The sequence below is a fragment of the Saccopteryx bilineata genome, chromosome 8 (assembly GCF_036850765.1).
Source record: "Saccopteryx bilineata isolate mSacBil1 chromosome 8, mSacBil1_pri_phased_curated, whole genome shotgun sequence".
Classification (NCBI taxonomy): Eukaryota; Metazoa; Chordata; class Mammalia; order Chiroptera; family Emballonuridae; genus Saccopteryx; species Saccopteryx bilineata.
The window spans coordinates 90,411,040-90,699,397 of NC_089497.1; the positions used below are offsets into that span (position 1 = coordinate 90,411,040).

General features: G+C 36.6%; 1 protein-coding gene and 1 pseudogene across 1 annotated transcript; both read left to right on the plus strand.

The window, feature by feature from the left end:
- Positions 1-21,708: 21,708 nt before the first annotated feature.
- ZBBX (zinc finger B-box domain containing) lies at positions 21,709-163,635 on the plus strand. The gene is made up of 18 exons (XM_066241422.1): positions 21,709-21,751; positions 23,840-23,873; positions 36,143-36,256; positions 41,121-41,208; positions 47,742-47,790; positions 48,683-48,792; positions 88,256-88,417; positions 93,796-93,967; positions 98,607-98,727; positions 110,714-110,823; positions 111,551-111,651; positions 113,470-113,549; positions 115,703-115,839; positions 125,151-125,458; positions 127,860-128,013; positions 140,384-140,641; positions 160,963-161,098; positions 163,581-163,635. The coding sequence occupies exons 2-18, from the start codon at positions 23,851-23,853 to the stop codon at positions 163,606-163,608; spliced, it is 2,151 nt and encodes a 716-aa protein (XP_066097519.1). The 5' UTR covers positions 21,709-21,751; positions 23,840-23,850; the 3' UTR covers positions 163,609-163,635.
- Positions 135,261-136,852, plus strand: LOC136312029 (lupus La protein pseudogene; annotated as a pseudogene).
- Positions 163,636-288,358: the final 124,723 nt, after the last annotated feature.

Sequence of the window (288,358 nt, forward strand, 5' to 3'; positions counted from 1 at the left end):
ATTCTCTGTTTGGATGACTGATCTAGAGCCGTCAGCGGTGTATTGAGGTCTCCAAGTATGATTGTATTTTTGTCAGTTTTTGTTTTAAGGTCAATAAGTAGCTGTCTTATATATTTTGGTGCTCCTTGGTTTGGTGCATATATATTAAGAATTGTTATGTCTTCTTGATTCAGTGTCCCCTTAGCCATTATGAAATGGCCATGTTTGTCTCTGAGTACTTTTGTTGTCTTGTAGTCAGCATTATCAGATATGAGTATTGTTACGCCTGCTTTTTTTTGGATGTTATTTGCTTGGAGTATTGTTTTCCAGCCTTTCACTTTGAATTTGTTTTTATCCTTGTTACTTAGATGAGTTTTCTGTAGGCAGCATACAGTTGGATTTTCTTTTTTAATACATTCTGCTATTCTGTGTCTTTTTATTGGTGAGTTTAATCCGTGTACATTTATTGTAATTATTGACACTTGTGAGTTCCCTATTGCCATTTTATACATTGCTTTCTGTTAGTTTTGTGTCTTGTTTGATCCTTCTCTTTCGTTTTTTTCTCTTTTGATTTATTTGGTTGTATTCCATACATCTTTCCTCTGTTGCTATCTTTTTTATCTCATTTGCTTCTGTGGTGGTTTTTTCAATGGTGGTTACCTTTAAGTGATGAAAAGGGTTCCTACCCTGTTCATTGTAGCGCACTATTTTGTGAGTACTTTTGTTCTCCATCGTCCTTTGCTACTGTTAATCTCCATCCTCTCCTCCCCTTTCTTTTCGTTGTTGTCACAGTTTAAATTTGGTTTTATTGTGTTCTTCTTGGAGCTTTTACTTGTGGCTTTATTATTTTTGTTCTCTGTATCTGATTGGAGAACCTCCTTTAGTACTTCCTGGAGTGGGTGTTTTCTGATGATAAATTTTCTCATCTTTTCTGTATCTGTGAATGTTTTTATTTCTCCTTCATATTTGTAGGATTGCTTTGATGGGTATAGTATTCATGGCTGAAAGTTCCTCTCTTTCAGGACTTTAAATATTGGGGTCCACTCTCTTCTAGCTTGTAGAGTTTCTTCTGAGAAATCTGATGATAATCTAATGGGCCTTCCTTTATATGTTGTATTCTTCTTTTCCCTGGCTGCCTTGAGAATTTTTTCTTTGCAGTTGGTTTGTGCCAATTTCATTATGATGTGCCTTGGAGTAGGTTTGTTGGGGTTAAGAAAACTCAGAGTTCTGCTTGTTTCTTGAATTTGAGGCTTTAGTTTTTTCCACAGGTTTGGGAAGTTCTCATCTATTATTTGTTTGAGTATGTTCTCCATTCCATTTTCTCTCTCTTCTCCCTCTGATATACCTATTATTTTTATGTTATTCTTTCTGATGGAGTCAGATAATTCTTATAGAGCTATCTCATTTTTTTTTAATTTTTGAGTCTCTTTCTTCTTCTCTCTGTTGTGCCTCAAGTTGCTTGTCTTCTATTTCACTAATCCTCTCTTCTATCTGGCCTGTTCTATTAGCTAAGCTTGTTACTTCATTTTTCAGCTCGTGGATTGAGTTTTTTCATCTCTGTTTGATTTGTTTTTATAGTTTCAATTTCCTTGGAAATATATTCTTTGTGTTCATTGAGTTGTTTTCTGAGCTCCCTATATTGCCTTTCTGTGTTTTTTTTGTATATCTCTGAGTATTTTTAAGATTTCTATCTTGAATTCTCTGTCATTTAGCTCCAAGGTTTCCAATATATTAAATTTTTTCTCCATAGATTTTTCCTCATCTATCTGTGTTACCTCTCTTTCTTTTGTATCCACGATATTCAATTTTCTCTTCCTTAATGGCATATGAAGGTGGTTTTGTTCATAGTATTAATGAGATTTAATAAAGAATAAAAAGTTAAAAAAATAAAAAATCGAAAAAAGTTGTTTTTTTAAAAAAATTAATAATGAAATAAAGAAAAATAAAATAAAATAAAAATTATAAAAAGGAAATTATTTCCCCCCCTTTTTTTCCTCTCCTCTCCTCTCCCCTCTTTCTTGAGAAAATCTTGTGGTGAACTGTGAATTATATTGTATTAAATAGAACAAACAATGCCTGTAATGGAGGGCCTGAATTGGGGAAAAGTAATAAAGTGGCAATAAATAAATAAATAAATAAAATAAAAATGGGGGTATGGACCCACAAAAAGCAAATAAGGAAAAAATTTGGATCAAGAATAAAATGATTTGTGTTTAGGTGTTGGTTGACTAAGAGTTATGATTAGAGGAATAAGATTGAAACAGGAAAATGGGGGGACAAATTGAAAAATTACTATTGTATTTAGTGGAACAAGAGCTTGATAAAATGGAGAGCCAGGGATGGGAGCACTGGTAGTGAGTTAAAAAGGTGAAGTAAACCCCCCCCAAATGCCACAAACATAAGTTTGAGTCCCAGTTAAGATAATTTGTTCATCATTGAGGTTTGAATGAGAGGAGACGTAAAGGAGAAAGGAAGAAACTAATATAGAGGGAGAAAAGAAAGAGAGAGAGAGAAAAAAGAGAGAACCACTAAAAGAAGAAAAAAGAAAAAAGAGGAGAGAGAGAGCGAGAGAGAGTTAAGGGTTTTGGAGTGCAACCCTCATAGAGAGAAAGGAAGAGGAAAGAAAAGATAATGGGAGATGTAACACTAATGGGTAGTGTAGTTCAAGGAGAGGAGAGAGTAAGACCAGTAGAGAGTTAAATGATCAAATTGGAGGAGGAAAAAAAAATCAAGGATGAAGATAAGAGAAACAACCGAACAAATATAATAATAAAATGGGATAGGTTATAAAGTCTGCGGATTATTCTTGATTTTGAGAGGTTATCTTCTTGCTTTTTCTTTTCTCTCCCTCTTCCTGGCCTGAATTGGGGAAAAGTAATAAAGGAGCAAAAAATAAATAAATAAATAAAATGAAAAGGGGGGTATGGACCCACAAAAAGCAAATAAGGAAAAAATTTGGATCAAGAATAAAATGATTTGTGTTTAGGTGTTGGTTGACTAAGAGTTATGATGAGAGGAATAAGAGGGAAACAGGAAAATGGGGGGACAAATTGAAAAATTACTATTGTATTTAGTGGAACAAGAGCTTGATAAAATGGAGAGCCAGGGATGGGAGCACTGCTAGTGAGTTAAAAAGGTGAAGTAAACCCCCCCCCCAAATGCCACAAACATAAGTTTGAGTCCCAGTTAAGATAATTTGTTCATTATTAAGGTTTGAATGAGAGGAGACGTAAAGGAGAAAGGAAGAAACTAATATAGACGGAGAAAAGAAAGAAAGAGAGAGAGAAAAAAGAGAGAACCACTAAAAGAAGAAAAAAGAAAAAAGAGGGGAGAGAGAGAGAGTTAAGGGTTTTGGAGTGCAACCCTCATAGAGAGAAAGGAAGAGGAAAGAAAAGATAATGGGAGATGTAACACTAATGGGTAGTGTAGTTCAAGGAGAGGAGAGAGTAAGACCAGTAGAGAGTTAAATGACCAAATTGGAGGAGGAAAAAAAAAATCAAGGATGAAGATAAGAGAAACAACCAAACAAATATAATAATAAAATGGGATAGGTTATAAAGTCTGCGGAATATTCTTGATTTTGAGAGGTTATCTTCTTGCTTTTTCTTTTCTCTCCCTCTTCCTGGTTGGTGACTTTGTACCCTGGGTTCTGCCCCTTTGGCACACTCAGGTAGAGGTTTGCAGTTGATAAGTCTGTATGGCGATGTCATGTATTGTGCTTTAGTCATGTAGGCAGTCGTGGCTCATTAGCATTTAAAGGCTCCGACAGTGAGAGTCCGTGTTCCTGGAGCCTCTTTCCTAGTCTTTCCTTCCTCAATTAGTAGCCTGATAATCCAGCTATGGTGTTGCTGCTGCCTCTGCCTGGATAGTAAGAGGCTCAAAGAGCTGGCCACTCCCCACTCTATTCCCACTCAGCACAGGGCTCTGGGTAAGCCTCAATCAGTCAGAGCTGCTAGCATAATCAGCCGGGGCTTCCGCCCACTCAAAGACCTCTGGCTCTGCCACTCTGTCCAGTAACACAGGCGGGCACCTACTCCTGGGGAGCTTGGAGGAAACTCTCGCTCACTATCTGCACACTCAGACCAGGATGTCAGGCCGGAAGTCTCGCCCTCTGAGTGAAACCCCCCGCCCGCACTGAAAAGTTCCAGTGTTAGAATTAGCTCTCGCTCCATCCCATGTGCAGCTTTTTCAAGGCGCTGGGGCGGCCTGAGATTATGCTTTCAGCCCACTCAAAGGCCACTGACTTTGCCCCTCTGTGGGATAACACGGGCTCCCACTCCTGAGTTGCTGGGAGGAGTCTCTTGCCCACTCTTCGTTTGCGCCGACCAGGATATCAGGCCAGCCGCCTCACCCTCTGAGTGAAACCCCTCCCGCATGGACAAGTTCCAGCATTGGAATTAGTTCTCACTCCCTTCCCGTGTGCGGCTTCCTGAGGGCGCTGGGGTGGCCCGAGATTCCGCTTTTGGCTCACACATGCCCCTGACTCTGCCCCTCTGTGGGATAACACGGGCGGGTACTGGCCGAGGCACTCGGAGGAATCTCTCGCTCACTATCTGCACGCGCAGACCAGGATATCAGACCAGCGGCCTCACCCTCTGAGTGAAACCCCCTCCTGCACAGAAAAGTTCCAACGGTGGAATTAGTTCTCGCTCCCTCCCCATGCACAGCTCCCCCAGGGCACTGGGGCGGCCCGGAGATTCCACTTTCAGCCCACACAAATGCCTCTGACTCTGCCCCTCTGTGGGACAACACAGGCGCACACTCCTGGGGCTTTGGAAGGAATCTCTCACCCACTATCTGTGTGCGCCAACCCAGAGATCAGCGAAAATGGCTGCCCTGCTTGTCTTTCTTTGTCTGGGTTTGGCGCGAACGTTAACTGTATTGCCCGGGTTGTCACAGGAACAGTTTTTCCTCGGCTTGGATCTCCGTGCCACAGCCTGGTTCGACCATTTGTGACACGGCCTGGATCTATTCACCCCCTTTGCCTGCCTTAGTTTCTATATTCTCAGTTTCCAGTGAAAGCTGCCCTGTTTAGGTTAGTGAGGAAGGCGGAGGATTTCTTACTCCCTATTTCCTTTGGGGTTTGGTTATATATTTAGCCAATTTTTCGCTCGATCATACCTTCGGGTGTATTGCGAAACATCTGGAGGCTCCAAGGATAGGTTTTTCTGTTTCTGGTTGAAGATTTTGTTGAGTTTTGGGGGAGATTTATCGATATCGCTTCCTACCCCGCCATTACTCTCGAAGTTTCTTTTTTTATTACTCTGTTGAGGATTGACATTTTTTGTTGTATGCTCTATACCAGTGGCAGTCAACCTGGTTCCTACCACCCACTAGGGGGCGCTCCAGCTTTCAGGAATTGAAATAACAAATGCTGACCTCTCTTCCTGATGTCAGAACAAACAGAAATTGGAGAAAGGAAAAAAAAGTTCTACATTTTGTTACCATGCCAATTGTTTTTTATTTAACTTTATTCATTTTTATATTTTTGAATAATAAGCAACTATATATTCTTTGACAGGATTGTTCTTGATGCTAATGTTGGGTTGTTCTTGATACAATCAGGAAAGAATGTTTAATCCCAAATCTCCGGTTTAAAGTAGGAATAAAATATTTTTAAAATCTTCAAAGAGCAGATATTGTTTAGCTATAAGCTATATAAAGCCTGGTGAAAAGGTTAAAATGAGAAAGTTGAAAAACACTTTAAAATGTTAAGTTATAGTATTACTCCACCCAATGGATTTCTGTTGAATTTCACTTGTGTTGAGAAACATTATGTATACTAGATGCCATCTGAATTCATATTTGCTCCTAAAAATGTGAAATGATTAATGATGCAGATTGCGAAAGGCTGGTAGAAAATACATCCACACATAAACAGTTTTTGATATGTGTGAAAAACTTGGAGTGAATATATTTTCTATTTAAAACAACCATTTTTTATTTTCCATTAATTTGTCTATATCTCTCTCTCTATATATATACTTAATGAAAATGTCAATAAAATTCATTTTTCTTTTTTAGGATGTTAAGAAACATTTTACAAGGTGCTGATGAATAGTTTTCAAGTTGTCTCCATGATAATAAGGTTATGCTTCTTAGCTCTTGTATCATGTATTTAATTGGCTGTGACTTATAATCCAATAATAGTTCAATAAAAACAGAAGTGAGATAATTGGATTTTACTTCTACCTTTCCATTAACTTGGCTTGCTATTGTAGGCAAATAATTTAATATCTTTACTTTGGTTTCCTCTTCAGCGAAATGAAGACAACCACATTAACATCTTCCCCCCTCAACATTAGCATCAAGAATTAATTCAGGCAATGACTGGATAGAATCAGAGGTACATGAACAAAATTTTTATTAATATTTTGCAAGATAACATCAGTACTTTATTTCTCAGAGCAGTTTAGAAATATAAGCAACCTGCCTGACCTGTGGTGGCGCAGTGGATAAAGCGTCGACCTGGAATGCTGAGGTTGCCAGTTTAAAACCCTGGCCTTGCCTGGTCAAGGCACATATGGGAGTTGAAGCTTCCTGCTCCTCCCCTGCTTCTCTCTCTCTCTCTCTCTCTCTCTCTCTCTCTCTCCCCTCTAAAAAAAAGAAATATAAGCAACCTAATATTTTTTTCTTGAAAACTATATCCACATAAGTAATCATAAAAAATAAACAAGATTGTAATAAAACCAATAAAAATGAATAAAATAAGTGGCAATGGAGATTAGTTTAGTTTAACATAAGAAATAATTTAATATGCTTTGTGAATGTTAAAGTAAGGCATAAGCTGCTGAAAATATTTTCAAATATAGTGGCTTAAATAAGACAGAAGTGATTTTTCCATTTAATGTAAGAGTCTGTCTGAATAGGTATCCAAGCTGGTAGGAAGATTGTATCATTCATATCCATTACTATAAATTTAGTGATAGAGTCACACAACTTTTATAGAGGTTGGAAAATATTATTCTTAAGTGGCTTACTATATTACCAGGGAAAAGGGGTAAAAGGTTTTTTGTGGGGTTTTTTTTTGCTTTATTTTATTTTAGACTAGCTTTTTGTGAGTTATATTTATACTTAGCTTGGTTTCTCAGAACAGTTTGTGAAACAATTGCATCATCAGAAAGAAATACCCTACATTTATTACCTAGTTGGTCTCATCTCATACCATTGCTTTAAATTCCATTTATATATTGATTCATTTTTTTTTTACAGTGACAGAGAGTCAGAGAGAGGGATAGATAGGGACAGACAGATAGGAAGGGAGAGAGATGAGAAGCATCAATCGTCAGTTTTTTGTTGCGACACCTTAGTTGTTCATTGATTGCTTTCTCATATGTGCCTTGACTGTGGGCCTTCAGCAGACTGAGTAACTCTTTGCTCAAGACAGCGACCTTGGGTCGAAGCTGGTGATCTTTCCTCAAACCAGATGAGCCTGCGCTCAAGTTGGTGATCCCCTGGTCTCGAACCTGGGTCCTCTGCATCCCAGTCTGATGCTCTATCCACTGCGCCACCACCTGCTCAGGCGATTCATATATTGATTCTTAAATTAGGAATTTTAGCTTTGATCCCTGCTGGAAATAAACCAGAATGATACAGTGAATAGTTTACTCACTTATTTACTTGGTTGCATAACATCTCAGATTTAACATATCAAATCACTCAGTGGCAACGACATCCAACTAATATCTAGAAACCATATTTGATTTTTCCCTTTACATGAAGCCAATTCCTGACATTTCCATTTTGTTTTTCTTTCATTTTTAATAGAAACCTTAAGTTTTAAATGGGCATGTGGCATCCCAGTTACAGATTATATTTCCAGCTTCCTTTGCAGGAAGGTGTGGTCACATGACTAAGCCTGTTTAATGGGATATAAAGTTACATGTGCAATTTGCAGGTTATACTCATAAAAGAAGTGGTGAAAAATGGAACTCTCATACTCTCACACAAATTTTAGAGAAACTTTATTTATAAGAGACAAAACTAGACAGGGTCAAATATCCTTTAAAAGATAAATGTATAAACAAATTGTGGTATGTCTGTCCAGTGGAATAGTTATCAGCAACAAAGGAGAACACAACATAGAACAGTTTATGGAACATTGTGATGAGTGAAGGAAGCTTTATACAAAAGAGTACAAATGGCATGTTTACATTTATAAGACATTCTACAATAAGAAAAATTATTCAACAGTGGCAAAAAGCAGAGCAATGCTTGTATTGACTACAAATAGAGAAGCAGAAACTTTTGGAAGTTATTTGGAAATAATATATATTTTTTATATCTTGATTTTAGTTGTAGTTATACAGGTATATACATTTTCCAAAACTTAGTGACTGTAAACTAAAAATGTATATAATTTATTGTATATGTATATAGCATATATATTTCAATAAAATTCAGTAAAAAATATGGCCTTATTACAGAAGAGACCAAATGGTGACAAATAAAAATCAATCATGTTGAAAAGAAGCAATTCTCAGAAATAGGAATACAGATAACCATTAGAAAATGTTCAGATTTGGTATGAAGTAAATGCAAATTTAAGATATGATTTTCATATATTATTTTTTAACAAAGCAGAAGATTTAAGTTTCTGGTGTGGCCTGTAAGAAGTTTGGAAGACACCATCTAGTCCTAACAAGTCAAAAAGTGAACAAATTGAAAAATTAACCATGTGTCTTAGATCCATAAGGGAAGTAAAATCACTAGGCAAATCACTGCCCCCAAATTGTAGGGACCAACAGGCAAATGCAGAGAATCACAACTTACTGGAACAGAAACTTCCTTCCGAACCAGTGTCAAGGTTGGGGAACCTGAGCTGTAATTAAAGAATCCCTGGAGGCACAATGAGAACAACTCAGAGGCTTAAAAACTACAGGGGGACCTCGTCTTTGAAATGACTGCTTGTAAGTTTTGCTTTCTGAAATTCTACCAGTTTCTCACAGTGAATAATGGAGAAAAATCTCCACATGTTTCCTTAGAAAAAGGGAAGAAGAAATCATTTCAAAATATTCTAGAGCATTCTGTTTTTCTTAAGAAGTTCTATCTTTTGGAGAACTTGTTTAACCAAATGCATTAGCCATTCTGCTCCACCTAAAGTGGAGGTGAAACAACTGAGGAGCATACAAGAAGTACACAGTCCAGCAACACAAGGCTCACTAAAGGCCTGAGATTTAATCATGGAATTTGAATGTTTCTCTTCTGCTTACACCTTCCACCACATTACTAACAGCCTACTCTACATATAACAGTTCCTTTTATTATAGTATTGTAGTTAGTTATCAACAAATAAAGGAAGCACATGAAAGTAAACATTAAATCTTTCCAACTAGGAAGCTGCAGCCTCTGTCAAAAGGACTTAATCCTGGAGCAGGCAGGAAAGGCTGGCTTATTACCAAGGAAAGAGATAAACAGTAGGGGAAATCCCTTTTCTGGGTGGCTGTGCAGGAGAATCCTGATGACAAAGCAGAACTCTGAGACATGCCCAGTAGAAGCCAAAGTAATGGCCATAAAGGGGAAGAGTCTAACCTGGAACAATATGGGCAGAAGACCATATAGGATAAAGGAACCATATTTAGAAAATCCAGGAAAGGGAATGGGTAGGTAGAATGCCCAGCACAAATTCAGGGTTAGAAAAAAGATTGGTTAGTTTGAAAGGAAGGCTGCTCTCTCCCAAGCCCAAGAAAACATAATCAAAGCTAAACAAAAGCTCAAGTTTCATTATTTTGTTTTCTCTCCATAGCAGTGGGGCAAGCTAGGTATGGAAGCCGCACTGGCTGAGGCTTAGTGCCAAAAGTGGACAAGATGGGAACAGAGACTGTGAGACTCCTAGATCCTCAGATGCCAGCCTAATGGCAGAGCAGCTCTGGGTCCTAGCCCTTCTCCTGGGCTTGCAGCCCCGGAGGCTAAATTTCTTCTATGGTGAGCCCAAGCTAATCCACCTTGTAGTCACTGATGAGGGAGTACAGTAGCCTCTTCAAAGCCATCTATGCACTGTGTGCTTTTTCATTAAATCTTGCTACTGTACCTCATATCCTCCTATACATGTGTGTCTCATGACTTTGCAAGAACTGATTTCTAGTCCAGTCTGGCAGATCCACTTTGGTCCTGGTCCATGTTCAGCTACACTTTCACCCACATAGCATGTTCACACATCAAGAAAAAAATTGCAAGACATTCCAAAAGATGGAAAAAATATTCCCCCAAAACATAGTTTGAAGAGACAAAACAAGGATCAGAACCAGATTTAGATATAGCAGAGATAAAAGGATCAGAATGGGTGTTTAGAACAACTGTAGTTAATATATTACAGGGTACAAAGGCTAGACTAGACATCATGCAAGAACAGAATGGCAATGTAAGCAGAGAGATGATATTCTAAGGAAAAAAACACAAGAGAAACAGTAGAAATTTAAAAAATAAACTGTAAAAGAAATGAGGAATGCCTTTGATGAGCTTTTTCATATTGTGGACAGCGTGTGTCTGAGAGTTTCTCAGCATGAGAATATCTCACTATGAGAATATGGAATATGGAATATCTCATATTCCAAAACTGAAAAACAACTGGATAAGAGAACAGCAACAACAACAAAAAAATCAGAATAGTATATCCAAGTGCTGTGGAAAAATTGTAGAAACTATAATATACATGTGATGGGAATATCAGAAGGAAGAGAAAGACAGAAAGAAATAGAAGAAAAGTTTGAAACAATGACTGAGAATTTCTCTAAATTAATGTCAAACACTATCTACAGATATAGGAAGTTTAGAGAACATCAAACAAAATAAATGCCTTAAAATCACACATAAAGATATCATTCTCAAATTATAGAAGATCAAAGATTAACAAAAAAATTTTTTTAAAGAAAGCCAGAGGGAGAAACACCTAACCTAGAGAAGAGTAAAGTTAAGAATTAAATTGATTTCTCCTTAGAAAGCATGTAAGCCAGAAGAGTGAAGTAAAATATTTAAAGTGTTGAGAGAAAACAAAATTCTAACAACCTAGAATGCTGGACCTTCAAGAGTTAACCTAGAATTATCATTCAAGAGGAAAGAAGAAATAGAGAATTTTCAGACAAACAAAAGTTGGGGAATTTGTTTCTAGTAGACTTGCCTTGAAAGAACTATTAAAAGGAGTTCCTTAGAGAGATAGAAAATGATACAGGACAGATACAGACCCACATTAAAAGATACAAGAAGTGCACGAGAAAAAGTCAAAGTAAAAAGGGGATGTTGAGTGGAACATGGGGGTGGGGAGGATATATTCAGTGGAACATTTGAATCTATGTAAACACAATTAAAATCAATAAAAAAAGAAAAACTTATTTTTCTTATTCTTAATTATTCTAACAAATAGAAATTTGTATAAAATAATAATAACAACAATGCATACAACTTTGTAAGCACATTTATTATTTATCAATAAAAAAATGATAGTAATGATATAATTGAAGTGAGGAATGAATTAGGATTATTTTATTACTATAAATTACACTACCAGTAAAGCAAGATAGTGTTATTTGAAAATGGGTTTGGGTTAGTTAAAAATATGTACCAACAAGAGCAGCTAAAAAAAATTTCTAAAAAAAGTATAATTGATATGCTAAGAGAGAAAATGGAATCATATAAAATGTTCAATTAAAACCACTAAAACAGAAAAAGAGTGAAAGACTAGAATAAGAACAAAGAACAAGAGAGAGGAGAGATCTACAGAGGTATTATTAGACATTAAAAAATAACTCCAGGCACATAAACTTCATAACCTAGATGATATGAACAACTCCTTGAAAGACACACTCTGTGGAAACACACAAAAAGAAAGAGACTAGACCTACGTCTATTAAGGAAATTAAATCAATAATGAATAATTTTCTAACACAGAAAGCACTAGGCCTACACTGTAAATTTTACCAAAAACTTGAGAAAAAATTATATAAAATTTGTGCAACCTCTTTCAGAAGATAGGAGCTAAGGGAATACTTCCTAATTAATTATATGAGGGTGCATTACCTTAATACCAAAACCAGACAAGGTGTTATAAAAGGAAAAACTATAAGCCAATATCTCTCCTGAACATAGATGCAAAAATCTTTCTTCAGTCCCATAAACGTGAGGACCACCCTTCTTTGCTCAGCCTCTCATGCTATCAACTCCAAGTCCACTAATGATTTTTTCAAGTAAATATTGGATCTTTTTACTTGCCTTTAAATTTGCTTCCTCTATCTTGGCCTAACCCACTAACTAATACCTACCAGAGTAAAGAAATGTCCACTTAGTCTCCACTTCCCGGAGTTGTACAACTCACACAATTTCTTTCCATTTCCCTATGTCTAAGCCCCTTTTATGTTTTAGTAATGGTGAAAATTTTTAGATTTTTCTGAACTTATTATATTCTAACACACTCTGGGGAAGTGTGCACATGCTTTTTTCTTTTTCAGTATAGACACTTACTGATTTCAACCATTCCCCCAAAATAGTCTGGATCTCCTACTCAACCATCTTGACCAAATCTAGATAAGGCACAGCTTATGCTTAGAAGCCTTTCTTGAGCCTCAACTGTTGAGTGGGTTAATGTTCTTTCTCTGTGCTCCTACAGTATCATGTTCACACACAGTTTAGCAGTTATTAGTACAAATTCTTGTATCTTCAATCTAGACTACTTCTCTGGAAGTACAGAATACAAATCTGTCTTGACCATGGATGTAGCCATTATCTATCAAAGTACCTGAAACAGAGTAAGTCCTCGATAAGTATTTAGTAAATACCTATACCCTCATGAAAGCTAGCTACATTAGATGCATATTGTTTTCTGAATTAATGTGAAGATGAATACACCAGTCATGTTAACTCACAGTGGATATTAGAATGTTAAATCTAGTTTGTTGTATAACAGAGAGAATTATGACAGCTCTCTTTGAATGTTTTGAGAGCAACTTCTGCAAAGGTAAGGCTGTTATTATAAAATGTTTCACAAAATCTGATGAAAAAAATTGTCCTTGGGGATCAGAACTGTAGGAAAATAAAGCTGATGAAAGAAAATTACTGTTAGACATTTCATGTCAAACAAACCCTGTAACTCTTTGTTTTGTGCCTCCCAGCTTAAGTGCATAAGAGAAAAATGCAAATTTTCCAATTGAAGTACAGCTAACAGTGCATAAAATTCAAGAAGACAGTAGGATACACTTATTAAAACTTGGCAAGGATCAGAAATGAATGACTTTTTCTCTGAAATGCCAGCTTTTTTTCTTGTTAAAATGATCTGTTTTCTAAAGCTACAGTAGTTATAAATAATTGTGTACTAGCAAAACTCACAGAGTTCAACTTAGAGCAAACCAAGAAATTAAACTGATTAAAAAACAAACAAGTTTTAGCTTTTTTTTTTTTTTTTTTTGAGAGAATGGCTTCAAAAGAATGTCAGATGACATTTCTTTCTTTGTATATATAGGAATACTAATTAAACTTCTGAGAGGCATATTAATGGTCAACTGTTGTTTAAAACATTTCTCTGGAAACCTGCACTTTGGCCTTGCCTCATAAGTGAAGTTACTTCATATTACAACCCCTGGGCAGTCATTCTAGTCAAGACCCTCTGTTCTGCGCCACTGAAACCACGTCATGCTAGTTTAAGGAACAGGCAAATTTATTTTAAGAACACAGGGGTCTATCCTGGAACCCAAGAGCTAATGTAGTTCATCCTTAAAAAAGGGAAACTTTCATAAATTTCTCTCCCTTTCTCCTTTTTTCCCCTTCCTTTCATCTTTTTCCCATTTTTACTTTCAATGGTCCACATGGCAGAGTATTGTTAACCCAAGAATCTCTGTCTAAATTCCACATTTTTACAAGAGAGAATCTGACTGGTCCAGTTTGGATTCCTGTACAATAAACCACTGCAAGGGTGAGCTGGGTCATACAAAAAAACATTGCTGCCAAGACACAGAAATTATTTTCAGGTAAATGGGGAGGTATGAGGGGTTAATTATCAGAACCAGTTACAGTTGCTTATCAATTTCTGGATGGTACCAAGAGATACTAGCCTTTCATTAGAGAGTGTAGCAATAATAATAGTAATAATAATAATAATAATAATAATGTGTTCTGTTTCAATAAAGTGTCTTTCTAAAGACCTCATAAGGTGATTTCCATTTTTATCTCCTCTAGACCTGTTTTCATGAATCATATATAGGCGAGTCGATATTGACAACAAGTATTTCAGGGACTAATGTCAGTTCTTTTTTTACTACTGCATGTAGTTTATGCTTCTTGGCTGTAAATGTATAAATGGAATAGAATAATTGAGGATCATATTCATGAGTTCATTGACATTGTCAAGCTTATTTGGCAGGACCCTGCAATAAATACTGGTGCATAAGATAGCCAAGTATGGGTTTCATATTGATCTATGTTAGGGATGTTGGATGAATGCCTCTCTCAAAACCATCTACTCCATAGTGTTTTGAAGGCTCTTGGGACATTTTTAAATTATTTCTTTAGCTTTCTCTATATGCTGATGATACCCTATATATATGTATGATCATGTAATATATATGATCGGCCCCTATCACTTTCCCAATAACTATGCCTACATTATACTTGTATCACTTCCTATTGCTTTCTTAACAGTAAACACTTCAAAACTGAACTAATTTTTGTGTCACCTCCTTGTACCCATTCCCATGAACAGTTCCCTATTTCTTGACAACCTCATTTCTTGTCTTCAAGTCCTGTTGGAGTTTAAGAAATCCCCTTGAATCTCTTTCACTTGGACTGTACCTTCTGTCCTGATTTATTCCTGACTCATTATTTCCATCTTAGACTCAGACAACCATATTTTAACCTTGTTCTTTTATTTTCATCTTCTCCTTTTGCTCATCTTCACAATGCTACCAGAATTACCTCTAGAAGATGTTGCAAGTAAGCATATAAGATGTTTGCTTTCTGTTTTAAAGAAAATATTGGAGTTGCACTGTGAGCAATGTGCAATATCTGAGGTGCCTTAAAATTTGTTCACAGCATAACTTTCCATCCTTATCTCTTACCCACATATAACATGTTTCAACCATATAGAAATTCTGGCCATGACATAAACATGGCATGCTCCTATGCACTGTGAATACGCAGTTACTACATTACATATTAATTTTTTGCAAACCCTCTCTTTCCTCAATAGACAGTAGGTGCATGAATATCAGATATGTAGTTTTTGTTCCCCTTTGTATCCCTCTTAAGAGCAGAGCCTGTGACACAAACAGATGTTGGATTAAATGAAGTTATGTCCATTCAACAAGCCTGTACATTTATTTTTCAACTGAGAAGAAATTTCCCACTGTAGGAAGCAGAAACTTATCATATATTGTGATGAGTTTTCTACACTTGTGAAACATCTGTAATAATTGCCTTATGTTATGAAAAATTACTTACTGAAGAATTCCGTGTCACAGATGACAGCCCCATATTACAATGCTGAAAAATATTATAAAAGAACAATGTCATATCCTAAATACAAGTTTCTCCTTTTTCCTTTAAGGTTAGCCCTCAGACACATTTAAATATATTTATGTCATACTAGTTTAGGTGTTTGAGGAGTTTTTCTGTAATTTTATGTTGCTTCTAAAGCTCAGCTACCTTTGACAATTTAAAAAATCCTATACATATGTAATAGGATGTTATATTCAGTTCCTGTCACGGCATGAAATAAGAAGATTCCTCATTTCAAAGTAAGGGTACATTATAAGACTTATGTTAGAGAACTTGTTTTCAATCCTGAACTGACCACCAGCTTCTGCCTATTGAGGAGGATGAGGAGCCAAGAAGTGGCATAGAGATTAAGGGTCCTTTGGGAAGTAGCTGGTGTACTACTGTGAGTCCCATCCCTCTTTAAAAATGTAAGGCTTGTTACTATATAAAATAATTTCAAGAGGGAATGGGGGGGATAAATGTGATGAAAGGAGACTTGACTTGGGGTGGTGAACACAATACAATATACAGATGATGTATTAAAGAACTATACATCTAAAACCTATATAAGCTTATTAACTGTCACCTCAATAAGTTCAATAAAAAAGAAAAAAAAAGAGAAGAAGGGCATAGCTACAACTCTGACTAACAGAAACATTTAAAGAGATGTGAGCAGAAAAAAATAGCATTGATGTAAACTAAGAAGAAACTGGTTAGAATGAGAAGTATCTGAGTCCTGCTCCTGAGGTAAAGGCACACCATTCAGGGGTCCTGTCCCCACTGAGCCAGCCACGGAGAGGCATAAATGCTGAACAGACTGGACAATGTGGAAAATTTACCCCTGTGTCCAAAAGGGTTAATGGAAGATTGTAAGGAGTCTGGGAAAAGTTTGGATTTCCCTAATCTCCCAGTAAACACTTTATTGAAATTCCATATAGTTAGGGGGAGAAAAAGCATTTATATAAGGTCTTTCTTAAAACCGAAGTCAATATTATAAGGTTTGTTTGTGGCAACTTCATTTAAACTTTTCTTTTTAAAAAATGTCTTCATTTTGCCCTTACTTTTGAATTTCACTGGGTTAAAATAATAAATATGATAACAATAATAATTTCAGTAGTGAAGAACCTGCTGTTTTATGTAGAATGTACTTGTTCCACAGTACATTTAATTCATCAATGAAGGAACCCCCAGAATAATACATCTGGTTAAAAAAATGATAGGCTGATTGTATAGGGATATTGACAAAAAATATTGGCATATGATTTCTAGGTTCTATACAAAACTGGTAAATCTACTACAGGGCAGCAAAAGCCTAAGCCATGGAATTATTTTATCTAAAGGAAAGTTACATGCGATGTGTTAGAGCCTTAAGAATCGTAAATGACAATCACAAAACGGTGTATTTTCCTAGAGAATAAGGCAACCTGTGAGTGGGCTCTTAAAGGAGGCATTGAGAGACATGCAGTTCTTCACGTCTTATTTTCATGCTTTGAGCAATGTCAGTTCTAGTCCCTGTCATTTGAAGCATAGTAAGACAAACATCAATGAGTCCTTGCAGTAGTGGACAATGGGCTGGTTTTTGTCTTTCATTTGAGGAACCAGCATGTAGTTGGTAGGCTGGCTGGTTGCTGATCTATGCACCACAGGGGCAGCTCTAATGGCTGTCCTAGCACCCAAAGTGTGGCAGGACAAAGTATACAGGAGCATTTTCTGCAGGTCAGATGTGAAACATGCAAAAATGTAAAGAGAAAATGGGTTCTTTTAAATTCTGTCCAGGAGTACCACTGAGACCCTACAGAGAGAAGTGAAAAAAATTGCTTGACGCTTATAGATTCAGTAACCAAATTTCTGAAGAGGATGCATCACCCACATCTTAAGGAATTTAGGTAAAAGGTCCCCAGTGGATGGGGACGGTGGTCTCTGAGCATTAGACAACTTTGTTGATGGAAGAATGTCTAAGCTTATATAGAATTTTTATAACAATTAATTTGAGTCAAACAGAACATATTCCTGAAAGCAAGATCTCAACAGACTGAGAAAAATGCTTCCTAAAATGACAACGTGCAGCTTCCTTTATGCATTTGAATTAAGGAGAAACTGCAAGGAAGATTCATGAAGTGGAGGACAAAGCAAGCCAAGTATGGAGTTATAGGATAGTTAAGATCATGTGGTCTCTTGGGGATCTGAAAATGGGTATTTTCAAAGCTGTGTTAACTCTGATGCCTGGAAACAGTGAACAGGGCTTGCTTAAGGCAAAGATAAGCCTTTAGCTAAAAAGTTATATGCTTGGGGCAAGACTACGCACCATAAGCCCTGCCCAGTTAGGAATTTACGATCAGATCAATTTGTGAAGTTACTTTCCAAGAACCCTTTTTCCATCCATGGCTTTAAACACCTGGCAGGTTCAGCACCAGTCAAGTCAGAACTTGTCTGCTTTAATCCTTATCCTCACCTGTGATCCTAATACTGGTACAGGCAATACATAAGACTGAAGCAAGAATAGATGGCAAGGAATAGAAGCATAAGAATTTAATATAAATTTATTGAGGTAAATTGGTTAATAAAATTATATAGGTTTCAAGTATACAATTCTCTGAAACATCAACTCTATATTGTATTGTGTGTTCACCACCTCAAGTCAGATCTGCTGTCACCATACATCTGACCCCTTTACCCTTTGCTCCCTCCCTCTCCCTTTCCTCTGGTCACCACACTGGTTTGTGTGTCTTTGAGTTTGGCTTGTTTTCCTTGTTTGCTCATTTGTTGTTTTCAGTTTTATAGTTCACATATGAGTGAAATCATATATAGAGTTTTCCCCCAAAATGAAGAACAGAGTTACTATATGATCCAGCAAACCCTCTTCCGGGTATCTACCTGAAAAATATAAAAATATTTATTTGCAAGGATATATGCATCCCTATGTTCATTGCAGTCTGATTTACAGTGGCCAAGAAATGGAAACAACCATTCAATAGATGATTGGATAAAAAAGATATGGTATATATCTATGTACAATGGAATACTACTCAGCTATAAGAAAAGATGAGACACTATCATTTGTGACAACATGCTGGACCTTGAGAACATACTAAGTGAAACAAGGCAGACAGAAAAAGTCAAGAACTATAAGCCTTTCTTAACAGGTGCTTGACTTCATGCTTGCCTGTAGTCAGCAGGCCCAACAACTGTGGAAGGGGAAAAAATGTTAATGCTAAATAATTTGCAAAGTTTTGACACTTATGTGGGGCTCGATATTTTTCTTACTCATCTAAGAACTTTTCTTACTTGTGAGTGACCAAACAAATCCTGAGGCCAATCATAATTTTCCACTAGGCAGTGGCCTACCAACTACAAAATAAGGTTACTTATATAATGAGTTGATTAATGGAAGTGTATGTGTATGTGTGTGTGTGTGTGTGTGTGTGTGAGAGAGAGAGAGAGAGAGAGAGAAAGAGAGAGAGAGAGAGAGAGAATGTGTCCAAGCATGATTTTACAGCTACCCTTTAAATTCAATTAGTCTGTGCTCTTAATTATTTTCTTGTGGGTAATTTTTATCTCTTTAAAGTGAATATCCCTAGTTCAGGAAAATTGCATTCAATGCTTGTCTTCACACTGGCACAATGAAGCATGAATTTTCAAAAATCCTCCGGAATACTGTGCTCCCGAAGTAAACGTGGTAAACTATTTGCAGAAATGCTAGTGTGTCAGTTAAATGATTCTGTTTTGGGATATTAACTCTCCGGAGGTGCTATTGTTTTTATAGGTTTCATTTTATTTTGTTACTAATCATGGTTTTGAAAGACAAACACTTCATATTTTTACATTTTACTATGTAACATGGCATAGGCTTATTATTATTATTATTATTATTGACTCTGCTTTGTTTTCCAAAGCTGTGCATGATCTATGATATTTTCCTAAATATATGTAAGTCCTTTAATGCTTTTGAAAAATGCCAGAATATTTTATACATTCTTTTATGAAATTATTTTTTCAATTGTACCATTAAATGTTTTTAAGAATTCTTTTCTGAAGTAAAAAGAAGTGCTGTATAGGCCCTGGCTGGTTGGCTCAGTGGTAGAGCATCGGCCTGGCGTGCGGAGTTCCCGGGTTCGATTCCCGGCCAGGGCACACAGGAGAAGCGCCCATCTGCTACTCCACCCCTCCCCCACTCCTTCCTCTCTGTCTCTCTCTTCCCCTCCCGCAACCAAGGCTCCATTGGAGCAAAGATAGCCCGGGCGCTAGGGATGGCTCTGTGGCTTCTGCCTCAGGCGCTAGAGTGGCTCTGGTCGCAACATGGCGATGCCCAGGATGGGCAGAGCATCGACCCCTGGTGGGCAGAGCGTCACTCCCTGGTGGGCGTGCCGGGTGGATCCCGGTCCGGCGCATGTGGGAGTCTGTCTGTCTCTCCCTGTTTCCAGCTTCAGAAAAATGCAAAAAAAAAAAAAAAAAAAAAAAAGTGCTGTATAGAAGTGATCTAGGTTTTATGTAGAATACTGCTCTTGATAAGATCAGAAGTGAAGTTTGTTTACTGCTCCTTGTCCAGAATATTTCTTACCCTGATTACCCCTATGTCTTTCTCTTTCTCTGCATTCAGAGACTTCCCTGGCCTTCTGATTTAAATTTAAACTCTTATTTTGTTTCTTTATTCTGTTCTTTCTTTAAAACATTTGGCATATATTTATGTTTATGTATTGTCTTTCAGCCTCCATTAAAATAGAAGTTTGACAATAAGATGGGCTATATTTTCTTCACTATTATATTTTTAGAATGTAAAATGGTGGACTCCCAACAAATATTTGTTGAATGAATGAATGGATAAATAATGAAAATCTTTCTTGATGATTTGAAGAGCACAGCTATCCATCTGGGAAACATAGTCCTGAACAAGTAACTTCTCGGAGTATTACACATCTGTTCAGAACTTGTCATTATGTTAAATTTTAAAAGGAGGACTTGGTGAATTTATACCATGAGCTCTAAAATAACAACCACAGTCACACCACCACTATCATTTTTAACCATTTATTAAGAACCTGCTATGGGCCTGGCTCAGTGCTAAAGACTTAACATGTTTCATTTACTCTTCCATGCTACATTACTAAGTGTGATGTTATTAATTGAACTGGATTATATAACTAGTTCCAGGTCTCACAGTAGGTGAATTGAGGCAGGACTAGAAGTCAAACTCAGGTCTGCCTTTATTTCAAAGCCTTGAGTCATGACTACAGACTATCATTGTTCTTTCTTATCTATTCTGCTTTTAATCTTGTAAAATTGAATCTGTCAAGAAAAAACATTAAATATGTTCTTAAATGAATTTTGGCATACACATTAATGTGAAAAACAATGGTGCAAAAGTCAGTATCTTAATCACAGATGTTGAGATTATGAGATTATTAGTCCAGTAACAAGGGAGATTTAGTGTGAATAAGCACAGAGGTTTTTTGTTTTGTTTTGTTTTTTGTTTTTCTTTTTTGTACCGACTGCACAACCATCCATATGTCCTAGTTGCAGAATATAAAAATAGCGAGTAAAAGCTACAGCATATTTAGGAAGCCAAAAAATAAACTCACTACAGGTGACTATTTGAAAAGTGTAGATTGATTCATCGTATCTATCTATCTATCTATCTATCTATCTATCTATCTATCATCTATCATCATCATCATCTATAAATCATCTATAGATATAGCTATGTATGTATATAAACACTCACCTCCGTGCCTCTCCCCATGTATTTGGTATAAATAAAAAGTTTTGAGTTAACCAAGAGATCTACCTGGGTTCTAGTCTTGATTTTGTCTATTATGACCTTTGATAAGCGATGAAACAGAGCTATACGTGGGAATTCTAAATTTGCTTGGTTTGGGTTAATTCTTAGGTCTTCCCTTTGCTAGCTTTGTAATTTTGGCTTGTCATTCAAACTTTCCATGCCTTAATTTTCTTATATATAAATTGGGCTGTTTTGAGGATGAACTGAATATTATAAATAATTCTCTTAAAACAGTACTTGGCATATGGCAGGGCTCAGTAAGTGTTAGCCCCTCCAGCAGAAGACCTCCAGGGGCTGCCGAGGTTTGCAGACTCCTCCTTCCCACCCTCTCTCTCCTTACTCCCGCTTCTATTCCCTCTCCCCACCTTTCGCTCTCCTTCGTCCAGCGTAGCTCCTTGCTCCCTCTGCCGGCCGACAGCGACAGGACCCGACATTCCGGTTGTTATGGGTACCGAGTTAGCGTGGTAACCAAGGAGACGAGGCGGAAGTTTGAGGAAGCTGGTTGGCGGGTGGCGGTTACGCGCACGTTGGCGTCTCCAGGTGAGTGGGCCAACGGCGGAGGGCTGGGGGGGGGGGGGGTGGTGGCTGGTACGTCCGGTACCCCGGCAGCGCGTGGGGTCTGGGCGGTGAGGGCACCGGGGTGGGACCGCGGGGACGGGGACTGGGCTCCGGGTGGAGCTGAGTGGCGCGGTCCCGAAAGTGATTGCAGGGCCCCTGCCCGGTGTCCGACCCAGTGCCGGGCCTGCGGGCTGCAGGACGAGTCCTTGCTCTCGGGAGTCGAGTGTCTTCTTGTCCAGGAGCAAACACTTCCCAGCTCACGATGCTAACGGAGACCAGAACCGGGGGTGACCCCAGACAGCGAAACAGAGCCTTTAGCAATGGCACCCCTTCCAGAACCCGATCTTTTCAAATGCTTTCTTACTGCTTTTTTATTCTTCGAAGTTATTTGCGCCTTAGGAAGAAATTGGTGCTTTAAAAATTATAATCACACCCCCGTTTTTAGCCCTTTTTCTGCCTGAGCAGCCGCATGCACCCACTTCATTCTAGAAGTTCACTCCTCCCGAGTAAACGTCATTGAGAGGGATGCCATCTTCTACTCAACCTTAAGATGTAGAACTTTTTCCTTTCCCATCAGCATTAGAACTGCTCAGATATATAGGTTCTGTTATGTATTTGCTTATACCCTGACTTTTTAAATTCAGAGCTAGTAGGTCCCCTCACCAAAAAAAATCATTGAAGTTGAAACTTCACAGAATAAAACGATGCAAACTGTATGCTAATGGAAAACAAAACGAAATCCTACAGCTCCCTCTCTTATCTTAGGTTGCATAAGGCCTACTGTGACTGTCCTACCCTGATATTGCCGGTTGTATTGCAAATTAATAATTTGAAAGTACCTTTGTCCTGTTTTCCTTCAAAACACAATACTTCCCAAAATTATTTTATTTACTTTTTACTTTTTTTCTTTTTAATTTCCTTCACTAGAGTGTAAGTTTAGTGAGGATTGGGTACTTTACCTGTCTGCTCCACCATTTTCCTCAGTGCTTAGGTTGGTATTTGGCACAGAAGAGGTGTTCAGTGTATATTTATTGAAAGCTCTTCCAAGTATGGTAGGATATTGTGAAAACAAATGTGCTGAAGTTGGAAAGAGGGTGTTGCCTTTATTAATTTTTTAAATAAGATTGATTGTATAATAAGTTCAAAGCAACAGAAAAAATTTAAATACTTAGAACTTAGCACATTATTATTGGCAGTATACTGCAGTGGCCGGATGGCCTTCACTATTTGAGATACTTTGGAAAACAACACCTATATAAGGAAAGCAACAACAACAAAAAATAACAGAAGGCAGTGCGTAAGAGTAAATGAGTATAATACAAGATATCCTCACAATAAGAGACATTTTTATTTATTTTTTCTTTTTTTTTCCCAGTGAGAGGAGTGGAGATAGACAGACTCCCACATACACCATGGCTGGGATCCACCCAGTAACCCTCATCTGGAGCCCATGCTTGTAACTGAGCTATTTTTAGCTCCTGAGGCTGAGGCTCTGTGAAGCCATTCTCACCACTAGGGCCAACGTGATTGAACCATGGCTGTTGGAGCGGACGAGAGAGAGAGAGAGAGAGAGAGAGAGAGAGAGAGAGAGAGAGAGAGAAAGGGGAGGGGAAGTGGGAGAGGGGAGAAGTAGATGGTCACTTCTCCTATGTGCCCAGACTAGGAATCAAACCTGGTATATTCAAGCAACTCCTGAGCAAACAGGCCAGGGCCAAGAGATACTTTTAATGGAAGAAATCTTCATGGTAGAGGTGGCCTTCAAACTGGGCATTGGATAGAATAAAACTTAGCAGAGAAGTAGAAATTTAAGCATAAGGTTTAGGAAGATTTGGATTCATAATGAAGGATATTAAATATGAAGCAGAGCAAATGAGTATTTTTTTTTCCTGTGGGTATGAGGGACTGTTCAGAGACAAAAATTGTAATCCCACGTTACATTGGAGCAATATGACATTCAAAATGTGTTCAGTGGTGTTTAAATATATTGCTGTAAAATTAAGAAATTATTTGAAGTCTAACAGTTCTTTTTCTAAATTTTCATTTAATGGCAAATTAACATTTCAAATGGAGGAAGAATCTGAATGATACGAATGAATCATTTTAAGTAAGTAGATCCATATTTAGATTTTAAGTCTTAAGGTAAGCTAACAGGACTGGAAATAAAATTGTAATTATGGTTTTGTTACGAATCTTGGATGGATACATAATTTCCCTATTCCTAAAATATTCACAAGAGAGCACCCAGGGTAATAGTGGATTATATAAGAATGGATGGGAGGAATGAAATATAAATATATCGAAGGGCTTGGGTTTCTGAAAATTTTGCCTTACAAATTTCATATATTTATTGCTATTTATAATTAGATATTTTAGTTCATATAGAATTAGTAATTGTATGTTGTTTTGCTGTCATGCCTTTCCAACTTTTCTTTAAGCTTTAGAAGAGTTTCTTTATCGTAAATCTGACCCAAAGGCTCAGTATGTGAAACAGATAAAACGAGAGAAGCTGAGCCTTGGAGGTTCCCCTCATTTCCTTCCCAAGGTTGTTTCTAATGCTGCCTCCTCCCTGGACCCCCAACCTCAGCATGTTCTTTAGGAGCCCACTGTTTTCCAGGCCACAGATCAGAGAGTTTTTGTTTATATCATGCAAATTAAGGGGTGAGGAGGGGGCTGGGATCCTCATCATTTTCATTACATTGATAAACTGAAGCTCAGAGATCACTCTGACACAGTCTTCTGAACTTAAACTCGGTGTCATTTAATATTATCATTTTTAGTTGGAAAGTATTTTAAAAGGGTATCTTGCACTTCTTTGGTTCTTTTTTTTTTTTTTTAGAGACAGAGAGAGATTCAGAGAGAGGGAGAGACAGGGACAGAGAAGATGAGAAGCATCAATCATTAGTTTTTTGTTGCGCATTGCAACAACTTAGTTGTTCATTGATTGCTTTATCATATGTGCCTTGACCGTGGGCCTTCAGCAGACCGAGTAACCCCTTCCTTGAGCCAGCGACCTTGGGTCCAAGCTGGTGAGCTTTTGCTCAAACCAGATGAGCCCGCATTCAAGCTGGTGACCTCGGAGTTTCGAACCTGGGTCCTCGGCCTCCCAGTCCGACACTTTATCCACTGTGCCACCGCCTGATCACCGCCTGATCAGGTTCTTAAGGGAGCCTGCTCATAGAATTTAAGCTGTGTGTACCTTGGGTACCATTTAGTGTCATGAAGCCAAGTTTATCAGCTGGGTGGGTTGGCTGGAAGACTGGATGCAGCTTGAAAGTCAACCTGGATTTCCTTTCAGAGCTGGTGCTGGAAGGAGATGACAGATATTTATTTAGTAGGCCACTCAAGCACAAGATATCATGCTAGGAATTATGTAGTATTAGTTTTCTGTTTAGATTTTTAAAAATGATTTTAAAAAAACATTTAGCATAAGGATATCAGATAGAGGAAATATTAAAAGTACAACTCAAGAGTTTAAAACTACTAATTTTATTTAAATTAATTTTCATTTAACATTTCATGCCTGGGTCTCTAATTTCTAAGTACATCGTAAACAAGTTTATCTATCCAAAAGAGCTTGATTATCGGACCCTTTTGATATATAAGCTAATATTTAAAAAAATCCTTGCTTATTGGCTTTTAAGCTTTTAGGTCTAGGATGATCTGGGTCTTTAGAAAAATCAATTAACCCTAGATAAGTTTTTAGTTATAAAAAATGACCAATCTATTTTTCCTTTTTTTAATTTTAATTTTTTATTTTGAAATTAAATTTAATGGGGTGATGTTGATCAATAAGAGTACATAGGAGCCCTGGCTGGTTGGCTCAGTGGTAGAGCATCGGCCTGGCGTGCAGGAGTCCTGGGTTTGATTCCCGGCCAGGGCACACAGGAGAAGCGCCCATCTGCTTCTCCACCCCTCCCCCTCTCCTTCCTCTCTGTCTCTCTTTTCCCCTCCCGCAGCCAAGGCTCTGGTTGCAACAGAGCGACACCCCAGATGGGCAGAGCATCGCCCCCTGGTGGGCATGCCCGGTGGATCCCAGTTGGGCACATGCGGGAGTCTGTCTGACTGCCTCCCCGTTTCCAGCTTCAGAAAAAAAAGAAAAAAGAAAAAAAGAGTATATAGGTTTCAAGTGAACATTTCCATACCATTTGAAGTATTGATTGAATTGTGTGCCCATCACCCAAAATCAAATAATTTTACATTACCGTATATTTGTCCCCCTATACTCCCCTCTCCCCCACCTCCTCCCTACCAAAATGGCCCATCTTGAAAGCAGTGTTTTTCTGTTCCTCCTATTCTGCCAGTGGTGTGATGGTAAATTCTCTAGAATACTAGAGAGTAGTATTAATACTTGATGAGTAGTCTGAGTTTCAGATTTATAACACATCATAATTTGCTTGTTTCCATTTGGTGGTAGCAGGCCTTGATGTTTGGGTTGCATTCAGAATGAGAACCATCGTGGACAATTTTTGGTTATATTTTATGTATATGTATGGGGAAGAACAAGGTTGGGGGCAAAAAAATGATGCAACTTAATAAATCAGGTAACCAGGACATTTTCCAAATAACTAATAAACTTTTGGTATTTAATGATAAGAAAAAAATTGAGTGACCAAAGGACAGGTGGAGGTTTGCATAGTAGGGATTTTATCTGTATTTTCCTGGTTCCATTAGGCAACTGAAGTTTTGTGCTTTTATTCTTCCTGATAATATTGTTATATCTTTGCTGTCCCAAGAAAGGTGACTAATTGTTGGTTTTATGAAGGCAGAACAGCATGACTCACAATTATAATCTTTCTTTTTTTCATACAAGAAAATTGGCTTATGTGTGTGACTTAATAAAACATTTAATTGAGAAGAAATCTTACTAATTGCATTCAATGAAATGAAATGCCCCCTGAATAAGACCATTTATTGGTTAAATCTCATTATCAGCAGAGCTATAAATCTGAATCATCTCGTCCTACTGAAATTCACTGATTTTTCTTTCATTCATTTTAGTCTTTGTGTATCAGATCAACTTTATGATCTGATCAACATATGTACATATACATATAAATTGTTTTGTATACTTAATGCATAAATAAAATTAAGGCAATTTAAATTATTTTAATTAATTAGACACATTGACTTTGAGGGTTGCTTTATTTTTTTAATGATAGTGGTGATGATGACATTATAAAACTTTTCTTGAAAAGTTACCCAGAGCAGACTAGGGTCCAACAGTAGAATTTCTTGATTATAATAAAAAAGGAATATAAACTTTATGTTATAACAGATTATTTCTGGAGGTTTTTTTTAAAGATAGCTTTTGAAGCCTCTGTTTGATAAACATAAGACAAAGGTTTTATCTACAAAGACGATACATTTTCCCAAAAAGCAAAAAGAATCCTAGATTTTCATTCCTATGGTACCTTTAGTCCTCTTTGACACTGATTTTAGCCTTGAGAGACAGGAGTTGATGGTTGGGAAATGAATCTGATTTGGATGACTCTCCTAAGCACTTCTGAGGGAAAATCCCGTGATAGATACTGTTGCTTCTGTGGCTTTCCCTTTGTCAGTTCTTTTTGGGAGATACATGTATTACAATTGTGACTTCAATGCCAATAATAAGGGTCATAAAGGAGCAGCTATAGAACTGTCGATTGAAGGTACCAATGTACTTAGTCCTATGATGCAACACTGCATTGCTTAATATATAAAGTTACTTTGTGAAATTCCATTTTAGAATTATCTTTGGAATATAAATTACTTCAAAATTTCCTCCGGTTGTAAAAATCTACCCTTTCATGCTAGATTTGATTTTTGGAGGTAGAGTAATTTAAAACTAGATTTTAGTGAACAAAGTAGTGACTACTGCTAGACAATATTTTTAGTTTTGAATGAAGTAGATCTGTGTGTTTCTTGAGGTTATGATGGCCTCTGCAGACAGTTTTCAAAAGGGGCATTCTAAAAATGTTTTAATTAGTGGTTGCATCATTGAAATTATGAGTCCTCCTAAAAACAATGAACTAGTCATTTGATTGTATAGACTTTGAAGTCACAGTAGTCTTCCAATTGCTTACTCCTATTCTGATACCTTCTTTCCTTAAGTCTATGAGTGAAGTTTCTGGTGTTATTATCTGTTCTTCCCTCTAAAATTTTAGTGACTTTTGTTACCTACAGAATAAATTCCAAAAGCTTTAAGTTGGCATTTAAAGCCACTCATTATTGGGCCTCAGCCTACATTTCTAAACTTACCTACATTTCTAAACTTACCTACATTTTCCCCTTCATGTAACCTATACATCAACCAAATACATCTAGTCATTATTCCCCATTCAAGAGTTATATTTTCTTACAGCGTGGAATATTCATTCAATCCATATCATCATATATAATCCCTGATTCTTCTTAAAACCATAGTCTAAATTCTAGCCAGCTTGAATTTTCTTTTTTTTCTCGCTTATAACATATATAAGTTTTATGGCCCTTATATTATGGCTCTTATATATCGGTCTTAAGTACCTTATTTGACTCTATGCCATTTGAGTCCAAACAAAGAATATCCTTTGACTTTGACTCCTTCATGCCTCTCAGCACAATACCTTGCATATAGCATAGCCTTAATAAATATTTATATGGTTATGAGCACATAAGAACACATATATAAACTGATAGTATCAAATGGTTTGGGCAGTTAAGGATAAGACCTCTATGGTATTGCCCTTGCATTTCCTTAAGAGTCTTTGGAATTTGGAAATTTTTATTCATATAAAAATTAATAGTTTTGCGTGTGATTCAGTAATTCAACATTACAGAGTAAGTTATTATAGAAGCATGAATAATTGGGATACTCAGGAAATGGGGTGTTTTGAATAATTTAATTTTCTGGAGAACTTAGAGTTAGGCAGAAATTTTTTTTTATTTCTTGTTGAAAATTCTTTCTAAATATGCTAATTTCTGATTTTAAACAAAGAGCATCATTAAAATTGGCTTTGAAAAAATGAGGATATTAAAATGCCTTTGGGTGATCATTATACACCTTAATTCTCATTTCACATTACCATATATCTAAAAAAAAAGTGGTTTCCAAGTTTGGATTTTATCTCTTTTCACTATATTTAGCCTTGGATATTATTTTTAGATGGGAATAAATAGCTGATATATATTTTTATAAGCTTAATATAGAAAGAACCAAAATATATACTCTACTTGTCTTTATGCATTTTTCACTTTCCATTTAACTATTGACACAGTCTTTTGCTACATAATTATCAGTACAATTTTATTTCCATCAGAAATGTTATGTTAATAACTTTATTACATCTTTTGTCTCTGTTACTTTTTCAGAAGTTTTCACATCTCATGATAACTCTTCTTTTTTTGTATTTTTCTGAAGTGAGAAGCAGGGAGGCAGACAGACTCCCACATGCGCGTGACCAGGATCCACCAAGCATGCCTGCCAGGGGGCAATGCTCTGCCCATCTGGGCCATTTCTCCAATGAGACCAGAGCCATTCTAGTGCCTGAGGCAGAGGCCTTGGAGCCACCCTCAGCTTTGGGCCAACTTTGCGCCAGTGGAGCCTTGGCTGTGGGAGGGGAAGAGGGAGACAGAGAAAAAAAAGAGGGGGAAGGATGGAGAAGCAGATGGGCGCTTCTCTTGTGTGGCCTGGCTGGGAATTGAACCTGAGACTTCCACACACTGGGCTGATGCTCTATCACTGAGCCAACTGGCCAGGGCCATAAGTTTTCAACAGTATTAAGACAAGAGTCATGGACACCAAAGATTTTGTGTTTCTTCCATGGGGAAAACCTGGACATTCTGAAAAGATTAAATATTAAGTGCATACATATTTACTTGAGAAATAATTGCTAACATTTCTATACATTGAATTAAAAGTATTTTTTTTACATGAGGCTGTTTAGAGTTGAACTCAAATTTTGTGAATTATTATCTCTGTTTTCTTCAGAGCTGTATTTTTTAATGTATAAGAGAGTTGGTTTGAAATGTTATAAAGCTATATAATATTTTAAAAATAAGGACCAAAAATATTTATGCCACAGGAATCAAAGGAGAAAGTTATAAATGAAGTTGCAGCTTACTAATTGTTAAAACTATACAGATAGTTACAGATATTTTTGTGGTACTTACTCAAGATAAAAATAATTCCCTGAAGAAACTGAAAGAAACTTAAAATTGAGACTATTAACAAGATAAAGGAAATATAAACTAATCTAGCAGTTTGCATAATTGAAAGATGTTATGCTGAATTCACCCTTCCCAGAAAGAATATTATCTATCTTAGATTGCCTGGTAAATGCATTCAGTCAGAGTCAAGCAATTCTGGGTATACTGGGAATTTCATGAGATGACAGGGATACCAGAAGATTCAATATATTGTTTGCCTTTGAGATCACGTAGTCTCTGAAAATTTCTAAGATGTTCCTCTCAGATATCAGCTTCCGGATCCAGATTAATAGTCTGGTGGTTATTCAGTATTTTCGGAACTTGCCTAGTTCTCCCTTCACTGTGAAAGCATTGTGTTAATGGGAAATTGTTATACAAAATTATTTGACATTATTATGATAAGAATTACCATTTTTTTGATGGAGAGGGAGTCTGTGCAATAGCTAATATTACCAATTTCCCTTTTTATACAACAAGAGAACAGGACATGCACTATTTGATTTTAGTGATGTTTCAAGTCTGTGTGTATATACTTATAAACATTCATCCAAAAACATTTATTAAGTATATATGTTCACACTGTGCTAGGCAAGTGTGCTTCATACAAAAGTAGGAAGCCATAATCTTTTCTCAGGTAGCTTGTAGAGGATATGAATTAGAACAATTATATTTACAATATAGTGTGACCCATGATGTGATGTGAAAGCACTGGTGGCTATGAGAGCACGGCCCAGATGGCTGGGGTAAGATTAGGTGATCTCCAGGCTTTGCCTGAAAGATGCAGTTAGTTGGATGAAACTTGGGCAAACGCACAGAGAGCACATAGTTTAGGGACTTTTAGACATACCGAGTTGGCTAAGACTTATTGAGTAAAGTTGGAGAGAAGGGCAGGTTGTCAAGGTAATAAACTAACTTGTTTACCACATTAAGGAGTTTGTAATTTATCTTGGATGTGAGGGGGATCGCTGTTTCCTGGCCTGTACGCCTCCCTGATCCATCCGTGATCCAAAGCCCTTAAAAACTGAGACTGGAACACCCCTCCATGGTAATTACCCTGGAGTCTCCTTTCTTGGCCTTTCCTTGTTCCAAGCCTATTTTTATTTGACATTGCTTAACAATTGTCTTTATATTTATCTGACATTTTGATGTTTCCCAATCCCTCACTCACCACCTCTTTCCCAGCTTCCAACCCATTTCAATGGGTTGTTTCTCGCCCAAGGATTAGTTGGATTGACATGGACTCTGCCAACCTTAGTTTTCTTCCATGGCTTTGACTGAGCTGGTCTGTGTCCAAGGCTGCCTCCAAGACAAAGCCTTTGTTTTGTTTCACACACATAGAGTGCGATCAGAAACTCATAACTTGACCAGCTGGTCAGTAGGCCAGTCTTATTTATTTATTTATTTTTGGTCTTATGCATTTCCTCTATGACAGTGGGGACTTCTCTGAGCAAATGAGTGACACAGTTATATTTGTGCTTTTGTGCTTTTGAACTCTATCTGGAAGCCACATAGGAAGTGGTATAGGCCCTTGAGACTTTGGGCTAGGAGACCAGCTCAGGGGCTAATTCTGAACTGCTCCCATCATGTACCAGAATGATCTGGTTCAGGAAATGGCATCCTTGTCCTCCTGGTTGTGCTAGTAAAATAACTGGGATTATCTTAGATTTTTTTCCCTTGTCCCTTCCCTGAGCATTAACCTACTTCTGGTTAGTATCCAAGTCTAATTAATTCTATTTCCTTATATACTCAAATGTTCCCATTTTTTCTCTACTGTCTCTAGTCAGAGCAGCATAATCTGTATATTATTAAGATTATTAAAATAGCCTGACCAGGTGGTGGTGCAGTGGTTAGAGCGTCAAACTGGGAAGCGGAAGGACCCAGGTTCGAGTCCCCGAGGTCACCAGCTTGAGCGTGGGCTCATCTGGCTTGAGCAAAGAGCTCACCAGCTTGGACCCAAGGTCGCAGGCTCCAGCAGGGGGTTATTTGGTCTGCTGAAGGCCCACGGTCAAGGCACATGTGAGAAAGCAATCAATGAACAACTAAGAAGTCGCATCGCGCAACGAGAAACTGATGATTGATGCTTCTCATCTCTCTCCGTTCCTGTCTATCTGTCCCTGTCTATCTCTGCCTCTGTAAAAAAAAAAAAAAAAAAAAAAAGAAAAAAGATTATTAAAATAATCTTAACTGGTTGCCCTGATTTCAAGCTATACCATTATTTAATTTTTCACACCCAGCCAGAGTGATTTCTCTAACATGCAAGTCTGATCAATTTTCTTCAGATCCTTTAGTGATTCATATTGCTTATAGAATAAAATACCAATTCCTCATCATAGCGTGTATGGCCTTTCATGATCTTGCAACTGCCATCCCCAGAAGTTCCATTTTCTCCCCCTTTTTCCATCCTTCAGTTAAGGCCTGCACATGTAGAACTTCGAGTTTCTTGCCCACACATCATTCTTTCCTGCTTGTGCCTACTCTTTTCTTTATTCCTGGAACACTATTCTCACCACCTGACTGGCTACATCCTTTTATTCCTTAAGGCCCAGCTCAGTCTTGACTTTCTCCAGGAATTGTTCCTACAGTCCTGGGCGCTGGATATGTGCCCTGTTTGTGTGCTCAGGACCTCCCTGTACATCTCCAGTGAGCTCACCATTATATTGTACTTAATTATCTTCATGCTTGTCTGTGTTCCTCTTTGTACTGGAAGCTCCACTGCATCTCATATCCTATTGCCTACTTCAGTGATTGTATGTTGTAGGGCTGATCCTTGTAAAGCAGATATAATAAAACTATTATAATTCCTCTCCCTCAATATCTTTGCCAGCTTCTCTGAATGCTCTGGGAAACTTTTGCCTTATCAATTTATCATGTATCTTCCTGGATTGTGTCCATTTGGGTACATATCTTTGGCTCACTTATTCTTTGGTGATTGCTCACCATCTCTATAACTTAGTTCTCTTTTCAGAAATCCATTATTCTTATTTTTGTTCCTTGCTATAGCAAGCATGGGTGCCCATGCTACAGGATTATAGTAAATCACTAATGTAATAATGAAGATAAGATTTAAACTCATGATAGATAACACTGGGGAACAATTTTTTTCATTTTCTGTTACATAAGGTTTTAGAACTGTTTCTATGTATTTCTGCATTGCTGATTCCAAGTCTGAAATCCGTTTTTTGGTGCATGCTCTAGTTTTTATGCAATTTTAATTTCTTTTTGTTACAGTTAATGGCATGCATTAGTTTTTAAATTGGAGTTAAAGGGCAACGACCCTTGAATTGAACATAACCACAAGGCAATTAATGTTTTACAAACATCACTTTTACATAATTGTAGATGTTTTTAAATGTAAAATTATTATCTGATAAAAACACCCTCTTATTTTGTTTTACTATTGAATCATGGCTTCTTCGAGTAGGCGTAAATGTAAGAATAGTCCTGACACCTTCTATTATATATGTGGCTGTTATACACTTCAACATCAAAGGTTCAATATTTCATCATTTGTGACACATGCATATATTGCCTATTTTCAAGTTCTCCTTGGTGATCAAGATAAGAATTGGGCTCCTCATATTGTGTGTCATAATTCTGAGGAAATGCTTTGTGACTGGACAAAAGGAAAATGCAAAGGAATGCCTTTTGGTATTCCTATGGTTTGGCGTGAACCTAAGAACCACTGCAGTGACTGTTATTTCTGTCTGATCCATACAAAGGGCATTGGCAAGAAAAAACGGCATATGATCACATATCCTAATATTCCTTCAGCAATACGACCTATCCCACACTCTGAGACACTGCCGGTTCCAGTTTTCAATGGTTTTATTTCTTCTAAGGATGAAGAAAGTGAACATGGTGATCAAGTGTATTTTTATAAGATGCATGAGGAAATGGTTGTAGAATCTGAAGGGTCTTCTTCTGATGCCAAGCAGTCATTAACCCCTCAGCAGTTTAGCCAACCCGAAATGAATGACTTAGTAAGAAATTTGGGCCTATCAAAGCAAGCAGCTGAGTTATTAGCCTCCAGGCTTCAAGAAAAGAATGTACTTCACCAGTCAGCTAAAGTATCCCATTTCAGGAAGTGTGAACAAATTTTTGTGGACTTTTTTTCTAAGACAAACACTTTGTTTACTGTCATGATAGCAGTAATCTCAGCCAGCTAGGTGTTACCACTTACAGTCCAACAGAATGGCGGCTTTTTCCTGACAGCTCTAAACAAAGTCTGAAATGTGTTCTCCCACACAACGGTAATGTTTATGCAGTGGATCCAATTGGTTATTCAACTCATCTGCAAGAAGATTATAATGACAAAAAAAGTTGTTCTCGACTTTCTGAAGTATGAGGAGCATAACTGGATCATTTGTGTGGATCTTAAAATGGTAAATTTCTTGCTAGGATGACAAAAGTTTCACAAAGTATCCTTGCTTTCTGTGATTGTGGTACAGCCAAGCTTGGGAGAAACACTGGACACAGATGGACTGGCTGAAACATGAAGCTCTGGAAGTAGGGATGCAAAATATTGTGAACAAACCTGTAGTTAATCGAGACAGGATCATTTTTCCCCCACTTCACATCAAACTTGGCTTAATGAAGTAGTATGTTCAGGTTTTGAATAGAGAAAGTGAATGCTTTCAACATATTATTTCTGCTTTTCCTGCCTTGTCTTTCGAGAAGATAAAAGCAGGTATATTCGATGGACCTCAAATTTGAACTCTCATATGTGATGAAGAATTTGACAGGAAGATCAATAAGGAGGAGAAAGCAGTATGGCAGTGTTTTGTGGCAGTTACAAAGAACTTCCTTGGCTACAAAAAAGCAAAAAACTATCAACTTCTGGTTCAAAGGATGCTGTTGGCTTTCCATGACATTGGATGTAACATGAACATTAAGATTCACTTTCTGAACAGTCACCTTGATAAGTTTCCTGAAAATCTTGGAGCTGTTAGTGATGAGCAGACTACTGCTGGAGCATCAAACGAGATGGTCCTCAACAAGTACCCAAACACAAGAGCTACAAACGCAAATTTTTACCTGAATAGAATTTAAATAAGTTTTGCGCAAATTTTATGATTAAATTAAATGTTTTAATATGTTCTATTTTGAAATTGTAGACAAATTCTGATGCAGCCATATCTTTTAGTGTATTAGTGTATTTTCTGCATTATATAAATTATTATATTTTCACAAAGATGATGCCCAAGAAGACATTCTACTTCATTATGTTAAACTAAATGTTGAAAATTTTACAATAAAATGAAAACCTAAAATCTTAAATTGCAAAATAACTAGCTTACAGAGAAAAACTAATGTCAGATTTGAGATCAGCACACTCGAATTAGGTGAGAACAAGTGTTTTTTGTGGATGCAACAAAACTTTCATTCCCCAGTGACAAGATAGACAACTAGGTTGACTTAGACATATGAAAAAGTCAATGACTAATGCTGTCTAGAGAACAGAATTGTAAAATAAAGAAAATGGCTGTGTCAAAAGCTTGCTAAACTTCAGGTATTATGAAAATGTCTGGTATAAGAATTTATAAGAGGCTCTTCTCTTCTTCAAAAAGATCTTTTTTTATCGCTTTCCTTCAGAGGAAACAATTGGTGGTGCTTAGCTCCATTTCATTTCATCTTTTTAATGGCTCCTATACCAAAACTCTTCATACGTGCTTTCTCCAAGCAAGGCTCTGCTCTTTATTTTACTTATTTTATTTTTTTGATTATACATACATACATAGCGGTAGACATTTACTGAAAGTTTAGCAAAAATATGTATTCTGCTAATATAGAAAAAAATAGTTGCTTTAAACACTGTGTTTTAAACTACTTGAATCCTTAGAGAAAAGACAGTATAAAAATTAAAACATAACTTTTGATTTGTTTCTATTATGTACCATAGATATTTGTCCACATATAAAAGCATAACTATATATAAAGTGAATTATGATTTAAAACATTTAGCCATGTAATGATGGTAAAACCAAAAGTCTAAGTTTTGGAGAGATAACTGCCTAAAGAGAATATTAATAGCAAATGCTAACTTTAGAAACAATATTTCAAAGAAAAACAAAGAAAATAGCTAAAAATACTTCATCATTATTTATTAGTCATACTTTTACTTAAGAGGAAAAGGTGATATAAAATTATTTAACCTTGGTTTTTTTGTTTGTTTACCAAATGAACATTCTGCCTTTAAATTGTATTTAGAAATGTGCGAGAACTGAGGATGGAAAAAGTGCAGTTGGAGTTTCAGATTCAAGAGATGGAAAAGAAACTACAAGAAGTTCAGTCAACAAAGAGCAAAGAAACGGAAGAAAGAAAGTAGGTGACATTTTAAGAGAATTTTAGAGGATTAAACTAATAATGTAAAGAACTATTTTAAATGCTATTGTCATCCCTATAAAAATCTGTCCTGAATGAATTATTATGAACAAGCAATATTAAAATTCTCCTACCGTTTTATTCACGTTTCTTATACAGTGTGTCCGTAAAGTCATGGTGCACTTTTCACCGGTCACAGGAAAGCAACAAAAGATGATAGAAATGTGAAATTTGCACCAAATAAAAGGAAAACCCTCCCAGTTTCTGTAGGATGATGTGGCAGCATGTGCGCATGCAAAGATGATGACCTAACACTGTGAATACAGCGGAGCAGCCCACGGCCATGCCAGTCGAGATGTGGACAGTACAGAGGAAAGTTCAGAGTGTTCTGTGGCTCACTAAATTTGAATCCGTGACCAAAGTGCAATGTGAATATCAGCACGTTTATAAGTAAGCACCACCACATAGGAATAACATTACTTGGTGGGATAAACAGTTGAAGGAAACCGGCAGTGTGGTGGAGAAACCCCATTCTGGTAGGCCATCAGTCAGTGACGAGTCTGTAGAGGCTATATGGGATAGCTACCTAAGGAGCCCTAAAAAATCTATGCATGAGCCCACATTGAACTACTACACTGAATAGGTATGAAATTGGGAGAGTTTTCCTTTTATTTGGTGCAGATTTCACATTTCTATCCTCTTTTGTTGCTTTCCTGTGACTGGTCAAAACTGCACCATGACTTTACGGACACACTGTATAAGATATGTCGCTTTTTAAAAGTACTGTTACTTCTGTTGTCTGTAGACCTTATTTACTGTTGTTACATTTTCTCATTTCTCTTCTTACATATTTCTTCTGAACCATTTATAGCTTAGAATGTTTAGGACCTCAAAGCAGACTTTTGCTCTTTGCTGTCATAAAATTTCCATCAACAGAAGATTGCCAGTTTATGGTTAGAATCATTTTTGTTTATTAAAAGACTTTTTTTGGTAAGAGTTTATTTTTGTGGTATTTTTCCGAAGTTGGAAACGGGGAGGCAGTCAGACAGACTCCCGCATGTGCCCGAACGGGATTCACCTGGCACACCCACCAGGGGGAGATGCTCTGCTCATCTGGGGCGTTGCTCTGTTGCTACCAGAGCCATTCTAGCACCTGAGGCAGAGGCTACAGAGTCATCCTCAGCGCCTGGGCCAACTTTGCTCCAATAGAGCCTTGGCTGAGGGAGGGAGGGGAAGAGAGAGACAGAGAGGAAGGAGAGGGGGAGGGGTGGAGAAGCAGATGGGCGCTTCCCCTGTGTGCCCTGGCCGGGAATCGAACCCAGGACTCCTGCACACCAGGCCGACCAGGCCGACGCTCTACCACTGAGCCAGCCGGCCAGGGCCTTTTGGTAAGAGTTTAAATGCATATGTATAAGAATCAGTCAAACCCTGAAGTATGTTTAAAATATTTTTAGCAATGGCCTGACCAGACAGTGGCATAGTGGATAGAGTGTCAGACTGGGATGCAGAGGACCCATGTTTGAAACCCCAGGGTCGCTGGCTTGAGCGAGGGCTCACCAGCTTGAGCATGTGGTTGCTGGCTTGAGCAAGGGATCATAGACATAATCCATGGTCCCTGGCTTGAGCCCAAAGGTCGCTGCCTTGAAGCCCAAGGTCACTGGCTTGAGCCCAAGGTCACTGACTTGAGCCAGAGGTCACTTGCCCTGCTATGGCCTCCCGGTCAAGACATATATGAGAAAGCAATCAGTGAACAACTAAGAAGAATCGATGCTTCTCATCTCTCTCCCTTCCTGTCTGTCTGTCCCTAGTTGTTCCTCTCTCTATCTCCCTGTCTCTGTCAAAAAGAAAAAATTTTAGCAAATATACTTTAGCTAAAATTCTATTAATGAGAACTCTAATATTATCCTTGCAGATCTGTACTAATTTTACTGAGAATTTGGTTTTATTAAAAAATAATAAATATAAGTGAAGTAGAATTGATAGTTATGTAATGGAAGTTATCTCTTCTTAGCTCCTAGCCATTCATTTCATTTTTCCACACCATGTTAAGGATTAAAAAACAAGCCTATGATATACAGGGATTGGCTAAAGTAGGTTTACAATTATGAGTACATGAAACACAGAATTTATTCTTGTATTATTATTTATTAATTATTATAATATTTTGCATACAAACAACTGCAAGTCTACTTTTGCCAACCCCATATACATGTGCATATGAATATGTATATGTGTGCTTGTATGTGTGTGTAGCTGACATGTCTTTTATGTTTTCACAAATATGGTTATGTATAAAAATATGAGAATTGATTCACACTTTACATTTCTACTGAATATATCTTAGTGCTTCTGCCAAATCAGCATACTTTGGTCTCATTTTTTAATGTCCATATTTATTTGTGTGGGTATAATAGCATTTATTTTTCAGATTTTTATTGTTTTAAGTATTTTGTGATTATATATATTCCCATGATAAATTCCTAGTTTATTATTTTAGGTCAAGGCATATGTATAGTTTATATATTGGTAGACATTGGAGAAATTATCTTTCAAATAGGCTTCAAAGTGTGTGACTTTCTCCTATAGAGAATAAGAGTGCATGTTTCATGTGCTTTTGCTGGTACTAAATATTATCAAACTCTGTTAATTTTTCTTTTGTTTGGTGCACAAAGTGATAGTCATTAAATTTCTATGAAGTACCTTCTGAATTAATGAAAATTCAAATGTATATTATAGTTTCATTAGTATTATCTCTAAGTCTAACTCTTTGAAAAATATTCATGGCGCTTACACGCACCCTTCCTAATAACAAGAACATGGGTTTAATCAAGGCATCTCATTATTGTACATCATCTCAGGTGACAATGTTTATTGTGTATCTTGCTGCTCTTCTACTGATTCAATGACCAGTTCTATTTTTTTGGAACCTCACTGCTTTGGACTTCTCTGTGGATCACAGATATGTCTGTGAATCCAAGTTACTGAAATTGTCTCCTAAGGGTGAGTTTTTATTAGCTGAGGAACATTTTCTACAATTTTAAGAAATGTTCCAAAATTTGACTGAGTTTTCAGAATAGTTAAACATTTTTCTAAGGTCACATAGATAGTAAATGTCATAGCAGGAATGAAAACCTTCCACTTAGTGGTTAGGGAGTTAGAAGTTCAGTGTTCTCGCCCTGGCCAGATAGCTCAGTTGGCTCGAGCATCCTTCCGGTATGCAGCTGTTGCGGGTTCCTTCCCCTCAAGGCACATACCAATGACGGCATGGATGAGTAAAAAACAAATTGATGTTTTTGTCTCCGTCTCTCTCCCTTCTTCTCTCTCAAAAAAAGGATATAGTTCTACTGATTTATAGGAAATGTTATAGATGGCACACAGTTCTAAAAGATAAGGGTCCACAAATGTAAAGAGGAAAAAGAAGCAAAACAATAACCAAAAATATTCTGCAGATCTACTAAGTGATCAATTCCTTATAAGACTTCAAATTAGGCCCCACATTAACAGGTAACAAAGGTTACAAAGAAGTCAAACAGCTTTACTTTACAGTTTAGTTTTCAAAATACCTGTACTTGAAACTCACAAATTTTTTTGAAATTAATAAGGCATGGAGTCTTATTAATTAAAAAAATAATAGAGAAGTCCAGTGTTCTCATCTTGGCTTTCCTAATTATCTGTGCTCTTGGGCAAAATTTTGTCTCATTGATTGATTAATATTTTTTGTAGAGAGAGAAAGAGGAAGGGAAAGAGAGAGAAAGAGAGACATAGAGAGAGATATTACTTTGTTGTTCCACATATTTATTTATTCATTGGTTGATTCTTTTTTTTTTTTGTATTTTTCTGAAGTGAGAAACAGGGAGGCAGAGAGACAGACTCCGCATGCGCCCAACTGGGATCCACCTGGCATGCCCACCAGGGGGCAATGCTCTGCCTATCTGGGGCCTTGCTACGTTGCAACCGGAGCCATTCTAGTGCCTCAGGCGGAGACCATGGAGCCATCCTCAGTGCCTGGGCCAGCTTTGCTTCAATGGAGCTTTGGCTGTGGGAGGGGAAAAGAAAGAGAGAAAGGAGAGGGGGAGGGATGGAGAAATAGATGGGTGCTTCTCCTGTGTGTCCTGGCTGAGAATTGAACCTGGGACTTCCACACACTGGGCCAATGCTCTACCACTGAGCCAACAGGCCGGGGCCCATTGGTTGATTCTTGTATGTGCCCTGACTGGGAATCCAACCTACAACTTTGGCATATTGGGTACTCTAACCAACTGCTCTGACACCAAGCAGGCCAGGGTGTTTCATTTTTTAAAATAGAAATTAGACTCCATGCCTTATTAATTTCAAAAAATTTGTGAGTTTCATGTACAGGTATTTTGAAAACTAAACTGTAAAGTTAAGCTGTTTGACTTCTTTGTAACCTTTGTTACCTATTAATGTGGGGCCTAATTTGAAGTCTTATAAGGAATTGATCACTTAGTAGATCTGCAGAATATTTTTGGTTATTGTTTTGCTTCTTTTTCCTCTTTACATTTGTGGACCCTTATCTTTTAGAACTGTGTGCCATCTATAACGTTTCCTATAAATCAATAGAACTATATTCAGTCATTATAAGGTCTAAAAAATGAAATTCTTCATCTATTTGGACATTTCACTTTTATACATTTCATCTCAAAAGTTCTAAATATGGTAGAGCTAAATTTTAGAATTATTGAGGACATTGTGGCAGTATTGATATTTCACTTTTATTTTGTGGTGGTCTGTTACATGTTAACAACTGATTTTTCATTTGAAACAAGGAAAGTATATTTGTTTTCATTTAATAGAGAAATGTATTTAGTTAGTACATTTTATCTTCTGTTTCTATGTATTAAAGGTCAAGTAGATATCACTGGAAATCTGGAAAAGTGGGCAAATTGGGTAATCAATCACATATAATGTCACAAAGTAAAGGAAACATTAAGGTAAGAAAATACTATTTTATTCTCAAGCAATTTGCTAAGCAAGAATATATGCATTGTTTTTTCAGGTCCCTTCCATACTTAAGTATTTACTGTTCTGTCTTAACAATTTTGCATATTATTAGATTTTGATTTTTTCTTTTTAGACTTATATAGAGTGTTTGCATTCAGATATCCTTTTGTGTTTCATCTACAAGTTGATTTTTAGAAATGCATTTTGAGTTGAATTTTTCTAAAGTATTTTTTTCCATCCAGTTCAGTTCTGGTTTAAAGTATGTGAAATAGATCTGTAGTTCTACATTAAGGTGAAAGCTGTTATTTGATGTAAAAACCAGATTTTTTTCCAGCCTTTTCATTATATCATTTGATTAATGTTGATATTTTGTTTGAATAATAATTATTCATATCCCATTGATTCCCTATGTGAAGATACACAAGGGACAAATACTTACAGGTTTCCAGCTGTAGAATTGCTTTGTTTTTACTACGTATTGTAAAGTATAACATTACATTATATGTATGATTAAAACCAGATGAATGTCTTTCTTTAAAGAAAACTGTTTTGCTTCTGAATTTCTTAGTACAAAATTCGTGACTTAGTAATTTTTAACTTATATAACTTTTTCTCTTTTATAGACCTATCATTAAGCTTTCATTGGGCATTGACATCTACAAATATCTTACTCAGTGCTTCTAAACTTTTTTGGCTTTGAAAAAGCATTTTATTCCTTAGTGTCACTTTTTTAACTGAAATATGTTTCTTTAATTTTTGAATTAAACATTTTATAATTCAGCTTCCATTTTTTATTATCACTCTGTGATACAGTGTTCCATGTTCAAATGTTGTTGTAAATATAGCATATTAAAAATGCTGTCTCTGTGATTATTTATTCTATAGTTTTTATTAAGTGCCTTCTTTGTCATATAGTGAATTTTGCTTATTCTCAAGTACAACCTCATTTAATGTAAAAGACAGTATACATATGAAAATATTTATAGAAAATGCCAGTATGTAATTCTTGTCATAAATATTTAGTGTATGACCCGCCTGTGTTTGGGAAATAATAGTTTAGTTCTACAAATACTGTATTTGAAAGTCTAGTAGATGTGTTTGTAAGAAAGACATGATGAATAAATGATAATGCTAGTCCCACACTCTTCATAACTGGAGGTGAAGAATGAAAGCATGTGGGATTGGGTACCGTAGAAAGTGAATATATAAAGGGAGCTAGGACAGAAGGGAAAGGCTTAATAGCAGACTCAGGAATCTTGTTTTTATTTTTCATTGGATGACTGGAATTCTTTGACAGCAGGAATTCTGTGGAGCAGGAAGATAGCAAGATTAAAGTGATGATTTATTATGGTGATTTTGTTCAAATGTTCAGTGCATTTGGAGTTCATAAATATAAAACAAATGATATCCAAATTGTTTTAATCATGTATCTCATCAATAAATATAATTTGAGAATAACTTTGTAGCCATAGATTTCATTTATGTATACACTTATTTACTAATATATCACATGTACTGTAAAGCAAAATATGGAGATTAATCAAGGATAATATAAATATAAACAGATTGTTTTGGTATTACCTGGTCTTTTCTTGACCTCCCTTAGTCCTTCATACATGCTACTTTGGAGGCCACTGTTATAGAGGCAGAGAGACAGTTAAAAGAATCTAGAGATTCAGATGAGAAGAGTCTAACTTAGAATGTAGCAGAAGAAATATAAATGAAAATATGAAACCAAAAAAGCACTAAAAAAGGAAAGAAGGAAGTCAAATGTATCATTGGTATTGCAGCCTAGGTTGACTAGAAGATAGGATAAAGAAGGAAGTTAGAAAAAAAGTTCTGGGATATTGATTTAGACCTTTTCTTCCTTCCTTCTTCCCTCTCTCCTTCCCTTCCCTTCCCTTCCCTTCCCTTCCCTTCCCTTCCCTCCCTCCTTCCTTTCCCTTCCCTTCCCTTCCCTTCCCTTCCCTTCCCTTCCCTTCCTTTCCCTTCCCTTCCCTTCCCTTCCCTTCCCTTTCCCCCAGCTTTATTAAGGTATAAGTGATAAAATTGTAAGATATTTAAAGATAATACAATGTAAGATATTTAATAATGTAAGATATTTAAAGATAATATAATGATTTGATATACATATATATTGTAAAAGGATTCCTCCCCCCACTGAGTTAACTAACACATCTATTACCTCACATATTTATTTTTAAATGTTTTTTGGTGAAAACATTTTATTTCTACCCTGTTAGCAAATTTCAAAGATTTAGAATTATTTAAATTCTCATGTGTTAGTTGCAGCTAACAGAGTAAATATATCTCTTAAGAATTTATCAAAAGGAGAAGGAAGGTCAGGATGAAGCGTAGGAAGGCAGGAGTGAAGGGGAGGGAGGTGAAGAGAACTTGAATATTCACTGTCTGTTTTATATCAATCAGTAGCTGCTTTTACTGTTTTACCTCATTAAGTGCTATGTCACTCTTAAAAGGCAGTTATTTTTCTAGTTCCACAGATGAAGAAATTTAACATCAAATAAAATAACTTGCTCAAGGTCAAGTGTCAAGGCCAAGATTTGAAATGCTGGCTTTCAGGCTGGTTCTAGGGGAATTTACTAGCTTTGCAGTAAAGGGAGCCTGAGAAGAGAAAGAAGGGTAGGAGTAGAATCACAGTAATGTAATTCGTAGAAGAGGGAGGTGAAAAAGGGCATTTTTAGAAAACATGAAGAAGTCAGAATTGTCTGATACATTGTGTAGTGAGAGTCTGGTTTTAAACCAGTGTTTCTCCACATGAGGCAATCTGCACCCCCTTCCTGTTCCCCCCACCCCAGACTTTTGGCAATGTTTGGAGATATTTTTACTTATTATAACTGAGAGGTTCATTTCTTTCTTCCTTTCTTTCCCTTTCCCTTTCCCTTTCCCTTTCCCTTTCCCTTTCCCTTTCCCTTTCCCTTTCCCTTTCCCTTCCCTTTCCCTTTCCCTTTCCCTTCTCTTTCCCTTTCCATTTCCCTTTCCCTTTTCCTTTCCCTTTCCATTTCCCTTTCCCTTTCCCTTTCCATTTCCCTTTCCCTTTCCCTTTCCGTTTCTGTTTCCCTTTCCCTTTCCCTTTCCCTTTCTGTTTCCCTTTCCCTTTCCATTTCCCTTTCCCTTTCTGTTTCCCTTTCCCTTTCTCTTTCCATTTCCCTTTCCCTTCCCCTTCCCTTTCCCTTTCCCTTTCCCTTTCCCTTTCCTTCCCTTTCCCTTTCCCTTTCCATTTCCCTTTCCGTTTCCATTTCCCTTTCCCTTTCCATTTCCCTTTCCCTTTCCCTTTCCGTTTCTGTTTCCCTTTCCCTTTCCTTTTTTTTCCCTCCCTCCCTTCTTTTCTTTCTTCCTTTCCTTTTTCTCTTTCTTTTCTTTCTTTTTTCTTTTTACTGACAGTATGCAATGGTTCCAGGCCAGGAGTGCTCCTACACATCCTACAGTGCATTGGGCAGCCCTCATAGCAAAGAATTTTCTGGGCCTGGGCCAGGGCCAAGGTTGAGCAACCCTGCTTAGACTGAATTCCTCACTCATTGCATTAGCTCTGTGATTTTAAGCAAGTCATTTGATCTTTCTGAGTTTGTGTCACTATTCTAAGCATGTATAATGGTACTCGATAACTACTTCACAGAATTTTTAGCAATGTGTGAGACAATAGGTATGAATAGGTTTTTTTAGAATCACGGAGAAGTTGAGTCAGTTTGTAGTTGAGAGATGGACTCACAAAAGTGGAGTAAAGATTAAAGATAGAAGTAAGAGAGGTGCCAGTTTTTAGGAGTGTAATCTTTGAAAAGATGGCTCATTTAGGAGACCTTAACCAAGGGAAGGAAGATACATTTTTCTCAGGAAAGAAAACAAGTGTCAGTAAATTTTTAGAGATTGTGTTGGATGGAGGTGAGGCAGAGAAAGCTGTGGAAAACTCTTCATAGAAGACATCAACATTCTTAATATATCTGAAAGCAAGATCATCTGTTCAGATTAAGGAAAATGGGGTGAATGAGTTTTTTGGAATGAAGAAAGTTTGGAGTATCCACTGGGAATCTTGATCAAAGATTAGCAGCAAATGAATACATGGATTTCTGAAAAGTCATAAGAGCTCACTGAAATTGTTCAGCATGGATTTATAAGTATTATTAGTATTATTTCATCAAATTAGTAGGTAGGTTTGAGAGGTTTAAGAGGAAGTCGGTAAGATAATCATGGTTAGCACTGAAACACTCTTGAGCTGAGCATTGTGAAGGTATGGCCATAAAGATTGCTGCTTAGCTTCAAGGTTTGGTCACAATGGTCAAGTGGCTGAAGAGACCCTCCATGTTCATAGTAGTCGGAATGTTGGAGAGTTTTTAGCTTCAGGATGTCAAGTGAATATAGACATTGAAGTCTCTATGATCATCACCCAGAAATGTGATGGGGAGAAATACTGGGCAGATGGCTGAGGTTCAGGTAGACAAGGTTTCTTGGTATTGATAAAGGCAGTAAGTGGATGGTGAGAACCTTCAGTAGTGGCAACTGAATAATGAGAGCAAAAACAGTATCTGGAAACAGCACTGATGAGCAAACAGGGAGAAAAGATTTCTCCTGGTGAGTGAAAGGGAGTAGAAATGGATCTAGTTCCTCTGGAGAGTTCTGTGTCAGAGGCTGTGTTGGAGGGAAAGTGGGTCCAGTTAATGCAAGAGATATTTTTAGGAAAGGTTTAAGGCACAAAATAAATGACTATTTCATAGGAGCTCCATGGAATGGCATTGGAGCTTGGGTGGAAGGACAAACAGTAAAGAATGAATGGCAAAGCTCAAGTAGCTAATTGGATTAAGAATGAGAATATTTGAAAAGGTGGCTCTGTGAAGAGTATGTGCCCAGCATGGCAGATTACGGCATTGGAGGGAGTTTGAAGGCATCTTTGAATGCCAGGGAGGGAGATAATGACAGCATAGTCTGACACCAGTGGCCCAGATAATATGTCTGTGTGGTAGAGCCACTAAGCTGCCCTGGTCCCTGATGGCACCCCTTCAACGTCTGCTGGTGAAGGCATAAGTGGGTTAATAAGGCAAAAGCTTTAGTATATTGAATCTGGTACTTGGATATACATATATATAGTCATAGGTATGTGCACATATGTGTCCAAGCACATGGGTGTGTGAGTGTATCCCTCCCTAGTCCAGCCCTATCCACCGTCAACTCTTCCCCAAACAGATAAAAATCAGACTTAGGAGAAAATTCTATTTGCCTAAAATTAGCAACTAGCAGTTGGTTCATTGAAATATTTTTTATGCAGTTTGAATCATTTGAAGTAAGTATGACTATATTCATAGAGCATAAACATATTCTTTACAGTAAAAAAACTATAAAACAAATACTAAAATTTCCCTAGTAATTGGTTCAGTTTGCTTTAGCAAATCTATTCTGCCCAAGTAGCCTACAGCCAGATTGCTCATGTTGCAATTCAGAAGTATCATTAAGGTAATGATATTGGAAAATTTGGTTATAAAAATAAGATTAAGTTATCTATAACTTGTATAACAATCCAAGTTTAAAAATAAAAGTGTGATTCACTAAGAAATGATTATTTAATCCTATTTTTCTTTTTGCTATGTTGTACATAGCATTTTAGTAGTACTTAAAGAACGTGAACAAACCAGTGCTTTTATGAAGCAAAACCACTAGATTCACTGAGAATAATTAGACCTTAATTTTCAGATGACTGCTGCTGTTACAGTCATAGACACAGAGGCAACTATTGTTCTCATATTAGCATTAAAAATTGGGCAATTAAGCATGCGAATTGCAAATTAAAAACTAGGTATGAATTGACAGTGTCTGTGTAAATGTGCACCCTCCTCCATGTTGTTTGTGTACTTTGAGTATTAGTTTTAATAATCCCAAGGTAAGTATGTGCAATTGATGAGTCTGTTTTATTTCTTTAAATCTTAAGCTTCCAGGATTTTAAGTGAGTATTTATCTACCTAACAGTAATCTTATTTACTCAATTTCTTGGCTATATCTTAGGAAAGCGAGGTATCACAAATAATATATTTGAAGGTTAAGTCTGTGATACTTAAACATTTGGTTCTTTAAATTGGGCAAATAAGATAATAATATTGGCTCTTACAGCTATGCAAGCAGAGTAGTTCAGTCAGAATTTAGATTCAGTCTACACAAATATTAGACTTTGTGTCTTTCAGAAAGATCAGAGATAGAAAAGCTTTTATAATAGTTGAATAATAGTACTTTCCTAAAATCACTTTATGATGATATATAAATATAATGGTTTTTATTTAACAAATAATTTATGGTATATTTAATATATATATTTTAATATTTATTTTTATGAATTTTTATTAAATTAATTGAAAGATTTATATATGCTTTAATGATTAATTAATTTTATAGTACTTTTAAAATGTATTTTTTGTTTAAGATACACCAAAATTTTATAGCTTTTTAATATTTTTGTTAATGACTTAAACTTTCTTTGAATAAGAGAATGTGTACCTCACAAACAATATCTATTTTATTAATACAGCTTTCTGCTGGAAAAGTAAAAGTAAAATTACTGAAGGAGCAGCTTCAAGGTAAACAATTGACCACTGTAGTATTAGATGATACAGATGTAATGTATTTTACATTTGAATTATGTACATAGAGAATTAAAGTTCTAGAATTGTTTATGCAATACAAAGATTCTAAACCTCCAAATAATGACTCTTTACCTTTAATACTTAAAATATATTTTATTTATATTTGTTTGTGTGGGGCCTTATTTTATTGTCAAAGAATGTAAACTTAGAATATGAATATAATATAGCGTTTTTCATAATGAGGACTGTCATAGCACTGGTCTTTAAAGTTTATTAATGTACTCTTTTGACTAGGATAAGAATTTGGCAGTATAAAATTATAAATTGAAATTTTATTTTAATAAATTGAGAATATTGAATATTTACTTTATATTTTAATACATTTTGACAATAGTAAAAACCAAAATCAATTTTGAATATATACTAATTCCAAAAGAAATGAAACTTTTTAATAGAGGATAAACATTTAATTTGAATGGTTAAGATGATTTGATAGAACAAGCTTGAAATACATATAACATTAATTGTAAGAAGATACTCTGTGTGGGCTTCTCTTTGGTCCAGAGATAGGGTAAAATATCATAGGTATTCTATCAGGAGCATAGTTTTGACACTTACTATGGTCTAGAATTTTACATGTCTAGTTTAAGTGAGTTTTAAGAAGAGTATATATGGGTGGATAGTGTTGCCCTGTGGTTGTGGAAGGGGGACTTGGGTTCCTCTTACTGGAAGAATTAGACTTGGTCACATGCCTTTCTTAGTGGGTAGCTAATGTTTAAATATTATTTGAGAATATAGAAATATGCATACTTAACATTACTTTATCAACCAGAAACCTAAACATCATATTTTAAAGTGATTAGTCTGACATTTTTTTTACTTCCAGAACTACCGAGACATCCACTTAGTTATAAAAAGGCAAATTTTTCTGACAGTGAAAAACCCAAGATAAAAGAGAAGGTTTGTGGACAGTGTGAGAACAAAACTGCTCTGCTGGTATGTGCATATAATAAGATGCTGGAATAGTAACACATACTTTTCCTTTGTGCCTCTTAACTAAGGTGAAGCGTGCATGCTGCGGGGGAAGGCCAGCAACACACTGAAACTCATCTTCTTATTCCTGTTTATGGTGCTGCCTTAACTCTTACCCTGTGCACCTCGAATCATGCCTATCAGCACACAGACGTGCTGCAGTAGCTGCCATCCAAAATCAATACCACACTACAACAACCATTCTCCTTTGATCTCCGCATCTTCCCTCTATACCTCTTTTGGTAACAATTGAAGAATTGGTTATACTTGCTGTCGTCACATTCTCTCCTCTCATTCTCTTTTACTTATTGAGCTATATTTTACTTACTATGGACAGATCTGAGATTCACAACTAGATTCCTTTTGATAAATGTCTACACTACTATATACTAGACTACCATAAAGATAATAGAATACCCCCGAAAGTTTCTTTGTGCCTTTTTCAAGTAATCCCCAGCACAAAGGCAACCACTATTGTTAGGGGTAGACAAAGTAAGCTTACAGTTGTATGTGAAACACAGTTTATTTTGTATTATTAATTTATTATTGAATTATTTATTATTGTTTTATTATTATTAACCTACTTCTGCCTACCCCTGTATATATATTTTGTGTGTAAGTTTTATTCTACTTCATGTGAAGATTCATTCTTGTTGTTACATTTATCAGTTGTTTGTTTATCTGTATTACTGAGTAGTATTCCATAGTATAGATACATCCACCTTTGTTTATTTATTCACGTGTTGAATGACATCTAGGTTATTTCTGGTTTTTCCCTAGTATATTTAAGGCTTCTGTGTACATTTATATGCCAGTCTTTTCCCCCCACAAAATGGCGTTCTTTCTTTCCTTAAAAGTTCTGAAGTGAACTTGAAAGAAAAAAGGTAAAAAAAAAAAAAAATAATGCTTTCTGACAACTCTGTCAACAATTGCTCCCCACTCCCCTCCCCTCAGCCCCTGGCAACCTCCGCTCTATTTTCTGTCTCCATGAACTTGATGACTAGTTGTCTCATAAATGGAACCATATAGTATTTGTTCTTTTATCACTATGTAGTATTGTTTTTATTTTTTTTAGCATAAAGTCTTCAAGTTGTTGCATGTATCAGAATTTTCTTCATTTTTAAGGCTGAATAATGAATTTTCTACATGTTGTTTATCCATTCATCCATTGCTGGGCACTGAATTGCTTCCACCTTTTAGCTACTGTGAATAATGCTGCTGTGAACATAGGTGTGCAAATATCTATCAAAGTTTCTATTTTCAATTATTTAGGGTACGTACTCATAAGTAGAATTGCTAAATTCTCATTCTCTCTGGAATGCTCTCCATTCAGTATTGGGTCTCCAGTACTGTCCAGTAGCTGCTTCTTATTAAGGTCACCAGCAACCTCCACATTCTTAAATGCAGTGGTCAATTCTCAGTTCTTATCTTCATCTATCAGTAGTATTTGATGCAGTATCCCTCTCCTCTCCTATGACTCTTTACTCCGCTTTCTCTGAAACACCATTCTGTCTTGGTTTCATTTTATTTTGCTAGCTATCTCTTCTCAATTTTCTTGGTAAGTTTTCTGTATTCCTGATCTGATGCCTCAACATTGGGATGTCACAGGGCAGTTCTTAATCCTCTTCTCTAGTTTGTCTATACTTCCTCTTTAGGTAATTTCATTTACTCTGTTGGCTTTAAAGACTGTCTCTACTTTGATGGTTCCCAGATTTATACTTCTCCCTTGAACTTTCAACATAGTCACCCTGGAACTTGGATGTCTAACAGGAATCACAAACTTAACCATGTTCAAAATTGAACTTTATTTTGTCTCCAATGAACTTTTTCCCCCTACCACAGTCCACTTATATCAATAAAGGTCAACTCAAATGTTACTTACTCTAACAGCTCTTTATGAAACAGCAGCAGCTGAGTTGTACGCTCTAGTTTGGTGAAGCTCTACCTTCGTCTATATAGCAGGTATCACCTTTTGATATATATTTCTTTATTTTCTTCCCACCTTCAGTGTAAACTTTATGAGAGTTGCAATTTTGTTTTGTTCACTACTATGTGTCCACAACCTATGCCTTCAATTTAGTAAGTACTCAACAAATATTTGTTGAATGAGGCACTTCTTTAAAACTTTTCTGGCCTGACCAGGTTGTGGTGCAGTGGATAGAGCGTTGGACTGGGATGCAGAGGACCCAGGTTTGAGACCCCGAGGTCACCAGTTTGAGCGTGGGCTCATCTGGTTTGAGCAAAGCTCACCAGCTTGGATCCAAGGTCTCTGACTTGAACAAGGGGTTGCTCAGTCTGCTGTAGTCCCCCGGTCAAGGCACATATGAGAAAGCAATCAATGAACAACTAAGGTGTCACAACAAAAAACTGATGATTGATGCTTCTCATCTCTCTTTGTTCCTGTCTGTCTGTTCCTATCTATCCCTCTCTCTCTGACTCTCTCTCTGTCTCTGTAAAAAAACAAAACAAAACAAAAAACCTTTTCTATAGTATAGACTGTAGACATATCCTCCTTTCTGTAGTATTGAAGATACTCCAATACCTTTTGTAATTTAAAATATTATACATACTTAAGAGGTATTCCCCCCAAATTTAATATAATTAATATTGTATAATATATTTCAGTTTCAGAGAATTTAGCCACAATCACTTCTGATTGAAGGCTATATTACTAGTCTTATTTTGTGGTAGTTTTAATGGGGCTCAAAGAATTAGAATGCTGAGAGTCTAATAAAGGGCTAATAACATTAAATGTAAAACTCTAGCTGTGGTATAATGCTCTTACTATTACATCATATTATTATCTTATTAGACATAGTGGTGGATAATAATTTAAAGAATCTTAGTCAATTATATCTATGTAGAAATGTTTAAAAATATAAACAAGTGCTAAGGTTTCTGAAGTTAAAAGTATGAAAGGGACTTATCAGTTGAATTGAATTGTTGGTGTTCGTTGTTTATGATTTAAAAAAGGATTTATGTAGTAGCTATGAGTCAGTATTTCTATTGAATCCTGTTCTATGCTGAGCACTTTTTAAAGGTCATGGAATTTGAACAAGATCACATGTAGATAACACTTGACCTGAAAATAAAGGATCTGTTTATCCAGAGAGTAGGAAACACAAGAAAAAGACATCCCAGCCAGGATAAATGGCATATGCCTTTATAGGAAAGCAGATGAGTGACAATGTTAGCAGTGACTAAAAAGCTGATTTGCCTGAAAACTGTGTATATAGAAGCTGGAATTTGGACCCTAAACACACTTAAACGTTTCTCTAAGAATTTAAGAAAGGATGTTGTTTGGTTTGAAATGAAAATAATACACTTGTCAACGCACAACAATAAGTTATGTAAGGCTAAGTAGATCTAATGAAGTAGACTGTGGTAGTGTTAAACTCTGAGGTTTTCCTGTCATTTTAGCTTCTGTCCTTCTAGATGATAATGCTGATTAGATAATTAGAGTCAACCTTTCTTTATCTTATGATAGGGTCTTCATCAGAGAAAACTGTATATTGGGGTATGGGTTAAAAGCTTGAGTTTTGGAGATTTGAATCTCAACTTTACCTGTTAGTAACGATGTGACCTTTAGCAAATGACTTAATTCCTCTATATTTCTGTTCTCTAATTTGTAAAATGGGATAATATGAATAACAGTAGTCTATATCTCTAAGTTATTGAGAATAATGGGTTAATACATGTGAAATATTTAGCATTATGCCTGGTACATTTTTGGGAGAAAATAAATTGTGTGTTGCAGTTGGCACATTTTCTTATGTCCTGATACATTGACATATATTGGTGGTAAAAATAAAAGTCCAAACTTTGATGTGTTTTATTTTTTAAAGAATTTACAGTAGTTTTAGGCTTGTTTCTACATGGCAAAAGTGAAATGCATATTTAAAAATTATATATTAGTCTGGCAAATATGACTAATTTAAACTCAAATGGTTTTTGAAGTCTTAGCATGACTGCTCTAGCCTTGATCAGATTAAAATATTTGCTGAAATTGTACTTGAGTATTTCATCATTGAAGAAGCATCCGTGGTGAACTGGAGTGCTTATCTGTGTTTTAGTATCTTTCTGCTACTTATACAAACTTCTAAAAAGATTTTTCAGTTGGTGGTCATTTTAATCCAATTTAAATCCAAATATCTTTGAATAACAAAATATATAACCTTACTTTGTTCCTCCAGCTTTAATCTTCCAGTCTATAATATCCATTTGGATAATTTCATTAAAAGTCTGTTGATAAACAAATACTTAACTTTGAATTATATTTTGAAACTGATTTTCTGTCCCCTACATTACATTGAAAACCATTACCAAGTGTTTATAAAAAATTATTAAAATTTTAGCTGTTATATAAAATAAAAATTAGGCAGAATACATTTTGAAGTCTACATTTATACAAGGATACTATGATATATGTATGTGGAATTATAGCTTTTTAGTTGATTTTGCACTTGAAAAATTATGGACTGGTTTAGATAATGTGTTTGTCATTATTTCTTTATGAGGCTGTAGCTCTTGAAACAAGATTGAAAAGGTAGGACTAGATCCCATATTAGGAATAGTGTTTTTCTTCCACTTAAATAAAAAGTTCAGTGTTATATTGCTAATCACATTTGAAAAAATATATTAATTTTCACAAATACCAAAACATGCAGTCATTTGAAATACTGGATTTTATTTTATTGCATATTTTATCATTTTTTCAATAAATGATTTCTACTGTAATTAATGATCAATAGTTAATTTAATTAGTAATGTGGGCTGTGGATAAAAGCCTGAGCTTTAAGCCAAAATGTGGGGTTGAAATTCTGGCTCTATTAGTTGTAGTACCTGAATTTTTTTTTTTTTTTTTTTTTTTTTTTTTTTTTTTTTTTTTTTTTTTTTGTGAGAGCTAGAGCGACAGACAGAGAGGAAGGGAGAGAAATGAGTAGCATCAGTTCTTTGTTGTGGCATCCTAGTTGTTCATTGATTGCTTTCTCATGCCCTGACCTGGGGGCTCCAGCACAGCATGTGACTGACCCCTTGCTCAAGTCAGATGAGCCTGCCCTCAAGCCAGCGACCATGGTGTTTCCGTACCTGGGTCTTCAGCATCCCAGGGCCAATGCTCTGTCCACTGTGCCACCATCTGGTCAGGCGACAGATTCTTAATAATTATTTTCCTTGCTTACCTAATCTTCACAGTGAAGATATAATGATTGTTCTAACTTTAGAGAGTTGTTGTGGGAATTAAATGAGATGAAACATGTGAAACCTTTAAAACAGTAAATACTCACTAAATGTTTTGAATATTATTATTTGATTCTAGCCTTCCTTCTTGTACTGTTTTAATCATTTTATATCTGATAAATCTGTGTACATTAGTGTAGGTAACTATATCATCTTATGGGGACTTATAATTCAGTTTTTTAGAATTAATGGACTTAAAATGTCTGTTGAATTTTTAAAAAGAGTTCACTTTACTTTTCTATGTCTCATACATTCTAGTGCCTAATACTCAGCGTGTGGTCTGTAAACCAGCTGCTGCATAGTATCACCTGGGAGCTTGTGAGAATGCAGCATCGCAGGTGGCATTTCAGACTTCCTGAACCAGAGTTCACATATCAGCAGAACTCCAGATGACTCATGTGCATGTTACAGTTTGAGAAGCATCACTGTATTGCACATTTCATCCACCATTGACCAGTGCAAGGCAGAAGCACTTGGTCAACCTCTTCCTAGTCTGCCCCAAATGTCTTATTACACTTATATTTCCCTGATATGAGGACAGCGGAAGGATTGGAGAATGGTGCTGGGCACCATAAGTGGGGGTGAAAGAAGGTCAAAGGGAATATGAGCTCCTTGGCAACAACTTCCTGACACCATCTCTCCAAGCCCCCATCCTTTCTTATTTGATCTACCAGGTGTTCTCTACCTTGGCCAAACTCAAGAAAGTGATGCATTTTTGCCATACCCACTGCTTTTTGTCATATTGTAAAGAGTGTTGAAGTTGCTGTACAACTGCACAGTAGTGACTGCACTTGCTGTGAAAATTCCATTTTCTTTTCTCTAACTTTCAGTCTTGCTTGGTTCCACCATGGATATGGGATATGACATTTTTCAATTTATCTCTTAACTTAAAAAATATGTTTTAACACTGTAAAACATTTTGGAGATAAATATATACTTGTCCATAATCATTTCACCAGTCTATAAGCATTGCTGACATTTTGATGCAGTTCTATCGAGGTCCTTCCTTCCTTCCTTCCTTCCTTCCTTCCTTCCTTCCTTCCTTCCTTCCTTCCTTCCTTCCTTCCTTCCTTCCTTCCTCCCTCCCTCCCTCCCTCCCTCCCTCCCTCCCTCCCTCTCCCCCCCTTCCTTCCTTCACTTTCTTTTGAGGAATCTTCTAAGAATACTTTTAAAACTGTATTTTGAGAGTCATCAGTGAAGTAGTACCGTTCAAGGAAGAGTATGAAAACTTCTATAGGCAAATAGTGTTCATATCATTTGAAACTAAGTTTGCCCTGTAAATTCGTACAGAAAGATAAAAGAACTAAAGTTGTGGTCTTGATCCAGAGATAGTCCTGTTTAGTTATTTCTGGGTCAAGAACTGTGACTTGATGCTGCTGATTATTATAATTTACTAAAAAATTGTACATACATACATACATACTTACACATATAAAAGCCACATTCTGGCTATTAGAATTATTTTGATGTAAGTAATTTGTTTACAGATTCTTTTTTCTTACCCCTCCCCCTGGTAACCACCACACTCTTGTTTATGTCCACGAGTCTCATTTTTCTGTCCCACCTATGTATGGAATAATACAATTCTTAGTTTTTCTGATTTACTTATTTCACACAGTATAAATTTTAACTGGGACAAATGGCTGTTTCAGTTTCCTTGGACTTCTCAATTCTAATGACATCTAAGTATATAATTGGAGAAATAAAGATAATAGCAATAACATCTTTATGCAAACATTTTCTCAAAATCATATAAGATTGCACTTTTCCCCCCCCAATTTCTTTTAAGGTTTGCCTTGAGTGTGGAGAAGATTATTGTTCAGGCTGCTTTTTTAAATCTCACCAGAAGGAGGCATTAAAACTCCATAGAACAACTCTTTTGCAGGTATGACTTGAAAATGCTTTACTGGTAATGTATTTATAGAATGTTTCAACAGAAAGATATTTAAAACATGTTTAATTATCTAGAATTTAGGATGATTTACATTAATTCTTATAATTCTATTTGTTACAGACAACCTTCACATAGATCTAAAATTTTACTGAACACTAATATGGATTCTACAATGTGTCCGTAAAGTCATGGTGCACTTTTGCCCGGTCACAGGAAAGCAACAAAAGACAGTAGAAATGTGAAATCTGCACCAAATAAAAGGAAAACTCTCCCAGTTTCATACCTATTCAGTGCAGTTTGATGTGGGCTCATGCACAGATTTTTTAGGGCTCCTTAGGTAGCTATCCCGTATAGCCTCTACAGACTCGTCACTGACTGATGGCCTATCAGAACGGGGTTTCTCCACCAGACTGCTGGTTTCCTTCAACTGCTTATCCCACCGAGTAATGTTATTCCTATGTGGTGGCGCTTCCTTATAAATGCACCAATATTCACGTTGCACTTTGGTTACGTATTCGAATTTAGTGAGCCACAGAACACACTGAACTTTCCTCTGTACCGTCCACATCTCAACTGGCATGGCCGTGGGCTGCTCCGCTGTATACAGGGTGTTACATCATCATCTGTGCATGCACACATGCTGCCACATCATCCTACAGAAACTGGGAGAGTTTTCCTTTTATTTGGTGCAGATTTTACATTTCTATCGTCTTTTGTTGCTTTCCTGTGACTGGTCAAAAGTGCACCATGACTTTATGGACACACTGTATTTTGCTATTTAAACTGTGTTTTAATATAGTTCCTGAAACACTTAACTTAATTAGAATTTTTAGATTATGATTCTATCTGTGAACATGACATTTAAAAATTAGACAATATTTTTTATCTATTGTTTTAAGTGAACACATGAGTTAAGTTTTATTTCTATGTACTTTATAAATAAAAATTTCATCTTTGCTTTTTTATATTTGGTTTTAAAAATATTTTTTTATTTGTCCTCACCCATTATTATTTAAGTAAGTTAATCTCTTCAGATTCTACCTTTTTTAAAAAAAATTATTTAAATGATTAATTTTAACAGGGTGACATTGATCCATTAGAGTACATAGATTCAGAGAAAACATCTCCAGATCATTTTGACACTTGATTATGTTGTATACCCATCACCCAAAGTCAAATTGTCCTCCGTCACCTTCTATTTGGTTTTCTTTCTGCCCCTCCCCCTGGTAACCACCGCACTCTTGTTTATGTCCATGAGTCTCATTTTTGTGTCCCACCTATGTATGGAATAATACGATTCTTAGTCACATAGTATAATGTTATCAAGGTCCATCCATGTTGTCATAAATGATACTATGTCATCATTTCTTATGGCTGCGTAGTATTCTATAGTATATATGCACCACATCTTCTTTATCTAGTCATCTGTTGAAGGGCTTTTTGGTTGTTTCCATGTCTTGGCCACTGTGAACAATACTGCAATGAACATGGGGCTGCATGTGTCTTTACATACCAGTGTTTTTGAGTTTTGGGGGTATATACCCAGTAGAGGGATTGCTAGGTCATATGGTAGTTCTATTCTTAATTTTTTGAGGAACTACCGTATTTTCTTCCATAATGGTTGTACTACTTTACATTCCCACCAACAGTGGATGAGGGTTCCTTTTTCTCCAGAGCCTCTCTAACACTTGATATTACTTGACTTGTTGATAACAGCTAATCTAACAAGTATGAGGTGGTATCTCATTGTAGTTTGATTTGCCTTTCTCTAATAGCTAGTAAAAATGAGCATCTTTTCATATATCTATTGGCCATTTATATTTCTTCCTGGGAGAAGTGTCTGTTCATGTCCTCTTCCCATTTTTTTTATTGGATTGTTTACTTGTTTGTTGTTGAGTTTTATTAGTTCTTTGTATATTTTGTATATTAGGCCCTTATCTGTGCTGATGTTTGAAAATATCATTTAGTTGGCTGTCTGTTTATTTTGTTGTCAGTTTCTCATGCTGTGCAAAAGCTTCTTAGTCTGATGTAATCCCATTCATTTATCTTTGCCTTCACTTCCCTTGCCATTGGAGTCAAATTCATAAAATGTTCTTTATGGCCAAGGCCTATGAGTTTAGTACCTATATTTTCTTCTATGTAATTTATTGTTTCTGGTCTTATATTTAGGTCTTTGATCCATTTTGAATTAATTTTTATACAAGGTGACAAACTGTATTCGAGTTTCATTCTTTTGCACATAGCTTTCCAGTTTTCCCAGCACCGTTTATTGAAGAGGCTTTCTTTTCTCCATTGTGTGCTGTTGGCCCCTTTATCAAAGATTATTTGACCATATATATGTGTTCTTTTTTCTGGGCTCTCTATTCTGTTTCATTGGTGTGAGTGTCTATTTTTCTGCCAATACCATGCTGTTTTGATTGTCTTGGCTCTATAATAAAATTTGAAGTCAGGTATTGTAATGCCCCCAGCTTCATTCTTTTTCCTTAGGATTGCTTTGGCTATTCGGGGTTTTTAATAGTTCCATATAAACCAGATGATTTTCTGTTCCATTTCTTTAAAAAATGACATTGGAATTTTGATTGGAATTGCATTAAATTTGTATATTGCTTTGGGTAATATGGCCATTTTGACTATATTCATTCTTCCTATCCAAGAACAAGGAATATTTTTCCATTTCATTTATGTTTTTCCATTTTCGTTAACAGTACTTTGTAGTTTTCATTATATAGTTCCTTTACATTCTTTATTATGTTTATTTCTAGGTATTTTATTTTATTTTTTTTGCAACCATAAAAGGGATTATTTTTTTGAATTCATTTTCTGATGTTTCACTCTTTGCATATAGGAAGGCAATAGACTTCTGTATATTAATTTTGTATCCTGCGACCTTACTGTATTGGTTTATTGTTTCTAATAGTCTTTTTCTGTAGTCTTTGGAGTTTTCAATGTACAGGATCATATCATCTGCAAAAAGTGAAACCTTTACTATTTCTTTCCCAGTATGAGTGCCTTTTATTCCTTTCTCTTGTATGATTGCTCTGGCTAGAACTTCCAGCACTATATTGAGTAAGAGTGGAGAGAGTGGACAGCCTTGTCTTGTTTCTGATTTTGGAGGAAAAGTCTTCAGTGTTTTGCTACTTAATATGATGTTAGCTGATGGTTTGTCATAAATGGCCTTTATTATGTTGAGATATTTTTCTTCTATACTCATTTTGTTGAGTATTTTAAACATAAAATTATGTATTTTATCAAATGCCTTTTCTGCATCTATTGATAGAATCATATGGTTTTTGTTCTTTGTTTTGTTGATATGGTGTATTACGTTAACTGTTTTACATATGTTGAACCATCCTTGTGATTCTGGGATGAATCCCACTTGATCATGATATATTATTTTTTTAATGTGTTGTCATATATGATTTGCTAGTATTTTGTTTAAGATTTTAGCATCTGTATTTATTAGAGATGTTGGTCTGTAGTTTTCTTTTTTCTGTTGTCCTTGCCAGGTTTTGGTATGAGGGTTATGTTGTCCTCATAAAATGTGTTTGGAAGTATTTCTTCTTCAGTTTTTTAGAAGATTTGAGTAGAATAGGAACCAAGTCTTCTATGAATGTTTGATAGAATTCACTAGTATAGACATCTGGTCCTGGAATTTTATTTTTTGGGAGGTTTTTAATAGTTGTTTCTATTTCTTCCCTGCTTATGGGTCTGTTTAGGCTTTCTGCTTCTTCATGACTCAGTCTAGGAAGATTGTATTTTTCTAGGAATTTATACATTTTTTCTAGATTGTTAAATTTGGTGACATATAGTTTTTCATAGTATTCTATGATAATTCTTTGTATATCTATATCTGTGGTGATTTCTCCTCTTTTATTTTGGATTTTGTTTATGTGAGTCCTTTCTCTTTTTTCCTTAGTGAGTCTTGCCAAGGGGTTTGTCAATTTTGTTGATCTTTTCAAAGAACCAGCTCCTTGTTTTATTGATTTTTTTTCTATAGTTTTTCTTTTCTCTATTTCATTTATTTCTGCTCTGATTTTTATTATTTTTTTTCTTCTGCTATTTTTGGGTTACGTTTGTTCTTTTTCTAGTTCCTTAACATGTGATGTTAAGATGTTTACTTGGGTTTTCCCTTGTTTGTTCATATAGGCCTGTAGTGATATGAACTTCGCTCTTATTTCTGCTTTTGCTGCATTCCAAAGATTCTAATATGTTGTATTGTCATTTTTGTTTGTTTGTATGTATCTTTTGATCTCTGTTTTTATTTCTTTTTTGACCCACTCATGATTGTATGTTGTTTAAAGTCCACATTTTTTGGGTTTGTGTACTTATTTTTTGCAGTTGAATTCCAGTTTCAAGGCTGTATGATCACAGAACATGCTTGGTATAATTTCAATCTTTCTGAATTTGTTGATGTTAGTTTTGTGGCCCAACATATGGTCAGTTCTTGAGAATGTTCCGTGTACACTGGAAAAATGTATACTCTGGCATTTTGGGATGAAATGTCATGTAGATGTTTATCATATCCAATTGTTCTAGTGTTTTGTTTAAGGCCCATATTTCTTTATTGATTTTCTCTTTGAATGAACAATCTAGAGCCATAAGTGGTGTATTGAGGTCTCCAAGAATGATTGTATTTTTGTCGGCTTTTATTTTTATTTCAGTTAGTAGATTTCTTATATACTTTGGTGCTCCTTGGTTTGGTGCATATATATTAAATATATTAAGGAGTGTTATGTCTTCTTGATTTAATGTCCCCTTTATCATAATGAAATGACCATCTTTGTCTCTAATTACCTTTGCTGTCTTGTAGTCAGCATTGTTAGATATGAGTATTGCTACACCTGCTTTTCTTTGGATGTTATTTGCTTGGAGAATTGTTTTCCAACCTTTCACTTTGAATTTGTTTTTATCTTTGTGGCTTAGATGTGTTTCTTGAAGGCAGCATAAAGTTGGATTTTTTTTTTTGATCAACCTCTGCTTCTCTGTGTCTTTTTATTGGTGAGTTCAATCCATTTACATTTATGGTAATTATTGACATTTGAGGGTTTCCTATTGCCATTTTGTATATTGCTTTCGGATAGCTCTGTATCTTGTTTGGTTCTTCTGTTTTGTTTTTCTATCATTCGTTCTTGTTTGGTTGTAATCCATACTTCTTTCCTCTGTTTCTTCTTTTTTTAAGCCATGTGTTTCTGTAGTGGAATTTTCAGGGGTGGTTACCATTAAGTAATGGAAAGGATACATGCCATTTTCATTGTAGTACATTATCTCATGAGTGCTTCTGCACTCCATCCTCCTTTGCTACTGTTAATCTTTGTCCTCTCCCCTTTCTTGTTTTTGTTGTCACAGATTAATCTTGTTTTTATTGTAATCTTATTGGAGCTTTTATTTGTAATTTTGATTTGTTTTGTTTTTTGTAGCTGGTCGGATAACCCCTTTTAGTATTTCCTGAAGTGGGTGTTTTCTGGTGATAAATTCCCTCATCTTTTCTATATCTGCGAATGTTTTTATTTCCCCTTTATATTTGAAGAATAGCTTTTATGGATATAGTATTCTTGGCTGGAAGTTTTTCTCTTTCAGTAATTTAAATATTGGGGTCCACTCTCTTCTGGCTTGTAGAGCTTCTGCTGAGAAATCTGATGATAGCCTAATGGGCCTTCCTTTGTATGTTGTATTCTTTTTATTCTCTGGCTGCCTTGAGGATTTTTTTTTTTTTGTCATTGGTTTGTGATCATTTCATTAGGATGTGTCTTGGAATAGGTCTGTTTGGGTTAAAGTAACTCAGTGTTCTGTTTGCTTCTTGGATTCGAGGCTTTAGTTCTTTCTACAGGCTTAGGAAGTTCTTATCTATTATTTGTTTGAATATTTGTCTCCATTCCATTTTCTCTCTCTCCACCTTTTGAGGTAACATAATGGGCAACATAAGAATACCCATTATTCTTATGTTGTTCTTTCTGATGAAGTCAGATAATTCCTGTAGGGCTTTTTCATTTTTTTAAATTTGTGAGTCTCTTTCTTCTCTCTGTAGTGTCTCTAGTTGCCTGTCTTCTATGTCACTAAATCTCTCCTCTATCTGGCCTGTTATATTAGATAAGTTTGTTACCTCATTTTTCAGTTCCTGTATTGAGTTTTTTTTTATCTCTGTTTGATTCCTTTTTATAGTTTCAGTTTCCTTGGTGATGTATTCTTTTTGTTCATTGAAATGTTTTTTGAGCTCTCTTAATTGCCTTTCTGTGCTTTCTTGTACTTCCCTGAATATTTTTAGGACTTCAGTTTTTAATTCTCTGTCATTTAACTCCAGGGTTTTGAAGCAACTGAAATTTTTTTCTAGAGGTTTCTCATCATCTATCTGAGCTACATCTCTGTCTTTTGTATCCATATTTTATTTCTTTTTCCTTAACGGCATTTGAGAGTGGTATTGTTAATAACACTAATAAGAGATAATAAAAAAATAAAATAAAAATTGAAATGATACAGTGAAAAAATGAAAATATTATTATAATAAATGGAACAAAAACTACAGCGAACAGGGAGCCAGGACTGAAGGAAAGTGGCAGAGAGATAAAAAAATGAAATAAAAACACACAAAATGCCACAAAGAAAAATATGAATCCAAAATAAAATAATTTGTTGGTAAATGACTATTGAATTTGATAAAAAGGAAAAGAAAAAAAGAGAAAAGAAGAAAAAAGAAGTGAAGGTTTTTGAAATGTAACCCTCATAAAAAAAAGCAAGAATGAAAAATTTAACAAGTATGGATAATGAAGTTAAAAATGGAAAGGAAAGAATAAAATGGAAAGAAAATAAAATAACTGAAGTGGCAAAAAAAAAGAAGAAAAAGTTATAGAAAATATAATTTTTTCCTGGTTTTGAAAGGTAGCTTCTTTTCTTTTTGGCAGGTGGTGCCATACTATAGCTTTTGCCCCTGTGGGGCTCTTGAGTAGAGATTTGCTGTTGTGTCACTATGGCAGTGATGTAGGCTGGGCCTGTTAAGGTTTGCAGGCTCTGACAGTGGGAGTCTCAGTTTTCCAGATGCCTCTCTCCATGTCTCTCCCTCCTGAGCCAGCAGCCTGGGGACTCAGCTGTGCAGTTGCCCCAGCCACTGCTTGCAGAGCAGGAGGCTCTAAGAGCTGCCAAGTCCTTCCTCCAGCACTGCTCAAAGCACAGTTTTGGGTAAGGTTGTGCCAACCAGAGCCGCCAGCAAGAGTAGGCAGGGCAGGGAGCCGATTGCTGATCAGGCGCCTTTCTAAGGGCCCCCGGGCAGGTCCAGTTTGACTCAGCATTCCACAGTTCTAATCTCCATAGGCTTTTCTCTCTTGTGCCCTGTTTGGTAGTCTTCAGCAAGACACGTGCGCCCAGCCCCCATGACTTCAGCAGTGCACACGAAGGTCTGCTCCCGTCCACTTAGTTGCACAATGCCTGTGATCTCAGTCAGTGCTGGGAATGCAAGAATGCACTTTGTAATCTCTATTGGCTCTCGGAGGTGTCCCGCCTAGACAGGTCCAGGCCTAGGGATTCTGGCCCTTGTGCACTTACTGCGCTGTTGGTCGGGGAGCCAGGACCACATAGAAACACTGGCTACAGCCCATGCAGAAATCCACTGCTGACAATGTTGGACTTAGCCCTCCTGCCAGGGAGCGTGAGCGCCCATGCCAAAGGCGCCAGGTGGAGTCACTCGCACACTGCCCTCCATCGCGAACCCGGGAGCACACAAAGCCGCTCCAGCGCTGGCCTCCACGTGCAACCTGCTTAGTCAATCCCCCTCGGAGCCTGCCACTCAGTGGATTAGATAGTCAGCTACCTTTTCACCCAATTGTACCTTTGTCTGGTGTGTGTATATTTCAGATGCTCCTGAGATTGTTTCTCTGTCATTAGTTGTTGAATTTGTTGAAATTTCAAGGGGAGATATCGGAAGCACCCCTCACAGTGCCACTTCACTGATGTCACTGGATTCTACTTTTACTCCTACATATTAGAAACTTTTGTTTATCCTCATATTGCTTTTATTTATTTATTTATTTATTTGGGGTTTTTTTTTTGGTGACACAGACAGAGAGAGGGACAGATGGGGACAGACAGACAGGAAGGGAGAAAGATGAGAAGCGTCAATTCTTTGTTGTGGCACCTTAGTTGTTCATTGATTGCTTTCCCATATGTGCCTTGTCTGGGGGGCTACAGCAGATGGAGTGACCCCTTGCTCAAGCCAGTGACTTTTGGGCTCAAACCAGATGAATGCACACTCAAACTAGTGATCTCGGGGATTCAAACGTGGGTCCTACACATCCCAGTCTGAAGTTCTATCCACTGGGCTACCATCTGGTCAGGCCTCATATCGTTTTTTGAAATGTCTATTCTTAAACCATGTCAGCTAGTCTTAAAATTCTTATACTTAAGCAACAAATAGAATTAAATATAGATATAAAATTATAGCATTTATATTTAATGATGTATTGATTTCATTTCTTTGATAGTAATTTATTCAACAAATATTTATTAAATATCTTTAGGAAGCATTGTCTATAATAGGCAGTGACCTTACACAGATGAATAACACTAGGATCCTGCTCAGGGATCTGGAGATAAAACAGAACCAAGAACCTTGTGTAATGGGTTAAGGATTTTATTATCTTGGTGGCAAAGGGATGGAGATGATTAGATCTATATTTAGGAAGGTCACTGGTAGATTTCAACCTTTACCTGTTACTTGAATATAAATATGGGTAACTCTAAAAACTAAAGTCATGATAACTACAAAACATAAAATAGATCTTACTAATAACAGTATTTATTGAAATCTGTTGCTTTTTAGTGGCTCCTTAATGTTTAGAGCCTCCTGTCAGAAATGATGGAGGGAACACTGGTTGGCTCAGTGGTAGAGCATGGGCCTGGCGTGCAGGAGTCCTGGGTTTGATTCCTGGCCAGGGCACACAGGAGAAGCACCCATCTGTTTCTCTACCCCTCCCCCTCTCCTTCCTCTCTGTCTCTTCCCTTCCAGCAGCCAAGGCTCCATTGGAGCAAAGTTGGCCCAGGCGCTGAGGATGGCTCTGTGGCCTCTGCCTCAGGCACTAGAATGGCTCTAGTTGCAGCAAAGAAATGCCCCAGATGGGCAGAGCATCATCCCCTGGTGGGAATGCCGGCTGGATTCCGGTCGGGCACATGCCTCCCCGTTTCTGACTTCAGAAAAAAAAAGAAAAGAAAAGAAATGATGGAGGAAACAAAAAAAACAAAGAAAAAATACCTGCTATTTCTCTCCCTCAGAATGGTACATTAAATAGTTATAAGAAATAAAAAATTGATGTATATAAAAGTGAGCACAATTGATAACATAACATAGAAATAGTATAGAATTTTAGTGAAAACACTCTACTTTAAAGAGAAAGAATGTAATTACCCCACTGTGAGTTTATATTAGCAATTTTCCACTCAGTGATTTATTCAACACATTTTTTGAGTTATCACTCAGTGAATTTAGGTCCTGTTTTTAACTGGTATGAAAGATACAGAGAAGAAAGACATGGTTTCTTTCCTCAACTTTAGGATTTGACCTTCAAGGTTTATTCAAGTCTGATTCTTTCCTTTCTCCCTCCCTTTCCCTTTTCTTCTTTCTGTATCTCTCACTGTCTCTCACACACACATATTCAGGGGCAAACACATGGGGAGAGGGAGAGGAAAAAGAGAGAGAATTATCAATTTTAATATTTGTTAAATAATTATCTGCAAAATAAAATGCATGGGGAGAATTACTAAGTTACCTTGTTTTTTTCTCCTTGTTTCCATCACCACCATCTCCTATGTGTTAAGGTCTTGATGCTCTCATGCTTTGGCCTGATGACCATTGTGCAGCAATGAGTGGCTGTTTCTTTCTGTTTAGCTCTTATTATCTAGTCATGTAGTGCTTTTAATTTTCCACCATTTTGATAACTATCAAAACAAGAAATTTTTTATTGACTGCTGAATTCATACCTAATCTGAGAAGTTAAAGCAGACATCTGATAATCTGAATATTAAACATTACTATCTAAAAAGCAAGCATTCTAGTCTAATGGCTGATATATTTTATGTACTTCACCTATGTTGACATTTCTGTTATTATAAAAGAGAGCCAAATTTGGTTGTTGTAAGTAGGTTAAGCCCCCCTCCAACAGCCCAGTGAGTGAGTCTGTATAAAGTTCACAGTCGATCAAGGCCACTTTGTTCTGGCATATCTTGTTTTAGTTACGAGATAACTCCCTAAAATTGGAAGGCAAATTATTATCCTTTCCATGTTGACTAACATAATTTCACAGGACTTTTCTCTTGATTTATGATTTATTTGTTCTTGACAGTGAGTCTGGCACAAGTTTATTTGTACTTCCTTGAAACTCTGTTAAATAATTACCTGAAAAACAGAGTGTAAAATGCACAATGGGAATGACTAAGGATGGAAATTCTACTTCTATATTTAGAATTATTTTCAACACTAACGGTTTAGATAAGGTTATTTTAGTAAGTAAGCCTTACATTGATAAAAAAAATAAGATCTTAATATATCAGGCATTTCTATTTCTTTTTAACAACATAATCAAATAGAAGAGACAAGGTTAATCAGATAATAGAAGATATGGGTAAAAGAAACAAAAGGCATTCTATTGTGAAGTATGACATGCACAAAGGGAGGCTGGACAAAATACATCATTAATAGATTCTGGTGTGTATGTTTTCTTAATTGGAATAAAGATTTTCTTAAATGGAAAGGAGGGACCTTGGGAAATGGAGAGGCTCTGAGAAGAAATAACTGAGCTAATGTCAACTGTCTTTCTGGTCTTGTGGTAAATATGACTTAACTTGCTTCTAAACGGGAGAGATAAATACTTGGAGTAAGACATAACTCCTTACAGTGTAGGACTCTGATGGTCACGCAGGTGGGAATTTTCTCCAATGGAAAATCAGGTTTCAAAGTGAGGTGAGTTTCTCAGCTCTCTGAGCTGTGCTTCTATGTGTACTGCCGCAAGACTCCAGACCACAGAGGTGCTGTCCTGTTGCCAAACTGTTGTTTCTGTTCTTATCCTTGTGAGTACACTGATGCCGGACTACAATGATGACAGCCCTGCATGTCTGAAAGTTTAGCTAACCACAGAGACTCCTTGGTGGGCATTGCAGTTGTCTTTAACCAGAATTTTACATTTTATTTATTTATTTTTTACAGAGACAGAGAGAGGGATAGGCAGGGACAGACAGACAGGAACGGAGAGAGATGAGAAGCATCAATCATTAGTGTTTCATTGCGCGTTGCAACACCTTAGTTGTTCATCGATTGCTTTCTTATATGTGCCTTGACCTGGGGGCTACAGCAGACCAAGTCCCTTGCTGGAGCCAGTGACCTTGAGTCCGAGCTGGTGGGCTTTTGCTCAAACCAGATGAGCCTGCGCTCAAGCTGGTGACCTCGGGGTCTCGAACCTGGGTCCTCTCCATCCCAGTCTGATGCTCTATCCACTGCGCCACCTCCTGGTCAGGCTTTAACCAGAATTTTAAAGCACAGAATGGTGGGGTACCCAAAAGATAAATAAAAAACACTTGAATAGGAATCAGTGATAAGAATCTTAAAAAAAAAAGCTTTGTGAGGTATAATTTATATATTATAAAATTCATTCATTTAAATTGCACTATTTAATGGATTTTAGTATATTCACAGATATGTGCAACTGCCAGCACAATTAATTGCAGAACATTTTCATCGCCTGAAAAAGAAACTTTTGCTACTAATTTTATCTTCTCTATTTTCCTCCTGTAGGTTAGCCTATTCTGGACATTTCATATAAATGGAATCATATAACATATGGTCTTTTATGTCTGGCTTTATTTATTTTACTTAGTATATTTTCAAGATTCATCCATGTTATGGCATGTGTCAGTACTTTATTTTTATTTATTTTTAATCCATTGTATGGTTATACCATTGTAGAGGCCCTGAATGGGAACATAGAACCGGGCAGAGCTCCATGCCCGGAGGCAAAGGCCACAGTGGCTTCACTGACATAAGTACTGAAGGCTGTACTGTGCTGAGCTCAGCACAATAGGGATAGAATTAGCAATTCTGGTTAATTCATAGGTGGGGACATTTGAGCTACCTCTCTTGCCCTTTAATCTGCTCTAAAGAAGTTTCCCTTCCTAACTTCTTAATTCTCATCCTTGCTTCTATTTTGTGTGTATCAATAAATACCTGTAAGGACTGGGAGTCAAGGCCGTCTCACGAAACCTGTGTAAGGGATTGTGAGATGGTCTCCCCTGGGTCCCTCGGTGAACTCCATGTGCTCTCCAAGTAGTCACTGTCTTTATGACATACCACATTTTGTTTGTTCATTCATTGTTTGATGAACATTTGGGCTTCAAATGTTATGAATAATGTTGCTATGAACATTTGTGTACCAGGTTTTGTGTGAACATATGTCTTATTTTTTCTTAGCTATATCTCTAGTAGTGAGTCATATGGTGACTCTGACTGTTTGAGGGACTGCCTGGTGTTTTCCGTAGTGGCTGCTCCACTTTGCACTTCCTTCAGCAGTGTGTGAGAGTTCTGATATCTCTGTGTCCGAGCCAGAACTGATCTTTTTCATTCTAGCATCTTAGTGGACAGAAAGTACTATCTCATGGTAGTTTTTATTTGCATTTCTCCAGTGATTAATGATGTCAAACATCATTTCATGTGCTTTTTAGCCATTTGTATACCTTCCCTTTAAGAAATGTTGACAAGGAATTTTGAGAAGACCTAAATGTGGGACTCTTTTATTAGCTTGCATTTCAGTGACACTACATGTGTAGTGATGATCTTGGGGATGTGAAGCTGGGGAAGGGAAAGATGACAGTTGATGAGGGTGTGAGAGAGGGTGGGGTTTCTGTTACCATCAGTGAAGAGTCGGAAGAACATGCTGTTTTTGGAATATATTACAGAAGCAAGTGGCAGATACGGTGGAAAGGGTAGATGCTGTGCATGGTTTTAAGGCCCGAATCAATGTCAAAGGGAAAAGAGTTGCTTTTGTGATATTTATGCTGAGAGAATCTTTAAAATAAAACTCATATATGCAAGCTCAAAAATTCACAGTGGTGTTGTGTGGGTCAGATTAAATGACAACAAATATAAAAGTATCCGGCTCATAGCAGGTGCTCCATTTAGGTTTTATTAGTCAGACTACATTGTTCATAGACATTCAATAAAATTCCTACACTTCTATAATTTAGAAACTAGAAAACAAAATAATATTAATGATGGTGAGTCTAAAATATTAATGAATGGTTACTTTTGGTTTTAGGGTTGTTTTCCAAAGTACTATAGTAGTATATATTTTGAAATTCTTGTGAAAAAAAAACAGTAAAAGTTTAGAACTCAGAATATTAGAGTGCATTTAAAAATAAAGACTTTCTTCTTATCTAAATTGAGAATAAAAGAATCTCAAGTTTGGAGAAGACCATTTAGATCATTAATCTAACCATATGTCAGAACTTTTAATCAATCACAATGTTTAATCAAAAACATTGGATGTTTGAGAAGCCTTTATAATTTGCAAGTGCTACTTATATTACCTTTATCATGGAGATTTATCATGGAGTCTGACAAATTTTACAGAAGTTTTATTTACTATATTTTATGTTCATTGGACTTTATGGGAGAAAAATCATCTAATTTTAATGTAGCAGCATTACTATATATAAAAATAAAATATGACAAATTTTTGATTATTAGTGAGTTTATTCTGCTCTGCCTGGAAATCTGTCATTTAAAGCATAGCCTTTAAAATTATTTGTTCCTCATGTAGCTGAGGAACAAATATGAGTAACTGCTGAAAACAGTTATCTATCTGGATGTATTTTACATATAATATTAGTTTAAACAATAATAAGTACTGGCTAAGACAATTAATATTGTGTATAATTATATGGCATCACAACTGCAGATAAAAAACAGATTGCAGGTGTGAATTTCCTGCATTATTTTCTTTTTGATTTTCTGACTCACTTTTATTATTGCTCTCTAAATAGAATTTTTTAATGTTGTAATAAAATTGGAAAGGCACAGTTATTTATACTGAGATCACATTTTATTATTTTTTGATACCAAGAGATTTAAAATTTTTTGACAAATGTTACCTTTTGAGCTATTACATTTATATGCTATGTAATTTCCTTGTCTTATTTCATTATTTTCACATGTTACTTTACAGTAGTACTAAATATAGAGTCCAAATTAGTTTTATTTGACATTTACTATCTGTTCAATAGCAAACTGCTTTTAAATCAGTGGCATATGTCTAGGAGCAAACTGCTTTTATATCAGTGGTATATGTCTAGGTCTTTATTTATTTTTATCTCTTTTTATGTCAAGGGGGAATAATAATGCATAAATTGATTAACAAAACCTGTGGTTTCCATTAGACCTTTATAAGAAAGGTAAATCTGAGGGTCCTTTAAGTTCTACTTAAATGTCTATTTAAATAATACTGGAATATGTATTAAACTTCAGCCACATGAATTTCACAGTTCCAGGGATTGATTCCTGTCTGGCTTGCAATAAGTAGATTTTTATACCATTGATATTTCTCTATTACTCATGCATATTCTATATCTGTTTATAGAAATTTAATTAGCAGAACTGGAATAAAATATAATTCTGTTGTGAGTTACCCTGTTGCAACTTTATTTCTTTTTTATACTTTATATATATTTTATTTTATATATTATTATATACACTTTGTATATAGTATGTGTGTATACTGTATAACTTTATATATGTAGTTTATTAAAGCACTTCAGAATAGCTCAGTGTATTAATTAAAATTTAGTACATTTGACCTCAGTCTCAATAGCAGTGACACAAATACATTTCTCCTGTCACAGCCTGGAAGTAGTCATTGCAGGGTTCATCTGGAGCTCTAGAGGAGTCAGGGGTGCAGGCTCTCTGTTCTGCTCTGCTACTGGGGAGAGTGTCCTCCGCTGCCCAGGTGGCCTCACGGTCTGAGATGTTTATGAAGCTCCAGTTGGCCCCTTTTGCAATTCTTTTTACCCCATAAATACTAAGTTTGCTTCTGTTTTTTATTAATATTAGGATTTTTACTCAAATTCTGTTTTTCTTTTTTAGTTTCTGCCATGTGGAAATTCCTGTACCTTGCTTCTATACCTTTTCAGCTGACCTGAACGTTTTTTTATCCTAACAGTAGATGCAACCTTTGGACAAATAATTTATAGATGATCTTTTTCTCTAACTTCCATAGAAGATTCAGATTTGACTATGTGGGAAAGTATAGGGAACACATTTTTACAAATATTATCTACAAAGATGGATTCATGAGAAAAGCAAAAGAACAGTATGTTCTAGGTATCTAGGTATAGAAGATATACCTTAATAATATAGAAAAATTGAAAGCTAAAGCTCATTTTTAAATTCTTGTTTAATGAATTGGGATATTTAAAATTATGTATTTCTTTAAGTAAATTACTTTAACTTTACAAAGATAATTTTTATATTAAATAATCCATTTATTAACCCCACTCATTGCAAGCCCTGTAATAACACATGTAGTTATAATAATAACTATTTAGAAATAACATATTCCCTTGAGTTTTTGGGTATCTAAAACTATTCTGTTATTATTGTGTAAAACATAAATATGTATGTAATAATATAATTACAAGCATTGCCAGGATGGAAATTCCATATCTGAATTTTGGAAAATGTTTTCTTAGCAACTGAATTCACTAATATCATTCAGACTGAATTATTTCAAACCCTTCACTTAATAAACAGCACCTTATAGATTATTGGGTTTGTCTTAGAAATTTTTTTTCTTTTTTTTGAAGATGTTTTCATATTGCTTCTTTTACTATTAATTATTAATGTATTGTGTTTACATGGATTCAAGTGTCCCACTGAATATAACTCCCTCGCCTCCCACCCCTGTGACCCTTTTTATACCCCCTTGGGCTCCCTCCCCCTACCTCTCTCCCCCCTTCCCTCTAGGATTTGCTGTCCTGTTATCTGTATATCTGTGTTATGTATATATAGTTTCACTAATCCCTTCACCCTCTCTGATCCCATCCTCTCATCCCCCTTCCCTCTAGCAGCTGTCCCTCTGGTCCCTGTGACACTGCCTCTGCCTCTATTCCGTTCCTCAGTTCACTTTGTTCATTACATTGCACATATAAGTGAGATCATATGATATTTTTCTTTCTCTGCTTGGTTTATTTCACTTAGCATAATAATCTACAGGTCCATCTATTCTGTCACAAAAGGTAAGATTTCCTTCTATTCCATAGCTGCGTAGTATACCATTATGTATATGTACCACTGCTTTTTAATCCACTCGTCCACTGATGGACACTTGGGCTGTTTCCAGATTTTGCCTATTTATTGTAAACAATGCTGCAATAAACATGGTGTGCGTATCTTCTTTTGAATCAGTGATTTGATATTCTTAGGATATATTCTTAAAAGTGGGATAGCTGGGTCAAAAGGCAGTTCCATTTTTAATTTTTTGAGGAAACTCCATACAGTTCTTCACAAGTGGCTTCGCCAGTCTGCATTCCCAACCAGCAGTGCAGGAGGGTTCCCTTTTCTCCACGTCCTCGCCAGCACTTATTGTGTGTTCTGTTAATGAACGCCATTCTGACAGGTGTGAGGTGGTATCTTATTGTCATTTTAATTTGCATTTCTCAGTCTAATGATTAGTGACATTAAGCATTTTTTCATATACCTATGTGCCATTTGTATGTCCTCTTTGGAGAAGCATCCATTCAGTTCTTTTGCCCATTTTTTAATTAGATTGTTAACCTTCCTGGTGATGAGTTTTAGAAGTTCTTTATAAATTTTGCTTTATAAATTGCTTATCAGATGTATCGGCAAATATGTTCTCCCACTGTGTGTGTTGTCTTTTTATTTTGTTAATCTTGTCTTTTGCTGTGCAAAAGCTTTTTAGTTTGATATACTCCCATTTGTTCATCCTGTCCTTTATTTCACTTGCCTGTGGAGATAAATCAGCAAAAATATTGCTATGAGAGATATTGGAGAGTTTACTGCCTCTGTATTCTTCCAAGATGTTTATGGTTTCATGACTTACATTTAAGTCTTTTATCCATTTTGAGTTTATTTTTGTTAATGGTGTAAGTTGGTGGTATAATTTCATTTTTTTTGCATGTACTGGTCTAATTTTTCCAACACTATTTGTTAAAGAGACTGTCTTTACTCCATTCTGTGCTCTTATCTCCTTTGTCAAATATCATTGATCACACATAAAGGTGTGGGTTTATTTCTGGGTTCTCTGTTCTGTTTTGATCTATATTCCTGTTCTTATGCCAGTACCAAGCTGTTTTGAGTACAATGGCCTAGCAATATAACTTGATATCAGGAAGTGTGATATCTTCCACTGTTTTCTTCATTTTCAAGATTGCTGAGGCTATTTGTGTTCTTTTCTAGTTCCATATAAATTTTTGGAATATTTGTTCAATATCTTTAAAGTATGCCATTGATATTTTCATAGGAATTGCATTGCTTTTAATATTTGCCCATTGAGTATGATGTTGGCTATAGGTTTGTCATAGATGGCCTTTATCATGTTGAGGTATGTTCCCTGTATTCCCACTTTGCTGAGAGTTTTGATTATAAATGGGTGCTGGCTTTTATCAAATGCTTTTTCTGCATCTGTTGATATTATCATGTGATTTTTATCCTTTCTTTTGTTTATGTGATGAGTCACATTGATTGATTTGCAAATATTGTGCCAGCCTTGCCTCCCCAGAATAAATCCCACTTGATCATAATGTATGATTTTTTTTTTTTTCATGGATTGCTGAATCTGGTTTGCTAATATTTTGTTGAGAATTTCAGCATCTAAGTTCATCAGGGATATTGGTCTATAGTTTTCCTTCTTTGTAGTGTCTTTGCCTGGTTTTGGAATCAGAATTATGCTCACCTCATAAAAGGAGTTTGGAAGTCTTTCCTACTCTTCAATTTTTTGAAATAGCTTGAGAAGGATAGGATTTTAGTTCTTTTATGAATACTTGGTAAAATTTGCCTGTGAAGCCATCTGGCCTAGGCCTTTTGTTTGCCAGGAGTTTTTTAATAACTTTTATTTTAATTTGTTGTAATCAGTCTGTATAGGTTTTCTGTTTCTTCCGGATTGAGTTTTGGAAGATTATATGTTTCTAATAATTTATCCATTTTGCCTAGGTTTTCCAATTATTTGGCATACAGATCTTCATAGTATTTTCTTACAATCCTTTGTATTTCTATGGTGTCAGTTGTTACTTCTCCACTTTCATTTATAATTTTATTTCATTGAGTCCTCTCTCTTTTTCTCTCTATAAGTCTGGTTAAAGGTTCATCACTCTTGTTTACCTTTTCAAAAAACCATCTCTTGGTTTCATTGACCTTCTGTTTTTTAGCCTCTTTGTCATTTATTTCTGCTCTGATCTTTATTTTTTTTCTTCTACTTTCTCTGGGTTTTATTTGTTCTTTTTCTAGCTCTTTTTGATGCAGGGTAAAGTTGTTTATTTGAGCTTTTTCTTGCTTCTTAAGGTATGCCTGTAATGCTATGAACTTCCCCCTCAAAACTGCTTTTGTGGTGTCCCATAAGTTTCGAGTTGTTGTATGTTTCTTTTCATTTGTTTCAAGGAAATTTTTAATTTCTTTCTTGATTGCATTCTTAACCCACTTGTTATTTAATAACATGCTATTTAGCCTCCAAATGTTTGAATGTTTTTCAGTTTTTCTATTGTAGTTGCTTTCTAGTTTTATGCCATTGTGATTAGAGAAGATGCTTGATATAATTTTGGTCTTCTTAAATTTATTGAGACTCGTTTTGTATCCTAATAAATGGTCTATCCTAGATAATGTGCCATGAGCGCTTGAAAAAAATGTATATTCTGCTGCTTTTGGGTGAAAGGTTCTAAAAATATCTATTAAATCAAGTTGATTTAGTGCAGCGGTTCTCAACCTGTGGGTCGCGACCCTGGTGGGGGTCGAACAACCAAAACACAGGGGTCGCCTGAAGCCATCGGAAATACATATTTTATTTAAAAATGTATTGTATAATAAATATGTATTTTCCGATGGCTTCAGGCGACCGCTGTGTTTTGGTCGTTTGACTCCCGCCGGAATTGCGACCCACAGGTTGAGAACCGCTGATCTAGTATGTCATTTAAGGCAGCTATTTCTTTGTTAATTTTTTGTCTGGAGGTTCTATCCAGTGATGTTAGTGGTATTAAAATCTTCTACTATTATAGTATTGCTGTTGATCTCACCCTTTATGTCTATCAAAATCTCCTTTATATATTTAGGTGCTCCTGTATTAGGCACATAGACATTTACAATGGGTATATTCTCCTGTTGTGTTGCTCCCTTTATAATTATGTAGTGACCTTCTTTATCCCTTCCTATAACCTTTGTTTTAAAGTCTATTTTTTCAGATACAAGTATTGCCACCCCAGCTTTTATTTCATTTCCATTTGCATGAAATACTTTTTTTCATCCTATCACTTTTAATCCATGTGTGTCTTTTGTTCTGAGATGTGTCTCTTGTAGGCAGCATATGTACAGGTCCTGTTTTCTTATCCACGCAGCAACCCTATGTCTTTTGATTGAAGTATTTAATCTATTTACATTTAAGATTGTTATTGATATGTAGTTGTTTATTGCTATTTTATTTTTTAAATCTACAATCCTCTTTTTCTCGATTTTTTTTTTCTTTGCTCTTTTTATAGCAGGGCCCTAAACATTTCTTACACTGGATTGGTTGTAATGAATTCCTTGAGTTTGGGGTTTTTTTGTTTGTTTGTTTGGGTAGCTTCTTTTTTTTCCTTCAATTTTAAACAATAGCCTTGCTGGATAAAGAAGTCTTGGTTATAGGTTCTTGCTTTGCAACACTTTGAATATTTCTTGCCAATCTCTTCTGGCCTCAAGTGTTTCTGTTGAGAAGTCAGATGTCATCCTTATGGGGGCTCCTCTTCAGATAATTTATTGCTTTTTTCCTGCAGCTTTTATTATTCTTTCTTTGTCTCTTAACTTTGACACTTTAATTATGATGTGTCTTGCTGTAGGCTTCCTTGGGTTCCTCTCTAATGGAACTCTCTGTGCTCTTGAACTTGTGTGACTTTTTTTTTCATCAATTTAGGGAAATTTTCAGCTATGATTTCTTCAAACAGGTTCTCTATCCCTTGTTCATTCTCTTCTCCTTCAAGAACCCATATGATGCCAATGTTGTTTCTCTTTATGTTGTCACAGAGCTCTCTTAGAATTTCCTCAGAGCTCTTGGGCCTCTTTTCTTTTGGAGGCTCTGCTTCTGTGCTTTCATTTATCTTGTCTTCTAAATAGCTGATTCAATCCACTGCTTCATCCAGCTTGCTGTTAATTCCTTCTAGTGCAATCTTCATTTCTGATATTGTGTTTGTCATTTCTGACTGGTTCTTTTTTATGATTTCAATATCCTTTTTGATGCTTGCTATCTCTTTATTTAGGTACTCATTATGTCCATCCATTGTTGCTCTAAAATCTTTGAGCTTCATAAAAATCATTGTTTTAAACTCTGTATCTGTTATTTTGGTTACTTCCATCTCATTCAGTTCTTTTTCTGGGGATTTCTCTTGTTGATTCATTTGGGTCACATTTCTCTTTTTGCCCATTTTGTCTGTTTATTAGGTAGTAGTACGGTCTGACTTTGAAATTTTTGTGAAGTCCTTATGAAGAAGATGGGCTTGGTTGTAATGTCCTCCAGGCCCTTGTTTTCCTTGTTCTAGTAATGCTTCTTGAGGGTACTATTTTCCCTCTTCTTGTATGTATTAGATGCAGTTGGTCTTTACCTGGGTATGATTATCTCTTCACACTGACTGGCTCTAAGGATCAACCTTGATGATATGTATTACACACTGTGCAATATCTGTCCTGTTTGGCATATTTATTCCCCACAGTGTCTGGTGCCTGCTAGACTCCACCTTTGGGTGTGCTGCTTGTGTAGGTAGTTGCCCACTACCAGTAATTTTGGCTCTGGTTCTCCATTGGTTGGCATCAGCTGTTGTTGTTGTAGCCCGTTGTGGGCTACCAGTCTGCAGTTACTGCACTTTTCACTGTTTGTGTCTGTGTTTTGTGTGTCTGGGTACTATGAGAGGGGCCAACCTTTGTATAAGTGTCAGTTTTCTCCTAGAGATGAGAACAACTCCGTAAGAACCCCAAGCTCCGTAAGATTTGTCTCCACTTTTCAGCTGCCCCTCCTCTTATTATGCAGCTGTCTGGTTTTCTCAGAGTCCTCTGTAGTAAGACTGTAATGTGGGCTCAGATTGGCCTCAACCAACCGACCCCTCTACAGGTTGCATGCTCAGTGGGTGAGGGCAGCCAAGGTTGTGAATACAATGTTTGTGGGACCCCCCTAATTTAGGGGTCTCTTGGGCAGGAACTCAGTACAGGGAATGTGGCCCCTACTCCAGAGCTTGATCCCTCAGTGTCTTCTGGATACTCAAATTTTATTTCTCACCAACAAGGTGTGCAGCAGGTTCAGAGTGAGTGTGGCTGACAGTCTCCTCTGCAGAAGTTTTTCAGCTTTTGAGACCCTTGTCTCAGGGAAGAAGACCAAGAGAGTCCTCTCCTGGGGCTGACTTTGCCCCTCTTGATGGTGGCTAATCCCCTCAACCAGATCCAAAAATAGACTCACAGGGAGCCACAATTTAAATGTCCATGCTCCAAGCCTCTCTCCCTTCCCCCTGTGGAATCTAGCCCAGCAGGACAGAATATCCAGTGCTCAGGCTGGCTGACTGTGAAGTTCCACCCTATCCAATGCACATGAGCCACTGTGCTGTTGCCGATCACAGAGAGTGGAACTCGCCTCAGCTGGGCCTGCTGTGAAGAGTTTTTCCTTAGGGTACCACTGTAGCACAGGTTGTTAGGTCCCTAACTGATTTTTTCTGCAGCTGGCCCTTGGATGTGCTAGCCCTGGACCTCCCAAGAAGGAACCCATTGCGACCAGTTGGAGACACTGCCTGTGACACCTTCAGCAACCTTTTTGGAGCTACAAACAATTCAGAGGTTGTGGCTGCCTGTGCTGGGCCCAGTTTTACATGGAAATAACAAGCTGCACTGATAGGCTGACTTTTACCCACTCTGCTCCTGGGAGAAAGTGGCCAAGTTTCCCTGAGTCCTGCCTCCTGCTGCCTCTGTCTTCTGGCTGCTTGTTGGGCTCAGCCGCTGAAAAAATTTCTGCTGGAGTCTAGAGCCCGTAGCAATTCAGTGATTAGGAAGGGTGGTGGTGTGGCTCCTCCCCTTGGCCCCATGTGTCAGTCTGTGCAGACTTTTTTTACAGATCACAGTAGGGTGTGACCCCAGGAGTCTGTTGAATTTGGCCTCCAAGACCCAGAGGTGTGGTCTGTCCACAGTTTCAACTCAGTCTCTTGTAAGGTGGAAGCAGCAGTTATATACTGGGGAGAGTGTGGAGGGAGCTCCGGTCTCAACACCAGAAAACTGAGTCACTGATGCGCCCCCTGTTTCCTGTCCTCTCAGAACAACCCATCTCCATGATGGGCAGGAGAGACTCCCAAGGGCGGAGCAGTTGCTTTTCCCCAAGCTGATGCGCTTAGAGGGGACTGCTCCACCCAAGAAAGATGGTGATTGCAGTATTCAGCAAAAGTTTTTCTGGTGGCCATCCTCCCCAGTGTATCTTCCTGGTCCTCCAACTTTACACTCTACTTCTACAACTCCAGTCCTATCAGGTCTCCCTCATCAGAGCCCCAGGTAAGTGGCCGTGAATGAAGTTTTCCACGCAGGCACTTTAAAACGAGTCTATGTCTGAGAGCTGTGTCTCTTTCTCGCAGACAGAAACCCAGCTCTTTTCACAGCTAAATGCTGTCTGGATGCCTCTTTTAGGATGTGGGGCTCTAGGCTGGGGCTCCGGGCCTGGGGCTGAGGACCCACAGCTCTGAGGGTGACCCTCCCTGCAGTGAGAGTTCCTCTGGACCCTCAGCTGCCACTCGCTCCTGGGAGCGGGGCAGCCCTTTCCGCATCTCCGCTTTTCCTACCAGTCTCAGTGTGGCTTCTTCTGTGATCCTTGGTTTTAGATTCTTCTTCGTTTAGTCCAAAGTTGGTTTTGCAAGATGATTGTTCTTAAATTAAGTTGTAATCCAATTTGGTCCTGGGAGGTGGCAATTGGAACATCTGCCTATCTTGTCTCCATCTTTCTTCCCCTGCAAAGATAGTTTTACTAAGTGAAAGTTTAATGGGGTTATTGTATCTTGTCATAGATCTTTGTTAATTTGAGGAATTTATCTGCTTGTTATAGATAGTATATCTTCTTTTCTATGTGGTTTCCAACTGAGAGATTTAGTTTGATTTGTTATTGTTGATTTTAGATAACAGGATCCTTATACTGTCATCATGCAATGTGTTCAGTGCAATGTACGAATAGAGGCAAAATATGTGTAGAGGTTTCTTTGAATAAATATAACTTGAGCAAATGTTTGATAACTTTTAGTAAATTTACTTTGCTATAGATTAAGGCACAATTCTTCAGTGTACCTATGTTTCTGCCATAAAATGATATAAATTTGTATATTGTATTATGGTAGAAGTACATGTATACTGAAGATATGATTTCTGGGAAATTTCCCACTAACTAACTAACCAGACTTCAGGAAAAATTAAGTCTAGGTAACGTGCCTTGAGGACTTGTGCTTCCTCTTCTGTGATGTGAATCCTGATAGCAGTTCACTTCTAACAGATCATTGGGATCAAAATGAAAAATCTCAATCAAACTCTTGCTTTCTATATTAATCTGTTGTTTAAAATCAGGAGAGAACCTTTATATTTATAGTTTCTTTATATAGACTCATATTTTTCCAGATAGCTTAACTTAGTGGGATGTATGGTTTTTGAAGCCATTAAACAGTTAGTACTTGTGCTAAGGGGACACGTTTGTATAAATTTTCAACTTTTTTCTTCAGATCTTCATATATTAAGGTTTTGCCTTTAATTGTGAGACAGCTTGCCTCCAATTACCTCCAAACAGTATTGTGCTAGAGAATAAAAATTTAAGAATCAATTAAATTCTACAGTTCTACTGATACCATACTTCTATTTACAGTTGCTTATGAGGTAATTTGTAGCAAAGAAAACAGAACTCTACTTGGAAAAATATTACCGATATGAGAGGGGGAGGGTTTTTCTCAAAAACTGGGTCTAAATAAATAAATAAATAAATAAATAAATAAATAAATTGAATTATATATACATATGAAATTTAAAAATTCTATTAGTGCATGACTTAATCTTCCAAAAATGATTTTATCATTGGAAGCTATCTGAGTCCACCTATATTCAACCCCACCAATTGCTGCAGCCAATGAATTTATAATGGTTTCTTTTGCTATAACACAATTTTTCTTCTGTGTGTATTTATTTATATCTCTATCTCTACCTCTCTATCTTTTTGCTTAGTAAATACAAATAAAATAACAGAACTCTCCTGCAGAAATTAATTTTTAGTTTCTAATGCAAGGCTGTGGTTGCAATAAATTTCTCCTAAAATTTTGTAATTGGTAAATCAATGAAAGTTAACACCGTGAAAAGAAACATTGCAACATTTTCTTTTTTCACACTTAGGAGGTAACATGGGTCTAAATTATTTGTAAATTTCTTTGAGCTGGAACTTCTGGATTACATAAGGAGGCATGGCCGTGTCAACATGATCATTAATAATTATTGCTGGTTAGCCAGGGCTCAGGATGATGAGCATAGTTAGAGTTTGGAAGTACTGACACTCTCAACACTTTCACTATGGGACCTGAACATCTATAGGGGCCGTCCATTCCAAAATGCGATAAAATACCAATTCTCTTCACTCTGATTAATGATATTGTCAGAGTGATGAATGCTTCTAGAGTGTAATTTGAAAGATAATATCATTCTAGGAAGGAAAAAAAGTTCAGGTGAGATTTCAGTATGGTTACCAGATGAAATCCAACCTCTGCACAGTGCAGGGAAGGATGTGGGGGAATCTGGAAATGCTGGCAGTAAATCACATTCTTTGGCTTTTGTTTAAGTTTCTATTCTGTAGTAAAATCCCAGATTTACTGTGTTCCCTGACAGCTGTTTGGGTTGGTTTTTAAACATTTTTAGCATATAGAATAGTTGCACAAGTAATTCTAATCATTTTGAGTCCCTCTGCCCCCTGTTGATACCTTTTAGTACTACTATATGTAAATTTTCCTATTTAGAAGTTTAAAAAATTTTAAATATTTTTAATAGATATGGTACAGTGTTATAATACTTAATATATTACCTGTTTTAAATATTTTATAGCAATAATCTTCACATTCCTGTTCACTGGCTACTTATTACTTAAAATGATAATATTTATACTATCAAGTGAAAGATAAGTTTGTTTTGTGTTGCAAATCTAGTTGGGTTTTTCTAAGCAGAAACAAAAGGCTTCAGAGATATATACCAAACTATTAGTAACGGTTGCCCTTGGAAAGTACTATTTATTCATGAATTAGGAGGAACTTCTATTTCTTACTTTTTATAATTGGTGGCTTTACAATTGATTTCACGGTGTTTCTATAATTTTTAAAATGTTGCTAATATAAGGATACATTTATGTATTTCTCTGTGGGAATGCTCTTAATGTTTTGGGGAGGAACTTTTTTTTCTTAACATGTTCCATCTCATTTCAGAATATTTATTAAAAATGGTTATCACTCATTAAATGCCAATATGCTCTCCAATGATTGTGCAAACCATAACAGTTCCCCACATTCTCAAATCTCATTGCCACAGTCAGGAAGCACTGATCCTCGTATTAGTTAGATCTCTACACTAGCTTGAGAGAAAGAGAATTTTTTTCTTTTTGCTGAAGGCCTCACAGATGTGTTATAAGGGAGTATGGATGATATGGCAGTGTCATTGTAAGAACCAGGACTGGAAGTTGGAAAGCTGTTGAGAGCCAGGGAAACACCTTCACTTTCAACTTTATCTACTTTGTTCTGTGTATCTACTTTATTCTTTTTCTTATAAATAACAAATTATGAATATACATAAGTGAGGATCATTGACAGACAAACCAAATGTTGCCTTCTTGATTCCAAATCTAAATTCTCATGAAATCAATCTGGACTAAGTTCTCATATCTTGTCCAATGAACCTGAGACTCAGCAGACAGATATTTTTTAAAGTAAATTTACAAAAGTGTGCAACAATCATTTTAAAGTACATGGTTCAATATGTTTACATTATTGTAAAATTAATCTCCAGAATTTTATCTTGGAAAACTGAAACCCATTAAATAAGATTCTACTTTATTTCTACAAATTTGACTACTCTACATACTTAATATAAGTGGAATTATATAATATTTATTTTTGATGACTGGATTATTTTACTTAGTATAACTTTCTAAAGATTCATTTATGTTGTGGTATTTGTCAGTTTTTTTTCTTTTTTAAGGTTAAATAATATTTCATTGTATCTATATACCACTTGTTATCTATTTATCCATTGATGACAGTTGGGTTGCTTATCCCACTTGGCTATTGTAAATAATGCTGCTATGAACATGACTATGCAAATATCTCTCGGAGGCACAGATTTCAACTTTTTATAACATACCCAGAAGTGGAATTGCCAGAATGGTAATTTTATATTTAATTTTTTGAAGAGCCTCAATTATTTACTGCAACTGAACCATTTTAAATTCCCATTAATAGGGGACAAGGCTTACTCTACATTCACACCAATATTTGTTAGCTTCTGTTTCTTTGATAGTAGCCATCCTAATGATTGAGATGATATTTTATGTCCATATACATAATAGGATAAGCTTGTTTATTGTTACAAAGATAAATCCTGATGGAATTTTTGATAAAAAATTTTGTATATTTCAGTTGGAGAAAATTGCCATTATAAAAATATTGAGTATTTTATTCTATGGAGATGATTTTTATTCCATTTGTTTAGTGCTTATTTAATTCTCTTATCGTTTTGTAGTTTTTAGTGTTAAGCTCATACTTTTTTGTTAAATGTTTTTCTAAGTATTTTATTCTTTTTGTTGTTACTGTGGATATAATTTTATCTATTCCTCCCCTCAATTTGCTAGTGCTTGCTCAGATATGAAAATAAACAAAGTAAAAACAAAAAAAATAAATTATTTTAGTGTCAAAAAAAGCATAAGCAAAGCAATGTTAATGTAATTAAGTAAGGAAAAGAATTTGGCTATAAGAATGAAAACCTTGGTTCTACAACAGCCCTGACATCTATCGGCTTTGACCTAAGCTTTATGAGCTTGTATCTCCTTGTCAGTGTAATAGGGGTCAAAATATATTTTACTTTCCTGGGAAAGTAAAATTATCTTAAGGATAAGAAAAATATTATCTTAAGGATTATCTTAAGGATAAGAAAAATAAAATATACATATACACCTTTAAAACTGAGGAAAGTAATATTTAAATATATGATTTTCTAGGAAATTGGTACTTTATCCTGAATTAACAGAACTTGAAGACATCTAGATAGTAGCATTCTATTGTATCAGTTATTCATAATATTTATTATATTTTCAGTAGTATATATAATGTTGGAAAAAGTCATTTTTAGGCCATTTCAGTTATTTAAAATGCTACCTAAAGACGTTATTAAAATTATTGTATACATTGATAGCAAGATTCATTTTAAGACAGAAATAAACAATCATGTACTTGAATGGTAATTCTATCATGAAAATTTTATATAAAATTAATACCATTGGTTTTGATATTTGATAAAATAAAAATTGGCTATTAAACCACCTTCAAAATCAACAGATCTTTATTCTAGAATATAAAGGCTTTATTTTCTTAGTTCTTTAAAATCAGGCTTGGATTGGATTATTCTGTTTAAAAAATATTTGCTAAAATGAAGGTATTGCTGGAAAAATAAAGCATTACCATTGGCCTGCATTTTTTTCTTTTCTTTTTCTTTTTCTCTTATTAAATCAACTGTATTAACTTCAATTTATTAACAATAAAATGCACCCATCATTTTTGTGTGCTCATAATTTATAAATTATGGTAAAGAACAAATAATATGAATGTTCTCATCTTAATTATTTTTAAGTGTACAGTTCAGCAGTATTTTAAGTACAAGTAGTAAATAAGCCACAGAGATCTTATGCACAGTATAAAGAATATGCATGATAATATACTCTAATTATAAAATTCTTTTTTAAAAAGAACTGCATAGTTCTAAATAGGCTTTTTTTATAGATCATTGGCAAATTTAAAGCAGGCACCATGATTTGTATATGCACAGAAATATATATGTATAGGTCACATTAGTCATTTTTAAATATCACTTATTAATTTAGTGTAATAGTGAAATAAAGCTATTTATTTGATGTTCACTAATTTATTTACTCTGGAACCAGATTGAATCTTAACAAATTTACAGAAGGTTATATTGGAAAGTTTCCATGTAATCTTATCTATTTAAATAGTAACTAGATTAAAATTTTTAAATAAAAATATTTCTACGGGATAGTACAGGGGTTAGGAACGAATGGCTCGCGAGTCAGATGTGGCTCTTTTGATGACTGCATCTGGATCGCAGACAAATCTTTACTAAAAAAATAACGTTAAAAATATAAAACATTCTTATGTATTACAATCCATTCATTTTCTACCACTCATATTCATGGTTGTGGGTGGCTGGAGCCAATCACAGCTGTCCTCCGGGACAACACCAAATTTTTATTGGATAATGCGTAATGTATACGGGTCATTGTGAGGTCAGGGAGTAAACTTCCCTCCTTTTAATCAAGTAGTCAGCTAGCTAATTGCAGAAACCCTTTTGATGAAGAAGATGGCTAAAAGAAAAAAAGATGAGGAGTATCGTACTTTTTAGCAGGAATGGACAGAGGAATTCGCCTTTGTGTGCAGGTTCTGCAGTGTGTCTAATATGCAATGATAAAATTGCATTTGTGAAATGGTCAAATATTAAGCAGCACTTCAACATAGGCCATACTACATTTGCATCAAAATATCCAGCAGGGGACAGCAAGAAGATAGCATGACAATAGTTACTGTGCAGAGTGCAAGCTAGTCAGCAGCAACTCCGTGTTTGGACCCATCAAGGTGACTGGAATTCGGCTAGCTTTGCTGGTGCTTTAGCAATTGTGAGAAATGGAAAGCCATTCACAGATGGGGAGTATGCCAAAACATTCATGCTTGATGTTGCCAGTGAACTTTTTGACGACGTTTCGGATAAAGACAAGATAATCAGACGAATAAAAGACATACCTCTGTCGGCAAGAACTGTTCACGATCGTACCATCATGATGGCAAATCAAATTGAGGCAACACAAGTGAAGGACATAAATGCAGCACCATTCTTTTCTCTCGCTTTGGATGAGTCAACAGATGCAAGCCATTTATCCCAGTTCAGCGTGATTGCAAGATATGCTGTAGGTGACACACTATGTGAGGAAAGTCTTGCTGTTTTGCCTATGAAAGACAACAAGAGGGGAGGATTTATTCAAGTCTTTCACTGAGTTCACTAAAGAAAAAAATCTAATGATGGATAAATTTATTTCGATGTGTACTGATGTTGCTCCGTGCATGGTGGGGAAAAACTGAGGATTCATAGTGCTTCTTCATGAACATGAAGAGAGACCCATCCTAAGTTTTCACTGCATCCTACATAAGGAGGTGCTTTGTGCTCAGATGCGTGGTGAGCAGCTAGCTGGATGAGGTGATGTCACTGGTCATTCGGGTGGTCAACTTTACCGTTGCTCAAGCTTTAAATGATCGCCAGTTTAAAACACTGCTGGATGAAGTTGGGAATAATTATCCTGGTCTGCTTCTGCACAACAATGTGTATTGATTTTCAAGAGGAAACGTGCTCAGCCATTTAGCGGCTTGTCTGAGCGAAATCCGGACTTTTCTTGAAATGAAAAACATCCAGCATCCTGAGTTAGCTACCACTGAGTGGCTCTTGAAGTTCTACTATCTGGTCGACATGACTGAACATCTGAACCAGCTCAATGTGAAAATGCAAGGTGTTGGAAATACAGTCTTATCCCTTCAACAAGCAGCATTTGCATTTGAAAACATTCTGGAACTCTTCATCGCTGACATTGAAAAAGTCATTTACTAAACTTTGAAAAACTGGGAGAGTTTAAAGATACATGCACAGCAAGTGGCCCTGCTCAACATCTTGATCTCCAGTAGCTAGTGGCCTTCACATCTAATCTCCTGCAGTCATTCAAAGCACGCTTTGGAGAATTTTGTGAGCACACTCGTCTTTTTAAGTTCATCACCCATCCACACGAGTGTGCAGTGGACAGCGCTGACCTGAGTTATATCCTCGGTGTCTCCATCAGAGATTTTGAGCTACAAGCTGCTGACCTGAAGGCCTCAGACATGTGGGTGAATAAGTTCAAGTCACTGAATGAAGATCTGGAAAGACTTGCACGACAGCAAGCAGAGTTGGCGAGCAAACACAAGTGGGGAGAAATGAAAAAACTTCAACCCACAGACCAGCTGATTGTCAAAACTTGGAATGCGCTTCCCATCACATACCACACACTGCAGCGTGTGAGTATTGCTGTACTGACAATGTTTGGCTCTATGTATGCATGTGAGCAGTCTTTCTCACATCTAAAGTACGTTAAGACCAACCTACGATCACGTTTAATGGATGGAAGTCTCAACGCCTGCATGAAGCTTAACCTCACCACATATCAACCAGACTACAAAGCCATCAGCAAAACCATGCAGCACCAGAAGTCGCATTAATGGTAAGAAGTACTTTATTCATCATTGGTTAGCAATAGCATAACAACATTATTAAAAAGAATTCAGAGACTTATTGTACTTTAAAAGTGTTGGTCTTACATAAAATGCATACATTTACTTGTATTTAGTGTAAACATATTGTATGGCTCTCACGGAATTACATTTTAAAATATGTGGCATTCATGGCTCTCTCAGCCAAAAATGTTCCCGACTCCTGGGATAGTACAATATAATAATTATTTCTGATCCCTTCCTGAGTTTCCCTCTATCTTGAGGACGTTTGCTGAGAAGTAAGACCTATTGCTTTTGTTGTTAATGCCAGGTTCTCAGAGAGCCCATGAAGGGCCTCCATTTCTCCCTAGACTCTGTTTGGGTCAAGCTCAGGTGACATTCAGAATCCCGCAGTTGGCTTGGGCAGATCAGGGTAGTTCTGATAGGAGACCCCTCAGAGAATAGGGCCCTCCTGAGATCTGCCTGTTCCTGTTCGGCCTCTATGAAGAAGGCCCAGGGAGATGTTTTCTGAATTATTTTTCTCAATCATTTATTCTAATTTTGGAGTCCTTTTGCATCCTCCCCCCACACCTTATTTTTACCACGTGTTATTTTACAAGCATAGTGGTAGCCATACAGATATTTAAGAGAACAAGATGTTTTTAATTTGTGAGTTTATATCATATCAGGGGATAAATAGAACCAAAAGATGATGTAAAATGAATATTGCAGAGGTTGGTGGAGATCTATGTAGAGTAGGAAGAGTGTACAAAGAATGGGCTCCTCACACAGCTGGGGAAGGGATGGTGGGAAAGTTTCTTGGATGTGGAAGTAACTTGGAACAAATTCAGAAGCAGAAGTTCGCCAAGGCAAAGAAAATAGGGGAGGGTGGAGGGCCTACCTGGTAACTGAAACTCCTGAGCAAAGGCACAACATGAGGAGAAACTAGCAAGAGCGCATGATGGAACTAAACATAGACACACTTTCTTTTCTGCAGTTTTGAATAGTTAATACTGTCTAAAGCTGTTTTATTACCATAGAACACATATTGATGCTTTTTTAGGATCCTACTAGATTAGCTATATTTAGTTCTTTAACCATGGTGTGCATAAATTAACACATCTATTTTCTGGAGGTTGACCTAGTGGAAGGGCTATGAGTCATTAGAATTATATACACCTCGGGTTACTTTCCGTGGCTGCCACTCACTAGCCATTTGACCAAGGAAGTTAGCTAAACACTTTTATTTTGATGTCCCCGAAACAGAAGTAAAATATGTATGCTTTAGAGTTGACAGTAGGATTAAATAACATGTTTTAAAGATACTTAAAATAATATGAGCCCAAACTAGCCCCTCATAAAATTGGCAGTTGTCACTGTTTCATTGGTTGATATAAATGTCAATTTGTATTTTTAAATATTAAATAAAATGCATTGAAGTTAGTAGTCATAGAATAATGAAAATATGATTTGATATAGCTAAATCACTCAGGCTTATATTATATATTAGGCTTATTTAGTAAAAAAAAAAATTTTAAATAGGTAAAACCTCAAATAGTATCCAATGTATTAGATGTTGCCCATCAATTTGTAAAGGAAGTTAATTCAGATGAACCCAAAGGGGAGAATTGCTCTACAAATGAGATTAATAAAAGTCAGCACAAACCTGAATCTCCTCTCCTGCAAAGGAGCAGCTGTGATGAGGTAAGCTGAAGAAAATATAGTAGACATTTCTGTCATACATGATCATAGAGACTGTCATGTATATACCTAACTAGAGCTGTAGAGCTTTGTAGATTATTTTATCACAATGGTGTTTCATGTGAATTTGTGTTTTATTAATCAGAACCATTCTTGACTATAAAAATTCCTTTAAGGAGTTTGCTTTGATTCCACTGAACTGATTTTCTGATGAATGACTCTGACTAGATGGTTTCTGGGCATTTCCACCAGCCTAGAAATGAATGACTATTTGGGAGGATCACAAAAATCGATAACACAATGCAATATAATAATTTTATATTAATCAAGACTTTAGAGGCTAAAAATACAAAACCTTGCCAAGTGTTTTAGATGACAGTAAATCTGACAGTTATTTAAACTCAGATTTATACCAAATGCTGGTAGTTATGGAGATTGATTACTGTCCCACAACGTGCTGGATACATTTTCATCAGCTCATGTCCATATTTTTATAATAGACTTGTATTGATTTTTTTTGGCAAAAAACAAACTTCCTCAGGTTTTTATCTATATAATAATCCTCATTCTTTTAGATGCCACTCACCTTTTCAATTCAGCTGAAAAACTGCATAACTTGGCCAATGACACACAGTTTGATACTTGGTGACAGGCTTGAACTTTGTCAGTCTCTTGAGTTTCAGTCTATGCTCATAGAACAAAAGAAAACATGCTCTATGCTAATAGGATGTCTTCACGGCAGAGGAACTATGCTTGAATGGTCCAGAAAAGTCAGTGTATTTGCATGGACTTCATGTTCTGATCCACCTGACACGGGTTTGTGAGGAATTACTACTGAATGAGTTAAAAAGCCTCATAATTATATTGGTAATGTATTAAAGACTGACAATGTGTTAGATACTATTCTAAGTATTTTACAGGTAATATCCATTTTTTCCTTTCTTAATTATTCTTTCCAGATGAGAAAATAGTGGCAAAAACTGTTTTTATAAATTGCCCGAGGTATTATTGAACTTACTGCTCACAAAAATTAGGGGACCAGGGAACGTGCAGATACTCCAGTGCATTTTCACCATGAAATAAAAGTTGGTTTTGCATCTCAGTTGCATAATTGAACAACTTTCTTTAACTTGTTGTTTGCTTTCCTGATATTCTTTTTTTCCCTGATATTCTTGTTTAATAAAAAAAATCAAATGCTTCATTTTTTTTTATCGCTTCATATTCATTTTGAAATATTCCCTAATTTTTGTAAGCAGTGCATATTTAAACCCAGATCTTCTGATTCCAAATTACTTGCTTTTAATTGCTACTCAGAGGCTATGGTTTTAAGGATTTTTTTTTCATGCCTGCCATTTTATCTAATTTATTCTATCAGTAATAATAGTGATAAATCAACAGCTAATATTTATTAAACACCTGCTGCTAGGCATTATGCTTAATTATTTGCCTGCCTTATTCAATACTTGCAATAACCATATAAGTTTTACATTATTATCAACCAATTTAACAGATGAGGATGATGGGGTGCTGTGTAAGTAACCCTACTAAAATACTATAGAGCTTATTTCTTTGCCGGTGCTTCTAATCTCTACAATAAATGGTGTCTGCCTTTCGTCCACATAGATAACTCTTGCATAGACCCTCAACCTCTTTTCTTAACTTAAGAACCTTTACTTCAGTAGTTTCATTCAGGACTATATATTTAAACAACTGGAGAAACATTAAAGAAACACACAACTGAGTTCAACTTCTCTGTGGGTGGAGTCCATACGTGTGGTTTTAGCAACTGCTCAGTGATTCTGGTGAGTGTTCCTGGTAGGAGTCACAGCCTTGACCCTCAGGTGTGCACCTGTCTGTAGTGCATCCATGGAAGAGATGCTACAATCATATTCCTGGCAGTCTTCTTATGCTGAAGAGCAGTGATTCTCTAACGATAATAAGTATCAGAAACACTGGGTGTGCATTTCTGGTCTGCCACTCAATTTTTTTTTCCACATCTGGGTTAGGACTCATGAATCTGATTTTTAATTAGCCTATTAAACAATTCCAAAGCCTAGAATAGTCAAAATGGTGCTAATGCCTAATATCTGTCTTAGGGATTTTCTTATGGATTAAGGACACTGTATATATATCCTTGGAAGCGGGTGCAATTCATGAAGGAGCTTTCATTTTAGAGATTGAAATCTGGATTAAAATAATGACTCTTAGTTTCTTGTAGCTTTTATACATTGGGTAATTTACTTAGCCTTTTTTTCTCTATTCCTCTTCTGGAAAGTGGGGATAAATATGTCTTTTGGGGATCTCATGTGGCCCAGAGGAGGAATAATGGAGGTACAGCACTGATTCTTCAAATGCTCTAGCCTTTTTAGAATTGGGCAGGGTCATGCTGGGCTCTGAGTGCAAGTGACTTATGACAGTTCTGGTCTGAAACATTAAAGAACTGATGTTGAACCTTCTGGCTTTTTCCTATCCTGCCACCAATATGTGGAAGCCAATTATTCCAAAGGCATAGCAATAAAATGCACATGTCCTATATTTCTGATGCACTGCATAGAAAGGGCTGCCCGGCTTGCTGCTGGGGTCACTGCCACTGCACTGAATTTCTAAAGATTTTATTTATTGATTTTAGAGAAAGGAGAGAGAGAGAGAGAGAGAGAGAAAGGGAGAAAGAGAAAGAAAGGCAGAAGTGGGAAGTATCAATGCATTGTTGCTTCTCATATGTGCCTTGACTGGGCAAGTCAGGGGTTTTGAACCGCGACCTGAGGGTTCCAGGCCGATGCTCCATCGCTCCATCCACTGTGCCACCACAGGTCTGCACTGAGTTTTCAATGCTTCCTTGTTAGTGCAGTGTACATACATACACTCGTCTACTCACCTATTGCTTACTGGATACCTGTAATTTCCTTCCCACATGTTTCTAAACTCGATAATGTTTTCAAGCTGAACTCATTATTTCTCCTCCAAAACCTATAGATGTTGACTATTGGTATCAGTCTATCTACCCCGGCTTCCCAGGCCAGCAAGCACAGTGATTTTCTATAGTCCTTTCTCTCCCACTTCTGCATGTCCAACCAGTTACTATGTCACATGCAGTCTACCATCTAAAAACTCTCTTGACTGCTTGGTCATTTGTATTCTTATTGTTATTCTAAATACTGACATTCACTTTTACTTAAAGTGCAAAAGGTTCACAGAGTGTAAATTTCATTTATTCTCTCCCCTTCTAGAAATCAATAATATTCCCAATTTTGTATATAGGTATTTATTGAAACCAATATGAATATATTTTGCAGACTGCCCTTTGTAAACATGCTTTTTTACACTAAAGTTAATATTTTGATATTCATATAAGTACATTCTATACCCTTCTCATTCTATATAGTAGCTGTAATATACTCCGTTTAATGTTTATTTGTTTTATAAGTGAAAGGTCAGGAGGCAGAGAGACAGACTCCCTCCTACATGTGCCCCAACCTGGATCCACCCGGCAAGCTCCCTAACTTAGCAGTACTCTGCTCATCTGGGGCCCTTGCTCTTTTGCTCAGCAACCGAGCTATTTCAGTGCCTGAGGCAAGACCTTGGTGCCATCCTTAGCACCCAGGGGGCCAACTTGCTTGAATGAGCCATGGCTGTGAGAGGGAAGGAAGAGAGAGCGAGAGAGAATGGGGAGGGGTGGAGAAGCAGATGGTAGCTTCTCCTGTGTGCCCTGACTGGGAATTGAGCCTGAAACTTCCACATGCTAGAACTGATGCTCTGCCACTGTGCTAACCAGCCAGGGCCAGTGGAATTTTTAAAATCTGTTTTCCACTGCTTAACATTTACACTGTTTGAGTCTTTTGCCAGTACAAACTATAGTATAAAGAATAATTTTGAAAAATGTTGTTTTCCATATGTATGTATATTTGCATAATAAATTCCTGAAATACCTAAGTGAAGAGGGTTATGCATTTGCAATATTGCTATTGCCAAATGGCTGTAACATTTTTATTGGTTTCCTTGCGTTCACTCACTATTGCCCAATCTTTCTCTCTCACACACTACAATTGGGACTCTGCAGTGGCTTTATGTTCCCGATAAGTTTGAGTCTAATATTCTCTGTATGGCAGGCAGGATCCTTCATGATTTGCCCCTGCTTGTGTTTCTCCCCTTTATATTTTTTAATATCCTACTTTTGGCTGTAAAATATAAACTACTTCCAGTTTTATGCCACTGTGCTATTTGACTCCATGTCTTAGTCTACGTATCATTCCCTCACCCTGGAATGCTGCCCCTGCCACTTTTTGCCCATAGAATTCTTGCTTGTCTGAGGTAAATGCCTGCTCCCTGCACCTGCTTCTGTTGTTGACTTATTAACCTGTGCTTCTGTGGCCAACAGCTAGCGTAGCATCTGGCAGCTTCCCAACAGCTTTTTCTTTATATTTAATTTTTTAATAATATATTTAACAATCTTCTCTCAATTGCACTCTAACAGTCTGCTTGTTTATTTTTCAATTAAGGACTGAGCATAGAGGAATCTACTCTTATATCTAGAAGTTACACAATGGGGATTGAACAAGTTAATACCAGTATAGATAATCCACATTAGATAATTCTGCTCTGGTGTGGAATTTATTTTGCTTTAGTTTCCTCATTTAGACATTTTCTCTGATTCAGTGGATAACTGCCAAATTCTATTCTTATTTTCTTCTGTGCATTTACAGTGGATCTATATTTTTGTACTGGATTCATCTGCTCCCCCATCATTACCTTAAGAAGCACATGGTATTTCATATGCATTTATTTATTCATTCATTCAACTCACTTTTAATGATTACCAATTTGTGCCAAGCACAGCTCCTGGCACTGAGGAGGGAAAGTTCCCTGATTACATTACATTCTAATAGGGCTAGAGAGACAATAAATAAATATGTAGAGTAAATTCACACAGAGGTAAGTTATTTTGAGGAAAAGAAGCAGATAAAGGGATTACAAAGGGGAGGAGTCTATATTTTTAGGGTCATCAGCAGGAGCATCCCCTACTCTCTGATTAGGTGACATTTGAGCAGAGACCAAATTGAATAAGTGGAATGATGGTGTGGAGATGTGGAGAAAGATCATTCCAGGCATTGGGTACAGTAAGCCCTCAAGCATGAAACACTAGTGAATAACATGATAAATCCTCAGTTCTTCAGCCTCCAGTTCTAAAAATTTCTGAAGGGACTATTTATAATTGTTTATATGGTTTTAAAGAAACCAGTAAAGCCTATAGATAAGTAAAACTTTAAAAACATTATATTTCAAGTTAAAAAGGGTATGACTTTGCCTAACAATTAGTGCTATCTGAATTTTAAGATATAGAAAATTTAGTAAAGCATACTTAGATACATTTTTAATTGGTTTAGATGGAAGTTTTACCAACAAAAACAGGAGAATGTACAAACCCAAGAGACAGGCTCTTGTGTGAAGGGTCCTTCGATGAAGAAGCTTCAGCCCAGTCCTTTCAGGAAGTTTTAAATGAATGGAGAACCCGACATCATCATGGCGAGAAAGAGAACTTACCTGCAGCAAAACCAGGTATAGCTATTTTTATAAACTGAACATTGTAAAATAAAGCTGAACTTGTCCCCTTTCTCTGTGAATATAAATACTATGTTTAAAACTACACTGCTCACAAAAATTAGGGGATATTTCAAAATAAATATGAAGCGTTGAAATATCCCCTAATTTTTGTGAGCAGTATATTAACACCGGGATAGCAGTTTGATATAACTCCTCAAAAGAATATGGACTGTATGACCATTGGTTTGTGGTTTAATATTTCTAGAACCCCTGAACTGGGCTTTGGGGATATTTGTTTTTGTTACCTATGTAAATTCAGGTTCCCAACTGAATAGGGAATTGTTTCTTTCAGCTCCCCTTCTCCTAGCAGAAAGTTTTTGCCAGAACACTGTTTCTTTATTGAATTGTAATTACAAAACATAAAACAGGAGGATCTGTGCAATAGGGAAGTAATGAATTTTTTTATATATGTCTTAATAAATACACTTTAAATATTTATACTACCATGAACTTCAGGGGAGAATTGATTTGTCTTCTGTTTTTCTTTCTTTTTGAAGAAACACTTTGTGTTTTTATTTTTTCTTGATGATTTTCACATCCATTTTCTAGACACTGATGACCTAGATGACTGAAGTGTACATCCAGTATCTTTAAGTTTCCTACTATCTCTTGAAGAAAATCATACTTTTAAAAGTATTTAATTTGGTAATTTTATTACTCAGAATCTTGTAGAGACATCTACTTCTCATTGAAAATAAAATTTCAGGTAATAAATTTTAATAATGTATCATAGTTGAAATTATCCAATATTATTATTTTTCAGGAAAGGAACTCTTCGATTATTCCCCTTTATAACACAGTATAATTTCTAATATTAAGGTATTAGATGCCATCTTTCCAGTTTTAACTGGATTTTTTACTAAATCATTTTCTCTCTTCAAATATTTTTCCTACATATTTTATAATATGATACATTAAGCAAATGACTGTGGTTATGTCCCATTAATCCTTATTTATGGACATTGACATTAGAATTTCATATAATATTTACATGTCAGAATATGTCATTATTTAAAAAAATTTTTTCAACCATTAAAATATGTAAAAACTACTCTTAGCTCAAAGGCCATGAAAAACAGGGCCAGATTTGTCCTGTGTACTGTGATTTGCTGATCTTTGACCTATTAAATGAATTCTTTTCTATTTCTGTCAATAAAGATATTTAGAAAGAATTGGAACATGTGCAGGGATAATGGTGTGCCTTTACCATTCATGGAAGACCTGTATTACTCTTCAGAGGGACTTGATGGCCTTGATATTGCACAGATGATCATGCTTGCACATTAGATTGATGGCAGTGCTCAGGGGATTTGGTAAACAGTAAACATCTGTCAAAGGGCAGTTATATTTCACCCTTTCTATCATGGATAAGGCAGAGGTTCGTCCACATGGGAAAAGCTACATATTTTAGACACAGATGTGCCTTCTCTGCTTGTCGAATGCCTGCCAACAGAAGCTTTATTTATCACCGTGGTATCTCACACATTGTCTCAGACCAAGACGCTCATTTTATTATGAAAGAGATACAGCAATAGGCAAGTATCCATGGTATTTATTGATCTTACCAAGTGCAGTGTTTTCAGAAGCAGCTGGCTTGATAGTGTTATGGAATGGCCTGCTGAAGTTCCCGGATAGGTGTCAGCTGAGAAATGATGTCTTATGAGGTAGGAGTGCTTTTCCTATTGGGTGCTGTATGTTATGTGCAACTTCAGTCATGCTGCTATTAAACAGGTAGCATTTGAGGTCTCATCGACACCAATGGTTAGGTAGGGTTGCTGTACAACTATGTTGGTTGAGATCAAGACCCAAAGAACAGTTGAATTATTACACAATAAAGAATAGACAGTCTTTCATTTGGAAACTATTCAATAACACACTTATTAATCTTTTTGTGTTCAGTAATAATGTTCATTGGGAAAATGTAGCAATCCAATGAAAAATGGGCTTGTTTGGTCTTAGATCCTTTGGAAATGAAGATTTGAGTCACTCTACCAGGTAAAAAGGTGCTGGCAGATAGCAGGTGGAATGAAATGAGTGGTGGAAGAAGGAGGCTATGGTAATCAAATCAACTTAGGCCTCAAAACTAGCTGCTAAAATGGTGACTATAGCTGGAAAATATTGTGTTGAATAACTGCTTTGTTTTTCTCCTCATTTTTTCTTGAAGTCTTATATGTCATGTAATACTGGTATCTAACATTTTAATTTAAGATCCACTTGGGAGTATCACTAAATTAAAATCTTCATATGATACAAAGTGCCTATAAAACTTTGTGTTTTGTGTTTTTCTTGTGCTTCACACATTTATTTACTCTCAAAGAAAATGACTGAAAGAGAAAGAGAACGGTTGTTTAGATGCAAAATAAGAAGACCCTGTCTCTCCAGATCCAGTCTCTTTTATATCTGCCTTACTCTGTGCTCTGAGAATTTAAACTCTAGATATTATGTCACCTGAGATTCTTTGTTCTCTGGCTTCTAATTGGATTTGGCCAACTAGAGACACTAACAGGACACTGAAGGGTGAGAAGAAAGACAGGCATTAACTCTCCTCCTCCATATTGATGTGCTGAGATTTTGCAGTGACTGCATTCTTTATCTATGTTATTAACATCACTCAGATTAACTCCCTTCAGTGACATCTTACAATAGTTCTCTTGCTCAGTCCTCTCAAGCCTAGGGGTGGTAACAGCTTTCCACTATTTCAGCCTCTTGGTACTGCAACATCACTTATCCCCATCACTGTAACACATGGGATGAGTTAGTCCCTCATTTTTAAAGTTAAGTTTTCTTTTTCTTGTCAAGACTCTGAGGTACAGATGATCAAAAAAGAGATTTTTGAAACACCAAGATTTGAGCTGAGGTCTAGTATGAGTTGGAGAGTGGGGAAAGACAGAAGCACATGCAAAAACTCCATGATGGAAGAGGGGACGTACTGTGTTAATGGAACTGAAGGCAGGTGGGTCTGGCCAAACCTTAGACAGCAAGGGAGGGTATTCTAACACAATAGAATAGAGAGGTGTTACATTTAGTGGCCTGGAAAGACAAACCTATGGAGAAGATAAAGAGTGGCATAGATATAGGTGGAATGCTGGCATAGTGCATTAGTATAGAAACCAATGGAGGCTAGTGTCTTAAAATAAAGAAGTTGAGGTCAAGTGTAATTGCTGGAGAGAAATCATTAAAATGAAAACTTTTGTTGATACAATATGTGATTGTTGTTGCCCCGGAGTATTTTATATATATTATTATTTGTGTGTATATTATTATATATATGTGTGTGTTAGTAAATGTTTTCCTTTTCCTAAGATATTAAGTAGATACAAAATAACATTTATAAAGTTTATATAGCTTATAAAGAAAAATAAAACAGGAAGCACCTGTACTCTCCCTTCATCCCTTCCAAGAGATTATCACCAGCTTGAGTTTTGTGGTTTTTCATTCCCTTGATTTTCTGTATGTGTGTATCTCTAAACAACATAATGTTAAATTTGCATAAATTTGAACATTAGTAAGTGAAAAGCTGGTATATGTATTCCTTTGCAACTTGTTTATTTCACTGAATATTATATGATGGTATTTACCCAGGAAGCTGTGCATAGTTTTATTTCATTCATTTTTCACTGCTTAATAGTCTTCTGTTATATGAATATAGCACTATTTACCTGTTTAAATGGAGATGATTGTTTGGATTGACTTTTCATTTTCGCCATTACAAATGATGCTGTTGTGAGTATTCTGTGCAGGTCTCCTGGAACACATGTGCACACATTTCTGTGATATCTATTCCTGGAACGGAACAGCTGTTTGATTGGATGTGCATGTATTCAATATACTAGATAAAGCTGAATTATTTACCTAAATGTTTGTATCAGTTTACACTCTCACCTGCAGTGTATAAAAAATTTAGCTGCTTCCCATTATCACCAACACTTCAATAATCATATTTTTTCTGGTCTGATAGAGATACAATGGTATATCTAATTTGCATACCTCATTGCAAATGATATCAAGTATCTTTCCATATGTTTCTTGGCCATTTAGCTTGATATCCTTTGAATTCCCAAGTTTTCTCATTATTTCTTCCAAGAAATCTCCATCAGTTTTAAATATCTGTAAATAGTGGTTTTAATTTGGTAATTCTTTTGAAACATCTTAAGCATCTGGAAGTAAATTGCCACATAGACATAAGTTCATGAAGACTGTTGTCTCCCCCAGGTGCCATTCTGAGTTATTTTACTTGTTTTTTCCATAATGTGTGAATATTATTGTCAGTGGCTGTAATATGTACCTTTATGTTGGTGTCTGTTTATAGAATATATAATGAATCTATTTGTATTTGTCTTTAGCATTTAAAGAAATTAGTTGCTTTTAAAAACCTTGTGAATTATAAGATTCTTTCATTTCAAAGGATTATTGAAAACTGTCTGTACAGTCATTTAATAAATCATCTATATTTAACACTTTTGCATTATTTAAGCCCAGAGCTATTGATTATAGATAAATATTAGAGCATATGTGGTGAGTTCTGTATCTTGAGTGGTTACAATAATTTATAGCCTATGTTACATTAACTTTCATATTATATTCATTGTTATAGACTCACTGAAAGAATGTGCAGTGCAAACAGATTTGAAAATTTGGAGAGAACCACTTAATATTGAATTTAAAGAAGACAATATATCCTATATGGAAAAATTATGGCTTAAAAAACAAAGAAGGTATTTATTGAATTTTTACAGCATTAATAAATATAAAAGCTTGTAAATATAAAGATTTTTTGCTTGTGTGACATGCTTTTTCATAACAATTTTATATATGTATACCTTACATTTTCATAAATAATTTTAAAGTAATATCAAGTCTCCATGAAGGTTCTACAATTCTAATAAGAAATTTAATTTTACTTATGTATATAATGTACCATTAGTTTAGGGTTTTCCTTGAAAATATAAATATAAATATGGAAAAAAGCACAAAACTGTATAAAGTTTGAGTAATAGCAAAATAGTGTGATAAATAAAAACTGAAAAGAAGATACTGCTCTCAGGTTTTTACATTAGCATAAACTTCTGAGGCTATATTTTTCAGAATCTACTTTTAAGTTTAATTAGACCTTTAATTTTATAATGCTATTAATAGTATTCAAATGTATTTTATTCAAAGATTATTATAATTCGATTCACCATTTCATGAAGTTTAAAATTTAACATTAAATATTATTAACCAACAATATTTATGTATTTTTCAGTCCTTAAGGCTGAGAAGTCCAAGATAATGATGCCAGCAAACTCCGTGTCTGCAGGGAACCAGCTTCCTGGTTCATAGATTCCTGTCTTCTCACAGTGTACCCATATGCAGATGGGGCTAGGGGTCTTTCTTGGGTCTCTTTTATAAGGTCACTAATTCCATTTATGAAGGCTCAACTATCATGACCTACTCTTCTTCCAAAATCCTCACCTCCTAATACTATCATATTACCGTGAAGTAAGATTTCATTGTATTAATTTTGTGGGAGTGCAGACATTCAGAACAGAGCTTTCTGCTCCTGGTCCCTCAAAGGTCATTTCCTACTTTCATATAAAATATGTTAATTCATTTCAATAACTCTAAGATTCTTAACTCATTCCAGCACCAACTCAAAAGTCTAACATCCACATTATTATTTAAATGTCATCTAAATCAGATCTGGGTGATACTCAGTGTATTATTTCTTCTGAGGTAAATTGCACTCTAACTGTGAACCTATGAAATCAAACATGATATGTGCTTCCAAAAAGACAATGGCAGGACGGGCATGTGATTGATCTACCCATTTTAAAAGGGAGAAATAAGAGAGAAGAAGCAGGTCCTGAGCTAGTCTGCAGCCCATTAGACCATTAGACCTCAAGTCTTGAGAATGATCTCCTTTGTCCATGCCGTGCCCTCCAGACCCACTGGGATGGAAGTCCCAAAGTCTCTGGGTGGCTCTGCCCTCATGGCTCTGTGCTGAGTCACATGTCTGTGACTCTCAGTGCTGGCATCTGTGAACCTAGACCAGAAGAGCCATCAGATTCCAGCACTGGATAGTCATAGACATGTGACCCAGCACAGAGCCGCCATAGGAATACAGCTATCGAAAGCCATGAGGTCAGAACCACCCGCAGACTTTGGGCCCAACCTGTCCAACAAAGCTACAGGGCAGGACTGCTGCTTCAGTGTGTCCAGAAGTCTGGACTCCTGCTCTAGTGTGTCTAGAAGGTGGGATTTCCATCCCAGAAAGAGGAGTCAACCTGAATATTTTACAAAAGATACCTTTGGATAATGCAAAGTTCTGTTTTTCCTTTCATTTTCATCTACTGATTCTAGCATTTTTCAGCAGATTTCGCCTGCAGCACTGACTACTCCCTGATCTATTGGTGATTTACTATTTCCTTCATTTCTTCTATATGTATATTTATTATTGAAATTCTTGAAGGAACAATATATTTTTTATTTATTCAATTGATTATTTTCGTGGACTCATATATATTTGATTTTTTGGATTACTATCCAATACTATTGTTCTTTATTTTGTGATTCAAATACTAGTTTCTACTTTGAACATCAAGAGCTCTTTCAGGTTGACTCCTATTTTCTTTCAACATGGTTTTGTTTGCTGTTGGTTTGCTTTGAACATCTCTTCATTTTTATGGCTCATAAGATGGACTTACCTGTTCCAATCCAAGAATCATTTCTCCAAGAGTCTGAGTCCTTTTTTTGGAGAACTGTATTCGGAATCCTATATCTGGGCTCCAGCTGTGCTCATTGCTACTCAGGTGTCACAGATCTTAAGCCTTCTTAGAGAACATCTAGAAAATATATGTATATAAATTTCAACCCAGTGTATATACACAACTAAATTTATATCTGTATCTATTCACCTGAATGTCTAGTAAAGTAAACATAAGTTCACACTTATACCTCCAACTCCAAACCAGCATCATGTGGTTTATTGACTTTCTCTCTTTCCTTATTTGTAGTTTCTTTTTACCTACAGTGAGAATCTGGCTCTCATTATCTATGATATATGTATTAATTTATCAACATCAGTATATATCATTACTAATATCACTGTGAAAAAAAATTCACCAACTGGAATACATTGTTTATGTACAGTACTCTTTATTGTTAGCCTATAGCATCCAGTCAAAACCTTTTCCAGATTTGCTCTGGCCATAATACTCATTTCTTACCCACTTCCTTTAGAATAGTTTTACCATTCATTAATATAATGAATGGTAAATTCATGGGGGAACAATTTTTTTTTTCATTTTCTGTTGCATGAGGTTTTAGAACTGTTTCTATATATGTCTGCATTGCTGATTCCAAATGTGAAATCCATTTTTTGGTGCATGCTCTAGTTTTTATGCAATTTTAATTTCTTTTTGTTACAGTTAATGGCATGCGTTGGTTTTTAAATTGGAGTTAAAGGGCAACGACCCTTGGATTGAACATAACCACAAGGCAATTAATGTTTTACAAACATCACTTTTACATAATTATAGTTGTTTTTAAGTGTAAAAAGTTATTATCTGATAAAAACACCCTCTTATTTTGTTTTAAGATTGAATCATGGCTTCTTTGAGTAGGTGTAAATGTAAGAATAGTCCTGACACCTTCTGTTATATATGTGGCTGTTACACACTTCGTCAAAGGCACAATATTTCATCATTTGTGACATGTGCATATATTGCCTATTTTCAAGTTCCTCTTGGTGATCAAGAGAAGAATTGGGCTCCTCATATTGTGTGTCATAATTCCGAGGAAGTGCTTTGTGACTGGACAAATGGAAAACGGAAAGAATGTCTTTTGGTATTCCCATGGTTTGGCGTGAACCTAAGGATCACAACAGTGACTGTTATTTCTGTCTGATCCATAGAAAGGGCATCGGCAAGAAAAAATAGCATATGATCACATATCCTAATATTTCTTCAGCAACACGACCTATCCCACACTCTGCTGAGACACTCCCGGTTCCAGTTTTCAATGGTTTTATTTCTTCTAAGGACGAAGAAAGTGAACATAGTGATCAAGTGTATTTTGATAAGATGCATGAGGAAATGGTTGTAGAATCTGAAGGGTCTTCTTCTTTTTTTTTTTTCTTTTAGGATTTGCTTTTTTTTTTTTTTTTTTTTTTTTCTTATAATTTTATTTTTTTAATGGGGTGACATCAATAAATCAGGATACATATATTCAAAGATAACAAGTCCAGGTTATCTTGTCGTTCAATTATGTTGCATACCCACCACCCAAAGTCAGATTGTCCTCTGTCACCTTCTATCTTGTTTTCTTTGTGCCCCTCCCACCCCCTATCCCTCTTCCATTCCCCCCTCCCCCCCGTAACCACCACACTCTTATCAATGTCTCTTAGTTTCACTATTATGTCCCACCTACGTATGGAATAATACAGTTCCTGGTTTTTTCTGATTTACTTATTTCGCTTCGTATCATGTTATCAAGATCCCACCATTTTGCTGTAAATGTTCCGATGGCTGAGTAGTATTCCATAGTGTATATGTGCCACATCTTCTTTATCCAGTCATCTATTGATGGGCTTTTTGGTTGTTTCCATGTCCTGGCCACTGTGAACAATGCTGCAATAAACATGGGGCTGCATGTGTCTTTACGTATCAATGTTTCTGAGTTTTGGGGATATATACCCAGGAGAGGGATTGCTGGGTCATAAGGTAGTTCTATTTTCAGTTTTTTGAGGAACCACCATACTTTCTTCCATAATGGTTGTACTACTTTACATTCCCACCAACAGTGTATGAGGGTTCCTTTTTCTCCACAGCCTCTCCAACATTTGCTATTACCTGACTTGCTAATAACAGCTAATCGAACAGGTGTGAGGTGGTATCTCATTGCCGTTTTGATTTGCATTTCTCTAATAGCTAAAGAAGATGAGCATCTTTTCATATATCTGTTGGCCATTTGTATTTCTTCCTGGGAGAAGTGTCTATTCATATCCTCTTCCCATTTTTTTATTGGATTGTTTGTTTGTTTGTTGTTGAGTTTTATGAGTTCTTTGTATATTTTGGATATTAGGCCCTTATCTGAGCTGTTGTTTGAAAATATCATTTCCCATTTAGTTGGCTTTCTGTTTATTTTGTTACCAGTTTCTCTTGCTGAGCAAAAACTTCTTAGTCTGATGTAGTCCCATTCATTAATTTTTGCCTTCACTTCTCTTGCCATTGGAGTCAAATTCATAAAATGCTCTTTAAAACCCAGGTCCATGAGTTGAGTACCTATGTCTTCTTCTATGTACTTAATTGTTTCAGGTCTTATGTTTAGATCTTTGATCCATTTTGAGTTAATTTTTGTAAAGGGGGAGAGACTGTAGTCCAGTTTCATTCTTTTGCATGTGGCTTTCCAGTTTTCCCAGCACCATTTATTGAAGAGCCTTTCTTTTCTCCATTGTGTGTTGTTGGCCCCTTTATCAAAAATTATTTGACTATATATATGTGGTTTTATTTCTGGACTTTCTATTCTGTTCCATTGGTCTGAGTGTCTATTTTTCTGCCAATACCATGCTGTTTTGATTGTCATGGCCCTATAATAGAGTTTGAAGTCAGGTATTGTTATGCCCCCAGCTTCATTCTTTTTCTTTAGGAGTGCTTTGGCTATTCGGGGTTTTTTATAGTTCCATATAAATCTGATGATTTTTTGCTCTATTTCTTTAAAAAATGTCATTGGAAGTTTGATGGGAATTGCATTAAATTTGTATATTGCTTTGGGTAATATAGCCATCTTGATTTTATTTATTCTTCCTAGCCAAGAACAAGGTATATTTTTCCATCTCATTATATCTTTTTCGATTTCCCTTAACAATGGTTTATAGTTTTCATTATATAAGTCCTTTACATTCTTTGTTATGTTTATTCCTAAGTATTTTATTTTTTTTGTTGCAATCGTGAAGGGGATTATTCTTTTGAGTTCCTTCTCAGTTGTTTCATTGTTGGCATATAGAAAGGCTATTGACTTCTGTATGTTAATTTTGTATCCTGTGACCTTACTGTATTGGCTTATTGTTTCTAGTAGTCTTTTTGTGGATTCTTTGGGGTTTTCGATGTATAGGATCATATCATCTGCAAAAAGTGATACCTTTACTTCTTCTTTTCCGATATGGATGCCTTTTATTTCTTTGTCTTGTCTGATTGTTCTGGCTAGAACCTCTAGTACCACATTAAATAAGAGTGGAGAGAGTGGACAACCCTGTCGTGTTCCTGATTTAAGGGGGAAAGCCTTCAGTTTAGTGCCATTTAATATGATGTTAGCTGATGGTTTATCATATATGGCCTTTATCATGTTGAGATATTTTCCTTCTATACCCATTTTGTTGAGAGTCTTAAACATAAAATTGTGTTGTATTTTATCAAAAGCCTTTTCTGCATCTATTGATAAGATCATGTGGTTTTTGTTCTTTGTTTTGTTGATACGGTGTATTACATTAACCGTTTTACGTAAGTTGAACCATCCTTGAGATTCTGGGATGAATCCCACTTGATCATGATGTATTATTTTTTTAATATGTTATTGTATTCGATTTGCTAGTATTTTGTTTAGTATTTTAGCATCTGTATTCATTAGAGATATTGGTCTGTAGTTTTCTTTTTTTGTGCCATCCTTGCCTGGTTTTGGTATGAGGGTTATGTTGGCCTCATAAAATGTGTTTGGAAGTATTGCTTCTTCTTCAATTTTTTGGAAGACTTTGAGTAGAATAGGAACCAAGTCTTCTTTGAATGTTTCATAAAATTCGCTGGTATAGCCGTCACGGCCTGGACTTTTATTTTTGGGGAGGTTTTTAATGGTTTTTTCTATTTCTTCTCTACTGATAGGTCTATTTAGGCTTTCTGCTTCTTCTTGACTCAGTCTAGGAAGGTTGTATTGTTCTAGGAATTTATCCATTTCTTCTAGGTTGTTGAATTTAGTGGCATAAAGTTTTTCATAGTATTCTACAATAATTCTTTGTATATCTGCGGTGTCCGTAGTGATTTCTCCTCTTTCATTTTGGATTTTGTTTATATGAGTTCTTTCTCTTTTTTCCTTGGTAAGTCTTGCCAAGGGTTTGTCAATTTTGTTGATCTTTTCAAAGAACCAGCTCCTTGTTCTATTAATTTTTTCTATAGTTTTTCTGTTCTCTAATTCATTTATTTCTGCTCTGATTTTTATTATCTCCTTTCTTCGGCTGGTTTTGGGTTGTCTTTGTTCTTCTTTTTCTAGTTCCTTAAGGTGGGAAGTTAAGTGGTTCACTTGGGCTCTCTCTTGTTTGTTCATATATGCCTGAAGCGATATGAACTTCCCTCTTATCCCTGCTTTTGCTGCATCCCATAGATTCTGATATGTCGTATTGTCATTTTCATTAGTCTGTATATATCTTTTGATCTCTGCACTTATTTCCTCTTTGACCCATTCATTTTTTAAAAGTATGTTGTTTAGTTTCCACATTTTTGTGGGATTTTTTCCCTCTTTTTTGCAGTTGAATTCTAGTTTCAAGGCTTTATGATCAGAAAATATGCTTGGTACAACTTCAATTTTTCTGAATTTGCTGATGTTGTTTTTGTGGCCCAGCATATGGTCAATTCTTGAGAATGATCCATGTACACTGGAGAAAAATGTATACTCAATCACTTTGGGATGAAATGTCCTGTAGATGTCTATCCTATCCAGGTGCTCTAGTGTTTTGTTTAAGGCCACTATGTCTTTGTTTATTCTCTGTTTGGATGACCGATCTAGAGCCGTCAGCGGTGTATTGAGGTCTCCAAGTATGATTGTATTTTTGTCAGTTTTTATTTTAAGATCAATAAGTAGCTGTCTTATATATTTTGGTGCTCCTTGGTTTGGTGCATATATATTAAGAATTGTTATGTCTTCTTGATTCAGTGTCCCCTTAGCCATTATGAAATGGCCATTTTTGTCTCTGAGTACTTTTCCTGTCTTGTAGTCAGCATTATCCGATATGAGTATTGCTATACCTGCTTTTTTTTGGATGTTATTTGCTTGGAGTATTGTTTTCCAGCCTTTCACTTTGAATTTGTTTTTATCCTTGTTACTTAGATGAGTTTCCTGTAGGCAGCATACAATTGGATTTTTTTTTTTAATCCATTCTGCTACTCTGCCTTTTTATTGGTGAGTTTAATCCATTTACATTTAGTGTAACTATTGATACTTGTGAGTTCCCTATTGCCATTTTATATCTTGCTTTCTGTTAGTTTTGTGTCTTGTTTGATCCTTCTCTTTCGTTTTTCTATCTTTTGTTTTTATTTGGTTGTATTCCATACATCTTTCCTCTGTTGCTATCTTTTTTATCTCATGTGCTTCTGTGGTGGTTTTTTCAATGGTGGTTACCTTTGAGTAATGAAAAGAGTCCCTACCCTGTTCATTGTAGCGAACTATTTTGTGAGTACTTTTGCACTCCATCGTCCTTTGCTACTGTAAATCTCCATCTTTTCCCCCTCTTTCTTTTTGTTGTTGTCACAGTTTAAATTTGGTTTTATTGTGTTCTTCTTGGAGCTTTTACTTGTGGCTCTGTTTTTTTTTTGTTCTTTGTATCTGATTGGAGAACCCCCTTTAGTAATTCCTGGAGTGGGGGTTTTCTGATGATAAATTCCCTCATCTTTTCTGTATCTGTGAATGTTTTTATTTCTCCTTTGTATTTGAAGGATAGCTTTGATGGGTATAGTATTCGTGGCTGAAAGTTCCTCTCTTTCAGGACTTTAAATATTGGGGTCCACTCTCTTCTAGCTTGTAGAGTTTCTGCTGATAAATCTGATGATAATCTAATGGGCCTTCCTTTATATGTTGTATTCTTCTTTTCCCTGGCTGCCTTGAGAATTTTTTCTTTGCTGTTGGTTTGTGTCAATTTCATTATGATATGCCTTGGAGTAGGTTTGTTGGGGTTAAGAAAACTTGGAGTTCTGTTTGCTTCTTAAACTTGAGGCTTTAGTTCTTTCCACAGGCTTGGGAAGTTCTCATCTATTATTTGTTTGAGTATGTTCTCCATTCCATTTTCTCTCTCTTCTCCCTCTGATATACCTATTATTCTTATGTTATTCTTTTTGATGGAGTCAGATAATTCCTTTAGGGCTATCTCATTTTTTTTAATTTTTGAGTCTCTTTCTTCTTCTCTCTGTTGTGCCTCAAGTTGCTTGTCTTCTATTTTACTAATCCTCTCTTCTATCTGACCTGTTCTATTAGCTAAGCTTGTTACTTCGTTTTTCAGCTCATGAATTGAGTTTTTCATCTCTGTTTGATTTGTTTTTATAGTTTCAATTTCCTTGGACATATATTCTTTGTGTTCATTGAGTTGTTTTCTGAGCTCCCTAAATTGCCTTTCTGTGTTTTCTTGTATATCTCGGAGGATTTTTAGGATTTCTATCTTGAATTCTCTGTCATTTAGCTCCAAGGTTTCCAATATATTAAATTTTTTCTCCATAGATTTTTCCTCATCTAGCTGTGTGACCTCTCTTTCTTTTGTATCCATGATATTCGATTTTCTCTTTCTTAATGGCATCTGAGGGTGGATTTGTTGATAGTATTAATGAGATTTAATAAAGAATAAAAAGTTAAAAAATAAAAATAAAAAATCGAAGAGTTGTTTTTTAAAAAAAAATTAATAATGAAATAAAGAAAAATAAAATAAAATTAAAAAAAAAAGGAAATTGTTCCCCCCCTTCTTTTTTTCCTCTCCTCTCCTCTCCCCTCTTTCTTGAGAAAATCTTGTAGTGGACTGTTAATTATAACAAACAGTGCCTGTGATGGAGGGCCTGAATTGGGAAAAAGTAATAAAGGGGCAAAAAAAGAAGAAAAAAAAAAAGGAAAAAAAAGAAAAAAGAAATAAAAAGAGCGTATGGACCCACAAAAAGCAAATAAGGAAAAAATTTGGGTCAAGAATAAAATGATTTACTTTTAGGTGTTGGTTGTCTAAGAGTTATGATGAGACGAATAAGAGGAAAACGGAAAAATGGGGGGACAAATTAAAAAATTACTATTGTATTTAGTGGAACAAGAAATAGATAATATGGAGAGCCAGGGATGGGAGCAGTGCTAGTGAGTTAAAAAGGTGAAGTAAAAACCCCCCAAAATGCCACAAACATAGGTTTGAGTCCCAGATAAGATAATTTGTTTGTTATTGAGTTTTGAATGAGAGGACATGTAAAGGAGAAAGGAAGAAACTAATATAGAGGGAGAAAAGAAAGAGAGAGAGAGAAAAAAAGAGGGAACCACTAAAAGAAGAAAAAAGAAAGGAGAGAGAGAGAGACAGAATTAAGGGTTTTGGAGTGCAACCCTCATAGAGAGAAAGGAAGAGAAGAGAAAAGATAATGGGAGATGTAACACTTATGGGTAGTCTTGTTCAAGGAGAGGAGAGAGTAAGACCGGTAGAGAGTTAATCGGCCAAATTGGAGGAGGAAAAAAAAAGTATCAAGAATGAAGATAAGAGAAACAAACGAACAAATATAATAATAAAATGGGATAGGTTATAAAGTCTGCGGATTATTCTTGATTTTGAGAGGTTATCGTCTTGCTTTTTCTTTTCTCTCCCTCTTCCTGATCAGTGACTCTGTACCCCGGGTTCTGCCCCTTTGGCACGCTCAGGTAGAGGTTTGCAGTTGATAAGTCTCTATGGCAATGTCATGTATTGTGCTTTAGTCTCATTGGCAGTCGAAGGTCATTAGCATTTATAGGCTCCGACAGTGAGAGAGTCCGTGTTCCTGGAGCCTTTCTCCTAGTCTTTCCTTCCTCAATTAGTAGCCTGATAATCCAGCTATGCGGTTGCTGCTGCCTCTGCCTGGATAGTAAGAGGCTCAAAGAGCTGGCAACTTCCCACTCTATTTCCACTCAGCACAGGGCTCTGGGTAAGGCTCAGTCAGTCAGAGCTGCTAGCATAATCAGGCGGGCTTTCCGCCCACTCAAAGACCTCTGGCTCTGCCACTCTGTCCGGTAACACAAGCGGGCGCCCACTTCCGGGGCGCTTGGAGGAAACTCTCACTCACTGTCTGCGACCAGGATATCCGGCCAGCAGTCTCACGCTCTGAGTGAAACCCCCAACCGCAGGGAAAAGTTGCAGTGTTGGATTTGGCTTTCGGTCCGTCCCTGTGCGCGGCTTTTGCAAGGCACTGGGGCGGCCCGAGATTCCGCTTTGGCCCACACAAAGGCCCCTGACTCTGCCCCTCTGTGCGATAACACGGGCGCGCCCTGCCGAGGCACTCGAGGAATCGCTCATTCACTATCTGCACGCGCAAACCAGGATATGAGGCCGGCCGCGTTTCCCTCTGAGTGAAACCCCCAACCACACGGAAAATCTCCACCATTGGAATTAGTTCTCACTCCCTCCCGTGCGTGGCTTTCCCAGGGCGCTGGGGCTGCCCAGAGACTCTGCCCTCGGCCCACAGAAAGGCCTCTGACCCTGCCTCTCCGTGGGGCAACACGGGCACCCACTCTCGGGGCCTAGGAAGAAATTCTCGCCCACTAACTGCGCACTGACCAGGAGACCGGGTAAAATGGCCGCTCCGCTTGTCTTTCTTTGTTTGGGTTTGGCGCGAGTGTTAGCTTGTATTGCCCGGGTTGCCACAGGATCAGATTTTCCTCGGCTTGGATCTCCGTGCCACAGCCTGGTTCGGCCGTTTGTGCCGCGGCGGCCTGGATTTATTCACCCCCTTTGCCCACCTCAGTTTCTATATTCACAGTTACCAGAGAAAGCCGCCCTGTTTAGGTTAGTGAGGAAGGCGGAGCATTTCTTACTCCCTATTTCCTTCGGGGTTTGGTTATATATTTAGCCAATTTTTCACTCAATCATACCTTTGGGTGTATTGCAAAGCATCTGGAGGCTCCAAGTATAGGTTTTTCTGTTTCTGGTTGAAGATCTTGTTGAGTTTTGGGGGAGATTTATCGGTATCGCTTCCTATCCTGCCATTACTCTGATGTCATCCCTCTACTAAGTTTTAATACCCAAAATTAGTTAGAGCCTGGTACATTTTGAGTTATGTGTCGATGTTACCTATTAATGCCATTATGAAGGCCCTGACCTTTATATGGGGACTTCATGAGCTTGTATGGTCAACAAGGGCTGTAGATGCTTTTATTCTTGGTTAAAAAAGTGTAACCTACCAATAATTTGTGAATAACCTCTGATGCTCACTCTTGACCTCTGAGAATCCCTGTGCTCCATTGCCTTCCATATGAAATGAGCCACTTCAAACCACATTGTTAATTGACAGACACAAAACATTTTATATTCATATCATGGGACCCTATTTTATCACCTTACTAACTTGGTAGAAACCTAGAAAAATGGTCTTCAGGTTCTCTTAAGATTTATAATGCCAAAGTGGTGAGACACAGCCCACATTCATAAATTAGCTTTTTTGTAAATAGTGTTGGATGTTTAATGGGTTTCATGTGACTTTTGCAAGAACACTGATTTCTGTCATAATTTTACTTTTTATCCTAAACATATAACAGTGGGATATTTAGTTTAAAAGTCTTAGGTTATGTTAACTTAATTAACAAAGTTATTTTAGTGGATTAAGATTCTGTTATGCAATCATTGTTTCTTCCATGAATTAGAGGTATAGATATGTTTTTATTATTAATTATGCAGACTCACTCCTTTTCTGAAATAAAAGATATCATCTGGGAAGTTTTAGATAATGTATTTTAATCTTTTAATTTCTTCTTGTTTTGTAGAATTCAACAGGAGCAACTTCAAAACAGGCTACCAGATACATCCATACCTCAGTGTACAACCACTAGTGAAGTACAGTGTTCTCAGAATGAAAGTAATGAAGAGAGTGATGGTTAGTTCAGTCTTGATTAGATATTTTCAGATTTACTGTTTCAAATTATTTACACTAAGACTGATCAGTACCTGTTTGTTTGTTTTTTTCTTTACTGTATCATTCTCAACTGGACTTTGGACCCTTTATCTCCCTATCAAAATGCACACTTACTACTTCCCCTTTTCTAGACTTATTTCACCTTAATTTAACTAATTTCATTAAAAAGTTGAGTGTTGGTCCTGGCTGTTTTGCTCAGTGGATAGAGCATCAGCCTGACATGTGGATGTCTTGGGTTTGATCTTTGGTTGGGGCACACATGAGAAGCAACCACTTGCTTCTCTTCCGCTTCCTCTCCCCCTTTCTTCTCTCCTTCCCTCTTGCAGCCAGTGGCTTGATTGGTTTGAGTGTTGGCCCCAGGCACTGAGGATAGCTCAGTTGGTCTGAGCGCAGATCTCAGGCACTGAGGATAGCTCAGTTCATTTGAGCATCAACCCCAGACAGGTTGGTGGGTGGATCCCGATTGGGGCACATGTGGGAGTCTGTCTCTCTGTCTCTTCTCTTACTTAAAAAATAATTAAATGTTAAGAAAATGCGTATTTTATTTGAAATAAGAAAATTAGCCACATTTATATATTTGTATGGCTACACAGGAGAACATTATTTTATTTTGTCTTTATTTGAAGACATGAAATTATCAAGTAAAGTATATTCTTTGATGACATTATTTTCTAATCTTATTTTCTAGATGTGGAGACCAAAGTACAATGCCCAGCTCTTTTTCTGCCTATGGAAGAATTAAGGATAGGGAGACATGAAACATCTGTAAAAATAGTCAAACTGGATGATGTAAGTGCATAATGACCACTCATATTACTTAACAAACAGGAAATTCACAACATGTAGTTACAACTCATGTTACTTTCAACAAGATTTCTTTCATAATAATATGCTGATAGTAATAAAACTATTATTTTAGTGTTGTCAACAAATTTCTGCATTGATGTTTCATTTTTTGAAAACATGTAGCATAGAAGATGAAAAGACATTTTATTTTTTAACAGAGAAATGTAGTTCAGTGTTTGTTTTATTTAGTTCTTTATGTTATCAGGCTTTTAAACAAAGATTAGTGTAGTATCTGTTTAATAAAATCTGTATACATTCACTTCTTTGAATGTCATTTAATATTATCTTCCACTTAAGAGAAAAAATTATTTAAAGCAGGGGTCCCCAAACTTTTTACACAGGGGGCCAGTTTACTGTCCCTCAGACTGTTGGAGGGCCGGACTATAAAAAAAACTATGAACAAATCCCTATGCACACTGCACATATCTTATTTTAAAGTAAAAAAACAAAACAGGAACAAATACAATATTTAAAATAAAGAACAAGTAAATTTAAATCAACAAACTGACCAGTATTTCAATGGGAACTATGCTCCTGCTTTTGGCTAATGAGATGGTCAATATGCTCCTCTCACTGACCACCAATGAAAGAGGTGCCCCTTCGGGGGTGGAGGCCGGATAAGTGGCCTCAGTGGGCCTCATGCAGCTCACAGGCTGTAGTTTGGGGACCCCCAATTTAAAGGTTTAAGGGAATTAGTATAAAAATAACTTGACAAACTTCTAGAAGACAAGAATCCGCTAAAACTAGAGCCAGTGAGAGCTGGAGCTCTAGGCTGAGCTTTTGTGACAAACTTAGTACATTTCTTCCTTTCTAGACACCTAGTAGCTGAATATAACACTTATCCTTGATGTTTGTATCACTGTAGTTTATATTACTGTAGACAAAGAGAAGTGCTAGGATGTAGGAAGTACCTCTTTAAACACTATTTTCTTCCTTAGGTTAATAGCCCTTGATATATATGTGTGTTTATTTGTGTGCATGTACACATGCACCTAGCAATACTTTTATTTTTCTCTGAAAAAATTTAAGCTATTGAACAAATAAATATGCACACACATGCATTTATAATGTGTATGCTTATTATTACATTCCTGTGTGTGTGTGTGTGTGTGTGTGTGTGTGTGTGAAAGAGACAGAGAAAGAGACAGATAGGGACAGACAGACAGGAAGAGAGAGATGAGAAACATCAATTCTTTGTTGTAGCTCCTTAGTTGTTCCTTGATTGCTTTCTCACATGTGCCTTGACCAAGGGGCTACATCAGACTGAGTGACCCCTTGCTCAAGCCAGTGACCTGGGGCTCAAGCTGGTGAGCCTTGCTCAAACCAGATGAGCCTGCGCTCAAGTGGGAGACCGCGGGGTTTTGAACCTGGGTTCTCTGCGTCCCAGTCTGATGCTCAATCCACTGTGCCACTGCCTGGTCAGGCATCTACATTCTTGAGGCATACAGTAAGCTTATAACATGCTGGCCAGAAAGCTAAAAACATACTAGTCACTAATCTACTTGGCACTGAGCAGTTACAATATAAAAGTAAGTTGTTATTGTTGATTCTAGATAATAATGATAAAATGAATGACAGATCAAATGCCCTCAACACATATCTTTAGGATTTGTTGGGTTCTTCTAGAAACTCATGTTCTATGATATACGGTTAGACATTATTTGTAGAATAAAATTCTCTAAACATTACCTACAAGTTAACTAGTTAATATATAATACATTTATTGAACATACTAATATTATACAACTTGCATTTAATAAGACTTATGAAGAAGAATTTGAAGACCAAGCAGATATCGTGCCTTACAAAGTCAAGTTAGCTAATGCAGACAGTCAACAAAGGTAAGGTCTTTTTAATTCACTTTTTTTTTTTTTTTTTTGCATTTTTCCAAAGTTAGAAGCGGAGAGGCAGTCAGACAGACTCCCACATGTGCCCGACTGGGATCCACCTGGCATGCCCCCCTGGGAGTGATGCTCTGCCCATCTGGGGTGTTGTTCCATTGCAACCAGAGCCATTCTAGCACCTGAAGTGGAGGCCATGGAGCCTTCCTCAACATCTGGGCCAACTTTGCTCTAGTGGAGCCTTGGCTGCGGGAGGGGAAGAGAGAGATAGAAAGAAAGGAGAGGGGGAAGGGTGGAGAAGCAGATGGGCGCTTCTCCTGAAGCAGGGTGCCCTGACCGAGAATTGAACCCAGGACTTCCATACACGGGACTGACGCTCTACCTCTGAGCCAATCGGCTATAGCCTCTAAGTCACTTTTGATACGTATTAAAAAATTCACCAAACTTTAATATTAGAGTATATTTTACTAAAGCCATGTTTAAATTTGTATACAATATTGTTAATATTTGTCAACATTCAATAATTAGATAATTGTCCATAATGATATATTTATACTCTTACTTAATATCTAGAATATTTAATAACTGCTTCTAAATTTAAAATTATTGTTTGAAATGGCTGATCAAGGCTGATATACTTCATCTGAGCTTTGTTCTTTTCTTTAATGATAACTCTGGATTTTCCTCATTTCAGTTTACTGTGAACCCTAAATAAAAACAGATATATTAATGATTAGTTTGAGACACAAAAAGAACTCCCAAATTGTGGGCCACTTCCAGAGTAAATTTTATTGTTTGATAAATTAAATTAAGTATAATAGTTCACTTTACAACCATTTTTTTTGGTAAAATTTTGTCATTTCCAAATGAAAAACAAAATCCCATTGTAGTTTTTGGTGATGTTAAAAATTACTCTAAGTCCCTTTACTGTTGAGACTTTAGCTAGGATTTCAGATGTTTTCACTACAAAGTATTAAATTTGTTAAACATCTGAATGAAGTTTCTATTGAGTAACCCCTACGCCAATCCTTTGTTTATATGTTCAGATAAACTTAGGCCTCTGGCAGCATTTTGGAACAGGAATGGGCCTATGTGATTCACTCAGATCTGAAAAGCCCCATGTTTAAATACATAGTCCCAAATATCTAACAGCAAATGTGCTCTGACATTTGCCGTTTTGACAGAAGATAATAAACAACCTTCTGTTTGGTAGATAAAACCACTACCATATCACCAAGAAAAAGAATGGCATTTCTGCTCTCTAATTTGATTATTTCATATCTTATCTTTGCTTTGACCTCCATGTATGACATTAGAGAAGGCAGAAAAAGTTGCTGATCATGGTTGGCAATAGTTTTGCATGTTGGGTTTGGAGGTCCCTTACAGCTTATTTTCTAAGAAAAGGGAAAGAATCATAGGTGACACAAGAGAATCTTTTTGATCAAGCATAGTCCATGAGTTTTTATGATGGTACTATACAGAGCTTAGATAAATATCAGGTGTTATTAAATATACATATTATTCAATTCATAGAAAATGTTACTTAAATTATAACTATGCTGATATAGACTAATCATCATTAGAAATGAAACGAACACCACCTATAGTATTTTATAGTTCATTGATGAACAACTAAAAGTTTATTTAAATATAAAATCTTAATTTGATGGAAGAAGATTTGACTTGGGGTGGTGAACACAAAACAATATACAGAATGATATATTATAGAATTGTACACTTGAAACCTATATAATTTTATTAACCAATGTCTTCCCAATAAATTGAATAAAACTTTTTTTACAAACCTTGCTTTTATCAGATTTTAATGAGTTGAAAGATAACTCTCCACCTTTTGAAGAAAAAATATAAGGAACTGAACTTACTTCAGACTAGTTTTAAAAAGAAATCTTTAATTAAAATTTTGTAGTTAAATCAATGTTGGCCCAGTTTGCCTATTTCCTTTAAATCCATAATATTATTGTTATTTGTCATTTAGAAATGTGCCCACAGGGAGGGTAAAACAAATATTAAATCAACATGAATGTCCCATTCCCTTAAGGTTTTATTATATTTGTTTTAATAAGCTGGGAGTTTTTACTCTTTAATATTATTTCTTTCAACTTTATTCTTTTGCTTATCCGTAAACATTAAAGTTGCACATTCCGTGATTATCAGAATGCTTTTCTGTGTGCAAATGCCGTCCATCAGCACCCTCTTCTCACCGAGGGAAAAGCAGACCTCTTCCATCATCTAAGCGGCAGCTCTGCTTCTTGTGAAGAGAACTCAAAAGGTATCTGTCTTTTCTTGTTGATTAATATTAACAATAAAATACTGGTCACTTAATAAAACTGATTGATATTACAGTATATAAAAGCTTTGACTATTTTGTTGTTCATTTTAAACCCAGAAAAAAAATTTTTTTTTTCATTTTTCTTAAGCTGGAAACGGGGAGAGACAGTCAGACAGACTCCTGCATGCGCCTGACCGGGATCCACCCGGCACGCCCACCATGGGGCAACGCTCTGCCCACCAGGGGGCGATGCTCTGCCCATCCTGGGTGTCGCCATGTTGCGACCAGAGCCACTCTAGCGCCTGAGGAAGAGGCCACAGAGCCATCCCCAGCGCCCGGGCCATCTTTGCTCCAATGGAGCCTTGGCTGCAGGAGGGGAAGAGAGAGACAGAGAGGAAAGCGCGGCGGAGGGGTGGAGAAGCAAATGGGCGCTTCTCCTGTGTGCCCTGGCCAGGAATCGAACCCGGGTCCTCCACACGCTAGTAAACCCAGAAAATTTAGTACTCAGAAGAAACTTGGTTAAAAATATACCCACATGGGAGCTTAGGACTTTCCAGGGCTCCGGATCGAGTTCAGAGGTACTTTTTTACTTAGCCTAGAATGTGCTGTTCCAGTTACCAGTGGGAAAGTGCTGACTATAAATGATAACTAAATGTTACCTTTGAAACACTTCATTTATTTAAATAAGCTATTTTTAGAGCAGTTTTAGGTTCGTAGCAAAATTGATCAGGGAGAACAGTTTCCATATACCCTCTGCCACCAAGAAGCTATAGTTTTTCCACCATCAGCATCTCAAACTAAAGTGGTGCATTGTCAGTCAACAAGCATACAATGACACATTGTTACCACCCAAAATTCATAGTTTACATTAAGGTTCACTCTTGGTTGTACATTCTGTTGGTCTGAACAAATGTATAATGATTTGTATCCAGCATTATAATTTCATACAGAATAGTGTTACTGCTCTGAAAATCCTGTCCTCTGCCTTTCTCAGACCTCCTTCCTTCCTAACCCCTGGCTACCACTGATATTTTTACTGTCTCCATAGTTTTGCCTTTTCCAGAATGTCATATAGTTGAATAATATAATATGGGCTACTACGTTTTTTCATGGTTGATAGCTCATTTCCTTTTAGTGCTGAAATTCCATTGTTTGAATTTACCACAATTTATTTATACATTCACTTATTGAAAAATATCTTAGTTGCTCCCAAGGTTTGGTAAATATGAATAAAGCTCTTATTAATATCTATATGTAGGTTTTTGTTTGGACCTACATTTTCAGCTTATTTGGGTTATACCAAAGAGTGTGATTGTTGGATCATATGTTAAGTATTTATTTTGTTTTGTAAGAAATCACCAAACTGTCTTCCAAACTGTACAACTGCAACTGTACAACACCAAACTGCACAGCTACAAGCAAAGTAGTTGTACCGTTTTGTATTCCCACCAGCAGTGAATATAGTTCTTCTCCATAACCTTGTAAGGAATTGGTGTTTCAGATTTTTGCTATTCTAATAATTGTGTTGTGCTATTTCACTGTTTATTTATTTATTTATTTTTTTACAGAGACTGATAGAGAGTCAGAGAGAGGGATAGGTAGGGACAGAAAGACAGAAACAGAGAGATGAGAAGCATCAATCATCAGTTTTTCGTGTGACACCTTAGCTCAGGGGTTCCCAAACTTTTTACACAGGGGGCCAGTTCACTGTCCCTCAGACCGTTGGAGGGACAGACTATAACTATAAAAAAACTATGAACAAATCCCTATGCACACTGCACATATCTTATTTTAAAGTAAAAAAACAAAACAAAACGAGAACAAATACAATATTTAAAATAAAGAACAAGTAAATTTAAATTAACAAACTGACCAGTATTTCAATGGGAACTATGCTCCTCTCACTGACCACCAATGAAAGAGGTGCCCCTTTTGGAAGTGTGGCGGGGGCTGGATAAATGGCCTCAGGGGGCCGCATGCGGCCTGTGGGCTGTAGTTTGGGGACACCTGCCTTAGTTGTTCATTGATTGCTTTCTCATATGTGCCTTTACTGTGGGCCTTCAGCAGACTGAGTAACCCCTTGCTCGAACCAGTGACCTTGGGTCCATGCTGGTGAGCTTTGCTCAAACCAGATGCGCCCACACTCAAGCTGGCAACCTCAGGATCTTGAACCTAGGTCCTCCGCATCCCAGTCCGACGCTCTATTCACCGTGCCACCACCTGGTCAGGCTCACTGTTTTTTTTTATTTGCAATTCTCTAATAGCTTCTGTTATTGAACATCTTTTCATATGCTTATTTTCAATCCACATATCTTCTTTGATGAGGTATCTGTTAAGGTTTTTGGCCCATTTTTTAGTTGGGTTGTCCATTTTCTTTCTAGTGAGATGTAAATGTTCTTTGGTATATTTTGGATAACAGTACTTTAACAGGTAATTATTTTGCAAATATTTTCTCCAAGTCTGTACCTTGTTTCTTATTCTCTTGGCATGATCTTTTACAGAACAGGCATTTTTCATTTTAATAAGATCCAGCTTATCAATTATTTCATGGATCCTTTCTTTAGTGATGTGTTTAAACAGATCATCGTGATACCCAATATGATCTACATTTTCTCCAGTATTCTAGAAGTTTTTAGACTTTTGCATTTTACATTTAGATCTATTACTCATTTTGAGTTAGTTTTTGTAAAGGGTATGAGGTCTACATCCAGATTAACTTTTTGAGCATGTGAAGGTGCAGTTTTTCCAGCACCATTTGTTGAAAAGGTGATCTTTTCTCTATTGTATTGCCTTTGCTCTTTTATCAGAAATCAGGTAACTATATTTGTGTGGGTCTATTTATGGATTCTCTTTTCTGTTCCATTGGTCTTCTTTTTATGCTTTTCCTAATACCACATTGTATTGTATTTATTACTATAGTTATATAGTAATTCTTGAAGTTGGATAGTTTCAGTATTCTGAGTTTGTGTTTCTCTTTCAATATTTTGTTAGCTATTCTGGTTATTTTGCCTTTCAATATAAACTTTAGAATTAATTTAGCAATATCCACAAAATAATTTGCTGAGATTTTGATTGGGATTGCATAGTGTCTATAGATAGAGTTGTGAAGAACTGACAACTTGATGATATTGAAGCTTCCTATTTATGAATATGGACTATTTATTTTATTTTTTAAATCAGATTTCTAATTTTACTCATATAGAGCTGGACATAGTTTGTTAGACTTATATCTAAGTATTTCATTTCTGTATGCTAATGTAAATGGTATTGTATTGATTTTAAATTTCACTAGTTCGTGCTGGTTTACAGAAAAGTGATTGACTTCTGTATGTTGACTTTGTATCCTGCACCCTTGCAGTAATCACTTGTTAGTTCCAGGAGGTATTTTTTTCTTTTTGTTGATACCTTTCGGTTTTGTACATACACAATAATATCTGTTAACAATATCAGATTTCTTTCTTCCCAATATGTATACCTTCTATTTCCTATTCTTCTATAAATTAACTAGAATTTCCAGTTCAATGTTGAAAAGTATAAATAATATAAGAGGGGAAAACCTAGCCTTGTTCCTCATTTTAGAAATAAAACTTCTATTTTTTTCATCATTAAATGTGATGCAAACTATTTTTTGTAGTCTTTTGTCTCTGAGTACTTTTTTTGTCTTATAGTCAGCATTATCAGATATGAGTATTGCTACACCTGCTTTTTTTTGGGTGTTGTTTGCTTGGAGTATTGTTTTCCAGCCTTTCACTTTGAATTTGTTTTTATCCTTGTTGCTTAGATGAGTTTCTTGTAGGCAGCATACAGTTGGATTTTTTTTTTTAATCCATTCTGCTACTCTGTGTCTTTTTATTGGTAAGTTTAATCCATTTACATTTAGTGTAATTATTGACACTTGTGGGTTCCCTGTTGCCATTTTATAAATTGCTTTCTGTTAGTTTTGTATCTTGTTTGATTCTTCTCTTTTGTTTTTCTATCATTTGTTTTTGTTTGTTTGTATTCCATACTTCTTTCCTCTGTTGCTACCTTTTTTAAGTCAAGTGTTTTTGTGGTGGTTTTTTCAAGGGTGGTTACCATTAAATAATGAAAAGGGTACCTACCATATTCATTGTAGTACCCTTTCTTATGAGTATTTCTGCGCTTCATCGTCCTTTGCTACTGTTAATCTTCATCCTTTCTCCCCCTTTTTTTCTTTTGTTGTCACAGTTTAAGTTTGGTTTTATTGTTTTCTTGGTGGAGCTGTTACTTGTGGTTTTGTTTTCTTTTGTTCTTTGAATCTGGTTGGAAAACCCCCTTTAGTATTTCCTGGAGTGGGGGCTTTCTGATGATAAATTCTCTCATCTTTTCTGTATTTGTGAATATTTTTATATCTCCTTCGTACTTGAAGGATAGCTTTGATGGGTATAGTATTCTTGGCTGAAAGTTTCTCTCTTTCAGGGCTTTGAATATTGGGGTCCACTCTCTTCTAGCTTGTAGAGTTTCTGCTGAGAAGTCTGATGATAATCTAATAGGTCTTCCTTTATATGTTGTATTCTTCTTTTCCCTGGCTGCCTTGAGAATTTTTTCTTTGTCATTGTTTTGTGTCATCTTCATTATGATGTGCCTTGGAGTGGGTTTGTTGGGGTTAAGAAAACTCGGTGTTCTGTTTGCTTCTTGAATTTGAGGCTTTAGTTCTTTCCACAGGCTTGGGAAGTTCTCATCTATTATTTGTTTGAGTATATTCTCCATTCCATTTTCTTTCTCTTCTCCCTCTGATATACCTATTATTCTTATGTTATTCTTTCTGATGGAGTCAGACAATTCCTGTAGGGCTTTCTCGTTTTTTATTAATTTTGAGTCTCTTTCTTCTTCTCTCTGTTGTGCCTCAAGTTGCTTGTCTTCTATTTCACTAATCCTATCTTCTATCTGGGCTGTTCTATTAGCTAAGCTTGTTATCTCGTTTTTCAGTTCGTGAATTGAGTTTTTCATTTCTGTTTGATTTGTTTTTATAGTTTCAATTTCCTTGGTAATATATTCTTTGTGATCGTTGAGTTGTTTTCTGATTTCCCTAAATTGCCTTTCTGTGTTTTCTTGTATATCTCTGAGTATTTTTAAGATTTCTATTTTAAATTCTCTGTCATTTGGCTCCAAGGCTTCCAATATGTTAAATCTTTTCTCCATAGATCTTTCCACATCTATTTGTGTTACCTCTCTATCTTTTGTATCCATAATATTCGATTTCCTTTTTCTTATTGGCATCTGAAGGTGGTCTTGTTGATATTGTTAATTAGAATTAATAAAGAATAAAAAGGGGGGAAAAAAAAAAGAAAAACACTCCACACTCAAAAAAAGTAATGATTTATTATTTTCCCCTTTTTCCTTTCTTCTCCTCCCCTCCTCTCACCTCTTTAGGTAAATATTGTGATGACCTGTGAATTATATTATGCTAAATGGGACAAAAACTGCCTATAACAGAGGGCCTGATTTGGGGTGAAGAGTTCAAGGGGCAAAAAGGGAGTAGGGACCTACTAAATGCAAAAAAAAAAAAAAAAGAAAGGAGGATATCTTAGACAAGCATAAAATGATTTGCTTGTAAGTGATGGTCGACTAAGAGATATAGTGAGAGGGATAAGAGGGAAACTGAAAAAAGGAGAGAAAAAATAATATTTAAAGAAGAAAAAAATAAAAATAATAAGTAAAAATCTGTTGTATTAAGTGGAGTGAAGACTAAATACAATGGAGACTTTGGGTTGGGAGGAATGCTAGTGAGTTAAAAAGCAATGTAAAAAGTACCCAAAATGCCACAAAAACAAACAAACAATGGAAAACCAAAAACAAAAGCAGAAAAGAAAAGAAAAAAAAAAAAGAACAAACAACAAAAACAAAAAAAAAACTTGAGTCCCAAATTAAATAATTTGTTCGTGATTGAGGATTAAATGAGAGGAAAAGTAAAAGGAGAAAAGAAGGAACGAATAGAAAGGAAAAAATAAGAAAAAGAGAGAAACGAAGGAAGAAAAAAAGGAAAGGGGAAAAAAATAAAAAAGAACAAAAAGAAATCAAAAGGGGAGAGAGTGAGAGTTAAGGGTTTTGGAGTGTAACCCTAAGGGAGAGTAAGGATGAAGAAAAGAAATAAAATGTAACACTCATGGGTAGTGTAGTTCAAGAAAAGGGTAGCATAAGATGGGCAGAGAATAAAAGGACCGAGAGAGGAAATACAAATAAAGGCAATAAGAAAGAAGAGAGAAACAACAACAACAAAGAATTAGTGGAACAAGTTATAAAGTCTGTGGATTTTTCTTGATATTGAGAGGTTAACTTCTTCCTTTTTCTTTTCTCTCCCTCTTCCTGGTCGGTGACTCTGTACCCCAGGTTCTGCCCCTGTGTCACGCTTAGGTAGGGATTTGCAGTTGATGGTATTCTATGGCAATGTCATATAATTGGCTTTAGTCTCACTGGTAGTCAAGGCTTGTTGGCGTTTGTAGAGTCCAACAATGAGAGAGAGTTTGCTTTCCTGGAGTTTCTCCCCTAGTCTCCCCTTTCTGAAATAGCAGCCTGGTGATCCAGCTATGAGGCTGCCACTGCTTCTGTCTGGGGAGTAAGAGGCTCAAAGAGCTGGGAAATCCCCACTTTATCCTCACTCAGCCCAAGGCTCTGGGTAAGGCTCTGGCAGTCAGAGCCTCCAGCGTAGTCAGGTGGGGCTGGGAGTCAATTGTTGTCAAGGTGACTGTTCAGCGCCTACCATTCATTTGGACCACTCAACCCAGGCTTTCCACACTTTGTAGCCTGTTTTGGCTGGAAAGAAGATGCACTATTCGCTGCTTGCTATATAGATCTTAATATCTGCCAAGTCCCTCTTGTTAGGTATATCCCTGAATATGGAGGCTCTGTCAATCAGATATTGCCCCCGCCCCTTTAGCGAAAGGCACTGAAAAATATTATGCCTCTTGTCTTGGATCACTGAACTGGGAGAGATCTTATCAATTAGAGCCCGGTGGGTGCGTAGATTTCGTGGGTTAAGCTAATTTCAGTGATTGGATCTGCAGCTGTGCTCCAGAGAGTATTTCAGGCTGCCTACGCGCCCCTCGCCCAACACTTGATTGTTAGCTCGAATGGCTGGGTGAGGTGCCCCATCCACGGAGAGAATCTCCTGACTAGGAAAGACAGGTTTGGCACCCCTCCCAGACTATGGCACGGGGCCCGCGGCTTCTCAGAGCACGCCGGTGGTTGCCGGCGCGCACGCGGCTTCTCAGAGCAGGCCGGTGGTTGCCGGCACTCCCCGGGAGGCGGCTGGGGGGGGCGCAGCCTCTCAGAGCACGCTGGTGGTTGCCGGCACTCCCTGGGACTCGGCGGCTTGGGGCGCGCGGCTTCTCAGAACGCGGTTGGGGGGGGGGCGCGTGGCCTCTCAGAGCACGCCGGCGGTTGTGGGCACTCCCCGGGACGCGGCAAGTGGGGGGGACGTGCGGCTTCTCAGAGCACGCTGGTGGTTGCCGGCACTCCCCGGGACGCGGCGCGGGCAGCTGCACGCGTGGGTTGACTCGCCACAGGCGTATTCCCTCCTCAGCAACAGTCCTTTTGCTTTCAGTGTGTGTGTGGAACTCTAGGATGCTCCGAAGATAATTTTTTCTGTTTCTAGTTGACAAATTTGTTGAGATTTTGGGGAGATCTGTCGGACGCGCTGCTCACGGCGCCATCTTCGTGACGTCACTCTATTTTTTGTAGTCTTTATCAGGTTGAGGAAATTCTCTTTATTTCTAGTGTGCTGAGAGTTTTTATCATTAATGAGTGTTGCATTTTCTCAGGCTTTTCTGCATTTCTTTATAAGATCCTGTGATTTTTCTTCTTTAACCTTTTGATGTGATTAATTATATTGATTTATGAATGTTGAATCAAGGTATCTAATTTTTATGACTTAACAGGCCTTTCAATAAATAGACTAAATTTAATCAAGTTTGTACTTTCTGCATCACATTTTAAACATTAATAAATGGCTATTTTGTCTCTTTTTCAGCAATAAAAGTTCCCAATAATGGATTTTTGCTACCTTGAAAAAATATTGTAGAGTTTAGCTACAGATATTTACATATAACAAATGGCCAGTAATTCTACCAAAAAATAAAATAATAAGACATTTCTATTTAAGATTAGAAGGAAAGTACAGCATTATTGTGGAAGGTTTTTTTTTTTTTAATTAAACAGCCTTTATAATGTTTTTCTTATAAAAGCTTTTCTATGATATAGAAGTTATTGCACTTCTCATAGTGTTTGTGCAGTTTAAGAGGTGACCGTTGTTGGAAGTGAAAGTTCTAAATACCACATGCAATTGTAGAGCTATATGTATTTGATTGCAACAAGTCCTTTGGGCTGCAATGCAGAATTTACATCACAGGAGGCTATTTTAGTCACAGCTTCTACTATTTTACACAATATATTTATAGAGATAAGCTAGCTATATTGGAAAGATAATGGATAATTTGATGAAGTTGCATTCAAATCTGGATAATGGTACATATATTTTTATTAAGACAATGTGGTGGAAAAATTATTAAATAATTTTTATTCAGAAAATCTAGGCCAGTATTTCACAACATAGGCTGCACAATATAAACACCTGGGTAACTTGGTAGAGGGAAAAAGTCAAACAGCAAACTGAAGACAATATAATGCTTGAGTGCCACTTGCAGTGTCTGATTCAGTCAGTTTAGGGCCAGGCCCACTCACTGACAACTGTAGAGTGCCTTCTGAGGAACCCATTATGCAGCTAGATTGAAACCAATGATCTAAACCAAGTGATATATTAAAAGCAGATATGATGAGGTGGTGACTAATGAGTCTTGCTCATTTTGTAGAGGCAGGTGGCCCAGCTTGAATACTCTCAATTGACATACTGCTGCTCCTTCATCTGTCAGGTTTGCTTTCGCCCTCTCCTCATCGTTAGTGTGCTAAGAGAAAGAATTACAGTGTGGAAAGAAGATTCCCTATGCATTATTTTTTATAAATTGCTGTTGTAAAGCTTAAGTGGAAAAGGAGGTAGGAAAATGGGTATTGAGCCACAGACTGAATAAAAATTTACATTAATTTTAAAATTTCATTACAAAATAAAATCTTGTCTCACTCCATTAGTCTTTAGCTCATTAAGGTTTGAATGTGTAAGTATATCATGATTATCATTTATGTACGGAAACACTTTAACAGTATTTTAACACTGAGAATACAGTAAAGGAATGTTAATAAAATAATGTATATTGATGTAAGTTTATACCATAGAACATTTGCTTTATGAAAAGATTAATCAATTTATTTATTTAACTTTTATATATGTCTGTTTTCAACAGCAGAACCTTCAAATATTACATTTGATAATAATGTGGATCCTGATGTTTATTCTCCTGCTGTTGAAAAATTAGGAGAAAGCAGCTTTTTTGAAAGACATTTCAAAGAGAAAGGTATAAATATGGAAAGTAATCAAAAGTCAGATAAGTCCTGTATGTCATCTGAGAGCAAGGATTCTTTGCCAAGTGTAGATTTAGACACACCTTCCGTTAAGAAGAGATTATCTCAAGACATCAAAAAATCCTTGAAATTTAGCAACCTTCCTGAGAGGTCAAACTTTGAAGATCCAAAAACTACAGAGTCACTACCGGTAAATTTCTATTATGTTCTTTATGTTAAAAATTATATAAGCGCCCTGGCCGGTTGGCTCAGCGGTAGAGCGTCGGCCTAGCGTGCGGAGGACCCGGGTTTGATTCCCGGCCAGGGCACACAGGAGAAGCGCCCATTTGCTTCTCCACCCCTCCGCCGCGCTTTCCTCTCTGTCTCTCTCTTCCCCTCCCGCAGCCAAGGCGCTAGAGTGGCTCTGGTCACAACATGGCGACGCCCAGGATGGGCAGAGCATCGCCCCCTGGTGGGCGTGCCGGGTGGATCCCGGTCGGGCGCATGCGGGAGTCTGTCTGACTGTCTCTCCCTGTTTCCAGCTTCAGAAAAAATGAAACAAAACAAAAACAAAACAACAACAACAACAAAAAAAAAATTATATAAGCAACATCACAAGAAAATTTTATACTCACAAAATATATTCTTAAATGTTACTTTTTATTGAAGTTAAAATGTGCTACCTAATATTATCATGAGGTAGTTGAAGATTTCCTTATATGGGAAAAAATATTAATGCGTCACAGGATGTATTCTAATATGGTAAATACCATTATAATTAGAAATTTCTATAACAAAACTAAAAGTACCATGTAAGAGTGCTGTGTCCTTTTTAAATGAAATTCATTATTATGAATAATTTAGTATAATAAATCTCTTGTAAGTTTTTACTGTATAGTCAGTAGTTCAAATGAAATAAAGGCACATATGTAGATCAAATCAGTTTTTGTGGCTTAATGTAAGTATAGGATTTAAAGGTAATTCCTTCAAGAACATGGCTAATAGAGAAATAAGGGTGAAGTTTTTCTCTCTCCTTAGAACAAAAGGTAAAATAGCTCATTATTGCTATATTTTAAAGCTATATTTGAATCTCTGTTCTACATATTAAAAATTTTAAGTAATAGTGATTATTAATAAACTCTTGGGAAATTGAGCACGACTAATGTAGTTCTTTAGAAATTGGGAAGTCAAACGTTTTAACAACCCTTTAAAGTAATTTGAAGGGAATCTCCATGGTGCCTAAATTGAAGGCGGTACCAAAACTCAAACTGAATACTGGGACGCCGCCACTTCTGCTTCGAGATTAGATTTCTGTGCTCCCTTTGTGATAGACCTCATTTCTTCCTGAAGTGTGAAATTGGAATGGAGACCTCTTCCGTCCTTAGATCCCTAAAAGTCTACTCAATCTCTGAATGACTTCACCAGGAGACACATTTACAGATGCAAGAAGATAAAAAGAAACTGATTTCTGTGGATATCTGGGCCAGGTCAAAAAAATATCAACTTGAAAAATAGAAATCCTGACCTTTCATTTAGCATAGGTTTAGAGTTTGAATATACATTTCCTAGTTTGAATCTCCAAGCCACAAAATTAGCATTAATGTCAATCCATGTCTATCTATTGATACCTTGAAATGTGTCTGGCAAAAGTAAATTCCAATCGCTGCTGGAAAGACATTCCCACAGTTTAGGAGATAATAGATTCCCCAAAATAAACCCCCACAGCAGATGAGCTATTCTTTTCTGTCTCCTGATAAAGAGAACAATTGATCATAGATTGAATTTCTGCAAATAGAACAGACAAGAACTCTAATTTTCCAGTTTCCACAGGGCACCATGAAGAGGACTAGTTGGCATCTGCATTTGCAGTGTGCTGTGGAGAAGAGGAATCCTGAGCATATGGAACCCAATTCTTTTATACTGGGCAACACCATCTTCTATAACTTAATAAAAGACATTTAGCAACTCACAGATACATCAGCTTTGGCAATTCATATAGTAATGGAAAGCATTGTGGTAGTTAAATAAAATAGAACTACTTTTATTAACATAGATGCAGCTCAAGAATATGATATTAAAATTGAAAGGTAAAAGGATACAGAGTTTTCTTCTCCTTTTTTTTTAACTGAGAGGATGGGAGGCAGGCAGGGAGGCAGACAGACAGACTCTCACATGTGTCCTGACCAGGATCCATCTGGCAAGATTTATTTTCTTTGATATTTTACTTTCATCTTTGAAGTTGTTTTATGTAAATAAAAAGACACTTGTTCAAAAGCACAGCATATGAGAGAGATTCTGTTTTTCAGATAATGTGTGTACAAAGTCATTGAGGAAATAAAATAAAGAAAAAGAAAACATTTTGTTTCATGAACTTCTATACTTACTGGATTGATGACACTTTTCAGACAATTACAGCAATCATGGTTTATATGTTTCTCAGAACTTACTGTGTATAAATGGTTTTATTGTTTATGTCTGTAGTACTAGAACTTAAACCTGATGAAGGCAGAACATATGCCAGAAACATAGTAAGGGCTCAATGAATGAATGTGCTATTTTGTACTGATGAGATAAAAAATAAAATTAATTTTGTTGAATATTTTGTTTCCTAGTGGTTACAAGAAATAGCCCTCAGAAGTAAGCCTATAACTAAAAAATATCAAGGACTTGAAAGATTCTTTCTTTCTGATAAAAATGAAAGGCTGGATTTATTTCCTTCTCCTAGTGTAGAATGCAGCTACTCCAGTACTGGGATTACAATTGCAGGTAAATCCAGACATTAAATCAGATGACCTGTGGACCAATCTAACAATATTCTGTCACATTTTTTAAAACAGTCTATCATCATAAGAAATACTAGGCAATTCTGTTCAATGAATAACATCAACTTATTTTTCTCTAGTTGAGATTATTAGCACTGTGTGTTGCCACATATTTATCTTGAAGGCTGCTGTCAGAATGAGAGATAACATGACTATAATGAGACTGAGGAGAGATTATTTTTAAAATTTAGAAATGTACCAATTACTAAACTGTACAATACAAATTGTTTGAATCAATTTATTAACTGTTGAGCATTGTATATATAATGACTCTTAAATGTCATCTTAGAGGAAAATCCTCAAATCTCAGGATGTGAGATTTCTGAAATCTATGCAGCTATAATTTTCTTTTGAAACTAGGTTTTGGTGTCATGTGTCTTAGGTTTCTTGTGTTTTCCAATGTGCTTGTATACAAACTTTAGATTTTTTGTTATATTGTTAAATATTTTATTAGTCCTGTCAAAAACCCAAGTTACAGTCTTAGTTATTATCTGTAGCTATGTATGAGAGCATATTTTTGAAATGTACCTGAGGATATGGTGTATGTTTTGAACAATCCTTAACTACTCAGTTTCATTGCACTCTCAAGGAAACAATATATTTATCCTAGATTTTGCATACTCTTCCACTTGGTTTACATGATGATTAGATATAGCCATTTGTGGAATGAGTGAGTGGCTGCTGCTTGGCATGAGAGAGACATCTTCATTCTAAACCTAGTTCTGAGTGTGTTAGCCCTGGGATCTTGATTCAGTGTATTTACTCCATTCTCTAACTAAAATAATTGCAAGATTTTCTATGAATAACTCTTTTGACATGTTGGATGCTCATTGTAATAATTTCCTACTGAGTAGATACAGAGAATTTTCACATTACTATAATCAGTAGTATTATTAGGTCATTATTGTTATCCAGTAATACCTGCTAAACTAAGTTTGCTTTATGCTGAATTCCATACAAATATGCAGTTGATGACTGATGAATTAAGGCAATTCAACACAGATGTGCTGAGTATGTTGGCACCATGCTGGGCTAGGGAAATAATATGCATAAGTAATGTTCTCTGATCAACTTAGGAGAAACACTTGAAAAGGGAGCTATTTGTCTTTGTTTGAAGATCGTCTTCAAGCCAGAAATTTAATTGCATATGATTTGTACAGATATGTAAGATTTATACAGTGGTACCTTGAGATATGAGTTTAATTCGTTATGTAACCAAGCTCGTAAGTCAGTCAACTCGTATATCAAACAAATTTCTCCCATTTAAAATAACTGAAATAGATATAATCCATTCCAGCCCCAAACCATCCTAAATTATGAAAAAGACATTTTTAATTAAGAAACACACATGTATACTTTACTAATGCATAATAAAATATATGAAATAAAAGAAAAAAGTGTTATTTAGTACTGTATTCTTACCTTGGAGACAGATGAGTGTGGCTAACGGAGGTGAATGACGGAGGGGGAGGGAGGGAGGGAGGGATGCAGGCACTGTAGACATGTAAACTAAAACTGCACTTTCTTAACACTAAATGTAAACTAAAACTGCATTTTCTTTACTTTAAACAAAACTAAAACTGCACTTTCTTTACTTAAAATGAAACCACAAAAACTTAATTGTAAAAAAATGCACTTTCTTAACTTTAAACTTAACCTAAGCTTAACATTATGTATTTTTTCATTTAATCATCACCTGGTTTTGCCTTTTTGGCTGCACTTTCAGCACCTTCACTTGCAGGACTTTTGAATAAAAAAATATCCAAAGAGGTTTGCTTTTGTCTACCTTTTAAAATGCTACAGAAATGTGACAAATAAGTGTCATTAAAAAGTGCTGAAGCACGACCAGTTGAAACGTTTTCTGGGTGTTTCTTTTCAATGAAACTTGAAAGCTTCTCCCACATTACCAGCATGTCTTTATTTCACTTGTAGAAATCACTTCTTCCGACTCTACCTCCACCTAACTACTAACCTCTTGCAGAAATTCCGTATGTTGCATCATCTGTAGCTCCTTCAACTCCTCAGTTGAGAGTTCCTCCTCGTGTTCCTTGATGAGTTTGTTTACATCACCCTCATCTACCTCCAGACCCATCAACTTTCCGAGGGGCACAATCTCCTCCAATGCTTCTACCTTGGTCTTGGTATCTGGTTCAAATCCTTCGAACTCGCTGTCTGCCACAGCATCGGGTCATAACTTTTTTCATGCAGAGTTCAAGGTTCTTCTTATAAGCTCTTGCCATTGCCAAGTCAATAATGTGTAAACATATCATGATGTTGTAGTGATCTTTCCAAAATGCTCGAAGGGTTAGATTTGTATTCTCAGTGGTGGAACAAGTGCTTTGTGTAAAGCTTTTTAAAGTTGGAAATGACCTGCTGATCCATAGGTTGCAAGATTGAAGTCGTGTTGGGTGGGAGGTAGAGGACTTTCACGAATTTGAACTGATCAAGAATGTCATCTTCAAGACCAGGTGGGTGGGCTGAACCATTATCAAGGATTAATAATGCTTTCATCGGGAGTTTATTTTCTTAGATATTTCTTCACTGCAGGACCAAAGATGAGATTTGCCCATTCAACAAAAAACTGCCCTGTAACCCATGCCCTAGCATTGGAGCACCACATAACCTGCAGTTTTTCTTGAACAATCTTGTGAATCTTAAAGGCTCGAGGATTTTCGGAATGATACACTAGCAGTGGCTTTACTTTATAGTCACTGCTAGCATTTGCACACAATGCAAGGGTCAGACGGTCCTTTATGGGTTTATGGCCTGGCAGCTTCTTCTGCTCTGCAGTGATGAAAGTCCTCTGGGGAATTTTTTTTCCAAAACAATCTTGTTTCGTCACAGTTGAACACTTGTTGGGGGATGTTGCCTTCTTTTGAGATAAGCGCAGCAAAACATGCGATGTACTCCTCAACTGTCTTTTTTTTTTTTTTTTAAAGATTTTATTTATTCATTTTAGAGAAGGGGGGAGAGAAAGGAGGGGGAGGAGCAGGAAACATCAACTCCCATATATGCCTTGACTGGGCAAGCCCAGGGTTTTGAACCAAAGACCTCAGCGTTCCAGGTCGACACTTTATCCACTGCACCACCACAAGTCAGGCACTCCTCAGCTGTCTTAACGACAGCCCTCGCAGCTTCACCATGCCTCACCACCGAGTGGATGCCAGATCTCTTCTTGAAATTTTCAAACCAGCCATGACTTGCCTTAAACGTATCTTCTGCTGCTTCTTTTGAGGTTGATGGTTCTTTCTTCTTCAAGTCTCTGTAAATAATGTGCCTTTTTGCATATTATAGTCTCCATCACTGTATCTCCTGCCAGCTCTTTCTCTTTCACCCACACCAGCAGAAGCTTCTCCATTTCTTCATGGATATTTGTCTTTATTTGGGACAGAATTGTAGTTCCTTTCACTGGATTTGCGCTTTTGATGGCATCCTTTTGTTTAAGGATGGTACAAATTGTAGATGTATTGTGGTCAAACAGCCTTGCCAGTTCAGTCACTCACACCACGCTCATGTTCTATTATTCTTGCTTTACTTCTATCGACATCATTCTTTTCTTCTTCTCACCACTGTCCTTTACACTCACTTTCTTTAGCCCCATGATAGCTCACAAAAAAAGTTAGTAAAAAATGCAAAAATGATGCAAGAATGAGTACAGTGCACAGGATTTGACTTGATTCTGTGGGTAACATGAGAAAGAATGAGATCTTGGTGTTGTGCTGCCGATACTGGACCCATGCGCCAACGTGCCAACTAGCGGAAGTTTCCCGAATCATGACTCATATCTCAGAATTTCACTCGGATCTCAAACAAAAATATGGATCTTGTTGCAGCTTGTATCTTAAAAAATTCGTATGTTGGTCTGCCTGTATCTCAAGGTACCACTGTATGTCTCTCTTGCCCTGAATCTTATGATTAGAGCTGCTTGGCTAAATTAGATATTTTCCATATGCAATTATGTTGTGAATCTGTCAGATATGAGATTTTTTTTTTGATATGAGATATTTTTAGTGGTAAAACTATTCATTTATGATAAATTATTTTTGGCTCCATTGTTAGTTACTCATACTCATATCAGAGTCTAGCTCAGCTTCAAAAATTTTGGTGGCTTCCTTCTGAGTCAGTCAAAGGAACTGTTTTAAGCTACTGTATATTGATTAAAACAAATTTACATACTGTGCAAAAGTTGTTACTAAGACTATCTTTATACATAAATAGCCAAATGCCTTTAAGTATCCATTTGGAACGGTTAGTTGAAATCAATTAACTTGTGAAAACCATCTGTGAGAACACCTACTTTAGTCTAGGCACAGCCAGACACTGGTGATACGAGATAAGCCCTCCTCCCTGTCGCCTGAGAGCTGAGTCCAGCGTAGAGGTTCTCAGATGTCAGAGGGAGTGGAATCACTGGAAACCTGTTGTAATGCAGCTTTCTTGACCTTACTCCTCATTTAGGCTGAAATGAGCTCCAGAAATTTGCATTTATTTTTTTCTTTTTTTTGTGTGTGTATTTTTCTGAAGCTGGAAACGGGGAGAGATAGTCAGACAGACTCCCGCATGCGCCCGACCGGGGTCCACCCGGCATGCCCACCACCAGGGGGCGATGCTCTGCCCCTCCGGGGCATCGCTCTGCCACGTCCAGAGTCACTCTAGCGCCTGGGGCAGAGGCCAAGGAGCCATCCCCAGTGCCCGGGCCATCTTTGCTCCAATGGAGCCTTGGCTGCGGGAGGGGAAGAGAGAGACAGAGAGGAAGGAGGGAGGGGATTGGAGAAGCAAATGGGCGCTTCTCCTGTGTGCCCTGGCCGGGATTCGAACCCGGGTCCCCCGCACGCCATGCCGACGCTCTACCACTGAGCCAACTGGCCAGGGCCATTTATTTTTTTCAACAACTCCATGTTATGCTAATATAGTAGTCTAAAAATTGTATGTTGAGAAAACTGCTATGTAGATATGTAAGCATAAAATTATACTGTCTCTGCCCTGGACGGTTGGCCTAGTGGTAGAGCGTCGACCTGGCATGCAGTAGTCCCAGGTTCGATTCCCGGCCAGGGCACACAGGAGAAGCACCCATCTGCTTCTCCACCCTTCCCCCTCTCCTTCCTCTCTGTCTGTCTCTCTCTTTCCCTCCCACAGCCAAGGCTCCATTGGAGCAAAGTTGGCCTGGGCACTGAGGATGGCTCTGTGGCCTCTGCCTCAGGTGCTAGAATGGCTCTGGTTGCAACAGAGTGATGCCCCAGATGGGCAGAGCATTGCCCCCTGGTGGGCATGCTGGATGGATCCCGTTCAGGCTCATGCGGGAGTCTGACTGCCTCCCCATTTCCAACTTCAGAAAAATACACATACACACAAAATTATATCGTCTCTAAGTTTTATTACAGGACTGTGAGTAACATACTTTTGGAGACTGACATTTACTTAATAACAGTTATAATAAAGGTAGGAGATTATAAAATAATTGCTTTGCTACTGAAAAGTGTAGGTGTGCAAGGTATTAGAGACTAGATGACATTTCAGCCAAACTGAAAAATTCATAAGATTGACAAGTTAGGGGCAGATAGAAATGGCTCTATGGAGGCAGAAATGACCTGAAATTAAAATTTTCTTGGCTATGTCATAAGTTATGGAATTCTGACGTTTTGAACTGATGCCAGTATAGAAAGGAATTCCTATTGTTGGATTTTTTTTTTAATTTGTGAATGTAAGAACATGGTAGTTATGAAATACATGTGTGTTTAGCAGCAAATCTATTGATTCTACTCACCTTCTGCCAAACCTGCTCCTACTCGTCCCCAAGCCATCTCTCTGTCTCTGTGATAGCACCAGACATTGCTGAGTCTGAGCTCCAGGTACATCTTACCTTTCTTACTCATTACATCCTATTTACCCCTAGACTCTGCTCTTTTGAGCTCTAGAATTGACTCCAAATCTAATCACTTCTATCTTCACTGCTCAAGAGGAACCCGAGCCAGTTGTTCACCATCTCTTGCCTCTCCACAAAACTAGGATTAATTTTCATCAAATTCTACTATTTATAGTTAGATAATGAATTATTCATATTTGTTGTCATACCATTATTTATAATTTATAGGGAATGACTCATTTTTTATAAACTTAAGCCATAGGTTGTGTCATGTCAATCTTCTGCTTGAAAGCATCCTATAATTTCTTAGATAAGATAGAAATTACATTCTTTACTGTGCATCACACCACAGCACCTGAACTAGCCCTGTCCATCTCTCCTAACAGTGGCTTCTTCCACCTTGTAGTCCCATGGGCTTTCTTTCTGTTCTTAGGCAGGCCACACTCTTATCTTAGCTTTAAAATGTTGTTCTTCCCTCAATTTGGGATGCTCTGAAGCTTTCATTTCTATCTTCATACCTTTTTTTCATATGATTCAATCTTTTCCTTTATTATGCCTCAGCTCAAATGTTATCTCCTTAGAGAGAGGCTGTCTCAGACCACCCTATTTATTGAATGCTGGTCTCTTGAGTCCCTTAATCATATTTGCCTTCTTTTATCTTTCTCATACAATCTATTACTAAATGAAATTATTTTTATTTATTTGTTTATTTTTTTATTACCCCACTCATATTTGGAAAGAAAGCAAGAACTTAGCCTGTCCTATTTATTGGTGCATCCTAGTGATGGACCAGGGCATGGAACATTGTAAGCACTTAGAAAGTGTTTCCGAATGATGGAAGCAGGACAGTTGGACTGCGTGTGAGTCTGGAGTGCAGCTTGAGCATAGGGGCGGCATCTTATTCACTTTAGAATGCCTGGGCCCTGACACAGTGTCTGGCATTTTAAGGATTTGACAAATAATTTTGTAATTGAAGTGGACTGGGTACAAATTTGTATGTTCTCAAGAATAGCAGTGGATTTAAGATAACGTTCTGTCTAACTCCTTAATTTTACTGGTGAGATGTGAATTTTCATGTCTTGGGTCACAAGTTGATTTCTAATTCAGGGAAACTAGAAAATAAATTCTTGCTTCCCAGCTTAGCATTTTTTCCACTAAACCATGCTGTTAAATAAAATCCAGATGTGGTTGAAGAACTTTTAGAAAATATATTTCAATTTTTTTATGTATAGATTCTCAGTAATTTGAAACCGGCGCCGGCATCTGCGCTCCCGACGCCACGCCCCTCCGGGCGCAAGGGCTGCCGGGACAGTCCCCATCTTTAGGCGTTAGGCCGGCTGGGGCGCTGGGAGGGAGAGGCGCTGCAGTCGCTTTTAGGGGTCTTGTGGCCCGGTTTTGCGGGACCGGATCTTAAAGATAGCCACAATGGCCGAAAATGGTGATGAAAAAATGGCTGCTCTGGAGGCCAAAATCTGTCATCAAATTGAGTATTACTTTGGTGACTTCAATTTACCACGAGACAAATTTTTAAAGAAACAAATCAAACTGGATGAAGGCTGGGTACCTTTGGAAATAATGATAAAATTCAATAGGTTAAACCGTCTTACAACAGACATTAATGTAATAGTGGAAGCATTGAGCAAATCAAAGGCAGAACTCATGGAAATAAGTGAAGATAAAACCAAAATCAGAAGATCGCCAAACAAACCCCTCCCTGAAGTGACTGATGAGTATAAAAATGATGTAAAAAACAGATCTGTTTATATAAAAGGCTTCCCTACTGATGCAACCCTTGATGACATAAAAGAATGGTTAGAAGATAAAGGTCAAGTACTAAATATTCAGATGAGAAGAACATTGCACAAAACATTTAAGGGATCAATATTTGTTGTGTTTGATAACATTGAATCTGCTAAAAAGTTTGTGGAGACTCCTGGACAAAAGTACAAAGACACAGATCTGCTAATACTTTTTAAGGAAGATTACTTTGCCAAAAAAAATGAAGAAAGCAAGAAAATAAAGTGGAAGCCAAATTACGAGCTAAACAAGAGCAAGAAGAAAAGCAAAAGTTAGCAGAAGATGCTGAAATGAAATCTCTAGAAGAAAAGATTGGTTGCTTGCTAAAATTTTCGGGGGACCTAGATGATCAGACCTGTAGAGAAGACTTGCACATCCTTTTCTCAAATCACGGTGAAGTAAAATGGATAGACTTCGTCAGAGGAGCAAAAGAGGGAATAATTCTATTTAAAGAAAAAGCTTTATCCAGAAGCACTGGATAAAGCCAAAGATGCAAATAATGGTAACCTACAATTAAGAAACAAAGAGGTGACATGGGAAGTACTAGAGGGAGATGTGGAAAAAGAAGCATTGAAAAAAATCATAGAAGATCAGCAAGAATCCCTAAACAAATGGAAGTCAAAAGGTCGCAGATTTAAAGGAAAAGGAAAGGGAAATAAAGCTGCCCAGACTGGGTCCACTAAAGGAAAAGTACAGTTTCAGGGCAAGAAAACTAAGTTTGATAGTGATGATGAACGTGATGAAAATGGTGCATCTGGACCAGTAAAAAGAGCAAGAGAAGAAACAGACAAAGAAGAACCTGCATCAAAACAGCAGAAAACAGAAAATGGTGCTGGAGACCAGTAGTTTTAGTAAACAAATTTTTTATTAAATTTAATTAGGTTTTCAACTGCTTTTGTCTTTAGAGGCTTTTAAAAAGAAAACCGGATTAGGTCCACGTCAATGTCCACCTGTAACAAAGGAAACTATTTGTTTAGCTTGTCTTTTTGTTATCCAAATGAGGATTTTTTTTTAATGTACAGTTCTGTTATTTCAGATTCAAAAGAAAGATTCTTGTACTAAATTGCCTTTGTAATATGAGAATGTATTAGTACAAACTAATAAAATGCATACTATATAAAAAGAGCAAAAAAAAAAAGATTCTTAGTAATTTAATACAGTTGAGCAAGAATTTTAGTAGACAATAATGTTTTAAAACCTTTTTTCAAAAATAAAATATTAGGCTCTTTGATCAGAATGTGTCATTTAGTTCCCGTTCCTCACATGGCCACCACTTGTTGCAGCAACAATGAACTATTTGGAGACCAGATGAGATGCTTTGAGTGGCAGAGGAGAGGCAACCGCCTCAGTCAACAGATGTTGGAAGGACTGAAGCTCACCCCAGTGTTACTCAGATATGTATTAGCCAGTACAAATAACTCAAGAAAGCAGACAGCAGATGTTTTCAGGGCATGAAGTAGAGGACAAGGAACATGCTGACTTCTAATCGCTGTTCTGAGAGCCTAAACATTTCTGTGTTGCTGAATCTTATCCTGGTGTTTTGCTGTTTCCAGTACGGGCCAGAGAGGCCCCAGGATTCTCATCCACTCTGGGCTTTCGCCCTGGGGTGCCTTGCTTTCTCTAATTGTCATTCTAGCTCTGCGTATTTTCATAGAATGTTTCTACAGAAATGGAATTTGTTATTGCAGCACTGTGCAAAAAGCAGCTTTCCCTGATTATGCTTCACCGATTTTAATTTGTAATTAGCATAGCAATAAACTATTATTCAGTACTATTCAGTGAGTGACTCATATTTTCATATTATTATCTGCATTCTTGTGCCCATTAATATAATGCACCATTCTATTTTCTTTCCAATATTTGGCATGGTTTTATTAGTAACCATTGAATATATATTGTTTAGCTAATACCCAGGACAGTTTCTTATGCTATATTTAAAGTAAAACTGATCAGTGTGAATCTATAATTTTCCAATATTACATTGTCATGATAGCAGAAATTTCTCCTAAAGTAACTTCTTATATTTATAATCTATAAACTGGACTTTAAAAAAAACAGTATAGAATGACTCCTAAAATAGTGGCATTTTTTATTGAAGCCAGCCTTAACTGCATCCAAATCTTAACCCTAGCAATGACATTAATACACTTACACAATAACCATTAAAAAGAATGACATCCTCACCTATAAAAAAATGAAATAAATGAGTGAAATCAAGGACCAAATTGGAGCATTCTATTTCTCTCTGCATGTTTGTTACTCTAACTTACACTTTGAATATATTTTCATTAAGAAAGATGGTCTATTTCTTTGCTGTGTGCTAAGCATAAGTCTGAACCATCCCTGGTGTGCTTTTATTTTTTCTTAATTGGGATCAATTAACCTCAAATACTATGGCAACCAGATGTTGTTTTAAGAGTTCAGCAAGTATTTGTACTACCCTGAATTTTCTGAAGAACATCTACATTATGTTAAAATTTTCTAATGCCCTGGCCGGTTGGCTCAGTGGTAGAGTGTCGGCCTGGCGTCCACAAGTCCTGGGTTCGATTCCTGGCCAGGGCACACAGGTGAAGCGTCCATCTGCTTCTCCACCCCTCCCCCTCTCCTCCTCTCTGTCTCTCTCTTCCCCTCCCTCAGCCGAGGCTCCATTGGAGCAAAAGATGGCCCGGGCTCTGGGGATGGCTCCTTGGCCTCTGCCCCAGGCACTAGAGTGGCTCTGGTCACGACAGAGTGAATCCTCCGATGGGCAGAGCATCGCCCCCTGGTGGGCATGCCCCGTGGATCCCGGTAGGGCTCATGCGGGAGTCTGTCTGACTGTCTCTCCCCGTTTCCAGCTTCAGAGAAATACACACACACAAAAAAAATTTTTCTCACCTATTTATCTGTGTGGGCAGAAGTCCAATTCTTGCTAGTAACATCTTTTGTTTGTGTTACTTTAATGAGTGTTATATCTCTTTAAATTTTATTTGGCCAAGACCTAACACAATACAAATACAATGCTATGGTTTTTTTGATTAATCCAGAACTTTCTATTTATATAGCTGAATTGCTATTACACTCCCTCACCCTGACTTCTATTGCTCTTGCTCTTACTGCCTTATTAAGCAAGAATGGCAAATTTGCTTTTCTAGATGGCTATGAGTAAAATATTTCTTGTTTACATATTATAGGTAAAAAGGGAAAATCAAATTCCAAATTCTTGTCATTAAAATAATTCTTAGTATTATTTACATTTCTATTTCTTAAAACATAAGCATATTTGTGTCAGTTACTTTTCTTCAAAATTGTCTCTGAACACAAATAGACACAAAAGGTTAGGATCTTATTTTAATTTATTCATAATTTCATTCCAACAAAAATTGTTTTCAAAATTGATTTCTGAAATGTTCATTAAAATTGATGCCCTTTGGGACTTACCTTAGTTTTAATTGCTTAAGTACAATAATTACATACAGCATTAAGATTCTTCTTAGGGTACTAGCTACATTCAAAGTAGATATTTAAAGTTAGGGAAAAAAAAGAATAACTCAGTAGTCATTAAATGTTTAATACATGACAACTGCCTATAGCCACTCTTCTGATTTTACATTTTCTTTTGAGTCAATAGGTTGGGCATAATGCTATATGCCATATATTCAGTCAAATTATAATCTTTATGATAATGACAATAGCACTTCTCTAAAGAATTTAACATTTTATACAATGCTAACTTGTGTTAAGGGAAGGCAGTCTTATCTTATAATTTAAATTATTTATACTTAATATAAATATGTTTAAATCAGAAGAATGAATCAGTACATTTAAAACTTTACCTGTCCTATACATTTCTAAATTTATACCTTGAAAATTTCCTTCATTAAAGAATCTTGGAACAATGCCTAATTATATTTAATTATGTTGTATTACTATAAAATTTGAAGGAATTCTATTTTTTCTACCATCAAAGAAACACACATTTTGAAGAAACCATGTTTGAAATGTATCCAGATAAAGCTGTGACTACGCTTGGAGAACACAGTAATAATGTGACTTAAATCTGTGCTCCTGGAACTTTTCCACTGAAGTGCTCTATAAGGCAGCAGAGAGTAAACTTGTATTTAGAAAAATTTGAGGTGTGATATCAATTACTCTATTTTTTTAATCAAAATACTAATCTATTTTGTATCCATGATTGTTCTAATATAAGCATAAATTACATGCCATCAAGTAAAATTGGTTCACTAGGAACTGGCACCATGTTTATCCTATGGGTTTTTTTTCTCTGCAAAGGTACAGGGTGACATCATCTTAGAATTTCAGAAACATGGCTTAGCAGTTGGCTATGGGATAGATGATAAGGTTGAGTCTTGAATTGGTCTGGAATTGACTTAGTTTGCAGATGTTTTGCTTTAGAAATTATTTTATCTTCTTGTTAATGTAGAAAAAATTAGGGAAAAATAACCCAGAAGGGTTCCTTATGACATGGGAAAAGTAATTTGGGATTCATATATTGTGGTAAAATATGGATGATAATCTAAAATTCAATTTTTTATAAACACTAGTGTATGAACTTAACTGCTTTAAGTTTGGGGATGGGCTGATATTTTGTGTCTTCAAGCATGCACTCATTCAAAATTTTAAAAGCAGATGATTTAAAAAATATTATTTTTAATTTTAGGCCAGACAATACAGAGACCTTCAACAGCAAATTTTCCACTTTCCAACTCTATTAAAAGAAGCTCCAGCTGTCTTTCCTCCTCTTATCCCCCACCAAGAAGTGCCACTGCTCAATCACTATCCAGAGCTGCTTCTGAAATTTCAGAAATTGAACACATTGATGTTACTGACCACAATGAGCCTTTCTCAGACAGTATTGCTGATCAAGAAGCCTTCGGCAGTCTGGAAAAAGAATTAAACATACTGAGAAATATTGCAGGTAATGCTGATTTTTTTTTTTCTCACTGTAGACAATGTTAACTCTGCCTTTGGCCTGATTCTTTATGTTGTGTTCCAAGAAAGCAAGCTAGTAAACAAAATGTGTCTGTTTTCTTGGATATCCTTCAAGGTAACCCTGAAAATGTTATATGTGAATGCCAGCCACACAATAGATAGTCCCTTCTTAGGTCACATAATACATAGTTAAATTGTATTGCAAAAGAATCTTCATGTGGACAGAGAAAAAATGTTTTTCTCTTTTCTGCAAACCCACTGAGTTTCTAATGTGTGTAGTATTATGAAGGCTGTTGCCCAACATCCTTTTTGAAGAATTAAGCTGTTCGATCTTTTAAAGCCACATTTCTTAAGCTTCACCATGTGCAGAAAGCCTCTAGGGACCTAGTTAAAATGCAGATTCTGTCTCAGTGTGTCTTGGGTGGGGCTTGCGATTCTGCACATCCCACAGTTAGGTATCCAGTTGATGCCAATGCTGCCGGTTAACACACCAGTTGGAGAAGTTGTATCTGTGCGTTCTGCTTCCTGAACCTCAGTGGATATAGTCTGGTAAATCAATCGTATTCTTGAATTTACAAAGTATTGATTCAGTAACAAAACATCAGGGGAAGAAATCTTAATTATCATCAGAAAGTTGTTCACACAGTTTGATAGAAAACAGTAGAGAAAACAGCAGCAAATCTAAGAGGAAGGCCAGAAACTTCTTTGGGCCTGTGTGTTCCACACAATCCTTCCTTGGATGTTTTTGTTGGTGTTTTAGTGATATTGGCTTTCGAATGACTTTGCTGTTTTCTTAAGAAGAATATATCTTGGTTTTGAAAACTTCAAGCAATATGAAAAATAAAATAAAATGGAAGCCAAAATTCCCACAAAGTTTTACTAGTCTGAAAACAACCATTATTAAAATTTGATGAACATCATTTTAAACTTCTCTGCTTATATCATAAGTATACATATAAAATTTACAGTTAAAAGAATAAACAGATTGCAAGAAAGATAGTAATAATTTTATAAAAAATAGACATGCTTTACATAATATTTTTAAAAGTTATATATTTATTCACTTTGACAGATATAATTAAAGTGAAACTAAAGGAAAATATACATTTCAAATAAGTATTTTTCATCACAAAATTATTAAGTTTAATTTTGTGAAATTGTATTTTTATAAACAGAAAACAGTGAAATATTGGCAATTTTGTATGGTCCAACACATAATTTTTAAAAAATATCCCTTTAAAAGTTAAGGAAAAAAAGTAAAAACAACAGCAACAACAAAAATTCCAGTAATAATTAAGGCCATTTTAAACTTTATGATTTATTTTAAATAATAATAATTAAATCTTTATAATAAAAGATGAGAACTCATTTATTTCTTATTTTTAACCTCATACAATTATAGATAGTATTGAGTACATCTCTGTTACAGTAATGTTATAATTTTTCATTTTTCATTTTATTTTCTTAACTGAGAAGCAGGGAGGCAGAGAAACAGACTCCCACATATACCCGGATTGGACCACCCAGCAAGGTTCATACCCTGCCATGCTCTGCCCATCTGGGGCTGGTGCTCTGTTGCTTGGTAACTGAGCTCTTTTAATGCCTGAGGCAAAGCCATGAAGCCATCATCAGTACCTGAAGCCAACTTGCTCCAATTGAGTTATGGCTGTGGGATGGGAAGAGAGAGATAGAGGTAGAGAAGGGAAAGGGGGAGGGGTGGAGAAACAGACAGGCACTTCTCCTGTGTGCCTTGACCAGGAATCAAACCCAGGAGTCCATACCCCGGACCGATGCTCTACCCCTAAGCCAATGGACCAGGGCTAATTTTTCACTTTTTCAAGGTTTCCTTTTATATTTTTTCTTTGTGAATATTCATATAGAGAAAATGATTGGTACCAACATTTTGCTATCAATTTTGAGCTTTTTATCTTGATTTTTCTCTAGTAGTTTTGATTATGGCATTCCTTAGTATGTATTTGTTTTACCTATATGATTGATAAGTAAGTTAGCTAGATGAATTTAGTGGACCACAATTTTTTTTATTGCACTTAGTAGACCATTTCTCTATTGTCCTGTGTATCATACTTGTCAGTCCCTTAGCACAGATTTCCCTTGAAATCTTGTTTGGTTGAATTTTGATTGAATGTAGTTGTCAAATAGTTTTTTCCCCCAAGGTAGGGCCCAGTGGTAGCTCAGTTTCTCCAGTTCCTTCATGTTTCAGAATGGCTGCTACCTTTATATTTGAATGCAAATTGGTTGAGGGTAATGTCCTCGGATCCCTTTTATCTTAAACCTTTTACATACTGACTCATCATTATCTGGGTATGAATTCTGCTCCGAAGCAGTTTGAGGTCACCTTAATTTTTAACTTCACCTTCTCTCTTGCATGTGACAGTCTTTCTTCACTGCGTGTTTGAAAAATGTTTTTCATATCTTTGAAATTCAGAAGCTGAACCAGAGTTATATTTCAATTTTAATAATCCAGACTTTTTTAAAACAGAAGTTTCTCTTTCTATCTGAAAATAAAGTTCCTATTTTTAGAGACATTTTCTGCTATTGTATATTTAAATTGTTTTTCTGTTCTATTTAGTTTTCTCCTGCTGAGAAACCTATTTTGTTTATGTTGGATCCTCTTTGTACAATATATTTACTTATATTTTCTTCAACTATTTTATCCATTTTTTTACCTTCCTTTGCATTTATTGTGATTTTCTCAATTGTGGTTTCTATGTCAGAATTTCAATTTTCAGCTGGCTATAATTCACTCTTTGTTAATTGACTTAATAAATTAGCTCTCTAAAAGTACTGCTTTAACTTTCTTCAGAAATTTTTTTTTCAGAAATTTTTTACAATGATATAATTTCAAACTTAACAGAAAGTTTGGAAGAGTGCAAAAATGAAAGAACTTTTTGCATACACTAGATTCTCTCTGCTGTTTGTCTTTTGCCCTGATTGCACATATGTGTACACACACACACAGACACACACACACGCACACACAAAGCTCTTTTTCCCTGAACCATTTAAGGAGAAGCTATATCATTATGACCCATTATTGAAAAAATAATTCTCAGTGTGTTTCCCATGAACAAGAACATTCTCTTGCACAACCACAGTACAAGGATCAAAATCAGGAAATTTGGCATTGATATAATGATTCTCTAATCCACAGTGCATATCTAATTTTTAAAACTGTCTTGATGTTCTATAGCTTTTTTCTTATGTTTTTAGTATAGGATTTAATCCAGAAACAGGTTATCATTTATTTTTTCTCTTTTTTGGTATCTGACATGTTTGATCTCTGAGACTAGTTTTACCCTTTTTAAAAAGTTGTTTTTATTATTTTTTTTGTAGCCAAAAGACTTAAGGGAATTTTTTTTATTGTCTTAATTTTTTTCTACCAGATTGATCTTTTACTTAAACATTCTTTGCTTTTGCTTTGCATGCTATGGATTCTTGGATTCTAGTTTGTCTGTTTGTATAGCTAGTTGCTATCATTTCTTGTATCTTACTTGTTCTTCCTTTTTTTTTTTTTTTTTTTTTTACAGAGACAGAGAGAGAGTCAGAGAGAGGGATAGACAGGGACAGACAGACAGGAATGGAGAGATGAGAAGCATCAATCATTAGTTTTTTGTTGCAGGATGAAACACCTTAGTTGTTCATTGCTTGCTTTCACATATGTGCCTTGACTGCGGGCCTTCAGCAGACTGAGTAACGCTTTGCTCGAGCCAGTGACCTTGGGTCCAAGCTGGTGAGCTTTTTGTTCAAACCAGATGAGCCCGCGCTCAAGCTGGCAACCTCGGGGTCTCGAACCTGGGTCCTCCACTTCCCAGTCCGACGCGCTATCCACTGCGCCACCGCCTGGTCAGGCTTGTTCTTACTTTTTATGGGTGGCTTTGCATATACCTCTGTCTTTTCTGATATAGCGAGACTGCATTGTCCCTGAAATGCTTTCCACCTCTGATAAGATCTGTCAGTCTTCTCCTTGGAGCTCATTTGTGGATTGGCTATTGCACTTTTCTGTATCCAGCAGCTCAAAGTCCTGGAGAGCATAGAATGAAGGGCTGGGAGCTCAGCCTCCTTTGCTGGAGAACCTGGGTTCTCTTATCTTTTTTAGGATTTTATTAAATACCGAATTTCATTGAACCTGGTTTGAAATGTGCTCTGTCCCTGCAGGGACATCTGCAGGTTTGCAGTTTCCTTGCCTCTGCTCAGATCTTATGGTGGGTATTTAGGGGCTTTAAAAATATTTCAAAAGTTTTCTTGTTCCCCTTTACCCACTTTTCTCCAAATTGGTATGGTATTGGTGAGACTTGTCAGTACTTTAGATGGCTCTCCCTTTCCTATTATTAACATATTGCATACAGAGGAGGGAGGGGGTGACAGCAGTAGCACTCAGTTATACCTCAACGAATCTTCTGTTTATTTCTTTGGTTGCCCCTTATCAAAGTTTATTAGGTGAACTTGTGTTGCTGCTGAAAATGGTGTTCTTTTACAAAGTCACAGAAAAGGCATTTTATAGGACTCATATATGGAGGAAATAATGCTTTCACAGTAAGACTTATTCAAGGTTAAAATGGAAGGCTTCCCACGGGTTTCTAGTGTCTCACCTCCATTCATCCTGCCAAAGAAAACATCCAATCTTGTCTTCATTAATCCCAGTATGAAGATTAAAGTCCAGAAACTCTATGTCATGGTTCTTCCATATCAAAGCTTAGTTCATTCAGGGTCTGATCAGTGCCTATACAGGAGGTTCTTGGGTTACAACAGTCTTTACAAATGATCTTTCGAGTTTATGACACTCACTCCCATAAAACTTGAAAAAATTGAGATGTGAGTGTCAGCCTTTTCTGTTAATGTTGTACTTGTGGACTACCTGGGCAGACTAGTTTGATTGCGTGAGGCGGAAGAATACACAGTAACATGGCATGTGAGGGAGGGAGTTGGTGTCCCCAGCTTCCCTACACCATTTAGGACTGTTAAACTGCAAGTGTTCCATTTGTGTTGCTTTGTTTGGTGACTTTTTGATCCTTATCATGGCTTCCATATTTATGTCCTTTTCCTTTTTCTGTGACTTACTTTTTTTTATGCTCTAGATTATGATTTTACAACTGTGTTAGGATAGGGAACTGACTTAGGATAAGGTATGTTTTGACTTACTTACACCAAAATTTGGGTTACGTCACTGTTGTAGGAACGGAACTGGGTCATAACCTGAGGATTCCCTATACTTGGAAGATCAGGGCTGCGGCCCACAGACAGCTTTCAGGACCATGGCTGCTTGAAGAACTCATCTGGAAACAAGATTTGTTCATAAGGGAGAGGAGAAGGGAAGAACTGGTTCTTTCTGAGATCTGTGTTTATATTGTGGGGCTAGAAAGGACTAGCTTTTCTTTAAGCCAACCAATCAATTTTTTAATCTTTCCTGTGGGCTTGTGTTGGTTCCTCTCACTAACCAATCAGATCCTTCTTCTACGCTAGATTGACAGGCGTTTTTGGCCACCATATTGACTTCTGTGAATGCTTTAAAGTGGAAGCAGGGAATCACCTCCCCCCACAGCCTGAGGATTGACCCAGTTGTAATCTGGGGAGCTGAAAAAAATGGCCTTTCCTCTCTACAGTGGGAAAAAGACTGTTAAACTCCTTATGAGCCCAGGCTGTGTTCCCTTCAGTGTCTGGAACTGAAACTTCCCACTGAAGTAAGCAGGCTCCTCAGTGTGTGATACCCTCCATTCCTTAGCTTGTTCATATTTAGCTGCCTGTGCTAATACTTGTAGCCTTTCTTTGTTTGCTTCATGTTACGATTATACTTTATTTTGATTTTTCTGCTTTTCAAATCATTTTGTAAGAAGTTGAGGGAAAACAATTTATGAGCCATCTTTACTCATCATTCATTTGCTTTACTCTAAATTACTAATCAAATGTAAATCTACTGAGCAGTAACCCTTACACTAAAGACAAATTGTAAAATGAAGCATGTTTGGTCTGATCTGGATCTATAATAAAAGGGTCACCCTGTGTGTGTGTGTGTGTGTGTGTGTGTGTGTGTGTGTGTGTGTGTGTGTGTGAGAGAGAGAGAGAGAGAGAGAGAGAGAGAAAGAGACAGAGTCAGAGCGAGGGACAGATAGGGATAGACAGACAGGAAGGGGAAGAGATGAGAAGCATCAATTCTTTGTTGCAGCACCTTAGTTGTTCATTGATTGCTTTTTCATATGTGCCTTGATGGGAAGCTACAGCTTCCTGAGTGACCCTTTGCTCAAACTAGCGACCTTGGGCTCAAGCTGGTGAGTCTTACTCAAGCCAGATGAGCCTGCACTCAAGCTGGTGACCTGAAGGTCTCGAACTTGGGTCCTCCACCTCCCAGTCCAATGCTCCATCCACTGCGCCACCGCCTGATCAGACACCACTGAGTTTTTTATCAGAAAATTAAGGGTGTCTCATTTTGATGGACTGCTAAATTCCATTATTTACAAATGAAATGCAGTACTTAGAAGCAAATAGTCTTTTTGTATGTGTATTTCTAACCACTGAATTTCATCTTAGCCTTTATCACTTTATTCTTGCATGCTTCACTTTTGCCCTGTTTCTTTCATTTTCTCATTCACTAGGCCCACTATTTGCACAAGAACACCAGCACAGAGTAGAAAGCATGCACACACTGCTCAGCCTTGAAATCACAAGGGCGTTTCTTCTGGTCAATGGCAGAAGGCTGTCACTTACACGTATTTGACCCAGGAATGACTCTTTTTATTTGGGAAGATTAGCCTTGGAAGAGTGCACAACTTTGAGAGACTGTCTTGGAGCTGAGGAAGGCAGATGGCACAGCCGCTGAATCAACCCAACAGTCAGTGAACTGACAGATGCTGTAGTGAAATCAGGCCCCATTCTAGCAAAATTCACTGATTCTGCAGAAGGCTTTTTGTATTCTATTTAGCATCAATGGGCAGAAAAATTCTACCCACACTTTGCTACTTATGATGCAGTCTGGGTAAACTCTTGAGATTTGGTCTCATGCAGGCACAGCCACACAATTTTATTCTTATACAAATGTAAATGTGTTTATGTCCCTGTGAAAGCTGCATTTTTGTAAGCAGCTAACTTTGACCCATTTTCTGTTAGCCTTAGAGTGCATCTACTTCCACTAAGTTCTGTGGAAAACAACTTTGCGAAGGAGCTGGGAAGAGAAGAGACAGAAAATAACTACATTAAGTAAAGTGTTTCCCTTCAATTCAGATTGCTGTGGCTGATATTAGAGCCATTTCAGAAGCAGGCAAGGTGGCCAGTCACAGCTTCCTGCTGAGTCAGGAGAGAAGGGGCAGCAGAGTAGGGTGGCTGAGAGCTGGGCTCCGGGGCAGCAGGGATGGAAGGGGGAGCTGGTTCTGAAATTAACAACCACTTACCAGCTTTGTGACATTGGGCAAACTATTTTCTTACTCTCATTTTGCATCTGTTTCTATGTATAAAAAAATGGGTATAATAATAGGCCTTAACATAAAATTGTCTAATGATTAAATTCAAATATGTTTTAAATATTATATTTATATTTATGAGAATTTAGTTCTTACTACAATAAGGAGTTTGGAGGTCATTCTAAGAGTCATGGTAATGAAACAGGGAGATACACACACACACATTTTGCAGTACCTAGCGAAAGTCTGAAAACAAAGTTAAATTATATAAGGAAACAGTATGTATTGCTTTCTCTATATAGTAAGGTAAAGTGCTCTTGGTAAGTCTAAATTTTAGTTAAAAAATCTAAAAGTGTTTCTATTCTAAAACTATGTTTTCTTCTACACTACTTTGAGGATTATTAATATTCTTTCCACAAATATCTTTTTAAATAATACTACGGTCATTTCCTTAATAAGCTCAATGTATTAGTATAACCTACCTATTAAGGCAACTTGTCAATTCTTAAATGCTATAGACTGAAGAAATTTGAGAATATCAGAAAAGATGCATTATGAGAAAGTACCAGTAATGATACACTTTAAAGTATGCATCTTTATAATAGTTAAAAAAGATTTATTTTCTTTCTTTTTTTTTAAATAAATTTTTATTAATGTTAATGGGATGACATTAATAAATCAGGGTACATATATTCAAAGAAAACATGTCCAGGTTATCTTGTCATTAAATTATGTTGCATACCCCTTGCCCAGGGACAGATTGTCCTCCGTCACCCTCTATCTAGTTTTCTCTGTGCCCCTCTCCTTCCCCCTATCTCTCTCCCTCCCTCGCTCCTGCATCCTCCCTCCCCCCACTTCTGGTAACCACTACACTCTTGTCCATGTCTCTTAGTCTTGTTTTTTTTTTTTTTTTTTTTCTTGTTTTTTTTTTTTTTTTCATTTTTCTGAAGCTGGAAACAGGGAGAGACAGTCAGACAGACTCCTGCATGCGCCCGACCGGGATCCACCCGGCACGCCCTCCAGGGGCGACACTCTGCCCACCAGGGGGCGATGCTCTGCCCATCCTGGGCATCGCCATGTTGCGACCAGAGCCACTCTAGCGCCTGAGGCAGAGGCCACAGAGCCATCCCCAGCGCCCGGGCCATCTTTGCTCCAATGGAGCCTTGACTGCGGGAGGGGAAGAGAGAGACAGAGAGGAAAGCGCGGCGGAGGGGTGGAGAAGCAAATGGGCGCTTCTCCTATGTGCCCTGGCCGGGAATCGAACCCGGGTCCTCCGCATGCTAGGCCGACGCTCTACCGCTGAGCCAACCGGCCAGGGCTCTTAGTCTTGTTTTAATGTTCCACCAATGTATGGAATAATGCAGTTCCTGGTTTTTTTCTGATTTACTTATTTCATTCCGTATAATGTTATCAAGATCCCACCATTTTGCTGTAAATGATCTGATGTCATCATTTCTTATGGCTGAGTAGTATTCCATAGTGTAAATGTGCCACATCTTCTTTATCCAGTCATCTATTGAAGGGCTTTTTTGTTGTTTCCATGTCTTGGCCACTGTGAACAGTGCTGCAATGAACATGGGACTACATGTGTCTTTACGTATCAATGTTTCTGAGGTTTTGGGGTATATACCCAGTAGAGGGATTGCTGGGTCATAAGGTAGTTCTATTTGCAGTTTTTTGAGGAACCACCATACTTTCCTCCATAATGGTTGTACTACTTTACAGTTCCACCAACAGTGGATGAGAGTTCCCTTTTCTCCGCAGCCTCTCCAACATTTGCTATTACCCGTCTTGTTGATAATAGCTAATCTAACAGGTGTGAGGTGGTATCTCATTGTAGTTTTGATTTGCATTTCTCTAATAACTAATGAAGCTGAGCATCTTTTCATATATTTGTTGGCCATTTGTATTTCTTCCTGGGAGAAGTGTCTGTTCATGTCCTCTTCCCATTTTTTTATTGGATTGTTTGTTTGTTGTTGAGTTTTATGAGTTCTTTGTAAATTTTGGATATTAGGCCCTTATCTGAGCTGTCGTTTGAAAATATCAGTTCCCATATAGTTGGCTGTCTGTTTATTTTGATATCAGTTTCTCTTGCTGAGCAAAAACTTTTTATTCTGATGTAGTCCCATTCATTTATCTTTGCCTTCACTTCTCTTGCCATTGGAGTCAGGTTCATAAAATATTCTTTAAAACCCAGGTCCATGAGTTGAGTACCTATGTCTTCTTCTATGTACTTTATTGTTTCAGGTCTTATATTTAGGTCTTTGATCCATTTGGAATTAATTTTAGTACACGGGGACAGGCTGTAGTCGAGTTTCATTCTTTTGCATGTGGCTTTCCAGTTTTCCCAACACCATTTGTTGAAGAGGCTTTCTTTTCTCCATTGTGTGTTGTTGGCCCCTTTATCAAAGATTATCTGACCATATATATGTGGTTTTATTTCTGGGCTTTCTATTCTGTTCCATTGGTCTGAGTGTCTATTTTTCTGCCAATACCATGCTGTTTTGATTGTCGTGGCCCTATAATATAGTTTGAAGTCAGGTATTGTAATGCCCCCAGCTTCATTCTTTTTCCTTAGGATTGCTTTGGCTATTCGGGGTTTTTTATAGTTCCATATAAATCTGATGATTTTTTGTTCCATTTCTTTAAAAAATGTCATAGGAATTTTGATGGGAATTGCATTAAATTTATATATTGCTTTGGGTAATATGGCCATTTTAATTATATTTATTCTTCATATCCAAGAACAAGGAATATTTTTCTATCTCATTGTGTCTTTTTCTATTTCTCTTAACAATGCCTTCTGGTTTTCATTATATAGGTCCTTTACATTCTTTGTTATGTTTATTCCTAAGTATTTTATTTTTTTTTTGTTGCAATTGTGAAGGGGATTATTTTTTTGAGTTCGTTTTCTAATATTTCATTGTTGGCATATAGAAAGGCTATGGACTTTTGTATGTTAATTTTGTATCCTGCGAACTTACTGTATTGGTTTATTGTTTCTAGTAATCTTTTTGTGGAGTCCTTCGGGTTTTCGATGTATAGGATCATATCATCAGCAAAAAGTGATACCTTTACTTCTTCTTTTCTAATATGGATATCTTTTATTTCTTTGTCTTGTCTGATTGCTCTGGCCAGAACTTCTAGCACCACTTTGAAGTGGAGAGAGTGGACAACCCTGCCTTGTTCCTGATTTAAGGTAGAAAGTCCTCAGTTTTATGCCATTTAATATGATGTTGGCTGATGGTTTATCATATATGACCTTTATCATGTTGAGATATTTTCCTTCTATACCCATTTTGTTGAGAGTCTTAAACATAAAATTGTGTTGTATTTTATCAAAAGCCTTTTCTGCGTCTATTGATAAGATCATGTGGTTTTTGTTCTTTGTTTTGTTGATATGGTGTATTACTTTAACCGTTTTACGTATGTTGAACCATCCATGAGATTCTGGGATGAATCCCACTTGATCATGATGTATTATTTTTTTTAATATGTTGTTGTATTCGATTTGCCAGTATTTTGTTTAGTATTTTAGCATCTGTATTCATTAGACATATTGGTCTGTAGTTTTCTTTCTTTGTGCCATCCTTGCCAGGTTTTGGTATGAGGGTTATGTTGGCCTCATAAAATGTGTTTGGAAGTATTGCTTCTTCTTCAATTTTTTGGAAGACTTTGAGTAGAATAGGAACCAAGTCTTCTTTGAATGTTTGATAGAATTCACTAGTATAACCATCTGGGCCTGGACTTTTATTTTTGGGGAGGTTTTTAATAGTTTTTTCTATTTCCTCCCTGTTGATTGGTCTGTTTAGGCTTTCTGCTTCTTCATGACTCAGTCTAGGAAGGTTGTATTGTTCTAGGAATTTATCCATTTCTTCTAGATGGTTGTATTTGGTGACATATAGTTTTTCATAGTATTCTACAATAATTCTTTGTATATCTATGATGTCTGTGGTAATCTCTTCTCTTTCATTTTGGATTTTATTTATTTGAGTCCTGTGCCTTTTTTCCTTGGTGAGTCTTGCCCATGGGTTTGTCAATTTGTTGATCTTTTCAAAGAACCAGCTCCTTGTTTTATTGATTTTTTCTATAGTTTTTCTGTTCTCTATTTCGTTTATTTCTGCTCTGATTTTTATTATCTCCTTTCTTCGGCTGGTTTTGGGTTGTCTTTGTTCTTCTTTTTCTAGTTCCTTAAGGTGTGAAGTTAAGTGGTTTACTTGGGCTCTCTCTTGTTTTTTCATATAGGCCTGAAGTGATATGAACTTTCCTCTTATTACTCCTTTTGCTGCATCCTCAGAGATTCTGATATGTCGTATTGTCATTTTCATTAGTCTGTATATATCTTTTGATCTCTGCGCTTATTTCTTCTTTGACTCATTCATTTTTTAGAAGTATGTTGTTTAGTTTCCACAATTTTGTGGGTTTTTCCCCCTCTTTTTTACAGTTGAATTCTAGTTTCAAGGCTTTATGATCAGAAAATATGCTTGGTACAATTTCAATTTTTCTAAATTTGCTGATATTGTCTTTGTGGCCCAACATATGGTCAATTCTTGAGAATGTTCCATGTACACTAGAGAAAAATGTATACTCTGTCGCTTTGGGATGAAGTGTCCTGTAGATGTCTATCATATCCAGGTGTTCTAGTATTTCGTTTAAGGCCACTATATCTTTATCAATTCTCTGTTTGGATGACCAATCTAGAGTCGTCAGCGGTGTATTGAGGTCTCCAAGTATGATTGTATTTTTGTCAGTTTTTGTTTTAAGGTCAATAAGTAGCTGTCTTATATATTTTGGTGCTCCTTGGTTTGGTGCATATATATTAAGGATTGTTATGTCTTCTTGATTCAGTGTCCACTTAATCATTATGAAATGACCATTTTTATCTCTGAGTACTTTTTCTGTCTTGTAGTCAGCATTATTAGATATGAGTATTGCTACACCTGATTTTTTTGGGGTGTTGTTGCTTGGAGTATTGTTTTCCAGCCTTTCACTTTGAATTTGTTTTTATCCTTGTTGCTTAGATGTGTTTCTTGTAGGCAGCATACAGTTGGATTTTCTTTTTTAATCCATTCTGCTACTCTGTGTCTTTTTATTGGTAAGTTTAATCCATTTACATTTAGTGTAATTATTGACACTTGTGGGTTCCCTATTGCCATTTTATAAATTGCTTTCTGTTAGTTTTGTATCTTGTTTGATTCTTCTTTTTTGTCTTTCTATCATTTGTTTTTGTTTGTTTGTATTCCATACTTCTTTCCTCTGTTGCTTCCTTTTTTAAGTCAAGTGTTTTTGTGGTGGTTTTTTTAAGGGTGGTTACCATTAAGTAATGAAAAGGGTACCTACCATATTCATTGTAATACCCTATCTTATGAGTATTTCTGCACTTCATCGTCCTTTGCTACTGTTAATCTTCATCCTTTCCCCCCTTTTTTTCTTTTGTTGTCACAGTTTAAGTTTGGTTTTATTGTTTTCTTGGTGGAGCTGTTACTTGTGGTTTTGTTTTCTTTTGTTCTTTGAATCTGGTTGGAAAACTCCCTTTAGTATTTCCTGGAGGGGGGCTTTCTGATGATAAATTCCCTCATCTTTTCTGTATTTGTGAATGTTTTTATATCTCCTTCATACTTGAAGGATAGCTTTGATGGGTATAGTATTCTTGGCTGAAAGTTCCTCTCTTTCCGGACTTTAAATATTGGGGTCCACTCTCTTCTAGCTTGTAGAGTTTCTGCTGAGAAATCTGATGATAATCAATAGGCCTTCCTTTATATGTTGTACTCTTCTTTTCCCTGGCTGCCTTGAGAATTTTTTCTTTTTCATTGGTTTGTGTCATCTTCATTATGATTTGCCTTGGAGTGGGTTTGTTGGGGTTAACAAAACTCGGTGTTCTGTTTGCTTCTTGAATTTGAGGCTTTAGTTCTTTCCACAGGCTTGGGAAGTTCTCATCTATTATTTGTTTGAGTATATTCTCCATTCCATTTTCTTTCTCTTCTCCCTCTGATATACCTATTATTCTTATGTTATTCTTTCTGATGGAGTCAGACAATTCCTGTAGGGCTTTCTCATTTTTTATTATTTTTGAGTCTCTTTCTTCTTCTCTCTGTTGTGCCTCAAGTTGCTTGTCTTCTATTTTACTAATCCTATCTTCTATCCGAGCTGTTCTATTAGCTAAGCTTGTTACCTCGTTTTTCAGCTCGTGAATTGAGTTTTTTATTTCTGTTTGATTTGTTTTTATAGTTTCAATTTCCTTGGTAATATATTCTTTGTGATCATTGAGTTGTTTTCTGATCTCCCTAAATTGCCTTTCTGTGTTTTCTTGTATATCTCTGAGTATTTTTAAGATTTCTATTTTAAATTCTCTGTCATTTGGCTCCAAGGCTTCCAATATGTTAAATCTTTTTCTCCATAGATTTTCCACATCTATTTGTGTTACCTCTCTATCTTTTGTATCCATAATATTCGATTTCCTTTTTCTTATTGGCATCTGAGGGTGATCTTGTTGATAGTATTAATTAGAATTAATAAAGAATAAAGAGGAAAAAAAGGAAAACACTTCACAAAAAGAAACAGTAATAATTTATTATTTCCCCCTTTTTTCTTTCTTCTCTTTCCCTCCTCTCCCCTCCTTAGGGAAATATCGTGATGACCTGTGAATTATATTATGCTAAATGGAACAAAAACTGCCTATAATGGAGGGCCTGATTTGGGGTGAAGAGTTCAAGGGGCAAAAAAGGGAGTAGGGAAAGAAGAAAAAAATAAAAATAATAAGTAAAACTCTGTTGTATTAAGTGGAGCGAAGACTAACTACAATGGAGACTTTGGGTTGGGAGGAATGCTAGTGAGTTAAAAAGCAATGTAAAAAGTACCCAAAATGCCACAAAAACAAAGAAACAAAGGAAAACCAAAAACAAAAGCAAAAAAAAAAAAAACACCAAAAAAAAATTTGAGTCCCAAATTAAGTAATTTGTTTGTGATTGAGGATTGAATGGGAGGAAAAGTAAAAGGAGAAAAGAAGAAACGAATAGGAAGGAAAAAATAAGAAAAAGAGAGAAACGAAGGAAGAAAAAAAGGAAGAGAAAAAAAGACAAAAGGGGAGAGAGTGAGAGTTAAGGGTTTTGAAGTGTAACCCTAAAGGAGAGTAAGGATGAAGAAAAGAAATAAAATGTAACACTCATGGTTAGTGTAGTTCAAGAAAAGGGAAGCATAAGATGGGCAGAGAATAAAAGGACCGAGGTGAGGAAATAGAAATAATAATAAAGGCAGTAAGATAGAAGAAAGAAACAACAACAACGAAGATTTAGTGGAACAAGTTATAAAGTCTGTGGATTTTTCTTGATTTTGAGAGGTTAACTTCTTCCTTTTTCTTTTCTCTCCCTCTTCCTGGTTGGTGACTCTGTACCCCAGGCTCTGCTTCTGTGTCACGCTTAGGTAGGGATTTGCAGTTGATGGGATTCTATGGCAATGTCATATAATTGGCTTTAGTCTCGCTGGTAGTCAAGGCTTGTTGGCGTTTGCAGGGTCCAACAATGAGAGAGTTTGCTTTCCTGGAGTCTCTCTCCTAGTCTCCCCTTCCTGAATTAGCAGCCTGGTGATCCAGTTATGAGGCTGCCACTGCTTCTGTCTGGGGAGTAAGAGGCTCAAAGAGCTGGGAAATCCCCACTCTATCCCCACTCAGCGCAAGGCTCTGGGTAAGGCTCTGGCAGTCAGAGCCTCTAGCGTAATCAGGTGGGGCTGGGAGTCAATTGTTGTCAAGGTGACTGTTCTGTGCCTAGCATTCAGTTGGACCACTCAACCCAGGCTTTCCACACTTTGTAACCTATTTTGGCTGGGAAGAAGAGGCACTAGTCGCTGCTTGCTATATAGATCTTAATATCTGCCAAGTCCCTCTTGTTAGCGTATATCCCTGAATATGGAGGCTCTGTCAATCAGAAGTTGCCCCTGCCCCTTTAGTGAGAGGCACTGAAAAATATCATGCCTCTTGTCTTGGATCGCTGAACTGAGAGAGATCCTATCAATTAGAGCCCCGTGGGTGTGCAGATTTCGTGGGTTAAGCTAATTTCAGTGATTGGATCCGCAGCTGTGCTCTAGAAAGTATTTCAGGCTGCCTGCATGCCCCTCCCCCAACGCTTGATTGTTAGCTTAAATGGCTGGGTGAGGTGCCCCGCCCATGGAGAGAATCTCCAGAATGGGGAAGACAGCCTTGGAGCCCCTCCTGGACCATGGCACGGGGCACGTGCATGGTCTCTCAGGGCACACCGGTGGCTGGGGACCCTCACTCGCAGTGCGCGGGCCGCTGGGGACGCTGGTGGTATAAGGGAGCTCGCTCTGCGACCAGACCGCAGCACGGGGCGTGCGCACGGTTTCTCAGGGCACGCCGGCAGCCGCCAGCGCCCAGGCTGCTGCTCCCCGAGTGTGGGCGGGCAGTTGCATGCGTGGGTTGACTCACCACAGGCGTACTCCCTCCTCGGCTTGAATGAACGTCCGTGCGGTAGTTAGCTTCCTCCACATCCTCAGCTGACCCGTCTCTCAGATTGAAGTGATAACAGTCCTTTCGCTTTCAGTGTGTGTGGAACTTCGGAATGCTGCGAGGATAAATTTTTCTGTTTCTAGTTGATAAATTTGTTGAGATTTTGGGGAGATCTGTCGGACGCGCTGCTCACGGTGCCATTTCCGTGACGTCACTAAAAAAAAGATTTATTTTCAACTCATTCTGATTTGTAGTTTAAGAGCCTTGCTGGTCCATAAATTCCCATGGCAATATTGTTTGTGTAAGTTCATAGATACTTAACTGAGCCAAGTAATAAAAAAGTGGAAAGTACTTTTTCTTAAACAGGAAAGAATAAAAATCTACTCCATATTATCAGATGTACCCAGCCATCTGAGATGTAAAATAGTGAGTCAGTGGCTTCCTATGTACTTGAAGCTTCTGTTCATTGGTTGACCATCAAGCGTGACATTAAGTTGTAAAAGGCCTACTCAAGGTTTATTGTTAACAAATTCACTAGCTAACCCTTGTACAGATGGACTAAAATGGCAATCATTTTGCTGTAGGGCACCTTACAGTGAAAAAAATGAGTGTTCCATATAAGTGAAAGTTAACATATTAAAAAATATTCTGCTAAAAGGAATATGAAATCATTCAATGGCTAATAATATTTACTCTTTGTTTCTATACATAATGTTGCTTCATTTGCTCTTCTTAGCTATCTATTCTGGGAGGTAGATGGGGCAGGTGCTATTTTTGATTTCCCCTTTATAGATATTGGCTGTGGCTGATTTAACTGCCCATGGTCTCCCTGGGGCACAAAAGCCCAGGCACAAATCCAGACAGGTCTCCCTACACTCCTTTGTCTTACCACCATACCACAATGCCACTGAAATAATTGGAAATCATTACTTCAAATCACTGTTGTGACCACTTAAACAGGAAAACAAGTGGGCAGAATGAGCCTAAAGGGAAGAAGATTTGGAGAGATTAACAAGGCAAGATGCAAAGGCAGAGCAGAACAAAGATGGAGGGATGGGAAAAGAGGAGGCTGAAGAGTTGGGGATGGGGTTCACAGGTTAAAGAATGAGTGTTCTGGTTGTCACATCTTACTAAACATTGACAAATCATTTCCTTTAGAAATTTTAGTTTTGTTTTTGGTTCGTGTAAATAGCCTATTTGCTGCTTTGCCATTTTATGAAGTTTTTACTTTTTAATGTTTTTAAACTTTTAATATTTTTTGGTCCTTCTTCCCTTCATTTTTTTTATTTATATGTGTTTCTTTTCATGCGGAATAGTTACATAAATGTGTTTTCAGTGACCTGTGTTTTAGAAATATACCCTAGAACAGGGGTAGTCAACCTTTTTATACCTACCCCCCTCTTTTATATCTCTTAGTAGTAAAATTTTCTAACCGCCCACCGGTTCCAAGGTAATGGTGATTTATAAAGTAGGGAAGTAACTTTACTTTCTAAAATTTATAAAGCAGAGTTACAGCAAATTAAAACATATAATAATAATTACTCACCAAGTACTTTATGTCGGATTTGTGCTAAGTTTGGCAGAATAAATCTTTACAAAACAACTTACTATGTTAAACCTATCTTCTTATTTATACTTTGGTTGCTCTGCTACCACCCACCATGAAAGCTGGAATGCCCACTAGTGGACGGTAGGGACCAGGTTGACTACCACTGCCCTAGAAGTTTATGTTTAGTCATTTTTTCTCTTTTTTCTAATTCTTTATTATTGTATATAAGAGATTATTCAATTATCAGAAACACACTCTTACTCCATATAGAGACACTATTTAACTCAATCTCAATACATTTCTCAACAATCACCTGACCTCACAGTTACAAAGTAAAATTTCTATATTAATATCCATCTACTTTTTCCTTGTCTGTATTAGAAAATCAGGAGGTTTTGGTGTTTGTACAATGGACTTTTTTTTTTATTTTTACAGGACAGAGAGATAGAGTCAGAGAGAGGGATAGATAGGGACAGACAGACAGGAAGGGAGAGACATGAGAAGAACCAATCATCAGTTTTTCGTTGCAATGCCTTAGTTGTTCATTGATTGCTCTTTCATATGTGCCTTGACTATGGGCCTTCAGCAGACCAAGTAACCCCTTGCTCAAGCCAGCGAACTTGAGTCCAAGCTGGTGAGTTTTGCCCAAACCAGATGAGCCCATACTCAAGCTGGCGACCTCGGGGGTCTCAAAGCTGGGTCCTTCTGCATTCCAGTCTGACACTCTATGCACTGCGCCACCGCCCAGTCAAGCTGTACAATGAACCTTTAAGATTTAACATTAACCTGCAAAAGGGCTTTTGTAAGCAGGTTTTTTTTCCTGTTAAAAATCAAGTGATATCTTTGCTCCTATTTATTAGCTTGACAAGGTGTTCTAAAATATAATTCTGATAATGAATAATTATATAAAAACAGGCTTATTTTTTTTGCAGAATCTAATTTATCTCTGTGTTCATTAAATTAGGACTCAAATATATAACAGAAATTGAATACCTATTTAGATCCAATCATCACTGTTGAGTTTTAGTACTATAATCCTTCTAGTTCCAAATCCTGAACTGACTGTTTCTCCACAGGTAATATTTCCTATCAGGGCATGTAAAGGTGTTTTGCATACTCATATTTTTTTACCTTGTGGAAAACTTGGAAAGAGGACAGTAGCCTAAAGCTAGAGATTTATATTCTGAACCATAGTGATTTATGATATTTGGTGAGATAGAAGAGCTCAGGTCTAGTTCCAGTTCTTTGACTGTGTAGTTGTGTGAACTTCAAAAATTGCCAATCTTCTGTGGGACCTTTACTTCCTAGTCTTTAACAAGTGGGGATAGAATAAAAATTTTAGCAAGAAATCTTTTGCTTTTTCTTCAAGTTAATCTGATATAAGCCCCAAATAGAATAAGACCAAAGAAAGCCCTCCTGATTGCTTTAGCAGTAGCCCCATCCTTAATCCTCCTCAATTTCTCCGTATATCATAATATGAAAGTCAGTGGGCTAAATAACCTTTAGGACAGTTCCAGTTATAAATATATTGAGGTACATCTTACAACAGAAATGATCTAAGTTATCATCAGTAGGGGAATTTCTTTGCTCTAAAACTTCAAATTAACAGTAATGACTAAATTTAAAAAATCTCTTCAGTTTGTTGTTTGGTTGTTCTGATCAGGAGGATGTTTCCTTGGCTCTTTCATCAAAATGAAGGGAAGAATAGCACCCAGTAATTTTGACAATTTTAAAAGTCAGCATAACCTTTATGTATAAGTTAGAATTGTATCAATGACAAAAAGAAGGCATTATTGCCTTTCTAAGATAGTAATCACTTATTTTTACACTTTTTGGTAGTTATATAAAGATACTTTTGCTTATAATTTTACTGAAGCTGAATCATAAGCCAGCTTTATGAAAAGGGAGAAGATTTAAGCATCTTCCCTTTCACATACAAATGATTACCTACCCAAACAAAGCAACGAAGCCAAAACAGAAACAAATACAAAAGGGCAACTTTGCCAAGACTAACCTTTGCCTCAGAGTGTACAGAAATAAATCTTTATTTTTTCTTAAGATACAAAAAGGGATAATAAAATGTTCAACGTTCCAAAAAAGTTTAAGAGTTGCATGATATCCCAGCTTTAAGAGGATCACTTGATTTTCTTTGTAATTTTATGAATTCTCAGGACATTTGACAGTTTCCTTAAGTATAATGTATACTGAAAAATCAATATGGCTGTGTGAAATAAGTCAGAGAAAGATAAATGCTGTATAATATCACTTATATGTAGAATCTAAAAAAACCAAACGTATAGAAACAGACTAGAATGATGGTTTCCAGGTGCCTAGGGGTGGGAAAGCTGGGGGATGTTGAGCAAAACTACAAACCTCCAGTTAAGATGAGTATGTTCGGAGGATCTGACATACATCATGGTGATTATAATTAATATTATTGTATTAGATATTTGAAAGCTGCTAAGATAATAGATCTTAAATATTCTCACCACAAAAAAGAAATGGCATTTATGTGATGTGATGGAGGTGTTAACTAACACTCTGGTGGTTATTATTTTGCAATATACAAGTGTTTCAAATCAACACAGTGTATACACAGACTTACATGTCAAATATATTCCAATTAAGATGAAAAAATAAAATTAAGAAATTTGCTTAAAAAATCAATGTGGTTAAGGAACTTGATACCTATGTCCTAATTAGGAATCTCAAAACAAATTTACGTCTTGCTTTGCCCATCCCACAAGTATTAGAAAATTGAGAGATGATTAAGAATCTCTGATCCTCTTTATACTACTTATAGTTTACTCTGGATAAACTTTTAGAGGTGTATGCTGTGCATTTGTTTTTTGAATTTAAGCATTGCCAATTCATGAAATAAAATATTTCAGATCCTTCAGAAAATCTTTCCAGCCTAACCTCAGAAGAGTCACCAGCCTTCAACAACGATTCACTAAATATCAGTCAGGCTACCTTAGATCTCTTTAAGACCCACGAGAAAGACCCCTATGAAATTGAGGAACAGAGGTAGGTTAAGCCTGCAGTTTAAATGTAAATAAAATGCATAGTAACAATTTTGACAAGCCCCAACTAATTTTCTATTCTATACAAAGAAAGATTGTCCTCATGTGTGTATTTTATATGCCCATTATTTGTAAAATGTTTGTGTTCTTTGCTGACCTCTCATCAGGATTCAGTAAAAGGCTTATGAAGATGTTACTTTAATGTGAAGAGATAATTCTCTGCTGTAAAACATATGTCAGAAAAATTTTAAAAATGGAATTTAATAATCCTTCAGTACTATCTCTTTTTAAATTGAAAAGCAACTTGCATACTTTCATTAATGAACCTAATAAATTATCATACTTTGCATTAATAGAATCTTACTCATTGTGAATAAAGTGTTTTTTTTGTTTTGTTTTTCTTTTGCACTTTTCCAAAGCTGGAAATGGGGAGGCAGTCAGACAGACTCCTGCATGCACCTGACCGGGATCCACCCAGCATCCGGCATGCCCACCAGGGGGTGATACTCTGCCCCTGTGGGGTGTTGCTCTGTTGCATCCAGAGCCATCCTAGTGCCTGAGGCAGAGGCCACAGAGCCATCCTCAGTGCCCGGGCCATCTTTGTTCCAATGGAGCCTCGGCTATGGGAGGGGAAGAGAGAGACAGAGAGGAAGGAGAAGGGGAGGAATGGGGAAGCAGATGGGCACTTCTCCTGTGTGCCCTGGCTGGGACTTGAACCCAGGACTCCTGCACACCAGGCCGATGCTCTACCACTGAGCCAACCGGCCAGGGCCATGAATAAAGTTTTTAGAATAGAAATTGCAAGGCTTTTTTCTTGAAATTAAGTTCAGGCTGTTAATGATAACACATTTAATTTGTTATTATTTCATTCTTTTCTCATATAAGGTAAGAGTTTTCAGGATGGTGGTAAGTTTATAGGGAACATAGGTTATACTAATAAATGCTTAAGAAAATTAGTTCATCATATCACGCTACTATTGACATACTGAAATTCCTTGAACAAGCAGGATTTTGATAAATGTAAATAGAAGTCCCTTGAATTGTAAATTTCTTTGCAGTTAAAGGAAATCAAAGGTGTTACTCCTTTCTCTAAAGGAGGAAATCATTTAGTTGTGGTTCTTGGATTTATGCATTTCTCACACTACTTAAAATTTATTTTTAAAGAGGTGAAGAGACAAGTACCATACAATTCCACTCACATGTGGAATCTAATGAACAAAATGAACTAACAAGTAAAATAGAGACAGACTCACAGAGAAAAGGCTAGCAACTGGAGGAGGGCTGAATGAATGCTTTAGAGGGATGAAGCAAAAAAGAAAAGAAAAAAAACCTTCGCAGATATGGACGACAGTGTGTGATGGCTGGGGGAGGGGAGATGGGTAAAGATGAACGAGGGTACAAGGGGTCTGTGGTGATACGGAGTGGGGTGGCAAACACAATGCAGTGTGCAGGTGATGTGCTGTAGCGTCGTGCATCTGGAAACGGTCTAATTTTGTTAGTTTCACTCCAATAAACGCAGTAAAAAGAAAAAAAATAATAGAATTGCTATTTTTCCCCTAAATCATTAATAACAAAGTAAACATATTACTTACTGTCACTACCATTTCATCAAAAAAGGGAATTTACCACAAAATATAAGGGGAACACATTAACAGAATAAAACACAATACTTTAAAATTAAGAATCATGAAAACATCATTACCACTGAAAAATATTTATCACAATTAGATCTGTACTGGTCCATAGACATGAGTTTAGGCTCTGCTGATTTACTTTTGTTTTACATAAAAAAATTTAAAGAACAGTCTTATCCATTATGGAATCGTATACAGATATTTTATATTATTTAGTGACATACATGGGCTGACATTCTAGATAGCTAAGACCAAAACATCTGAACTATGCAGGCTCCCCTTTGTTCCCTACTCTACCCCCTTTCTTAAACTCAAGAACCCTGTGAACTAGAGCCCCCAATAGAGCTTCATTTCCACAATAAAACACAACAAAATAAAATAGCTCAATAATTGTTGTCATTAATTCTGGCTTTGGTATATCATGACTGGTTATCCACATAGTCCTAATTTACTGTACACAAAAGAGGTGATTTATCTGGCAGTCTATTCATTGGAATTTTATTAAACAGCAAATGTAATGATGAATGTCCTTAATGATAACTCTGAGGCTCAGCAAGTCTCTCAAGTACCTTCTGAATCATCCGTGAAAGACACAATCAGAGACTGTGAATATCTTCTTTCTTGGTACTGCTGTGCTTTTATTTCTTGGGAAAGGGAAAATGATGAGAAATTTTCATTAAAAGGAGGCTTGGAATACTGGGCACGATGAAAATTACGGCACTGGTCTGAGGCAGCCCTCTCATATCTGTCAGCCTCCAATGACTTCTACGCATGTAGTATTGATCAGAAGATAAATGAAGAGTTGAAACCTGGTTCTGTATATTGTGTATTGATCTTTTAATGTATTTTCAGCTCTTCCGAAAAAGATACTGAAATTTGATCTTTCCTGACACTTTCTGAGAGCAACGTAGATGAGGGGGAAGAGGATTTTCTAGACAAGCAACATGTCATCACACTACCATGGCCAAAGAGCGCCTGAGGATCACTTGTTTATTACTTTTTACTTTTTGTATCAAAAGTAAACAAAAAAAGTTAACAATTGAAAAAACTAACCAAAGTGCTAGAGAATTTCATTATTAATGTCTCTGATATTTCAAGGTTTACAGACTAATAAAAGTTAGTAAAATTAGAAGTTTGGGCCCTGGTAGGTTGGCTCAGTGGTAGAGCATTGGCCTCGCGTGCAGGAGTCCTGGGTTCGATTCCTGGTCAGGGCACACAGGAGAAGCACCCATCTGCTTCTCCACCCCTCCCCCTCTCCTTCCTCTGTCTCTCTCTTCCCCTCCCGCAGCCAAGGCTCCATCAGAGCAAAGTTGGCCCAGGCACTGGGGATGGCTCTGGTTGCAACAGAGCATTGCCCCCTGGTGGGCGTGCCAGGTGGATCCTGTTCAGGCGCATGTAGGAGTTTGTCTGACTGCCTCCCGTTACCAACTTCAGAAAAATACAAAAAAAAAAAAGAAGGTTAAGGACTTTTCTTCCAAATCATAATATTGTATGACACTAATTATAAACACTAATCTACATTGCAGATCATATCAGTAAAATTTGATGAGTTTAAAAAAATAACAATTATAACTATCTACAGAATCTACCGTAGTCTATAATATGATTACATTTAAATTAATATTTAATTGTCAATTTATATTTTAAATAATTATGTCATCAATAAGAGAGTAGAGTTGATGGCCAAGTCATACTTGACAGTATCATTATTATGCCTGGTATTCATTTTTACTTTGGTAATTATAGGGTTTTTCTTTTCTGTTATTGTTTTGACATTTGTAGAAGTTCTGATAGCTTCAAAAGTTACTGTTGGAAAACAAAGAGGACCCAAAATAAAGTGGACACAATACTTATTCTCTATTCTAGTAAAACACGGAAAAGATCTCTAAAGCATCTTATTTTTAGAAGGGCCAGTGTGATGGTTAATTTTATGTGTCAACTTGGCTAAGCTACAGAACCCAAATATTTGCACAAACATTTTTCTAGCTGTCATTCTTGTTCTACAAAGGTATTTTTAGATGAGATTAGCATTTAAATAAGTAGACTTTGAGTAAAGCAGAGTAGCCCCGTAATGTGAATGAGTCTCATCCAATCAATTGAAAAGTCTTAAGAGAGGGAAGACTGAGGTCCCCCAAGGGATAGGGAATTCTGCCTTTAAGACTTCCTTTGGATTCATGTTGCAGCAACAACTCTTACCTGAGTCTCCAGACTGCTGTCCTGCAGTTTTGGATTTGGTAGCTTCCACAGTTGGTTCTGTTTCTCTGGAGGACCCTGACTACTACAGTTACTCTCCAGGACTGTGTTAGCCAAAGAATACAACACATATGGAAGTATTTTGCTAGTTTTGGGTAGTAGTAGATGCTTGGGTTGGTGGATGTTTTTATAATTCAGGGTCTTAAGAACAAAAGAGGACATAGAGAGATAGTTTTACAGAGTTTTTAATGTAGTTTCCCCTTAAGCAGTTTATGTACTTATTAAAAAAATACCCCTGCAGGTTGGTTCTGCCATCATCATAGCATAGTCATGTCTCACTCTTCAAATGTTTTGTCACTCTGTGATTCTAGACAGTGATCCCTTATTCAAGACTAATGGTTGTTAAGTGTAAGTTCATCTTTGATACATTTTCTGTGGTATCAATAAATTGTCCTGACATTCACACACATTATCTATTAACAGGATAGACAATGATGATGAAGAGACCTACAGCCATTTCTATTTCTTTTAATCTAAAAATGCCCTTAAAAAGTGATAAATGTAAATGAAGAATAAGCAATCATCAAAGACAATCATACTATTAGAATAAAATTTTTAAGAATAAATTTCTTAAATTAAAAGTGTGACTACCAGTAATTTTACGTGTCCTCTGAGTACCCCCTCTTTTCAATCCTGTAGAAGACAATAGTGATTCTTTATCATTTGTCTCAAAAGCCCTTCTGGCATCTTGTCCTGAGGCTGCTAACTTTCTGAATTTTAGTATCTGAAGTTAAAGTGGGGATTTTCTGTTTAAATATGCTATATATTTTTAGCATGTTTGCTCAGGTTTAATGTTTCTTGACTCTCAAGTTGTTCCTCTAAATGTAATTTCTGAAACTCCAGGTGTTTTTTCAGACAATGTGGAATGAGGTGGTGTCCTTTTCTCATGAGGGAAGCAAGACCAATGTATTTCTTCAGTCTTTCAGTCATACCTTTAGTCTTATATGAACTTGCTCAGAAAGAAATTTTACAAGTTACCATTGCCTTTTACAACATTAAAATTTTAAAATAAAATTAAGCTGATAATAGTTATCATCAGTGCATTTCTGGCCAGAATTTGAGATAAAAGGTGTACTATTCATTTTGTCATTTGACTTCCAATATGGCATTGAAATTAAACATGAGGGTCCTCTGTTTAAAGCAGAGCAAACCCCCTTCTGCCTTTGCTTCCCATAACCACAGATTTAGAAATGTTCCTTAATTCCTTTGCCATTAGCTTAATGAGGAAATAAAAACCAAATAAGATTAGAGCCTTTGCCTTAAGCAAATGCAATGTGTTATCTCATTTTGAAGCTCAAGTTTAAAATCGCTGTTTAAGGCATGCATCTAGTTCCTGACACTGGAATTGAGCTACAGACATTCCAGAAAAATCACAACAGTATTGCTATACTGGAGTTAGTATGGTGTGCCTCTCACCACTATTAAACAAACAGTCACATGATTTTACATGGATGTTGGGATTTAGTAGTTTACATTCAAACTTGTCTGGTGGTATAATGTCCATATGAAATTTTGTAATTTTGCAGTTCAGGACATACACATGGTGGAAACAAATTGACATTAAATTATATTTGATAGTTTTCATCTGTTGTTTGATATTTGTTGAAGTCCTTCACATCTAGTGTGCTCTGAGTGTGTCATACAACACAGTCCAGAGGTGCACTACCTTTAAGACCACTTAATGTTGAGCCTTATCTATGTGGTAGATAGAATACTTCCTTTGAACAAATGAATTTTACAAAATTGCTCTGTCTTTATAATAGGGCACTCAGACATTTTAAATAATGCCTTGATTCATGAAAAAAAAAAAAGTTCTCTTTGTCCCTATGATTCAGTTGTTGGACAGACTTGAACAATGCTTATCCCATCGTGCTTTTGGCCACATGCTCTTTCTCTAGGGTCTCAGTTGTACCTGCTCAATGAAACTTTCTCTAATTTATAACTAAATTAATTACCTTTGTTCATTTTCCTTTATTTTTTTTTCATGGCACCTTACATTTCCATTTATAACACCTATACAGTAATTATTAATTTTTCTATTTTTTGAATATATTTTGCCCAATTAGACTATTAATTTTAATAGAGCATAGATTATGTCTACTTTGTTCACTACTCTACACTTAGCCCCTGAGCATATGTCTTGCTTAGATGAGGTATCCATTTGTAATGAATGAGTAAATGAATGAATGAGCAGGATCTAACTGATAAGCCATCTTCATCCCTAAATCTTCCCAAGGGAAGGAAGTATAATATATGCAGTAGGAGAAACAGAGGTTATCAGCTTGATCTGTTTACTAGCTGGCAGATCACTTGTTGAAAATATTTATTCACCATGCAGTGGAAAATACGATACTTAGCTCAAAAAAAATGTAAGAATCAAATGCAGTAATGAATGCAAAACACTTTAGGAACTGAAATGGACTCTGCCATGTTTATTATCACTTTTTATGAATTTAGGCTGCAATCATTGAATGTTGAGACATATTAATGGGTGATCAATTAGTGAATTTAAAATCAAGTTGACAAATGACTCACAAAAATCACTGACTCAAAAATGGAGAATGCTTTCAGTAAGTTGGACAATTAGATTGAATGATACATAAAGCTGACATGTTGAAAGATAAACATCTAAATTTATTTTATTAAAAATATTTCTGAAATATTTATTATGTTTATAGATTATTTCTATCATATGTAAATTCAGAGCTTTAAAATATTAAAATTGCGCTGCTACTTTAGAAACACTCTGTGCATGATATTTTCAGAGAGGAGAAATTTAGAAAAATATACCATTTATATCTCCCATACCTCTTTTTATAGAATATTTGTTTCAGCATAATTTTCATCCCTGGTTTGTTATTGCTAGCCACATTTTCATAAAACAATATTTTCTCAGAGTTCATTTGTGCCTGTAGTTTATCCCCCACCTAAAGTCATAATTCTTTGTTAGTGACATCCTGATTGTTTGCTGGGTAAATGATTAGATGTTGCAAACGAGATTATGACTTTAGTTGGAAAATAACCAGAAGGCATAGATGAACTCTAAGGAAATAAAGATGTTCCTCTTTTAATGCAAATGTCTTTCCTAGTTAAGGAAAAGGAGTGGATATTCTTAATGTTCTCTCTGAAGTGACAGTTATGTTTGCAATGAACATAATTAATTGATTGATGGGGTTATCTTGTGTTTTTTTTCAAATACAGATACAGTATCGAAATATCATTCTAAAAAGTCTCTAATTTCTGACAGAAGGAAGCAATATTTATATAACTGTTCAGAAAACAAATACAAAATTTTCTTGATGCAAATGCTTCCTAAGATTTCCAATAGTAGAAATGTACTTTATTTTATTGAACCTCATATATTCAACAGAAGTATGAAAAAGACGTCTAGGGTAAATTTTGATATAATTTCACATTTTTAGATAATTATCATATTTTTATAAATGATTATTTTGTTTCTTCAAAAATGGTGCAGTTCTTACCTTTTGTACTTAAAAATGAGAGCTATAAGTACAGATGGGAGATAAACAGATGACTATTTAATTTTGCAAAAGTAATCATATTTACTTTCTCCTCTGACCTCTTATGCCATAGCCCTGAAAGAATACCTGTAAGCTAGAGTATTGAATTACTTAGGATTTGGTTTAATTTTATATTACAGGAAACACCAACCAACAATAGAATAACAAGTTTATTTCTCTTGTATGTCAAGTTTAGAAATAGGCAGTCACGGGCTGCTGGTATGGCAGGTCCATTTCACTGTGCTATTGCCACTCTTAGGGTCACCTTGCACTCAAGATGGTTGTAGATATAGCCATCAAGATCTGTGTTTGAGGCATCAAGAGGGAAAAAAGTGAGGAGAGCAAGCAAGATAGGTACCTCCCTGGGGAGGTTCTTTCTTTAAACTAGTCTTCCTGGAAGTATTACACAACTCTTCAGCTTATACATTTTTGGCCAAAACTTAACCATGTCAAGATGCAAGGAGATTTGGAAACATAGTTGACTAATGGGCACATTGCTGCTCAGAATAAAGTTGAGGTTGTGTAACTAGGGAGGAAGGGCAGAATGGATTCTGCAAATAACTGACACCTCTGTTACTGGCTCTAATTCTCTCATTACTGATCCACAGAGGCTTGTTTTCAGAATATATAGATTTTGCAGTTAATGTTATTTGAAATATGTGGAAGAAGCCAACCTTTTGAAATTTAAATAAGTCAAATTTAAGGGCACCGTTATACTTGAATCACTCAATTTTTAATACAAACCATATCTCTTTTTCAGTCTCAATGACATACTTAAGTTACAAAAAACATAGACCTCATCATTATTCAGCTCCAAGTTTTTACCTTAGAACTTCTTGAAGCACATTCAACATCTTTCAAATTTAGTCTTTGGGCTGATGCCCATATTCTATCTGCTTAAGCAAAGACTTTCAATGCGCTCTCTTATAAATACAGCAATATAAAAATGTTTGTTTCAAGTGAATGTTAAAATATTAGGGTCTTTTGAAACTAAAGTGTTAGAAATTTTCACAAGAATATACAGAGAAGAAATATAAAATAGTTTTTTTATAGGAATGTTGAATATTAGTAGAGTAGAGCCAAAGATTACAGATAGTCTTAGATATAAAGCCTCATGGTTATGTTCCCATAGAGCAGTGTTTAAATCCTTCATAGTTCACATATACAATGAAATATCAATTGCTTTTAAGTTGAGTCCTGGGGGCTCAGGGTTTCTTGATTTAGGGTAGGAGTAGAAAGGGAACTGAGTTGCTCAACAAAAGCATCTATGTTTAGACATTTTATATATAAAGTATTTGTGTATGTGTGTGCGCACACACGTGCATGCATAAGTTTAAAGAAAAAATGTCTGCCACAAAGGTTAGATCTGTGGCCTTGAGTTCTAGAAGATCTCTGGTCTCTGTCTCAGTCTAGTATGTTGATACAGAGTGTTAGGTTTGTCAAGATATATGACTGAATTTGCATCTCTTTGCTGTAAGACCAGTCTCCAAAAAACCATAAAGTAAAGATAGTTTCTTTTCCTCAATTAATTGAAAGCTTTGCAACAATTACACAACTTTACTCAGCAGTCTACACTGGTAACTCACTTTTTTTTTCTCAGAGACAGAGTCAGAGAGAGGGATAGACAAGGACAGACAGACAGGAACAGAGAGAAGACAAGCATCAATCATTGGTTTTTTGTTGTGCATTGCGACACCTTAGTTGTTCATTGATTGCTTTCTCATATGTGCCTTGACCGTGGGCCTTCAGCAGACCGAGCAACCCCTTGTTCAAGCCAGTGACCCTAGGACCAAGCTGGTGAGCTTTGCTCAAACCAGATGAGCCCGCGCTCAAGCTGGTGACCTCGAGGTCTCAAACCTGGGTCCTCCGCATCCCAGTATGACACTCTATCCACTGCGCCACTGCCTGGTCAGGTGGTAACTCATTTTTAGTTGTATATGTATTTTTTCAGTTATAGAAACTCACTCAAGATATGAAATAAAGTGGGTTTATTTTAGTAAGAAGTGAGATTGTATGGAAATGCAAGAGCAGGAACTTTTGAATTGTTGACCTCACAGGAATTTTGAGTTTCTAGACCTGAGACAGGTCTTCCTCAAAATGTTACGGACACTCATGTGTCCCTGCTTTTTATGGGCACATTAATTCTAATTTCTTCAACTGGTAAGCTTTTTATGTTCACTCATACTTTCTCCTATGCCTAAGAATTTAATTTATTATGGTTCATTCAGGACTCTCACTCTGCCTCATAGTTATCTAGTCTGCTAACCATTTCAGTCTCTTGAATTGGTTTTTTAATTCTAAATCCAGAGAGAAAACTTGGATTGTTCCAGTTTATATTTTTAATCCAGGCAGCACAGTTGCCTAAGGAGGGCCCAGAGATGAGTCAGGCTCAAACAACTGTTTCTAGGCCATGGTGAGTGAGAGAGTGGGGAGAAGGAAGGACAGTTTGTTATAAAATGTGGCCTCTGCATCTGAACAGGCTAATGACTATGATTTAACGCAACTTTGAAGAGAAGTAGGTTTGTTATGCCATTGACATTTCTGAGAAACCCCTGAAAACTTACAAAGATGTAAGGTTTGTAGAACAGATGGTAAATGTTAGGGTGGGTGTGAGGGGGCAGACAGTGAAGGGAAGGGTATTAAGGGTTAGTGGCATATCAGGACCACCTCAAATCTATGGGAACAATGCAGTTGGTACCTTCAGTCTCAAACAGCATCACCCTGAAGTGCAGGTACTCCTACTAGACATCTGCAAAGCCATCCTCTCACATGTTGACTTGCTGGAAACCAGTAACCTGGACCTCCATTCTAATTTTGTTCTCTAATGTCCTATTATAGACATTTTTTTTTAATTTCCAGGGCTGATCTACTTGATAACTATGAAACAAAATTTCACACCAAAATTCCCTTGGGCAGAGTATTCTCTGGTGGACCCAGCAGATTTACAAAACAGTGTCACCAATGGGGCAGGTGCCTTCCCCTGACTTGTTTGGCATCTAAGACCAGATAATTCTGATGGGAACATATGCCTGTCTCACACAGATTCTCTTTTATTGGTTCTTGAAATGGCCCCATTTTCTTCTACATCAAGGGGGAACTAAATCTCAACCAGATGCTTGTGATTAAAATAAGTAATAAAGATAATAGAACTTTTACCAAGAATATGACTCCTCTGGCTATTAGAAAATGCCAAGGTGAAAACAAGCCATTTATCTGCAAATAAACATTGCACTGGGGGTAAATGGTTTATTTTCCAAGTTTGAAACAATTACACTTTGACAGCATCACTCTCAAGATTTTAGGTTTATTAAAAACACATCATTAAAAACACATCTAGTTGGTATTAAGTGAAACAGTTCATTGCACTGTTATGCAAAAGACAAGTTTGACATAAAGCTAGTCAAAAACAGTCTAAATTTAATTTTCTATATTTCTAAAAAATATTTTCTATCTTTTCATGAATTAAAATTTTTAAAAAGGCATGTCTATACATCACTTCCATTCCCTCGCCTCTTGTTTTATTTGACCCATGAAATTATGCTCTTGTTCCCACTACTTGACCATAATCCTCTTGTCAATAGTAACCTCCATATTTCTCAAAGCTCAGCTTAACCTTAGTATCATTCATGTACTGATTACCCCATCAGTACATCTTTGAAATTGTTCTTCACATACCCTTGAGGACAGCACATTCTCATGACTTCCTTTTCCTCTGACTGCTCTTTCAGTGTTCTATGAAATTTCTTTTCTTTTTCCCAGCTTTTGAATGTTGATGTGCTCCGGGCACAATTTGGTACCCTCTTATATATATCTACACTCTAAGTGATCCTATCCAATCTGAAATACATCATTTCACTTTAAAAATTGCTCCCCAACTTCGGATTAAGATATCAACCTGCCCAAAACAATGGGGAATCAACTTTTGAAAACTGGATCCTCTTTGGTCTTTCCATTTTTTTAGGTGACAGTGCTGTTCACCTAATTGCTCAGGCCAAAGACACTACACATTTAAATCTTATTTTTCTAGCAGGCTCATATCTGTTTTCCAGTAAGTCCTGTTAACTCTATCATAAAATATACCCTGAAAATGGCCTCTTCTAACTGCCTATACCACTCCCACCTAATCCAATTTAATCCTTTCACACTTAATCTAATGCCCCTACTTCGCAAAATAATCAAAATTATCTTTAAAAATAAAGATGAGCTCGCATACCTCCACAGAGCCAACTCCTCCTCCGGCCTCACATCACAGAACCAAAGCCAGAACTTCCTCAAAGCCACCGAGGCCTCATGTGGTCAGGCCCCCACCTAATCCTAGGGCCTCATCACCTGCACCTTCTTCTCAAGCTCACCCTGCTCTGAGCACACTGGTCTGTTTGCTGTTTGTGAACTCAGGATGGTTCTGGCTTCGTACCTTTAAGATCACTTTCCTGTCTTCAGCACTTTCCCCTAGGTCCTCCCATGGCTCCTCCAACCCTGCAGGGACAGGTTTTACTGCAAGTATCTCTCAGAGAAGTTTCACTGACCTCAGATGTAAAGGAGTCATCTATCTCTTCGCTCTATTCCCTTGTACCCCGCCTCCCATATTACTACAGAACACATTTGTTTACCTTTTTATCTGGTGTCCTCCATTACAATATAAGCTTCCTGAGGGCCTATGCTGTCTTTTTCATGACTATGTCACCAGCATGTGTCTGGCACAGAGAAGGTGGCTAGTGAATACTGATCAAATGAAGGGAATTTTTTTCTTTGTAAAAGGTCTGTAGAGAAGGCAGTTGATAGAAGAAACATTCTGCAATAACTTCATACATATATTGAGTTCCTATTATGTATTGCAAGCATTTTTTTATCACCTCATGATAACCCTACAGAGTAAATACTATTATTAATCTCCATTTTACATGGGAGAAAATGGAGGCACAAAATAGTTAAATAATGCGCCCAAGGTTACCAGGCAAGTAAGTGAATATGCTGGATTCGAAGTATAAGCCTCCAATTCCAGAAACCATAATTGCCAACATGGACAATACTTCCTTACTCTTTCTTCCCACCAAAGTGAGCTTTGAAAAGATAGTTTAATATTTATTTATAGAACAGACCTTAACTTGTTCTAGAATTGGCTCTAGGGTTTGTTTTAGTAAAATATCTTAATATGACTTTATTATAGTTAAATCAGTTTAATTCTTAAAAATGTCTTTTTATGAAAAAAAATTAAAAATCTGCTACATTGATTTGAATCTAATAAGATATTTAGTAGGTCAAGGTTGGATAAAATATCAAAAGCAAAATCTGTATATGTGATAATGTTTCTAATCTTAGCACCTTTCTTTCAAAGGTGGAATGTAGAGTTTTTGATGAATAATAAGTGACTGGTGAGGAAGCTAAAGCTAGCATATTGCCTATTTGTCCTGGGCTATAAGCTCAGTTCCACTTGGATCATCAGATTTCCTAATATGCCTGCCCACAGAACAGCTCTGTGAGATGCCTCACTGATATCAACAGTCAATATTATCTACCTAATAAACATTTTTAACAATGTATTAATTGCTAGGCTTTGTAGTAAGCTTTGGGGCATAAATAAATAAAATATAAATCTTGCCCCAAGGAATTTATGGCCAGTTAGACCCATAAATATACACAAAATAATTGCACTAAAGAATACAGAATTCACCTCTGTGAGATTTGTGCTAAGGAAGGCTTCACAGAATTGATGTCCAATTTGAGTTCTGAGAATGGTTTAGGTTTGTCATGTCAACTAAAATAGTTAGGTGAGGGTGGAAAAACAAACATTCTTGACAGAACTTATGTGGCAAAAGCCCATAAAAAAGGCAATTAATTGTCTTTTCAGGTTCCTCACTAATAAGTTAATTATCATTCAGTTCTGTATTTAGGCAGTTTATAGCCTGAAAATGGAAGATTCTGAATTTCTATATGTTAAAGTGATGTTAATGTTTGGCATCAGATATCAGTATATTCTTTTAAGCCCTAGAGACTTAACAATCTGTCCTAAATGGACAAGAAGCAATAGAGTCTGTTTTTCAAGTTATACATTAAATAATGATGACAGGATAGAAAAAGAGTAAGGGAGAACTCTGCTGATATGTGGAGACAAGCTGAAGCCAGCCATATGTGGCAGGGTAATGTCATTCAGTATAACAGCAACTTGCTTATTTGCCTTCTTGATTTTTTGGAGAAATAGTCATCATCAGGGATCTCTAATAAAATGAGTGATGGGATCATGACCTGTCTTCTTTTTTGGTTTTGTGTAAGATGGTAAGCATTATCAGAACTGTTCATTGAGATTTATCTCTTGCCTTATCATATGCAAATTAGATTCTACACAGAGAAAAATATTTTATATTAATGTGTTTCAGACTCCATTTTATGGAGCACTGGTGGTTCCAAGAAGACCACTCTGGGTGTAAGGTATCAAGGGCAGGGTGGCAACACTTACTACCCAAGTTTCAGTCACAGAAACTATACTTCTTTCTCTTTCTTATCATTCCTTAAGATTTTTCTCTACCAAAGATTTCTGACCTCAAACATCAAATGACGTTGTTCTTCTAAGTTCACTATAATGAGAAATGAGTCTTTCTTGAAACTATTACTTTAATTTAGTAGAATGCTACTATGTCCAAGCTCAGTGCCACATAATGCACAAATTCAGAAGATGGACTGCGGAGCACCTTGTTTGGAAAAAAATTCAGCTTGACTCAAAAGCTGAGTCATTGTTTTTGATGATGTACTTTAACTATTCAAGAAGCACTTGAACTCTGTAGCCTGTAGTTCTGCTGAAAGTAGTTTGAGAAAAAGCCTTTTCATGTGTGAAGTGACTCTTCAACCTATTTTCATTCACTCATAGTTGTAAGAAGCTTAGGAAATAAGAGAAAAATTTTAAAATCCTTTTGTTTATGTAGTAGAGGATTTTTTTTCTTGGTTTTAAAGAATTTAAAGATGTTTCTGGGTGTGCCTATAGAACTCAGGAAGGTCAAGGACCTAGACTGAAGACAGATTGCTTGCTGGAATAGAAAATGGAGCTCAGGGGAGAGGCAATCATCCAGTTATAGGCAAGAAGAGTGATCTAGACTTACAGGAAACACACTAAAAATAAAGGGGAGGAGCAATGAGCTGATCTCTTGTCTTCTGCATGGTATTCAGGGCAATACATGGAGTAAGATCAAAACAGGACCAGTGCAAGAGAAAATTAAGAGTATTGGACAATCTTCAAAACAGAAGCAATGGTATATATGGAAACTTGCTCAGAGAATTAGATTGAAGTTAATTTCTTAGTTTGAGGTCTCTGGAATATGAAGGAAAGGGTATCTGAAGAACCATCAGGGAGGTGGTGAATCCTATGAAATTGTAAATTTACATGATTTTCTACTGTGGAATGAGTCTGTGGCTCTTTGTAGAGTTTAAAAAAGTGCACATATGAAAAGCTTCAGGATTATTAAATGGGATCCATGGTTAGATTTGACTAAGGCCAAGGTGAACTTGACTCTGAAATAGTTAAATAAAAAATTGCTTCCCAATAAAAGACAGAACTCAGAATGTGTGCATGAGCCAGTCTAACAGGAAGTTAATCCCTGTTTGGGGAGAGGTAAAGAAGGCAAAATATAGCTAAATCAGTTTTTACTGAAGGCTTCTTTCTCTAGCCAGAGTTAGGGTAATTAATGAAACTGCCACTCTAGCTACATCAGTGGAGGTCTGAGTGCTTCTTTCCCAGTGAGTTTGGATGTCACAGACAAAAGACAGGTCAGTGGAAAAAGGTTCTCAAGTTTTGACTCATTAAGAGAAATGCTATCACAAGTGACAAAATTTAAAAAGAAAATTTTATATGATTATATATTTACTTTGTGCTATAATATTTCCTAAACATATTTTTTTCAGAGAAAAACTTCTCACCACTTAATAATGATTTTAAACTCTTACTATTATAACTTTGAAGTTATATTACTTGAGATTCCTACTGTTTTCTTCTGTGGTTTGGTATCATTTAGAAATAATATCAATCATATCTGCAGAACAACAAGACCAGTTCAGTATGCCAGCTCATAAAAAAAATTGATGGAATTAAATAAACAAATATAAATCAATTTACTCTGAAAAATCCAAATATAATACTGTAATATGTTTTTAATTGATTTTTAATAGAATGTGATGGCTGGTTAATTCAGAGCCTTATTGGGAAACCCATATAGTTCTGATGTAGAGATAATGGACTGCTAATTACCATGCATTTTAGCCTGTAGGTATCATGTTTCCCACCTGCTATGTTCCCTTCTGTTGGCATGATTGCCAAGCATATCGACCTGAGCTGTCTGATAAATTTAAAGGATTAAGGTATTAAAATATCTGCCATCTCACATCTACTGTTATTTATTTTTTTAGTATTTAAGAAAAGAAACATTGAAACAATTAGCTGTCATAGAGAAATCATTCTCTTTTACTTTTACATAGCTTATATGTGGAGTCATTAGGAATAAACTCGGACAAAAGAAAGAGTGTTAATAAAAAATTAGAACTAGAGTAGACCCAAAATATCAATTTTACCCAAACCAAGTATTTTATTTAAAAAATTGGGTGGAGCCAAGGCTTAGCAGCCATCCCACGAGCAGGCTTTTCCTGCAAGGGTGGGACAAAAGCCCAGAATTAGGCAGAGACCCGCAGCTGAGCAATGGTGCTCACCTCTGCCCTCAGGGCTGAGCGTAATGCCACCCACAAGGGCAGGTGAAGGCCAAGGCCAAGAGTTGTATACCGAGCACATGATCACAGCCACTCCCATGAAGGAGAGGCAGAGACCACAGCAACAGCCCCAATGGGCAGGCACAGGCAACGCCCATACCCAGACACCCTAGGCAGCAGCAGCAGAGAGAGTGATGGGCCTGCAGACAGACCACACCTAGGGAACACAGAGGCCACACCCAGTGGACTCCAGTGGCCATAACCCTCTTTTACACAGACAGTATGAGAAGGCAGAGAAAGGCAACACAAATGAATCAAGAGAAATCTCCAGAAAACGACCTAAATGAGTTAGCTATAACCAAACTACCAGAGTCAGAGTTTAAAATAACAATTGTTAGGATGCTCAAAGATATTAGAACAACAATAAATGGTCATTACAAACACATACATAAAAAGATAGCAAATATAAAACAGGACATTGAAATAATAAAAAAGAGTCAGTCAGAAATGACAAATACAATATCAGAAATGAAGAACACAATGGAAGGAATTAAAAGCAGGATGGATGAAGCTCAGAATCGAATCAGCGAGTTAGAGGATAAGATAAATGAAGGCACAGAAGCAGAGCAGACAAAAGAAAAGAGACTCAAAAAGTCTGAGGAAACTCTAAGAGATCTCTGTGACAACATGAAGAGAAATAACATTCGCATCATAGGGGTTCCTGAAAAAGAAGAGAAAGAACAAGAGATAGAGAATTTGTTCAAACATATCATAGCTGAAAACTTTCCTCAATTAAGGCAGGAAAACATCTCACAAGTTCAAGAAGCACAGAAAACTCCATTAAAGAGAAACTCAAAGAAATCAACACCAAAACACATCATAATTAAAATACTGGCCCTGGCCGGTTGGCTCAGCAGTAGAGCGTCGGCCTAGCGTGCAGAGGACCCAGGTTTGATTCCTGGCCAGGGCACACAGGAGAAGCGCCCATTTGCTTCTCCACCCCTCCGCCGCGCTTTCCTCTCTGTCTCTCTCTTCCCCTCCCACAGCCAAGGCTCCATTGGAGCAAAGATGGCCCGGGCGCTGGGGATGGCTCTGTGGCCTCTGCCTCAGGCACTAGAGTGGCTCTTGTCGCAACATGGTGATGCCCAGGATGGGCAGAGCATCGCCCCTGGTGGGCGTGCCAGTTGGATCCCGGTCGGGCACATGCGGGAGTCTGTCTGACTGTCTCTCCCTGTTTCCAGCTTCAGAAAAATGAGAAAAGAAAAATAAACAAACAAATAAATAAATAAATAAATAAAATACCAAAAGTAACTGGTAAAGAGAAAATATTAAAAGCTGCTAGAGAAAAAAAGACTATCACCTACAAAGGAGCCCCCATAAGGATGACTTCTGACTTCTCAACAGAAACACTTGAGGCCAGAAGGGAATACAAGAAATATTCAAAGTAATGCAGATCAAGAACCTACAATCAAGAATACTTTATCCAGCAAGGCTATCGTTTAAATTTGAAGGAGAAATAAAAAGCTTTCCAGACAAAAAAAAAAAAAAAAGCCTCAAGGACTTCACTATAACCAAACCAAGGCTGCAGAAATGCTTAGGGGCCTGCTGTAAAGAGATCAAAGGTGAAAAAGAATATAGCAAAAGAGGAATGAGTTTTAAAGAATAAAATGGCAATAAACAATTACATATCAATAATAACCTTAAATGTAAATGCATTAAATGATCTAATCAAAAGACATAGGGTAGCTGCGTGGATAAGAAAACAGGACCCATACATATGCTGTCTACAAGAGACACACCTTAAAACAAAAGATGCACATAGATTGAAGATAAAAGGATGGAAAAAAAAAATACTTCACGCAAATGGAAATGAAAAAAAAGCTGGGGTCGCAATACTTAGACAAAATGGACTTTAAAACAAAGACTATAGTAAGAGATAAAGAAGGTCATTACATAATGATAAAGGGAGCAATCCAACAGGAAGATATAACTGTTATAAATATCTACGCACCTAATATAGGAGCACCTAAATATATAAAACAGACTTTGATGGATTTAAAGGGCAAGATCAATAGCAATAATATAATAGTAGGGGATTTCAATACTCCACTAACATCACTAGATAAATCCTCAAGAAAGAAAATTAACAAAGAAACAGCAGACTTAAAGGACATACTAGATCAACTCGATTTAATAGATATCTTCAGATCCTTGCACCCTAAAGCTGCAGAATATACATTCTTTTCAAGTGCTCATGGTACATTCTCTAGGGTAGACCACATGTTAGGGCACAAAAGCCATCTCAACAAATTTAAGAAGATTGAAATCATATCGTGCACTTTCTCTGATCACAATGTCAAGAAACTAGAAATCAACCACAACAGAAAAACTGAAAAATACTCAAACACTTGGAAACTAAATAGCATGTTATGAAATAATGAATGGGTTACAACGAGATCAAAGAAGAAATTATAAAATTCCTAGAAACAAATGATAACAAGTATACATCAACTCAAAATTTATGGGGCCCTGGCCGGTTGGCTCAGCGGTAGAGTGTCGGCCTGGCGTGCGGGGAACCCGGGTTCGATTCCCGGCCAGGGCACATAGGAGAAGCGCCCATCTGCTTCTCCACCCCCCCCTCCTTCCTCTCTGTCTCTCTCTTCCCCTCCCGCAGCCGAGGCTCCATTGGAGCAAAGATGACCCGGGCGCTGGGGATGGCTCCTTGGCCTCTGCCCCAGGCGCTAGAGTGGCTCTGGTCACGGCAGAGTGACGCCCCGGAGGGGCAGAGCGTCGCCCCCTGGTGGGCAGAGCATTGCCCCCTGGTGGGTGTGCCGGGTGGATCCCGGTCGGGCGCATGAGGGAGTCTGTCTGACTGTCTCTCCCCATTTCCAGCTTCAGAAAAAATACAAAAAAAAAAAAAAAATTATGGGACACAGCAATAGCAGTCCTGAGAGGGAAGTTTATAGCATTACAGCATACTTCAAGAAGCTAGAAAAAGCTCAAATAAACAACTTAACCTTGCACCTAAAAGAACTAGAAAAAGAATAGCAAGTAAACCTCAGAGCTAGTAGAAGAAAGGAAATAATAAAGGTCAGAGTGGAAATAAATGACAGAGAGGCTAAAGAAACAATACAAAGCATCAACGAAAGCAGGAGCTGGTTCTTTGAAAAAGTAAACAAGGTCGATGAACCTTTAACCAGACTCACGAAGAGAAAAAGAGAGAGGACTTAAATAAATAAAATTAGAAATGAGAATGGAGAAATAACAACTGACACAACAGAAATATAAAATATTGTAAGAAAATACTATGAAAAACTATGCCAAAAAACTAGACAATCTAGATGAAATGGACAAATTTCTTGAAACATATAATCTTCCAAAAATTAATCTGAAAGAATCAGAAAACCTAAACAGACCAATTACAACAAATGAGATTGAAACAGTTACTAAAAAACTTCCAAAAAAGAAAAATTCAGGGCCTGATGGCTTCCCAAGTGAATTCTACCAAATATTCAAAGAAGAACTAACTCCTAGCCTTCTCAAGCTATTTCAAAAAATTCAAGAGGAAAGGAGACTTCCTAGTTCCTTTTATGAGGTGAGCAAAATTCTGATTCCAAAACCAGGCAAAGACAACACAAAGAAAGAAAATTATAGGCCAATATCCCTGATGAATTAAGATGCTAAAATTCTCAAAAAAATTTTAGCAAACAGGATCCAGCAATAAATGAAAAAAATCATACACCATGATCAAGTGGGATTTATTCTTGGGAGGCAAGGCTGGTACAATATTTGCAAGTCAATCAATGGGATTCATCATATAAACAAAAGGAAGGAGAAAAACCACATGATAATTTCAATAGATGCAGAAAAAGCACTTGATAAAATCCAGCACCCATTCATGATCAAAACTCTCAGCAAAGTGGGAATACAGGGAACATACCTCAATATGATAAAGGCCATCTATGACAAACCCACAGCCAACATCATACTCAATGGGCAAAAATTAAAAGCAATCCTCTTAAGATCAGAACAAGGCAGGGGTGCCCCTTTTACCACTCTTATTCAACATAGTTCTGGAAGTCGTAGGCACAGCAATCAGACAGGAAAAAGAAATAAAGGCATCCAAATTGGAAAAGAAGAAGTAAAACTATCATTATTTGCAGATGATATGATATTGTATATAGAAAACCCTAAAGTCTCAGTTAAAAAACTACTGGATCTGATAAATGAATTCAGCAAGGTGGCAGGATATAAAATTAATACTCAGAAATCAGAGGCATTTTTATACACTAACAATGAACTGTCAGAAAGAGAAATTAAGGAAGCAATCCCCTTTACCATTGCAACCAAAAAAAATAAAGTACCTAGGAATAAATTTAAGCAAAGAAATTAAAGACTTGTTCTTGGAAAATTATAACAATGATAAAAGAAATCAGGGAAGATACAAACAAGTGGAAGCATATACTGTGCTCATTGTTAGGAAGAATAAACATCATTAAAATGTCTATATTACCCAAAGCAATCTATAAATTTAATGCAATTCCTATTAAAATAGTAATGACGCAATTCAAAGATATAAAACACATAGTCCAAAAATTTATATGGAACCAAAAGAGAACACGAATAGCCTCAGCAATCTTGAAAAGGAAGAATAAACTGGGAGGTATCACACTTCCGGATATCAAGTTATACTACAAGGCCATTGTATTCAAAACAGCCTGGTACTGGCATAAGAACAGGCATATAGATCAATGGAACAGAACTGAGATCCCAGAAATAAACCCACACTTTTATGGACAACTGATATTTGACAAAGGAGGTAAGAGCATACATTGGAGTAAAGACAGCCTCTTCAACAAATAGTGTTGGGAAAATTGGACATGTACTTGCAAAAAAATATAACTAGACCACCAACTTACACCATTCACAAAAATAAACTCAAAATGGACAAAAGACTTAAATGTAAGCTGTGAAACCATAAGCATTTTAGAAGAAAACATAGGCAGTAAGCTCTCTGACATGTCTTGCAGCAATATATTTGCCGATTGATCTCCACGGTCAAGGGACATAAAAGACAGGATAAACAAATGGGACTATATCAAACTAAAAAGCTTCTGCCCAGTAAAGACAACAAGAACAGAATAAAAAGGCAAACTATACAATATGACAATATATTTGACAATACATCTGATAAGGGGTTAATAACCAAGATTTATAAAGAACTTATAAAACTCAATACCAGGAAGATAAACAATCCAATCAGAAAATGGGTAGAAGAAATGAATAGACACTTCTCCAAAGAGGACATACAGATGGCCAATAGGCATATAAAAAAATGCTCAACATCACTAATCATTAGAGAAATGCAAATTAAAACCACAATGAGATATAACCTCACCCCAGTCAGAATGGCGCTCATCAACAAAACAACACAGAATAAGTTCTGGTGAGGATGTGGAGAAAAGGGAACCCTCCTGTACTGCTGGTGGGAATGCAGACTGGTGCAGCCACTGTGGAAAACAGTATGGAGATTCCTCAAGAAATTAAAAATCGAACTGCCTTTTGACCCAGGTATACCACTTTTAGAAATATACCCCAACAACACCATAGCACTGTTTGAAAAGAAGAAATGCACTCCCATGTTTATGACAGCATTGTTTACAATAGCAAAGATATGAAAACAGCCCAAGTGTCTGTCAGTGGACGAGTGGATTAAAAAGCTTTGGTGTGTGTGTGTGTGTATATATATATATATATATTATAGAATACTACTCTGCCATAAGAAATGATGACATCGGATCATTTACAACAACTTGGATGGACCTTGATAACATTATACTGAGCAAAATAAGTAAATCAGAAAAAACTAAGAACTATATGATTCCATACATAGGTGGGACATAAAAATGAGACTCAGTGACATGCACAAGTGTGTGTGGGTTATGGGGAGGGGCGGAGGAGAAGGAGGGGTTTGGGGGAGGGGAGGGGCACAAAGAAAACCTGTTAGAAGGTGACAGAAGACAATTGGACTTTGGTGATGAGAATACAGCATAATCAAAAGTCAAAATAGCCTAGAGATGTTTTCTCTGAGCATATGTACCCTGATTTGTCAATGTCACCCCATTAAAATTATTTTTTAAAAAAAGGATACAAAAAAGAAACAGGAAACTATAATTATTCTCAGAAGGTGTTATAGAGAAATGGATCATTATCAGGATATGACACATCTCATTTAACCTGATATTATTACAGTTTACTAATAGTAAAATTACTCACGATTTCATCACGTTATGGCTTTTACTTTTACAGTTTTCTCTACATTACTGTCTGGTTCTGTGTTTCTCTACCATCTGTGTCCCTCTCTATAGGTCTTATATGCTGACATTCAAGGAAAGACTGTGTTTAGTTGAATAAATCATTAGTCAATATAGAGTATCCTTGTGAAGAAGAAAGCTGTTATGCCTCCTCTTGGGTTGCCTCTGAGTCAGATTCCACTCTTTGTTCAGTGAAGGATTTAATGTATTATTATCAGTGCAAATATAGAGGATACATAATCTGTAGAAGTTCCATGGAAAAGCTTGATGTGTTTAGGATTTTGAAGGGGGATGCTTGTGCTGTCTAACACCTAAGAGACTTAAAGAGAATGATGAATTTCTCACAGTATCTCCTTCAGTTTGCAGTCCAAAAAAATTAGTCCAAAAATATGCCCAAAGAGGGTTTATCTCTCAGGGTAAATGCCAATAAAATAGGTTCACAGAGATCTGACCTATGAACCACAATGTCAAATTATCAATTTACAAAGAGAAAATTTAAATCAGATTTAAATCATTAAGTCTGTGTGACTTATACATTCTCTCCCAATGGGAAGACTTACATCGTCAGTCCATGAAGGACAAAAGAGAAAGGCAAAGGGCACAAGGTGCAAGTCTGCTGAGCCTGCCTATATCCCTGTCTTCCTAAGAGCCTTTATAAGAAGCCTCTGCCAGCAACTTCTGCTTATATGCCATCAACCAGTACTGTGTCACATGACCAATTTTTCTACAAGTTGGGCTGAGAAATATGGGTTTGGACTGGACCCACTGTCATCCACCAATAAGTTAGGATTCCCCTTAGCATAGGGAATAATGAATATCAGGCAGCCAAGCAGGTAACCATCAATCTCTTCACAAAAAATCACCCCCCAAAAGTAGAAGACATAGGAATCATGCATTCCATCACAGGAGAAAAGTGAAGATTTTCCATGTTGACTGACAGTGAAGGGAGGTCCCACAATAAGATTAGTGCAGAAAGATAAAAGATTCCAGGAGCAAAATGGAACTGATCATTTAATCTGTTTGTCAATGCTGACAATAGACATGTAGCTAGTTATATGAAAATTTGGGATCAATTAGTGAAAGGTACAGAATACTAAGCAAATAAAGACAAGGATAATTATTACTAAAGGGATGTAACAATTTTATATGTCATAAAATGCTATAGAGGCATTCTGGAAATACAGCAGTAGTAGTGACATAATTTTTGAATGACCCCATAAAAACAGAGCAACTGAATAGTAAGCTAAGAACTGTCAGCATTTATGACAAAACTAGGTGATACATTATTCCGACAAACCCTAAAATACAAGTAGCTATATAAAAAAAATTGAAGGCTGTAAAGGTTAAGGGACTTGCCTAAAGCCATAGAACTAGTTAAATTCAGAGCTAAAACTAGATTTTTAACTCAGGAGTCTCACACAGAATCTCTTCCAGGATGTGTGACCAATGGCTTCCTAGCATTTCTCTCCCAGGAAAAACCTACTTGGTTCTTTTTTCCTTTATTAAAAAATGTTTTTTAGAGAGACCTACCATGTCTTTAGCATTTTGTTGAGCATTCTGGAGTTAGAAACCAATCAACTCTTGGCTTCAATGAGCACACATATAAGCATAAGAGGATAGTATAGCATATCAGCAGAATGTCAAGTATGAACATGAAGTGTGGCACCTGAGGGAACACCAAGTTGCCAATTTGGGGATGAAGAGGGTGTCCCTAATGATCAGTCGATCATTGTTAAGTTAAGAAGGAAGGAAACAAGACCCACTGCTCTATAAGCACTCTTGTGTGGGATTTAAAAGTGTCTCCTTTGAGAAACTGTAGCCCAATGGGCACAGATTTGACTAATAAATAAATCACTACATTTAACCCCATTCATTCCCTGTGCCTGAGTTCCTGTGTCAGGCACAATCTCCCTTACATAAGTAGAAGGATGTTCTGAGATGAGGAACCGTAATAGAAAAAATTACATAAAATTTCAACTGGGAGATCATTATTAATTTAAGAGAAATGGAACAATTCTTATATACTTCTCCTGCTCTTACTCTTCTTAAGTCTATCTATAATGACTCAGTGTGTCTAAACACCAGAAAGTGACCCCTTACATTGCTCACAGTGTACTTTAATATGCATAAATTGTTGTTTTGTTCTGAACTACAGTTGTGTAGTTATGAAAGGGTTAAATACTAGCTCTACAATTGCTTATTAGCTATGTGAACTAGGGCAAGTTATTTTTCCTGTCCTATAAAATGCAGACAAAACATTCAGTAGGAAGCTCATGACATTCTTGGGAGGACTAGAGGAATAAAAATATTTACAGTGCTTCTAAAAGTGCTTAGCATATAATAAGGCTTATGTAAATGTTGGCTTCTATTATTTCATTTGATTAACACAGTAATTCTACAATGTCAGTAGTGGTACATAATTATCCAATTTGATATATGATACACATTATCAGTTGAGATCTTTTTTTTTAATAATTTTATTTTTTTAATGGGGGAACATCAATAAATCAGGATACATATATTCAAAGATAACAAGTCCAGGTTATCTTGTCGTTCAATTATGTTGCATACCCATCACCCAAAGTCAGATTGTCCTCTGTCACCTTCTATCTAGTTTTCTTTGTGCCCCTCCCCCTCCCCCTTTCCCTCTCCCTCTCCCACACTCTTATCAATGTCTCTTAGTCTCACTTTTATGTCCCACCTACGTATGGAATAATGCAGTTCCTGGTTTTTTCTGATTTACTTATTTCACTTCGTATAATGTTATCAAGATCCCACCATTTTGCTGTAAATGATCCGATGTCATCATTTCTTATGGCTGAGTAGTATTCCATAGTGTATATGTGCCACATCTTCTTTATCCAGACATCTGTTGACGGGCTTTTTGGTTGTTTCCATGTCCTGGCCACTGTGAACAATGCTGCAATGAACATGGGGCTGTATGTGTCTTTACGTATCAATGTTTCTGAGGTTTTGGGGTATATACCCAGTAGAGGGATTGCTGGGTCATAAGGTAGTTCTATTTTCAGTTTTTTGAGGAACCACCATACTTTCTTCCATAATGGTTGTACTACTTTACATTCCCACCAACAGTGTGAGGGTTCCTTTTTCTCCACAGCCTCTCCAACATTTGCTATTACCTGTCTTGTTAATAATAGCTAGTTTAACAGGTGTGAGGTGGTATCTCATTGCAGTTTTGATTTGCATTTCTCTAATAACTAAAGAAGATGAGCATCTTTTTATATATCTGTTAGCCATTTTGTATTTCTTCCTGGGAGAAGTGTCTGTTCATGTCCTCTTCCCATTTTTTTTATTGGATTGTTTGTTTGTTTGTTGTTGAGTTTTATGAGTTCTTTGTATATTTTGGATATTAGGCCCTTATCTGAGCTGTTGTTTGAAAATATCATTTCCCATTTAGTTTGCTGTCTGTTTATTTTGATATCAGTTTCTCTTGCTGAGCAAAAACTTTTTAGTCTGATGTAGTCCCATTCATTAATTTTTGCCTTCACTTCTCTTGCCTTTGGAGTCAAATTCATAAAATGCTCTTGAAAACTCAGGTCCATGAGTTGAGTACCTATGTCTTCTTCTATGTACTTTATTGTTTCAGGTCTTATGTTAGATCTTTGATCCATTTTGAGTTAATTTTAGTACAAGGGGACAAACTGTAGTCCAGTTTCATTCTTTTGCATGTGGCTTTCCAGTTTTCCCAGCACCACTTATTGAAGAGGCTTTCTTTTCTCCATTGTGTGTTGTTGGCCCCTTTATCAAAAATTATTTGACTATACATATGTGGCTTTATTTCTGGGTCTTCTATTCTGTTCCATTGGTCTGAGTGTCTATTTTTCTGCCAATACCATGCTGTTTTGATTGTTATGGCCGTATAATATAGTTTGAAGTCAGGTATTGTAATGCCCCCAGCTTTATTCTTTTTCTTTAGGATTGCTTTGTCTATTCGGGGTTTTTTATAGTTCCATATAAGTCTGATGGTTTTTTGCTCCATTTCTTTAAAAAATGTCATTGGAATTTTGATGGGAATTGCATTAAATTTCTATATTGCTTTGGGTAATATGGCCATCTTGATTATATTTATTCTTCCTAACCAAGAACAAGGAATATTCTTCCATCTCATTATATCTTTTTCGATTTCCCTTAACAATGGTTTATAGTTTTCATTATATAAGTCCTTTACATTCTTTGTTATGTTTATTCCTAAGTATTTTATTTTTTTTTTGTTGCAATCGTGAAGGGGATTATTCTTTTGAGTTCATTCTCAAATGTTTCATTGTTGGCATATAGAAAGGCTATTGACTTCTGTATGTTAATTTTGTATCCTGCTACCTTACTGTATTGGATTATTGTTTCTAGTAGTCTTTTTGTGGATTCTTTGGGGTTTTTGATGTATAGGATCATATCATCTGCAAAAAGTGATACCTTTACTTCTTCTTTTCCGATATGGATGCCTTTTATTTCTTTGTCTTGTCTGATTGCTCTGGCTAGAACCTCTAGTACCACATTAAGTAAGAGTGGAGAGAGTGGAAAACCCTGTCTTGTTCCTGATTTAAGGGGGAAAGCCTTCAGTTTAGTGCCATTTAATATGATGTTGGCTGATGGTTTATCATATATGACCTTTATCATGTTGAGATATTTTCCTTCTATACCCATTTTGTTGAGAGTCTTAAACATAAAATTGTGTTGTATTGGGTTGGGGAATAAGTTCGTAGCGTTTTTATATTTTCTTTTATTTTACAACGATTAGTTTGCTGTTTGGCAATGGGTAAGTATTCATTCGATAAAACTCTTTCTGCTCTACAAAACTATGATAATTGTATTTTTGAGTTATTTAATTTTTTATTAGTTTTGAGGCTTAGAAATGGAATACCCAGGAGGCAAAAATCAACATTTTCGACACCTGCTCTTCTTTGCTTTTCATCGAGGTCAAAAAGCTGCCAATGCAGCCTGGGACATTTGCTACGTGTATGGAGAAGGTGTCATAGGCGAGTCTATAGCACGGAAATGGTTTGCAAAGTTCAAAAATGGTGACTTTGACGTCGATGACACATGCCGCAGCGGAAGGCCTTCTGAATTCGATGAAGAACTGGGAAATGCTCGAAAAGAATGCCACGGTCAACAAGGAGCTCTACATTGCCCAGCTACACCGCGTGAATGAGGCTATTCGACTGAAAAGACCTGATCGACATGGTCAAACCATACTCCTTCACGACCACGCCAGGCCCCATGTTGCACAAGTCGTCAAAGCCGCACTCCAAAACCTCGAATGGGAGGTCCTTCAGCATCCGCTGTATTCTCCGGACCTTGCACTGACCAATTACCATCTTTTCCGCTCCCTGTCAAACCATATGAAGGGCGTTACCTTTGATAACAAAGAAGTCCTTAAAAACTGGCTCAACAACTTTGACACCAGACCAGGCAATTTTTGGCAGAATGGCATCAAAAAATTGGTCGAGAGGTGGGAAGAGGTTGTAAATAGCAATGACGAATATATAATTAACTTATTGATATAATTATTGTTTTTTGTTTAAATAAAAGTCTTCGGTAAAAACGCTACGAACTTATTCCCCAACCCAATATTTTATCGAAAGCCTTTTCTGCGTTTATTGATAAGATCATGTAGTTTTTGTTCTTTGTTCTGTTTATATGGTGTATTACGTTAACCGTTTTATGTATGTTGAAGCATCCTTGAGATTCTGGGATGAATCCCACTTGATCATGATGTATTATTTTTTTAATATGTTGTTTTATTCAATTTGGTAGTATTTTGTTTAGTATTTTAGCATCTGTATTCATTAGAGATATTGGTCTGTAGTTTTCTTTTTTTGTACCATCCTTGCCTGGTTTTGATATGAGGGTTATGTTGGCCTCATAAAATGTGTTTGGAAGTATTGCTTCTTCTTCAATTTTTTGGAAGACTTTCAGTAGAATAGGAACCAAGTCTTCTTTGTATGTTTGATAAAATTTGCTGGTATTGCCGTCTGGGCCTGGACATTTATTTTTGGGGAGGTTTTTAATGTTTTTTTCTATTTCTTCTCTACTAATAGGTCTGTTTAGGCTTTCTGCTTCTTCTTGACTCAGTCTAGGAAGGTTGTATTTCTTTTTAATTTTTTAAATTTATTTTATTTTATTTATTCATTTTAGAGAGGGGAGAGAGAGAGAGAGAGAGAGAGAAAGAGAGAGAGAGAGGAGAGAGATAGCGGAGGAGCTGGAAGCATCAACTCCCATATGTGCCTTGACCAAGCAAGCCCAGGGTTTCTAACCGGTGACCTCAGCATTTCCAGGTTGATGCTTTATCCACTGCGCCACCACAAGTCAGGCAGGAAGGTTGTATTTTTCTAGAAATTTATCCATTTTTTCTAGGTTGTTGAATTTAGTGGCATAAAATTTTTCATAGTATTCTACAATAATTCTTTGTATATCTATGGTGTCCGTGGTGATTTCTCCTCTTTCATTTTGGATTTTGTTTATATGAGTTCTTTCTCTTTTTTCCTTGATAAGTCTTGCCAAGGGTTTGTCAATTTTGTTGATCTTTTCAAAGAACCAGCTCCTTGTTCTATTAATTTTTTCTATAGTTATTCTGTTCTCTATTTCATTTGTTTCTGCTCTGATTTTTATTATCTCCTTTCTTCGGCTGGTTTTGGGTTATTTTTCTTCTTCTTTCTCTAGTTCCTTAAGGTGTGAAGTTAGGTGGTTTACTTGGGCTCTCTCTTGTTTGTTCATATATGCCTGAAGTGATATAAACTTCCCTCTTAATCACTGCTTTTGCTGCATCCCATATATTCTGATATGTTGTATTGTCATTTTCATTTGTCTGTATATATCTTTTGATCTCTGCACTTATTTCTTTTTTGACCCATTCATTTTTTAAAAGTATGTTGTTTAGTTTCCACATTTTTGTGGGATTTTTTTCCTCTTTTTTGCAGTTAAATTCTAGTTTCAAGGCTTTATGGTCAGAAAATATGCTTGGTAGAACTTCAATTTTTCTGAATTTGCTGATGTTGCTTTTGTGGCCCAACATATGATCCATTCTTGAGAATGATCCATGTACACTGGAGAAAAATGTATACTCAGTCACTTTGAGATGAAATGTCCTGTAGATGTCTATCATATCCAGGTGCTCTAGTGTTTTGTTTAAGGCCAGTATATCTTTGTTGATTCTCTGTTTGGATGACCGATCTAGAGCCGTCATCGGTGTATTGAGGTCTTCAAGTATGATTGTATTTTTGTCAGTTTTTGTTTTAAGGTCAATAAGTAGCTGTCTTATATATTTTGGTGATCCTTGGTTTGGTGCATATATATTAAGAATTGTTATATCTTCTTGATTCAGTGTCCCCTTAGCCATTATGAAATGGCCATTTTTGTCTCTGAGTACTTTTTCTGTCTTGTAGTCATCATTATCAGATATGAGTATTGCTATGCCTGCATTTTTTTGGATGTTATTTGCTTGGAGTATTGTTTTCCAGCCTTTCACTTTAAATTTGTTTTTATCCTTGTTAGTTGAGTTTCTTGAAGGCAGAATACAGTTGGATTTTTTTAAATCCATTCTGCTACTCTGTGCCTTTTTATTGGTGAGTTTAATCCATTTACATTTAGTGTAATTATTGACACTTGTGAGTTCCCTATTGCCATTTTGTAGATAGCTTTCTCTTAGTTTTGTGTCTTGTTTGATACTTCTCTTTCGTTTTTCTATCTTTTGTTCTTATTTGGTTTTATTCTATACATCTTTCCTCTGTTGCTATCTTTTTTAAATCATGTGCTTCTGTGGTGGTTTTCTCAATGATGGTTACCTTTAAGTGATAAAAAGAGTTTTTACCCTTTTCATTGTAGTGCACTATTTTGTGAGTACTTTTGCACTCCATCGTCCTTTGCTACTGTTAATCTCCATCCTCTCCCCCCCTTTCTTTTTGTTGTTGTCACAGTTTAAATTTGGTTTTATTGTGTTCTTCTTGGAGCTTTTACTTGTGGCTTTGTTTTTTTTTTTTTGTTGTTCTTTGTATCTGATTGGAGAACCCCCTTTAGTAATTCCTGGAGTGGGGGTTTTCTGATGATAAATTCCCTCATCTCTTCTGTATCTGTGAATGTTTTTATTTCTCCTTCATATTTGAAGGATAGCTTTGATGGGTATAGTATTCATGGCTGAAAGTCCCTCTCTTTCTGGACTTTAAATATTGGGGTCCACTCTCTTCTAGCTTGTAAAGTTTCTGTTGAGAAATCGGATGATAATCTAATGGGCCTTCCTTTATATGTTGTATTCTTCTTTTCCCTGGCTGCTTTGAGAATTTTTTCTTTGTCATTGGTTTGTGCCAATTTCATTATGATGTGCCTTGGAGTAGGTTTGTTGGGGTTAGGAAAACTTGGAGTTCTGTTTGCTTCTTGAATTTGAGGCTTTATTTCTTTCCACAGCCTTAGGAAGTTCTCATCTATTATTTGTTTGAGTATGTTCTCCATTCCATTTTCTCTCTCTTCTCCCTCTGATATACCTATTATTCTTATGTTATTCTTTTTGATGGAGTCAGATAATTCCCATAAGGTTATCTTATTCTTTTAAATTTTTGAGTCTCTTTCTTCTTCTCTCTATTGTGCCTCAAGGTGCTTGTCTTCTATTTCACTAATTCTACCTTCTATCTGGCCTGTTTTATTAGCTAAACTTGTTACCTCGTTTATCAGCTCATGAATTGAGTTTTTCATCTCTGTTTGATTTCTTTTTATAGTTTCAATTTTCTTGGAAATATATTCTTTTTGTTCATTGAGTTGTTTTCTGAGCTCCCTAAATTGCCTTTCTGTGTTTTTTTGTATATCTCTGAGTGTTTTTTGGATTTCTATTTTAAATTCTCTGTCATTTAACTCCAAGGTTTCCAATATATTAAATTTTTTCCATAGATTTTTTCTCATCTATCTGTGTTACCTCTCTTTCTTTTGTATTCATGATATTTGATTTTCTCTTCCTTAATGGCATCTGAGGGTGGTTTTGTTAATAGTGTTAATGAGAGTTAATAAAGAATAAAAAGTTAAAAAAATAAAGAATCAAAAAGAGTTGTTTTTTTAAAGTTAATAATTAAATAAAGAAAAATAAAATAAAATAAAAATTTTTAAAAAAGGAAATTTTTCCTCTTCCTTTTTTCCTTTCCTCTCCTCTACCCTCTTTCTTGAGAAAATCTTGTGGTGAACTGTGAATTTTATTGTACTAAATAGAACAAACAATGCCTGTAATGGAGGGCCTGAATTGGGGAGAAGTAATAAAGGGGCAAAAAAAAAGAAAAAAAAGGAAAAAAGGGGGTATGGACCCACAAAAAACAAATAAGGAAAAAATTTGGGTCAAGAATAAAATGATTTGCTTGTAGGTGTTGTTGACTAAGAGTTATGATGAGAGGAATAAGGAAAACAGAAAAATTGGGGGACAAATTAAAAAATTACTATTGTATGTAGTGGAACAAGAACTAGATAAAATGGAGTGCCAGGGATGGGAGCACTGCTAGTGAGTTAAAAAGGTGAAGTAAACCCCCCCCCAAATGCCACAAACATAAGTTTGAGTCCCAGATAAGATAATTTGTTTGTTATTGAGGTTTGAATGAGAGGAGACGTAAAGGAGAAAGGAAGAAATTAATATAGAGGGAGAAAAGAAAGAGAGAGAGAGAGAGAAAAAGAGGGAACCACTAAAAGAAGAAAAAAGAAAAAAGAGGAGATAGATAGATAGAGAGAGAGAGTTAAGGGTTTTGTAGTACAACCCTCATAGAGAGAAAGGAAGAAGAAAGAAAAGATAATGGGAGACGTAACACTTATAGGTAGAGTAGTTCAAGGAGAGGAGAGAGTAAGACCGGCAGTGAGTTAAATGACCAAATTGCAAGAGGAAAAAAAAATCAAGAATGAAGATAAAAGAAACAAACTAAGAAATATAATAAAATGGGATAGGTTATAAAGTCTGCGGATTAATCTTGATTTTGAGAGGTTATCTTCTTACTTTTTCTTTTCTCTCCCTCTTCCTGGTCAGTGACTCTGAACCCTGGGTTCTGTCCCTTTGGCACGCTCCAGTAGAGATTTGCAGTTGATAAGTCTGTATGGCGATGTCATGTATTGTGCTTCAGTCTCATTGGCAGTCGAGGCTCATTAGCATTTATAGGCTCTGACAGTGAGAGAGTTCGTGTTCCTGGAGCCTCTCTCCTAGTCTTTCCTTCCTCAATTAGTAGCCTGATAATCCAGCTATGGGGTTGCTGCTGCCTCTGCCTGGATAGTAAGAGGCTCAAAGAGCTGGCAACTTCCCACTCTGTTCCCACTCAGCACAGGGCTCTGAGTAAGGCTCAATCAGTCAGAGCTGCTAGCATAATCAGTCAGGGCTTCTGCCCCCTCAAAGACTTCTGGCTCTGCCACTTTGTCCGGTATCATGGGCGGGTGCCCACTCCCTGGGCGCTTGGAGGAAACTCTCACTCACTATCTGTGCACAGACTAGGATATCAGGCTGGCAGTCTCACACTCTGAGTGAAACCCAGTCCGCACAGAAAAGTTCCAGAGTTGGAATTGGCTCTTGCTCCCTCCCCATGTGTGGCTTTTTCAGGGCCCTGGGGTGTCCTGGAAATTTTGCTTTCAGCCCACACAAAGGCCTCTGACTCTGCCTCTCTGTGGGGTAACACGGGCGCCCACTCCTGGGGCTTTTGAAGGAATCTCTCGCCCACTATCTGCTTGCGCTGACCAGGAGATCGGGGAAAATGGCTGCCCCGCTTGTGTTTCTTTGTCTGGGTTTGGCACCAGTGATAGCTTGTATTCCCTGGGTTGCCCAAGGCACAGTTTTTCCTTGGCTTGGATCTCCGTGCCACAGTTTTTCCTTGGCTTGGATCTCCGTGCCACAGCCTGGTTCGGCCGATTTTGCCGCGGCCTGGATCTATTCACCACCTTTGCCCGCCTTAGTTTCTATACTCTCAGTTCCAAGTGAAAGCAGCCCTATTTAGGTTAGTGAGGAAGGCAGAGCATTTTTTACTCCCTATTTCCTTCGGGGTTTGATTATACATTTAGCCAATTTTTCGCTTGACCATACCTTCGGGTGTATTGCGAAACATCTGAAGGCTCCAAGGGTAGGTTTTTCTGTTTCTGGTTGAATATCTTGTTGAGTTTTGGGGGAGATTTATCGGTATCGCTTCCTACCATGCCATTACTCTGACATCATCTACCAGTTGAGATCTTAAAATGACTTAAAAACTTATAAGATTTATTATGGAGTGTGAAAGCCCCAAATCATTCTCATTTTTTTTCCTCCAAAATCATCATGTCATGGTTGCCTTAGTTTCTTCACTCTACTCCTGTGATGACTTTCCCTTTCTCATTAAGTATTCACTCCTCTCTCCACATCCTCCTTTACTTACCATCAACCTTCAATATCAAGTTCCTTAGTATGTTAAAACTGCTATTCAAATTTGAGGATTTAAAACAAGGGACCAAATTGCACCTTATACAGTAAATAATTTAAAATTGTATGTTATATCTGTTTCTTGCCCTGCCACAGACATTTCTAATGCCTGTGACATGTAATGCTGTTTGCCAACATGCTGCTATCCCTCCCTCCGTTCTTCTTTCTTATTTGATGTTCTTTCATTTTCCCTTTAAGAGTACAACCATATTTATCTCATTTCTTGGGCAAGGAAACTAAGCCTTCTTTTCCCCTGCCTCAGATTTTGCTTCTGTACTCAGGATCTTCTATCTCACGTGTTTATCACAGACCTTTTCTAAACAAAGATAGTTCTCTCTGGGAACCTTGACCAGCTGTTAAGAAAATGGATTTTCCTTCTGCATTACTAGCACATGAGGAAACCAAAGCACAGAGGACTCATTGATGAAAGTTACCCTTGTGATATTCAGCAGAACAAGGGCTTGAACTGAATTGCTTTGATTTAAATTCAGTGCACTTTCTGTTTTCGTCTTACTTAAGAAGTAGCTATGAGATATTTGAGTGTCTTGTCTTTTGACAAATTTATTGAGTTTTTGTTCAATTGAAGGCCACTTCTATGGATTAAAAGTTTCAAAGATGAATAAGACATAGTCTATGCCTTCAGAGAACTTAAATTTTTACTGTGAGCAGCCAAATTTTTGCAGATTGCAAAGGAAATGACATACCAACTAGACAAGTTCTGCTTTTTCTAATATGACATCATGGACTACTGTCTAAGACTTTTGTTGAAGAAATAGTTTATATTTAAGGAAAAAGAAAGAAAGCAAAATGAAAGATAATCATTGATACAGATAGATTAGTGTAAAAATACTTTGCTTTACCATTATAATAATTCCTTAATCTGTCTGATATTTCATGATTAATGATTTGACTCATTCCTCTTTAAATAAAATTCATTGTTTTAAAATTAAGAATTTAAAGATAAAAAATAACCTTACCTACTCATTTACTTACTTTTTAAACTTTTTGTTGTATTTCCTTTGCATTCTTGTCACAACTGCACACTCCTATAGCCAGAGAAAAATTCTTCTACATATAGTTTGCATTATGAATTAAATTGTATTGCCTTAAAATTTGTATGGTGAAGTTCCAACCCCTAGTACTAGAGAACGTAAACTTACTTGGAGATAAAGTCTTAAAGAGGTGAGTAAATTAAAATGAGGCTGCTCAGATGTAGCCCTAATCCAATATCACTGTCATCCTTATAAGATGAGACGATGCCAGGAGTGAGCATGTACAGAGGAAGACCATTTGTAGGCAAAAGAAGAAAGTGGCCATCTATTAGCCCCAGAAAGAGGCTACAGAAGAAATTAAACCTTTTAATACCTTGATTTTGGACTTGTAGCCTCCAGAATGGTGAGAACGTTAATTTCTTTTATTTTCACCACCCAAGCTGATCATGAACATTTTACCATGTCAATGAAAGTTCTTCATGTAGATATTCAGTTTTTGTTCCTGTTTGCGAAAGAAGTTTCAAAGTTGAGAATTAACGAAACCATTGCTTCTTTAAGAAGGTCTGAATATGAAGCTATGGGGTTGATTATCTGAGGTAAAATAACACTGAGTTTATTCCACCCAAGACTTGAAATAGCCATCCCACTTTCCACTGCAAATGGTGTTGCTTAATTGCAGTGCTACCTCATTATTGCAATGACAGTTGAATACCTGTCATATGAACCTCCCTTTTCAGGGTTTTAGAACATGGCTATCAAGACTTGATTTGAAATGAAACTGCAGAATCAATTTTCATGTTCTCTTTTTTAAGCTCTTCATTCCTAAACTTTCATTGTGATTTGGTTTGAATGCCATTAAAACAATGAAAAAGATTACTAGCAGAAGTTTACTAGTTTTGAATTTTAACTTTGGATCCTTTAATCTAACAGCTTTCCTTTAGAAGAGAATTTCATAGGCCATTACCTGATCATATTGATTAATTCAGCTTGCTAAGTAATTTGAAAACAAAGCCACAGAGATATTAAATCCTAATAAAGTTTGCATATCTCCAACAGCTACTTCTCAGCTACTTAACCCAATAATGCTTCTTACAAATCTGAGGCAAAGGGAAGAATTTATTTCCTAGCACATTATTTAATGAGGACAAGCTTTTTTAAAAATAACTTGGAACTTCATAGCATGAGAGGGAGAACACTGAATAGAATTATAAATCAGGTTCAAGGCCTGCATCTCTCATTAAGAAGCTGTGTACCCTTGGACACTTAGACCCCTGGACCTCCAGTGACATTATTACTACTCAGTTTGATAACATGTATAGTAAAGGTAATGGTAAGAGTAGCCCTTATCCTTCCCCATCCCCACAACTATTAGAAACCACATGTGACTGAGCAGGTACTTTTGCTTCATAAACTTCAAATATTAGTTATCATTAGTACCTGGTGCATAGATGAAATCTATTATATATTGACCTTTCAAACAAATAACACATACTTGTTGCTCTACTTATGCAAACATGATACATGACATAAAAGTTTTATTTTTACTTTATATTTTTGTATTTTTCTGAAGTGAGAAGCGGGGAGGCAGAGAGACAGACTCCTGCATGCACCTGAATGGGATCCACCTGGCATGTCCACCAGGGGGCAATGCTCTGCCCATCTGGGGCATTGCTCCATTGTGATTGGAGCCATTCTAGCTCCTAAGGTGGAGACCATGGAGCCATCCTCAGCACCCAGGCCAACTTTGCTCCAATAGAGCCTTGGCTGTGGGAGGGGAAGAGAGAGACAGAGAGAAAGGAGAGGGAAAGGGTGGAGAAGCAGATGAGCACTTCTCCTGTGTGCCCTGGCTGAGAATCAAACCTGGGATTTCCACACACCAGGCTGATGCTCTACTGCTGAGCCCACCGGCCAGGACTTGGCATGACAATTTTGTAATGCCTTCCTAAAATAAAAAATAACAAGAAATTTCTTAAATACCTTAAGCATTTTTCCAAATCATCAAGAAACATCTCCCTAAGATTTGTATTTCTATGTGTAGAGTTGCATATTTTTTCTGTTTTAAGAAATACTTTTTTTTCTACTAAACATGATTTGAAATGCAGAGACACAACAAGCAACACTGCATTTTGACTTATACTATTAATTTTTAGTTAATTAAACTGCTATTTTTAGGTACTTTTTAAGAAAATATTTAGTTACTCTATTTTAGTTCAACTTACCTCATATGCCACTAACTTACTTATATTATTAACCTAAAATAAGTAATCAGTTGGTAAAGTATTGTTCATGTGTTACAATTGAAATATTTGGTTGTCTTCAATTTATGTTACTAATTGGAAACAATTAGTAATGGGCATTTATAAATTAGTCTGAAATGAAAATTATTGGTGACGCAGTGGATGGAGCATCGGACTGGGATGCGGAGGACCCAGGTTCGAGACCCCGAGGTTGCCAGTTTGGGCGTGGGCTCATCTGGTTTGGGCAAAGCTCACCAGCTTGGACCCAAGGTCACTGGTTTGAGTGGTGGGTTGCTTGATCTGCTGAAGGCCCACGGTTGGGGCACATGTGAGAGAGCAGTCAATGAACGATTAAGGTGTCACAACGAAAAACTGATGATTGATGCTTCTCATCTCTCTTCGTTCCTGTCTGTCTGTCCCTCACTCTGACTCTCTCTCTGTCAAAAAAAAAAAAAAAGGAATTATTCTTTGACTTTTTACCTGTTTAATGAGAAATGAATAACAGAAAGATTTTTTTTTTTTTTTTTTTTTTTTTTTTTTTTTGGTATTTGTAAAAGAAAGTAGAGAAGGGACTTGTATTAATGAAAACTCTTCTTGGCTACAAAATTCTCTGGTTACTGAGTAGATCTAAAAGTAATTTTTGGTATGAAAATATAAAATAGATTTTTCTATTTTTTGGAAGATGTCTTCTTCATCACAAACTGAAGAAATAATCCCTGAAAGTATAATCTTTTTTTCATCACTAGAACTAATCTGTGGTTCTCTAATTGAGTGCCACTGCCCATAATTCTCATATACCCTTATATATTGTGAGTAACAATATTTAATAAGTGGAATTCATTGTGACTTCAGACTGCAAGATAAAATGGTGCAAAAGAGGAAAAAGATTAATGTATATACAGATGCAATTATTTTGAGAAAGTGGTTATGAATTTAAGACCATGGATAGTCTGAAAATCTTTGACTTTTCTTTAATTTCAAGTTCCAGTTTCAGAAATTGAGTCTCTTCAAAAGGCTTGTAGAAATGAGATGACACAGAAGAATCTGAATAGTCTCTAGGAGAAAGTTTTCTAGATTAAAAATATAGGATATCTAATTAAATTTTAATTTTAAGTAAATGACAAATAATTTTTACTGTATGTATGACTCATGCAATATTTTGGGGCAATCTCCATTGTTTTCTAAAATTAAAATTAACTGGGTATACTGGGTTAAATCGTATGTCTCCAAAATTCAAGCCAACTGGAACTTATAAATGGGACCTTATTTGGAAATAGGGTCTTTGCAGTTGTGATCAAATTAAGATGAGTTCAATTTGAATGATGATGGACCTTAAACTCAAACACTGATGTCCTTGAAAACACAGATACAGAAGGGAGTGGCCAAGTAAATATGGAGGCTGAAACTAGAGCAATGCAACTACAGGTTAAGTAACACTACACAATGTAGGCAACCACGACAAGCTAGAAGAATCAAGGAAGTATTCTTTTTTTTAGAACTTGTAGAGGGATCATGGCCTTGCTGACATGACACCTTGATTGCAAACTTTTAGTCTTCATAACTGTGAGAGAATAAATTTCTGTTGTTTTAAAGTACCTAGTTTGTGGCATTTTGTTATAGCAGCCCAGAAAACTAATATCCTGAGTGTCTTGTACCCCCCCCACCCCCACCCCTTGCCAAATCTGGCAATCCTGTGCAGGATCTATTTAGTTATTATTTTTATTTGATAATATTATTAGGCATCTCATAATAGCAAGGTGTGTGGGATTATAGCTATATATTTGTCAAACTGATTATATAATAGAGCATAATTTCAATAGGATTTTGAATTGATTGTAGAAAGAGATGGCTTTTTGATAAACTCTAATATGAAACAAAAATCATAGATCACAAAACCTTTTATAAATTCTACTGCTAACAGTCCTCTATTCATAGTGAGAGGCAAGATAAAAAAATACATCTCTATATCTGATTTCCTGGGTCAAAAAAAGGCCTGGCAGATGACATCAGTGCCCTCACTTATGTCCTCTTCACTTACTCAACAGGTCACCTGTATACAATTCCCATACAGCTTGATGATTTACTGTTTTCTGTCTGAAAGTATTCTCTGGATGCTATAACTAGCTTACTTAGTATCACTGGACTAAATAAACCTGAAAATTCATGCACTTTGAGTGACCCTCAATCAACAAAAAGATGAATGTTACAGGTAAATATACCAGCTTTCTCAGTTCTCAGTGGTACAAACATGAGGTGTATTTCACCGTCCCTCTGTGGTCCCCAGTGGAGGTCACCTGCTCATTGTGACCCCTTCCCTTTCCACTTCCTCACTCTTTTATGTGCTTTCTGAAATCACATATCAAACACACTGTGTCTCAAACTTTATCTCAGCACCTTTTTCTCCTTCTCTCTTTGCTTTTGGAAAAACCCAAACTCAGACAGAGTGATTGCACATTTTAAAAGCTTTACATTAAAAAAAAAAAAAGTTAAATTGCTTTCCAGAAAGATTAAATCTACATGCACTCCTACAATATAACCTTTACTTTCATGTTTTTTAAAACTGAATTAGGCTTGCCCAAACTTCTAAATCCTGTATGACAAAGATAACCCCTGTCTTCCTGACAGGGGTATAAGCAGTCCCTGGGTTATGAATGAGAGAGGTTCTGCAGGTTTGTTCTTAAGTTGAATTTATATGTAAGTTGGAACAAGTACATTTTTCTATTAAATGCAACTTAGATTTTTGTCTTAACATAGTATTAATTTTTACCTTTTTGTGCATATAAATACTTAAACATTTTTAAACCTACAGAATCTATTGTTTGTAACTCAGAGACTGCATTTGAGGTACATTATATGATTAAAAAATTTATCAGCTGTAGTTTTAATAATTTGCTCAAAATTTCTAACTCAAAAACTAGTTATGCATTTTCCCAGTGGTGTTTAAAGTTTGTGATTTTATTCAGATTCAGTGTTTTCATCTCTGCTATTTGGCTTGAAACCTGACAATTTTAATGGAACCATTTAGACAAGACCCTTTCAATTTAAATCTGTTGTATTTTACGATTTTCATTTTTCTGAGTGTTCCTCTCTTGAAATAGTAACAAGATCTTTGCTAACAAAATTTTAATTGGCCTTTAAAATAAATATAACACCTTCAAATCTAATAGATAAAAGTACTCTTGATTTTATTCTGCACCTTACTAATGTTTCAAGAATATTATAAATAAATTTTTTACATGATCATATTAGGATATCTATATGTCTGTGACAATAAGACAAGGAAAAGAAGGCTTCTTTAGGGTTCATAGAACTCCTATACCAACTCTACCCATATTCTTTTTTATTTTTTGGTAGAGACAAAGAGAGTCAGAGAGAGGGACAGACAGACAGAAAAGGAGAGAGCTGAGAGACATCAATTCTTTGTTGCGGCTCCTTAGTTGTTCATTGATTGCTTTCTCATATATACCTTGACTGAGAGGCTATAGCAGACCGAGTGACTCCTTGCTTAAGCCAGTGACCTTGGGCTCAAGCTGGTGAGCCTTGCTCAAACCAGATGAGCCTGTGCTCAAGTTGGCGACCTTGGAGTCTTGAACCTGGGTTCTCCACATCCCATTCCGACGCTCTATCCACTGCGCCACCGCCTGGTTAGGCTACCCATATTTATTTAAACATATTAAATAATACAGCAAACCAAAAGGAGAAAGAAAAAGGACAATTCTGAAAATTCTGAGAAATTTTTTTATAATGCTAGATATAACACTATCAGGATTCTCTTCTTCAAGTAACAGAGATGCCTGTAGAAGAGTTTTTATGTTTTATTTTGCTTTTGGGTTTTGACTAATTCTCAAATAACATTGTAGAAAAATAAAGGCCAATATTCTAGAAAAGATCCTTAAAATTGCTTTGTTTTTATCAAGCAATGGACCCTGGGAACAATTCTTTCTAGGTGTTTAACAAGATTTTCTATAGTAACCATAAGTATACTAGAACTTATATGGTACTTATAAGTGAGGCTTTAAGACTTGTATCATGGACATGGACACTTACATTGATCCAGCTCCATCAGTCCTGAGATCCAGGAAAGACTAACATTTATGGTAGAAAATGATTACAGCAAGGAAATGAAGAGAAATATTTGGAGTGTGTGTGTGCATGTATGTTTATAGATATCTAAAGCCAGCTCAGTCTAGGTAAAAATGATTGAGGCAAATATTGAGGTATCACTTGAGTAGTAATTTAGTAAAACTGATTCAAGTAATTGAACAAAGAATGACATGTTGTAAAATGGAGAAATAATGATGCTTATAACTTATTTAATCCAACAATGTGCTTTGCTTTTGTGGTCTGCTTTAGGTAAATGAATCTTGATGATGATAGCCCAGGTAAAATTTCTTATCTTAAAAATGCTCTTATTTTAATTGTGGTAAAAACAAAGTTATTAGAAATAATGGTGTGTATGAACTATCAAATATTTACAAGATTCAAGAAGTTTTTTTTTGTTGTTGTTGTTTTAATAAAGATCAAATTTATGGTTACCACAGGTAGTAAAAAAGCTAGAAACTTCCAATAATAAGATAAATATGTACTGAAGATTTACTGCTCTACATGATGACAACAATTAACACTGCTCTTTGATATATTTAAAAGTTACTTAGAAAGTGATCCTATATATTCTCATCACATGGAAAAAAAGCATTTATTTATTTTTGTATCTATATGAGGTTACAGTTAACTAAACTTATTGTAGTAATCATTTCACAATATATATATGTCAAGTCATTATTCTGTCATTAAATTTATACAGTGCTATCTGCCAATTATTTCTGAATTAAACAAAAATTTAAAAAAAGTAGTAAAAAATAAATTAAAAAGATAAAAAACAGACTTAAATAAACTGGACAATGATCTAAAACCAAGAAAATAAAATTAATTGTGATTGAATGTATTTGCCTATAGATTCATTTTTTAAGAAAATAAACATTTCATAGGGTTAAGAGAAAACTGAAAATAGTAATTTATATAAAAATATTGCCCTGAGGCCCTGGCTGGTTGGCTTTGTGGTACAGCATTGGCCTAATATGTAAAAGTCTCAGATTCAATTTCTGGCAAGGACACACAGGAGAAGCACCCATCTGCTTCTCCACCCTTCCCCCTCTCCTTCCTCTTTATCTCTCTCTTCCCCTCCCACAGCCAAGGCTCCATTGGAGCAACATTGGCCCAAGGATTGAGGCCGACTCCATGGCCTCTGCCTCAGGCACTAGAATGGCTCTGGTTGCAAAAGAGCAGCATCCCCTGGCGGGCTTGCCAGATGGATCCCGATGGGCACATGTGGGAGTCTGTCTTTCTGCTTCCCTGCTTCTCACTTCAGAAAAATATTTTAAAAAATTGCCTTGGCTGGAGGCTCAGTTGGTTGGAGCATCATCATAATATGCAAAGGTTGCAGGTTCAATCCCGTCAGGGCACATATAGAAACAGGTCAGTGTTTCTGTCTCTCCCTCTCTCTTTCCCTCTCTCTGTCTGTCACTGCCCTCCTTCCTTTCCTCTCTCTCTAAAAAAAATCAATAAATAATTTTTTAAAACAAAAATGTGCAAAAAGTCTAATGATATTACTTGACTCCCTTGTTCAACATATGGCTGTCAAAGAAAGTGATGGTGTAAAAAAAGTGTTCCTTTCAATAATGGTCTTTCAGAATCAATATGGATACATAACTGAGTCTTTTTACTTATTTCCTATGAGAGAAATGGGCTATATACTTTATTGTATCAGATACCTGAACACATATTGTAGTCCTATGTGTTAGTATTATTTCCTATAATTTCCAGGCAGATCATATTACAGAGGTATGCCTGTAATATAGCAAGAGTCAATGACCATTATCTTAAGTAACAACTCAACTTTAAAATAAAATATTTTTTGGAATATAATTTATTTTGACAGCTTGTCAATAGCACTTTAAAAATATTTCCCTTTTGCATGTAATATCAAAGATACCTGTCAATCTGGGTTTCCATACAGTTAACTATGTAATTTAATTGGCTCAAGGCAATGAATTAGAATTTACAAGGAAGTTGCCACAGTATAATCTGGTAAGAACTACACAATAAGAAGAATCAGGATTTAACCGTAGAAAATATTGTTTCAAATATGAGGAAAAGCATGTGGTCATAACTGTGGGACAGTAAATTTAGTAGTGTATAGGTGGTAACAAAATTAAGAGGTTAAAAAATAAATCACAAAGAAGCCTACATTTTAAACTGTTTTTAAGGGGTGAATTGTGGTTCTGACTGTGGAAATTATTAAGGAGAGGTCTAGTCTATTTTTGTATAATTCTATTCTGTAGATACATTTTTCACGAACAGTGTATAACTAGTGCCAGTGGGCAATCTTGGCCAAATGCTCTTCTTGCACCAAAAGGAAAGCATCACTGGTGAGAAATAGTGCATTGCAGCCACTTCACTATTACCAGCAGTTTCTGCTGTTATACTGTATGTCAATACCTGCTTGATGTTTTGGTATTTTCTTATACTGTCAATAGTCAGTGAAACAGCTTTGCTGTGATTGTCTTCGAAGGAAGAAAATAATGCTAGAAATTGTGTAACCTTAAGAAGACTTGGAATGGCTTTTCTCATTCTGGAGCTATTTCATCACAGTCTTTTCCTTGAGTGAATCCAATGGCATTGGTGTGTTAGCCTCAGAAAGTTATACCGAAGGGTACAATTTTCAATTTCTTTAAAACTTAGGTACCAAATCAAAACATATTTAAATTTTTAAAATAAGTTTTAAATGTTTGTCCTCTGTTAAGCCAGTAATTAAAATATCTAGTGTTTTCTTAGAATCCTGATCTCTAGAAGATTGTATAGCCAACAGTGTTAGCAAATAAGTCATCTTAAAATCGAATAAAAGTCATTTTGCTACCCTTGATATTGCTACCTTAGTAATTATCAATTGCTAATAAGACTGGGCTGTGGATAAAAGTCCTCTTAAGTTATGTATTTACCTTAGAATCTCCTACTTAAGTGATTAAAATAGGGGATATCAATTTCAAGCATCTATTCTATGAAATGTTTTGTAGATGATTTGAAATACAGACAGGATAGAATCATATATAAGAAGTTTACCTATACCACCAAACTGATATATGATGAATAATTTATCTAGTGTAAAGACTTCTTTCAAAATAATTAGATTTTTTTAAAAAGTTTCTGCTGATTCTAGGAATTACATATATGACTTTCTCAAATGCTGTAAAATAGAATTGAGTCCACGTGTTAGTGTCCAGATTCTTGTCTCAACCCTGAGTGAACTGGTTCCCCATTTGCTCTAATAAAAGGTTCTCCTGGTCATACCACAGACCAAAAGGACATTTGAGATAGCTAAAGAACCTGCCTCTGGTAAGGCAACACTCATCTTGGTAGGCTTTAGAGGCACCACTGTGTAAACAATGTCATGCAGAAGAATTTACAGCAGCCATAGTAACTTTAACAACAGTGGGGTAACAAAATATTTGAGAATGGCCTCATCAGTTTCAGATGTGCAAGTGTTGTGATGCATATGTATCTCTCTCTCTCTCCATATACATATATATATATACATATATACATATATACATATATATGTATATTCCACTGTGAATTCTCCAAAAAAATTACTCCAGAATAGGATGAAACTCCTAAACTTCAACATTAAGTGAAGACTTGACCTTGACTTTATGTGATGCTACTGATGTAAAACTCCTGTGACAGCCCTTAATTATTTAGTTTACATTGCAGACCAGTGCTCTAGACTCTTTAACATGAAGAGATGGCTTGAGTTTCTTTAGGCTATTATAAACATCAGAATTGATGCACTTAAAGGTGACCATAGTGGTTTCAATTTTAATAGTACATAGAGTGAATTTGTAGATATGTTCTCTAAGAAACCCTCAAAATATTATTGTCACAACAGGTGGTGTAACTCTGCAATATAAGAATTATGGAATTCACCAGGAAGAGAATTTTTTAATTAAATTTCAGTCTGATTAAGGTGAAATTATTGATAAAATGTATGTTTTTGACAAAGCCACGCATCTTGAATTTCTATGTAAATATTATTTGGGAGAGTGTTTGGCTGCCTTCATGTGATACAGCTAATTGCCCTTCTTTGCTTGGAAGGGGTGTGGTTATGCTAATGTGTGTTGGGGGAGGTCTTTTGTGCCAAAAGGTTTTGTTTTGGTTTTTTTTGCATTTTTTGTGAAGCTGGAAACAGGGAGTGACAGTCAGACAGACTCCTGCATGCGCTCTACCGGGATCCACCCGGCACGCCCACCAGGGGGCGACGCTCTGCCCAACCAGGGGGCGATGCTCTGCCCATCCTGGGCGTCGCCATGCTGCGACCAGAGCCACTCTAGCGCCTGAGGCAGAGGCCACAGAGCCATCCCCAGCGCCCGGGCCATCTTTGCTCCAATGGAGCCTTGGCTGCGGGAGGGGAAGAGAGAGACAGAGAGGAAGGCGCGGCGGAGGGGTGGAGAAGCAAATGGGCGCTTCTCCTATGTGCCCTGGCGGGGAATCAAACCGGGTCCTCCGCACGCTAGGCTGACGCTCTACCGCTGAGCCATCCGGCCAGGGCCGCCAAAAGGTTTTAAACAGAGGAGCTTGGAGGCAATTTTGGAGAGAGTGACCACATTCTTATAGAGAGAAAGAACCCATTGAGGTAAGGCAGAGAGGCCACGTGGCAGAGAGGCCACGTGGAAGAGACAGCCAAAATGGTGGAATGGTGAAGGAAAAGCCAGTTTGTGCGGGAGAAGGAGATGGGGAATAGAGGTGAGTGAGACTGGTAAGGTGGAAGCCTTTGAGTCTAGGAAAACTCAGATGAGTCAGTGACTTTGAGAGCCCTGAATAGAAAGGGAAGTGTTTTTCCTGTTATGTGTATTTACTTGCTTGCGAGGTGTGAGCTAGAATTAAAGGAAAATGGCCCATCAGTTTTTGGCTCTGTTGCTTCATTATCATCGGTCCAAATCAAACCTGAAACTGTGTTGACCAAGTGGCTTTGATGGCGGCTGTGAATACTGGTTTTACATTTAGTCTTTATATTATTTTATTCTAGATAGGAAGAAACTTCCCAGTTAATAGTTATTCAAAACCAGATTAACTAACATCAATATCTCATTATGAGGTTCCAAGTCAATTTGAATGATTAACCTTAGAGTTCATAATAAATTTACATTCAATGGTATTGATCAACTTTATTCATAACAGATTTTCTTTCTCATTATGAAAATAATGCCATGTTAGACAAAGAAATAGATGCTCAGAGGAGGAGTTGCCAAATTTTTCTTTAGCACAGGCAAATATACACTGATTGAATCTACCCCAAGCTCACACAATTTCAGAAAGAATTCAAAGACAAATGTATAACAGGAAAAAGACTAACTTAAGAGTCATTGAGTTTATATAACAACTACTATCTGGAACTTTAATGGTAAATTTTAGAAATCTTTCATGGTGGGTTAAAAATGGTTACAAATTTTTCTCACTCTTTTTATTGAGAGACTGACTTGATTATGCTGTGAGACTGAAAGTTTCTTATTTCTTCAACTTGGAATGTCATTCTTCAGGTACTTCTAGAGTTTGAACATCATAGTGTGACAATCCAGAACACGGGGAGAGCCTGTGTGATGAGCCATCTCAGATGGCTGAACCATCTGATGACTCCAGCATCAACCAGCAATCTATTTCTTATCTGAGAAAGAAGTCCTGACTTTTGTATTTGAACAAAGTGCAGGGGATGGAACTTGAAATATATCCTTAAGATCGATACCAACTGACTAACTCAGCAAGAGCTGGAAGCAAGTTCTGTTGACTGGCCAGTTCCTAGTGTATGAAGTCCATGCTATACCAATGTAAGAATAGTTAATTTGAAAGAATACATGCCCCAAACTGTCTGCATTTACATTACATTTCCATTTATGTAACATGCCATCCAAAGACAATTATACCCCAAGGCTCTTAAGATGAGTATTCAAAGGAAGTATTCAGTTTTTAATGAGGATATGGAAAAGAAATAATAGTAGATTACCAAGCCACAGACAATCTAGCATCAAAGGTAACTTTATGTTTGCTTGGTTGTGAGCAGAGGTAGGTACAGATACTGTGGGTGTCAAAAGTTTACACAAGTTTTGAAGCCTTTCTTAAAAGTGCAAATTTGTAAATATAAAATTTGGTCATGACACCTCTGAGACTTTGGAAACCACACTGAGAAGCCAGAACACATGGAGAGCCTGTCTGATGAACTATCTCAGACAGCTGAAGCATTTTATGGCTCCAGCATCAACCAGCAGTCCATCTGGCCTATCAACCAGAACACCTTCACATGGGCTCTCCGTGTGTTCTGGGTTCTCATTGTGTGGCAACCAAAGTCTCAGAAATGTCCCAAGAGTGACATTGCCTCACACAAAAGAATAGCTTAGTTTAGCACAGTAAATCCACAGAAATGTGAAAGATAAAATTGTTTAAAATCAGAAAAGAAATCAAAGCAAACTACAAACTGTTCAAAGCTGATGAATATCACAACTGCCACAAATCCAGTAAAATGATATATTTATTAATTACTTGTTATACTATTTGGCATACTCTATTATTTCTTCTTCATATGACAATAATTTTTTAAAATATTATTTTCAGTATTGAGAAGAAAAAGAATGCTTAAAAAAGCTTGGTTAATCACAATGTGTTTAGTATTATTTTCAGATCTTATTATTGGTAATTCTACATCTATGACTTCTGTGATTGGTCACTTCAGGTTTCTTGTTTAGGGAATGTTGTAGTAATATAAGGTTATAGTAATTAAATATATAGAAATATAAAAATATGGAAGATATATAAAAATAATTAAAATGATATTAAAAATAATTATTAAAATTAAACAAAGTTATGCTATTTGTATAGGAATTAATATAGTGGCTTGGTGCCATAACTCTGTAATGTGGTAAACAGACTCTGATTTACAAGAAGGACCCAGTTAGCGTGTGTGTGAAGTTATACTTAGATAAGAAGTGGCTTGCTGTTATTTACATGACCTAATAAAGAACAGCTTAAAAAGTGGTTTGATGTAAACATTTCAGTAGATTGACATAGAGGAAATTCCCTGCGAGGAACTCCCAAAGAGGTGGTTTGAGGTGATAATCCTGTAGATTGACACCTGTTAGAAGGCGTTGGCCAGAAAAGGTACTAAAGCTGAAAAGATACTAAAGCTGAGGTAGTCGCCCAGACTCCAACATGAACGTGTACTGACTCCATGCCGCTCTGAGCTTTGACCAAAGACAGCTGAGAGGAGCACATTAACAGGGCCCCCTTAAGCTATACTCAGGGATGCCAAAAGGATTTGTGAGTAATAAATTGTCTGTGTGATTATTGCAACTAATTTGTGTGTCGGTCGTGTCTTTCCTCTGGTGGCACTTATCATTAGTATCCTCACAGCTGCCTCAAGAGTAGTCTTGAAGAGGCTGCCAGCTCTGCTGATAAGCAGGAGTGTCCCACTGCACAGGGAAGTCGAATCAGGGATGCCTGATCAACGTAGAGCTTGGGCTCTACTGGGACAACACGTGAGGATTTCCCTGTTGGTATCTCACATTCTGTGTGTGATTTGGGACAAATGTACAATGACATGTTTCCATTGTTACAGCAGCCATACAGTATTAACAGGATTTTCTTACTTTACATAGTGATCTGTAATTTTCTTTTTCATTAAATGCCTATTTAGGTATTTTAGAGGAAAGATCATAGTTTTTGGAACCATATAAACTTTTCCTTCAGTTACAGTTAAATCATTTGCAATTTAAACCATTTACCAAAGTAGAACCACAGTTTGGTCATCAATAAATGGGTAATTTAACAGTAATAATATTTTTTTTACAAGATTGTGAAGATAGAATGAGATAAAACATATAAAATTCATGTTTAAAATCTAAAATAATGGTTGTGATTTTACTTCAAAAGGTTTTGTGCAGTTCTATGTTTATCAACTTCGTCAGTTATCACTTCTCTGAAACAGAGCAATTCATTAAAATTCACACCAAAGAAGTTGGGGTGAGGACACAGAGCACTAAAGAGGATGCCTGGACAACCTTTGAAGTGAACTTCAGGACATGTTGCTGCAAAAAGTCTCCCGGGGGTTCTAAATTAGTTACTGGAATTAGGGCCTGTGCTTCTCTTCATTAAGACAAGGCTCAGTCCAAAATCAGAGTAGGTACCAGGAAGCATCAGACAGCTCCCAGCATTGTCCTGGAAGCAGTGGCTGGCAAGGTAATGAAGTGGCTCCAGCACAATAACCCCCAGAGGGGAAGAAGCCTTCAGGGATCTACTAAACTTTTTCTATTTCACCTATGTCATTAAAGTAGAACACACATTCCAGAAATCTAGAAGTGTCCCTCCTAAAAGTAAATATAAGGGTAATCTCAGACAGGTTTTGTCACACCCAGCCTCAAAGAATCAAGAGAAAAAGATTGCCTTTGCTGACAAAGGCACACACATACTAATTCAGACAACAAACTAGTCTGTGTGGCTCATTGTGGAGGAGACAGAAAATCTATAAATTAAGACCTTTTGTGGGCTTTGCCTCTCCAGGGGAATCCTCTCCATCTCAAAACTGTTAAGAAGAGAACCTGTGATCTTGTTGTAAAGACCTTCGTTTATCTCTCCCCGAGAGAGAAGTGATTTTCTGATTAATAAAATTGACATGTGGAGCACAGAGTCCTGAAAAGCCAGTTGCACATGGACCTCCCCTTGGAATTCAGTCTGGCTGTAAACCGCATATATTGCTTACTCCTCTACAAAATGGAAATAAGATGCGGCCTGATCCATGGAAACCTCTTCACTAAAGAATGGTCCACAATGTGAGCCAATGGCACTGGAAGACTTACCAGTAACAAGAAGAACCTGGCAGAGTTGGACCAGTTGTAAATACCAGATGTCATTCCAAGAAAGAGTCAAGACCTGGAGTTGTTCTTATTTCCCTGTCCCAGTAGAGCCCAAGCTCTATGTTGATCAGGTGTCCCTGATTTGACTTCCCTGTGCAGTGGGACACTCCTGCTTATCAGCAGGGCTGGCAGCCTCTTCCAGACTACTCTTGAGGCAGCTATGAGGATGCTACTATTAAATGCCACCAGAGGAAAGACACGACCGACACACAAATTAGTTGCAATAATCACACAGGCAATTTATTACTCACAAATTCTTTTGGCGTGCCTGGGTACAGCTTAAGGGGGCCCTGTTAATGTGCTCCTCTCAGCTGTCTTTGCTCAGAGCTCAGAGCGGCGTGGAGACAGTCTATGTTCATGTTGGAGTCTGGGCGACTACCTCAGCAGGGGGCCCTCAGCTTTAGTACCTTTTCTGGCCAACGCCTTCTAACAGGTGTCAGTCTATGGGATTATCACCTCAAACCACTTTTTGGGAATTCTTCGAAGGGAATCCCCTCTATGTAAATCTACTAAAATATTTACATCAAACCACTTTTTAAAATGTTCTTATTTATATTAACTTTGTAAATTAATGTAAATAACACCAAGCCACTTCTTATTTAGGTCTAACTTCACACACATACTAACTGGGCCCTGCTTGAAATTCAGAGTCTGTTGATCACATTACAGAGTTATGGCACCAAGCCACTATATTAATTCCTATCCAAATGGCATAACTTTATTTAACTTTAATAATTATTTTTAATATTATTTTATTTTTATATATCTTCCATATTTTTATATTTCTATATATTTAATTACTACAACATGTAAGCCATGGACTTTATGGCACATGGGAACTTTCCATATCTTCTGCTCAATATTTCTGTAAACCTGAAACTGCTCTAAAATATGAAGTCTGTTTTTTCAAAGGTGTATACCTGTATAAAGTGAACATACTCTGGAAAGATTTGTCCATGGATTTTATAATTATAATTTGGGGAGTGGAATTCAGGAGATTTCGTGTGTGTGTTTGTCACTCATTTGTTAGTGTATTTCAAAACTGTTGTGAATTAATAGGTATTTTTTAAATGTTTTATTTTTGAAATCTTTTAGGAGTATGGCATTTTTCCCCTGCTTTTTTTGATGTCCTTCAGTTTGGAAGGCACATATTTTCATATTAACTGGGGGAGCATAAGGAGGAGTCATTCGATGCTAACATGGAGAGAGAAATTTTCTCAAGTGTCTGCATTGTATTCAGAATACAGGAATCTGTTTTTTTCTTTAAAACTTGAGGTCTTTTTATTGTTGTAAGGTACCAAAAATCTGAAAATTGATATTGATATTCTGGGAGGAAAATTTAGGCTTTCCTGTCAGGTTTTCCTGTCCCGTCCCTCCTTTAGAGAGGGGAGGGAGAAGAATGTAGAAGTTTCTGGCTTGTAAGAACAATGGGTTATTTAGTTTTAAATCTAAAATAAAAGTTAACCTAGAAACTTCTTCTCTTTCAACAGGAGGCATAATTTACATACCACCTTGCATTGATTGTAGTTTCTCCCCCTTCCTGGAATCTTGAGAGTAAAATACCTCTAGGCTAGGGAGGGAAGATGAACCCTGAAAGATTTGTAAACATCTTTGATTGTGTTACCTTGAAAGTTTTAATGTTTCTGTGTATCCCCTAAACAAATGTTGCCAGCCTATACCATGATGTCATGCTTTCCCCCACCTGTGTGTGATCAAGGCTATATAAGTAGCCCCTGAACTATTTTTGGGACTGCACGATTTGGGTCTGATGCCCCGGGTCAGCCATATGCGGCTGGCATATTTAATAAATGTCCTCCTTTAATAAAACTCTTCAAAATTCATCTGGACTGGGTGACTACTTAAACTCAATAAAATGAGGTACAGTGCCTTTCAGAATCTGGGCTGTGGTACTTTATAACATTATGACTTGCAGTCTCCTGGGATAATGTAATCTGAGACTGCAGGGGATAGGGACTAAGCAAAGAAAAGCCTTCATGAAGATAATAAATCAAAGCCATCAAGTCTTCAGGATCAGCAAAGGAAAGACTACAAAAGGCTTTGTGTTCTTAATGTTTATTATTATAAATATTAAATGTGTGTTTGACTCTCAGTATAATAAGAGAAATTTTAACTTATGTTGTATTTTTCTCATGGTTTTAACAAATTGATCATATTTATAATTTATTCATCTTTTATAATTTTGTTTTGGCAGCACGGCCAACTGGAAGAATTTAGTTCTCTTCTTAAAGCCTTGTAAATGTTTCCCTTGTGCTTAAGCCTAGTATGGGACTTTCAGACTAGTTTACACTACCTCTCTATCTCTCTACATGTCATCTTCCCCACTGACTTGTGAAATCTTTTAAAATGCATTTTTTATTATATTTATCCTTTTACCTCAAGATCTTAACACATAGCTCCAAGGCATTAGATACCCAGTAAATGTTTTGAAAAATGAAGCTGTGAATGAATGAGTAACCTAAATCTTTTCCAATACCCTCTATTTCCTGTGTCAAAAAATATCTTGATCTCTTCCCCAACATTTTCCCTCCACAACATTGCTTTTATAATGGTTCAATGATCCCACACAGTTTAACCATACTCTTTAATCTCAGTCAAATATTTTTCTTTATAATTTTTTTCCATTATCTCATATAGTCTTTTCTTTTATTTTTGAGGTAAAGTTTGGAAAATATGTCATTTTAGTGATCTCTAGAATTCTAGAGGGCTAGTTCGTTATTTTTAGCCATTCTTCCAGTTCTTATAACAATGGAATATATTGTCAACATAAATTGGTAATTCAGTTGTGTGATTCAATGCAGGAAAGGCAAATCAGTTGTAAATTTTTTGAAATATACTGCTCACAAAAATTGAAGAATATTTTAAAATGAATATGAAGTAATAAAAAAGAAACATTTATTCTTTTTTATTAAACAAGAATATCAGAAAAGCAAAAGACAAGTAAAAAAAGTTGTTTGATTATGCAAATAAGATGCAAAACCAACTTTTATTTCATTGGTGAAAATGCACTATACAAACAGCTGAAAATATTGGAATAAAGCCACCATATGACTGGACAGTTTTATGTTGAATTTCAACAATTTTTTGTCTCCTTTGCCACCTTGGATGGTAATATCCTTAAGTATATATTTTCCATTATTAGTCTGCTGCAGACTTGGTATATGTTGGGTTTATTTCAATTTATTATTCAAATGCAAATTAGAAATGTGGAATTTTGTATGACTTACAGTTAATGTTCCAAATAATGTGTGTTTTCATTTCACTAAGCTACTGCACAGCAGGGTTTAATGTGACAGTAAAATGCAGAGCTCTGTCATTCACAGTAAAAAAATACAGGAGATGTTGTTTGGTTCTGGGCTCTCTGAAAACCTAAAATGTCAGTCATCAATGATCAGTTCCCAATTTGCCAGAATGACTTCAGCTTTGCTCTGATATGCACATCGTCCTTCTGCAATAGTAGCTGGCTCTGAGTACTCCAGATGGGCCATGGATTTCACATGCTATTCTTTGGGGCAGGTGGTAGGGAAGATGATTTTGGGTAGTACAATTCTCACATGGGTCCACCAGTTTGTAGTTTTGCTACTCTTGTCAAAGATAGATTTCCCCCTATTCCCACTATTCTTCCAGCAATATATTTGTTGCATTTGCCATCTCACTTGACAGACAAAAATGCCTCATCTAAATAAAACTGGCATCATAGAAAGTAGAATGACAGGAGGCAGAAAAGTAAGAGCAAAACAAAACAAAGCTGAGCCCTATGGGTCTAGTGGCACACTTTCCCTACTTTAATATTTTTCCCTCTGCAAAATAACCAATTAAGACCCAAAAGCTAAATACATTGAGAGGTGTCACTTTTTGCTGTATAGAAATATAGTATTTCAGTTAGATGATTTGTCCCTGCCTTAGAAGTAAAAGTATGTTTTAAAGTTGAATAGGTAAATTTTTAAAAAGAGGAAAATATGGCAAGCATTTTAATTATGTTAACTAAAAGACAGCTTAGATCAGCAAAATATGATAATCTAGAGAAAGTTTTGTGACTATGGCAACCTATTCAATGTGACTATTCCTCTATTTGTATCAGTAATTTTTTGAAGATGAATGCTTGTCTTGATTCTTTAGTTCAAAATGATCTACTTGATTGAATATTGGTATATAAAATATGTCACTGTATTGGTATATATACAGTGTGTCCATAAAGTCATGGTGCACTTTTGACCAGTCACAGGAAAGCAACAAAAGATGATAGAAATGTGAAATCTGCACCAAATAAAAGGAAAAATCTCTCAGTTTCAGACCTATTCAGTGCAGTTTGATGTGGGCTCATGCACAGATTTTTTAGGGCTCCTTAGGTAGCTATCCCATATAGCCTCTACAGACTCATCCCTGACTGATGGCCTATCAGAATGGGGTTTCTCCACCAAACTGTCGGTTTCCTTCAACTGCTTATCCCACCGAGTAATGTTATTCCTATGTGGTGGTGCTTCATTATAAATGTGCCGATATTCACGTTGCACTTTGGTCATGGATTCAAAATTTTTTTTTTTTTTATCTTTCTGAAGCTGGAAATGGGGAGAGACAGTCAGACTCCTGCTTGCGCCCGACCGGGATCCACCCGGCACGCCAACCAGGGGGTGACGCTCTGCCCACCAGGGGGCGATGCTCTGCCCCTCCAGGGCGTTGCTCTGCCGCCACCAGAGCCACTCTAGCGCCTGGGGCAGAGGCCAAGGAGCGATCCCCAGCGCCTGGGCCATCCTTGCTCCAATGGAGCCTCGGCTGTGGGAGGGGAAGAGAGAGAGAGGAAGGAGAGGGGGAGGTGTGGAGAAGCAGATGGGCACTTCTCCTGTGTGCTCTGGCTGGGAATTGAATCCAGGACCCTTGCAGGCCAGGCCGACGCTCTACCACTGAGCCAACCGGCCAGGGCCCATGGATTCGAATTTAACGAGCCACAGAGCACACTGAACTTTCCTCTGTACCATCCACATCTTGACTGGCATGGCCGTGGGCTGCTCCTCTTTATACTCGGTGTTACATCATCATCTGCGCATGTGCACATGCTGCCACATTATCCCACAGAAACTGGGAGGGTTTTCCTTTTTTTGATGCAGATTTCACATTTCTATCATCTTTTGTTGCTTTCCTGTGACCGGGCAAAAGTGCACCATGACTTTACGGACACACTATACTTCATTTCCATTTAAATATTATATTTACATTTTGTAGATGTTGTTCACTGAAGAAACTCATTTATGTATATACTTGACTGTTAGAATGTAAATTTACTAAGGTCAGTAATTTATATTAAATCTGTCCATCTCTTTGTAATTGTTCTTCTGAAACATAGGAAGGCTGCAGTGTTGTTAAGTTCAGAATAGAATTATTATGGGATTTAAGACAAGACAAGGGCATTCAAGAGAGAGTAAGAACCTTATAACTGATTGACTTTAGAAGTTATCTCAAAATGTTTTTCCAAACCTGTCTGTTGAGATGATTACTTCTTGCTTAAGATTGTTTTTCTCTTGAGAAGTGAGTTCTTTCTTCTTTATCCCTCCTTCCTACTTTCTTTTTTTCTTTCATTTTTTTTTTTACCCCTCCTTTCCTTTCCTTTTTCTTTCCTTTCAACAAATGTTTTCTGAGCATCTACTAATAATACATGGTACCCAGTGTGCAGGTTACTGGAAACAACACATGGTTCCTATATAATTTATTATAAAGTCAGAAGGGAATATTTAGGAAAAAACTAGTCTTTCCATAGCATTACCCATGCTTATGTATTCAAAAATGTATATGGATAATGGACCTGGATAAACTATGCCTCAAATGGATATAAAATGCAAAATAAACTTTTAAAATAATATGATCATTAGTACTAAAAAATATTGAAATTAAAACATAATACCTTATTTCACACATATTAAATTATATAAATATATATAGATGTATATTTAGCTAAAATATTTTTAGTAAAAATGGGCAATATTTATGAAGGAAAATTTTCAGTGTTATAATTCCATGCATTGAAATTTACCTTAAGGAAGAAAAAAAATCAAAACTAAAAATGTTATGTCTATCAAGATGTTCAATGAAATTTCATTTATAATATTAAATATGTTAATATAGACCAAATGTCCATTATGGAAGAAAAGTCAAGTTAATTTTACTTTAACTGGATGGAATAATGTACAGATAAAAATAATAATAATTTTTATTTAAAATGCTTACTCTTAGTAGGAAAGAACAGAACAAGTGCTGAATTTAATTATAGAATTATAGTATATATAGACACTACATGGAAAAATAAAAGAATGTAACATCTTGGGAAGGCAGGATTGTCAATGATTTTAAAGAATTTTGTGATTGGAGTGTTAATGTTCTTATAGACTACTAAATGAGGCCATGTTTTATGATCACAATAATTTTTGACTACTCAAGGGTCAAACTAATGTGACTTTTTTAAAAATTAAGATAAAGTTTACATGCAATTACATTCACACTTTTATTGTAAAGCTCTGAAAGTTTTTTAAAAAAATTACACAGTTATATAACCACAACTACAATCAAGCTATGAAACAAAATATAGGAAAGGTTTAAATCCCCCCCCCCCCATTTTACCATGCCCCTAACAGTCAACCCCTCCGGCCCCAGACTTGGTATTTCTTCCCCCATAGATTTGTTTCTGAAAGGATATTGTAGAAGTAGAATGATAGAATACGTCGCTTTTTGAATCTGGGTTATTTCTTTCAGTATAAGCATCTAATATTTTAGAGCAGGGGTCTCAAACTCGCGGCCCGCGGGCCGCATGCGGCCCGCCGAACAATTTTGTGCGGCCCGCAGACTAATCCACAAAGTTCAAAATATTTCGGATAAAATTAAGTAAGCCTAGGGGCCTACTTGTATTTTTCATTTCTCTAGCATCCTAGCTAGATAGTAGCTTAGTTAACAGCAGTTGTGATGCGAACTACAGTTTCTGGTCATTTTGTGACACTGAGTAAACTGCATGTACGATTGTGCTTGTTGTACTGATTTTTTTTTGTTTTCAACTGCAGTGAGAAAAGTGTTGTGTAACAGTTGCCTTTTGTAGACCTAGTGCGGCCCGCCGAACGGCTGTGATCTTGCTCTGCAGCCCACATGTTGAGTTGAGTTTGAGACCCCTGTTTTAGAGTGTCCACACACATATCAGTGCTTCTCTACTTCTTGTTGCTGTTTGGTTTTCCATTTACAAATGTACCACCATTACTTTATTGATATCTCAGGAGAGGGACATTGGGGTTTGTTCCAGTTTGGGACAATTACAAATAAAGCCATTATGTAAACATGTATGTTGTATTGTTGTATAGGGTGTTTTATTGTACTTTACTTAACATTTTAATTGGAATAATATTAAATTCACATATATTTATAGGATAGTATACCAGCACAATGAGAGTACTGGAAATTATCAGAGTCCTATTTAAATCTTTTATTTTAACAGCCAGTTACCCTGTTAAGTTTAACAGATAAGCCTTTGTCTATTGTGGGCTTTGTTTCTAAAGACGATATAATTTGTAGAGCCTTTGCCATATTGTTTTGATCTACTCAGTTTACTTATGGCCACTGGGAGGTCCCACTATTTTCTGCTGGTTCTGCTTTCAGAGGCAAAGGGGCTTTTTCTAGCCCAGATTACTAGATGTCTTTATTTTTATTTATTTATTTTTCAGTGTCCAAGGTTTTAATTGGGAGGTTGGTCACATAGGCTTTTGCCAGAGCATGTACCAAAATTCTAGATTCCTAGAAGGAAAGCAAGTAGTTAAAATAAACCACATGGTTTGTACAATTTGGCCACAGGGAGCCACCTTTTTCAATGAAAAAATGGTGGGAACCTTCCTCAGATCTGAGTTTCCAGATGCCAGCCAAGGGCCAAGCTTGCAAGCAAGATTTCTAAGGATAGAAGTCTCAAGCATGTCATATTAATTCTTTGCTGTGTCAATGGGATAAGCTGGTCTAAGCTATAGGACCTGAGAGAGAATCGTGTGTGATAACTGAATTTATAGAGTCCTGGGGCACCAAATCAGGAATGTCTATCCAAAGGCTCGTTGGCTCTCCTAAGCTACTTTTTACCTCATCATGTGGTAAATTTTATACCTTTAGGCTTCCCACATGTGTCGCAAGTGCATAGCTGTACTTAACCAATGCTGGTAGAACAGTCTGACTTCTCACAGAACTTGATATCTATATTTTAAAACAAATAGTCTGAGAAAGCTGATTTCTAAAATTAAAGAAAAATATATATGAGTGACATAAGTAATAATCTATCAATAATAATACTACCCTAACATTAACTTTAAATGAGAAAGAGAGACTTCCAGCTCATGATGTGTAAGAGGCCATCTGGACCTGGCTGCTTGATGTGTCTGGTGCCCTCTTGACTATTCATTTCCATGTTATTAAGTATATAGGTTTTGTGTAAAAATAGGTTTTCATTTTAGTTGGGTAAGTACCAAAGATGAGATTGCTGGGTCATATGGTATGTGTTCCCTTAATTTTATTTTAAAAAATCAAAATATTTTCCAAAGTGATATACCATTATTGCACTCCTTCCAGAAATAGAGTTCCAGGGGTCTGCATCTTCACCAGCACTTCATTTTAGTTAAGCCAATAGAAGGTACATCCTTATGTTTCCATTGCTGAAATTTCTATTCCAGTCTTTTACTCAGTTTGTTTTCTTATTACTGACACTTGAGAGTTCTTAATGTATGTTGAATATAAGCCCTTGATCAGTTTTTTATCAGTGGTTGCAAATAGTTTCTTGAGTTTATGACTTGTTTTTTGTTTAAACTTTTTTATCTTTTGAAGAGATATTTTAAATTTTAATGAAGTCCAGTTTATCAGTCTGTTCCTCAATGAATCATCTCTATGATCTATTTTTATTTACTTTGTATATAAAGTAAGGTGCATTAAGGAAGCTTCTCCATAGATGAGTAATTTTTCCAGCATTTATTGAAAAAACAAAACATTCATTGAATTTTCTTGCATGTTTATTGATAACCAATTAAACATATATGTGTATGTCTATTTCTTTGTGTATGTGAGTATTGGTCTATTTCTATTTCTAAACTCCCCATTCAGTTTCATTGGCCCATTGATCAATCTTCTTCTAGGACAGAACTATCTGCTGCTATACATTTAGAAACCAATTATTCTAAACCTCAAACTCTTTTTTCATAATTTTTTTGGTTAGTTCAGTTCATTAGTTTTTACACATGCACTTTAAAAGCATCTAGCCCCCCCCCCCAAAAAAAAGACTTGCTAAACTAATTGGGGTGTGGTCTAAGGATACAGCCTCAAGAATAGAGATTATTTATCTGTTTAGTTCCCACAGCTGCAGTAGTTCCTCACTGATACTCTAAAGACAATGGGCTCAGGCTGCCCTAACCCCAGATGCTTGTCTTTTTCCCATAGAAGAGACAGGAGAAAGAGTCTAACACCTGATGATGAAGAAGGTTTTTTCAGGCATCCTGTCCCTGCCCAGTCATTTTGGCAAGCATCATGTGAGGTCTTTGAAGGAATCTTGAGTAGGTGTGAAGTCTGCTTATGTCTATGGCTTTCAGGGACACATTAGTCTCATTTCTGCCTACACTTGACATTTAGAAACAGAAAAACTTTTTTTCTGACTCTTTTCATCACCAGTTCATCCTCCCCTGAGAAAACAGAGGCTCAGATTCTTTTTCTTCTTGGAGGTAATTTTTCTCCTTAAGTTTCAGGTCAGTTTGCTCTCAGACTTCAGCTCTCTGATGAGTTCAAGAAACTTTGGAGTTAGCTGGTTGTGTATCATTTTGGTTGGTTTTGTTGTAACATTTGAAGCAAAGCTTTTGAGTTCTGCATCTTAAGTAGAAGTCACATATCTCTCTGGTTTCTTCTAGAATATGGCAAAATGTTTGAGCAGGATCCCAACCTTTACTTGCATGTGATTTTTTGGATTAATCTGATAATTGATTTGAAACATGAACAAAATTATAGCCATTAACACTGTATCTATAGCCATATAATACTAATACTAGTGATATCTAGTATTTTCAGTTGCTTTGGTCAGTTGTACATAAATATATGTTTGAAGTTAAACTTCTTATAATGTTAGAAAATAATTCTACTGAGAATTATAGTTAGATAATACTAAATTGCTGGGGTCCAGTCCTGGGGGGAATCCAGGGGTCCCACGGGAAGAGACGGTGTCAGCGTGAGCCGAGTGAGAGAGCCAAATTCTTTTTTCTCTTTAGCATTTGCTGCCAGGCATCTCTGCCAAATGCTGGTCTAGCTTTATTTTTATACACACACACTAAGTTACAATCACATGGTATTCAGAATACATTGATTAATCATTGTTTTTGTTTCACTATGGTTACATATTTCTAGGTAACAGTTAATTCATTTCCATAAGCTATAAATCAGGTGATAAGTCATTCAAAGTACAATAACTTGAACAGCAATAACAATATTGGTACAAACTTATAAAAGATCAGTACTGATTAATAACTCTACTTTACTTAATGTCCTATTGTCTAGTCAAGTTTTATTTATCTACTATATTCATATACTAGTTAAGTTCTAACTTTATTTTTCTCAGAGTGTTCCACCACCTGCAGGTCAAGTATGCAAGAAGAAAGGAAAATTTCTCTACTCTACCACATGAAAAGGCTAGGGAGTAAAAGTAATGAATTAAGTGAAAGTTGAAAGGTGCTTCTGTTTATAGTTACTGTTTCCTACCTATTCATAAGTCACAATCTATTTTTTCTAACATGATTAATAGGAAGGAATTCTCCTACACACTACAAGCTGTTAGCTTGACCCTTCATAGCTAACAGCTCATTACCTATGTGAATAAAAGCCTCCTCTAAAGCATTCACTTTTATCTTTAACTTCCTATCTATAGTCTTCTGTACTGCTAAGGCAAGAGATATGAGATAAACTATCTACATGATTTGCAGTGTAAACCGATTGAGGTAAAGCAGTGGTGGAAGCAGCTACAGATCCTATAATAGCAATAAGAGGGAAGTCATAGCCAGCCTCTTATGTCTATGGGCACAGGCAAAGGGGCTTACAGGCTTTTCTATGAAACTCACACCCTCTGTCTCATTTCCAAAGAAATTACTATGAATCTGCAGGGAAAGCACAGTGCTATTATTCCAGTGCCATAAATGATAGCACACACACCCAGAAAAGGGGGATAAAAGGCCAAATTAATTCAAAAGGTCAAAGAGGGAAGTATCATTGTGCCTTTTCTCTGCTGTGACTTTGTCAACCAGCAGTTGTTGATCTTCTCTGCTGTGACCTTGTCAGCCAGCAGCTGTTGATCAGCTTCTGACATCTCCCCCTTTTTTATTTTTTAAATAAAGCTTTTGTATTTTCACCGCTGTTTCCCTGAGACCGTTGTTTAAGAGTCAAAAGATGACTGGAAGGACAAGAAGAGCGATAATTACCACAGCTATTATCATGCCTATATCAGTAGCCAAAGAGGTCAGGCTATGCATAGAAAACATACTTTTAATATTTTCAACAAATTGATCAGCTACTTCTGAGGCAGAGACTAAAGAGCCTGAATGTCCTAAGTTTTGTGTTTGCTGATGTAATTCCTTCAAATCTAAACTAATATTACTATTATTCCATACACCTAATAAATGATTCTGTACATTATTCCATGCTATGATAGACTAATTGTATTCTAGAGGAGTCGCACATATCCACTTGAATCCTGCATGGCATCTAAGAGTCACCCTAACCTTCATAGCTAACAGCTCATTACCTATGTAAATAAAAGCCTCCTCTAAAGCATTCACTTTCATCTCTAACTTCCTATCTATAGTCTCCTGTACTGCTAAGGCAAGAAACATGAGATAAACTATCTACATGATTTGCAGTGTGAACCGATTGAGCTAAAGCAGTGGTGGAAGCAGCTACAGAGTCTATAATAGCAATAAGAGCAGTAATTCCTAAAATCAATTCTGCAATAAATTGCTTTCCTTGATGGCAAGCAAGCACTTCAGAAGCAGCCTGTAGTGCACGCAATCCTGGGTCATCATACCAAGGCTGAGACAGACTAACAGGTAACATCACATAAGGTGGCTGCTGCAAAATAAGCATGGCTTGAGCTTTGGTGTCATAAAATAGACAGTTTGTTAAAACACAACAAAAGCAGAAAATGCTAAACTGGAATTATAAGTGCTAACAGAAAGATTACTGTTCATGATAGCAATCAAGAGCACATAAGGAGCCTGTACACAAGCCTGAACAAAAATATTCTGAAAAGGATAAGGGTGAGGCCTAACCATATATGCAGGTGCAGCAGCTACAATTAGCTGCCAAAGCTTTGTTTGATACCTGGTGGTTGATTCATCCTGATAAGTCAGCTGTGCAGGTATCCATCCAATAGACTGCCAATGTGTGATGTTTTTATTTAAAGGATTATATTTATCTAACCAATTGTAAACATCCTTCATTTCCTGTACTAATTTTCTATAATCATATTCAAAATAAGGACTAGACCAATCTTTTACAGTGAAATTAACAGCACATGCAGTGTAATTCATATAATTGGAACATGCACATTCTTGCCATGGGGGGAAACCAAGTCTATTCTCCACAGACCACCAGTAAGGCTCTTGAGTTGCCTTTTTTGGAGGATAAAGTTTACATGGGTGAAATCCCTTAGGGGGAAATGTAACAGAATTATACTCATGGGGGTCAAGGCCTCCAGGCATTAAAATTGTGAGAGACCATAAGTCTCTTGTAATGTGTCCAGGTCTATTACTCTCAGGAGAGTCAGTCAAAATAGTCTTAAGTGTAGTAGGAAAACACCCAGAAATTATGCAATTATTATTAAACATAAAACATATAGGTACATTATCCATTTTTCCATGAGATAAGAAATTTGAATTAGTTTTATGCATAATAAAAGAACTAGATGATCCTCCCCAAAACTTAGTATGATTATTAAATACAAGTATATTATCTCCTCCCCAAGTAACAGGCTTAACCAATGGTGGATTTGGAATATAAGCCCAATAAGATTTGTTTTGTCCAATAGCCTCAACATTAAGTACTGAATTGAAAGTACAGCTAGCATAGCAATAAACATATTAGCAGGGTTACGATGTATATTTTGTTGCTGACAAATTAAATGAGCTCTTTCAGACAATGCCCTCAACTGGTCCCAGGTTGGTGGGTTGACAGTTCGAGTAGAGCGAACCATCCATTGACCACAATAGGGAGGTCGTCCAGCTTCCTGTAGTGACCATCATTGCATTGCTCGAGTAACAAGATTATATGGAGAGTTCCTTGATGGCCTTTGCTGGGAAGTCACCAGTGATGTGGGTGGCACAGGAGTCTCCTCCAGGCTGGATGTACAAGGAGGAGGATGGAGATAAGGAGGGAGCAGAGGCGACTTCTGATGAGACATGGCAAATCAGCCGGTCTGAAATTCAGCGAGTTGAGCCAGCGTTCTGTGGAAATATACAAGCATACCCTCTCCCCTGGGTTGGAATTATATCTGGTCCCTTCCATTGACCTGTTAATAAATCCTTCCACTTTGCCATTGGTTTAGGCTTATCCAGATCCAGATTCCAGTGTCTCAACATGCTAGTGTGGCCTTGATAGTCTGAATTAAGATTGTTAATAACAAACAAAGCATGATTTAAAAGCTGATGTGGGGAATTATATTTTAACTCACCTTCCTGTAGTTTTTGAATCTGCATTTTCAGGGTCTGATGAGTCCTTTCTACTATACCTTGTCTCTGTGGATTTTAAGGGATGCCAGTAATATGTGAAATGTTAAAGGTGTCACAAAACCTTTTAAAGGCAGCCTTTAGCTCAAATGACCTTTCTTTTCACTCTTGCTCAGATTATGTTGAGGGGTTTTAAGGTTCTTATTCACCTATATAAATCTTTTTTGTATATCTAGAGCTATTTGGAAAAAGACAAAACAGCGTTATTAGCTGGATCAAACAAAAGAGGGTAAAAGTTTGCAGGAGAAAGAGGTTCAGCATCTCCTGTAGGATTCCAGAGTCCCTCAGCTGTTGAATAATCCTGTATATCAGCATTCAAAATATTTTTTTAAAGTAAGAAGCATGATAAAGAAGATTTGTAGAATATTTCAGGATATGACTTTTCTAAATTCATAGAAACATTTTTACTCCATTAATTAACAGGCAACTTAAAGAATACATTAAAGCTGGAAAATTCTAGTGTGACCTTTATTATTTTTCTATATTAAAAAAATCTACACCCACCTTTGTTAGGTAAATCTACTCTGCTTCAAGCTCTGCAGCAGCAGCCAGCAGCCTGAAGCTTGAAGCAGTGTAGTCAAAATCAACAAGTCTTTAGGATTCATATTTCATACTATTTAAATTTAAATGAGTGTGCTTTACTTGTTTCAATTAAAATTATAAATTTGTAGGGATGATATTTTTATAATATTAGAGCCGGCATATTCAATTTTTGCATGCAAGAACTTAAAAAATCACATTTAGACAACATTAAACAAAGACCAAACACAAACAAGAATCAGACAAAGTAGACAAATCAGACAAATTAGAGAGAAACCCGGGATATTAGAGATTAGAACATGGCCTCCTTGATCTTTACACAGGGCTATTTTGATTGGAACATAAAGGATAGAAACCAAACAGAACTCTCTCTCAAAGAGTTTTGAGAATGGTCTTTTATAAGATTCTGTTTAGCCATATCCAAACAGGTGTTCCCTTTGCCCTCTTTTCAGGCATAGAACAGGAAAGAAATAAAATGAGTTGAGAGAAAAAGAAGAACAGAAAAGCTGTAATTTTTCCAAACTCTTAAGTCCTTCTATTTACTAAAGAAAATCAGATAATAACACAACTTTAAAACTCATCTCAGGCCTGACCTGTGGTGGCGCAGTGGATAAAAGCGTCGACCTGGAAATGCTGAGGTCGCTGGTTTGAAACCCTGGGCTTGCCTGGTCAAGGCACATATGGGAGTTGATGCTTCCAGCTCCTCCCCCCTTCTCTCTATCTCTCCTCTCTCTCTCCCTCTGTCTCTCCCTTTCCTCTCTAAAATGAATAAATAAATAAATAAAAATTAAAAAAAAAAACAACAAAAAAAAACTTATCTCAGCCTCTAATCATTCTTAAATTCTAATAGCTGCTACAACTGGCAGCCAAAATTCCTCCATTTCAACCCCTGCAAAAGCCTTGCTTCTCGTATTCTGCATTCCAAAAGAGGTATTTTCTCCAGATAAACAGGCTTTAGCGACTTGTTTCCAATCATAAGGAGTTATCCAATTATGAGAAAGTGTTTCCACCAAAAACATAGTATAAGGAAAGGTGGGTCCATTTTGACTACAAGCCATTTTCAACTCTTTCAATAATTTATAAGGAAGTGGCTCCCATGTAGGAACCCCTTATCATCAAATCCACCAGCCGCAGCCACAGGAAAACATAATGCCATATCAGTTTCCCCTTAGTCGCAAGAAGCTTCAATTGCCTTCTGCTACCCTGTTAATCCTGATGATTTCTACTTATTATTAACATCTGGTGATTGTACTGGTAGAAGCAAAGGCATTCTAATAACCTTATTTTTATCCTTTCTGTCAGTCTTGGGGGGATATAATATGGGCAAGACTGTTTTTGAATCCCAATCCTCATTTTCCCTATTATATTTAGCTGCCTCATCTTCTAATTCAGCCTCATTAGATGGCAATAAATAATCTTCATTATCATCCTGATGTTTACTAATTTTAAAGAGGCCATTCCATAATCTGCACTATCTTGAGACTGCCTTCGATTTCTAATTAATGGAGTCTCTTCTTTTGGAGGAGCAGTTGCTTTTGAAAATTTATGCACCCCATGTTCTGAATCTAAGGCATCTTTAATCAAGCTCCATAATGCAAATGTATCAACTGGGACCCTTTCTGGCCCATGTAGCTCATAATAAAGTTTTAAATCTTCTCCAACCTTAGCCCATGTCTCGAGACTCAGTGTCCCCTCATCTGGAAACCATGGAGAACATTCTCATACAAAATACAGAAAATGAACTACTTGTTGAGGGAAAACACTAATTTCTTTCAGAGAAAGTGTTTGCTGAATAATTTCTATAAAGAGTCTTTTTTCTTTAGACTCAGAATGGCCCATGACTTCTCAAAATCTTAAATTCTGTAATCCTCCACTTATACTCACCCTATCCTCCTTACAGGGGGGTCTGCAGCACCCTGAGTGGAGTTCTAGCCACCCCGCGACAATGAGGGGGCTTACCTGTGGGTCCCTGTTCAGGCACCAAATGCCAGGGTCCAGCCCTGGGGGGAATCCAGGGGTCCCACAGGAAGAGATGGCATTGGTACAAATCAAGTGAGAGAGCTGAATTCTTTTTTCTCTTTAGCATTTGCTGCCAGGCATCTCTGCCAAATGCTGGTCTAGCTTTATTTTTATACACACACACTAAGTTACAATCACATGGTATTCAGAATACATTGATTAATTATTGTTTTTGTTTTACTATGGTTACATATTTCTAGGTAACAGTTAGTTCATTTCTATAAGCTATAAATCAGATGATAAGTCATTCAAAGTACAATTATACAATAACTTGAACAGCAATAACAATATTGGTACAAACTTCTAAAAGGTCAGTACTGATTAATAACTCTACTTTACCTAATGTCCCTATTGTCTAGTCAAGTTTTATTTATCTACTATATTCATACACTAGTTAAGTTCTAACTTTATTTTTCTCAGAGTGTTCCACCACCTGCAGGTCAAGTATGCAAGAAGAAAGGAAAGCTTCCCTACTCTACCACATGAAAAGGCTAGGGAGTAAAAGTAATGAATTAAGTGAAAGTTGAAAGGTGCTTCTGTGTACAGTTACTGTTTCCTATCTATTCATAAGTCACAATCTATTTTCTCTAACATGAATAATAAGAAGGAATTCTCCTTCAAACTTAACCCTTTTCGAAGGATATCATGGCCAGCCTCTTATTTCTATGAGCCCAGGCAAAGGGGCTTACAGGCTTTTCTGTGGAACTCACACCCTCTGTCTCATTTCCAAAGAAATTACTATGAATCTGCAGGGAAAGCATGGTGCTATTATCCCTGTGCCATCAATGATAGCACACACACCCATAAAAGGGGGGATATAAGGCCAAATTAATTCAAAAGGTCAAAGGGGGAAATATCATTGTGCCTTTTCTCTGCTGTGACTGTGTCAACCAGCAGCCATTGATCTTCTCTGCTGTGACCTTGTCAGCCAGCAGTCATTGATCTTCTCTGCTATGACCTTGTCAGGCAGCAGTCGTTGATCAGCTTCCGACACTAAATATTTCATTCCCCATGTTAAATATTTGCATATGTTGTCTCTAATTGTTATTACAGAAATGTGAGGTAGGGCTTATGGGATCCATCTTCCAAAGATGAGCAAACTCAATCTAAGGAAAATTAAATAATATCCTAGGGTAAAGGAGGCAAGAAGTGGCAGACTCATGATTTTGTTACAGTTATTTGCCACATAAAGGCATTTTGGTCAACTATGGATCACATATATTATATAACACAATGTATGGTATATGATTATAATGGAGTTAGAAATTCCTATTTCTAATAACATCATAACTTTCATAACATCATAGCACAATGCATTTTTCATGTGTCTGTGGTTGTGCTGGTATAAACAAACCTACTGTGCTGCAAATTATATTGAAGTATAGCACATACAATTATGTACAGTATATAATACTTGATAATAATAATAAACTACTATATTACTGACTTATGTATTCACTTTATAATGTATTTTATCATTATTTTAAAGTTTCTTCTTTCTACTTATTAAAAAAAGGCTTTCTGTGCTCTGCTATGCCAGCAACAATCTTATACATCCAGTGTTGACTTCATCTTTTCATTGTATCATTTTCTAATGCTTGATTTGATCTTGTTTTTACAGTGACATACTGTTCAGGGTTGTAGCCTAGGAGCAATAGGTTATTCCAGATAGCCTAGGTGTGTAATTGGCTATACTATCTAGGTTTGTATAAGTGCATCCTGTGATGTTCACATAAGGATGAAATCCCTTAAAGATAAATTTCTCAGATTATGTGGTACATGACTATAATATAAAGTGCATGACTATATATAAAGTTACAAAACAAGTTCATTTTTCTCTTTCAACTTCAATGTTTATGTAATCTCAGATTTCACAGTATGATCATAGATTTACTAACACTTAAAAGAGCCAATGGAATTAATTTCTTTGGCTTGATTTAAAACAAAACAAACAACAAGAAAATGTTGCCATGTGATATTCCTTAATGCAAGGATTCCAAAGGGAAGATGTGATTATTACAGTTCTGTAATAATCAGGTTTTATCTTAATGTTTAGCAATTATTTGTAATAAAAACTTTTTTACCCTTTTATTTTTATTTTTTATATTTTATAATTTTATTTAGACAATTAATTTTAACAGGGTGATATTGATCAACTAGAGTACATAGATTTAAATAAAACATCTCCAGATCATTTTGATATTCAATTATGTTGTTTACCCATCATCCAAAGTCAAATTGTCCTTCATCACCTTTTATTTGGTTTTCTTTATGCCCCTTCCCTCTCACCCCTCCACCCTCTCCTCTTTTCCCCTCCCCCTGGTAACCACTGCACTCTTATCTATATCCATGAGTCTCAATTTTGTGTCCCACCTATGTATAAAATCATATAGTTCTTAGTTTTCTTCTGATTTACTTATTTCACTCAGTATAATGTTATAAATGTCCATCTATGCTGTCATAAATGATACTATGTCATAATTTCATATAGCTGAGTAGTATTCCATAATATATATGTACCACATCTTCTTTAGCCAATCTTCTATTGAAGGGCTTTTTGGTTGTTTCCATGTCTTGGCCACCGTGAAAAATGCTGCAATGAACGTAAGGCTTCCCATTTTTTATTGGATTGTTTGCTTGTTTGTTGTTGAGTTTTGTGAATTTTTTGTATATTTTGGATATTAGGCCTTTATCTGAGCTATTGTTTGCAAATATCACATCCAATATAATTGGCTGTCTGTTTTTTTTTTTGTCAGTTTGTTTTCCTGTGCAAAAGCTTCTTAGTCTGATGTAGTCCCATTCATTAATCTTTGCCTTCACTTCCCTTGTTTTTGGAGACAAATTTATAAAATGTTCTCTATGGCCAAGGTCCATGAGTTTAAAACCTATATTTTCTTCAATGTAATTTATTGTTTCAGATCTTATATTTAGGTTTTTGATTCATTTTGAATTAATTTTTGTACAAGGAGACAAACTGTAGAACTAACATGAACAAATTCAGAAAGATTAAAATTATACCAAGCATATTCTCTGACCATAAAGCTTTGAAACTAGAATTGAACTGCAAAAAAGAAGTAAACAAACCCACAAAAATGTGGAAATTAAACAACATACTTTAAAAAAATGACTGGGTCAAAAAAGAAATAAGAGATCAGAAGTTATATACAGACAAATTAAAATGATAACACGACATATTAGAATCTCTGGGATGCAGCAAAAGCATTAATAAGAGGAAACTTCATATCATTACAGGCCTATATAAACAAACAAGAGAAAGCCCAAGTAAACAACGTAACATCACATCTTAAGGAAATAGAAAAGGAAGAACAAAAGCAACTCAAATCAGAAAAAAGGAAATAGTGAAAATTAGAGCAGAAATAAATGAAATAGAGAACAAAAATCTATAGAAAAAATCAAAACAAGGAGCTGGTTCTTTGGAAAGATCAACAAAATGGACAAACCCTTGGCAAGACTCACTAAGGAAAAAAAAGAGAAAGGACTTATATGAACAAAATACAAAATGTAAGAGGAGAAATTACCACAGATACATAGATATACAAAGGATTCTTGTAGAATAGTATGAAAAACTATATGCCACCAAATTTAACAACCTAGAAAAAATGGATAAATTCCTAGAATAATACAGTTTTCCTAGACTGAGTCATGAAGAAGTAGATAGCCTAAACAGACCCTGAAGCAGGAAAGAAATAAAAACAACTATCAAAAACCTCCCAAAAAATAAAAGTCCAGGGCCAGTCAGTTACACTAATAAATTCTATCAAACATTCAAAGAAGATTTGGTTTTTATTCTAATCAAAGTCTTCCAAAGAATTTAAGAAGAAGCAATACTTCAAAACACATTTTATGAGGCCAACATAACCCTCATACCAAAACCTTGCAAGGACAACACACAAAAAAGAACACTACAGCCCATAATTTCTAATAAATACAGATGCAAAAATCGTACACAAAATACTAGCCAATCAAATACAACAACATATTAAAAGAATAATTCATTATGATCAAGTGGGATTCATAAGGATGGTTCAACATACGTAAAACAATTAACGTAACACACCATATCAACAAAACAAAGAACAAAAATCATCTGATCTTATCAATAGATGCAGAAAAGGCATTCAATAAATACAACATCATTTTATGTTTAAAACACTCAACAAAATGGGTATAGAAGAGAAATATCTCAACATAATAAAGGCCATTTGTGACAAATCATTAGCTAACATCATACTAAATGGTAAAAAACTAAAAACTTTTTCTCTAAAATCAGGAACAAGACAAGGATGCCCACTCTCTCTACTCTTATTCAACAAAGTGCTGGAAGGTCTAGTCTGAGCAATCAGACAAGACAAAAAAATAAAAGGCATTTATATTGGGAAAGAAGAAGTAAAGGTTTTACTTCTGGTTGATGATATAATCCTGTGTATAGAAAACCCCAAAAACTCCACAGAAAGGCTATTAGAAACAATAAACCTTTATGGTAAAGTAAAATTGCAAAATACAAAATTAATATACAGAAGTTTATTTCTTTCTTATATGCCAACAATGAACCTTCAAAAAATAAACTAAAGAAAATAATCACTTTTACAGTTGCAACAAAAAAATTAGCCTGACCTGTGGTGGCGCAGTGGATAAAGCATTGACCTGGAAATGCTGAGGTCACCGGTTCGAAACCCTGGGCTTGCCTGGTCAAGGCACATATGGGAGTTAATGCTTCCAGCTCCTCCCCCCCTTCTCTCTCTCTGTCTCTCCTCTCTCTCTCTCTCTCTCTCTCTCTCTCTGTCTTTCCCTCTCCTCTCTAAAATGAATAAATAAAAATTAAAATTAAAAAAAGAAAAAAAAAGTTGGTTACTTGATATGTTTCTTTTCTTTTTTTTTTAATTTATTTTTATTTATTTATTTATTTACAGGGACAGAGAGAGAGTCAGATAGAGGGATTGATAGGGAGAGACAGACAGGAACGGAGAGAGATGAGAAGCATCAATCATCAGTTTTTCGTTGTGACACCGTAGTTGTTCATTGATTGCTTTCTCATATGTGCCATGACTGCGGGCCTTCAGCAGACTGAGCAACCTCCTGCTCGAGCCAGTGACCTTGGGTCCATGCTAGTGAGCTTTTTGCTCAGGCCAGATGAGCCCGCACTCAAGCTGGCAACCCCGGGGTCTCGAACCTGGGTCCTTCTGCATCCCAGTCCGACGCTCTATCCACTGCGCCACCACCTGGTCAGGCTGTTTCTTATATCTAGTCATAAGTTTAATTAAAAAAAAAAATTAAATACCTAGAAGTAAACATAACAAAGAATGTCAAGAACTTAAATAATGAAAACTACAAATCATTGTTAAAGAAAATGAAAAAAGACACAATAAAGTAAAAAAATATTCCTTGCTCTTGGATAGAAAGAATAAATAGTTAAAATGACCACATTACCCAAAGCAATATACAAAGTTAATGCAATTCCCATCAAAATTCCAATGTCATTTTTTAAAGAAATGGAATAAAAAATCATCAAGTTTATATGGAATTATCAAAAACCCCAAATAGCCAAAGTAATCCTAAGAAAATAAATGAAGCTGGGGCATTACAATACCTGCCTTCAAATTATATTATAGAGCCATGATAATCAAAACAGCATGGTATTGGCAGAAAAATAGACACTCAGACCAATGGAACAGAAAAGAGAGCTCAGAAATAAAACCACATGTATATGGTCAAATAATCTTTGATAAAGGAGTCAAGACCACACAATGGAGAAAAGAAAGCCTCTTCAATAAATGGTGCTGGGGAAACTGGAAAGCCAGATGCAAAAGAATGAAACTCAACTAAAGATTTATTTTTCAACATGATATATGATATTTACCTCAGGTAGCACTTGGCCTATTTTTCATATTCCAATTGGTGTTAAGCCTTAATTTTCAAATTGTTAAAAAGTGATAGAAGATTTATGTAAATTTTTTGATATTCCCATTGTAAAAATAAGCATTGAAATGTGTTTTTAGTGAATTGTTGGAGTGCATTTCAGCAAAGGTAATGAATACAGGGTGGGGCAAAAGTAGGTTTACAGTTGTTCATATGGAAAATACTACAGTAATTAATAAATAAAAATACAGAATATCTATGGTTTGTGTACTTACAGCTGTAAACATACTTTTATCCCACCCTGAATTAAAGTCTATTAAGCTGTAGGGTTTCTGACTGACTCATCCCTTGACTTAGTTTTGTATTTATAATGTTGCATTTTTAGAAATTCTCCCCTAAATTGTATAACTTTTAAACTTTACAAATCTGATTCCTTCATCTCCAGGCATAATTTTTAATCTTTCAGAATTTGTGTTATTTTGCTACCAGTTTGGCTGCGAAAAGTTTGAGATTCAATCTTATATTACCTCTGCTTGTCATAAAGTGTCACAGGAATCAGACTGCCCTTTAATTAAAAGGAAATATTGTCCCAATGGCTATCTTCTACAACAAAACACTTTTAAAAAATGACTTTTGGCAAATAAATGCAAAGATACCTTTTACATAATTAGCTATTTTTGTCTAATAGTGAAATATTTGTGTTGCAAAAATTAAGTAAAAACATTGAGAAAAATTTAGTGTTATTGCTTTTGGGACAATTTAAGAAGTGAGATCAAGAAAAACATGTGAAAATAGAGAAATAGGAAGCATCAATGAGCTTTTTTCATGTTTCTGGGTGAATGTGGGTTCAATAAAGTATTTCTAGGTTTCCTCTTTACTGAAGACTTTTATTTATGACATAATTGTGGGGAAATATACTGTGCAGTTGATCAAAACTTTATACTAAGGTAATTGTTGCACATTACATTGGGTAATTCTTCAGAAGTGCATTTCTGACAACTTAAAAGATAGTTATGATGTAATACACTTCAAAATACTGTTTTGTTTGCAAGTGCAGTTCATTTTTGAATACAAATTAAAATTCTCCTGTGTTAGATAAAAATCAGCAACTTAAATTTCACATGCTGAATAAAAAGTGTCTGTTGTGAAAGTCAAAATCACTTTACCCACTATACATTTTAAATGATAAGTTTCTTCTATGTGGAAGATAATAGATTCTGTAATTTAAATGATGTTGGCCATATGAATATGATTTTTATGATATATTGAGCAACCATACAATTCTAGGTATTTATATGTACAAATCATGACATTTATTACATTTTTGTACTTTTGAATGAAAATAGAAAAAAGGTGAAACAGAGTTCATGAAACAAAAACATTTTAAATAAAAAGAATATATTGTTACTCTTATATAATAACAATAGGTCTATTTGTGGTAGAAAATAAAAATAATCGCACTTTAAAGGGGAGGTTGGATGATTATTACAGCTTGGAATTTTCTATAACTTTACTTAGAATTTATTTTATTCAAATAATTCAGTAAAAAGGATTATATTTTGCATCTTCAGTGACAGTGTACATGGTAATGACTGATGGGTCATTGATGATAAATATAAGATTACATCTAAAAGAACCATATTAATGCATTTCCATTTGCCTGATAGAGGTGTGTGTGAGGGTATGTGCATGTGTGTGTGTGTGCCTCTTAGTCACTCAAATAAGAGTCTTTGTCTTGCTGACTCTTTCTTGTTAACTCACCCAGATCAGTTATTAAGAGTAATTGGCTAAATAAATTAAGCTCTAGGATTTTTGAAATTTAAGTCTTAAATTTTTCAAAAGCTGTGTCCAAAGTTTAAAATTACTTTTGAGAAACAACACACAGCTTACAAAATCATAGCTCCATAATGATTCTGGAAAAAATGGTGATGGGTATACTTTTATGAAACTATGTATTTTTGATTTGGAAAATTATTGTTTCTTAGTTTTTATGATGGTGTTTCTTTGGGATTATTCTGTGAGGAGAAAGGGGCTGTTCTGATAGGATAAGCATGCTTCAACTGTTCATATAAAGTAAAAAGAAAATACATTAAGTGAAAACCAAAACTAAAAAAGAAGTAGAAAACCTTTTTGTAACAAGATAAAAACATAGCCTATTGTCACAATAAGAAAACCTTTCATGGTTTCTTAAATCATAAGTTGTGGAAAGAGCTATGATTAACAGTAAACAAACAAAACAAAACAAATAACAAAAAAAGCTCTTTGTAGGCTTACATATACGTGGCTGATATTGTGTCCTGTTAGGTTTTCAACTAACAGGTGCATCTTGGACATAACCTTTCTTACTTGAACATTCCTCCTTACTACTGAGCCATTGGCTATTGCAGCAGAGGTGATATGAGAAAAGAAAAGAAATCAGTGTTTAATATCAAGTCTGTTTATTGTTCCCAGTATAGGCTGACAATTTTCTCTATAGGCCTAAGAAATCTTTGAATTTCATACAAACACAGAATTATGTGACTAACAAAATCTCTTTCCTCTCTTCTCTCTCTCTGTCTCCTTTATATTAAAATTTTTGGCTAGACTTGGTTGCTGCTTCCTGGCAAGTAAACTATAAATCCTTTGAACAAAGAATTTTACTGGATTTTGTCCACAGTTACTGAGAGGTAGAATCTAAAAATCCTTAAAACTTCATGACTGATAGAAATGTTTTTATTATTACTGGTGGGCTTCTTGGACAGCACTTGACAGTTAATTCTAGTGAGGTGACTCATGGTGGACCTTAGATAGTTTATGCTAATGAAATGACTGAGAATGAAAACTGGCCATTCTGGAAGGACTTTCCATGTGATTAGACAGTTGAGGCTTTGGGCCATGTGCCATCAACCTAACCTGTCAGAGGAGTCAGGGGCTAGAGTCTGAGTTCAGCCACATAGCCAATGATTTAATGAATTATATCTACCAATAAAACCCCAATAAAATTTCTGGACACTGAGATTCAGGTAAATTTCCCTGGCTGGCATACTCTGTATACTGTCAATCATTGTTGTTCCAGGTGGGTAATGTGTCTCTGGAGTCAATGAAAGCTTTGTCTTTAAAACCCTCTCAGACTTCCTGCTATGCATCTCTCTTTTGGCTGGTTTTTATTTCTATCATTTGGAATAATAAATGTTTAATCATAAATATATTGATTTGCTTAGTTGTGTGAGATTTTCTAGTGAATTATCAAACCTGAGATGATAACTGATATCCTGAAGTTGCAGCTAGCTGGTCAGAACTGAGGGTAGCCTGGGGATTCCCAAACTTGCATCTTGTGTTTAAATAAGGGCTACCTTAAGCAGCATTGTGCCCTTTACCTGTGAAAACTTGCTTAATTCTTGGTAGCTGATGTCAGAATGCCTTGCATGCCCTAAATTCAATTTTGATTTACTAATGAAAACTCATGAACAATGATACATTAAACAATATAGACTTTTGAAAAGTCTATAAAACTGAATTAAATTAATTAATGTTAAAAATATGACTAAAATTATAATATGGATATTATTTTGTCAGCCAACCTTAAATTAGATATTAAAAGAATGATTTTTATACCCACATATTCTCTTCCATACTTCACTAAGGAACTTTATTAAATCAAGACTATCATTATTGGCTAGCTGTTGATGACTATTAATGTCTGAGAAATAGATATACTTTATTATTATTTCATTTTTTAGCAGAAAGCTGGTCAAATCTCACAAAGACTGTATTAGAAATTGAATGACAACTTAAGAGTGGATAGATTAAATGTCTATTAATGGAGAAGATAAAAAGATATGAATATGGCATTTTCCATTTAATAGGTGGTAATAGTGCAGCATAAATCTGATGATTGTATTTGGAATTAACAAGCAAACAATAAAGAAATTATTGAATAGCTTTGGAAATTTGATAAAGGACAATGAATCAATGTAATGGTCAGTACTTAAAGTGTAGTAAATTTAATAGGTGTTGAGGTTTTATAAATAGGTTCTTCCACCTGCTGTTCCATCATTAAGAGTGAAAGCCCGTGAAGCCTGTGAAGTGCCTCTGCAGGCTCAGTAATAGAGGATAACGCAAAGCTCAGCGGGCTGGATATTAGGAAATGTAAAATGGACCAATTCTAAAAGGATCTTTATAAATTACTATGGTATAATCACTATCAAGTTTCTAAATCCATCTTCTCAGTGAATGTGAATTAGAAATAATGATTAATCCCACCGAGTGAGGAATCTTAGGAGATAATGGTGGCAGAAAAGAATCGGCTGAGCACGTAAAAAAATAACAGAATCTGGGAATATGCTACTGACTTTCAGAGATGAGATACTAAAATAATTTAAAAATGTTTCTATGATGATGTGCTCTATCTCTAGGTAGAATAATACTACACTTAGATTGTTTTATCAAAAAATTTACTTGGAAAGACTTTAACAATTTTATGATTTTCAAATGACATTTGCAACTGTGCAAAATGCTTATTAACTCTTTATTTTTACTATAATATCACTATTACAAGCAGCTTAGTGAATAGGTGTAATATTCTGATTCCATAACTACACATATTATCTGCTTTATTTTTCCCTAGCTAGATTAGAAAACTTCAGGTTTTGAACTTTTGTGGCTTAAAAATAAGGTTTTTCTCTAACAGCGTAAGGGTTTAGAAACTTAAGAGTTGGAATATCCATATGGTGTCAACATGTGGCCAGTTTTTAAAAATTAATTTTAATTTATTGTGTTAACATGGATTCCAGTGTCCCACCCAATATAACACCCTCACCCCCACTTCAATTTCCCTAATTACAGCCCCTTTGCTCCCCTAAACCTCTGTCCCTCCCCACTTTCTTCTGGGATTTGTTGTCCTGTTATCTGTATATATGTGTTATGTGTATACAAATTCACTAATTCTGTCACCTTCTATGATCCCATCCCTTTATCCGCTTCCCTCTGACAGATATCCTTCTGGTTCTTGTGACCCAAACTCTGCCTCTATTTCATTCCTCAGTTCCCTTTGTTCATTAGATTCCACATATCAGTGAGATTTGTCTTTCTCAGCCTGGCTTATTTCACTTAGCGTAATAATCTCCAGGTCCATCCATGCTGTAGCAAAAGAAAATAATCCCTTCTTTTTCACAGCCACGTAGTATTCCATTGTGTATATGTACCACTGCTTTTTAATCCACTTGTCCACTGATGGACACTTGGGCTGTTTCCAGATCTTAGCTATGTTAACAATGATGCAATAAACATGGGGGTACATATCTTCTTTTGAATCAATGATTTGGTATTTTAAAATATATTTCTAAAAGTAGGATAGCTGGGTCAAAAGGCAGTTCCATTTTTAATGTTTTGAGGAAATGCCATACTGTTTTTCACAGTGGATGCACAAGTCTGCATTCCCACCAGCAGTGCAGGAGAGATCCCTTTTCAACATGCCCTCGTCAGTACTTATTGCATGTTGATTTTTTAATGAGTGCCATTCTGACAGGTGTGAGGTGATATCTCATTCTAGTTTTAATTTGCATTTTTCAGAAGATTAATGATGTTGAACATTTTTTCATATGCCTATTGGCCATCTGTATGTCCTCTTTGGAGAAGTGTTTATTCAGGTTCTTTGCCCATTTTTGATTGGATTGTTTACCTTCCTGGTGTTGAGTTTTAGAAGTTCTTTATAAATTTTGGTTATTAACCCCTTATCAGTCATATTGGTCAATATGTTCTCCAATTGTGTGGGTTGTCTTTTTAATTTTGTTAATGGTGTCTTTTGCTGTACAGAAGCTTATTGTTTTGATATAGTCTCATCTGTTCATCCAGTCCTTTATTTCATTTGCCCTTGGAGAAAAATCAACAAAAATATTGCTAGGAGAGATATCGGAGAATTTACTGCCTGTTTATTTCCAAGATGTTTTTGGTTTCATGACTTACATTTAAGTCTTTCGTCCAATTTGAGTTTATTTTTGTGAATGGTGTAAGTTGGTGGCCTAGTTTCATTTTATTGCATGTACCCATTCAATATTTCCAACTCCATTTATTTAAGAGATTGTCTTTATTTTCTTCTTTATTTTATTTTATTTTTTTAATGGGGTGACATCAATAAATCAGGATACATATATTCAAAGATAACATGTCCAGGTTATCTTGTTTTCAATTATGTTGCATACCCATCACCCAAAGTCAGATTGTCCTCTGTCACCTTCTATCTAGTTTTCTTTGTGCCCCTCCCCCTTTCCCTCTCCCTCTCCCCCCTCCCCCGTAACCACCACACTCTTATCTATGTCTCTTAGTCTCACTTTTATGTCCCATCTACATATGGAATAATGCAGTTCCTGGTTTTTTCTGATTTATTTATTTCACTTCATATAATGTTATCAAGATCCCACCATTTTGCTGTAAATGTTCCGATGTCATCATTTCTTATGGCTGAGTAGTATTCCATAGTGTATATGTGCCACATCTTCTTTATCCAGTCATCTATTGATGAGCTTTTTGGTTGTTTCCATGTCCTTGCCACTGTGAACAATGCTGCAGTGAACATGGGGCTGCATGTGTCTTTACATATCAATGTTTCTGAGTTTTGGGGGTATATACCCAGTAGAGGGATTGCTGGGTCATAAGGTAGTTCTATTTTCAGCTTTTGAGGAACCACCATACTTTCTTCTGTAATGGTTGTACTATTTTACATTCTCCCCAACAGTGTATGAGGGTTCCTTTTTTTCCACAGCCTCTCCAACATTTGCTATTACCTGTCTTGTTAATAATAGCTAATCTAACAGGTGTGAGGTGGTATCTCATTGCAGTTTTGATTTGCATTTCTCTAATAACTAAAGAAGATGAGCATCTTTTCATATATCTGTTGGCCATTTGTATTTCTTCCTGGGAGAAGTGTCTGTTCATGTCCTCTTCCCATTTTTTTATTGGATTGTTTGTTTGTTTGTTGTTGAGTTTTATGAGTTCTTTGTATATTTTGGATATTAGGCCCTTATCTGAGCTGTTGTTTGAAAATATCATTTCCCATTTAGTTGACTGTCTGTATATTTTGTTATCAGTTTCTCTTGCTGAGCAAAAACTTCTTAGCCTGATATAGTCCCATTCATTAATTTTTGCCTTCACTTCTCTTGCCTTTGGAGTCAAATTCATAAAATGCTCTTTAAAACCCAGGTCCATGAGTTGAGTACCTATGTCTACTTCTATGTACTTAATTGTTTCAGGTCTTATGGTTTAGATCTTTGATCCATTTTGAATTAATTTTAGTACAGGGTGACGAACTGTAGTCCAGTTTCATTCTTTTGCATGTGGCTTTCCAGTTTTCCCAGCACCATTTATTGAAGAGCCTTTCTTTTCTCCATTGTGTGTTGTTGGCCCCTTTATCAAAAATTATTTGACTATGTATATGTGGCTTTATATCTGGGTTTTCTATTCTGTTCCACTGGTCTGAGTGTCTATTTTTCTGCCAATACCATGCTGTTTTGATTGTCGTGGCCCTATAATATAGTTTGAAGTCAGGTATTGTAGTGCCCCAGCTTCATTCTTTTTCTTTAGGATTGCTTTGGCTATTCGGGGTTTTTTATAGTTCCATATAAATCTGATGATTTTTTGCTCTATTTCTTTAAAAAATGTCTTTGGAATTTTGATGGGGATTGCATTAAATTTGTATATTGCTTTGGGTAATATGGCCATCTTGATTATATTTATTCTTCCTAACCAAGAACAAGGAATATTCTTCCATCTCATTATATCTTTTTCGATTTCTCTTAACAATGTTTTATAGTTTTCATTACGTAAGTCCTTTACATTCTTTGTTATGTTTATTCCTAAGTATTTTATTTTTTTTGTTGCAATTGTGAAGGGGATTATTCTTTGGAGTTTGTTCTCAGTTGTTTCATTGTTGGCATATAGAAAGGCTATTGACTTCTGTATGTTAATTTTGTATCCTACGACCTTACTGTATTGGCTTATTGTTTCTAGTAGTCTTTTTGTGAATTCTTTGGGGTTTTCGATGTATAGGATCATATCATCTGCAAAAAGTGATACCTTTACTTCTTCTTTACTGACATGGATGCCTTTTATTTCTTTGTCTTGTCTGAATTCTCTGGCTAGAACCTCTAGTACCATATTAAATAAGAGTGGAGAGAGTGGACAACCCTGTCTTGTTCCTGATTTAAGGTAGAAAGTCCTCAGTTTTATGCTGTTTAATATGATGTTGGCTGATGGTTTATCATATATGGCCTTTATCATGTTGAGATATTTTCCTTCTATACCCATTTTGTTGAGAGTCTTAAACATAAAATTGTGTTGTATTTTATCAAAAGCCTTTTCTGCGTCTATTGATAAGATCATGTGGTTTTTGTTCTTTGTTGTGTTGATATGGTGTATTACATTAACCGTTTTACGTAAGTTGAACCATCCTTGAGATTCTGGGATGAATCCCACTTGATCATGATGTATTATTTTTTTAATATGTTGTTGTATTCAATTTGCTAGTATTTTGTTTAGTATTTTAGCATCTGTATTCATTAGACATATTGGTCTGTAGTTTTCTTTTTTTGTGCCATCCTTGCCTGGTTTTGGTATGAGGGTTATGTTGGCCTCATAAAATGTGTTTGGAAGTATTGCTTCTTCTTCAATTTTTTGGAAGACTTTGAGTAGAATAGGAACCAAGTCTTCTTTGAATGTTTGATAAAATTCGCTGGTATAGCCGACTGGGCCTGGACTTTTATTTTCGGAGAGGTTTTTAATGGTTTTTTTTTTTATTTCTTCTCTACTAATAGGTCTGTTTAGGCTTTCTGCTTCTTCTTGACTCAGTCTAGGAAGGTTGTATTGTTCTAGGGATTTATCCATTTCTTCTAGATTATTGAATTTAGTGGCATAAAGTTTTTCATAGTATTCTACAATAATTTATATATCTGCGGTGTCCGTGGTGATTTCTCCTCTTTCATTTTGAATTTTATTTATATGAGTTCTTTCTCTTTTTTCCTTGGTAAGTCTTGCCAAGGGTTTGTCAATTTTGTTGATCTTTTCAAAGAACCAGCTCCTTGTTCTATTAATTTTTTCTATAGTTTTTCTGTTCTCTAATTCATTTATTTCTGCTCTGATTTTTATTATCTCCTTTCTTCAGCTGGTTTTAGGTTGTCTTTGTTCTTCTTTTTCTAGTTCCTTAAGGTGTGAAGTTAAGTGGTTCACTTGGGCTCTCTCTTGTTTGTTCATATATGCCTGAAGTGATATGAACTTCCCTCTTTTTTTTTTTTTTTTTTTGTTTTCAGAATCTGGAAACAGGGAGAGACAGTCAGACAGACTCCCGCATGCGCCCAACCGGGATCCACCCGGCAAAACCACCAGGGGCGATGCTCTGCCCACCAGGGGCGATGCTCTGCCCCTCCAGGGAGTCACTCTGCCGCGACCAGAGCCACTCTAGCGCCTGGGGCAGAGGCCAAGGAGCCATCCCCAGCGCCCGGGCCATCTTTGCTCCAATGGAGCCTTGGCTGCGGGAGGGGAAGAGAGAGAGAGGAAGGAAGGGGGGGTGGAGTAGCAAATGGGTGCTTCTCCTATGTGCCCTGGCTGGGAATCGAACCCGGGTCCCCCGCACGCCAGGCTGACGCTCTACCGCTGAGCCAACTGGCCAGGGCCATGAACTTCCCTCTTACCACTTTTCTTTGCTGCATCCCATAGATTCTGATATGTTGTATTGTCATTTTCATTAGTCTGTATATATCTTTTGATCTCTGCACTTATTTCTTCTTTGACCCATTCATTTTTTAAAAGCATGTAGTTTAGTTTCTACATTTTTGTGGGATTTTTTTTCTCTTTTTTTGCAGTTGAATTCTAGTTTCAAGGTTTAATGGTCTGAAAATATGCTTGGTACAACTTCGATTCTTCTGAATTTGCTGATGTTGCTTTTGTGGCCCAACATATGTTCCATTCTTGAGAATGATCCATGTACACTGGAGAAAAATCTATACTCAGTCACTTTGGGATGAAATGTCCTGTAGATGTCTATCATATCCAGGTGCTCTAGTGTTTTGTTTAAGGCCACTATATCTTTGTTGATTCTCTGTTTGGATGACTGATGTAGAGCCGTCATCGGTGTATTTTGGTCTCCAAGTATGATTGTATTTTTGTCAGTTTTTGTTTTAAGGTCAATAAGTAGCTGTCTTATATATTTTGGTGCTCCTTGGTTTGGTGCATACATATTAAGAATTGTTATGTCTTCTTGATTCAGTGTCCCCTTAGCCATTATGAAACGGCTATTTTTGTCTCTGAGTACTTTTGCTGTCTTGTAGTCAGCATTATCCGATATGAGTATTGCTACGCCTGCTTTTTTTTGGATGTTATTTGCTTGGAGTATTGTTTTCCAACCTTTCACTTTGAATTTGTTTCTATCCTTGTTACTTAGATGAGTTTCCTGTAGGCAGCATACAGTTGGATTTTCTTTTTTAATCCATTCTGCTACTCTGTGCCTTTTTATTGGTGAGTTTAATCTGTTTACATTTAGTGTAATTATTGACACTTATGAGTTCCCTATTGCCAGTTTATATATTGCTTTCTGTTAGTTTTGTGTCTTGTTTGATACTTCTCTTTCATTTTTCTATCTTTTGTTCTTATTTGGTTGTATTCCATACATCTTTCCTCTGTTGCTGTCTTTTTTATCTCATTTGCTTCTCTGGTGGTTTTTTCAATGGTGGTTACCTTTAAGTGATGAAAAGGGTTCCTACCCTGTTCATTGTAATGCACTATTTTGTAAGTACTTTTGCATTCCATCCTCCTTTGCTACTGTTAATCTCCATCCTCTCCCCCCCTTTCTTTTTGTTGTTGTCACAGTTTAAATTTGGTTTTATTGTGTTCTTCTTGGAGCTTTTCCTTGTGGCTTTGTTTTTGTTCTTTGTGTCTGATTGGAGAACCCCCTTTAGTACTTCCTGGAGTGGGGGTTTTCCGATGATAAATTCCCTCATCTTTTCTGTATCTGTGAAAGTTTTTATTTCTCCTTCACATTTGAAGGATAGCTTTGATGGGTATAGTATTCGTGGCTGAAAGTTCCTCTCTTTCAGGACTTTAAATATTGAGGTCCACTCTCTTCTAGCTTGTAGAGTTTCTGTTGAGAAATCGGATGATAATCTAATGGGCCTTCCTTTATATGTTGTATTCTTTTGCCTGGCTGCTTTGAGAATTTTTTTTTTTGCCGTTCGTTTGTGCCAATTTCATTATGATGTGCCTTGGAATAGGTTTGTTGGGGTTAAGAAAACTTGGAGTTCTGTTTGCTTCTTGAATTTGAGGCTTTATTTCTTTCCACAGGCTTGGGAAGTTCTCATCTATTATTTGTTTGAGTATGTTCTCCATTCCATTTTCTCTCTCTTCTCCCTCTGATATACCTATTATTCTTATGTTATTCTTTTTGATGGAGTCAGATAATTCCTGTAGGGCTATCTCATTTTTTTTTTAATTTTTGAGTCTCTTTCTTCTTTTCTCTGTTGTGCCTCAAGTTGCTTGTCTTCTATTTCACTAATCCTACCTTCTATGTTTCCTGTTTTATTAGCTAAACTTGTTACCTTGTTTTTCAGCTCGTGAATTGAGTTTTTCATCTCTGTTTGATTTGTTTTTATAGTTTCAATTTCCTTGGAAATATATTCTTTTTGTTCATTGAGTTGTTTTCTGAGCTTCCTAAATTGCCTTTCTGTGTTTTCTTGTATATCTCTGAGTATTTTTAGGATTTCTATTTTAAATTCTCTGCCGTTTAACTCCAAGGTTTTCAGTATAGTAAATTTTTTCTTCATAGATTTTTCCTCATCTATCTGTGTTACCTCTCTTTCTTTTGTATCCATGATATTCGATTTTCTCTTCCTTAATGGCATCTGAGCGTGGTTTTATTGATAGTATTAATGAGATTTAATAAAAAATAAAACATTAAAAAAGTAAAAAAGAGTTGTTTTTAAAAAATTAATAATTAAATAAAGAAAAATGAAATAAAATAAATATTTACAAAAGGGAAATTATTCCCCCCCTCCTTTTTTTCTCTCCTCTCCTCTCCCCTCTTTCTTGAGAAGATCTTGTGGTGAACTGTGAATTATATTTTACTAAATAGAACAAACAATGCCTGTAATGGAGGGCCTGAATTGGGGAGAAATAATAAAGTGGCAAAAAACAAAAAACAAACAAATGAACAAAAACTAACAAAACAAACAAACAAAAAAAACAACAACAAAAAAGGGGGTATGGACCCACAAAAAGAAAATAAGGAAAAAAATTTGGTCAAGAGTAAAATGATTTGCTTTTAGGTGTTGGTTGACTAAGAATTATGATGAGAGGAATAAGAGGGATACAGGAAAATGGGGGGACAAATTAAAAAGTTACTATTGTATTTAGTGGAACAAGAACTATATAAAATGGAGAGCCAGGGATGGAAGCACTGCTAGTGAGTTAAAAAGGTGAAGTAAAAACCCCCCAAAATGCCACAAACATAAGTTTGAGTCCCAGATAAGATAATTTGTTTGTTATTTAGGTTTGAATGGGAAGAGACGTAAAGGAGAAAGGAAGAAACTAATATAGAGTGAGAAAAGAAAGAGATAGAGAGAGAAAAAAAACGAGGGAACCCCTAAAAGAAGAAAAAAGAGGAGAGAGAGAGAGAGAGAGTTAAGTATTTTGGAGCGCAACCCTCATAGAGAGAAAGGAAGAGGAAAGAAAAGATAATGGGAGATGTAACACTTATTGGTAGAGTAGTTCAAGAAGAGGAGAGAGTAAGACCGGCAGAGAGTTAAACAACCAAATTGTAGGAGGAAAAAAAAAATCAAGAAGGAAGATAAGAGAAACAAACGAACAAATATAATAAAATGGGATAGGTTATAAAGTCTGCGGATTATTCTTGATTTTGAGAGGTTATCTTATTCCTTTTTCTTTTCTCTCCCTTTTCCTGGTCAGTGATTCTGTACCCGGGGTTCTGCCCCTTTGGCACACTAAAGTAGACATTTGCAGTTGATTTGTCTTTATGGCGATGTCATGTATTGTGCTTCAGTCTCATTGGCAGTCGAGGCTCATTAGCATTTATAGGCTCCGACAGTGAGAGAGTCTGTGTTCCTGGAGCCTCTCTCCTAGTCTTTCCTTCCTCAATTAGTAGCCTGATAATCCAGCTATGGGGTTGCTGCTGCCTCTGCCTGGATAGTAAGAGGCTCAAAGAACTGGCAACTCCCCACTCTGTTCCCACTCAGCACAGGGCTCTGGGTAAGGCTCAGTCAGTCAGAGCTGCTAGCATAATCAGTCGGGGCTTCCACCCACTCAAGACCTGTGGCTCTGCCACTCTGTCCAGTAACACAGGCGGGCACCCACTCCCAGGGTGCTTAAAGGAAACTCTTGCTCACTTTCTGCGTGCACAGACCAGGATATCAGGCTGTCAGTCTCACACTCTGAGTGAAACCTCCTCCCGCACGGAAAAGTTCCAGTGTTGGAATTGGCTCTCGCTCCCTCCCCATGCACGACTTTTTTGGGGCACTGGGGCGGCCCAGAGATTCCGCTTTTGGCCCACACAGAGGCCACTGACTCTGCACCTCTGTGGCATAACACAGGCATGCACTGCCAAGGCACTCGGAGGAATCTCTCACTCACTATCTGCGTTTGCCAACCAGGATATCAGGCCAGACGCCTCACCCTCTCAGTGAAATTTCCACCCGCACGGAAAAGTTCCAGCATTGAAATTGGCTCTCGCTCCCTCCCCATGCACAGCTTTTTCAAGGTGTTGGGGTGGCCCGAGATTCCACTTTCAGCCCACACAGAGGCCCCTGACTCTGCCCCACTGTGGGATAACACGGGCGCCCACTCCTGGTGCGCTTGGAGGAAACTCTCGCTCACTATCTGCACGCTCAGACCAGGATATCAGGCCGGCCGCCTCTCCTTCTGAGTGAAACCCCCACCCGCACGGAAAAGTTCCAGCATTGGAATTGGCTCTTGCTCCCTCCCTGTGAGCGGCTTTTTCAGGGCACTGGGACGGCCTGGAGATTCCGCATACAAAGGCCCCTGACTCTGCCTCTCTGTGGGGTAACACGAGTGCCCACTTCTGAGGCACTCGGAGGAATCTCTTGCCCACTATTTGCGTGCGCCAACCTGGAGATCAGGGAAAATGGCTGCCCCACTTGTCTTTCTTTGTCTGGGTTTGGCATGAGTGTTAGCTTGTATTGACTGGGTTGCCACAGGCACAGTTTTTCCTCAGCTTGGATCTCCATGCCACAGCCTGGTTCGGCCGTTTGTGCCATGGCCTGGATCTATTCACCCCCTTTGCCTGCCTTAGTTTCTATATTCTCAGTTCCTAGTGAAAGCAGCCCTTTTTAGGTTAATGAGGAAGGCAGAGCAATTCTTACTCCCTATTTCCTTCAGGGTTTGATTATATATTTAGCCAATATTTTGCTAGACCATACCTTTGGGTGTATTGCAAAACATCTGGAGGACCCAAGGATAGGTTTTTCTGTTTCTGGTTGAAGATCTTGTTGAGTTTTGGGGGAGATTTATTGGTATCACTTCCTACCGCACCATTACTCTGACGTCATCATCTTTATTTTTTTCAGAGACTGTATGCTCTTACCTCCATTGTCAAATATAATTGACCATAAAGTCATGGGTTTATTTCTGTGTTCTCTTTTCTGTTTCACTGTATGCCTGTTATTATAATAGTACCAAATTGTTTTGAGTACAATGGCCTTGTAGTATAACTTGATACCAGGAAGTGTGATACCTCCTACTTTATTCTTCATTTTCAAGATTGCTGAGCCTATTTGTGTTCTTTTATGGTTCCATATAAATTCTTGGAATATTTGTTCTATATCTTTGAAGTATGTCATTGGTACTTTAATAGGAATTGCATTGAATTTATATATGGCTTTGGTTAATATAGTCATTTTAATAATGTTTATTCTTCTTATCCATGAACACGGTATATGCTTCCACTTGTTTGTATCTTCCTTGATTTTTTTTTTCAATGTTGTAAATTTCTCAGTACAAGTCTCTTACTTCTTTGGTTAAATTAATTCCAAGGTATTGTATTTTGATTGTTGCAGTTTTCAAGGGGATTATTTTCTTAAATTCTGTTTCCTATAGTTCATTGTTGGTGTTAAAAATGTCACTGATTTCTAAATATTAATTTTATATTCTCCCATCTTGCTGAATTCATTTATCAGGTCTAGTAGTTTTTTAACTGAGACTTTAGGTTTTTCTGTGTACAGTTTTATGTCATCAGCAAATAATGAGTTTTACTTCTTTTTTTCCAATTTTGATGTCTTTTATTTATTCTTCTTGTTTGATTGCTGTGGCTAGAACTTACAGACTATGTTAAATAAGAGTGGTGAAAGGAAACTGCCTTGTTCCTGATCTTAAGGGGATTGCTTTAAATTTTTGCCCATTGAATCTGATGTTGACAGTTGGTTTGTCATAGATGGCTTTTATTATATTGAAGTATGTTCCCTGTATTCCCATTTTGCTGAGAATTTTGATTAAATTTGGGTGCTGGATTTTATCAAATGCCTTTTTTGCTTCTATTGATGTAATCATGTGATTTTTACATTTCCCTTTGTTTATGTAATGAATCACATTTATTGATTTGCAAATATTGTATGAGCCTTACCTTCCTAGTATAAATCTTACTTTATCATGATGAATGATCCTATTGATGAATTGCTGGATCTGGTTTGCTGATATATTTCTGAGAATTTTAGCATCTACATTCATTAGAGATATTGGTCTATAGTTTTCTTTATTTTTAGTGTCTTTACCAGGTTTTGAAATGAGAATAATGCTAGCCTCTCAAAAGGAGTGTGAAAGTCTTCCTTTTTCTTGAAGTTTTTGAAATAGCTTAGAAGGATAGGTGTTTGTTCGTCTTTGAATGTTTGGCAAGATTCACCTGTGAAGCCATCCAGTCTAGGTATTCTGTGTGTTCTGAGTTTTTTGATAACTGTTTCAATTTATTTCTTGTAATTTGTCTGTTTGGGTTTTCTAATTCTTCCACATTATGTTTTGGAAGATTGTATGTTTCTAGGAATTTATCCATTTCGCCTAGGTAGTCCAATTTATTAGTATATAGATATTCATAGTATTTTCTTACAATCTTTTGTATTTCTTCCATGTCTGTTGTTACTTCTCTACTTTCATTTCTAATTTATTTATTTGAGTTCTCTCTCTTTTTTTCTTGAAGAGTCTGGTTAAAGGTTTATCAATCTTGTTTACTTTTCCAAAGAACCAGCTCTTGGTTTCATTGATCTTTTGTATTTTCTTTTAGCCTCTATGTCATTTATTTCCACTCTGATCTTTATTTTTTTTCTTTTACTTCCTCTAGTCTTTATTTGTTGTTTTTTTCTACTTTCTTTACGTGCAGTGTTAGGTTGTTCATTTGAGGGTTTTTTTGCTTCTTAAGGTATGCCTTTAAGCCTATAAACTGTCTTCTGAAGACTGCTTTTGCTGTGTTTTATAGATTTTGGGTTGTTGTATGTTAATTTTTATTTGTTTCAAATATATTTTTTATTTCTTCCTTGATATCATTTGTTATTTAATAACATGGTATTTAGCCTCCAATTGTTTGAATGTTTTTAAGATATTCTGTTGTAATTAATTTCTAGTTTCAAGCAATCGTTATCAGAGAAGATGATTGATATAATTTCAATTTTCTTAAATTTATTGAGACTTGTTTGTGTCCAAACATGTGGTCTATCCTAGAGAATGTATCATGAGCACTTGAAAAGAATGTATATTCTGAGGAAGAAAGATGGCAGTGGAGTAGGAGGACATTCCAACTGCCACTTCCCAGGACCAAATTGGATTACAACTTAATTTAAACTGTCTAAAGAGGGGGCAGACCACACCCCTGGGTCTCAGAGGCAACACCCACCAGTCTCCTGGGGCCACACCCTACAGAGGTCTGCAAAAACATCTATATAGACTGACACCTGTGGCCAAGGTGTGAAGCCATGCCCACCACTCTTCCTAATTGCTAAATTGCCACAGCAGGAGATTTTTCAGTAGCTGAGCCCCAAAGCAACTAGCAGACAGGCTTCAGGAAGTGAAACTAGGAAATCTTGGCTGTTTGATTGGACTTTTCCCTAGGACCAAAGTGAGTAAAAGCCACCCTATGTGTACAACTTGGTATTTTCATGTACACCTGGACCCAGCAGAGGGAGACACAAACTCTGATTTGCTTGTAGCTCCAAGAAGATTGCTGAGAGCCTATCATGGGCAGTGTCTCCCAGTGGTTCAGGACATAACAACCCTTACTAGAGTGGTATACTAATGAAAAGCTCCTCACACTAGGCCCAGCTGAGGCAGTTATACTCTTTGTGATCAACACTGGCACAGCAGCTCATGTACATTGGACAGAGTGTAGCTTCACAGTCAGCTGGCCCTGGCACTGGATATTCTGTCCTGCTAGGCCAGATTCCACAGGGGGAAGGGAGAGAGGTTTGTAGTATGAACATGTAAATTTTGGGACCCTGTGAGTTTATTGTTGGATCTGGTTGAGAGGCTTAACCACTTTCCAGAGGGGCACAGTCAACCCCAGGAGAGGATTTTCTCAGTCTTTTCCCCTGAGACTGGGTTCTCAACAGCTTTAAAAACTTCTGCACAGGGGACTGTGGGCCACACTCAGTCTGAACCTGCTGCTCACTGTTCAGGAGAATAAAATTTGAGTATCCAGCAGTTGCTGAGGGATCAAGCTCTGGAGTAGGGGTCACATTTTTTGTACTGAGCTCCTGACCAAGAGACTCCTGAAGTAGGGGGTCCCACAAACATTATATTCACAACCTCAGCTGCCCTAACCCACCAAGAGTGCAACTGGTAGAAAGGTTGGTCATTTGAGGCCAGTCTGAGCCCACAATTACAGTCTTAATACAGAAGACTCTGTAAGAAGACCAGGCAACCACAAGAGAAGGAGTAGCAGCTGAAAAGTGGAGACAAATCTTACAGAGCTTGGGGCTTTTATGGAGCTCTTGTCATCTGTAAGCAGGAGGAAGCTTATCCTTATACAAATATTTGCCCCTCCTACAGTACCCAGACACAGAAAATGCAGACACAAACAGTAAAAATTATAGTAGCTACAGACTTGTAGCCACAGTGGATTACAAACAACAGCTGACACCAACCTAAGAAGAAGTAGAGCCAACACTACTGGTAGGTGTGTGGCAGACAACACCAACCCAAGACTCAACTACCTACACAAGCAGCACACCCAAAGGTGGAGTCTCACAGGCACCAGATACTGTGGAGAATAAATATGCCCAACATGACAGATATTGCACAGTGTGTAATACACATAATCAAGGTTGATCCTTAGAGCTAGTCAGCTTGAGTGGATAATTATATCCAAAAAAAGAGCAAATGGATATAATACTTACATACAACAAGAGGAAAAGTAGTACCCTCAAGAAGAGCTCCTAGAACAAAGAAAACAAGTGGCCTGGAGAACAGTATCAACAAGCCCATTTTCTTCATAAACACCACCCAAAAATTTCAAAGTCAAACAGTGCTACCTAATACACAGACAAAGTGGACAGAGAAATGTGATCCAAATGAATCAATAAAAGAAATCCCCAGAAAAAGAACTGAATGAAATGAATATAACCAAAATATCGGATGCAAAGTTTAAAACAAAAAATTTTAGGATGCTCAAGGATCTTAGAACAACAATGGATGGACGTAATGAGCACCAAAATAAAGAGATAGCAAGCATCAAAAAGGACATTAAAATAATAAAAAGGAAATAGTCAGAAGTGACAAATACTATATCAGAAATCAGGACTGCACTAGAAGAAATTAATAACAGGCTGGATGAAGCAGAGGATTGAATCAGTGATTTAAAGGACAAGATAAACAAAAGCTTGGAAGCAGAATAATAAAAAGAAAAGAGGTTCAAAAAGTCTGAGGAAACTATAAGAGAGCTCTGTGACAACATGAAAAAACAACAACATTAGCATCATATGGGTTTCTGAAGAAGAAGAGAAAGAACAAGGAATAGACAATTTGTTTGAAGAAATGATAACTGAAAATTTCCCTAAATTGATGAAGGAAAATGTCACACAAGTTCAAGAAGTACAGAGAGTTCCATTAAAGAGGAACCCAAGGAGGCCTATAGCAAGATACATCATAGTTAAAGTGTCAAAGTTAAGAGACAAAGAAAAAAATACTAAAAACTACAAGAGTAAAGTTGTTAATTACCTACAGAGGAGCCCCATAAGGATGACATATGACTTCTCAATAGAAACACTTGAGGCCAAAAGGGATGGGCAAGAAATATTCAAATTGATGCAAAGAAAGAATCTACAATCAAGACTACTTTATCCAGCAAGGTTATCTTTAAATTTGAAGGAGAAATAAAAAGTTTTCCAGACAATAAAAAACTCAATGAATTCTTTACAACCAAATGAGTACTGCAAGAATGTTAAGGGGCCTGCTGTGAAAAGAGGAAATAAAAAAAATTTAAAAAAGAGAATTGTAGATTTAAAGAATAAAATGGCAATAAGCAACTACATATTAGTAATAACCTTAAATGTAAATAGATTAAGTACTTCAATCAAAAGAAATAGGGTAGCTGCATGGATAAGAAAACAGGACCCATACATATGTTGTCTACAAGAGACGCAGATCAGAACAAAAGATACACATGGACTAAAAGTGAAGCAATGAAAAAAAAATTTCATGCAAATCGAAAAGAAAAAAAAGCAGGTGTAGCAATACTTATACCTGACAAAATAGACTTTAAAACAAAGACTATAATAAGGGATAAGAAGATCACTACATAATGATAAAGAGAGCACTCCAACAGGAGGACATAATGATTGTAAATATTTATGGGCCTAATATAGGAGTACCTAGATATATAAAGTAGATTTTGATGGACATAAAGGGTGAGATCATCAGCAATACTATAATGGTAGGGATTTTAAACATCAATAGATAGATCCTCCAGACAGAAAATTATCAAAGAAAAGTGGCTTTAAGTGACACACTAGATCAGGGTTCGGGAACCTTTTTGGCTGAGAGAGCCATGAATGCTACATATTTTAAAATGTAATTCCATGAGAGCCATACAACGACCCATGTATGTTACGCATTATCCAATAAAAATTTGGTGTCATCCAGGAGGACAGCTGGGATTGGCTCCAGCCACCCGCAAACATGAACATAAGTGGTAGGAAATGAATGGATTGTAATACATGAGACTGTTTTATATTTTTAAAGTTACTATTTTTTTTATTAAAGATTTGTCTGCGAGTGTGATGCAGCCATCAAAAGAGCCACATCTGGCTCATGAGCCTTAGGTTCCCAACACTTGCATTAGATGAACTGGATTTAATAGACATTTTCAGAACCTTTCACTCCAAAGCAGCAGAATATACATTTTTTTCTAGTGCTCATTGTATATTCTGTAGGATCAACCACATGTTAGGACACAAAATGAGTCTCAATAAATTTAAGAAGACTGAACTCTTACCAAGCATCTTCTCTGATCACAACTTCTAGAAATCAACTATAATAAAAAAACTGAAAAACATTCAAACACTTGAAGGTAAAATAGCATATTATTATATAATAAATGGGCTAACAATGAGATCAAGAAAGAAATAAAAACCTTCCTTGAGACAAATAAAAATTAAAATACAGCAACTCAAAATTTATGGGATACAGCAAAAGCAGGCCTGAGAGGGAAGTGTATAACATTACAGACATATGTTAAGAAGTAAGAAAAAGATCAAATAAACAACTTAACTCTGTATCTAAAACAACTTGAAAAAGAACAACAAATAAAGCCTTAAGGAAGTAGAAGAAGGAAATAATAAAGATCAGAGCAGAAATAAATGACATAGGGGCTAAAAAAAAAACAATACAGAAGATCAATGAAACCAAGAGCTGTTTTTTTGAAAAGGTAAACAAGATTAATGAACCTTTAACCAGACTCATCAAGAATAAAAGAGAGAGAACTCAAATAAATAAAATTAAAAATAAAAGTGGAGAAGTAACATCTGACACCACAGAAAAACAAAAGGTTGTGAGAAAATACTTTAAAGATCTGTATGCCAAAAATTGGACAACATAGGTAAAATGGATAAATTCCTAGAGAATCTTATGAAAATGGAAAAATTCAATATGAAAAATCAGAAAACCTAAAAAGAAAAATTACAACAAATAAAATTGAAACAATTATCAAAAAATTCCCTGCAAATAAAAGTCCTGGACCAGATGGCTCAACAGCTGAATTTTACCAAATATCCGAAGAAGAACTAACACCTCTCCTTCTCAAGCTATTTCAAAAAATTCAAGAGGAAGGAAGACTTCCAGGATTTTTTTATGAAGCAAGCATAATTCTCATTTCAAAATCAAGTTAAGACACTACAGTGAAAGAAAAGTATAGGCCATTATCCCTGAAGAATTTAGATGCTAAAATTTGCAACAAAATATTAGCAAACTGGATCCAGCAATACATGAAAGAAATTATACATCATGATCAATTGGGATTTATTCTGAGGAGGCAAGGCTGCTACAATATTTTCAATCAATCAATATGATTCATCACATAAACAAAAGGAAGGAGAAAAACCGCATGATAATATCAATAGATACAGAAAAAGGTTTTGATAAAATCCATCACCCATTTATGACCAAAACTCACAGCAAAATGGGATTACAGGGAACATAACTTGACATGATAAAGGCCATCTATGATAAACCCATGGTCAACAACATACTCAATGAGCAAAAATGCAAGCAATTCCCTTAAGATCAGGAACAAGGCAGGTGTGCCCCTTTTCACCACTCTTATTTAACATAGTTCTGGAAGTCCTAGCAGCACCAATCAGACAAAAGAAGAAATAAAAGGCATCCAAATTGGAAAAGAAGAAGTAAAACTATCATTTTTGCTGATAACATTATATTATACATAGAGAATGCTACAGTCTCAGTCAAAAAACTACCAGACCTGATAAACAAGTTATTCAAGGTGGCAGGATATAAAATTAATATTCAGAAATCAGTGGCATTTTTACTCACTGAAAATAAACTGTCTGGAAAAGAAATTAAGAAAACAATCTCCTTCATTACTGCAAAAAAGAAAATAGAATAAAATAAAATACCTAGGAGTAAATTTAAATGAAAGATATTGATAAAATAAATCTAGGAGGATATAAACAAGTGGAAGCATATACCATATTCATGGATAGGAAGAATAAACATCATTAAAATGTCTATATTACCCAAAGCAATCTATACGTTCATTGCAATCCCTATTAAAATACCAATGACATACTTTAAAGATATAGAACAAATGTTCCAAAAATTTATATGGAACCATAAAAGAACATGAACAGGCTTAGCAATCTTGAAAATGAAGAATAAAGTGAGAGTATCACACACCCTGATATCAAGTTATACTACAAGGACATTGTACTCAAAACAGTTTGGTACTGGCATAATAACAGGCATACAGATCAATGAAACAGAATGGAAAACCCAGGAATAAACCCATGCCTTTATGGTCAATTATATTTGACAATGGAGGTAAGAGCATACAGTCTCTGAAAAAAAGTAAAGACAATCTCTTTAATAAATGAAGTTCAAAAAACTGAATGGGTACATGCAAAAAAATGAAACTAGGCCAGCAACTTACACCATTCACAAAAATAAACTCAAATTGGATAGAAGACTTAAATGTAAGTTGTAAAGCCAAAAACATCTTGGAAAAAAATAGGCAGTAAATTCTTCGATGTCTCTCCTAGCAATATTTTTGCTGATTTATCTCCAAGGGCAAATGAAATTAAGGCCTACATGAACAGATGGGACTATATCAAACTGAAAAGCTTTTGCACAGCAAAGGACACCAGAACAGAATAAAAAGACTACCCAGACAATGGGAGAACTTATTCGCCAATACGTCTGATAAGGGGTTAATAACCAAAATTTATAAAGAACTTATAAAACTCAACACCAGGAAGGTAAACAATCTAATTAAAAAATGGGCAAAAGAACTGAATAGACAAATCTTCAAAGAGGACATACAGATGGCCAATATGCATATGAAAGAATGTTCAACATCACTAATCATTAGAGAAATGCATATTAAAACCACAATGAGATACCTCCTCACACTTGTTAGAATGTCTCTCATTAACAAACTACACATAATAAGTGCTGGCGAGGGTGTGGAGGAAAAGGAACCCTCCTGCACTACTGGTGGGAATGCAGACTTGTGCAGTCACTGTGGAGAACTGTATGGAGATTCCTCAAAAAATTAAAAATGAAACTGCCTTTTGACCCAGCTATCTCACTTTTAGGAATATATCCTAAGATTACCAAATCACTGATTTAAAAGAAGATATGCACCCCCATGATTGTTACAGCATTGTTTACAATAACAAAGATCTGGAAACAGCCCAAGTGTTCATCAGTGGACGAGTGGATTAAAAAGCAGTGATACATTGGAATTTGGGTGATGGGAATGCAACATAATCAAATGTCAAAATAACCAAGAGATGTTTTCTCTGAACATATGTACCCTGATTTATCAATGTCACCCCATTAAAATTTATTAAAAAAACAACAACAGTAGTACATATACACAATGGAATACAACACAGCTATGAAAAGGAAGAAAATCTTACTTTTTGTAACAGCATGGATGGACCTGGAGATTATTATGCTAAGTGAAATAAACCAGGCAGAGAAAGAAAAATATCATATGATCTCAATATATGTGGAATCTAATGAACAAAGTGAATTGAGGAATGGAATAGAGGCAGAGGCAGGGTCATAGGGCCCAGAGTGACAGCTGTCAGAGGGAAGAGGGATGAAGGGATCATATCAGAGAAGATAAAGGGATTAGTGAAAGTATATATACATAATACAAAAATATAAACAACAGGACAGCAAATCCCAGAGGGAAGGGGGAGGGAGTTAGAGTAAAGGGGAGAAAGAGTATATAAAAAGGGACACAGGGGGTGGTGGGTGAGGGAGTTATCTTTAGTGGGACACTTGAATTCATGTAAACACAATAAATTTTAAAAATCTATAAAAAAAATTTCTGGAGATCAACAGTGGTGATGACTGTAGAACAATGTGATTGCACTTAATACCAGAAAAGTGTTCACTTAATATAGGTAAGATAATAAATTTGATGTTATCTGTATTTTTACCAAAATTAGTTTAAAAAGTGTTATTAAATTAAAAGTATTTAATCCAAAAGAAATTAATGTATATTCTGCTGCTTTGGGAAGAAATGTTATGAAGATATCAATTAAATCTAGTTGATCTAGTATATTATGTAAGGCCTCTGTTTCTTTGTTAATTGTGTCTGTAGGATCTATGCATTGATGTTAGTGGGTATTAAAATCCCCTACTATTATAGTATTGCTGTTAATCTTGCCCTTTTTGTCCATCAAAATCTGCTTTATATATTCAGATGCTCTTATATTAGGCACATAAATATTTACAGTGATTATATCCTCCCATTGGATTGCTTCCTTTATCATTATGTAGTGACCTTATTTATCTCTTACTATATAGCCTTTGTTTTAAAGGCAATTTTGTCAGATATAAATATTATTACCCTAGATTTTTTTTTCCTTTCCATTTGCATGAAATAATTTTTTTTCATCCCTTAACTTTCTGTCTATGTGTATCTTTTGTTCTGAGGTGGATCTCCTATAGACATCATTTGTATGGGTCCTGTTTTCTTATCCACACACTACCCTATGTCTTTTGATTGGAGCATTGAATTCATTTACATTTAAGGTTATTATTGATAAGTACTTATTTATTGCCACTTTATTCTTTAAATTTTTTTTTTGTATTTGTGTGTTTCCAAAGTGAGAAGCAGGGGGGGCAGTCAGACAGACTCCTGCATGCCCCTGACCAGGATCCACCCAGATGCCCACCAGGGGGCGGGGGGCATTGCTCTGCTGCTGCTAGAGCCATTCTACTGCCTGAGGTGGAGGCCATGGAGCCATTCTCAGTGCCTGGGGCAATTTTGCTGCAATGGAGCTTTGGATGCAGGAATGGAAGAGAGAGATAGAGAGGAAGGAGAGGGAAAAGGGTGGAGAAGCAGATGGATGCTTCTCCTGTGTGCCCTGACAGGGAATTGAACCTGGAACTTCCACATGCTGGGCTGATGCTCTACCACTGAGCCAACCAGCCAGGGCTTATTTTTTAAATTTTTAATGCTCTTTTTCTCATTTTTTTTTCTTTTGCTATTTTACAGCAGGCCCCTTAACATTTCTTGCCATACTGGTTTGGTTGTAAGGAATTCCTTTAGTCCTTTCTTGTCTGGGAAGCTTTTTATTTCTTCAATTTTAAATGACAGCCTTGCTGGATAAAGTGGTCTTGGTTATAGGTTATTGTTTTTGCATCACTTTTAATACTTCTTGCCAATCTCTTCTGGCCTCAAGTATTTGTTTTGAGAAGTGAGGTGTCATTCATTTGGGGGCTCATCTTTAGGTAATTAACTCCTTTTCTCTTGCAGCTTTTAGCATTTTTTCTTTTTCTCTTAACTTGGCATTTTTATTATGATGCATCTTGGTATAGGCCATTTTGTGTTCCTCTTTAATGAGACTCTCTATGCTTCTTGAACTTGTTGTGACTTTTGTCTTCATCAATTTAGGAAAAGTTTCAGCTATAATTTCTATAAACAAGTTCTCCATGCCTTGTTCATTCTCTTCACCTTCAGGAACCCCTATGTTGTGGATGTTGTTTCTCTTCTTGTTGTCACAGAGCCCTCTTAAAGTGTCTTCAGTCTTTTGGAGCCTCTTTTTGTTTTGCTGCTCTGCTTCTGTGTTTTTATTTCTCTTGTCCTCTAAATTGCTGATTCGATCCTATGCTTAATCCAGCCTGCTGTTGATTTTTTCTAGTGCAGTGTTCATTTCTGATATTGTATTTATCATTTCTGACTGGTTATTTTTTATGATTTCCATGTCCTTTTTGATGCTTGCTATCTCTTTATTTAGGTGTTCATTATATCCATCCATTGTCGCTCTAAGATCCTTGAGCATCCTAAAAATCAATATTTTAAACTCTGTATCTGATAGTTTGGTTACTTCCATTTTATTTAGTTCTTTTTTAGAGTATTTCTCTTGTTGACTCCTTTGTGTCATATTTCTTTGCCCATTTTGTCTGTGTATTAGGTAGTGCTGTCTGATTTTCAAATTTGTTGTAGTGTCTTTAAGAGGAACATGGGCTTGGTGATACTGACCTCCGGGTCACCTGTTTTCTTTGCTCTAGAAATGCTTCTTGAGGGGAGTATTTATCCTCCTGTTGTATGTGAATTTGAATGCAGTTAGCCCTTTCAAAAATGCAGTTATTCCTTCAGGCTAGCTTGCTCTAAGTGTCAACCTTGATCATGTATATTAGACACTGCACAGTGTCTGTACTGTTGAACTTATTTATTCTCCACAGTGTCTGGTGCCTACTGGACTCTTCTTTTTTTGATGCTGCTTGTAGCTGAGTCAAGGGTTGGTGCTATCTGCCACCCACTTCTGGTTGTGTTGGTTCTAGGTGTTCTTGGGTTGGCGTCAGCTATGCTTTGTACCCTGTTGTGGAGTACCTGTCTGGTGCTACTGCTCTGTTTGTTTTTTGTGCCTGGGTAGTGTGGGAGGGGCCAACCATTGTATAAGGATCAGCTTCTTCTTGCTTAGAGATGACAGCAGCTCTGTAAAAACCCCAAGATCTGTAAGATTTGCCTCCACTTTTTAGGTGTTTCACATCCTCTTGCAGGTGCCTGGTTTTCTGAGTCTTCTGTAGAAAGACTGCAGTGTGGGCTCAGACTGGCCTCACCAAACCAACCCCTCTACTGGTTGCAAGCTGATGGGTTAAGGCAGCTGAGGGTGAAAATACGACACTTTTGGCATCTCCTACTTTAGGGGTCTCTTGGTGAGAAGCTCAGTGTGGGGAATGTGGCCCCTACTCCAGAGCCTAATCGCTTTTGAGGATACTCAAATTTTATTTTCCCCCAACAAGGTGAGCAGTGGGTTCAGATTGAAATGGGGCTGACAGTGTATTCTGCAGAAGTTCTTACAGCCGGTGAGACCATGGTCTCAGGGAGGAAGACTGGGTGAGTTTTCTTCTGGGGCTGACTGTGCCCCCCAGAAAGTGGCTAAGCCCCTTGACCAGACCCAACATTAGGCTCACAGGGACCCACACTTTATATCTGTAAAGCCAGAAGCCACGGCCAGGGCCACCATCACAGCCGCCCGGCCCATGCAGGTTCACATTGGATTCGGACAGTCGGTAAAGAAACAGCGGAGCCAAAAACTGGTGGGCCATAGTCTTTAATTCTAGTTTGCACCCAGCGGGCAAGTAAAAATACACACTGGGCTCCAAAACCCAATCACATTCAGTGCTCACAAAGCTACTGATTTATCCGAGTTTCCTAGAATCAAAGGTTTCTAGCTCACCAGCCTTATTCTCCTCAGGTCCCCATCTCCTTCCTTATCCCAGATACAAACTCTGCACAAACTGGCATCTCACTCAGCACTCCGCCATCTTGGCTGCTTCTCCTGGCCTCCTCCACGTGGCCTTTCTCTGCTCTCCTCTGCTCTCTCTTCTAATGATAATCTCAGGAACCAAGAGCAAGTTCCCGTTCTACCCCTATTTTATAGTGTAGCTTCACAACCTCTAATCCAATATACAAAATAGGGAAGTCTCTAGTAGAGTCACTTCTCTGAGGCATGATTGGATTGTACCACCCCACATCAAAAAGGGTGGGAAAGGCTTAATCCCAAAACCAAGCCCCAGGCTGCAACGATCCACAGAGACACACATTAATATCACCTGGGCAACGGCCTCCACGTGGGCAGTGGTGCCATCTTTAACAAAGTGAGCATAATACATTTTATCTGCCCAACAATATCCATGCTCCAAGTCTCTCTCCCTTCCTCCTGTGGAATATAGCCCAGTGGGGCAAGATATCCAGCACCCAGGCTTGCTTACTGTGAAGCTCCACCCTAATCCAATGCAGATGAGTCACTGTGCTGATACTGATCACAGAAAGCAGAACTTCCTTCAGCTGGGCCTGGTGTGAGGAGCCCTTCCTTAGGATACCACTCGAGCAAGGGTTGTTAGGTCCTGAAGTGATGACTTCCACAGCTGGCCACTGGATGTGCCATCCTTGGGCTTAACTGGAGGGAACTGGGTGGAGAAAAGTGGGAAACATTGCCTGTGACTGGCCCTCAGCTACCCTCTTGGAGCCATAAGCAATCCAGAGTTTGCGGTTGCCTCTGTAGGGCCCAGGTGCACATGGACATAGCAAACTGCATACCTAGGCTGGCTTTTACCCACACTAGGGTTGGGGGAAGGTCTGCTTAAAAGGCCATGGTTCCCTGAATCCTGCCTCCTGTATCCTCTGTCTGCTGCCTGGTTGTTGGGCTTGGCCACTGAAAAAACCTCTGGTAGAGTCTGGATCCTGCAGCAATTCAGAGATTACGAAGAGTAATGGATGTGGCTTCTGCTTTTTGGTCCTAGGTGTCAGTCTGTCCATACTTCTTTCACAGACCTCAGTAGGGTGTGACCTCTGGGGTCTAGTGGGTTTGGCCTCTGAGACTCAGAGGTGTGGTCTTCCCTCAGTCTGGACAATTTCTACTTAGTCTTCTGTGAGGCAGAAGCACCAGTCTTAGACTTGGGAGTGTGTGAGTGAAAGTTTCCACCTCAACATCAGAAAACTGAGTCACTGATAGGCCTATTGCTTCCTGGTTTCTCAGAATGACCCAGTCTAAATGGGTGGAAGTGGAAAGTCTCCCAAGGGTGGGGAAGTTGCTTTCCCCATGCTGATGTTGCTCAGAAGGGACTGCTCCAGCCAAGAAAGATGGCAGCTGTGGTATTAGAGAATGACTCAGCACGGGCATTCCAGTAGCCGTCCCCCACAATGTCTCCCCCTGTACCTCCAACCTCACACTCTCCTCATGAAACTCTAGTCTTCTTGGCCCTACCTCCACCAGAGCCCAGGGTAAGTGGCTGTGAATGAGAAAAATCTGTGCTCTTCCTTTAAGATGAAACCTGCATCTCCAAGAGCTCCATCTCTTTCTTGCAGACAGAAACCCTGCTCTTTTTACCTCCAAATGCTCTCTGGGAACTTATTCTACTCTGGGACTCTAGGCTGGGCTCCTGGCCTGGGACTTAGGACCCTCCCCTGTCAGGGAAACCCTCCCTACAATGAGAATCTCTCTGGACCCTCAGACACCACTAGCTCCTGGAAGCAGGGCTGCCCTTTCAGTGTCTTCACTCTTCCTACCAGTCTTGGTGTGGCTTCTGTGATCCTTGGTTGTAAACTCCTCTTTGATAGTCCAATGTTGGTTTACATGATAATTTTTCTTAAATTAAGTTGTAATTCAATTCAGTCCTGGGATGTGGCAGCTGGAATTTCTGTCTACCTTTTACAAGATAATTTTTCTTAAATTAAGTTGTAATTCAATTCAGTCCTGGGATGTGGCAGCTGGAATTTCTGCCTACCTTGTCATCATCTTGGAATCTGCCCACTTTTTCTGCATGTGGTTGACATGTGAACAGGTGAAGATTCTGCTTAATAACACTTAACTAGTGATGAAAGGAAAATAACCACTTCTTCTTTATCCTGGTCTTTAGGATATTCATGAAAGTATATGATTCTTAGAGTTATTTTGCAAGTATGAAGAGAAGACATAGGCTAATTATGTAGAGCTGGCTGACATAACCAACCCTAAAATTGCCTATCATGTATTATCTTGTTGAATGGGAAGTTTGTTTTTGCAAAAAGTCTGCTGCTAGCCCGCCAGTATCTTAAATGATATAGCCTTCTCTTTGTCAGTGTAAATATTCTGTATTTAATGTTTATTATCACATGAATTCTAGATCCTGATTGTATTAGTAGGAGTTTTCAAGAGACATGGACCCGAAATCTCATTATTTGCCATCTGCAGAGGTCCAGAAAAGCTGGTTCTATAGTTCTGGTCTAAAGCTGAAGGCCTGCAAAAAAAAGGATGACAGTGGCAACTCCCAGGATAAGACCAAAGGCCTAAGTGCTAATTCCCAGGGCAGGAGAAGATGTTTTAACTCAAGTAGAGAGTAAATCTGCTGTTCCTCTGCCTTTTTGTTTCATTCAGACCCTCATCTGACTGGATGAAGTCCAGCTGTATTGGATGAAGTTCATCTGATTGGATGAAGTCCAGCTGTATTGTATTCTTCATTTAGTCTACCAGTTCAAATGCTGTCTATTCTGGAAACATCCTCATAGACACACACAGAAATATTGTTTTACCAGCTATCTGGGAATTCCTTAGCCCAGTCACATTGACACATAAAATTAACCATCATACCGATTATTCTACTCCAGAGTCAGAGTGGTTATTAATTTCTATTATAAAATGTGGTACCAAAATTGAAGATTATACATTACATAAGATTTGACAAGTGCTGCTTAATAGAATCTTCCTATTTTTGCCCATGCTCTATGAAATTACATTAGCAATCTAGCTGACTCTAATAAGCTGTTATGATGTGTTTTTTTTTCACAGAAAGAGAGGCAAATAAGGACAGACAGACAGAGAGAAGAGAGATGAGAAGCATCAATTCTTCATTGTGGTATCTGAGTTGTTTGTTGATTGCTTTCTCATATGTGCCTTTACTGGGGGGCTACAGCAGAGTGAGAAACCCCTTGCTCAAGCCAGTGACTTTGGGTTCAAGCCAGTGACCTTGGGCTTCAATCCAACAATATTTGTGTTCAAGCCAGTTACCATGGGGTCATGTCTATGATCCCATGCTGAAGCCAGTGACCCCACTGACAAGCCCTTGCTCAAGCTGGTGACTTGGCGTTTTGAACCTGGGTCCTCCATGTCCCAGTCCGATGCTCTATCCATTGTGCCACCACCTGGACAGGCATGATATGTTTTTTTTTGTTGTTGTTTGTTTTTTACAGAGACAGAGAGAGAGTAAGAGAGAGGGATAGACAGGGACAGACAGACAGGAGTGGAGAGATGAGAAGCATCAATCATTGGTTTTTCATTTCGTGTTTCAACGCCTTAATTGTTCATTGATTGCCTTCTCATATGTGCCTTGATCATGGGCCTTCAGCAGACCGAGAAACACCTTGCTCGAGCCAGCAACCTTGGGCTCAAGCTGGTGAGCTTTTGCTCAAACCAGATGAGCCCTCACTCAAACTGGCGATCTTGGGGTCTCGAACCTGGGTCTTCTGCATCCCAGTCTGACACTCTATCTACTGCACCACTGCCTGGTCAGGCCATGATGTGGTTTTGAAGTGAAAAAATAAACAAGAATAAACAATAACAAATCAGGTTTTTATTATGCAATCCACTGTGAGGCTAGATATTTGCCATTCTATACGTAACTTAAAATAAGTTCATAACACTTGAATGCATTCTCTGAAATTAATCAAACCATTCAAAGATAAACTAGTTAATTAGAAAAAGAGTCCCTTCGGCCTCATTGCTCCAACATGCATTCTCAAGAAGTAACAATTTATGATAATTTTTTCAGACTTTTTTTTTTCCATTTCCTTTTATTAAGTGTTTTTAATGGTATGTATTTCTTTGCAACTTGCTATTTCCTCTTATAACATGTATTGACAAATTTTTTATATTGATATTGCCACTGATAAGTATAGATATATTTTTAATTGCTGCATAGTATTCCATGACTTTAGAATGTTTTCTGGCCCAGGACAGATGGCTCAGTGGATAAAGCATTTACCCTGAATACCAGATGTCAAGGGTGTGACCCCTGATGAGAAGTAATCAATGAGTACACAACTAAGTGGAATAACTAAGTGAAACAACAAGCTGATGCTTCTCTCTCTCTCTTTCTCCCCCCTTTTTCTCAAATCAAAGAAAAAATAATAAAAATAAAATGTTTCCTAATACATTTAACTACAGGGGGTCCTTAGGTATGACAGTCTCGACATACAAAGTTTTGAGTTTATGATGCTCACTCCCATAAAAACTTAAAAAATTTGAAACATGAGCACTTTGGCTTACACTGTTAGCATCGTACTTATAGCCTACATGGATATACTAGCTTTATTGTGTGTGGTAGAAGAATATGCTATAATGCAACATATGATTAAGGGTATTGGCCCCTGCCAGTGTGCAAGCCAACCACAGAAATAAGGTAAGAAATTTTTTTACATTCATTTTTTGTCATTTTTTCCACTATTACAATACAGTGTATAGTACATTATTTTTATGTACTTCTCCATTTTCTTTGGCTTAGTTGTGCTTTTATGTTCACTAGAGTATGATTTTACAACTGTGTTAGAATAGGTAAGTGACTTAGATTAGGGTGTGTTTCAACTTACACCAAAATTTGGGTACATCACTGTCATAGGAATAAAACTGTGTCATAACCCAAGGACCTCCTGTACTTACTCCATTATTGTTAGATATTCAAACATTTTCTAATTTTTCTTATTACAGTAAAACATTGAAAAATGCTATCTAGTTTGTTTATGTAAATGGTTGGACATTTTAATAATAGATAATTAAAAAGGAAATAATTGGGTCAAAGAATTAGTGCTTTTATATTTTGAATACTGTATCATAGTTCCATAAAAAAACTCAAATACTATAAGTGTGATGGAAATAAGGTGTTCATTACAACTTATATGATTGTGTATTACAATTTTACTTTACAGCTAGTCAAGATTTGTCCTCCAGGAAGACAAATTTTGTTAACAATTTGATGAAGAATATATGTAGAAAATGATTTAAGGCATTTGAAAAACAGAACTATGACTTGATATATTAAAGTTGGCAAAATTATGAGGACATATCAGGCATATCACAATGGCTATCTGTGGCTAAGCATTGATTATGAACAATACATTATTTAAACATATATTAGGTGGATTAATAATGAACAAAAGCACAGAACCTTAAATATAGTGGGCATAATTAGGAAGTAAAATTTATTCCAGTTTGGGTGAATCATTGCTCATTTAAAGGGAAAAAATAAAACATAAACTGAGGAGCTGCTATTGTGAAGATGTGGTAGAAGATTAGTTTTGTTTTCAGGCATAAGTAGTAAGGCTGAAGAGCGGGTAGTAGCAATAGAAACAAACAGGCTAAAGCTAGTTTAAGATTGCCAAGGTAAAATCCACAGAGTTCAGCATGTGAAAGGACTTACAATATGAAGGAAGAGTCACACTTTACTGTGCATTTACTGGTCTAAGTTTGCCACAGCCAACAGTGGTTAGCCTGTGTGTGAGCATCTTCAAAGATTATACACCATTGTCTTCTGTTTCCAAGTCCACAGACCTCTATTGAAATAGTTGACAGAAACCAAATGAGAAATAAGGATTAAAAACTTTATTTGTTGTCCAGAGGGAACAAATGTTCCCTCAAAAAGCTGTAAAAATAAATGCTGCCTTGAAAGCCAAAGTCACCCAGGGAACTAATCAGCTTAAACACATGACAAAAGTCATAGACAATTCCAAGTGCTAATGACATTAACTAACAGGGCTGCCTGCCAAAAATAAAAAGAATGGTTGCCTCTGTTGAGATATTTTTCTTTTCTTTTTTTTAAATATCGTCGGAGAAGATAGTAGTAGAAAGAACACTACATCTGGTGAGAGAGTCAAGGTTCACGAACTTTGGCTGGCTTGGATGCCAACCAAAGGTAGTTAAAAAGCAAATCAATGAGTGCTTCGGAATACGATGCTGCTTGAAAAATGTTTTCCCAGCCTCAGGTCACATTCTTGGCTTGCTTTCTTTTTCATTTTGGGCAGTGTGAGGAATTAATGACTATTCAAAAATTATTTAAAAATCACTCTTTTTTTCTGACTCCTGATCTCTCTGATATTCATATTAAAAGCTCATCAAAGTCTTGCATGGCTATATTTCACTCTAATATTTTTCTATTGGGGTTTAATGTGAAACTGGTAGAGAGCAAATATGAACTAAAGTGTGTATGAGTTATTACTCTGCAGCTATTGTTCCTCTTCTTGTCACTTCATTCACTAGTGTCACTGGTGGATTTCACTTTATTTTTTGCACTTTTCAATTGACAGGAACAATGAAGTCATGACACTGTAATCTTTATTTTTTTGAACAGGACATTTTGTGTTGGTAACTTATTAGGTGCTTTATTTGCAGCACTTCATATTGGAAGTATCTGGGTATTTCATCTTCTATCTTTGTTCTTCCATAAAGCCTCAATTGGTAATAATAAAAATGTGGCTTGGGAAGATCTGTCTTTTTCATTTAAAATTATCTTGAGGTCAGTCTTTGTTCATTTTTATACATACATAAGTGTTTAGATCATATTTCCAATTTAAAGGTCAAATACAAATGTTTCGAATGTAGTCAATAGTGGCACAATGATGTATACTGTGGTCCTATGAACACCATTCACTCATTTGATATCTTCTATTTATTCAAAGACTATTCATTCAGCTCCCACTTACATGCTGTGCACCATTCTGGGCACTAGAAAATCTATAGCAAACAAAACAGACAAAAAAATAACACTTTATCTTATGGTCCTTATTTCTTGTAGAACAAGTGATAAGTGTTTTAAGTGTTCTGAAAGGGGTACGGTGAATGACAAGACAAGTAATAGAATGGTTGTGGATTTGAACATATTGCCAAGAAAAAGTCTCATTAGGAAAATTAAATTTGGACAAAAATCCCATTGTTGAAAAAGAAAGTCATGTGATCACAGGTAAGAACATTCCAGTCAGAAGAAATAGTAAATTTTTAGGCTTTGAGGAGGAAGAGTATTGTTGGGCAGATAAAATATGTTATGCTCACTTTGTTAAAGATGGCGCTGCCCATGTAGAGGCCCGTCACCCAGGTGATATTAATGTGTGTTGGGGGCGGGCTGTGGGCAGGTAGGATCCTTATAGCCGGGGGCTTGGTTTTAGGACTAAACCTTTCCTACCCTTTATGATGTGGGGTGGTGCACTCTCATGAGGAATCCCATCATGCCTCAGATAAGTGACTTTGTATTAGAGACTTTCTTATTTTGTATATTGGATTAAAGGTTTTGATTTCTGCACTATAAAGTGGGGCAGACTGGGACCTTGCTCTCTCTTGGTTCCTGTGATTAGCAGTAGAGGAGAGAGCAGAGAGGAGAGGAGAGAGAGGGCACATGGAGGAGGCCAGGAGAAGCAGCCAAGATGGTAGAGTGCTGAAGAAAAAGCCAGTTTGTGCAGAGTTTGTACAGGGAGAAAGAAGGAGTTGGGGAACAGAGGTGAATAAGTCATGAGCTAGAAACCTTTGATTCTAGAAAACTTGGATAAGTCAGTAGCTTTGTGAGCACTGACTGAGTGGGTTTTGGAGCCCAGTGTGTGTTTTTACTTGCCCACTGGGTGCAAGCTAGGATTAAAGATGATGACCCATCAGTTTTTGGCTCCATTGTTTCTTTACTGACTGTCGGAATCCTATGCGAACCTGCATGGGCCAGGCTGCTGTGATAGTGGCCGCGGCCCTGGCTTTACAAGAATACTCAGAAGACAGGAGGGAGGCTGGCAGAATGTATATTTTATTCAGAAAGCAAAGCAACTTAGTATTGTACTTACAATCAGAAAGCCAGTGAATTAGTCATAAATCTATATGAAAGCCATTTTTTTTCACTTTAGGCAAGTTATCTAACTTCTTTCAGTCTGTATTCCTCGGATAACATGTCCCATCTGAAGAATATATTACAGAGGTTAAATGGGGTAACACATGTAAAACAATTTGCATGGTACCTTCTAATAATAGGAACTCATTAAATGTTGGCTATTATTGCTAGTTACTTTTATTATTATGTTATCATCATTTGTGAAAGAATGTTAATGTAAAGATTGTGAGCATTACATTACATTGTTGCTGATTATTGAAAAGGAAATCATGGGCCTCATTTTTAGTCTGTTATGTAAACAGTGAATTTTTTTTTCTTTAAAGGTTATTGAAAGATACAGAAGAATCTCCTTGGCTGGAAGTTTCAAGAGCAAGATAGATTCTTCTCTGCCAGCTGGGGGCCATTCACCATTCTTAAAGCTCTGATTCTACTTGAAAACATACTAACATGCCAGATTAGCCTTATAAACCATGTACCTATTGGCTGAGAGAGAGAGTAATAACCTGAGTTACAGAGTGGGAATTTCATTCATTTAGCCTAGTACCCCAACCACAAGGGAGGCATTGATAAAAAAAATGACCTTAGGTTCAAAAATATTTTTGTATATATTAGCATGTTTTAAATACATGACAGTTTAAGATCTCTTCCAACCTGATAACATTTGAGAGATACAAGGTTTAGATTCAAATGCTATGTCTTATAAAGCAAGAGGAAGGGGACTAATAAATCTAGCTGAATAATGCAGACACAATTTTAAGAGTCTACAACTACAGCCTGACCAGGCGGTGGTGCAGTGGATAGAGCATCGGACTGGGATGTGGAGGACTCAGGTTCGATACCCCGAGGTCGCCAGCTTGAGTGCGGGCTCATCTGGTTTGAGCAAAGCTCACCGGCTTGGACCCAAGGTCGCTGGCTTGAGCAAGAGGTTACTTGGTCTGCTGTAGCCCCACAGTCAAGGCACATATGAGAAAGCAATCAATGAACAACTAAGGTCTCGCAACGAAAAACTGTTGATTGATGCTTCTCATCTCTCTTCATTCCTGTCTGTCTGTCTCTGTCTATCCCTCTCTCTGACTCTCTCTCTGTCTCTGTAAAAAAAAAAAAAAAAAAAAAAGTCTACAACTACATAAAGAATTTTAGGCAATATTATCCTATCATTCTAATTTGTGGATTTCAAGAAGGTATATACAATATATTTCTTATAAGGAAAGAAAGAAAATCTCGTGGTGTTTAAATTTAGTGCATGCTACTAACCAGAAGTACTTGAATTCAAAAGGAAGTTGCTAGAGAAACCCAGGACTTTTTATTTTTTGAGAATTATTTTTGGAGTCTTTTGCACCCTTTTGGCCAAGAGAAGTATTTTGTGGGATGTCCATTTGGCAAACCTAGACCACATTCTCTTTTGGAATTAGGTTTGGCATTAGAGAGTTAAGAAGCTAAAATAAGACCTAGAAGAAAAACTGGGAGCCATCTGTCTTTTTACAGGACTTGCTTAGATGCTCATGGAGAAGACCTAGAGCACAAAGTCTCGCCTCTTGGATTTTTCTGGAGAGTCATAATTCCCGGGATTCCACCAAATTACTTTAGAAGAGGTAGTTTAGGTTAAAAAAATGAACCCATTTTATGTAGGATTGTTGGTTCAAAGAAGGCAGCCAGTCAGAAAGAAAGGGTGTGCATAGGTTGAGATGGTGTTTGAGTTTGTAGGTGCCAGCCATGAAAGTACAGAATGGGGTTAAGAACATTGGTTTTGGTGTCAACTACACGGGACTCAGGTTCTGCTCAGGCACTTTTCTGTCTGTTTGATGGCAACTTTCTTTTTTTCTAAATTGAAGACATAAAGTAGAACAAGTAACAGCGTTACTGAAACAAGCTGGGATTCATGTTGCTTGTTGCCCTCTTAGCCAGTTCATGAGAGACAGGGACCAAGTAGGTATAAAAGTGTCTTTTAATTCAGTTTGCCAACAAACTGAGAACTCAGTGGACTAAAGTCCAAAAAACAGCCTAACAATCTGAGCAGACTGGCCAGTTTATATCTTTGGGAAGATGAGTAGTTCACTGCTGAACTGCAGTTAGTTAATTAAGAGGATGGAGGAGGCTAGGGGCTTAGGAGACTGGGGGACCCTGCAGGCAAGGGTGTCCTCCCGAGGGTGCAGAATGCTCGCTTGACATCAGCGATGGTCTAGATATTCGAGGTCTCAGCCTCAAAGTGTTGGTGTCCTTTGTTCCTGGGAACTCATCTGTAAAGTAATTACTCCTTAGATTCTCAGATATTATAAAGTATTTCTTTATCTATTAACTGCCATTTAAATTTTATTCTCTTATAGCAATATTTTGGGTTACATAGTACTGATTTTACCCATTTTATAGGTTTTGAGCAAGCCTGGAGGGGTTAAAGATCTGAGAACTCAGATCTGGGGACATAAAGCAGAGATCACGTTGTTCATGAGTCAGGCTATTTGCTCTTTCTTAAAATAAGTTGCAAGATATAAAACAGAGATTTTCTTACTTATAATCTATTGTCTATACTACAGGTATACATGAACTGGACTAGCAGCACTTACATAGTCTCCTATTGATTACAACTAAAAGCTACTATTACTGGAGTCAAATTTCTAATTTTTGGATTCCCCTATCAACAGTACTTAATATTTTTAGTAGGGATCAAATTAAATAACACATTTTAAGATTTAGAGTAGTGCCTGGCAAATAGTAGGTGCTGACTAAATATTAGGTGGTGATGATATCATCATCATCATCATTATCATCATCATCATCATCATCATCATGGAGTAAGGATTAATAAATCCTGCAGAAGCAATGACAATTTATTGGGAGATTAATCTGACAAGAAAGAAAATCTAAACTTTTCAATAATATGAAATCTTCAGAATATTTGGGCATGACAACTGGAATCTTTCAGCAACTAAAGCCATTTTAAGCTTTAATCAGTTTCTCAATAAGCTTTTAGTTTCTACCTACCAATCTGCTGATATTTTTAAATTTAGTAAAAGATGTTCACTACTGTTGGAACTTGAAATGGTATTTTCAAAATATCTGAATCTTAGTGTTCCATGTATTGTATTGATTAGATAAAAATGTGTTCCAAATTCATCACATATATTGCTATGGGAATATAAAGAAAAAGTTAGGCCTTTTGCCCATAATCAGTTTACCATCTATTAGAAGAGAGTAAGATATAAACAAGAATCCATTTAGAGTATTAAATACTAAAAAGAGTTTTGAGCAAATACTTTGTGATCACGCAGAGGATATATCAAGTAACTCTGCTTGGGTAAGTCAGAACAAAATTACAAAATTACTACTTTGTGTGATTCTATGAGTTTGCACTTCATTCTTTAAGCAAGGAGAGGAAGAGAGGAGTTATCTGAAAGGTTACAACAATATTACTTACCTTTTAAAAAATATTTTTAGAATATCCAATGGCAGTTTGAGAACTGAGAGTTCTAACTTACACATTATTAGAGAAAAGTGTATGAAAAAAGAATATTAGTTTTGAGGTCAAATGTCCAAAATGTAAATAAAGTTTTCATATAACTTGCTTTCTTATCTTGAAGAAAATGATTGAACATCTATGGATCTATTCTCTTAGCTGTACTTGGAAAATATATTGTCTCATTTAGAGATTCTTTTTGTAAGGATCAAATTAAACACATGTTATGTTATTCTGAATACAAAATCTCCTGAAATGTCACTTCTTACATGTCCAGCACAGGTGGGTGGAGGCTCTGCTCCACACAGTCATTAAAGAATCAAGCTTCCAGTGGCTATTTTGTCTTGTACATAAACTTTTTGGTAGGTGTAGGGAGAAGCTTCCTTTTTTCTTCCTTTCTTTCTTTCTTTCTTTCTTTCTTTCTTTCTTTCTTTCTTTCTTTCTTTTTTTTTTTTTTTTTTGTATTTTTCCAAAATTAGAATCAGGAAGACAGTCAGATTCCCACATGTGCCTGACCTGGATCCACTCAGCATGCCCACTAGGAGACGGTGCTCTGCCCATCTGGGGTGTTGCTCCGCTTCAGTCAGAGCCATTCTAGTACCTGAGGCAGAGGTCATGGAGCCATCCTCAGCGCCCGGGTCAACTTTGCTCCAATGGAGCCTTGGCTGCAGGAGGGGAAGATAGAGACAGAGAGGAGGAAGGGTAGAGAAGCAGATGGACACTTCTCCTGGGTGCCCTGACTGGGAATTGAACCTGGGACTTCCACATGGCTGATGCTCTACCACTGAGCCAACTGGCTAGGGACAGGGGCAGCTTCTTAATTGGCCTACTAGGATCTCATTTTATGATATTCATGGTCTTGTGAAATTCTCTCCCCTTGATTAATTTGCCTCTAACCTGTAGACTATCACACTGCAGAAAGCATGCCACATTTGTTATTGGGTTACAACATTTTGTGGCCTCTGTCTTATAGCAGACTTTCCCTTACTGGCTTTGACAAAGCCAGCTACCATGCTGAGAGATTCACATGGTAAGAACTGTTGGTAGCTTCCAGTCAATGGCCAGCAAAAAACTGAGGTCTCATTTCAACAACCTTGAAGGAACTGAATATTGCCAACAACCAGATAAATGGGATTAGTGGTAAATCTGTCACCAGTTGAACTTTAAATTGAGATCCCAGCACCAGCTGACATCTTTATTGCAGTCTTGTAAAAAACTCGGGAATAAAATACCCAGATTCAGGGGATTCCTGACTCCTAGAAACTAGGGGATTAATAAATATGTGTTACTTAATGCCCATTACATTTTTAGGGTGATATGTCATGCAGCAACAGATTACTGATGCAGTAAGAGCAAAAATGATTGGAACATTGGGTTCTAGAATTCAAATATTTCCAACCGAAAATAAAGAAGATCATGTTTACTGAACATTCTTTTCTTAAACTAGTCACAAAGACCTAACTTATCAGGCTAGGAATTATGGAAGAGCCTATAGAATATGTGATGTGCAATGTTCTGTCACAGACAACAAGAAAAACTCACACACATTAAATTTTTAATGAGTATATCCTGGGTCCAATCAGAATCTCATATGTAACCATTTAAGTAGGAACTTGATACAGTCACAAGCCAATGATCTTTTATCTCCTCTGTTTTCAGTGACATAAAGTTAATCTATTTTTATGATTGCCATTATCTACATATGATATTATAAAGTATTTCTTTATCTATTAAAAAACTGCCATTTAAATTTTATTCTCTCATAACACTATTTTGGGTTACATAGTACTGATTTTATCCATTTTATAGGTTTGAGCAAGCCTGGAGGGGTTAAAGATCTGAGAACTCAGAGCCGGAACTGAGTCTTAAACTTAGGCCTTCTGCCTCAAAATCCTGTACTTTCTTCTTTGTGAAGGATATGTTTGCTGGGCCTTTGTAAGTGATAGATTAGAAAGTAAGATCTTCTAAACAGGATATAGGCTTGCCGATAAAATCATGCTGCTGAATATTATAACAGTTAATCTGGACATGTGTTGTGACAGATGCCATAAAATGATGACTATTATGGCTGCAATCTTTACTCAAATGTGCCATTTTAATGGTGGCAAGGCTGCAGGAATCCATGCTTTAGAAATAGAATTAATAAAACAATACATATATACAGTATAAAGAAGGCTTATGCTACATTGTTTGCAAGGAGAATTTTTGTACTTCATGACTGGACCAGACTTTATCTTGCTGTGGGAACTTTGGTTCCTCACTTGATGATTGACTTGTACCTCAGTCAATCCAGATGGAGTAATGAGGAAGAAGCAGGAACTCACTGAAAACCAGATATTGCATCTGAGTTGTGATTTCTTAAGTAAATGAATTACAAAACATTGTTAAAAAGGGTATGCATTTGCAATATTCTGGCAAGACATCTTGTTCCATATTAAAGAAAATTAGTATGAAAATTAAAATTTATCTATCTATCTATCTATCTATCTATACTCTATCATCTATCACAAAAGACATTGAGAGAGAGAGAAAGAAAGAAAGAAAAGTTATGAAGTCTACATGGCAATAATGTAAACATAATGGCAATTGTAACTCATAATGTAAATTTTTAATTTAATTTCTTAGTGAGATAAGTGTTTAACAATTATTTTTGAGGAAAGAGGTAAGTTTGTACTTTTAGATACTGCCTCTGTGAAAGTATTTAGCACATGTTAACATAGAAAAAATAAAAATTAAGCCATTCAAAAGGAATTGTGTGTTATTAACCATAATGAAATGAAAAGGAACAAATAAACTTCAGAGAAAAAGGGAAAACTTATCATTTTCAGAAATACAAACTTTAAGAGAGTTTGGCACTTATATATCTCACAGATGAAAGGTCAAACACAATTCCAGTGTTGAAAAACCTGTCATTAATAAACACGTGACATTAAAATCTAGCTTCTCATGTATTTCTCATACCTACACTAGAAACACTGGGATATCTAGTAAGTAGAATTAAAGAAAAACTGTTTGTGGCATTGGAAATTTAAATCACATGCATGCCAGGCCTAGAGGTATACTGATAGTGAAATCCCTGATTGGACAAGAATAATAGGACCTACATTTTGAATTATGTAATTCAAATCACAGATTTTGTGGATAAGAAAGCAGGAGAGAATTTTGTTTTCAGGGCAGCTACCTCTTTCGGCCCAAAAGTGCAAAGTAAGTTGATCAGGAAATGGGAAGCTGGTGGTGGCTCAGAGTTCCTGAGAGATCCCAATATACTATGTAATTTAAAGCAGTGGTAGTTAACCTGGTCCTTACCGCCCACTAGTGGGCGTTCCAGCTTTCATGGTGGGCGATAGTGGAGCAACCAAAGTATAAATAAAAAGGTAGAATTAACTATAGTAAGTTATTTTATAAAGACTTATTCTGCCAAACTTAGTGAAAATCTGACATAAAGTACTTGGTAAGTAATTATTATTATATACTTTAACTTGCTGTAGTTCTGCTTTATAAATTTTATAAAGTAAAATTACTTCCCTACTTTATAAATCACCATTACTGTGGAACCTGTGGGCGGTTAGAAAATTTTACTACTAACAGAGATACAAAAGTGGGCGGAGGTATAAAAAGGTTGACTACCCCTGATTTAAAATAATGTGACATAGAAATTCCTAAATCAGCAGAACACAGTTCCATTCAGTGTCCATTCTCTAGTCCCTGAAAAGAACCACTCTGATTCAAGTCATGGTTGCTCTCCTTGTGTCTACTCTGCCTACATCTAAGTTATGATAAGTTAGGCTTTGCAAATGAAAACCTGACTATGTCATTCCTCTGCCTCCCAGGACATAAAATAAAGCCCATTATTATGGCTTACAAAGCACTGTCTGGTTTTCCTCTACTTTCTTTTGCATTCCCATCTGTTCCTGCTTCTTCTTCCCTTTTCTTTAAAAAAAACCTATTTATAATTTTTATTTATTGATTTTAGTGAGAGAGGAAGAGAGAGAGAGAGAGAGAGAGAGAGAGAGAGAGAGAGAGAGAGAGAAAGAGGGATAAAGAGAGAGAGACAGGAATACCAAGCTGGTCCTGTATGTGTTCTGAATGGGAATTGAACCTGACAGCCTCTATTCTTTGGGACCCTGCTCTAACCAACTAAGCTGTCCAGCCAGGGTTCCTCTCCCCTTTTCAAACATCCTGACTTTTTTATCTTTCATAATTTCTCTTAGCGTTCTCTCCTCCAATGGAAATGTTTTATTTTCTGCTCTTGCCCAACGCAAGGTGAAGCCTTCTCCTGGACTCCTTAGGCAAGATTTCTTTTCTTAAAATCTCTCATTTTAATACTTGCAAATATTTGACAAAAAATGTGATGAGAAATATTTTTTTTGTGCAGTTATGCTTTGAAATATCCTGGCAAGACTCAGTCTTGTCCTATGTTAAAAAAATTAAAATTGCCTGAGCAGGCAGTGGCGCAGTAGATAGAGCGTCGGACTTGGATGCAGAAGACCCAGGTTCGAGATCCCGAGGTCTCCAACTTGAGCACAGGCTCATCTGGTTGGAGCAAAAGCTCACTGGGTTGAGCCCAAGGTCACTGGCTTGAGCAAGGGGTTACTCGGTCTGCTGAAGGCCCGTGGTCAAGGCACATATGAGAAAGCGATCAATGAACAACTAAGGTGTTGCAACACACAGCAAAAAACTAATGATTGATGCTTCTCATCTCTCTGTTCCTGTCTTTCTGTCCCTGTCTATCCCTCTCTCTGACTCTGTCTCTGTAAAAAAAAAAATTAAAATTAAAAGCATCTTAATTAATTATTAGTTAACTAATAATTAAATATCAATCAATCAAGTTAGCATTTCTAATTCTATAGAGTCTAAGCTTTTATAAGAACTATGTCTCTACTACTTATTCAATTTTACTTAAAATTTTTGATTAAATATAAATGAGTGAATGTATAGAACCATATATAATATGGCATGCTTGAATAAAATACAGATGAGCTCATAGTACAGTAATAATTCAAGTGATTGCATATACATATAATTTAGGAAAATTCTCTTTAGAAATAATTCTATTTTCCAGTTGATGTGTGGTTAGTTAGTACAGAAGAGGAAGCTAAACTGTTTGCTTATCAACTAAAATCAATAGGCAGTGTTAGGGCATGTTGTCTACTTGACAAAAAAAGCCCTTTATCCCTTTAAATGTGTCATGTAGGTGTAATAAACCCATTTTTATCTTATCTTCAAACTGTATCATATAGCAAATACAGAAGATGCTTAGTGAGTGTTCTGTTGTGTGGGAATTGTACTGCTGATTATATCTAAAACAAACATGACAATTCAGACATGAACTGTGCAATGCATATAAAATATAAACCTTCCCTTAATGTAGAATGTAGTTTGTTGCATGAATAAATACATTCCACTCTTTTCCTATCAAGTGGATTTTAATGTCCCATTGTTGTAGAGATGAGGGGCACTGATTTCCTTTTGCTCTTTTGCCTTGTGTTACAAAACAAAAATATCACTGGTGGTAACCAGAGTCCTGATCTGTTTGGAGAGAGATAACTTATTTAGAAGAATGATTTACCTTGGCTTGTGTGCTCCTAAACATTTGTGGCCAACCTAGACTGAAGCATGCAGAGATGCTTAAATTTACTGTATAATAATCCAGTCCAAAAATAATTATTTTTCTACTGTTTAAAATAAAATCTATTTCTTGGGAAGGCTCCTGGAATCAAGACAACCATGGTGAAATTTAATTTTGTTTTCCAGAAGATCCCTTTAATTTCTTTGTCTTAGAACTTCTTTCTTTAGTGAGAGAAGTTTAAACTTAGGACACAGTAGACAGCTGCCATGCCCCAAGAAGTCTTTCTCACTAATGAGCCTGTACTTATGGCCCTCTGCTTTATCTCTGACATTCACTCAAGTGGGTCCTAAACAAACCCCTGGGTCTCATACACGTTTCTACTCTGCTAAATGCTAAGACTGCATCTCATGATGGTTAATGGTGCAGAGAAAAATCTGGTGTGGTAGTAAGACCACTAAATTGGTCATCAGAAAACCTAGGTTCCAGTTCTGGCTGTGGGAAGTTCACTCAATAAATTAGTTTCTACAGCTATTGACATAGAGTAAGGAAAATTATATCACTCACTAATATAATTATCACTTAACTTGTCTGTAAAATGATTGATTATACTTCAATGACTAAAATGCTGTAAGTCTTGGCAATACATCAAGGAACTTGTGGGGGGTAAGTGAATGGTGCTGGATATTGACAAGCAGGCAACTTCTAACTTACTATCAGTGGTAAACAGGATGAAACATTCCTCAGTCAGTTTAAGGTGAGTTTGAAAAATCAATAACAAAATAAACAGGAGAAAATTATTTAAAACTAGATGACATTGTTTAACCTGGTGTACTGCTAGATGTTAGACTAGAAGAGCTATTTAAAAATTCAGTAACTATAATCAGTGCATCAATATTATGAAGTAATGATCATGAATTTGTAGCCATCACGAAACATCCTCTCCACCTTTGGTTACCCAGACACTCTGGTTTCCTTTACGTTCCTCAAAGGTATATTGTTCATTCAAAGACTTGCCATACAATAATCTCCTCTGTCAGGAAAATTTCTCTCTTACTTACAGTCATTCTTCCTACCTAATAAAAATCGACTCACCATTCACATCTCTGCAAGAATGTCACTTTGCCTAGGAAGCTCTTTCCTTTCAAATGACTTCAGAAAAGATTGAATCCTGTTACTCTAGGCTTATGGCTCCTTTTAACTTTCTTCATAGTATTTATCTTTATTTAAAGTGCATACCAGATGGTCATCTTTATTACAATTTATTGTCCAGCCTCTGTGTGAGACAGAAAGCTCCAATAAGTCCGGGACTCTGTCTTGCTCACCTTGTCATTGCAGGATGCCCAGCACTGTACAGTGCCTGGCAGATAATTGGCACTAAATAAGTATAGGAATGACTGTATGAATGAATTCCAGAGTCCAAACTAATTATCACAGAGTTTTTATGTATTTTAATCCTCAAAGTGAGGAACAGCTAAGTAAAGTCATAGGCCATAAGCATTCAATCAACCAAATAGGAACTGTTCGACAGTGGCTTTCACACAATGTGTGCTGTTGGTAGTGTGTCACTGCTTTCATGCCTTCCAAAGCTCTTCTCTTATGCTTTGGATATCTGTAATATTTGACTAAGGTGGATTTTTTGGATCACAGTCAAAGGTCTGATATTCAGTGGGATTCAATGACTTTGCTGACAATGTACAGGGAGCCGTGATGGGTAACTCGGACGACAGTGTTGGCTCACCTTGCTGACCTGTGCAGCCGCCAGCAGAGCCCTACACATGCTCTGAGTGGGGGGCTGGCAGGGCCCAGGGAGCTGGCCTCTCTCCACAGAAATGCAAGAGGAAGCAGTTCAGGGAAGAGAGACCGGGGACCCCAAGAGGAATAAAGAATTCAGGTGTAAAGGCAAGATGAAAGGTCAGTCAGTAAACTAGAAATAATAGAACACCAGTCAGAATAACTGTTCAAACAGGGTGCCAGAGCAGCAGAACTGAAGAAATGAGGAAATTAAAGACCTAAGTCTAGTCAATGAGGACAAACAAGGTCAGCATGAGCAGGTTATAGAAAGTTTTAAATATATAATTTTGATTTTGTTTCATATCTGTCAGATTACCCTAGGTCGTGGTCAGCCACAGACCTCTTCCCAGCCCAGCCCAGCCTGAGCTGCCAGGCTGCTCGTCCTGTCCTAGGACCCATTTGCTGGGTTACACGAAGTAGTCATTGAAAAAAAAGTTCAGTCACATAGATAATATCCAGTTTCTGCATGATTTATCAGCTCTGCCCCCACAGACATCTCAGATTGGGTTTATTATTCAGTGATCTTTGAAGAAGAAATGATACAAATTCACTGTAAACAGGTTTTAAATTTTGCAGTAAACAGTGATGCGGATTGACTGTCATCAAGCAGAATCTTAGTCGTTTCTGTGACATAGATGTTCCTTTAAACCCTTTAATAGTAAAATGCACCCTGTAATAGAAAGGGCTTCTCACTATGCCTCTCCGGATTCAATACTTATCAGCCTCCCATCACTCTTGCTTCATTTCATATTTGCGCTAGCCTTTTCTTTGAGATTGCATTGGGATCTTTGCTGTGGCCAATGCAAAATGTGAGTGAGAAGCCCTGTGGAAGGAGGCCTTTCCACAAGGTGCAGCATGTTCCAGAGGGATTTACTGGAATGAGCATATTGCCTCTTAGATGAAGGCAGGCTTAAGGGATTTTCTTTAAAAGAAAAAGTCTCTGACATATCAATCATGACCTTTTGAAATGTGTACAACCATGGGCAGAAACACAAGGGTGTTTCTTTTGCTGAACCAATATTCTCTTTGATTAATAAAAATTCTGTGCATCTAAAAATAATAAAACAATATGAATCATACTGTTTCTAAGAATTAAATCTGTTCCTGAAAATCTAAACACAGAATCCAAAAATAAGTTTGATTGCTTGTTTTTGAGAAAAAAAATGTTCTATCATCTATCTATCATCTATCTATCTATCTATCTATCTATCTATCTATCTATCTATCTATCATCTATCTATCATCTATCTACCATCTATCCATCCATCCTCTATCTATCTCTATCTATCTTTAAAACAAGTCTGTAGCGACCCCTCCAGGACATCACCAGGGAATAATTTCTATGCTTTTTTTTTTTTTTAATTTTCTTTTTTTTGTATTTTTCTGAAGCTGGAAACGGGGAGAGACAGTCAGACAGACTCCCGCATGCACCCGACCGGGATCCACCGGCATGCCCACCAGGGGGCGACGCTCTGCCCACCAGGGGGGGATACTCTGGCCCTCCGGGGCGTCGCTCTGTTGCGACCAGTGCCACTCTAGCGCCTGGGGCAGAGGCCAAGGAGCCATCCCCAGTGCCCGGGCCATCTTTGCTCCAATGGAGCCTGGCTGCGGGAGGGGAAGAGAGAGACAGAGAGGAAGGAGAGGGGGAGGGGTGGAGAAGCAGATGGGCGCTTCTCCTGTGTGCGCCGGCCGGAAATCGAACCCGGGACTTCTGAATGCCAGGCCAACGCTCTACCACTGAGCCAACCGGCCAGGGCCTAATTTCTATGCTTTTGAATATCTTGTTTCCACTTTATTCTGACCTGCCTCAGTGAACGCAGAATCTGGTACATAGGAGGTTTTTTATAAGTGTCAGTTAAATTAGTTTATTTTGTTTTCCTGAATTGAAATTCTTTTTTTTTCTCAACTGATTCCCCTGACACTTGGCAATCTCCTCACTACCCCATTCTGTTTTCAGAGGCATAAATCACTACCATAGTATGCAGTTATTTTCTCTCCCATATCTAAAAAAATTATATGATGATGATGATTATGATGGTAAGATGATGTCTTTATTCTCTCTCTCTTTGATTCGTTTTTTAAAGGAAATAAAGTTAATGAGAAAGTATTCATGATATGGAATCTTTGAAAGACTTCTTTCCACCAATACAAACCTTTGCTGTACTGTTTTTGCATAACAGTACTACCATTTACAAGTCATGTTGAGATCTGTCATTGTGGAATATGTTCAAGTCCTGTAAGGAAGAGAGATGTTTCAAAAAAAAGAAAAAAAAGAAAGAAAGATGTTTCAATAGATTCTACTCTAAGTGACATAATTTTATGCTCAATCATCTGTTGTTGTAGTGCCCCTGACAAAACATGAGGATTACTTCTTTTGTATTTATTTTTATATTTTTCCTTTTTTTTCCAAGGGATAGGAGGGGAGATAGAGAGACGGACTCCCACTGGCTCCCTGACTGGGTTTCGCCTGACAACAGGGCCAATGCTCTAGGGCCAATGTTCTAGGGCCAATGCTCTGCCCATCTGGGGCCATGTTCTTAACTGAGCTATTTTTAGTGCCTGAGGTGGAGGCTCCACAGAGCCACCCTCAGCACCCAATGCCAATGTGCTTGAACCAATTGAGTCATGGCTGAGAGAGGGTGAGAGAGAGACAGGGACAGAGAGAGAGAAGGGGAAACAGAGATGGTCGCTTCTCCTGTGTGCCCTGACTTGGAATCAAACCTGGGACATCCATGTGCCAGGCCAACATTCTACCACTGAGCCAACCAGCCAGGGTTAGATTACTTCTTTTCTTGTCCTTTTAAATGAAGTGCAGGTGAGATAACTCTTGGATACTAGAAAACAGAAATCAAGATCTTTTTCCTTGAGAATTAATGTTTGTAGTCAGGACAGGTAAATATTTGGTGAATCAGAAATAAAATTAAGTCTCATTTATTATTTATTTGATATAAATATACCTGGTACTCATATTGTCCCATTTTCTCCCTTTAAGCACAAAGGCTTTCTTATTCAAATTCTATTAAGAGAATAATTTTTTTAAAATTTATAGAAATCTGTGGTAATGGATTGCAAAATATATAATGAAGCATTTTAAAAGAAGCTGTAAAGATGAGTGATTATTTATACATGATTACAAATGCTGACCTTCTAAAATTAAAATATTCACTGATCCTCATGAAGGAAATAATTACTTCTTTTTGAAATTACCATGACTAACTTTGCTTAAAAAATTGCTATGAGCTAGATTTTTAGGATGCACAAGCTATAAGCTTTTATAAATTAGGCCCTCTGAGATTTTTAGAGTACTTATTAAAAGATTCTATGTAGGAAACTTTAAACTTTTTTCTAAAAGCTGGGATATTTAATTTACTTTATGTCAGAGTATTAAAAAAAAAGGAAAGTCTTTTTTTCATTTTTTTTATTTCTTTCTCTAGATGTCACTGCAGCATAGCAAAAGAAAGAAAGCTTTTTCTTCTGAAAATATATGCGTTCTACATGCAGAATGAAAGAAAGTGATGATGTAATTTATTATGCTGGGGTTGTCATATCAACAATAAGGTTTCTGAGTAACTAGCAGAATAAAGTATTTTATAGATTTATTTGTTTAGCTTCATAAAGTGGACCAAATGGAAGAAGCTTTTTTCCACACATGATTATATGATAATTAAAAAAAAGTCATTACCCAGAAATTATGCATTAAATTCACCTTACTAAGAAGAGTCCAAAATGAATCATGTGACTATAATCAATGCTAAAAGACTTGATGAAGATTTGCTGTTTACAAGGAAGTGTTGTTGTTTTATGTTTACATGTTTTCAATACTGTAATTGGTTTCTAGGGTCTGTACCATGATTTGCAGGAACTTGTCCCAAATTTACTCTTTAATGAGACTATCATATTCAGCCCTCACTACTGTGCCCTTTAAACACTATTCAGAATTACCTCCCCAAATCCTCTTGTTCATTCTATTAGAGAGAGCGCCTTAGAATCCTCTACATATGCAAATGTCCTGTGCCAGTTCTTGGAAAGGCTTCCCAAAAAGTGCTGAACATATTAAAAAAATGAAACACTGATTTTTTTTTTTTTTTTTTTTTACACAGTTGCCTGGAGGACATTCAAGACTTGTTAGACATTCACAGTCCATATTCTCAAAACATCCTTGTGGGGGTTTAAATGTTTTCTTTGCTATTTTCGATCTACTTATGTCTCTACCTGGGAAAACCTGACCTCAATGTAACAAAACTAGTCCCCATCCCCCACCTTTTCTTTTATTAGAACTTTCTTCATGATCTGTAATTTGCTGAAATTGCTAATAAAATGAAAAAGAGATATAGCAAAATTCTCTGCTTAACAAGGAAAGCAAACACGGGCCATGCCACCCGGGCCTGGGACAGGTCTTTCGTATCCATCCATCTACCATGGATACATTTGTTGATGGATATGATCGCCCATAAAAAGCACTCCCTTTTCTTTCCTTTGCTAAAGATGCCCTTTTTTTCTCACTTTGTTTAATTTCTTTTTGAAAAATTATTTTCTTCAAAAACCCATAGGCTGTACATAGCTAAAGAATCACGAAAAAAAGTGCTTACATTAAAAAATTACTAAGTAACCACTGCACCCAAACAGATTTTCCTATCTGAAAAAATTGATGAAAATATAGCTATAATTTTCTGTGTTATGTGTGTAAGCACATTTTCCCTAACCAATTCAGATGCATTTTGCTCCATTATTTCCAACATCTTTTATACCTTTATAGACATTTCAGAGAGTCAGCTGTGGAAGAAAACTATTTCTCCCTTTAAATGACATTGCCCTAATATTATTATGTTTGCAACACAGTTGACAAGTAGGGCTGCTTCTGTATCTCAGACACACTGTAGACGATGAGTGTTTCCTTCCTTTTTATTTTGTTTTATTCAAGTCACCATTGCCTCAGAAAAAAGGAAAATCAATTTTGAGGTTCGTGACAGCGCTGCAGACTCGCAGGCGTTACAGTAAACACCCTTCGCGCTCGGGGCTTGTTTTCTCATTACCCGTTCATGCTGTACGGCATTGCTTCTCTATCTTTTAGGCAAATTTTCCTTAGCATCTTTTTGGAAAAGTCAATATTTTCATCTTCTCCTGTCACAGAAAACACATGGGCAAATTTTCAAAGGTCCTTACTCAGTCTACTTTTTTTTCTGTTTACTTTCTTATATAACATTTTCTATGTAAAATCGTGCCTTTGGCTTCTTAATCGAACACAGAAGTGGCCACATGCACTTTCCCATAAACAAACAACCTGGGTCTGTAATTACTTCTGTGAAATATTTGGGGGATTTAAAAAATGTATAAGAAGAGTTTCCTCCCTGGAAATGCTGAGGTCGCCGGTTCGAAACCCTGGGCTTGCCTGGTCAAGGCACATATGGGAGTTGATGCTTCCAGCTCCTCCCCCTTGTCTCTCTCTCCTATCTGTCTCTGTCTCTCTCCCTCTCTGTCTCTCCTCTAAAATGAATAAATAAAATAAAAATAAAATAAAATAAAATTTTTTTAAAAAAAGAAGAGCCCCCCCCCCCCATTTTTCCAGTATGATTTTCCTTAGGTCTCGGTGAGACCATCTTGTTGACTGCTTGTCAAAACTGAATATACGTACAGTTTTGAATAAATATAGTCTTTCTGTCTAATTATAATTAATTAGCTGGATTTAGTCGAATAATTTAGCAGCAAGGAAATATATCTCTTTCTCACTTTTAATAGCCCTTTTTTTCTGGACTATCGACTATGTTTCTTTTTGCTGCACTCAACCCAATTCAGTCTAGTTATTAATTCATTTGTTCAACAAATATTTATTGAAAGCCAAATACAAATAACATTGTTTTACATTCTAGTGCATAGGGAAAGTAACATTGCAATAAGTTAAATACACTTTTTCACCCCTGAAGTAGCTTACAATTTATTTGTGGAGAAAACCATATGTTAAGTAATGTGCGGCAGGAAGTATATTAATGTCATATCGGTTCCAGAAAGAACGTGTGATGGGATCTCACAGCAGTGCTGGAACTCTGAGGGTAGTTCCATGATTAGTGAGATGTGCTAGTGTTTGTAGAATGAATAGTGTTTGTTCACCATATGAAATATATGTTCTTTATTTCTCTGTTGTTTGTTGATTATGTTCCTTTCATAAATTACCTTATTTTCACATTTCTGTTTCTGAATCTGTGGAAAGGGCACCAAGGTCATCTTTCTTCCTGAAGTTGTGAGTGATAATTAGGGAGTTGATTGCAGACTAGCTCTTCAGTGAGGATTGCACCCATAACTGCCATCTTCATGGATGAAATAGAATTAACCACACGAGGTTTTTTTTAATTTCAATTTTCTCATTCACAAAGTGAAGGTGTCATTTATAATTGGCAATATGTACATGTACACACACATATATAGTTTAACTTCATAATAAAATACATATTACTAGAGTCATTTCAGTTATGCTTAGTGGATCTTTTGGTCTTTCTTGTTTATTTATTCATTGGTTCAATAAATAATTGAATTCTGAGTTCCTATACATCTGGGTACTGGGGATATAATTGACTAAGGCAGGCATATCTCTGCTTTCATGAAACAGTGTTTATCTAGAAAAGAGTTGATAAAAATAACTGCAATGGGGGGAAAAACAACACTTTGTTAAAGAGTTGGGGATAAAAATAGAGTTCGGAAATTTATTTAGATAATATTTTAAAAGAAATGTCACTGAGGTTTTATAGTTCTAAAATAGAGGATTCTTTCTATATTTTCACAGGGACACTTCTGAACTAAATGGGGAAACAGCCTTAAACTTTAAGGTACCCAAAAAGTGTATGATGAGCTCGTTATAAGAGCAGATTCCTGTGTATCTTCCTGGGTACATTCCAAGTCTCTGAGAATGAGGACTAGGCCTTGGCATTTTTTTAAAAGTACATTGAAGGTTCTTATACAAATGACTCATGAAAAAATACTTGCTTGAAATTGTCATAGATTTTATTATTGCTGGTTATTTTTCTACCATTCTACAAACCAAAGGCACTCTGAAGTAATTGAGTCAGCATATAATAGGGGTGCTGGGTGCCTTTGCATAGTTAATTTTTAAGTTTCTAAGTTGTATAATCCCTGAAATATAAAATTTCTTTAAATATTACTTCCAGTTTAGTCTTTATTTTTATTTATTTATTTTAAAATTTTTATTAATTTTAATTTATTGTGTTCACATGGATTCAAGTGTCCCACTCAATACAACTCCCTCACCTCCCACCATTTTATTCTTTTAGTTTGGGGTTTCCTTTTCCTGTCTGCCTACCCTGAGTTTCAGAATCTTAATTCCTCTATGTAATATTTATTCAATCCTGATATCTCCCAATGACAATATGTAAAGGATCTGGGTAATATGCAATACAAAAGAATATTTGAACATAACTAAACCATAGTCATATGATATGCATTTTATTAAAAGCAGGTACATACATATATCTTGAAATATATAAATAACACATGGAAAATGGCAACTAGTGTGGTTGTATTCTATTATAGAACTGATGCATGCACTAGAGACTAATGATATCACTAATTTATAAAGAATGTTTTTCATTTTGAGGTAGGCAGTTAGACAGGCAAGAGCAGAACAAGGACAATGGGCCAGGCACAGAAGGACACTTGTGCAGAAAGCCCCAAGTTTTCAAAGGCAAAACTGGGATAAAAAGGACCTTGTTTTCTGTTCGATTCAGGGAGTACTGGGGCTACCAAAGAGTGTAACTATTGAAGGAACAGGGAGTGCTGCAAAGAGTGTAACTATTGAAGGAACAGTAAGTGCTGATATGGCTCCTGTGAGGCTGGGAACAAAGAATGTCAGAGACCCTTTTATCAGAAGTTTAGGTTTGAAATTTGCCACTAAACTAAAACCGGCCCCTGTTGCTATGCCGGCCCCTGTTGTTATGCTGCGTGTGACCTCCCTAGCCAATAGCTAAACTGCCACATCTGCTTCTGTACTATGCTTGCTCACTTAGGATCTATAAGGGCTTGGCTGTAAGCTCCAGGTGCGGCTTCCGTTTGCAGCTCCTTGTGGGCACGGTGTCTCGGACATCTTGGGAGTTCGCCCCTGCGCAGGTTAAACTGGCCAATAAAGTAACATCTAGACTCCTGAAAGTCTCTGACATTTGTTCTCATACCTGGTGGATGCTACATTTTCAAGGTAACTTTTCCTCTCCTACATTTCCTTCTTCATGAAGTTGAGATCCCTTGACCTTTCATATCACTGGTCATTCAGCTGGGACCCTTCTCTGACCATCCCTGCTCTGGCAATGCCTAGTCCTGCTGGTTAGACACTTTTGGAGGGTGAATGTACAGGTGGCTGGAGAATGCCCGTTAAGCTCCCAGGACAATAAAGTTATGACCATTTGATGACAATAAAGTCATCAAAAACATCTCAGTCTCAGTTGTGTTTCAGCTCCAGGCTCAGAAAAGAAGCAAAACCAGACATGTAATACCATGGCTGACCTTAGGACCAGCTGCAGTGACTGATGTCCCTCTGCTCTGGCACTCATCAGTAAAGACTATGACCCCAAAAGGACATACCTAAAAAGTTGGTGAATATTCTATTAGAAATCCTCCCTTGAGACCTTCAGAGCTCTTTCTAAGGGGCAGACCGGTACCTTTCCCCACCCCCTTTCCCCAGTCCTTGCCTCTCTCTC

Coding starts and splice junctions, on each gene's coding strand:
- ZBBX (XM_066241422.1), top strand. CDS start 23,851: ATGATACGAATGAATCATTTTAA. Junction 41,209..47,741: donor AAAGTAAAGGAAACATTAAG/GTAAGAAAATAC, acceptor TTATTAATACAG/CTTTCTGCTGGAAAAGTAAA. Junction 115,840..125,150: donor TTGTGAAGAGAACTCAAAAG/GTATCTGTCTTT, acceptor TGTTTTCAACAG/CAGAACCTTCAAATATTACA.